The 288358-nt window shown below is 44.6% G+C and overlaps 2 protein-coding genes across 3 annotated transcripts; one reads left to right on the top strand and one right to left on the bottom strand.

Annotated features, from left to right (window-relative positions):
- The first annotated feature begins 5627 nt into the window (after positions 1-5627).
- Dclk3 (doublecortin like kinase 3) lies at positions 5628-29450 on the top strand. The gene is made up of 4 exons (XM_038324409.1): positions 5628-7061; positions 22717-22849; positions 25133-25300; positions 29260-29450. The coding sequence occupies exons 1-4, from the start codon at positions 5643-5645 to the stop codon at positions 29448-29450; spliced, it is 1911 nt and encodes a 636-aa protein (XP_038180337.1). The 5' UTR covers positions 5628-5642.
- A 76867-nt stretch (positions 29451-106317) lies between these two features.
- Stac (SH3 and cysteine rich domain) lies at positions 106318-231729 on the bottom strand. 2 transcript variants are annotated; one of them, XM_038324271.1, is made up of 11 exons: positions 231619-231729; positions 179643-179934; positions 151913-152013; positions 150402-150483; positions 149399-149514; positions 147711-147789; positions 135343-135407; positions 129981-130069; positions 114623-114674; positions 114386-114523; positions 106318-106416 (listed from the first exon to the last, which is right to left on the bottom strand). In XM_038324271.1, exons 1-11 carry the CDS (start codon positions 231727-231729, stop codon positions 106318-106320), a joined length of 1224 nt encoding a protein of 407 aa, XP_038180199.1. The 2 variants fall into 2 exon arrangements, with proteins under 2 accessions (XP_038180199.1, XP_038180200.1); XM_038324272.1 differs by lacking the exons at positions 150402-150483; positions 151913-152013.
- Positions 231730-288358: the final 56629 nt, after the last annotated feature.

Consider the following 288358-nt stretch of genomic DNA (forward strand, 5'->3'; position numbering starts at 1 on the left):
AGATCTGGGGAAATCACCAGAAACTGAGAGGCCAATAACAGGGAACATATATTAAGGGGAATTTCCCTGTTAGGGAGAGCAAGTTAATAATTCTCTATTAGGGGGCTGGAGAGATGGCTCAGTGGTTAAGAGCACAGGCTGCTCTTCCAAAGGTCCTGAGTTCAATTCCCAGCAACCACATGGTGGTTCACAACCATCTGTAATGAGGTCTGGTGCCCCCTTCTAGTGTGCAAGCAGAATACTGTACACATATAATAAATACATCTAAAAAATAATTCTCTATTAGGTGCAGTAACCTTTTATTTTTATTTATTTATTTTGTATTGGCTATTACAGGGTATTTTAAACACCAATTTCTTTTTTTTGTTTTTGTTTATTTTAGAGATAGGATTTCTCTGTGTAACAGCTCTGGCTGTCCTGGAACTCACTCTGTAGACCAGGCTGGCCTTGAACTCACAGAGATCTGTCTGCCTCTGCATCCCCAAATGTGGAAAATCCTGCACCATTGGAAAGCCCATCTGGGCCAAGCAGGACGCCGGTTCCCTCGGTGTGAATGAGACCTTGTGGCTGTTTGGGACTGTCTACTTGTCTTTCTGTTGTTGTGATACAAATCATGACCAAGAGCGACTTGGGAGGGAGAGGGTTTATTTGGTTTACATGGCCTGATCACAGTCCATCATTGAAGGAAATCAGAGCAGGAATGCAGAGGTAGGGACCGCAGGGGAATGCTACTTACTGCCTTGCTCCCAGGCTCACTTTCAGATGTTTTTCTTATACAGCCCAGGCCCATCTGCCCAGGGGTGACACCTTCCACAGTGGCTTTGGGCCCTCCTACATTAGTCAACAGTCCAGAAAATGCCACCCAGATGTGCCTATGGGCCAGTTTGATGAAGGCATTTTCTCAATTAACTTTTCTCTTCCAAAATGACAAAATAGCAGGCAGGCAGAAAAACTGAAACCCAAAGGGATTGTCGCATGTTACTGCATGCTCTCAGCTAATGAGACTCGGGTGGATTTAGTATTTAATGGAGGTCTTCTGATTCTACACTCGAGGATGCAGTCACAAAATGGAAGTTTTCCCCAACTTCGAGCAAATGGACCGCTGTTGCCTAGTTGTCCTTGACACACTTTCCTGGATGGTTTTCCTTGTGGAAGGTGAGTGTTTGATCACAAAGTCTTTCTTTCTCCAGCTCCAACCCATTCAGTAGGTGGTCTGCTCAATGACAATGCTTGCTGCTCCCAATAGTGACACTGTTGCTTGTGACAGAGGTGTGCAGTGGCTGGTCTTGACTGTCAATTTGAACAGGTCTAGAGTCACCTAGGAGGCAAATCTAGGAGTGTGTTCTTGAGGACGTCTCCAAGTCAGGCTAACTGAGGTGGGACAACCCACAGGAACTGTAGTGGCACCAGGCCATGGGCAGGAGTCCTGGGCTGACAAAAAGAGCAGATTATGTAGCACAATTAATAAAAGCCCAGACACAGAAATTGGTTCAATCTGAAGGACAGCCACCGCCACTGGTTCTCACTTCTACCTCAGTCCGAAATGACGATCCTGCCTCCAGGAATCTCAGAATGAGACTGTGTGTGAGAGCTGTCTCCTCCTGTTTTATATTCCTCTCTAGGGCTGGGATTAAAGGTGTGTGTCACCAGTGCCTGGTCTGTAAGGCTGACCAGTGCAGCCATTTTACTCTCTGAACTTCAGGCATTTTAATTAAATACAGATGGAATATCACTAAAAGATTGGACGCCAGCCTTCATCTCTTTCTCCTTTCTGGCTATGGATGGATGGAATGTAACCAGCTTCCTCCCCGTCCTGCTTCCACGACTTTCCCCACATGGCAGACCATATCCCAGAGCCCAAATAAACCTTTTATTCTGTAAGTCACTTCTGTCATGTTTCCTGTCAGAGCTCCAAGAAAAGCAACAAATACAGTCACTAACACAGCTGCATTTTCCCTGGGGCTCCCTAATTCCTTGCTGTAGCCAGAACTCTGTAGGCCCCAGTGTTACTGGGAGAGTGAGGGGCTGAGTTTTCTGTCTTCCTTCAGACTATGTTGTTTCCAGTGAGCTGGTGTCTAGGTAATGGACTGGGCATAATTGATGCCCTGTTGTGGAAACCGAACTGTTCTGTTTTTACATCCCATTTGACGGCATCCTGGGTTGTCTTCTTGGTTCCGAGATGGGGTTCTATCAGCTTGCTCTTCTAACTTCCCGGGATCCATGAAAGCTTTGGGCGGAGTCTTCTGAAGATGTAAAACTATCCTGACAATCCATCGTCTTCCACCCAGGCCTGGGTACCCTGGGGTCAAACTGCCCATCTACACCCATGCTGTGCACTTGCAATGTTTGAGGATGCAGGTCCTATTATGGCTCTATCTTCATTATCCTAAGCTGTTCTCCAGTGTTGGTCCTGTTTCATGAGCACCACTTCACACCGCCCTCTCTCTGGGGTCTTTCTAAGCCTCCTTCCATGATGAATGCCTATCTTTACCAGTGTATTTATGGATTTTTGTCTGCCTGGTTGTCCTCTGAGGACCCTTCTTCTTTTCCTCCCTGGAATAGAGGATGCTTCTCTTGCAAAGCCCATAGATTGTGAAGGCAGGACTGGGAATTTAGCTTCTCAGGGCTGCTTCAGGGCTTCCCATTTTCCCACCTCCCAATCCTGTTCTTCCCCAGTTGAGGCTTGTCTTATGCCTTGGTTAGACACTGCCCTATAGAGACTGATCATTTCTTCAAATAACTGGCATTTCTGCTCCCTCTTGAGTTTTGCATTTGGCAGGGTACTGGGCCCCACTACTGTGGGTCTTCACCCCATTTAGTGCTGAAGGCTCAAGTCAACGCCTGTCCTTCAGGCAGTCTTGAAACTCTTCTATTTGTATTCAATCTGCCTCTGGCTTCCTGGGGGGTGGCCTCTGATCCTAGCCAGTATTTGATCTTTTGAGTTACCCTGTCCTTTCTCTACTCCTACTTGGGAAAACTCTTTATGGGATATTGGCTGAGATAAGCATTCTCTGTTCCTAGACTTTGACTTCTCAACCAAGAGTTTGATAAGTCTGCATCAAGGTCCCACCCCATATGAAGAGCACAAAAAATAAGGACAATGTCCTTATTTTTATCAGCCCTTCACACATACACGTACACTACATGGTCACCTTCCTCCTAGCCTTCTTCAGGTCTGCAACGCAGGGAGTTCAGATCAGTGTTCCACTGCCTACGACCGAGGCAGGGTGACTGCGAGAAGTGTAACACATGTCCATAAATAAATCTCTTAACTGTAGCTGTGATCGTCAAGCTCATAAATCCCTGGCATGTGGGAAGATCAACGCCAGCTAACTACTCTGTCATCTGACCAAGAACGTGCTGGATAGACATCGCCTCAGAACAGATTGTATGTTATGATTAAAAAAACAAAACACACTCTGTGTGGACATGTGGGCCAAGATGTCCATCTCTGCACGAGTGAGAGTTCTGCTGTGGTGGATTCAAATACGCTCGCAGGCAATCACTTTGAAAGTCTGAACTTTATAGTTACTTGAAAAGTATTTTTCTTTTATTTCAAAGTCTTTGTGTGTGGGTGTGAGTTTGTGCAGATGTGAATACTGGCGCCCGAGGGGCCAGAAGAAGGAGCTGGACTCTCGGGTGGGTGACTGACATGGGTGCAGGGGTGCTGGAAACTGAACCCCGGTCCTCTGCAAGCCCAGCTTGTGCTCTTAATCACTGGGTCATTTCTCCTGCCCCACCCCACTTTTAACCTTTTAAAACTAATTTTATTATTATTTTATTTCATGTGTGTGAGTGTTTTCCTGCATGGCTATATGTACACCATGTGCATGACTGGTGGCCAAGGAAATGTGTATGTTGGATCCTGCAATCCAGCACCTAGAATCTTCTGGAAGGGCAGCCAGTACTCTTAACCACTGAGCCATCTCTCTAACCACACTTTTTTTTTGAGGCAGCATTTTACTACGTATCCCTCATCTGGCCTGGAGCTCACTGTGGAGACCAGGCTGGTCTTAAACTTACAGAGATCCACCTGCCTCTGACTCATGAGTGCTATGATTAAAGGCGTGTGCTGTTGTGTCCGACTTGTTTATTTGAAACAAGGTCTCATTGTGTAGCCTGCTAGCCTGGAACTCGGGGTCATGCACAGCAGCTTTCGTGCCTCAACTTCCCCAGTGCTCGGGTCACAAGCTTGTGGTACTGTACCACCTTTCTTTCCTTTTTAGGATAATCCAGGGCTTTGTACACTGTTCCTGTTAATTGCACTTTGTAACACTGAGATCCATCTTGCTTTAAACAAGAGAAGAAAAATCTTCTACAGAATGAGGTTTCTTTGTATGGATTGAAATCAAATCTTTACAGCAACATTTTCTCCAAACTCTCAATTAGAGCTTTAACCCCACCCCCACCCCCACATTGGCCCAGCCCTGTTTATGATACCTGGCAAAGCTGTGCCTACAGACTTGTACCTCAACTGAACGAAATGATAACACAAAGCCAATACTAAGATTATAAAGTAAGTACTGGTAAGTGTCAGTATTTTGTTAATATTTGTTAATACTGGTATCTGTTCATCACTTTCCTATTTACTCTGCAAAACTGGGAGGAAAATGCCACCCTTCCTATTGCATAGATGAAGGAAACGGAAGCACAAATACTTTGCCCGCGTCTATAAACATAGTTGGGGTCACTCCAGGAGAGACATCCTGGGCATGCCCTCTTCTCCTACCACCTTCCTTGTAGGAGTTGAAAATATAGCTGGACAAAGGATGGGGAAGATCGGAGACCCTTAAAGTTCTGGAATGTTTTAGCCTTATCTTGCATCCTAGGTAGACAGTTTGGGGCTTTAACTTGTGTTCAACGGACCAGATTCTGACTCTAGAAGGTCCCAAGTGTGGCCTGGCTCAGGGGAGGTCCCTGCAAAAGAGCCACCTCAGCCTTCTGCTGATTCAGTTCCAGGTCCTATTTTCTCGTGGAGGAGACTGAAACTGGGACACAACGCTTAAAGACTCCGTCATTTCATATGCTTAAACAGTGACAGCAGAACATATATTACGTATAATATAATGGATATGTCTGTCTGTCTACCTATTTATGGCTGGGACCTCTCATGTACTGAGCTACACTTCCGGGTCCTTCATCAGTCAAGTTTGATGAAGTCCAAAGGAGTCTTTAAACCCACTTTGACTAGCCTCCTTTGTCTTTTTCCTGTTGCAGGCCACCGAGGACCATGTGACCAGTCTCTAAAATGTTTAAGCTCGAAGATTTCTGAGCGAAAGCTGCAAGGCTCCTGGCTAGCTGCTGGGCGAGGACCTCTGGAGAAACCCATCCTGGGGCCCCGCGGTGCCATCATGCCGCTGTTCAGTCCTCAGAGTGGCCTTCACTCAGTCCGTGCTGAGCACAGCCCGCTGAAGCCCAGGGTGGTAACGGTGGTGAAGCTGGGTGGGCAGCCACTCCGCAAGGCCACCCTGCTCCTCAATAGGCGGTCCGTGCAGACCTTTGAGCAGCTCCTAGCAGACATCTCGGAAGCCCTGGGCTCTCCAAGATGGAAGAATGACCGTGTGTGGAAACTCTTTACCCTGAAGGGCCGGGAAGTCAAGAGCGTGTCTGACTTCTTCAGGGAAGGGGATGCTTTCATAGCAATGGGCAAGGAGCCTCTCACCCTGAAGAGCATCCAGTTGGCTATGGAGGAGCTATATCCCAAGAACCGGGCCCTTGCCCTGGCCCCACACAGCAGAGCCCCCTCCCCAAGGCTGAGGAGCAGACTTCCCAGCAAGCTTCTGAAAGGAAGCTATCGCTGTGGGGAGGTGGGAAACTGTAATGAGGTCATGGGAAGCAGGGCAGTCACCAGGCATCAGGGAAAGACCCCTACGGAGCTGGCCCTGGAAGACAAGGTGAGGGCCCAGAAGAAGTGGGTAAGAGGGAAACAGGAGCCAGAACCCGGTGCCCTGCCACCACCCACAGAAGCCACTTTGGAGGAGACTCATGCAGGTGGGGAGAAGCACCTGGGGCTGGAGATTGAAAAGACTTCCGGGGAGATTGTCAGGTGTGAGAAGTGTAAGCGAGAAAGAGAGCTGCAGCTGGGCCTGCAGAGGGAGCCCTGCCCTCTGGGGATCAGTGAGCTGGACCTGGGGAGGGGTCAGAAGTGGGATTCCGAGAAGCTGGTGAGGACCAAGAGCTGCAGGAGGGCTTCTGAGGCAAACTCCACGGATGGAGAGGAAGGGTGGAAGGGCGAGAACCATCGGAGCAGCCCCAGGAATCCCCCTCAGGAGCTGAGGAGACTCAGCAACCACTCAGACAAGAAAGAAAACAGATGCTCGGAATCTCAGGAAAGTCACCCTCAAGGAGCAGCTAGGACCCAGAAGGACCTCGCGGAAGGTCCACCAGCCGTACAGGATGGGCTGGTGGATGCGAGGAAAGACTCCAGGCATACATGCAGGAACAAACATGGGGCCTGGCTCCTGAGGGAGCACCAGGCCGAACCCCCACAACTCCCCAGGACCCGAGGGGAGGAGAAGGAAGCGGACCACGGGAAGAAGCCAGGTGGGTCAGGAGGAAGGAGGATGGTGCTAGAAAAGGAGCCGAAGACGAAGCTGGAAGAGAGCAAGCCAGACCGGCCCAGTGGCCGGAAGCTGCGGCCTCTGGGCATCGTCTCAGCTGATGTGGAGAAGCACTATGAAATCGGGAGGGTCATTGGGGACGGGAACTTCGCCATCGTGAAAGAGTGCAAACACCGCGAGACCAAGCAGGCTTTCGCCATGAAGATTATTGACAAGTCCAAGTTGAAGGGTAAGGAGGACATAGTTGACAGTGAGATCTTAATCATTCAGAGTCTCTCTCATCCCAACATAGTGAAACTGCACGAGGTCTATGAAACTGAAGCCGAGATCTTCCTGATCATGGAGTACGTTCAGGGAGGGGACCTTTTCGATGCCATCATTGAAAGTGTCAAGTTTCCAGAGCACGATGCTGCGCTCATGATCACAGACTTGTGCAAGGCCCTCGTTCACATGCACGACAAGAAGATCGTCCACCGGGATCTGAAACCAGAAAACCTTCTGGTAAGTGGGGAGTTTGGCGGTTAGCGGAGAGGGCTATAAAATGTAGGCTAGAAGGAACAGCAGCTGCCCACGCTGTGTTACCTTTATGTTAGAGAATTATGCTACTTTAATGTGCTTATTTCAGTACTTAAAACTTTGGTTATAGCTCCTAAATTGCTGAGTGAATTTGTTTTGATTGTTACAGAAATATAAGCCTTTTGATTTAAATAAGTCAGGTCATGTTTCCTCTTCCCTAGGAGATGATGACCATGTGACTTAATTTCTTGAACATTTGCGCATCCTCTAGCATAGGCAATGAGTGTCTGCCGGTGGTGGCTTCTCCCTCAAGCTTTGCAGCTACCATCTGACCCGCTCCTTGAGTCCTCTTTGAGGACAGTGCTTTGCCAAGGAGTTTCCAGTCTGCAGAGCTGGAGAGACCTGTGTGAGCATTGCCCGAGGCTCCTGGCTTCTATGCTGCGATGGAACACCACCACCAAAAGCAAATTGGGGAGGAAAGCGCTTAATTTGGCTTTTGCTCCTTCACCACAGTTCATCATGGCAGGAGGGCAGGACAGGAACTCAAACAGGGCAGGAACCCGGAGGGAGGCAGAGGCCATGGAGGGATGCTGCTTACTGGTTTGCTCCCTATGGCTTGCTCAACCTGCTTTCTTATAGAACTCAGGACCACCAGCCCCGGGGGTACATCATCCACCAGGGACTGCATGCTCTCCCGTCAATCACTGACTAAGAAAATGCCTTACAAGCTCACCTACAGCCTGATCTTATGGAGACACTTTCTTATTTGAGGTTCCCTCCTCTAGTATGACTTTAGTCTGTGTCAAAATAACATAAAACAGGAAGGCAGATCCCCCAAATTTGCTTCCTGGTTTTCTTGGTTTCTTTCTCTAGATGAAGTTCTTATCCTTTCTGGACCTCAGTGTTGTGTGACTTTTCCTAGGGAGACATGAACAAAAGCCTGTGCAGTCCAGACAGGATACAAGTGACGATCAAAGAAATGATTTCCACAAAGTTTAGCAATGATATTGTTAGTGTTACTTAGACGAGTGTGACTGAGAAGCTACCTAGAGGACTGTGGGAAGTTAAAAGGCAGCTCTATCCCAGCTCATCCCAGCATGGGCGATGGTGAAGACTCAACCCAAGCTACATCCTGGGGCTCTGCTCAGTCTAGGGCGGCTCCTCAGAGACTCTCTTCTCTGCTAGCAGGTGTCTGCCACTTTTCATAAAACCTTGGGGAGGGGTGGGAGGGATGGGAGGGATGGGAGGGAAAACAGACCTCCTGTGTCTGTAACTTTCTAAGCTTCATGAGTCTTAAGAGTCTTCCTCTTTGACCTAAGATCGAAGGTTTTGATTAGAAGGAAATATAGCTGCACAACACATAGTTTCCTGATTTATTTATTTTACTGGTGCTGGAGAGATGGCTCAGTGATTAAGGACACTTACTGCTAGTGGACCAAGCACCAATGCTTGGCACCTCACAACTGCCTGTAACTGCAGCTCCAGGGACCCAACACCGATTTTAAACTGGACACATTATTAAGCAACCAAATACATTTAAAATTATTAATTAATATTAATATCAATGTGTGTGCACATATGTGTGTTTGTCAGAGAGAGAGACAGAGAGAGAGAGAGAGAGAGAGAGAGAGAGAGAGAGAGGGAGAGAGAGGGAGGGAGGGAGGGAGGGAGAGGGAGAGAGGTGGGGATGGGGCATGCATAAAATGGCACCATGTGTAGAGGTCAGAGGTCAGAGAATTATGGAATCAATTCACACTTTTTACCTGTACTTCATTTCCAAGGATGGAACTAAGGTGTCAAGGTTAGTCTGTCAAGGATCCTTACTCAATGGGCCATCTTTTTAGCTCCAGTTTCCTGATTTAATAAGGAACGAACACTCACAGCAGTATCTTGGGAGGCTGAGTGAGAACAGACACGAGAAAAGCAGCAGCCCCTGCCAGGAAGGAGTCAGCACGTGATCCCTTGGCTGTGGCACTCTCCTGTTAAACATAAAAATGCCACAGTACACAAACTTCCCATAGGGCCACTCTGTCTTGGGTAGATCAAGACAAAAACAAATCCCTTTGTCATAATGTCGGAAAGCATTGTTTAAGCTGTGAATCTGGCTACATGTCCCTGTGAGCTCAGACTATCAGAGACTGTTGCTGTTGGGAGCTGTGAACCCCCAGATCCTGAATTTCTTGTAAACAACTTGTTTTCCTCTGCTCTGAGACAGCCTGCAGCTGCTCTGAGCACAAGACCCTCAGGCGTTCCTGATGGCAGGAGAGTGGTTTCTGGTGGGTTTGGCTGGGGCATGGCTATCAGTTAAGGATTCCTATATAAGCTGCCGCTGGATACAATAAAGGGGGCATTCTTGGGGCATTCCTGTTTCAAGGATTCTGACATCAAGGATGACCCGTGTCTCTCTGTCTGTGAGTCTTTGTGTGTTTCAATCTCCAGCCCCTTGCCAGATTCACGAACTGTATGGTAGCACACAGAGCACAGGCAGGCGTGGTGCGCTACATGTTACTTCATCCTTCCACATTCAGAAGGAATCAGGACAGCCAGTCATAGACAGCCAGGTGTGGTGCTACACACCTGTGACCCCAGCACTTGGGAGGAAGAGGCAGGAGGATCAGGACTTGAAGGTCACCGTTGGTTATTTCTAGGACTAGCATGGTCTTTTTAATGGCCTATCTTTTTGTTGTTTGTTTTTTTGAGACAGGGTTTCTCTGTGTAGTCCTGGCTGTCCTCCAACTTGCTCCATAGACCAGCCTGACCATGAACTCAGATAAGCCTGTCTCTGCTTCCTGAGAGCTGAGATTAAAGGTGTGTGCTGCCACCTGCAGGCCAATGCCCTATCTCAACTGCGAGACACCATAGAGACTCATCCTGACCCTGTCCAACCCAAAGTCAAACCCTGTTTTCGTGAACTCTCCCCAATCACCCAACACAGTTCCAACCTTCTGAGTGTTTTGGGTGCTCTCTGAGTCAGACCAGGATCCCAGCCAAGTGCATTCTCTCTTACTGCAGTGAGCTAATGAACCCAACATGTCTTAAAAGTATGTCCCTAGGAGTCTTGGTCAGGACAACAAATCTCACGCTGTCACCATCTGGAATCTTTGTCTCATTTTCTTGGTCTAGCCTTGGCTTGGGTTCAGGTCCTGAGGTGGGGAGGGGCATCAGCACAAGGAAAACTTCTGATCAGCGAGTGAGTTGCACTCATGTGGCTCCTAATAGCTCAGGCCGTCTTTATTTATACTAAGAGTTTTCTTACCAGGGTTACATAAACAGCTTTATTATTGGCTTCTATTTTTGACTTTAAGAAATACATCTAATTTAAGGAATACGTAGTGATCAGTATGAAACCCCCCATTGTTCCCCTTTATGTGTCCCCAGTACACCTTCCCACTCCCTGCATAACTTTATCCTAGACATAGAGCTTAGCATTTTTGCAGGCTTAACTAAATATGGAGCCAGGCACATTTTTTTTTTTCTGGCTGCACTTCCGTCAGCTGACAGATACTTGCAGTTACAAAGTTAAAAAGTAATAGACATGGGAACAATGCTTTAAGGACAACATTTTCAAACCCAGACACTTTTTTCATGTCTGCAAGATATATATATATATATATATATATATATATATATATTTTTTTTTTTTTTTTTTTTGATTTTTCGAGACAGGGTTTCTCTGTGGCTTTGGAGCCTGTCCTGGAACTAGCTCTTGTAGACCAGGCTGGTCTCGAACTCACAGAGATCCGCCTACCTCTGCCTCCCGAGTGCTGGGATTAAAGGTGTGCGCCACCACCGCCCGGCTGCAAGATATATTTTTATACAGTTTGCTTTTCTACAAGAGGGTCCCATGTCTCAGTCTATCTGTAAAAGGCAGACTTTGACTAAGCACTCTTTCCCCAGCCCACCAATATAAGCTCCTGTGTATGGAAAGATGGATCTCTCCACCCCACATTTTGCACTGTAGTTTTTCCTTGGGGAGCATACCAGATTGTACTGACGATTCTATGCTTGCTGTGTAGGGAACGTATTCTCAAGAGTTGGCCCTTTGTGCATTCCCGAGTTTCTCTCTAATTCTGTGTATGCATGCCCTATTCTCCATTCCAGAACTGTGAGGCATGGTTAGTGTTCCAAGTGTTGTTTTCTCAGATGTATCTAACTGTCTCTCTTGAGTCAGAAAAGTTCCCAGGCTTGGGATTTATAGTTAGTATTTAGATAAGGGAATTGAGAAGCATTCACCCCCTGTTGAATCTTAGGGGAAAATATTCAAGAAAGAACAGAATTTCCAGGGAAAAATTACAGCTATTGCACATGTGACTGAAACTAAAAACCACCCAGAGAATCACTAATAAAATGAGAGAGAAAAGAACCTGCAAAGTGCACGAATTTTGAAAATTCCTACACTGTCATGTGGACTACTGGTCCTTGCCAACTGAGAGTCTGTTTCCACAGCTGCTTCGCCCTTTGGACAGGTAGTCATATCCTGATCTGAGACTGGGCTGCACAGCTCCCTGTTCCTGACAGCTGTGATCACACCTGACAGGTTCTGATCACACCTGACAGGTTCTGATCACACCCGACAGGTTCTGATCACACCCGACAGGTTCTGATCACACCCAACAGGTTGTGATAACACCCAACTGTTTCTGATCACACCTGACAGATTCTGATCACACCCGATATTTTCCATATCTCTCATTTTAGGAAAATTATTAGGAGGCTAGAGATATGGCTCAGTGGCTAAGAATACAGTCTTTCTTGTTACTGTTTCTGTGTCCTCCAAGGTAATTGGCCCTGGAGCTTCTGGGAACTTCTCCTGTCTCTGTCCCCACCTTCTTGTAGGAGTGCTGGGATTGCACATACACGCCCCTGAATCTGGCTTTTTACATGGTTTCCAGAGATTGAACTCACATCACGAGGTTTGCACAAGTGTTTAGATCAACAGAGTTGTCTCCACGGCTCTACATCTCCTTGCGTTTCTTCCTTCTCTGCTGGAAAGACAGGCACAATTTTCTTCAGACTCCACCATGAACTTGAGAACAATTTTGCCATCTGGCAGAGACAGTTAACAGACGTTAGTTGGACGCTGTCACTGCATGCTACCTGGGAAACAACAAGCACTCTTTTGACTGCTGATACCGTTGAGGTCAGCATATTGAAAGGCCTGTGGTCCCCAGGCACTAATCATGAAGGCGCGCTCAGAGACAAGGCAATAGTGCATGGAGACAGTTATGCCAATAAGCCACTTGTTTTGTGGACCGGGGAAAAGGCTCAGGAATTTAGCATGTTTCCTTTCATTTGCAGGCCCGCAGAACTGTGTCTGTGAACTGCCCCGTGAGCAGGCGGCAGGCAGAACGAGTCAAGCTCGTTTTCCAGTGAATTGAGGCTTATGTTGACCATTAACCCAGGTCCTCATGTTTTTGCCAACTTTAATAGAATTGCAAGGACAATCTGGCTGGGTGCCTGCGTGGTCCGAATTAGTCTTCACCAGAGAAATTGAATTTTTATATCGGTTGTCCTTGTCTCTTCTCTAATGCTTTAAAAAAATCTTTATTATTATTACTAGTATTTTTTTTTTTTGCTAATGTGTTCACTGGTGTGTGCCAGACTTGCCTTCAGTTTGCTGTGTAGCCTGAGGATGACCTTGATTATCTGATCTTCCTGCCTACATCTCCCAAGTGCGGAGGTTACAGGCCTATACCACACCTGGTTTGTGGCTTCTGGGGATCTAATGCCGGAGTTTGTGTGTGTTAGGCAACCACCTACAAGTCCAGGAGTTTCTGTGTGCTAGGCAAGCCTCTACAAACTGAGTTACAGGCACTGCCACTCACCCATTTTTCTTGTCTCTGTCTTTCGGGTCTGAGCTGAGGCATTTTCTATGCATGATGCCCAGAGCCCTGCTCTTCCTGTTTTCACTGACTCCTTTAAGCAGGAGAGATTCCTATGAGAGCCCTGGGTAGGTCCTGTGGGCTGGGCATTTCCTACACATGCCTACTAGTGCATTCTATCAGTTATACACAGCCATAGTTGACACACGTGAGATCAGGTGTCCCCCAGGACTGTTTTCACTTGGGGACAATGGACTTGTATTTTCTAACAGTGTACTGGAATCGGTCTGGGGCTCAGGTTGTTCTCACAATGTGAAGGGAGGTAGATTTGCCGTCAGTGTCTCCCTGGAGAGTGAGCTCTGCGACCGGTTGGGCATGTGAAGTTGCTCTGGGCAGTAGATATGGTAAAGGTGATATGCTCCGTGTGGATACACATCTATGTAAGTTCAGGCGGGCACCGTTCTTCGTGGAACTAAATAGAGCTGACACGTTTCAGTGCTTCGAGGCAGCAGAGTGTGTGTGTGTGTGTGTGTGTGTGTGTGCGCGCGCGTGCGTGCGCACGTGTGATGACAAACTGCAGTTTAGCTGTAAGTTTTCTTTTTAAAAATGTTCACATTTGCATACATGTGCAGAATATATTATGAGCATGTTAATCTCCCGTAAGTGTCCGTCCTCTCCTGATGCTGCTCACTCATTTTTCCCCAACCAGTCTCCCAGTCTCTCTCCCTGCCATGTTCATGTCTTTGGTGTGTGTGTGTGTGTGTGTGTGCATGTGTACAAGGCTTGTGCAAGTGAATAGCTCTAATTTTTCAGCTCAAAGACACGATTTGTTCATTACTACCAATTGAGTTGACATTCAGGACTTTTTATGATTTTATTTTCTCCAAATAAATCTCTCTCTCTCTCTCTCTCTCTCTCTCTCTCTCTCTCTCTCTCTCTCTCTCTCTCTCTCTCTCTCTCTCTCTCTGTGTGTGTGTGTGTGTGTGTGCACATGTATACATGTATGGATTCAAAAACATCAGAAAGCTATGTGTGAGCCATCTTTTTTTGGAAGAGATAATGCACTGCTCTCCCTGGGTGGTTTGTCAGTATGCCCTCGTTGAGCAGGTATGTCTATCACATTCATGAAACATGTTTGTCCTTTTTGTAGCTAAGTAAAGTTTGACATCATGTCAGGAGTCTAAACATTATCCAATGCCAGGCTTTTTCTTCTTCTTCTTCTTCAGACAAAGATGAAGCTAATGCTGGACTTAACAACTGCTGGTTGTCTGGGTCTCATTTCCAAGCGTGTTGTTAGGATAATTATGTTGCAAATTGGTTTGGTTTTTCCAAGATTCAATATTCATCGTTGTTGCCATGGTGATCACCGTCCATCAGTTGGTGTTCTTTGCTTACCTAAGCATGTTGTCATAGGAATGCTTCCTTCCTTTAAAGGATGGCTGCTGGGTCTCTCTTAGACCTGTCTCTGCTAAGCCTGGGAAAATGACTGTTTTAGCATCAAGTTCTGACTGAGCAGTGGATTGTAACTGCAGCTGCTTTTGCAGACACTTTCTGAGCATACTAAGAGCTCTTAATGAACATAGCTGCTTATCATGATGTTTTAATCAACAGAAATATTTACATCTGCTAATTAGGCCCCGGAGTAGCGTTTCGGGCCTGTATTGCCAGGTTCATCGGATCGGGGGATGGCGCTGATCTCATTTCCTGATATTACACTTCTTCCCCCCTTAGGGTGCTTTAGACTCCTGGGATCTTGCAAGCAAAGTTTTAATTATGAGAATTTCCAGCTTGCAGAAATATCCATGTTAATGGCTTCTTCTGCCGGTATGTGATTCCTGGAGGGGTTGGGATAGTGTTGACTGAGTCCCGGGGAGAGATGGCGGAAGACACAGGAGCCTGACAAAAGAGGGCAGTTAGACCAACTCACCCAGGATGGATATAGTCGGCCAAGACAGCTGGGCAAGCATGGGAGCAATGGAAGAGACGCTAGGCTGGAGCAGAGTTATTCTGGAAGCATCTGTTCCAGTGGGAGGGGGATGGAGAGTCAGTGTTGCTCTGGAATGGGGTTGGGAGGAATGAGATGGTGGTGACCAGGTGTTCCTCCAGTTGGTGTATGAAGTGTTGTTTTTCCTGGATCTCATCACTGTTCCCCAGCCCAGGGACTACAGCTCTGAGCCGGAGAAATAGTGGTAGTGTGGTGGGGACAGGTCACAGCTTGGGTGAAGACAAAGACGGGCCTCTTGTTGATGTCTCCCTGGTCTTGGGATGGAGTAGATTTGTCTAGCTGTCTAATGACTGGGTGTGGCTGGGGTTGTGCACTGACATGTGCCCCTGAGGTGATAGGAACATCTAGAATGATAAGGACCTAATGCATCCCTTGCCTACTCCTCCTCTAAAGCAGAGCTCTTCTGTAATTTTGTTGACCTTAATCCCCTGCATTCTCTTTTCCTCTCACTTCTGCTGTGATAGACAAGGACTCTGTGGTAGTAATTCTCCCTGATCCACAAGGCATTTCTTCTGCCAGCGCTAACTCTTTTCTCCTTGGTGAGAAGCTAGACATATGCCCCTGTTTTCTTATTAATGTCCAAATATTAGCAGTTTTTTTAAAAATTGGTAATAACTATGCAGAATATATCATTAGGCTATAGATTTTATTAAATCAAGAAACATGGATTTCAGCAATAATATGAACTATTATATATTTCTGATATTATAATAATGTTATATATTATTAATAATATGGAAATAGAAGGAAGTGAAATGAAACAGGCCTTTAGTTCAGGTCATTTTCTTAGGGAAAATACTGGCAATATCTTGTTCTCACTTCCTAGGAGAATGTGTTCTGATGAGGCCTTTGAGGTTCTAAGATTGTGTTTCTCAAAATTCTTTTAGTTGGAGAAAGCAGCTCAGCAAATCTCTTCCACGAGTTTCCAAGATCTAGCTCCCCCTAGGCTCCGTCTCTTGTAGGAGGATGGGTTTCATCTTGAAGTCCTGTTTGTTGGGGGTTATGTAAGCCAGGGAGGAGTCTGCGGCCAGGGAAATAGTTTGCTCCTTGTTGGGCTTGGGCAGGGGACACTGAGGTTGGTTTCGGGTGGCTCAGTAGAATAAGGACAGGCGGTCACCTTGAAGGTGGTGCCCTGACCTGTGAGTGGGTTGGGGTGGTGGGTGAGGAGAGAGGACTCTGGGGTTTCCGATCTGCAGCGAGTTAGTGTGAGGGTCTTTTCAAGGAACTCCATGGCAATTACAGGAATGTGAGCATGACTGAGTTCACGGTATTATGGGCGTGAAAAAACTGCATGTGGTATATACAGACATTTATTTCAAGGGGTCTCTGTCTCTGTCTCTGTCCCTATCTCTCTCTGTGTGTGTGAAGGAGATCACAACATTGAACAGAAACAGGAGCTGAAGGGATGTGCAAAAATGGGCTGTGTTTTCTAAGCTGTGAGATTTGACATATGTGATAATGGAGCCATTCTGTGGGCTGGGGAACTAATCTCTGAGAGAAACAGAGTGAGGGAGAAGCCATTGTTCCTTATCTGGGTTTGATTCTCATCCTCTCAGATGACACAGTGGTGACATGAATACGGTGCAGTGAATATCGAAGCTTTCAGATCCAACTCAGGAAATACTCATGTCTAACTGTCCTCCCTCAATAGGCCGCCCCTCTGAACCAGATGCTGGGCATGCTCTGGGCTGCAGTGTTCTGGGCTGCAGTGCTCTGGGCTGCAGTGCTCACTCCGGGTTGCAGTGCTCCGGGTTGCAGTGCTCCAGGCTGCAGTGCTCTGGGCTGTAGTGCTCCGGGCTGCAGAGCTCCGGGCTGCAGTGCTCTGGGCTGCAGTGCTCTGGGCTGCAGTGCTCACTCAGGGTTGCAGTGCTCCGGGTTGCAGTGCTCCAGGCTGCAATGCTCCAGGCTGCAGTGCTCCGGGCTGTAGTGCTCCAGGCTGCAGAGCTCTGGGCAGCAGTGCTCTGGGCTGCAGAGCTCTGGGCAGCAGTGCTCTGGGCTGCAGTTCTTCGGGCTGCAGTGCTCTGGGTTATGCTGTGGGCTGCAGAGTTCTGGGCTGCAGTGCTCCAGGCTGCAGAGCTCTGGGATATAGTGCTCCAGACTGCAGAGCTCTGGGATGCAGTGCTCCAGGCTGCTGTGCTCCCTAGAATATTCAGATTAAAGCTGAGTTCGTTTCCCTGGCTAGAAGATGATAAAAAAAAAATCAAATTGGGGTAGCAAGTGCTGAGTTTTATTAGGGCATTTTCACACAGCCTTTGTTTTTGCTCACCATCCTTCCCCATACCCTGGCCTAGAACCTCTGCCTACCTCTTGCTGATCCCTTCCTCTTGGGTGTTTTATTACTCTTTCTTTATCTCCCCCATCCTTGCTCCCCATCCCGTGAAGCCCCTTCTCCTCCTCTCAAGGGTCTCTTTTCTAGAATGACCCATACTCAGCCTCTCTGTATACACACAAATAAAACATAAAGTTTAGAATCTGTGTTTGAGAAGACATGTGGCCTTTGTTTTTGAGTCCAGGTAGCTTTGCTTAATGCAATAATGTCCAGTTCTAGTCTTTTCTTGTCTGCACCTGCCGGGACACCGTTCTTCTCCATGACTGCATGGAGTTCCATCGTGTACACGTGCCACATCTCCTTACCCATCCTTCTGCTGATGGGCGTCGAGGCTGGTTCCATGTCCTGGCTATTGTCAACAGTGTGGTTGTAAAGATGATGGTTCAAGGATTATGGTACCTTTATGTTCCAGCATAAATTAGTTTGCAGCATTGGCATTTTGATATGATGTGTTTTTTAAGATTGTCCCAGTTCACATTAGTTGAAAATGTAGTCTGGAGGGAAATGATCCAAAGGACCATGAAGATTCAAGCAGGAATTTAGCAGAGATACACAAACCTACTAGAAGCCTAGCCGTGAAGGGCGCCTTGATGTTGGTCTGTACTCTGCTGCCCTCTTCTGTTCAGAGACTAAAAGTGCAGCTTTAAAAGTGCAGCTTTAATTTTATTTATTAAGATTTTTTTTTGTTTGTTTGTTTTTTTTTTTTTTTTTTTTGCTAGAGTATTCTTTGCTGTACAGTGGAAGCTGGCTGGAACACCATATCCTCCTGAGTGCTGGGATTGAGGACATGTGTGTGCCTATGTCAGACTGCATAACCATGTTCAAATAGATGTGCTATGGAGTGCAGAGTGGAGGCGAATTGCTTACAAAAATAAAGATATCTCTCGAAGGAGAGGAATGTAGCTCAGTTGATAGAGCGCTGACCGCATGAGGCCCTGGGTTTGATTCCCAGCCCTGCATTAATTAGTCACGGAGTACACACCTATAATCCTAGCACTTGGGGTCTGGACGTGTGAAAATCAGAAGTTCAAAGTCATCCCGAGCTACAGAGGTTGGTCTACATGATTCCCTGTCTAAATCTTTAAAGTCTCTTGAGGTTTTGGTCGTGAGGCTTTGGGGGCACAAGTATGGTCATCTGACACTTGTATTACTAGTGCAGATACCTGGGTTCAAAGAAGGACACTCTGGTGTGGTTGGGAAGGAGGACATAGAAACAGATAACCTGGTCAGTCATTCATGCTGTGTGCAGCCACCTCTTAGCATCCTATCAGGCAGAGGGCCTGGACCAGCCCAGCAAGAACATGGCCCAGAAGAGTGAGTTTAGAGAAACCTGGAGATGTGGGTTAGGGGTTAGTTGAGACATGGACAAGTGATTCAGGGCAGGCTGGCTTCCACACCCAGGAAAGTCAGGAAGGCCTTGAGGCAGAGGTATTGAAGTGGATATTTAATGGGGTCTTTGGCTGCCTGGTCAAATGAGAACCCTTTGTGTTACCTTCCCTACACCGGAAGCCAAGTCACATAAGGACTTGTGAGGAGTCCTGGGGTTAAGCTTAGAGAATTCAGAAAGCAAGCTAGCGTGGGGGTGTCTTTCTCCTTGCTTCCCATCTTTGGAAGGAATGTGTCCTCATTCATTGTCACCCCAGAGAAGGATGTTGAGAAAGCAGGTTGGGATGGACTTCTGGGTCAGCACAGATGGATCTGAAGTGAACAAGTGTCTGGTAGGAAGATGTATTAGATCGGTTTCCTGTTTGGGTGGAGGTCTGACCAGATGGCGAGAAAGGAAGTGTTCTGAAGCAAAGAATTAAAGTACCTGTTGAAAACCAAAACAAACCAAAAGCACTCACATGCTGCATACCCTTGAGTGGAACAAAGCCATTCATATAGTGAAGTGAATGGCAGCTTTGAAGAGGTCTGAGGAGACAGGTCAGTGGGTAAGAGTGCTTACCATGAAAGCAAGAAGACCTGAGTTCAAATCCCTGGCACCCACATGAAATCTGAGTATGACTGTGTACCTGTAATCGCTGTGAAGGAGAATGGAGACAGGTAGGTACCAGGAACATGCTGGCCAGCCAGCCTAGCTGAAGCTTCAGGTTCAGCCAGAGATCCTGTTTCATTAAATAAGGTGAAGAGAGAGAGAGAGAGGAAGAGAGAGAGAGAGAGAGAGAGAGAGAGAGAGGACAGCCAATGTCCTCATGTGTGCATGTGTACTTGTATCTACACACATATGTGCCCATGTACCACCTCTCACAAATAGATACATAATAAAATAATAATAGACAACTCTGGGATTATTGAGGAAACCCTGACTGTGTAAGCTGGAGTCTTAACCACACTAGTCCTTCTCAGCACTGGTTGGTGTTCCAGGAGGGAAAAGCTCAGCTGTGAAGAGAAAAGAGCAGCGTGCTATGTTTTAGACAGACCCATACAGTCATCTAAAAACTGATGTGATGTTCTGAGAACATGGCCAGGACATTGAACATAATGCAACTTCAAATAAAAGTCTGAGTTCCCAGAACATTTCATCTGGTCTCTACTGGTCCAGTGGGCTATGCTTTGGAATTGGGAATTTCCAGTTAAGTTTTGATATCCATTTTGTTTTGTTGATATCCATTTTATTTTGTTATTTAATTGGACAGATACTTTTAATGCTGATCATTTGACTAGAAATATTTGCAAATATTTTTGAGGGGAACATTTTTCACAACAATTACCTAGGAAATATAATGAATGTACACAGTCCATCTGGCGATTCCAGGCACCAACAATATTTTATTTTGTTTTCCTTCCCAACTAGAATTTTTTTAGCCTACGTTATTTTCTTGTTTCTTTCAGGCTGCATCTGTCTGTGTGTAGAGTGGGCAGAACTGTCCTAGGGTCTGCAGCTATGGTTTCTTCTTGGCCAGGTTAGTTTAGGAGACAATGATGTGTAACATCTTAGGTGGGGGTCTGCAGGACACCCACTGGGATTTCCAGGTTCTCAGAACAAGGATCCGGACCCAGGGCACACGACAGGGGCAGAAACAGCACTGACCAAGGAAGAAAATCTGTAGAGAATGAAAATGAGCCCGAGTTGGATAAGAGTCAGAAGCTCCATGGCTTCGGTGATGGGCAGTTCGGGACCTATGTAGAGCTCTCTTCCTGGGCATGCTTCTTCCCAGATGGCAGCCTTGTTGGGAAGGGTTTCCAGCCTTTGTCTCTGCCCTTGCTCCCTCTTATCTATCAGTCTTGACCCAGACTCAGCAACTAAGACAGGGCACTTGCGACTTGCAGAGATGTCAGTTCACTGGCGGAACCACGTGTGGGAAAATATAGTGACATCATCAGGATGTCATCAGGATCTCTCTTCTCCTTTGGAATCTTCAGAGAAAGAACTGTGAGGCTGTGCACAGAGTACAGTGTGGAGATGGTAGTTTTTATCACAGTACAGTGGAACGTTTTCAGGAGACCAGAGCCCCAAAGGGCCACTTGGTGTCAGACACACTTCCAAGCGGGGAGAGTAGACAATGGCCAAACAGACCACTGTGCAGACCTTTATCGCCTACATCTTAGGCAGGCTTGTCCCTATTTCTAAATTCTCTAGAATAGACAGCTTTCTGTGAAGGGTTTTCCTGCCCAGGTGATTGACAGGCTCATGGATGAATTCTGGGAGGCCACATTAGTATTTTCTTATTCTTTGTCAAAAAGCTTGTGACTAGATATCATGAGTTTACAATTGTCTGGGTGGTCCATATAGTCATGCCACTACCTGTGTGGCCAGAGACTCCACTCGATCCCATTCTTCTGAACCATAGGCACTATTCTGACATTTCAGTTTCACGTTTCACAGGAGGTTTTACAAGGTAGGGCTGCATTCTTTGAGACCTCAAGTATCTGTCTACCTAGCCAGGAGAGATGGGGGGACTGCTCCATCCTACACTGCTAGCTGCCACCAAGACTCAGATATAGGGAGACCCACCATTCCCCCTTGGGCTCCACCTCTAGGTGCTGATAGGAGCACAGGAGATCTGTGTTCAGGTCCCAAAGAAACACAAGGGTGTGAGCTGCAGACAAACTGGGTGTTCTTGTGGCTATGGCAGCAACTGTGAGTCTCTTTCTTGGGTAAAACCACCCTGATTTATCCAGCAAGTGTTTATCCAGTGCTTGAATGACAGCTGTGTTCATCATGTGACCTTGGCCACCGGCTTCTGTGGTGTGAGATGAACAGTTGATTGAACCAGAGTTTTTTCTTTTGGGCCACCAACCAGCTCTCAAATCATGACACAGAGACTTATTAGTTTTGGATGCTTGGCCTTAGCTTAGCTCTTTTCAAAACTGAATCTGTTTCTCTTTATTTGCTTGTTGCCTTGGGACTTAGTACCGTTCTTCCTTCTGTATGTCTTACTTTCACTGCTTCTCTATGTCTGTCTGTCTGGCTCCAGATGTGACCCTCCTTCTCTCTTCCTTCTTCTTTTCTTCCTTGTTCTCTCGAGCCTAGATTTCTCCTCCTATTTATTCTTTCTGCTTAGTAGCTACACCTATCCCTCTCTCTGCCTAGCTATTGACCTTTCAGCTCTTTATTCAACCAATCAGGTGCCTTAGACAAACAAGGGTAAAACAAATGTAACACATCTTTTCATAATTAAACAAATGCAGCATAAACCAAAAGTAACACAGCTTTACACAGTTAAAGTCATATTGTGCAAATGCAAATGTAACACGTCTCTGCCTAGTTAAAATACTATTCCACAACAGTTGATCTTTGGTTTTACATAGTTATGCAAGCACACAGGTATGTGCTTACTGCTAGTGAAGGAGGCCAGAGTTTGAATTTGTGTCTGGTTATTTTATTTTTAGTCCAGATGGAACCAGCTTCTACCATGCATCTTGAAGTTGTAGGGAGATAATCCTGGGTTTGAAACTCATGGTTTGTGTCATGTGGAGTGTAACATACGTTTCTTCATTTGCAGTGGGGTGGGGGTGTGCGCCTCATTATTTGTGTAGGTTAGAGTCAAATTCTCTCACTTTCCACCATGTGGGGCTTGGGATTGAACTCAGGTCCTTAGTTGATGGCAAGCACCTTTACCCACTGAGCCATCTCGATGTCCCTCCAGACCTTTTCTTGTTCTTATATAATTTATGCTCGAAGCATCACTGATCCTTGTTATGCTGCAGTGCTGCCCCACAGAAATAGTACCCATCTACACTGTCCAGCCTGGTGTCCGACTCGCAGGAGGCTGTTGAACATACACATGCGCCCAGTGCAGCTGAGAAACTGGGTTTTGATCCATGAATTTGAGCATCTCATCTGATAACGCGATGGTGCTGTCCTCCATGGCACAGTGAACCCAAATCTGGTTCTTCTGTTGAAAATGTGAGCGGTTGCATTGAGGTTCAGCTAGATGTGGCTGTTCTGGGATACCCCGTAAGCTTCCATGGGTTATTTCTGGTTGCACACGCACACTGTCTCAAAACAGTTGATGGTTTGGACATTTTGATTCCTTGTAGGTTCAGCGGAATGAAGACAAGACTACCACCTTGAAGCTGGCTGATTTTGGCCTGGCAAAACACGTGGTGAGGCCTATATTTACTGTGTGTGGGACGCCCACATATGTAGCTCCTGAAATCCTTTCTGAAAAAGGTAAGTATTTCTCTCTGCTCTTTGATACTCAAGCTCAACAACCAACAAATGCTTTTCTTAGTGTTTTCCAACAAAGAGCAGTTAAAAATTCTCAGTTGAAACTCATGCTTGCTAAAAAATTTATTTGTGTGTGTGTGTGTGTGTGTGTGTGTGTGTGTGTGTGTGTAGGTAGGCAAGACAATGAGATAAAATATAGAGAACAAGGAGAGAATCTGCTCAGAGAAGGCCATTTGTACCCAGGTCAACACTAGGGGAGAAAATGGAAACATTTCTTATGCTAAATGGTAAAAAATTCCTCCGCCAACCTCCATCTAAAAGCAAAAGGGATCTCATATCAAACTCCATGAATATTCATTCCTTGTTTGTGAGGATCAAATGCACTACTTTGGCAACATACTTTGCAGAGCATATAAACAGAAAATACATGGCAGATAGCCTGACAGTTGTTGCTTTGTGAAGTGAGCTTACCTACTGGCCGAGAGAGGCTCTTGGGCGGGGGTGAAAGCTTGGTCACAGGTGGAAGGCATGTTGAATGGGTAGCTCCTCATCAGCACAGGCACCTGGAAGCTGTGATGAGAACACAGAGCTTGTGTGAGGCTCGGGGGTTGGAGACTTGAGAAGACTAGTTTTACTGGATGTAGAGAGTCATGTAGACATCCCAAACAAGAAATGTTTAGAATTTTGAATGAGAGGTGTCATGGCCACCGTAATGTGATAACAGTGATAGAAGAGAACACTGAAAGCAAAGATGAACCAGACGAGAGACAAATCAAATTAGCATACACTTATAGGGAAAGCACACCAACTAAACAGTAGAGACCCATATTAGAATAGAGACACCAGTACAGACTAGATATCAGTATAGACTACATCAGTTTAGAGACATTGGTATATCGAAAGATATCAGTATAGACCCACACTGTTGTCCTGTTGGCAAGGATGAGAAGTCCTGGGTAAATGGACAGATGTGTCGTATTGGGACTCTTCAATCTGATGGCTAAATTGGTGGGCTGGTGGCTCTGCAACGATGCCAGGACAAGGACAGTTAAGCTCGGACCAGCCATGAGTCCTGCCTGCAGGAGGGAAGGCAGTCAGTAGGGGCTGGGCTACATGGAAGATGGAACTGGATTAGAAAAGAACAAGTTGTAGAAGCCAAGGGAAAGTTGTAAGAGAAGGGCAGGGCAGAAGACTCTGTTCCCAAGAGTTAACAGTGCTTGAGCGTTGGACAGTCATCACTGAGCTGGCCCCAAAGGGGCCATCAGGACTTTTATTCTCTTTAGTCTCTTATTGATTTGTATCTTGATAATCTTGCTCTAAACTTAGGAAATGAACTTCTAATGTCCATTTAAAGCTACCAGTTGTGTTCATTTCCTGAAGTCAGAAAGTGCTTGAAAACGTGTCCATGGCCATTTGTGGGCGGATAAGTGAGGTACATAAAGCCTTGATGGGGCATCACCGTTCTAGTTCCGTTCTGCTCCTGGGGCAAACACCATGACCAAAAAAGCCACTTAGGGGAGGAAAAGGCTTCTTTCATCTTGCACTTCCAGGTCACTCTCAATCACCTAGGGACGTCAGGGTGGGTATGCAAGGCAGGAACCTGAAGGCAGACTCCTTGCTATTCCAACCAGGCACCTTGCAACCAGGGAAAGCAATAGAAGCCAAGGCAGAATGATGCCTGATGGCTTGCTCATAGGTTCATGGGTAACTAGCTTTCTTATTCAGCTCAAGCCTAGGGATGGTACTGCCCATAGTAGGCTTGGCCCTTTTATCTGCATCAGTTAATAATCGAGATGATTCTCTATAGATACTGATCACAGGCTATGTTCAACTTCTCAGGGAACTGTAGGCTACATAAAAGTTGACAGTTAGCTGGGCGTTGGTGGCGCACACCTTTAATCCCAGCACTCGGGAGGCAGAGGCAGGCGGATCTCTGTGAGTTCGAGACCAGCCTGGTCTACAAGAGCTAGCTCCAGGACAGGCTCTAAAGCTGCAGAGAAACCCTGTCTCGAAAAACCAAAAACAAACAAACAAAAAAACAAACAAAAAAAGTTGACAGTTAACTCTAACGAGGACAATTACTTTGTACATCATCTCATCTCCAATACGTCATATTACAACCAGCTGTCATATTTGCTACTTCTTTTCGTGGTGACAAAATATCTAGCAAAGGCAGCTTAAGGGAGCAGGAGTTGTTGCTTTTGTTGCTGTTGCTGAACAGGCCAAGAGACAGAGCTTGTCACCCTTGACCCTCCTGTCTGGGGTCTCGTGCCTCTGTTCTTGCAGGCTACGGCCTGGAGGTGGACATGTGGGCTGCCGGTGTGATCCTCTACATCCTCTTGTGTGGCTTCCCGCCTTTCCGAAGTCCTGAGAGGGACCAGGATGAGCTCTTCAGCATCATCCAACTGGGCCAGTTCGAGTTCCTCGCTCCTTACTGGGACAGCATCTCTGATGGTGAGATTTGGGGGCTCCCTGTGATGGGAGGGAGGGCTGTGGGCCTCTTCTTACTCTTTCAGAGAGAGAGGTGTTTGGAGGGTGTGGGTGATCAACTGTTCTCATGCATAGATGAGAGACTGGGAGGGCTCTCAGTTGAGATGGGGCCCTCCAGTCTGTGGATTCTCCTGAGTGTGTTGTATTAGCTTTTCCTGGGAAAGACGTTGTCCCGAGTAGGCTATCTCAGCAGCATAGATAAATGTATATACTTGTGTCTCTCTCCACTAAGACAGAAGTTATTGAGCAACAGTAAATTCATAAAATAATGCTAATAGTAGCGATTTGCCAGATTCATAATTGGACAATGTTAATACAGGTTCTTTTATTCCAGTCTTAATTACTAATATTAGCTCTTATATCACATGTCACAGGATAAACACGTATATATACACACACACACACATGCATGCACACATGCACACACGTGCTAGTGAATAAATACAAAAGGCCGAAAAGGGTTGCAGCAGAATTTCAAGAGGTTTCAGAGGTGGACAGAAAGAAATTAAGTCGACTCTACACTGATAAGATAAGGACCTCAAATTAGAGACAGTTGCAACGTTGCCAGTGCCAGGCCATGCCAGTCACTGCCATTGTCAGTCAGGTTGCCGTCACTCACTGGGTCTGAGAGTAAAGTGGCAGCATTGAGTTTGGCTGAGAGTTTAAAGGACAGGGTTAGGTCTGTTGCCAGAGCCGGCAGGCAGGTAGGTGGCAGGTCTAGACAGGAAATCAGGAGAATGGGTTTGTGAAGCACGATTAATGAAAACTCAGAGAGAGAGAGAGGGAGGGAGGGAGGGAGGGAGAGGGAGGGAGAGAGAGAGAGAGAGAGAGAGAGAGAGAGAGAGAGAGAGAGAGAGAGAGAGAGAGAGAGAGAGAGAAATTGGGGTTCATCCTGAAGGCCTGAAAAGCAAAACATCCAGCCCCTGGCTCTTACCTCTACCTCAGTCTGAAAGGGTGACCCTGCCTCCTGGAATCTCAGAATGAGGCTGTGTGTTGAGAGCTGTTTCCTCCTGTTTTCCAATCCTCTCTAGGACTGGGATTAAAGGTGTGCACCACCATGATTAAAGGCATGCGCCACCCAGTTTCTATGGCAACTAGTGTGGCTACTGGGATTAAAGGTGTGTGTTGCCATAACCTGGTCTGTAAGGCTGACCAGTGGGACTGTTTTACTCTCAGATCTTCAAGCAGTCTTTATTAAAATTGAAATGCCACCACAGGTTTGTAACAGTTGGGTAGGCTGTATCAGCAGTGGGGGCGGAGCTGAACTGAAGCCCCAGGGACACCTGGGAGTACTCTGCCTGTTGGTCCTTGATTCATATACCAGGCATCACAGGTCGATGGGGACTCTTGCCAGTGCAGTTCTGGGTGTCCTCTTTTGGGTTTAAGTCAGGGTATTGCACCCTTTTCTCGGTCTGGTGTGTTTAAGTTCTTGGGCGTGGTACCCATATTCCTCTACGGCCTCAATCCACTCCAGTGCATTTGTAAGTGGTAACTTTTCTACTTTCGGGGAATGCAGTATAGGCTGAGCCTTTTAAGTGCTACTGGGTAAACAGTCTTAGTCATCTCTTCACCCAGGTACCCAGCCCCCTCTATCCTCAGGATGGATGGACTGTCCCAGTCACGTGTCTGCCCCACCCCCACCCCCCCTGCCCTGCCTCACGATGGATAGACTGACCAAGTCACGTGTCCACCCAGGTGCACAGGTGCACAGTCCACCCCCCCCCCATGGAGTAAAAATCTATTTATAGAATGGAGCCTCTGAAGGCAAGGAAAGTCTGGAAAGCCATTGTCTTCAACAATGTGGAGTATAGTGCAGCCTATACAGTAGGCATGAACAAACATTTATTCGAGATACACCCACGGACCAAAGTTGTAATTCCCAAAAGCGCCACTTGGGGAACCAGTAAGTTTGTTGAATTTACTTATGTAGTAGGCGTGAAGAGTGACAGAACAAGTGTGGCCCAAAGATAGCTGCATCACTGAATAGCTGCACCCCATCATGGATGGTGGCCTGTGGATTATGGAGCCACCTCTGCTGTCAGCATCCATTTTTCATATACTCCAGCACCTCCCAAGATCACTCATAGTCGAGGGAAGGAAGAAGGGAATAATGGCTGGACTACCAACTGTGGCTCCTTTCCCTGCTAGGAGGTATCAGTAGCTGCCACCGTTTCAGACCCAGCTCCATGGCTTCCCCTGACTCCGCCTCCTTTCTCCCAGCATTCAGTTTAGTTTTCCCCACCTAGCTCTGTTCTACTCTATCAGGCCAATCCAGTTTCTTTATTAACCAGTGGTATTCACAGCATACAAAAGGGAATCCCACATCACCTACAAGTTAGGTTTGGAGGGGAGAGAGAAGTGGTAGGTTTGAGAGTGAAGCTAAATTGAGTGTCTCTCAAGGGAGCCACAGACGGACAAGGCATGGTGGAGGTCTGAAGCAAGAGTCTTCAAGTTCTACCAGACAAAGGAGATCTCTTTATTTAACGGTTTCTGAGAGGGGTGGAGGGTGGTAGTGCTTCTGGACCCTATGGAAGCAGGCTTAGTTAATATGTAAGCTATGCTACGTGCCTACATTCATTCATGTTGCCCCTTATTCCCAGGCAGGGGAGAAGGGGCTAGGCTCTCTTAGAGAGGACAGAAGGCTGCAGCTGCTGGGAGTCTCTTTATAGCAGCTGGATGTGGACTGTCAATCATCCACAGTAGACTTCAGTGGGGCAGGGCCAGATCTGTGAGGCTTTTCCCTTGTAGCCCCTGGGGGGGTAAGGAGTATAGGGAGTAAAGGGGTGGGGTGGGAGGTGGGTGGGAGGTGGAAGGGTATGGGGGTGGGGGTGGGAGGTGGAAGGTAAGGGGGTGGGGGTGGGGTGGGGCGGGAGGTGGAAGGATAAGGGAGTAGGAGTGGAGTGGGAGGTGAGGTCTGACTTCCAACAGAGTCCCCATCTCTCTAGGCTCAGCATGGACTTGAGTGGAAAGTGAGATTCAGTTGAGTTAGTGCTAACGGCTGCTTAGGCTTCTTTGCATGGTTTTCAGTTTTGTCAGTGAGCAGAAATATTTATCAGCTTAGGAAAAGGGAACATGTTTTATTTAAAACTTGGTTAGTTTGATATAAAAATTTAAAGTGTGTAGATGTGGTGCCCGCTCTGTTTCCTTGGCTTGGGTGTATGGGTGTCAGGAGTGGGCCTGGAAAAAGCAAGCAGCTGTCTGCTACAGCTGTGCTCTCTAGCCCTGCTCATGGCTAACTCTAAATGAATTATTCCAGGGTCAATAAAGTAAGGTTTCATCTATTCTGCACCACTAGCCGATCTCTCTTCCCCTATTCTTTCTTTCCCATTTCCTCTTCCTTTCCCTTTCCTCTTTCTTTCCTCCCCTAATTTTCCTTTTGCCTGCAGCTTTTTATCCTCCTGCCCTCCCTTGTACCCTCTTCCCCTCTCTTCTCCTCCCTTTCTTTCCCCTCCCCTCCCTTTCTCTTCTTTTCCTCTGCTTTCCTCCCCTGGCTCTTATTTCCTTCCCTTTTCTCTTTCTCCTGTTCTTTCCTTCATTTCTTTTCTTTTTCTTTTTTTTACCTTATGTTTTTCTTCTTTTTTCCTTTTCTTTTCTTTTCTTTTTTTTTCAGACAGGACCTCACTCTGCAGCCCAGACTATCTGGGAACTCACCATGTAGCTCACCCGGGCTAGCTCAGACTCAAGTGATCCACCCCTCCTACTTTAGCTTTAACTTCATCTCTAGTGCGTGGGGTTATGAGTGGCTGGAACATGTCTGGGATGTTTCCAACTCCTGTCCTTCTATTCCAAACAAGGAAAGCTTGCTAGCGTTCCCACGGTGCTGATGTGGATGTGTGGCCTTCCACTTCATGGCTTGGAAGGAAAGAATACTGTAAAGCCACCTGTATCCATTACTCTTTCCCCAATTTCTCTGCCTTCCACAGCTGCCAAAGATCTGGTGAGACATTTGCTGGTGGTGGACCCCAAGAAGCGGTACACAGCCCACCAGGTCCTTCAGCATCCCTGGATTGAGATGGCTGGGCACAGCACAGTGAACCCACAGAAGGACGAGTCCCCCAGCAGCGAGGGTCGCTTCCAGAGCCAACACAGGAAGGTTGCAGGGCAGGTGTCGTAGTCCTGTCTGGGGCATCTAGCCAACCATCTCTTCTTGTTGACACAGAAGAGGGTGAGCGTCTACAAGAAGACCATGCAAGCCCCCTCTCCAAGGACTAGAGAAAGAGAAGAGACACCTGGCATATTTTAAAGAGTGTTTTAAAAGCAAGTCCTACTGTTAATTGCTCTATGATATTTTTAGATTTGTATATCTAAAATCTTTAATACTTTTTTAGGTAAGAATTGCCATGAATGAAGAATTTTGATAATAACAATGAGTTCTGTTTCCTCCTTGTAGTCAAGTTCATAGTGGGCTGCATGAGTGTGCTTTCCATCGTGAGGGCTCCCCGTATGATGAACGAGGTGAATCCTGGCTTTTCTATTTCAATAAAGCATACTCTGAGGAATAGAGAAAGAACTGCCCTGTTCAGTAGTGGTGGTGGTGGTGGGGAGAGCTGGGTAATAGAGTTCAACACAGCTGTGTTTTAACCTTTGACAGTTGTGGGAAAATCTTGCTTTCATCTCAGAACAGCAGAGACCAGTCAGTAAGTGTGGTTCTATTAGCTGAAATTCCATGAAAAGAAAAAAAAAAAAAAAAAACAAAAACCCAGCAACTTTTGGGGAAGCATCTGCAGGCTGATTGGTTAGAATTTCATGATTATGGAGAATTGGAATGTACAGACTGAGAGCCAAAAAGTATCTTGGGTTATCTTTAGTCCCCTTAATAGTTATGTGTCACCAAATTGTATATCTGACCTAACAGATAAAGCTGTTAGAACCTATTAACTCAGCCGACCGCTAGCTTCTGCTAACCCCCAAACTAAGATGTAACAGCATCTAGAGCCCACCGAAAAGACATCCCTGCCTTGCCATAAGCCACCTACCTAATTCTATCACCAGTATATTTGGTAAATTCATTGATTTGTGACTTTATTTGGTGATAATAATAATAAAAATCATGTAACAATTTCCAGGATGGCTTATCATTTAGGGCAACATGAATGTGTGTTGCCAGGCCGTGATCACTCACATTTGGCTCAGAATAAATCATTTCTTATTCTTTTTGGAGCAAGGGCTGTATGTTTTTTGTTGACAATTCCCACGCTACTTTATAGATGGAGAAACTGGGGTGAGGAGGGGCCTGGTTTGCTTGTCATTATTTAGTTTACAAAACCAATCTTAGCCTTTGGAGGCAGACCGACCACAGTACAGAGCAGACCCACCCCCTGGTCTTGTCCCTTGCTTCTGCTCTTGTTGCATTCCTTTCACTGAGGAGCTGAAGTATTGATTTCCCTCTAGGGATGGAGAGGAGGAGGAACTGGGCGAGGGGAAACCAGGAATTACTACCCCATTACCAGAGAGGCACAGGCTCGCCCTGAAGGCCTTGTGATAGTTCTAGTACCCATGTTTTCTGTGTCATGGAGATGATCAGGCTGTGGTCTGTGACACAGGTAGTTGCAGGTAGAGGTAATGATCCTCACCTCAGTCACACACAGCGTGTGTTCCTGTGTGTGCAGGTATGTGGGGGCCGAGGGTACCCTTAGGTGCTGTTCCTCAGGTACCATCCATCCTGTCAGTGAGCCCCAGGCAGTGGGATCACAGCACTCCATCGTGCCCAGCTTTCACCCAGGCCTTGAGGTTAGGATCTCAGGCTTGCAAGGTGAGGGCTTTACAGACTGAGTCATCACCTGTGGATTACACTGAACCCTGTGGCGTCAGAGGCGTGGTCAAAAGACTTGAAAAATCACAACAGAAGTGACTTTGGCACACAGCACAGATGTATCATATTGTCTCTGCACCCTTGTGGGGTTCAGCTGTTCCCAGCTGTGGTCCCTGGCTGGTCCTCATTTTTATACTCTTTCAGAAAAGAGGCAAAAACTTTTTTTTGACAGGGTTTCTCTGTAGCTTTGGAGCCTGTCTTGGAATTCCCTCTGTAGACCAGGCTGGCCTTGAACTCAAAAAGATCCACTTGTCTCTGCCTTCCAAGTGCTGGGATTAAAGGCCTGTGCATTACCACCACCCAGCTCTTTTCCCCCAAATTCTTTTTCATGTAGAGGGTTTTATGGGGGGGATGCAGGAAGAAAAGGAGAGAGAAGGGGAGCGCAGAGTGGCCTTGTGGGAAGACACACAAACACACACACACACACACACACACACACACACACACACACACAGAGAGAGAGAGAGAGAGAGAGAGAGAGAGAGAGAGAGAGAGAGAGAGAGAGAGAAGGGAAGGATAGAGAGTCAGGGAGAGAGAGACAGAGGGAGAGAGGGAGGGGAGGAGAGAGAGAGGCATGTCTCCTCAGAGGAGTGCCAGTAAAGAGAGAGCGGGAATGGGCCCAACTTTTTTTTTTCCAAAAAACATTTAAAACAAATCCAAACTATAAGAGCATCCTTCCCCCAAAGAGATCAGTAAATCTGTTTCTATTAGCAAACACCCAAAGTCAAACCTTCAGCTGCAGCCGCAAGATTCTGTCCTACTCACTTTTGCAGCTGTTCAGTTCCAAATAAACACACAAAGGCTTACATTAATCATAAACTGTTTGGTCTATTAGCTCAGGTTTATTATTAATTAGCTCTTACAACTTAAATTCACCCATAATTCTTCTCGATGCTTACCCATGTGGCTTGGTGCCTTTTCTCAGTAATAAGTCATTCTTGTCTTGTTTCCTCCGCATCTGGCCAGCAACTGTGTCTCTTCCTTTCTTCTTCCCAGAATTCTCCTAGTCTGGTTGCCCCAGCTACTGACCAATCAGTGGTTTATTAAAACCAATACAAGTGACAAATCTTTACAGTGTACAAGAGCATTCTCCCACAGCCTTCAGCCTCAAGAGAGTGATTCCTTTCTCTGTGCCCCTGGCTTCAAAGCTCCCCTAAAGGGGAAACTCATCATTAGGAAATAATAGAAGGTTGAGCAAAGCCAGCAGAGTGGATTTGCCTGGGATCAAATGGGCTTGCCCTCTGCACCTGCCAGGTGGACACTCTGAGAGAGGCCCGACTCTCTCAGCCCTATAAGCACTGCTCAAGGGTTGAACACCAGGCTTTCCTCAGTTTGACTGTCCCTTTGACAAGCAAGGGGCTTAGCTACCTCCTGTAAGGTGAACCACACTTTCTGGCTTCGTACTTTTTCCTTTCCCTCTTCCCTTTCCTCCTCTCTCCCTTCACCTCCTTTCCCTTCTTTTCTATATTTTTCTCTCCTACTTCCTTTCTCCTAACATCTCTTCCTCCCTCCCCTTTCTTGTCTCCTTCCTTGTCTTTTGCCTCTTCTCTTTCAGTGTCTCTATCTCTTTTCCTTTCCTTTAGAGACAAGGTCTCTACTCTATCACCCAGGCTGACTTGGAACTCACTGTATAGCCCAGACTGGCCTTGTGATGACCCTGCTATCTCAGTCTCCCCGTGCTGGGATTACAGAGCAGGACCAGCAGCTGTCCTCTTGGACACACATCTCCACGGCTCGCTTCTCAAGTGCTTGTCTGACCACATGCCCCCGTCTTCTCCCTGGGAATCACCACTGTCTAAGCCCAGCCGTCTCTTGCCTCGTTCGGGCACTCCCATCCCTCCCTTCCCTTACACACTGCAGGACAGCCCGCATCCAGGACACCCTCACCTGAGTGTCACTTTGAAATGGCAGCTGGTAGGGTGTGACCCAGAATGAGGAACAGAAGTCAGGGTGACACTTATGGGGTGAAAATAGGAGCATCAGTCTTCCCTGTTCACCACACACCCAATGTCACTCCCCAATGGAAAGTGTCCATGCCCATTGACCTGCTGCCAACACCAGTCAGCCTGTTTCATTCTGAAAACAATATAAGCATCAGGGAGCTTGGAGCTGGTAGCTTAGGGACATCCATGTGACTCAGTCTCAACCAACCAACCAACCAACCAACCAACCAACCAACCAACCAACCAACCAACCAACTAACCCTACCACCCAATTTTAATCTGTGGTAGTCTATGGTTTATCTGCATCTCTACCTGTCTTACCATCCTTGCTCTGGATTCTTCTAGATTCTGGGAGACCACCCCTTCCTGCCACAAGTAGGTAGTCATATGCTCTGATTTACCAATGGGATTCGAGCACCTAAGTCAGTGACCGGCAGCTGTAGGTTTATTTGCCTGTCCAGCTTGGCCCCAGTCCTGTTTCTGCCTGCCACAACAAGAGGATGCCCCGGGAATTCCCAGTTAAAGAAGACAGACCCCTGGAAGGGACCAGAAGCTGGCCCATACACAGGAATGGAGTGGCCCTATCTGACCTTCTGAACGACTGAAGAGAGCAACAGAGGGTTGTAATTATGAGCCGTGGAAACTTGGAATTGTTTGTCATGAGACAGAATAATCAACCCCAGCCAGACTAATGGTGAGTCATGTAAGCACTCCCTTTGGAGAAAGAAAGGTCTAGTAAACCATTTAGTATGATTAATGTTGATTGCCAATTAACAGACTCTAGTTTCATCTGGAGATGGGCCTCTGGGCATTCTTGTGGGTGGTTATCTTGATAATCGGTTGAAGTGAGAAGATCCATCCACTGTGGGCAGCACTACTTCCCTAGTTGGGATCCTGGGATGTGAAATGAGAGAAGGAGACCTGAGCCGTGGGACACATCCCTCTCTGTCCTGACTGTGGGTGTGGGGTGAGCGCCTGCTTTAAGCTGCTGCTGCTTTGACTTTCCCATCGTAATGGCCTGTGCCTTGACCTGGGATCAAAAATAACCCGATTTCCCCTTGCATTGCTCTTGTCAGGGCATTTTTAAAAATCACAGCAACAGGAACCAAGACTTCCTCTATATGGACCTCATCTATTCATCTACCCATCCATCCATCCATCCATCCATCCATTTATCCATCCATCCATCCATCCATCCATCCATCCATCCATCCAAACACCCACCAAATAGCAGTGTGGGTGTGTGTGTGTGTGTGAGAGAGAGAGAGAGAGAGAGAGAGAGAGAGAGAGAGAGAGAGAGAGAGAGAGAGAGAGAGAGAGGGAGAGAGAGAGGGAGGGAGAGGGAGAGGGAGAGACACACAGAGACACACAGAGACACACAGAGACAGAGCGAGGGAGAGAAACAGTGACACGCAGAAATAGAGTGAGAGAGACAGAGACAAAGAGACAGAGAGGGACACAGAGACAGAATGTTGTAGGATTTCTGGCCCTTAGGCAGATTGTTTCAATTCAGAGGAAATGGCTGCACAACAGTGAGAGAGAGAGAGAGAGAGAGAGAGAGAGAGAGAGAGAGAGAGAGAGAGAGAGCCAGAGAGAGCCAGAGAGAGCCAGAGAGACAGGGAAACAAATCAGAAAGAATGAAACCATCTTGTACATTGTAAATGTATGTTAAACATTAAACTGTAATTTTAAACATTGCAGACAATACCAGAGACACATTTCTTTTCTTTCTTGCATTTTGTTGTTGTTGTTGTTTGGTGTTTTGAGACTGGATTTCACAGAGTAACCCTGGCTGTCCTGAAACTCACTTTGTAGACCAGGTTGACCTCAAACTCATAGAGATCCACCTGCCTCTGCTTCCCAAGTGCTGGGATTAAAGGCGTGTGTGCTACCACTGCTCGGCATCAGGTGCACATTTCTTAGCCCTGTCACCCATGGGCCATCACACGGACAAAAGAAAATTACAAATTAGTTTCACACAAAGTCATATCTATGATCCATGCCAGCTCAATGACCGGGTGATGGTTTGTGTTCTTACAACGTCTTTTGCATGGTTAACATGACCCTGACTATTCCGTCCCAGGTCCTTCTGAACTAGATATGTGTGTGACACGGATGGTACACTTTAGTTCCATTCTCACAACCCTTTCTATAACGTGTGCAGCTTGTACCTGAATCCTTGGGCTTCCTTTAAGATGCTAGCTCACCTCTGGCAGAATCTCCCAGCTTCTCCTGAGATGCAAAATAAACCTGATAATGGGACCTAGATCTATCTCATTATCTAGCTGATAACTTGGCATGCATTTGTGTTAACTTATGTTTGGATTATCGTGACAGCAAACACCCTAAACCACTTACAAATTGCAGAGACCCTGATTTTGTTATTCTGAAGAGAAAGGACAAACCAGACTTTCCACATTCCGAGCAGCAGGTGGCGCTCCGAGCATTTGGAATCACACCGGCGGCGCCGCAGAGTCCCATGATGGATCCTAGGATCAGTTTGCTGGTGGTGCATTGCAGTGGGCAGGAGGCAATGCATTTGTTAACTTCACGTTTTGTTTGAGACAAGGTCTTGTTCTATAGCCAGGCCGGTGTCAGATTTGTGATTCTCCAGCCGCAACCACTCCAGTCTTGGGCTAATAGGTGTGCACCACTCTCCCTCCACCTGTTTACGGGGTCACGAGGTCAGCCACACCTGTTCAGGCAGGAGTCTGTGCTGCTGTTAAGCCTTTCAACTATATTCTGTATTTTTTCTTTTTAGAATGTAAAGTAGTTCTAGGTCCAGCACGGTGGTGAATGGTTTAGCGGGGGGGGGAGGGGGGGGGCGAGTCGTCATTCTTAAATGCTCCTGAATACAAGTAGACAGGGCTTTGTGCCATTCTACCCTTGTCGTTTGGAGACTGGTGGGCAGCTCTAGTGCCAGGGTGAGGGTGAGGATTTCAGTGGTCACATGAAGGGCCCTGTGAATGTCACATGTGGTGGCTGTGTGACCTTGACTGCGTTTTGCTTTAGGACTCAGGACAGCAGCATCTTTGAGAGATGCACTTACAGGACAGACTGCTTGCATAGTTTAGGGCGAGCGCCCTGCATGGTTTAGGACTAGCGCCCTGCATGGTTTAGGATGAGCGCCCTGCATGGATTAAGGCAAGCGCCCTGCATGGTTTAAGGCAAGCGCCCTGCATGGTTTAGGGTGAGCACCCTGCATGGTTTAGGGCAAGCGCCCTGCATGGTTTAGAGCAAGTGCCCTGCATGGTTTAGGGCAAGCACCCTGCAAGGTTTAGGGTGAGAACCCTGCGGTTTTTTTGGGGGGAGGGGGGAGATTAAACGGAATTGTAAAATTGGAAGTGAAGGGATCACTATACCCGGTCTAGTTCCAGAAAAGGAAAATGCTCGTATTCCAGGAGGCAGGGGCAAATAGCCCCTCGCCTTCGCTGTGATAAAATACTTGATGACATCAGCTTAAAAGAAGACAGGTTTCTTTTGGCTCCTGGCTTAGCAGCGGCAGGATCATGAGGTAGATGGTCCCATTGCGTTCTTAGTTGGGAAGCAGAGACGAACATGGTGCTCAGATCGCGTACTCCGTTTAAATTCAATCCAGGACCCCAACTACAGGGTAGTCCACATTCTGTTTCTACGTTCTTTTATTAATAAGACTAAGAACCCCCAAAGGTAACCTCAGTTTCCCTGGTAGCATTCAGACACCTGGTCACTCCTGATCCAGATAAAGGACAAAGTGAAGGTTGGATGCCTGCTTTCAATTCCTTACTCCTGAGGCTCTGGCCTCAGTCTCTATTTTATGTTCACCTGTGGGCCTCTCTATCTCGAGGGACAGGTCACTACTGAGACCCACCCACTGTCTATCCCTAGGGCACCTCAGGGTCTGGAGAAGCCAGAAGCCCTGACATTTTGGGGTTATTAGGTCTCTAGTTTTTTTTTTTTTTTTTTTTGCCCAGTTTTCACTTGAGGTCTTGTGACCTCCACATGGCAAAGAAAGTGAGTACATTGCTTTATTTGAAATTGAATTAGATTTTTTTGTTTTAGTTTTTTTCCCTCACATCTAGGCTCCGTGACATCTTGACGAATGAGCAAGGGAGAGCAGGTGTGGGAAGGAATACACGGCTTCAGACTGCTGTGGACTTCAGGCTGGGTGACCGGCAGATCACCAAACAACCACCAGGTGGCGCTGCATACAGCCTTGCGGTCCACCTTTCCCGGGTCAGTAGCTGAGATGTGTCTGGCCTGTGGAAGTAGCTTTGCTTGGATCAGGGAGGGCCTGAGTTTTGCTTGTGCACAACAATACCTAGCTGCTCATGCTCCTGACCTTGTACCCCAGGGATTGTAGCTATATTGGTTTCTGACAAATGCTTTTCTGGCAATCTGGCTTAGCATCTTTCTCATTTTCTGCCTTGCTAGGTTTAATGTCTCAAACTGGATATTTCTGTCTGACAGATCAGGACTCTGTCATCAGAACAAGATGTTCTTGCTTGTGGCAATAAAAAGCCTTTACCTTGGTCAGCCCTGATGTAGTCTGATTCTCTCCTAGGGCAGGGTGAGAGCGAGCCTGGGTGGACCAAGGCCCAGGGTGGGCTGTGCTGGAGTCAGGGACAGAGAGAAGGATTCTAGAGGTGGGGGCTGTCATGAGAAAAGGTTCACAGTTGGAAGGATGCTGACGATCAATCGGCGTGGGGCTTTCACAGAAAAGCACAAGAATATGATTTGCATTTTGATGATGTCTGCTTTGCTATAGACATAGAAAAAGACAGACATGTTCTCAAAGTTAGAAGAATTTGTCAAATTGCTTCTTGAGACTTTTTTTTTGCTTCACTAAGGAAGAAGTTGGGGTTGCATCTTTGGGAGGGATTCTTTGTCAGGGTGGTAGACAGGTGTCATGGAGCCAGCTGTAAGCTGTGGCCACACCGAGGGTTCACTTGTGCTTGCTCCCTGAGAAAGGGAGGAGGCAGAAAGTGAGATAGAAAGATAGATGATAGATAGATAGATAGATAGATAGATGGATGATGGATGGATAGACAGATAGATAGATAGATGGATAGATAGATAGATGATAGATGATAGATGATAGATAGATAGAAAGATAGATAGATGATAGATAGATAGATAGATAGATAGATGGATGGAGGATGGATAGACAGATAGATAGATAGATAGATAGATGGATAGATAGATAGATGATAGATGATAGATAGATGGATGGATGGATGGATGGATGGATAGATAGATAGATAGATAGATAGACTGATAAATAGAGAAGGGTTGGGATTGAACACTAGCCCCGGAGAATCCCTCTCTTTCTCTGCTCTTTACTTTTCTTTCCTCTTCTGCCTCTTTCTCTCTTCCCTGTCCCTCCCCACTGCTCTTTCTCTCCCTCACTCTCAGTCCCAACTCTTTGGTCAGGGAAGTTCAGATTAAGTCAACCTAGAACTGGCTGTTGTGAAGGAGAGATAAGGTCTTGGAACTGAAATGTTTATATTTTACCGCAGTCCCCATCACAGTTGTGGACATGAGACCTGTGCCACTGTCCCCTTCAGGGGGCCCAGGTTCAATTCTTAGCACAGGCATGGTAGCTCACAGCTGTCTATAACTTCCATCCCAGGGATCTGACACCCTCTTCTGGCATCCTTAGGCCTTGCACACACATGAGGCACAGAGAGACATGCAGCACCCGTACATATAAAAATAATAAATAAATAAATAAATAAATAAGAAATAAAAATGTAAAAATCCAAACATTTAGATTTGGCGGTTGTGTTTATGTGTGGTCTAAGGTGTCACAGTTTGGAAACTTAGAATACTTACTTTTTTTTTTTTTTAAAAAATTGATTTTGAAGCAGGATTTCTCTGTGTAACAGTCCTGGCTGTCCTGGAACTCACTCTGCAGACCAGGCTGGCCTTGAACTCACAGAGATCTGCCTGCCTCTGCCTCCCCAGTGCTGGGATTACAAAAATCTTTTTGAAGTTTTTAGTTGTATTTGTTGTGTCTGTGTGATGTGGAAGGGCATGTGACCGTGTGGACAGATGTGGAAGGGTGTGTGACCGTGTGGACAGATGTGTGTGTGTGACCGTGTGGACAGATGTGGAAGGGCGTGTGACCATGTGGACAGATGTGTGCTGCAGCACCTGAAGAAACTAGGCAACAACGTTTGTGAGTCAACTTTGTCCTTCCAGCACGTGACCTGATTAACATCTGACATTGACCTCCGGCCTCCTCATGTATGTGTGCACATGCACATGTGCCCTCCATGTGCACAAACATGTGCATACATGCAGATTTATTGAGCTCAGGCATTGACAGGACATCTAGATGTACGGATTGAATGTGTTGTGGCTGTGCTGTCCAGCCTTGGCCACAGTGACTGGGGAAAATTCTCATCAAGACTGAGGGTCTCTTGGGCAGGGTCTGCATCTTTCATGGACCAACAGCCTGTGCAGGTCCACCTCTGTCATGGCAATGATGGATTACACACATGTAAGCCCCAATGCAAACCCGTATTTCCAGCCTTATCTATAGGCCCAGCTCTCAGTGGGCAAAGCAAGCTTATCGCTTGCCTCAAAGCTACAGAGTAAGGACTAGACTCCACTGTTGCCCACCTGGGGGGGCAGACTTCAAAGACTGGGGGCAGGGTATTGACTGGGGAGGTGTAGGAAATTGGTTCCCCACATGCAGTAGTGTGCACGGAGATCCTATGCATTGATCAGAAAGTCACTCTCTGTGTTACTGTCAGCCTGACACATCTGAAATCAATGTCTTTTACCATCTTCTAGAACCTTCTTTGATGATCTCTTCCAAAAAAGCCTGCCACCCCACCTCCAATACAGACATATCTTATGTGTGCCCACCTTTCTCCGGGTAGCCCTCCCTACATTTGTATGCCTGGGTCTTCCCCTTGCTTCACAGCTGAATGTAGGTTCTGCTTCCCCCAAGATGTCCCAACTTGGGGCAGACTTCTTCTTAACTCACATTATTGATCATCTCTTGTGGTGACTGATTTTCCTCAGAGCTCTGAGAGATCTCTATGAGTCTAGGGCAACTCTGAACTCCAGCCTCTGGCCCAGCAGCAGGCTCACCAGTAAATGTTCAGCCAATGATCTTTGTGCCCAGGACCTAAGAGCAAGAGAAGGAAAGGACCCTGGCTCTTCCAGAGCTGGGAAGCCAGAGCTCCTGCCTCGTTCATCACCAACCCAGCCTGCCCTGTCCTTGTCCTTCTGCTCATGTTTGGACCTCTTTGAGGAACAAGTCACTGGAGGGCACCAAGTCCTGAATCACAGCCCTGATACTCAGGCACCTCATCACTCTGGTTAATACCTGACTCTGAGCCCCATCGATCTGCCCCTTATTGCTTTCCCCAGAGCTGATTAAGAGGCAGGATAATTGGTTAGTATTAACTGGGTAATGAAGTGCATGTCTGAGTCATGAGCCTGCTCGCTCAGAGCGTCTCTTCTGCCCTGGCATTCAACCCTGTTCTGCCGCCTTCTCACCACAAGCCTTTCTCAGAGTCAGGGACAAGAACTTCTCTATCACCCTTTGGTAAGTGACACAGTTGCTGTGGCTCTTTGCTTTAATACAAAGTGCACATGGGAGAATATGCTCAGCGTCTAAGGTGGGCATAGCATGTGTTTGCTGACAACAAACAGCCTTTGGTAATAGAACCCTTCAGCCTTCAGATACACTCCAAATAGAGAGAGCAGCGAACGTCCCTGTGCCCACCTAGAGCTGATAGTGGGCATCATTTTTCATGTCTTGTCTTATTGTTCCTCCTACATTTTGTTTTGTTGGGTGATTTTAATTTTTATTATTGTATTCTCTTTTCTATTTGTGTGTGTGTGTGCGCGCGCGTGCGTGTGCATGTGCATTTGGTGTGCCTATGTGTAAACATATATGTTTTTGCATGCATGTGAGCATATATAAATGCAGACACTTGTGCAAGTGTGCACACCTGCATGTGAGGCTTCGAGTTTGTGTCTGGAATCATCCTCCCTTACTCTTCTACCTTAATCTTCAAGACAAGACCTTTCAATCAGACCCAGATCTCATTGATACGGCTAGTCTTGCTAGCTGTCTTTCTTTCGGTCATACCTGTATCAGCCTTCTGAGGATGGAATTAGATGTATACATAGGTTCTGGGGGGGCTGAACTCTGGTCCCCAGTGCTTGTATGGTAAGCACTTTAATTGCTGAACCATCTCCCCAGCTGCTGAGCAATTTTAACACATCACAGATGTCAGACTGTTTCACTCTTGACGACTCAGACAGTTGATAAATGTTCTTCTGCCTGATACTCCCCAGCATCCATGGACCTCTGGGGCTGCTGACATTCTCTGGTCTCTGCTCAGTATATTGAGCATCTAATCGTGTCTTTTTGGTCATGTTTTTCCTTTGTTTCTCTAGGGAAACTGCAAACAAGAGATACGAGGTTTGTTGAACCTCGTCCCCGTGTTCAGCTAATAGCTACTGTGACGGATGAGGAGGCACACGAAGAAGTGTGCCAACAAATCACCAATAGAGGAGTGTGGTGCCCCCTTGACACATGGTGAGGGCCCAGGTGGTGGGACTCGCACTCGGGGAGTGAACAAGAATAGGCGAGGTTGCATCTCAGCCGCCTTTACCCGCAGCTGCGAGTCAGCAAAGAGAACACCTGCCCCATGCGTGAGAGAAACTGAAACTCCAGAGCCGAAGGGATCACAGGTCAGAGATGAGCCCCTGGGTCCCTGAGAGGTGACAGGGCTCACTCAGTGTGACAACCTGACAGACGTCAGTCTGGGGCAGGCATCTTGGCATCTGATGGCCTTTCTTTAATTAGGGACTTGCTGCTGTGTTCTGTAGCATTGTAGGTGTTCTCAGAAGAGCTTCTGAGAGGACTGAGGCCCCATCTGAGCTCTCAAATGGTGAAGTTCGAGACTTCTGTCTCTCCTCCATGTTTCCTATAAGATTTCCTCTGGGAAAAAAAGGTTCACTACCAACACTAGTTTGCAAAGCCCCTCTCCACGTGTTTCTGCAGCCTTTAAAATGGTCTGCAGCTACAAACCCTTCACAGACCCCTTTCTGCTGCGAGACAAGGAGAGGAGGTAGTGCTAACCACACTCCTAAAACCAGCGAGACAGCCTAGAGGGCAGAGGCGATTGCTGCCAAGCCTGGTGACTTGAGTTCAAACCCCGGGACTCCAGTGATAGACGGAGGGAACCTATTTCTGTAAGTCGTTCTCTGACCTCCGTGCATTTGCCATAGCATGCACCTACCCCCTCCAGCACACCACACGTACATACAGTTACAATAAAATAATATGTAATAAGCCCATATTCCTTCCTGTTTCCAAAACCATGGAAACACATCTAAAAAGAGGAAAAATGTGTTTCTGAAATTAAACTTCCAGTATTTTTTTTTAAACACTGAGAAATCTCAGGGTAACTGAAGGACAACACCCCTGTCCTTTTGACTCTGTTTCTCTACCTTTGAAATGATGATTGTTCTGGTACCCAGATAAGTAAAATTTGTGAAGCACCATGTCTTTGAACCTGTCTTCCGTGATCATGTCCATGATGGACAGTTTCCTGCCTTTCCTCAGAGTGGCACTCAACGTCTCCCTCTCCTCTGCTGTCCCCAGAGCCCTTTGAATCTGCATACGATTATTAGGTCTCATGTAAACAGCCTAAAGGATCAGAAGAACGAATGCCAAAGGCAGCTCTCAGGTGAAGGAGCCACGAGAGTTCACTGTGAGTCCCATAACCTTTTCATCTTCTGCTGGATGGGTGCCAATGTGCACCTGTGTGGTTCTTCCTTGGTGGTCTAGAGACTAGACACAACGACGGAGCATCCCACAGTCTGCTGAGGTCCTGTGTATGCTCAGAAAAAGGGCTTTCTTCTAGGGGTCAAGAGGGTTGAATGCCCAGCATGTGGCAGGAGGCTTGGGACAGATGGTATCTCTCCTTTCGCCTCCTCTGTGGGCCAGCTGAGGCGGTCAGCTGGAGGAGGATGAGGTAGCCTTGGAAATCTAGGTGACTGAAGTTTTTTCTTCTCTTTACCTCCGTTTGTCTGTCTATCTGATCCTGAACTTGCTATATAGCTAAAGAAGGCTTGAATACCAATCATAATTCTAAACTCAATCCCAACCCTTCCCAGTGCCAGGATTCCAGCACCAACACACTTGTCTTCTGCTATGCAGACAATTGAGCCCTGGACTTTGTGCATTCTAGAAAACCACTCTATTGTTTGAGCTACATCGCCAGCACATGGTCTTTAAAAACAGTTACGCTATGGGTGTTTGGGCTTTGTGTATGTCTGTACCATACAAGTGTCTGTTCCTGAGGAGGACATTGGAGCTTCTGGAACTGGAGTTACAGACAATTGTGAGCCACAATGTGAGTGCTGGGAATTGAACCCAGGTCCTTTGCAAGAGCAGCCACTGGTGCTCTTAACTCCAGAGCCATCTCTTTAGGTCCCCTAGTGAATGCTTTTAAATTATTATTATTATTATTATTATTATTATTATTATTATATTTCTACTACTGCTTTTATTTGGGACAGCTCTTTAATCTGCATTCCACAAAGATTGAACAACAGTATCTCTTTGGTCTTGTGTTTGGGAAAGATCTGCTGGGAAATTTAATTTTCTTTGGGAGTTTATGAGCATCTGAGGACAAGACCCATTGATCCCCATGGGAGCCTCTCTTCTGCCAATTGCTCCAACAGCACCTGCCTATTTTTGGGGGTTCAATTTTCACAGAGGCCAACATTAACCTCTCCCATGTGGCTCCAGCCCGCTCTGACAGTACCTGCTCCTGCATTCTGCTTGACTCCCGCTCCTTGTAGACTGCATCCTGGCAGCACTCACAACACAAGCAGTTCTTTTCTTCTGGCTTCCATGATGCAAACTGTAACGAAGTGATGGATGAAAGGGAATGCTCATTTTGCGGTACAGAGCCTGATTTTTGTGGTTAACATAGACCTTACTCCACCCATATACAGCTCAGACTGTTTAAGGTGAGCTTGTCAGGAAATAGCATGCATGCAGATAACAACTAAGGCCACGTTAGAGTTGGCTGGGTAAAGATGTAGACAGATTTTAAAGGGATGTTTCTGTACCACCTGGTTCCTGCAGCCGTTCAGTCTCAAAGAAACACACAGAGGCTTATATTGATTACAAACTGTTTGGCCTATTAGCTCAGGTTTATTACTAACTAGCTCTTACAGATTAAATTAACCCATAGTTCTTGTCTATGTTCAGCCACATGACTTGGTATCTTTTATCAGTGAGGCATTCTCATCTTGCTTCCTCTATGTCTGGCTGGTGACTGACTCTCTGCCTTTCTTCTTCTCAGAATTCTCTTAGCCTGGTTGCCCCAACTATACTATTTGCCTGGTTACTGGCCAATCAGCATTTTATTAAACTCATACGAGTGACAGATCTTTACAGTGTACAAGAGCATTATCCCACAGCAACAGATGAAGAACTCCAACAAGGAATAGTGAGCAGAACATTATAGGGACCAAAATCAGTAGATGCGAAGGCTTCTGCTTGCAAGAACAGGCCAGAGGTGAAAGTGGCTGTGAGAATGGGCCAAGTGCTATAACTGTTAGAGAGAGCTGTCCCCTTTCAAATGTGGCCTTGGGTGGCAGGCAGGGAGCCAGATAATAAACACACGTCTCCAAGAGCTGCAGAACGGCAAGCGAGAGTACCCAGGACAGATGGTTTAGGAGCAGGATAGCGATAGAGTAATGTGCTGGATGATGAGGGTTAATAGACGTGGTGTGCGGATGGGAATCGTAGGCATCAGGCTTGCATAGTAGCCAGGCAGAGTGCAGTTTAACAAGGCAGCTGGTGACACAGCTCCGTGGGGATCTTCTACCCGGGCCAGGTCCCAGGACCCATGTGGTAGAGGGAGAGAACCGATTCCTGCAAGTTGTCCTCTGACCCCCACAAGTGCGTTGTGATGCTTGTGTGTGTGCACACATATTTATACACGTAAAGTAGATACAAAGTTTAAAGCAAAATCTTATGTATGCTGAATAATGTTAGCATAATTCATAAAAATAAATACAAACATATTAGCCTTTCTCTACACTGGGTTTTCTTTAAGAGTTATTTCAGGGAGCTATCAGGTTGTGATGTGTAGACCCCACACTCTGGATTTTTAAGAAAATATAAAAAAAATTTAGAAATATAATAATCATTTCAGTCCTACAGGATTCTGATAAAACCTTTAGTTCAAATAAATAATAGATTTTTCTATTCTACAGGAAGCAAACTAACTGCCATATACACAGGGAAATAGCACATGCATCTAATATTTTTAGGGTTGTACCTTGCCTTCCATCCCAAAGGAATGGGTATCTATTCTATTCTATTCTATTCTATTCTATTCTATTCTATCTATTCTATTCTATTATATATACACGCATACACATGAAGTTCTGGAATCTCATTGTTGTTTTAACTTGTCCTTCCCCGATGACATGGAAGAGTCATTTTCTGGCCATGCAGCTTCTCTGAGACCCAGTCAACTCTTTGTCCTATTATAAACCAAGCTATTTATATTCACGTTGATTTTCTACCTATGCTCAGGAATAGTCCTTTATCAGATATGACTCTTGCAAATGTTTTCTCACAGTGGCTTGTTCTTCACTCTCTTGACAGTTTCTTTCAAACAGGAAACCTGAACCTTAGCAAAGACCAGTATCAGTTCTTTCTTTCATAGATTCTCTTTGGTATATCTAAAAAGTCATCTGCAAACCCAAGGGCATCTAGATTTCTCTCCTGAGTTATGTTCTCAGAGATTTTTAATAACTTTTCTTTTGGGCCAGGCTCTTATAGATCCCAATCTAGCCTCAAATTTGTATTTAGCTAAGATGACCTTGTACTGCCAATTCTCCAGCCTCTACCTCCTGGGATTTCAGGCCTGTGGCACCATGCTGGGTTTATGAAGTACTGGAGATAGAAGCCAGGGCTTCCTGTGGAGGCATGCATCTGCCGAAGGAGCCAAATTCTTAGCCTCCTTCTAGAGTTCTGTAATGTTCATTTCACATTAAAGTATGCAATCAATTTTGACTTTTTTTCCTATGAGGACTATAAGGTCTGTGTCCACATTGTTTTTTATTGTCGTATATGAATATCCAGTGTGTTGTTTTTATCTAAGTTGTTCTATTTACCAATAAAAACTTGGGAGTCAGATGTTGGAGTGAAAACCTGCTAGCTCAGAGAGAGGCTGAGAAGCAACCGGCTGACCTTCCTTTTTGGCCAGAGACCCAGCAAGAGAGCATCTCTCCATGCCATCCCAAACCAAAAAGGGTCCTAAACCCCTAGTCTCTCCCTCCTCTTTCCTGTGTGTCTCTCTACCATCTTACCAGGTCCTCTGTGCTCTCTATGACTAATTCTTGTCAACTAGTCACTGGCACTACCCCTTCATCCAAGGTTAATTTTATTAACACAGTCTCAAAGTTTCATAGTACAATCAAATATTCCCAACACCTATGGTTCCAGTAAAATTTGTTAGGAGACTCATGCATTACCTTTCCCCTTCCTCAAAGACTAGTTGACTGATGTGTGTTTCTAGGCTTTGTGTTCTGATCCATTGATCTGTTCATTTCTCACCAATAGCTCACTGTCTTGATTATCATGACATTATAGAAAGTCTTCAATTTGGGTAATGTCAGCCTTTCTTCAGTATTGTAGTTACTATTCTGAATTTTGACCTCTGAGTGTAAACTTTACAATAAATCTGCCAACATCCACAAAAACTTTTGCTGGGATTTGTGTATCTATAGATTAAGTCAAGAAGGACTGATGTATTAATAATATTGACTCTTCTTATTCATGAACATGCAATACTTCTCCATTTACTTAGTTCTTTGATTTCTTTCATCAGAAGTTTGTAGTTTTTCTCATTTACCTTTTGGACATATTTTGTTAGATTTGTACCTATTTTTTTTTCTGGTAATAGTGTAAATAGTATTTGTTCTATAACAATTTCTTCTATTTACTATATGTATGCTCCAATCTTTATTATTCCTTTTTATCCCTTCTAGCTATGGGTTTAGCTTTTTTCCTCTTTTGGTTATATGAGTCATAAAGCTATTTTATTGACTTTATAAAATTCATTTTTGTGGAGGCGATTGGCACTGTGAACTTCCGTCTCAGGACTGCTTTTGACACCGTCCACAGTTTGGTTTGTTGTGGTTTTAGTTTTCATCCAGACATTTTCTCTTGTGATTTTCTTTGGGATCATGGGATGCTCAAGAGTATTGTTTGGTTTCTATCTCTTTGTAAATTTTCTGGCTTTCCTACAGCTTTGATTTCTAGTGTCTTATTTTTTTTAAAGATTTATTGAAAAGTTATGTGTATGTATGTGAACCTGTATGAGTATATGTGTACCATATGTGTGCAGGAGTCCCTGGAGGCCAGAAGAGGGCATCAGATCACCTGGAACTGGAGTGTCAGGTTGTTGTGAGCCATCATGTGTGGGTGGTGGGAACTGAACCCAGGTCCTCCAGGAGAGCAATAGGTAAGTATGCTTAACCAGAGAGCCATATCCAGCTCTTCCCTTTAGCACAATTAATAAAAACCCAGAGACAGATATTGGGGTTCAACCTGAAGGTCAGAAAAGTGAAACAGCCAGCCACTGGCTCTTACCTCTACCTCAGTCCGAAATGGCGACCCTGCATCCAGGAATCTCAGAATGAGACTGAGCCTGAGAGCTGTCTCTTCCTGTCTTATATTCCTTTCTAGGACTGGGAATAAAGGCATGTACCACTGCCACCCAGTTTCTATGGCAAACTATTGTGGCTACTAGGATTAAAGGTGTGTGTCACCACTGCCTGGTCTGTAAGGCTGACCAGGGCAGTTGTTTTACTCTCTGATCTTTAGGCAAGCTTTGTTTATTAAAATACAAATGAAATATCGCTGTACTTTCCTAATCTCACTTTATCATGGACAGAAAAGATGGCTAAATCTGCAGCCTAACGTGATCTGGAGAGAGTGCCGTGTGTGCTTAGGAGATGTGCTTTCTGCTGCTGTCCGAGGGAGCATTCTGTCTGCTAGCCTCATTTGCTCTATAGTGTTGTTTCAATTTTCTGTTTTCTGGTTATCTCCTGCTTATTTTTTTCTGCTCATTACTGAAAGTGTTGGGGTATTGAAATGTCCTATTATGAAGGTGTTACTGTCTCTGTCTTCAATTCCATCTTTTTTCTTTATGTATTTAGGGGCTGTGATGTTTGGTACATACACATTTATAATCATTGTATTTTTCTGTTGAAAGAGTTTATATTGCTTTTGTAGCCTCTTATCTTTTCCCAACATAACTATGGACTGTGATTGCCCTTGATCTCCCGTGGCTCCCATTGTGTGGAATGACTTTTTCCCAACATGACTGTGATCTCTCATGATCTCCTGTGGCTCCCATTGTGTGGAATGACTAATTCTTTTACTTTTCACCTGTGTGTGTCTTTACACAGAGTGAGTCCCTTAAACTGTGAGTCACGACTCAGTGTGGGTGTGTAAAACTGAACGTGGTTATGGAAAATTTGGCATCAGACAAATTTTCTGAATGTTCAGCCACTAAAAATCCAATCAAATCAAATGTATGATGAATCAGAGCTGTTTCCGGTAACACTCGCCTTGTGACACCACACAGCGTCATGCAGCCTCAGTTCTGAACACTTCGCACTGTGTGTGCCCTCACACAACACATGCCCGAGTCTATGGTCTGAAACACTTTGGCTTAGAGACCACTGTTTGTTATCAATTACTGTGATTTTACTGCCTATACAAAGTTTTCTGCCTTTATAGAAATAACAGTTTAGTTATGTAGAAAACGAAGATTTTTTTTTTTAGGTGTCACTATGAAAATCTCATAATGATTTGTTTTGAACTGTAAAAAACTTACTTCAAGCAAAGCAGTGGTGGCGCACGCCTTTAATCCCCCGCCAGCACTTGAGAGGCAGAGGCAGGTGGATCTCTGTGAGTTCGAGGCCAGCGTGATCTACAAAGTTGCGAAGCAAGTTCCAGGACAGCCAGAGCTGCTACACAGAGAAACCCTGCCTTCAAAAACAAACAAACAAACAAACAAAAAACCCAAACCCCTCTCAAAACAATAACTAAAACCCCCAACCAACCAACCAACCAAACAAAAAATACAACAAAACAAAAAACAAAAAAGAAAAAACCAAAATAAACAGGTTTACTTCAATTACAGACACAACCTATTGTCTCACATTTCTTCCTTTCCATCCATGTTCCTGCTTCCTGAAACGACTTCTTTATATTTTGTGCGCTTGCTATATTAGCTTATTTTCCGTTGGGGTAATTAAGTACCTGAGTCTGAACACTTGAAGAAAGGACACCTCTTTATCTCAAAGTCATGAGTATTCAAGGAAGTAGGAGACATTGGCTTGGCTCTGGTGGAGACTTTGTGGCAGATGCTGTCACATGGCATGATTATAGATTGACAGGAAATTTATCAAAGCTGGTACAGAGACTCCTGTGTGTCCCACATTCAGTTTTCCACCACCACACACCAGCACTGATTGGGTCAAACCCTGAGCTCTGTGCATGCTCGGCAAGCAGGCCACCAAGTAACCTAGCATCAATCTCAGCACTGGGTACCGAAAAGGAGAGCGTCTGAAATTCAGAGGCCTTAGCTGAGTCCTGCCGGGAAACAAGCCATTCACACTCTGTAATAAATTATAGCGGTCTAGGAGGCACTAGGAGGCACTAGGAGGCACTAGGAGGCCGTGTGCATACAGCAGAGTGCACAAAGAGATGTCAGCATGGAGCAAAGTCAAAAGACCGGTTTTTAAGGTCTCAGATCCCTAGAAGTTTCTGCCCTCTTCTCCAGTGGGTACTCCTGAGAATTATAATCTCCCGAATCTTCTAGGACAACCTCTTCCCAAGTTCTCCATCCCAATCTGGAGACAAAGCCTTATCTAACAAATGTTCTGGGTTTGAGATCGCCCCCGTTTCTGTTGAGCCCGGTCGAATAACAGACTGCTTGCCACTTTCCAACTCTCGGAGATTTGAGACAAGCGGGCACCAGCCATCAGGGAGGGGCTGAGGGGCTTTCCTGCTCACCTGTGATGCTTTGAGGGGTAAGTGCACAGCATACTGCAAGGGACCGTTGATGGAGGATTCCCATTGGCTAATAAAGAAACTGCCTGGCCCATTTGATTGGTCAACATTTAGGTGGGCGGAGTAGACAGAACAGGAAAAAGGAAGTGAGGTAGACGGCTCAGAAAATTGCTCCACCTCTCCTCTCTGAGGCAGACTGCCGTGCCTCTCCTCAGGGAGAGAGATGCCATGAAGCCAGCCGCCAGGTCAGACATGCTGAATATTTCCCGGTAAGACACCAATCATGGTGTTACACAGATAATTAGATATGGGTTAGTCAAGATGTGAGTAAGAGGCTGAAATTAATGGGCCAGGCAGTGTTTAAAAGAATACAGTTTCTGTGTAATTATTTCGGGGTATAAGCTAGCCGGTAGCTGGAAGCTGGGCAGCGGGAAGCCGGCCCACAGCTCATCACTACAGACCGTATCGATCACGTCTTAGCATCTGCATTAACCGTCCAGACAGGACACATTTCTCTGACCGTTATCATAAATTTCCTCGGTGTCGTGGTCATTTTCATATTGATTTTGTTTGCCGAGAACGCAGGCACTTTATCGACCGGTTCTGAAGCTGAAGTGTGGGCTGAGGGCAGCAGGCATGTGACTCCACTTTCATCCGGAATGCAGAGAGGAGGTCAGTACCATGATCTTCAAGCTTGGTGTCCCCACTTCCATCTGGGGTGCAGGGAGGAGGGTGGTAGCACGATCTTTGTGGCGCCTGCACCACCTGGAACCGTGTTCGGGCAAGGGTCTGGGGAGTAAAGAACACACAGAGACGTGGGTCACTCTTGAAAAAAGAATGCCGGATTTATTGTGTTCCGGAGAAGCTTTTATAGGGCTCTCCTTGACTAATGGCCATGCCCTAGCTCTCAGGATTTTTCAGCTGCAAGCCCACCAGAAACCACTTCCTTGTTATCAGGAACACATGAGGGTCTTGTGCTCAGAGCAGCTACAAGCATAGGACAAAAAAGTTGTTTACTCCGGCAGGCAAGGGGTCATAGAAAGTTCAGGGTCTGAGGGTCTGCAGCCCCTGACAATCTTCAAGTGTGTCTCTTCCTTCCTCTCTACCACTCTTCCTTGCCACCTCAGAGAAGGTGGCCAAGCTGGCCATCCATCACATTTCTGCTTATGCTGCCCAGTTACATCTCTGCCTTTGCCACTTTGCTGCTCAGGGCAACCCCACTGTTAGGGATATTTCAGGTATTCTGTATAGCTAAAACCAATGGATGTCATGTTATCCCAGCTCACTTATAGGGCAAAGAATGACTACTCTTTTCAGCACTTACCCGGGACATCATGGAGCACCTTAAGACTTAAAGAACTTAGAGCTCACACCCAGACTGTGCCAGTAAGCAATTCTCAAAAGACAGTTGACCCCTGTGCTTGTGGCTAAATATGAATCTCTGATGCTCTTCAGAGACGAGTGATGTCACATTATCATGGTCTGTGTGGATGGGCACCCACTGCAGTCAGGAGTCTTCCTTTTACATTTATGACTGTGCGTATTTGCAATGAATGGTTGCAAGCTAATTGTTTGCTCGCGGCTCTCAGAGCAACACAGCCACCGCCATCTGCATCGGTTCAGCTGTGCCTGTTTGCGAGTGGCCATCAGGAGCAGACACTACCTGTGGAAACTCCCGTAGAGAAGAAATAGGTGGGAAGGACCGCTGTGTTGTCAGAGGCCACTCCTTCGTTCCCGGCCACCAGACTCCCGAAATAATCACACAGAAGTCTGTATTCATTGCAATACTATTTGGTAGATAGCTTAAGTGTATTTCTGGTTCTTATATCTTAAATTAACTCATTTCTATTCATTTGTGTATCACCACGTGTCTGTGGCTTACTGGCAAGGTTCTGGTATGTCTGTCTCCTACATGCGGCTACCTGGCTTCTCCCTGCCTCCACCTACTCTCTCTCTCCATCTTGGATTTCCCACCTGGCTTTACTCTGTTATGCCATTGGCCAAAAGTAGCTTTATTCATTAACCAATAAAAGCAACACATACACAGAAGGACTTCCCATCTGAGATTCCAGTTGCTCTTCCAAGCCATTTGTATGCAATTCTGCCCTGATTACATGTGGTCTTGGGTGCATGTGTCTCAGGAGTTGCTAAAGTACAGAGGCTGAGGGAAGTTAATTGAGGGGGGGAGGGAGCTCCAGCTATGGTGAAGCCATATTATAGCTGGGTGAAGATTTCTAAGTTTTTGGGGGGTCACGGACTCCTGCAAATAACCCCTTATTATCTATGTTTTGTAAGTAAGCCCAGTAAACTCATTGGTTCCCCAGGGTGAACTTTTGTTTGTTGGTGGGTCCTTATGTGGAGGCGTTGAGTGGGTTCAAATCTCCATAAAGAAGGAATTCTTCCAACACTGGTGTGTACAGACATGACTCATGTAGGACAGAGGGACTTTTAGAAAATGGGACTTTCTGGGTTGAAACTAGGAAGTTCTCAGACAAGTCAGGAGAATGAGGGGATGATGCTGGATCACACTGCCCATTGTCTCAGAATTTTGCCCAGGCACTAACCCCGAAAGCTGGGTTTCTGAGTTCATCCTCACTCCCCTTCTGGGGGTGGAGGAAGACTCAAATCTCGTCCTGTTTGCCGTGACCAGACTCCTGGGAAGTGTGGTTATGGAAGGGTTTCAGAGTCACTTTCAACATACGCAGACAGCGAAAGAGAACCAGCCTGGTATTTTCATTTCCTTCAGCCCCGACTCTTGTCACACGTCCATCCGTGCTGTGGGTGATGACGTGTGGCTCCTACAGCTGGACTTCTCATTTGTTGGGCAGGAGGTTTCCTCCCTCATATCCTCCTCTGGGCTGGGAGGGTGTCCATTTGTGTCCTCAGGCCACTGCAGACACGGGATGTCAGGTGTGAGGAGACGTGGCCAGGTGATGCTTAGAAAAGTTGAACTGTACTGTACAATGCACCTGAGTACACCGTGTCCTCAGATAAAGTTCAAGTATAATTATAACAATGTGGCGGTGACACGGATTTCTGTTAGTCTTCTGTGAGTGGGTAGATTTATTGAAGGAAATTGAGACCAAGGGTCATTATTATTAAAGTCATTATTATTTAAGTAGGCAAGAGGTTCTCAACCTGTGGGTCACAACCCCTTTGCGGGGTGAACAACCCTTCCATAGGGGTCAAATATCAGGTATCCTGCTTATCAGATATATCCATTATGATTCACAACTGTAGTGGAATTGCAGTGGCGATGAAATAATTTTATGGCTGGGGTCACCACAATCTGAGGAACTATATTAAAGGGTCGCAGCATGAGGAAGGTTGAGAATCACTGGTCTACGCTCATGTGTGCTGTGCATGTGTGTATATATGCATGTTCATGTGTGTGTGTGTGTGTGTGTGTGTGTGTGTCTGTCTGTGCATGCCTGTGGAGTCAGAGGTTTAGAGGTTTAGGTTGCATTGTTCTCCACTTTTTTTTTTTTAACTAAGGTTGAGTCTTGCTGAACCTGAGAAACACAGAATCAGCTGGTTTAGTTTTCCCCGGGGTCCCTCCCTGTGGAACCCCTGTCTCCACCCCTGAACACGGAGGTTCCATGTGGGCCACCAAGCTTGCTTGGCCTTTATGTGCATGCTGGGTTCTGGGCTCCAGTCTTCATGTTCCTGCAGTAAGAACTTTACCCCCTAAGTACCTACCCAGCCTACAGGCTACTTGACAGGGTTTCTGGGAAGCCAGCTTGGCTTCTCTGGAAGACCACTCTACCCTCTCTCCAACTGAGCCATCTGTCCAGCCTCAGGAGCCCTCAGTCTGGCTGACAGATATCCTTGTCCCCACAGTGGAGGCTACCCAGCTCAGTGGCCTTCCCTGTGAGCTAGCGACCTCCCTGTAGCCATGTGATGGAACCTGGAGGGCACAGGCTCCCTCTTGTGCTGTCATTATAAAGTGATGGACTCAGCTGCTATAGTGGCTGCAGAGGCCTTGTCTCCCAGCACCTGTTAGCTGGTAACACGAGTGGGTTTTAAATTCTCTGTGATGGAAGGAGGGCGTGACTCTGCATCCTTCCCAGGGAATAGCTTCCCAAAGTCATTTCTTGCAGAAGAACATTATAATGGTTAGCTGAATTCATTACGTCCCTGTAGCAACAGTTCAAGGTATTATTTTCAAGATGTCCCTTGTGCCTGCCATTCACTGCCTCGCCTCCAAGGCAGGGGGCTTATGTTTGGCATTCTATTTTCTGGCTTGTACATATTTGACTTTCTCTTTTGGAGGTAAACACATTTCTGAAGAGATGGCGTGTGGGTTCTGCGTGTCAGCTGACAGGATGTTAATGCCCTCTCCTTTCCAAATGCAAATTTTATGCACAGAGAAAAGCTTTTTTTATTTTCATTTATTTATTTTTGGTCTTTCTGACTACAGGAGCACTCACTGGTCTTTTTTCGAAGCTTTTGGTCTCTCTTTAAAAGTCGGTGTTTGTAACTCTGTGATCAGAGAGGGGCGGGTGACAGCTGAGTATGAAGAGTTTGGTGAGCAAGCACGAGGACCCGAGTTCAGTTCAGCCCCCAGGATAAAAGCTAAGCATGGTGGTTTGCAATCCCTAGCACTGGGGAAGTAGAGACAGGAGGACTCTTGGCGTTTGCTGGTCGGCCAGCCTGCCCAGTCAGCGAACCCCAGGTCTGTAGAAGGAAGCGGCGGGGCTGCGTCCCGCCACCCGGCCGCCGGCTAGCTTTACACCCGAAATAATTACACAGAAACTGTATTCTTTTAAACACTGCCTGGCCCATTATCTGTAGCCTCTTATTGGTTAATTTTTACATCTTCCTTTAACCCATATTTAGTAATCCGTGTAGCACCACGAGGTGTAGCTTACCAGGAGAGATCTTAACCTGCGTCCATCTCAGAGAGGAGAATCATGGTGACTGCCTGAAGCGTCTCCCCTCTCTTTCCCAGAATTCTGTTCTGTCTATTCCACCTACCTAATTTTCTGTCTCTTAAAGGGCCAAGGCAGTTTTCTTTATTAATTAACTAATGAAAGAAACATAGACAGATAACTCTCCTCCATCGCAGGTCCTAGTGGGAGACCCTGTTTCAAAGTGTGGATAGCTTCTGGGGAGTGGCACTGAGGTTGGTCCCTGATCTCTGCTTATAACACACACACAGACACACACACACACACACACACACACTTGCATATACATGAACACAGACACACACACAGACACACACACACACACACACTTGCGACCTGTGGGAGACCCTGTTTCAAAGTGTGGATAGCTTCTGGGGAGTGGCACTGAGGTTGGTACCTGATCTCTGCTTATAACACACACACACACACACACACACACACACACACACACACACTTGCATATACATGAACACAGAGACACACACACAGAGACACACACACACTTGCGACCTGTGGGAGACCCTGTTTCAAAGTGTGGGTAGCTTTTGGGGAGTGGCACTGAGGTTGGCACCTGATCTCTGCTTATACTACACACACACACACTTGCATATACATGAACACAGACACACACACAGACACACACACAGACACACACACACACACTTGCATATACATGAACACAGACACACACACAGACACACACACAGACACACACACACACACACACACACTTGCGACCTGTGGGAGACCCTGTTTCAAAGTGTGGATAGCTTCTGGGGAGTGGCACTGAGGTTGGCACCTGATCTCTGCTTATACTACACACACACACACACACAGACACACATACACACATACACGCCAGTCATATGTCTTCATTAAATCAATCAGGACACGTTCCAGGGGTGAAAGCTCAGCATCCAGTCACTCTACCATGAGGAGATCTAAGTTTCTTAGAAGAATTTCCCTTTATTTTCTTATCTCTGTGTGACTGTCCTCACCTGAAATCCAAGACAGGTGTATTGGTTTTCTACTGTTCCATAACAAGTTACCCTAAGCTTAGAAGTGAACTAACATGAGTTACTACTAACTCACACTGCCCATGATCTCAAAGGGGAGTTCTTTTTTTTTTTTTTTTGGTTTCTCTGCAGCTTTAGAGCCTTTCCTGGAGCTAGCTCTTGTAGACCAGGCTGGTCTCGAACTCACAGAGATCCGCCTGCCTCTGCCTCCCGAGTGCTGGGATTAAAGGCGTGTGCCACCACCACTCGGCTAAAGGGGAGTTCTTAATTGGGCGATCTGATGAGGAATCCATTTCTAAGCTTATTTGAGATACCAGTAAAGTTTAATTAATTCCTTGTGGTTGTAGACTGAGTTCTTAAATATACATTATATTATATATTTAATGTGTGTGTGTGTGTGTGTGTGTGTGTGTGTGCAACAATACACATGTGTGGTCAGAAGACAACTCTCAGGGGTTAGTTATCTCTTTCCAGCATGTGGTACCTTAGTTGTCAGGCTTGGCAGCAAGCACCTTTACCCTCTGAGCCATCTTGCTGGCCTTTGAGGTCTTGTTTTCTTGTGGCTGTCACAAGGCTGGTCTTAGTTTTAGAGGCTGCTCTTATGCCCTGTTCTGTATCTGAGTCCTCATGGCACTCCACGAATGTCACTCATTTCTGAATCCCACTCCCAGGAGACGGGATGTGACTGGTCTTCACTGCTTGACTGGGTTTAAAATCACCTAGGAGACACACGGCTATCTGTGAAGATGTTTCAAGAGATAGTTGATTGAGGCAGGAGGCCAGCTTCTGGTGTAGGTGACCTCTTCTAACAAGTAGCTCAGATATGAAGAAGGCCAAAGATAAAGCATTGCTTTTGCTCTTTCCTCCTGAGTGTGACCATGGCTGATACTGTCATCTTCTGATGACGTTGCACTCCAGCATCTTTGGCCTTTCAGGGTGGACTCAGTATCATCTGCTCTCGGGGAACTTGAAGATGTGAAATTGAAACAGTCATTGGATTGGGGATGCTGAGGACTGCTGCACACCCACTGGGGGACACAGCCCTTACCCAGCACCTACCGTGCAGTTTAATCATCTAATGAATGCTCCTTCCCTCCCTCCCTCCTTCCCTCCTCCTTCCTGTTTCTCTCTCTCTCCCTCCCTCTCTCATTCTCTTTCTCTCTCTCCTCTCTCTCTGTGTACATATGCACACACATGTGCATGTATGTTCTGTTCAAAATCCTGCCAACCACACAGGCTTACAGAAGGGCATGTGTCATTGAAGAATCATGACATCCACCAAACACAGTGGTGACAGTGGTTGTGAGTGGCATGTGTTTTGAAAAGAAGATCTGAGCACAGAGGTCATCCACAGACTCTAACATGAGTAGAAGAGTTTAATTTTAGAAGACCGGCTATGTACCCCCAAACCAGGATGAGATGATGGAAAAAAAAGGAGAATGTCAAGGGGGTGGTGCCCCTCAGATGTTAGATTGCTCCATGTTAGTCACAGAATTCTGTTGCTGCCAAGTGGGCTGACCCCTGAAATTCCGGTACTCAGTGAGCTGAGGTAAGGATTGACATGCATTGAAGGCCAGCTGGACTACACAGTTAGAGCGTGTCTCAAAAAACAAGCCAGCCAGTCAGCCAACCAACCAATAAAAATGAATGCACATATGCTTTGTTTCCACATACCAAACCCTCTGAGCAGACAGGTAATTTGAATTCTGGTCTTTCAGTTCTCTTGAGTGTGTGCCACACGAGTGCAGTACCTGAAGAGACCAGAAGAGGGCGACAGGTCCTCCTGAACTGGAGCTATGAGTGCTTAAGAGCTGTCCAACATGGGTGCTGGGAATTGAACACGGGTCCTGTGGAAGAGCAGAGACTGCTTTTGACCACTGAACCATCTCTCCAGCCCCAGGGTGGCTCAGTTTTTAAGCTCTTTGCTTTCTCACCCCCTCGATAGCTGCAGGTCATCTTATTTAACTTGCTTTTTCTGTTAGATGAGAAACTGAGGTCTGAGGAGGGGATGAAGGAAAGTGACTTTCTGGGCTCTCTCTGTCAGATTGCCAGAGCTCATGCTACCCAAAGAGTCAGAAAGTGGGAGATTCCTGCATGCCGTGCTTCTGTGGTGTGTGCCTGTGTTTCTTTTCATTGTGGTCATTAGTCTGCTGCAAATGCCCAGTCCTGCCACGCAGTTGGTTTGAACTTAGTAGTTAATAACATGCAACTTTTGACAGGGAAGATCCCCAGCTTTATTATCCCTGTCTGTGGTTTGAATCCTTCTGTACTTGGAACATCAGTTTTACACAGAAACAAGCTTTGGTTCCCAAAAGTTAAATTACAACTCGCACATCATGTCATTGATGTTCTGCTTAGGTCTTTAAAAACCTGTCTATGAGGAAAGAGATCAATTTTATCTAGACTTTTGCTACATTTCAAATTGAGATGAATTTTTAAAATTAATGTATATTTAAATTGAAAAAATGACATCAGGATCTTCAGACAAAAAGGAACTCACAGGTATTGTCGAATATTTTTTTTAAGATGTATTACATTTGTTTATGTTTGGAATATTTGCTTTAATAATGCAAAGATGTGTTGCATTCTTTTATGTTGCATTTATTTAACTCTGTGAAGCTGTGTGACTGTGTCTGTCTAAAACATCTGATTGGTCTAATAAAGAACCAGGCAGGAGAGAGAGATAGGTAGGGCTGGTGGGCAGAGAGAGTAAATGGAAGGAGAAAAAGAGCAGAGGAAGAAGGAGCAAGAACAAGGAGAGGAAGATGCTAGGCCAGCCACCCAGCCACCCATCCACCCATCCACTCAGCCACCCAGCCACACAGCCACACAGCCACACAGCCACACAGCCACCCATCCACCCATCCACCCATCCACCCATCCACCCAGCCACTCAGCCACACAGCCACCCATCCACCCAGCCACACAGCCACACAGCCACACAGCCACCCATCCATCCAGCCACACAGTCACCCATCCACCCAGCCACACAGCCACACAGCCACCCATCCACCCAGCCACACAGCCACCCAGCCACCCATCCACACAGCCACCCATCCACCCAGCCACACAGCCACCCAGCCACACAGCCACCCAGCCACACAGCCACCCAGCCACCCAGCCACTCAGCCACCCAGCCACCCAGCCACCCAGCCACCCAGCCACACAGCCACCCAGCCACACAGCCACACAGCCACCCAGCCACCCAGCCACCCATCCACCCATCCACCCATTCACAGCCACACAGCCACACAGCCACCCAGCCACACAGCCACCCATCCACACAGCCACCCAGCCACCCAGCCACACAGCCACACAGCCACACAGCCACACAGCCACCCATCCACACAGCCACACAGCCACACAGCCACACAGCCACACAGCCACCCAGCCACTCAGCCACACAGCCACCCATCCACCCAGCCACCCATCCACCCATCCACCCAGCCACTCAGCCACACAGCCACCCATCCACCCAGCCACACAGCCACCCAGCCACACAGCCACCCAGCCACACAGCCACACAGCCACACAGCCAGTCAGAGTGAAAGTGCATGTATAGAAGTGAGAGAAAGGTAAAAGCCCAGAGACAACACATAGATGGGATAATTTAAGAAAAACTGGCTAACAACAGCCAAGCTAAGGCCGGGCATTCATAAGAAAGAATCAGCCTCTATGTGTGATTTATTTGGGAGCTGGGTGATGGGCCCCCAAAAGACCAAGGACCAAAGAGCCAAAAAAGTAGAATAACAACCAAGAACACTCAGTGGCTGATGTGACGTGAGGATGGATTGGCATTGCAGTAATGCAGTCACCTATCTGCCAAGATTCTCTGATGTTCTGGTTTCGATGATAATGCAAACGTACTTTATCTCTCAACATTTTTTACACAAATGCTGTGGGACAATTGTATTCTTTTGATTATATTTTAAATAATGCTGATTGGTCAGTATCCAGGAAGGAAGTATAGGCAGGACAACCAGATAGGAAGTAGAGGTGGGTCAATGAGAACAGGAGTATTCTGGGAAGAAGGAAGCTCTTTCTGCAGTTGTGAGCCCACCACAGAAGAAGCAAGATGTGATTGTGGCTAGCATAGACAAGAATAATGGGCTAATATAAGTTATGAGAGTTAATAAGAAGCCTGAGTTAATGGGCCAATCAGTTTATAGTTAATGTAGACCTCTGTATAATTTCTTTGGGACTTAATGATTACTGGGACCAGGAGGGACAGAAAACTCAGACAACACACAGATGTGTTAAAATCACATCTTCCCATTTCTTTCCTGAGTAAATTGTCTAAACAGTATTCACAAACCGAGACTATCAGGTGTAACTGGGTGCAACTGAGTCTCTCATGTGTACTTCTGAGAAATCAGAAATGACAGTGGAGTGACTTTAGCGGACTCTCTGGAAAAGCACACAATTTCCTAGTCTTTCCTTCTGGTGAAATGGAAAGAAGATGGAATTAAACTGCCATTTTCATTTCATTCCAAGTTTCTAAATGAATACTAAGAATATTGTAGAACAGATGTAAGATGTATAGTACAGAGTTGAAGTCACCTTACCATGTCTGGCTGTGTGGCTCAGTTGGTAGAGGACTTCCCTACAATGGAAGAAGCCTTTGTTCCCATCCCTGCACTGTGTAAGCTGGATGTGATGGTGCACCCCTGTAAGTTCAAGACCAGCCAGGGCTACCTGAGATCTTGTCTCAGGGAGAGAGGTGGAGGACAGGAAGGGAGTCTCACTCTGGGCTTCTAGGATGCTGGCCTTATGGTAGATTCAGCAGCTATACCTACAGCCCCCTGAAGATATGAGCATTTACTATTTCCTCTTACTCCTCAGTGGAAGGTCTCCAGATTCACCAGATATGCCTGGCAACTTGATGAGGGAGGACCCAGATGTCACTGGCATGCATTCTCATTCCACAGATGTGTTCTTACTTAGTCAGCATTCCCTGAAGAGCCTGCAGAGAACATAGCTCTGGAGGGCTTTCCTCCTGCTTGACATTCTAGCAGGACGTTTCTTCACTTGGCTACTAGGAGGTCCATATGTCATCAAGAGCCATGACAGACTGTGGGGGTTCAAATCCAGCCTCATGCCAAATGGGTACTGCTCAGAATGTTTATGAAATTGACTTGTAATTACCGTGTCTAATGAAAAACAATGGTGTTCGGTCATTGGCGTTCCCGAGGCGCTTACCCTGATGTAATTCTGTGGATTACAGAGTCAGCAAGTTTTAATTTAAAAGTAACGTGGGAAAAAAAAGTCAAAGAAAATTCTTCTAGGGGGCAGTTCATGAAGCTTGTTGAGACAAGAGTGATGTCTTTAATCAACCCAAATATTCTTGCAAATTACAGCATGTGTTACTCGGTCCCCTTCACAGTCAGTTCTGGTCCACATTCCTTGGGTTCTTAGCATTTTCTCAAGGATTTGGGAAGCAAATGCTATTTTCCGTGTGGTTGATTGCAAGCTTGTTATTTCAAAGAGTCAACAGATGTGGCATAATTATTATTTTTGTTGCAGTTTAGGGATGACTTTGAGTCCGCAGCTTGTACTGACCTTGGAAAGCTGCTACGCGCTTTTTATCAGATAAATGGCTGTAATTTGTCTATTGCAGACAGAGTATCTGAGTCCACCGCAGACAGGGCTTCCCCAGCAGTTGAAAGGGACCCTCTCTGAACTCTGGTCACAGCCACTTCGGGTGGCTCCCACCACACCCACTCTGCAGGGGGTTGCTAACTAATCACAACAGCGTTGTTATTCCTTTAGGACCGACCAGGAGAGCCCCTCTGTGTTGGCTTTTATGACCACAAATCTGTTTTGTGGGGGTCACCAGGCCAAATAAAGCCACACCAACCATGACCTTTGGTGACTGTTCTGGTGACTTTTATGCCAACTTGACACAAATGAGAATCATATTGGAAGGGGGAGGGGAATCTCAACTGAGAAAATGCCCTCACCAGACTGGCCTGGGGGCAAGCCTCTGGTGCTTTTTCCTGATTGGCGAGGGATGTAGGAAGGCCCAGCTCACTGAGTGGTGTAAGAAAGCAGGCTGGTAACAGCTGGGCTGAGCAGCCCTTAGGCAGCTCTCCTCCCTGGCTTCTGCTTCCATTCCTGCTTCCAGGTTCCTGCCTGTCCCTGCCCTGTTTGAGCTCCTGCCCCGACTTTCCTGAGTGCTGGACGATGATGTAGAACTGTAAGCTGAAATAAACCCTTTCTCCCTGTTAAGTTGGGAGCACAGCCCTCAGCCCCTTGCGCCAGTCTCAGCCTCCCTGACCTGGGAGTTGCTTTGCTCTGGACTCCAAATCCCAGCATGCCAGGTTCTAACCCCTCCAGGGGAGGGTCAGGGCCACTCCCACAGTAATTTAAGTGAGCTCCCAAAGAAGGAACACATGATGTGGGTTCCGGAAAAATCTCTAACACGCCCCAAGTTGTTTCTGCTTACAGTGTTTTATCAGAGCAATAGAAATTCTGAGACAATGTCTATTTGGAAGGCAATGATAATTTATACTAATATTCTCTGTCTCTGTTTCTGTCTCTCTGTCTTTGTCTCTGTCTCTCTCTCTCTCTATGTTTGTGTGTGCGCATGCATGCATGCATATGGAGACCAGACATTGACACTGGGTGTATTCCTTTGTTACTTCTCCACCTTGAGACAGGGTCTCTCACTTAACCCAGAGCTCGCTGTTCGGCAAGCCTGGCTGGTGACTGAGCACCACGGATTCTCTGGGCTGCCTTTGCAGCGATGAGATTCCTGGTGTGTGGTACTGTACTCGAGTTTCTTTTACCTGGGTGCTTAGGGTCACGCTCAGAGCCCCCTGCTTGCATGCTAAGCAGGTTAGGCCTCAGTCATCTCTCCTGCCCCGAGTGTATCAGTCCTTCCAGAGATAATGAGGATTAAAGGATCAGCAAGGGTAAGGCTCAGGGAGGCCTGGTGCTCAGGCGGTGACAGGTTCTCTAAGATAGGAGATGGCATTGGGGTGAAACTCTTTGCTTTGCTCTGTATGCTTTCATGGGTTGAGGGGAATGCTCAGAGCTAATCGCCCTGAGGGTGGGAGGGTGGAGCCTGAACCACAAATGAGCCAGACAAGTGTCAGCTGCTCCTTGTAGTTGCATGGGTTACAAAGTTTTTTTTTTTTTTTAAATCAATGTCTTTGAGTTTTTAAGCCCCTAGTTTTCAGAAGGAAAGGCGGGATTTGTTCTGTGAGGGTTCAGTTACTCAAGGGTGCCGCTGTCTGCAGAACCGTTTTTAGCTCTATGATGTTGCTGGATTTTACCATCACAACTGTTACAGTTTGGATCCTAAGTGTTCCCTTCGAAGCCCATGCCTGGCAGGTTTGGTCCCCAGCTAATGGCATGCAAACATCAGAGCCTGGGGCTTGGCCGGAGGAGGGAGGTCACTGGGAGCTTGCATTGAGGAGTGTATTGTGTGCCCATCCCCCATCTGTCTCCTGGCTTCTGTGAAGTGAGCGGCTTTGCTCCTTCCACACCTGCTCTGCAGGTTGCTGTGCCTCAGTTCAGGTCGGCAGTGATGGGGCCAGTTGCTCACTGAACCACTGGAAGCCGTGAGCCACAGAAGCCTTTCCTACTTGGTGATGCTCACCTTAGGTTTTTTGTCAGAGCACCAGGAAGTGGGTAACTTAAGCGCAAGGTAAGTGTCTTAGAAATACTGTCCATGCATAGCAGTAATTCAGAGGTGGGCTGGCTCTGCAATGGCTACTCTGAGGTCCCGCTCTGCGCTATTATCAGTTAGCAGTATTTGGGATGTTTGAGTGGGTAGTTCTGGCCTGAGCCTAATGTTCAGGGACCTTCAGATGACATGCCAGGAATCTTAGTGTGACCTCAATGTTCTGGATGTTCTCCCTTTCAGCACAAGTGGCTTGTCTAAACTTCACTGATTCTCACAAGAAATGGGGTGTTTGGGTACTTTATATCCTTGAGAACAGAACCGCTTCCCTGTTACCATCACAGAATTACTAATAAGGCAGATCTGGGTACCATGATCAGAATGTTCATGGAAGCTCGGTTTATGACAATAAAATAAATCTGTACTTTTGTATTAGAGATACGAATCTCTTGGTAGTTCATGCAACAGCCCCTTCCCCCCACTTTTTAATGTCAACCTTTGGAGCAACATCAGGCTTGCAAAAGTCTCTCAAGTGCATGTTGAGTGCATCATCTTGAAAATGGTGGTCAGGAGAAGATGGGACAGGGTGGGGGAGAGCAAGACGGGAAGAAGTGCGTATTTGTGAAATGTTAAAGAGATTCCCACTACAACAGGAACCCTATGAACAATGGGATCAGCCACAGTGGTGTGCTTCTTGAGTGTTCCCACTTTCAGGAGGAGAGTGAATGTGTGCCCCTAAGTGACAATGGGGTGGTCGGAGGAAGTGATCTAGACTCATGCTAATAATTTTGGTCTGAATTAAAGCAAATCCTAGGGTTTTATATTTAAAATTTAATGTACATGATATAATGATCTTCCTAATAATTTATCCTTTAGTTTAATATTTATGAAGTTCAAAGTTATTACTATTAAATAAAATTGATGGTTCATAAAGCTACTGGCCTTTGAGGAGCCCATGGGCTTCTGCCAGGGTATCAGGTACTCTAGTTTACAACTTAAACTTGAGCGTAATTTCTCCTTTATTGGACAGTCTTTGCATTCTGATAATCCCTGAGGAAGTGTTAGCCCCTCTAAGAAGTTGAGGTACTAGTTATGTAGCACGCTGAATGAGGAGAGAATGGTAAGGGTTGCTCTCAGGAGCAGCACAGGAGTGGCAGGGTGCACAGGCAGTAGCTGGGTCCTGGTGAGGGCAGATGTGATAATATGAATGCCATTGGTCCCCATAAGTTCATAGGAAATGGCACTATTAGGAGGTGTATGTAGTGGCATTTCATTTGTATTTTAGTAAATAAAGCTTGCCTGAAGATCAGAGAATAAACAGCCCCACTGGTCAGCCTTACAGACCAGGCAGTGGTAATATACACCTTTAATCCCAGTAGACAACTAGTTTGCCATAGAAACTGGATGGTGCATGCCTTTAAACCCAGTAGTGCATGCCTTTTATCCAAGCCCTAGAGAGGATAATAAAACAGGAGAAGACAGGTCTCAGACACAGTCTCATTCTGAGATTCCTTGAGTCAGGATCGCCATTTTTAGACTGAGGTTGAGGTAAGAGCCAGTGGCTGGCTGCTTTGCTTTTCTGACTTTCAGGTTGAACCCCAATTTCTTTCTCTGAGTTTTTATTAATCATGCTTCAGGTGTGGCTTTGTTGGAGTAGGCATGATCTTGGAATAATGTAACTGTGAAGGTAGGCTTTGAGGTCTCATATACGCTCAAGTCATGCTCAGCGGTTCAGTTCACTTCCTGTTGCCTGTTGATCAAGATGTGGGACTCTCGGTTACATTTCCAGCACTGTGTCTGCTTACTGCCATGTGTCACAATGATGATAATGAACTAAACTACTCTGAAAATATAAGCCACTCCAATGAAATGTTTTCCTTTATGAGAGTTGCTCTTGTCATGGTGTCTCTTCCTAGAGAAACCCTAAGACAGAAGACTTGCTCAGCTCAGTCCCAGCAAGAGCACGGCCCATCCCCCTATAATCAGGAATGGGTACAGGATGAAAGTCTGTTCTGGGAGATGAACAGATAAAATGTGAGGGCCACTTGGTCATTCTGGTTGCATCATAGAAAGACGGAGCAGAAGCAAGACCCAATCTGGCTACACAGGGCTGTTTTTAAGGAGGCAGGAAAGCAGAGCTCTTCCTATCATTTGGGTCCAGAGCAGAATCTCTTGTTGCCAGTCACCACATGGGACACTTAGGAGACCTTGGCAGAGGAGACCAGGTGGCTATGCTGACATTTAGTGGAAGGGTAGAGTTCATCCATTCCTTGTTTAAAATTCAGAGGGGTCTGTTTGGTTTGAAAGAAAATGAACCCCAAAGAAAGTGGCACTATTAGGAGATGTGGCCTTGTTGGAGTAGGTGTGGACTTGTTAGATGAATTTTGTCACTGTGGAGGTGGGCTTTGAGGTCTCATATGTGCTCAAGCCATGCCCAGTGAGTGAGACTACTTCCTCTTGCCTGTGCAAGATGTAGAACTCTCAGCTACCTACCAGCTCCATGTCTGCCTGCATGCCACCATGTCTGCCTGCATGCCACCATGTCTGCCTGCATGCCATGATGTCCCACCATGCTGATAATGACCTGAACCTCTGAAATCTAAGCCAGCCCCAATTAGATGTCTTTCTTTATAAGAGTAGCTATGGTCATGGTGCCTCTTCACAGCAATAAAAACCCTAACCTAGACACTATGCTATAGTAAAGTGCCACGGACCGCCTCTCATGGAGACCACCGACCGCGGGAGAACAGGGGTGAAGGCTAGGAGAAATCAGGAATCGGCGAGGAAATGACAGACAGACACACTCAATAAGGTTGAATATGCTGCTGCAAATTTACTGAAGTTCAAGCATCAGTTTTATAGGATTACAGAAGGAAGTTGGCAAACAAAAAGCTTAACATGAGAAGAATGATTACAGGCAATAATCAAAAGCTTTACATGAGAAAAATTGATTACAGACAATTGATTGTTTCCAGTATGTCTTGTGGTTAGGGCCAGGTGGGCAGAGCTCTTCTTTGAAATCCGTCTCACACCACTAACCAACTACTTTCTCATAGCCCTAAATCATATCTGTTCTCATGGTAACCCAAAACACCATTCTTTAGGGTTATACTCCCAAGGCTTGCTCCGATGGTGAATAATTGGTTTCTTAATGTCAAGAATCCTGCCTTTCTCTCTTATCTAAAGTGCACCTGGGGGTTTCTCATTCTGGCTAGCCTCTCCTATCTTGAGCTCCTTTTGTTCTAGGGTATCCATAAGTTTTCCCAGAGAGCGAGCCAGAGTCCAATATGCCTCAGTAGTTTGATTATTATTATTGGTAATGTCCTGGAACTTCTTGATCTGCTGGCAAGATAAAAGAACTACACAGAAACAAAGAAGGAACAGAAAGCTCTATACAGCGCCAGGGCTAGCGAAGTCGAGTTTGCTGATCTGGAATCATGACTGTGGCTGATTGCCAGGGAACGGCCTGGGGCTCAGCTCCGGGGAGCGCAGACCCCAACCCTTCAGCATTGTTCCACCTTAGCGGCATTTTTTTTTGCTACACAGGCGTGACAGCCGTGGGCGTAGCAGTAAAGAGCTGGAGAAGACAGCCTCCCAACTTGATTTGCCCAAAAGCCATTAATTAATAATCTTTGGACTTTTCTAGTTTGAGGATGGTTTTAGGACTGGGCCTGTGCTGAGTGCTGGAGCCACAGAGTCCTGAGGCCGACAGAGAGGAGAAGAGGAGGGAAGGAGAGAATATGGACAGCAAAGACGCAGCCAAAGGCCAAGACCAAGGAAGACTCCAGAAAAGCAATGACAGAAAGAGTCACTCAGAAGTGGCTGTCTTTCAGGCAGGTGTGTGGCACAGCACAGTAAGAAGCTGGCTCAGCCTTCAGTGCTCTTTCAGCATGATGATACAAGGCAAGATCTGGTTAAGAATAAAATTGTTCTGGCACAGATAAGAGCCATATGCTCACAGTCATCTTGAAGAGGCCAAGATGGATGTGTGGTTTCATAGAGTTTTGTTACTCATTACAGTAACTTGGGCTCCCAAGGCATGTGGGTGACTGCCACATGGTAAAGCTCATGATGCAAACTATTATGTGTGTTCTGGACTCTGCTTTGATTGTAATGTATTTATCTATTGTATTTAATGCAAATATCTAAACACTGAATAAAAATATTGTATTCTGCCCCTAAATATTCTTGAAAATTTTACTTAATTAAAAATAGGGGCTGGGATATGACTCAGTTGGTACATACTCGTCTACCACACATGAATCCCTGAGTTTGATCCCCAACACCACATAAAACTGAAGGTAGTGGTTCGAGCCTGTAATCCCATCATGGAGGAAGAGGTCAGAGGCTCAGAAGTTTGTCTATGAAGAAGTGTGACTTGTTGGAGTGGGTGTGGCACTGCTGGAGGAAGTGTGTCACTGTAGAGGCAGGTTTTGAAGTCTCACATGTGCTCCAACCACACACAGTGTGGTAATCTCTCTTTCTGCTGCCCATGGATTAAGATTTAGGACTCTCAGCATCTTCTCCAGCACCATGTCTCCCTGCACATTGCCATGTCCCGCCATGATGATGATGGACTGAACCTCTGAAACTGTAAGCCAGCCCCAATTAAATGTTTATTAGAGTTGCTGTGGTTGTGGAGTCTCTTCACAGCAATAGAACCCTCACTAAGACAGCTGGCCTTCTGGTGCCTCCGAGACTCCTCCTCCCAGTCCCATCTACATGGAGTCACTTCCTCTCCTAGCTGACAACATCCTCTGGTGGATTCCCCCACAGCACTGTGAACCTATGTTGGAGCGCACAACAGTTGGGAGCTTCCTGCTATGGCTCTCATCTCCTGAGAACAGAATTTGGGACCCACTGTGGGAGGGGACAGAGGGAATTTGAACTCCACAGATTGAGAAAGATGGATATCATTGACTATTTAAGGAAATATGACAATCTTCTTTTTTTGTCTGCTTTTTTTTTTAAAAAAATTAATACAAGTCAGTGTTTGTAAACAATTCCTGGGCCCAGTGGAAGCCCCTGTTTCTTGGTTTTGCTGACGTCCTGTGTGGTAGGACTGACTCCATGCATTCATTTAGCAGCTGGGTTGTCAGGCAGTGCTGGGGTTTTCAGTGGGGTTGGCTTTAGTATTGAGTGTTAGGAGCTGAAGTGAATCTTTAGGACTCACTTCTTATTTCTCCTGAAAGACTGGCATTTATTCTGGTGGAGCCATCTTTTGTTTGCTGAAGAAAGTACAATATGTTCACGCTAATTGGATGTCTCTGTTTGGAAGAGTTTTCGGCTATCATAATGAATGCAAAAGCAACAACGATTATTTACAAGAACTTCAAGAAAAATATACTCCTCGTGAATGAATGTAAAGTTAATTTTGTTTGGAAACAGCAGAATTTTAAAAGACACAAATGTCTGTCAGCTCTTTGCCATCTGCACAGTTTTTGAAGCATAAAGTACTCTAATGTGTTGCTCTGAGCATGGAGTTCTTATTAGGGTTTTGAGTGAGTCTCTGGTATTTAAAGGAGTCTGTTTACTTGGAGGTTTTGCAGAAACAAAGGCTTGACAGACCAATCAGGTAGAGGCTGGCGCTGCTCCAGATGTGGTCTGAGGACTCCAGGTGGGCAGCTGTGTGACTCACCCTGGAGATAGAAAAGTGCAGAAATGAACTGGGCATTGCAGAGTGCCACCTCAGCCACATCTGAGACATGGCCTGTAGTTCTGTTCTGGATGGGAGTCTAGATGGTTCTAGATGGTTCTGTAGCCATGCGTGACAAGGGAGTCATGCCCAATAGGGACACACTGAAACTTTAAAGCTGATGTCTTGGGCTTCTCATAAAGAAGCCTGTGTCTTCTAACTCTTCCAACACATTCTCTGTAATTCAACCCAGAGCTCCTTTAGATGTACACGATTCCCTGTGACTAGTGACAATCTAAATAGGTTTCAGATGTGTTTAGTGCATTGAAAGCCTTCTTGTACTTTTTTGACAACGTCTGGAAGGTGATGGCAAAAATGTAAAATGAGGCTTTATAGATTGGGCTACACAAAACTGTCTGCAGATTTCTGTTAATTGTTCTGCATTTTGGTATGTTTTTACCTGATAGAGGCTTACATAAAGACATATTTGTACAACTCTGCAATGTACTTTTAGCATGTTCCCCCAGAGCTGACTAACTACCCTTCCCTTTCTCTTCCTCTTCCTGTTAAGTTAGTCCCCTCTGTTCCTCTATACACATCATCTGCTTCTGTTTCCATGTTATTTAGTAAACATATGATTTTGTGCATCCATCTAAAACCTAGAAAACACAAAAGTGACAAAGCATTTGGTATTTGTCTTTCTGGGAACAGATTTAATTCATTTTATATGATTGTGTCCATTTTCTTTCAATTGATAAACCTTTGTTCTTCTGAATAGCTGAGGACTATCCACTGTGGAGAGATGGTTCAGTAGCTGAGATTGTGAACTGCTCCTACAGAAGACCAGAGTTCGGTTCCCAGCACTCATGTTCAGCAGCCCATAGCCACCTGTAGCTCCAGCTCCAGGGGATCCATAGCCCTCTTCTGGTCTCTGTGGGTACTGCATTTATATGCACACACACATATGCACACATACACGTGTAATAAGAAAATAAATCTTTAAAACCATTCATTTTGTGAGTATGAATATGTATTATATAGTGTATTTTCTTTATTCATTTCTGAATCAATAGGCACAGATTGGTTCTGTAAGTTAGTTTTCTGTAAATAAGGCTGCTATAAACACTGATGGCAAAGGGTCTTTTTTCACACATTTAGCTGGCATCCTTTGGGTATGTATGACAGATCTCATCTTTGTTCTCAATTCACACAAACTTATGGAGACTGAACAGCACACTATCGAGTGACAAATGGATCATCAAGTTGATTAAAGGTCCTACCACTGAATGAAAATGAGAACACAGCATAACCTTTGTTGGGGATGGGAGGGCATAAGATGTTGTCTGGGGTTCTCAGACCTGAGTCTATGCCTCAGGATTTCAGCTCCAAGGTCTTGCTGACCCGTACGTCTGATCTGTGGTTGTGGGGGTAACTGTTCCAGCAGCCCCAGTAGGCTGCCTTCACCCCCAGCTGCTTCACTCAGAACCAACTACAGGGCCATTTTCTAACTCTAGCTGGAACCAGGGTCTTTGAGAGGGACTAACAGTACATTGTTCCTGATTGTATGCTTAAAGTTTTATTTTCATGGGCAATGCCAGGTGCCCACCATGAAGTACTTTTGACAATTTGATTTCCCAGTATGAACTTGGATAGGGAATTTCCTGGTATATTTAGCTCATTTGCCTTGACCATCTCTCTAGTGTGGTGTGGGACAATTCTGTATTCTGTCAATTATATTTTAAATAAATGCTGATTGGCCAGTAGCCAGGCAGGAAGTATAGGTGGGACAACCAGACAGGAAGTAGAGGTGGGGCAAGGAGAACAGGAGAATTCTGGGAAGGAAGAAGCCCATTCCTCTCCAGTCCTGTCTAGACACCAAAGAAGCAGGATGTGACCCACCCCGTTGAAAAAGGTACCAAGCCATGTGACTAACATAGATAAGAATAATGGGTTAATATAAGTTATAAGAGTTAATAAGAAGCCTGAGCTAATGGGCCAATCAGTTTTATAACTTCTGTAGACCTTCTGTGTAATTTTATTTGGGGCCAAATGGCTGTGTGACCTGGTGGGAGGACAGAAACCCCAACAAGCAGGCCCTCATGTTATACTAGTGTCTGGCTGCTCTGCTTCTCTGATCTTCAGCATTACTTCTATGTCTGGCTCTGGGTTTTTATTATTAAGACCAACTAGAATCTGTGCCACATTCCCCCAGTCTGTTAGGATTTTCTTGCTTGGGTATAATCATTCTGTTCTTTGATGGCTTCCTGTATCCCCTTCTCTTGTGACTTCTTGGTTCTCAAATGAACAAGAAGAGAAGCTGAAAAGACAAATTTCAACACAGCTAGCTTCCTATCCTGATTCCAGGGGTATCATACACTCTCACCGTGCAGTGGGTAGTAGCTGGAATAAGCACCCTGCCAGAAAACCCTCACCTAATTTCATAGAGAAGATAGCAATACTGAGTGTGTTATGATGCAAGTGAAAGGCCTGCCACATCCACAGACAGATAGACATTCAATTGTCCTACATAGGTCAGAAGGACCATGTCACCTAGGCAGAGAGCACCAAGGGTCCATAGAGGATCATATTTAAAACTCGTTGGAACTACAGAGCAGGGACAAGTCTTTGTCCTACAAAGCACAGTAGATTCCAAGGTGAGCACTAATCTAGTGATGAAAGCAGCCAGTCAAAAGGCCAAGCCAGAGCAAGGGTGGATCCGCAGTTGAAGACCTGGATGTTCAGGCATACAGCAAATCTGGGAAAGGAAGCAGAGGAAAAGATCCCAGGATATTGGATTCTTCCGTGTTATAGTCCTAATGGTGGCCTTGGGAGGATGTTTGACCCCATTTCAGACTTTGAATGGATACAAACATGCACACTTGCATCATAACACACTCAGTATTTCTGTCTTCTCTATGAAATTAGGTGAGGGTTTTCTGGCAGGGTGCTTATTCCAGCTACTACCCACTGCACAGTGAGAGTGTATGATACCCCTGGAATCAGGATAGGAAGCTAGCTGTGTTGAAATTTGTCTTTGCAATTGGTTAGGACCACCGTAAGACACAGAACCCAGGGACTTATAAAAAAAATTTAAAACAGTTTAGTTAGTGTGAAAATGTCAATTAAGTCAGCAAGCGGCCTTTTCTCTTTGACATTCAGTCACACAGCTTCAAAATCAGTTCCGAAAGATGAGCAGATCTAGCACACGCCTGTTTCATTTCTTTATCTAGAGAAGGGAGGCAGGTTTTAAAGTTAACTTTACAGTATTTATCTGCATCTACCTGCTCTTCCCTCCTGCACCGAATGTTTGCGATTGTGATAGTCTGAGGCTGGTGGCCTGCTATGATTTTATTCTAGCTCCTCTGTTAGATACCTTCTCAGAGCCCACAGAAGTGGATCTGGTCCACCTTGACTAAAGTCAGAGAGGTTGGGCCTGTTCTTGTTCCTTCACGGTTATTGACAAGAGATTTGACTTAAGGTGTGGCTGCTGACAGGACCTGGAGTGTGGTTACTTGGTGATTTGGGTATTAAGGTGGTAATCACTTTGTGGAACCCACAGAAGTGGCTCCAGTTCTCCATGCTGAAGGTCACAGAGTTCAGACCTAGTCTTGCTCCTTCAAGGTTATTGATGGGATGTTTGACTTAAGGTGTGGCTACCAACAGGATGTCTTGACTTACCTAGCGTGTGGCTACTTAGTGTTTTATGTATTAAGATGATAGTATGTATTAAGATGATAGTTACTTTGTTCCTTGTTTGTATCGTGGTAAAGAAGTCTTGCCTTCTTCACCCTTTTTGGGTTTGGGCATTTAAAGATCATGGATTGCCATCCTGACTCTATTCTGTGTCTCTGTCCTTTTTTTAAAAAAATCTGTATCTCTTTTTTTTTTTTATGCCTAACATTCATAATCCACACACCCCCACCTGCAACACACAAACCCATGGAGGCTGGACCCCGGCAATATCTAACTACTGGGTGATGTATTTGCTAATGGTTTGTAAGAGATGGAAACAGAAAACATATTTGCTGCCACAGTCCTAGGAAGCCTGCTTTCTGGACAGTTGACATGGTCTTTGCTCAGATAGATCTGTTTGTGCTGAAATTGCCAAGTTGCAGAAAACCATTTAGCAGTCTCTAGGAAAGTCAGAGATGAACAGGACACACTTACAGAAGCAACTGTCTTATTTATTGGTGCTGAGACCTAATAGGGAGAGAGCAAGGCAGCAACAGAAGCCTTTATCTCCAACACAGGCAGAGCAGGGCAGGGCAGGGCAGTTCAACAAATTAGGAGAGAGCCAGGAACAACAAGGACCACCGACCTCACTGGGTACCCGTTTATTTATTCCTGACAAGGGTGATTTATGAAACCCAGCTCCTTTGTCCTATTAGAGAATGGAGCTATTGGCTTCGTGTCCTGACACCATAATTTTGTTTAAACCATTCTGTCGATTCGTATGCATTTCCTGGTCACAATTTGTGCACTTCTTTGTCAGTTCCATAAATCATTATAGATAAGCAAATCCCTCTTTTAACCTTTTTGGAAAGATAGCACGACCAGTGCTTTCTGAACATATCCCTGTGAGGATTGCTGTAGAGAGATAAATGCAGCCTGTCTTGATGGCGCTCTACCACACCATGGCGTGATTTATGTAGGGAGTGAGGTCTGTTCATTGGGGCACACCAAAGACTCTTCAAAAGTCTGCTTCTGTTTTTGTTTTTGTTTTGAAGACCCATGCTAAAATGTAAGAAGGCATATCAAGAGTTTTAGACAAATGCGCTGTGGTGAGCATTTCTAAGTTGCTTCTGCGTATCTTAGCAGAGAAAATGTGGAAATTTCAGTCAATCTCTTGGATATAACGAGTTGTCCTTTGTGAGGGATGGAAACTTTCGCTTTCAAACTGTATGCATGTATATTTGTGTGTATATTCATTTAAGATATTTATCTAATGTGTGAATGTGTGCACGTGTGTGTGACTATTCACAAGTTTATGAGTGCATGCGTGTAGGTGCATGTGGCAGTCCATCTTGGTGTTAGTCCTCAGGATGCCATTTTTTAAGGTGGGTTCTAGGGCTTAAACTTAAGTTCTTATGCTTGAGCCCTTCTTCTTCTGAGCTATCCTCCAGCACTCGTTTGCTTGTTTGTTTTCCTGTGTGTTTTCATTGGCTCCATCAAACATCTCAGCTAAGAGTTTTTCCATCTCCCAAAGACACACATTTGGAGTCTGCATTTAGAACAAAGTGAATTTGCTTGAGATACAGAAGAGAAATGAATGTGTGTAGCCCATGGGAAGAGCCTCTCCTACATCATAACTACAATATTATAGACAAAATAAAGAATTTTGCAGTTGATCGAGTGTCCCAGATAGGCTTGGCCAATGGTTGAGAGCCAGGCTGTGGAGTCAGGCTTGGTTTTCAGGTTTGCGGTGGTCTTCTCCTTCCTCAGCTTCAACACACGGCTGTCCCTGATCCCATGGAGCTCCTTTTGTTACCTTGCTTTAGTGTATGTTCTGTCTCCTGCCCCCAGTCCTAGCCTGTTGCCAGTGGCACCTGCTCTTTTAAGTCTTTCTGTCAACCTAGTCAGGGTTCATGATCTTAAAGCCTTTAGCACAGGGACCGTGGCTGTCTCTAAATCCTTTGATCATGAGCTGTGCTCATGAGCTGAGAGCTGAGTGAGGTTCTCAGTGCCATGTGATAATTTCATTCAGTCTTCAGGATGTGCTCTCTGACCTCCACAGGTGCACAACAGCAGGGATGTGTCCAGCCCTCCCTGCTAGTAATGATGATAATGCTGATCATGACGACAATGGTGGTGGTAAGTAAGAGCAATAGGATCCCAGGCAGAATAGCACGCCTTGCTAAGCCTAGCACTCCGGAGGCAGGGCTTCTGTGAGTACAGGGCCAGCCTAAGCTACGTAGTGAGGCTCTGCCTAGAAAGCAAACAAAACAAAAAACAAAATCAAAAACAAATTTACTTCACGTGAGCAGAATGAGGCTGGGACTCTCATTTCACATCATCTCAAAACAAACTCACAATTTCTCTCCCTCTGAACACACACATACACACTCACACACACATGCACACACTCACACAGATTTTTTCTGTGTAGTTTTTTTTTCAAACATTAGAGTTTGGATTGGGCTCTGAGTTGGTGGTTGTTTTGAATGTAGGTTTTCTGGGAACATTTTTTCTTTTTTAAAGCAATACCCATAAAGAATTAGCACCGGACAGACAGAAGAACACCACCACCACCACCATCTTCTTCTTCTTCTTCTTCTTCTTCTTCTTCTTCTTCTTCTTCTTCTTCTTCTTCTTCTTCTTCTTCTTCTTCTTCTCCTTCTTCCTTCCTTCCTTCCTTCTTTCCTTCCTTCTCCTCCTCCTCCTTCTTCCTTCCTTTCTTCTTTCTTCTTTCCTTCATTCCTTCATCCTCCTTTCTTTTTCCTTCATCTACCTATCTACCTTCTTCCATCCTTCCTCCTCCTTCTTTTTAGTTTTTCATGACAGTGTTTCTTTGTGCCCTGCCTGTTATGAAACTTTCTATAGACCAGGCTGACCTGGTCACAGAGATCCGTCTGCCTCTGCCTTCTGAGTGCTGAAATAAAAGGCGTGCACCACCACTACTACCTGACCCTTTATTTTTTCACAGTGTTCTGAATTCAGTAAGTGGTCCGTTAATGTCCCAGAACAACCACATATGGCCAGCACTAAGTGGTTTAGTGAGAAATTAATAATAGTAAAAAAAAAAAACTCCAAAGAACACGAAGTTAGAGGAAGATATGTTGGGGAGGCGGGATGTAGGAAGAGTTGAAGGGTGAAGTGTGCCATGAATATGATCATATTTCATTGTATACATGAATGTAATTGTTAAGAATAGTGAAAAATTATAATAATAAAAATAAATTTTACAAAGAAGTAAACATTTAAAAAGATAAAAAATGAGGTGTGGCCTGGGAGATGGTGTAGATGGTAAGGCGTTTTCCATGCAGGCATGAGGACCTGAGTTTGGGCCCCAGAACCCACATAAACAAACCAGGTGGAATGAGGCACATTTGCAGGGAGGCAGAGAAAGGTGTATCTTTGGGGCCTGCTGGCCAGTCTTGATAGCCTTGAACTTCTGGCCAATAAAAGACCCTGTCTCAAAAACCGAGGCGGATGACTTCTGAGGAGGGACACTGAAGGTTGCTTTCTGGTTTCCACAGCACAAACACAACTCAGCCCCCCTGTATATACTATAAAAAACAAAAACACGATGACAGCAGTAGCAAAACAGTTCTCCTTGCTGCTGTATACACAGAATTAAAAGACCTTGAAACTTGATCTGGATATCTTAGTAATTCTGCATTTTACTTTATAATTTACAAAACTAACACAACTTTTTTATTTACGAAAAAATACTTTATTTTGTTTGTTTGTTTTTCCATCCAAGTGCACCTCAGTAATCCAATGAATTTATTGGGGTCGTTTACAGGAGTTGAGAAACTCAGACAGTAGAGGTTACATAACGAAGAGTCCAAACCATTGTCCCAATCATTGACAGTGATACCCACAGACAAAAATGAATATGGGGCAATGGTTTAGCTCTAGATTACAAACTCAGGGATATGTGAGGATCTTGTGAGTGCCATGTGAGTCCCAGGAGTCCCATGAGACTCATGGACCATTAAGTCTCATGAGCATCCTTCGCTCTTCATGAGGAAATGAAAATGGGTCCCATCTATTGACAGTCTCATGAGTGAGATCGCAGCTTCTCCTATTCAGGACCACAGGGGTCACTTCTAACCAGAAGGAAACAAACCACAATCCAAGACTTGATCTAGTGTTCCCTTCTCTCTCTTTCACGCCATCTGATTCCCTCCACTATTCCATCAGTACCCTTAGCAAGTGCTGTGACTGGTGCCTTACTGACGTCTTTAGTAATGTCCCTTTTCCTGATCCTACTCATTCATTTTTTACTTGATGATTTTCTTAAGCTAAAGTGTAGTTAGAACCACCCATGACCCTACATGTGTAGACTGCTAATAGCACTCATTCATATGTTTCTGGAAACTTAAAAGTGCATATGTGTTTATAATGATCAAAATATGCAGTTAAACTTTATTTCAGATTGCTCCTGATCTTTCATGGAATAACAGAACAGATTTTTCATTCCAAGTCTGTGGGCTAATTCTTTGTATGCTCTCAACAATATATTTAAGATGAATTTTGGAGAATTTCTTACACTCTCATTCTTCAGTTTTATCCTCTGAGAATGGGACTTTAGATGTTATTGAGTAGAGTACGTTTCACAGAGAAGAGGTACAGGCCTCATCAGACAAGCTCTGTTTCATCGTCATAGGGAAATACTCTAGGCTGACAGGAAAATAGGGGGTACGTATTGCTCAGTTTTATTGCAGTAGTGACCAACTCAATTCCAAGTAGAGTAGAAACAACTTATATCTTTCGAACATTTTCTTCTTTTCTTAGATTTTATTATTTTTGATTATGTGTTTCTGTAATCAGAGATTGTGCTTTGTTTCCCATTGCCCAGACCCAAATAATCATACAGAAACTATATTAATTACAATACTGTTTGGCCAACTGCTCAGGCATATTCCTAGCTAGCTCTTACATCTTAAATTAAGCAGTTTCTATTAATCTTTGTATCACTACGAGGCTGGGACTTACTGGTAAGGTTCTGGCATATTTATCCTTTGTCAGTTACATGGCATCTACCTGACTATGCCTTCTTTCTTCCTGCATTCAGTTTAGTTTTCCTGCCTACCTATATTCTGCCCTGCCATTGGTCAAAGCGTCTTCTTTATTAACCAATGATAATAAAACATATTCATAGCATACAGAGGGGAATCCCACATCATGTTTCTATGTGGATATGTGTACATGAGTGTAGGTATCTGGAGGTATAGGGGCTGGAGTTATAGACTATTGTGAGCCATCTGTCATAGGTACTAGGAACTGAACTCCTGAGCCCTGGAAAGCAGGGATTACTGGGTAAAGTTCTGGTGTCTGTCTCTGGTGGGGCTACATAGCTTCTTCCTTACTCTGCCTTCTTTCTCCCAGCATTCAGTTTAGTTTTCACCACCTAGCTCTGTTCCCCTATAGCTCTGCTATAGGCCCAAAGCAGTTCCTTTATGAACCAATGATATTCACAGCATACAGAGGGGAATCCCACATCACTAGTCATCAGAGGAAAACGAAGCCCCCAAGAGGTACAGTAATCACAGACACTGATTATGGAAACTTAAAAGGGAGGCTGTGGTGAAACCCTGATTCACAGAGTTGTGAGCATATTTGGTTTAGGACTATAAAGTATTCAAGAGAAGAACATTGAAGCAGCTATATAAAATCGGGATTCTAGAGCTCCCTTAACTCAGCAGCCACACAGGCATTAAGCCCTCCAACCCTACTAACTGAGCACATGGCATGGTGGAAACTCAAAGACTGTAAATGCCTTCTGTGCTTTAAGACCCAAGGAAAAGATTTCTACACCAAGAATAAGATCAGTCTGTACCTGTGTTAGCCCCAGGTTCTGATGTTCTTTATCTAAATGAATAGCAAAATGATAATGAAAGGAACGAGGCTCTGTGCTCAGCATCTATGCCACTTGCCCATCTTCCTTTCTTCATTACAAATGTTAGCACAGGTTACACACAATTTCTAACCCTTCCTTAGTGTGTCTAATCCTCCACTCTGCCTTTCCTCATTCTTTTTATTAATTCATTAATTAATAATTTTCCAGCATAATCACAGTAACCCCCTCTTCTTCAAGTCCCTCCCCGAACCTCCACCCTACCCCCATCCATTCCTTCTCCTTTCTTTCCAGAAAAGAGCAGGCCTCCCATGTTTATCAGCAGCCATGGCATATCAACTTGTAGTGAGACTAGGCCCCTCCTCTCCTGTTAAGGCTGGATGAGACAACCCAGTAGGAGGAAAAGGTCCCACAAGTAGGTAAGAGTAGAGACAGCTCCATGCTCCCACTGTTAGGAGTCCCACAAGAAGACCAACCTATACAACTGTAACATATGGGCAGAGGACCTAGGTCATTTCTATGCAGGCTCCCTGGCTGTTGATTCAGTCTCTGTGAGCCCCTATGAGCCCAGGTTAGTCCATTCTATGGGTTTTCTTGTGGTGTCATTAACCTCTTTGGATCCCATAATCCGTCCTCTCCATCTTCCACAGGATTCCCCACACTCTGCCTAATGTTTGACTGTGGGTCTCTGCATGTTTCCATCAGTTGCTGGGTGAAGACTCTCTGATGACAACTGGGCTAGGCAATGATCTAGAGTATAGCAGAATATCATTAGAAACCATTTCTTTGATGTTTTCCCCCATTTTGCCAGTCATGTTTGGTTCTGTACAAGGTCTCTGGGTCCTGGCCCTCCAGGCAGTGTTGGGGTGGGCTCTTTCTTGTGGTATGGGTGTCAAACTGGACAACATTGGTTGGTTACTCCCATAATTTTACAGTACTTTCTCCTTTGATCTTCCCCCTTAGCTGATCCTTCATTTTCCCATGCCCACCAACTCCTCCCATCCAGACCCATCCCCTATCCCCCAACAACATCATGAAATTTGCCGACAAATGGATGGAACTAGAAAAGATGGGAACCCAGACCCAGAAAGACAAACATGGTACCAATTTCTTCTTTAGGATTTCTATTGCTGTGATAAAACTCCATGGCTGAGAGCAACTTAGGGAGTGAGGGTATCATTTCATCTCACAACTCAGGGCACACACCATCTCTGAGGGTAGGAACTCAAGGCAGGGATTGGAAGGCAGGAACCTGGAGGCAGGAGCCTGGAGGCAGGAACTCGAGGCAGGAATCTGGAGGCAAGAGCTAAAGCAAAGATCACGGCAGAGTGCTGCTTACTCACTTGTCCTCATGGTTAGCTCAGTTTCTCTCTTGTACATCCCAGAACCACCTGCCCAAGGATGGGACAGTCCACAGTGACTGGCCACACCCACATCAATCATCAGTCAAGACAACTACCCAGAGACTTGTGGAGGCAATCTGATGGAGACATTTTCTCTATTAAAGGTCTATAGTCTTAAGTTCTTGTCAACTCAACACAAACCTAGACACAGACCATCCCCATGCTGTCCAGGGGTTGCTTACGTGGTGGCTGGGGAGATTTTCAGGACCAGACAAGCATGATTCTGCACTGATGACGAGGACTAATGTTTGGCTGCTGGAAGTTCTTGGCCCTCACCAGAAAGCTCTGGACAGGAAGACAACGTGACACCATCTATTTTTCCTCTGACCTCTTCGGTGCTGATTGTATAATCTCAGGTCCAGGCTAAGGTTCCCAAATTTTCCATTTCACCATCTCTGTCCCTCCAGCATGCTCTCCCTTCTCCTGTCCCTAGTGCTTGATAGCTTCTAACGTTGTTTCATGTCTCCTTTAGGCAGAAAGCACAGCACTCCTTCTCTAGCTGGTCCACTATGAATGCCTTTGCATCTGAGTGTTTGTGGGTTTTGTTTTGGTCTCATATAGATAAATCCAATGCAACTGTTGGAACTTGGGCAATAAAGGATCAAGGCGTAGGAGATGAAATCTTAGAGAAATATGCCATTGAAATAAAATGTCATTAAGGGAGCTGCACACACCAAGAGACAAATACTATGGTAGGGATTTTCTCAATCTTCACCCCCAGCTGAGCGGCAAGGCTCTGGTCCCTAGTACTCAGAGACAAGTCTGGTCTATGCAGTCCTGTAGTCTAGGATGTCTGGTAGCAACCATCCACACTGCTGTACTGCTGCTGTTTCCTCTTTGATCCCCATGGGGCCTTGTAGTGTTCTGAAGACGCTGGAAGAAGGTTTGTCTAGCACTGGTGTTGGTGGCATTTAGCTATATGGAAGCGAGACCCAGACCCAACAAAGGCAGCGTTTCCAAGGTGACTGTGCAGTGTGCACTGTAAAGCCCCTCTCATATCCCTGGTGTCTGCCCAGTACCCCCACCTTCCTAGTTCCTGTGAATTCCAGCTGCTTGCGTGTCAAAGTCTCTGTCTTTTCTGCAACGATTCTGGGCTGAGGAAAAGTCACCTGACCTACAGAACAGTAGAGACATAAGCTAGCATCCTCAATCTGAAAAAGGCCACCTCTTGAGGGAGTAGTTTTACTTACAGAACAAGGAGGCTCAGTTGCTCTTTCTATATTTGTTTGATGATTACTTTGAGTATTGTTAAGTGATTGGAGAAGAGTCCTTGCTGATAATCCTTGCTGTCCAGGAATTGCTTCTTTCCACGTATTGAAGGACTTTTCTGTCTTCCTGGGGACTTGGCCTTAGGCTGTGGCTCCAGGGTTAGCTCTGCTTCACCCTGACTTTTGTCTGCAAGGATAATGCTGAGGCCTGAGATGGGAAGGGGTGCTTCTCAGGGGCAAATCAAAGCACCACAAGTATGTCTCTGTAGCTCCTACCCTCCTGGAAGAGTAGAAGGTGTGGCTGTCGAGTTCCTTCATGTGCAGTACCCTTTGAACAAATGATTTGGTTTGGTTCAGGTGTTGTGAGGTTTGCAGGTTTGTGGGAGTCTTGCTTCTTGTTCAGGTGTGGTGAGTTTTGCAGATTTGTGGGAGTCTTGCCTCTGAGTTTTAAAGGGCAGTCATCCTTCTCTGTGTCTTTCCAGATGTATAAACTTTCCTTTTAAATTCGTGAGCTCTTGTCACCGTCCTGAACCCGCAGGGTCAGCTGCTACTGACGATATGTGCCTGCTCCTACCACCCCCTTGAATCTTTGCTCCCTCTCATTTCTGCCTCATGTCCAGCACCCGTAAGAAGTCTCACTGTTCTGTTCTTAGATGAATTCACATTATTTTAAATTCCTATGGCATTAGCTTTACAACATAGACAGATAGACAGCTTTGCCTGTCTCTGTTCTGGCTGACCGATCCTGGATACCGTCTCTATTGTGCTGAGAAGATATTAAAAGGAGAATAAAAAATGCAAGAAATGACAGAAAACAGCTGGTTGCCTGCACAGTCACCCAAGGTCTCTCTGCAACATTGGGGCATCCAACTTTGGCTTATAAGCTAGACTATCTGACAGACGATTTTGGAAGATGCTTACTTGCACTTCCTGCTTACTCAGGTAATATTATTTTCCTTCTCAGGTCTTTGATGGGTTGAAGACTAGATAGTTACAGTTACAATCCTCCCATAACCCATATCTTAGCTGTGAACATACCAGGTACAAGCCTAGATTCTTTGGGAAAGGAAAAACGATTGGAGTAATCTTTATAAAATTGCCTATTAACTATAATTTGGACATCTAAGATATATTTCTTACTTGATAATTGTTCCTATTGTATATAGTTTTTATTTTGTTAGGATTAGAACCTTCCTTTTTATTTTAGACTAAAAGGGGAAAATGGGGGGATTTGGTTCAAGAACCAATTCTATTGGGGTGGCTTGGCCCAAGGGGTGTGGTCTTTTCTGGGGATACATAACCGGATAAGAACTGATGGCGGCAAGGGCCACGTGCTCTCTCTTGGACTGTGGAGGGCTCACTGGCAGCGGCAGCTTGGTGACCATCCCCAGACCTCCCCCTCACTGCTGGGAGTGGGAGGACCAGCATCTGCCACAGCAGCAGCCTTGTTCTGCACTGTGAGTGCACTTGATATTCTGCATCCGTTTAATAGACCTGACTTAATCACAAATCCCTCTCTGCTTAGGGAAGCAAGACAGGAGACAGTGTTCCTTCATGAACTCTGCTTCAGTTCCTGCCTCCAGGTCCCCTACCTTGACTCCTAATGATGGACCATAATGTTGAAGTGTAAGCCAAATAAACCCTTTGCTCCCGTAAAACCAAAAACAAACAAACAAAAAACAAAAACAAACAAACAAAAAAAGAGGAGACTATCCAGGTTCACTGGGCAAAGAAAGTGCTATGGACTGAATGTGTCTAGTTGTCCCCACCCCTTTTATATGCTGAAGCTTAATCCTCGTCAATCCACTTGGAGGTGGGACCCTTCTGATGAGATGAACGCTCAGGAAAGAGCTGGTGTCTCTGGGCCATGCGAAGATTCAGTGAAGAAGTAGCTATGTACGAGGCAGTAAATGGCCCTTACCAGACATCAATCTGTTGGTGCCTTAGCCTGGGTTCCACAGACTCCAAAGATGACAACTGAATGTGTACTGTTTAGCTCACATCTAAGGTAATTTTACTACAGAGCCCAAGCTCATCCAAGAAGTAGAACCCATGCAGACTTGTGTCCAGAGCAGTAGGTGACTGATCATGGGGACAGGGAGAGGTTGAGGACATTTTTGGCTCCATCTACAATCTAATGATGCTGACTGTAAGGGTTGCATGGGCTACATGAGGAGGAAGGTCTCCCATGAGTGTCAGTGGTGACAGTGGGCTCATGATTGGATAAAGAGTTCTGCAACTAGGGATGGCAATCTCACAATTTCAATCTCTCACCTTTCGTTTCAGTTGTTCTGGAGGTACTGTTGAGCTCTCTGGACTGCATGCTCACTAAGCAAGCTGTGTCACATGTCTAAGCTGTAGAACTTTTCCTGGCACATAGAGAGCATTCATCATAATGAGCCATTAATGACTCGCCTAGACAAATAAGACCTATTGGCTCTAAAGGCCTCATTGCTCTGTGGGAGCTCTTCTGAAGCACTTAACCTCCAACGGGGCAGAAAGACATGATTAGAAGAATCGCAGGTTCAGCTGTGGCTTCATGGCTAGCGCGGGAGGAAGCAGGTGAAGCTTCAGCTGACCCAGAAGTTGAAGGCAGATCCATTTGCCAGGGGGATTTGCGTTTCTTAAAATTTTCCATTACAAGCAGTGACTTGCAAGAGAAAACCACTAATTAGAGAGGTCCTCAAGCTGCATCTGGATCTCTTCATGGAAAAACCAATTAAGACTTATGTTTTTATTAGATACATGCCTGCAAGCATGCAGCACTCACTGAGTTCAGAAACATTTTTTCCCCTCATTAAATGTAAATTATTTGGGAGTAAAGACCAAGGAAATACATTCTACACCTAAACTCATTAAGCATCTTAGGACAAGGGTCAACCACATGAACACCCGAGTACAAATGGCTGACATTGGGGTGAGCGCAGAACAGCCCAGCCAAGACGGAAAAGAGGGGAGGTAATTTTTATTTTCTGCAGGATAATTCTTGAGACAGTGCTCTCCCAGAGTGAAGAAAGGGTGTGAGTTTTATTCTGAAAGGCTACATGTAGAAATCTAAAACGGCATGTGGATCAGGATGGGGAACGTTGTGTTTTGAATAAGAATGGCCCCCATAGGCTCATATATTTAAATGCTTAGCCATAAGGGTGTGGCACTATTTTACATGGATTAGGAAATGTGGCTGTGCTAGTGGAAGTGCATCATTGGAGGTGGCCTTTGAGCTTCTCAAAGCCCAGCCTAGACTCAGTGTTTCCCTCTCTGCTGCCCAGGGATCTGGATGCAGAACTCTCAGTAACTTCTCTAGCACCATGTCTGCCTACATGCCACCACGCTCCCTGCCATGAGGACCCTGGACTAAAGCTCTGAAACTGTTAGCAGACCCAGTAAAATGCTTTCTTTTCTAAGAGTTGCCTTGGCCATGGTGTCTCCTCACAGCAACGGAACACTCACTAAGACAGGGAGGGTGGGATGGACAACTTAAATGTACACTACTGGGCACAGTTCTTGAATTATGGCTCAAGGAAAGACAGTTCCTGCAAGTCCTCTGCATCCATAGACTGGACCATCAGGACGAAGACAGGAAGACCCCTGTGTGAACTGTGCTGCATCATGCATGTGTTTATAGAAGATGCTGGGCATACTGCAGCTGCATTGGAGATAGTCTACAGAAGATTCCTGGGTACACTCAGACTTACACCCAAGGAATGTTCTCAGACAACTCATCTTCTACCAAGATTGCTTAGCTACAACCAAAGAAAAGGGCACATTGAAAATGATTTAGTAGAGGAATCTGTCCCCTCCCCCAGGTTTCTCACCTCTCCTAATGGCTGTGTTACCATCTAGGGGTCTTGATCAAGTTCATTTTCTCTGCCAGTTAATGAGTTTAATGGCAGGGAAAGTTCCAGACGCAGTAGGCAGTAGTTTGTAGAGTGCTTGTGTGGCTTTCACAGGATCTGTGTTTGATGCCAGGTATCCCCCAGGTAAAAATAAAAATTACACAAAAGGGCACTACATTGCCACACATTATAGAAGGGTTAAGAATAGTTACTTTTAATCACAAAATCTCAACCTCCCCCCAGAAATATGGAAAAATGACAGAGACTATATGTAACACATTCCAGGAACTAGGGGTGACAAAAGCACACAGGCACCATGGTGGGGACATGTTCTGTGCCCTTGCCATCCAGCGTCCAACACTCAACCTCTTCCTCAGCTGGCATCTGGCATGGCCAGCAGACGGATCTAAAGAGAAGCAGAGAACTAGATAGAGCACTCCACACTAGTCTCAGGTCGCTTGTTCGGCTTCCCTCCTTCCTCTGGCCACTGGCCACTCTTTTGTAAAAGAATATCTTATGAGAGAGAGAGAGAAAGAGAGAGAGAGAAAGATAGAGGGGGGGGGGGAGACTGTCCGTCTGTCTGCACATGAGTGCATGGAAGCCAGAAGAGGGTGTTTGGTAGGAGCCTGCGCTGCCTGACATAGGTGCTGGGAAGCAATCCTGAGTCTCCTGATAGTGCAGTGTTTATTCTTTTTTTTTTTTAATTAAAAATTTCCATCTCCTCCCCTCCTCCTCCCCCTTCCCTTCCCTCCCTTCCACCCATACCCCCACTCCCTCCCTCTCCAGGCCAGAGAGCCATCGGGGTTCCCTTCACTATGTAAAGTCCAAGGTCCTCCCAACTCCCCCCAGGTCCAGGAAGGTGAGCAACCAAACTGACAAGGCTCACACAGAGCCCGTCCATGCCCTAGAGTCCAAGCCCATCGCCATTGTCCTTGGCTTCTCAGTCATTCTCCACCGTCAGCCACATTCAGAGAGTCCGGTTTGGTCGCATGATCCATCAGTCCCATTCCAACTGGACTTGGTGATCTCCTGTTAGTTCTGTCCCACCGTCTCAACCACTCCTCCCTGTGGCTCATCACTTTTCACCAAGGCTGGGGGCCCGGATGTCATGCCACGAGAGAGAGGCAAGCTTGTTTTTTCCCCCTTATCAGCTTCCATTTTGGAGTTTTCTTCAGACGGGCTTTTATGCACCTTTTCTTCTGGCCTCCTTCATAAGGGAATCCTTGTATTGTTCCTTGTTAGCAAGAGTAGATGGGATGGTCGGTGGTGTATGGGGGAGGTTCGCACTGATACTGGGGTGATGAAGAATGGCCGGCTGAGGCAGGATGGAGGAGGGGTCACTGAAGGTGCGTGAGCAATATGTAAACCAGACATTGAGTAGGTTGTCCGTGTGAACATGGAAGTAGCAAGGATAATGGCAAGAACTGAGAGGAAGAGGAAGTTAGAGAGAGATGGCTGAGAACCCAGAAGGGCCACAGGAAGCAGAACATCGGGTGGCAAGCTTTGCGGGGAGCTTTTAAAATGAAGGGAGATAAGATATCCTATAATAGCTGTCACAGGGATGGAGGATGGGAAGATACCTCCCACCTTACTCTTCTGTGTGCGGGAGCTGAGGTATGGGGGAACCTGTTAGTTCCTGAGAGGGACTTTTCTCCCCCTGTTTTGCCAGACATGTTTGATTCTATCCTATGTCTCACTGGGCTGTTTCACTTCTGGGTCCTGGCCCTCCAGGCAGTGTCAGGATGGGCTCCCTCTTGTGGTGTTTGTGTCAAGCTGGACCAGTCATTGATTGGCCACTCCCATAATTTCTGCGCCCCCGCCCCCCTTACTCCAGCACATCTCATAGGCAGGACAAATTGTAGGTCAGAGGTTTGTGGCTGGGTCGGGTTTCAAACCTAGCACTGGAAGTCTTACCTGGCTACAGGAGATGTCTGGCTCTGGTTCTGTAGCCCCCATTGCTAGGAGTCTTAGCTGGGGTCACCCCCATATATTCTAGGGAGTTTCCATTGCACTGGGTTTCCAGCCCTTCCCAGAGATACCCTGACTCCAGTTGTCTCTCCCAGTATAAAGTTCCTATGACTTCTAAACCACATTTCTGTCTTGGTGGTTGACACAAAGGTTGAAGTGGGAGTTGAATGCAGTTTAATGTAAGCGGGTACAACCTCTAGCCACCAGGAAGTGCTGATGGAGTTCTAAGGTCTGAGGTCCAGCCTCACTTGAACTTCCTTTCCAGGTCAATAAGCCTAAATCGCAGGCATTTATTTTTTTTAGTGGATATTCCAAAAAGAATTGTTCCTTTATCCCATTGAATATTCTTATTTATGTGCTGAATGATTTAGAGATTTTATTTCTATCGAACTATAACGGGCTGGAGAGATGGCTCAGTGGTTAAGAGAACTTGCTAGTCTTTTGGATGCCCTGAGTTCAGTTCCCAGTGCCCATGTCTGTCAGTTCATAACTTCCTGAAGTTCATAATTACTTCCTGTATCTCCAGCTCCAGGGGATTTTACAGCCCCTTTCTGACTCTGTCATCACCCACATACACACACACGTGTGTGTGTGTGCACACACTCATACTTGTGCACACACACACATACATGTGTGCGCACACACACACACAAAGACACACATACATTTTAAAAAGAGAGTGTAATTTCATATCAAAAAATTTGATTTTATTTTCTGAAAAAAATCAGAGGAATTTTTAACTTTAGTTTTTTTGAGGATGGAAAATGATTTTTTTTTTTAAGATTAAATTTGGGAGCTGAAGGTGGAGCTGAGCTGTGAAATACTTGTCTGACTTTGATTCTCATCACCGGGGGGGGGGGGCAAATAAATAAATAAATAAGTCTAAAAGGTAAGTTTTGTTATGGTTTTCAAAAGTATTTACTTCCCTACTTACTTATGAGCATATTTATTTGCACAGTACCTCTGTTGCTAGTTTGAATTTTTTTCTAGACTTTTCCTGTGCATCCACACATGGCCTCGTAGGTGCAGAGCCCCACAGAGACTCCCCAGTGAGCACATGCATCATGGAACTCTCCCTTTGCTTGCTAGGATTTCCTTCTTCCGTTCTGTCTCCGCTCTCTTCTTCTCCCAGTGCTCCGTGTTCCTATGCCCTCTCAATCCACACACAATACCGTTTATTAGAAAAGAAAGGCAACTGTATTCTGTAGTGGAGATGGGCTACAGTGTCTGTATCTATCAGTCCAGACTCACCCCCTCTGCCCCACATCTAGACGGTTTCTAATTTTATGCCACTCAAAGCAGCAATATGCCATTGTAAACAACATGGGGCAAAAGCTGTTTTCCACTTACGAGATTTAAAAATAGAGTTCTTGGATCCCCAAACCACTGAGTTTTAGAGGAGCGAGTTTATTTATTTGCTCATTTTACTCTTGCTTCTCCTTTTTGGACATTTTGGAAGTTTTCAGCAGAGTCTCCCAAATCTATTGAATTGAAATTTGAAATTTTTTTCTTTGTTTTTTTAATTTCTGGGTCTGTTGCGAATGTTACTGTTTCAGAGCACCTGCTTCTGTTCCTGGTAGTGAGTATGTAAGCAGGGTGCAGGACCCCATCTTATTCTTGGAACATTGCAGTCTTTCATTCCCCAGAGACCTAATCAAAGGCAGAGCCCTGGGTCAGTGCCATCAGCTTCTTAGCAAGTGAGTTCACCAGGCTTTGGAAGGATATCCATACAGACAGGGCTTGCTGTTGTCTTTTCATGCATGTAATTTTTAAAAATTTTAGTGTGTGTGTGTTTTACGTGTGTATATGTGTGTGTGCGCATGTGAGTGTTTTTTCTCCTTTATACCATTTGTGCTCTGGGGATTGGATTCAGGATTGTGTGTGTGTGTGTGTGTATGTGTGTGTGTGTATGCATATGTGTCTGAGTGTGTTTCTCTTTATACTATGTGTGCTCTGGGAACTGGACTCAGGACTGCATGGTAAGCATCTTTACCCACCGAATCATCTCATTGGTTCATTTTTGTTTCTGGAAAAAAGAGTCTCATGTAGTCCAATCTGACATTGATCTCTCTGTTAGTCAAGGCCAACTTTGAATCTCATCCTCTTGCTGCCACTTCCTGAGTGCTGGGGTTACAGATGTGGCCACCAACCTGATTTTATTCTGGGTTGGTTATTAGAGCCAGGGCTTTGTGCATGTTGGGCAAGCACTCTAGCTTATGAGCCACAGTCTCAGCTCTCCTTTTCCTTTCTCCTTTCCTTTCCCTTGTTTCAGTTTTAGAGACAGCATCCTCAAACTTACCATGTAGCCATGGTGACAAGGAAGCCCTGATCCTACTGCCTCTGCTCTCGTGAGGGCTGGGATTACAGGTGTTCATACCATGCCCAGATAGCCATGCTTGGTGAGGGCTGGCATTACAGGTGTGCCCTGCCATGCTGACGGTCCATGCTCTGCTCCTTAGAAAGCGATAACAATCTTGGCACTCCCTTCTGGATTACCACTCCACTGGGTTTGTGGATACTGATAGTGGGTTCACCGTCCCCTGTGCTGATTCCCTGGCTCTGGGGTCCTGGTCAACTGTCTGTTAGATCCACAATGGAGCCATTCTTTCTGACCAGCTGACTCTACCAGCAATCTAGTTGTGACCTTTGTGGTTTCTCATCTCTAGGGAATCCATATTTTTTTTCTCCTTCATCTTTTCTGTTTATGACTTGAGCACTTTTCTCTTTTTAAAAGCTGTAAAATCACCCTGGTTATTGTTTTAGGGGAACTTTTTTCCATCATAAAAAGATGTCGCTTGGCTCTGGCCCCATTCCTCTGATACATTTGCTTTGGTATTTTTACCCCCAGCTTTCTGACTCCCATACCTGCCCTGTCTCTGCTCTGCAGGTTTTACATGATGACTTCTGGTTCACTATGAGAGAGCAGCTGAGGCAGAGTTCTGGATGCTTCCAGTAGAAGGTGGCAGGGACAGAGGTCTGGGCTTGCAGAAGAAGCTGACAGCATGGTCTGAAGAGATGGGCTTGCCAGGCCGGGGAACTGGCTCCACGGAGAAAGCAGTTGCTGTGCAAGTGTGAGGACCCGGATGAGATCCTCAGAATCCTCTGTAGCATGCAGCTGCCATCATTGCACTCCAGAGAAGAGATGGGAGGCAGAGGCAGGAGAATCCATAGCAACTCTCAGGTCAGGGAGCTTAGCACGAACAGGGGTGAGCAACAACACACGCTGGCACCCGAGCTTGTCCTAAGGCTTCCACATGTATACCTTGACATACATATTCCCGTTTTTCTTCCCCTACCCTCTCTGCCATGTTACACACACACACACACACACACACACAGAGAGAGAGAGAGATGAATAGATGAAAATGCAATAACTTTTCTTTTTAAAAAAGTGATTACATACCGCAATAATGGGGCAGGATGGCTGAGTGGCGTGTGAGGACAATGGGAGGTCCTGAGGGTCAGTGGTGTCCTGTGTGTCCTACCTGCAAGCGCAGCTCAGGGGATCCCATGCAGAACTGAGTGATCGTACATGTGTGGGTGGAGGAGCTGAGGCAGAGAACACCAGCAGGAGCTGAGGGACTTGCAGTGACAGCTTCTCCGTGCCATGTACTCTCACTAGCCTTCAGGGCAGAGAGAGACTGGCACTGCGTCTTTTCTGTATTTTGAGTCTCCTGTGAGCTTTCTCTGTGGGCCAAGCAGGACCCAGAGTCACCCAAGATAGAAAAGTCGTTCCATGTTAGGATTGCTCTCATGGGACAGAGTCTGCAAAACCACAGCATGTTAGACACTGACTGTCTAGCGACTGATACTGTCAACTACTGACATTTTCAGATTAGGAGGAGAAAGAGGTGGAAGATTTTCATCCAAGAAAACCAGCAACAGAAGGATGGCAGACTCCAGGGTCCCCAGGGGCGGGTGAGAGCTTGGGGGTGGAGTGGCTTGTGGTGAACCATATCACCCAAAGTATTTATTTTAGTTGTGTGTGTGTGTGTGTGTGAGCGAACACACGTTTATGTGTAGGTGCCTGAGGAGACCAGCAGGGGTCATCAGTTCCCTAGGTGCCAGAGTCACAGGGTTGTGAGGTTGTTATACAGTTGGTATGGGTGTTGGGAACTGCCTTCGAGAAGGCAGCTGACCATTTTCCGAGCCCTTGCGCCTCTCCTCCCAGTCATTCATGCCATGCGAAGCTGGCAGGCTGGATGGGCTCTTCTTCAGATGCTGGCGAATGTTCTCTGCCTTCTCCTGGGTACAGAGCCATCTCTCAACCTCTCTTTGCCCCCAGATCCTCTTGCCTCTTAAACAGGGGCTTATTGTGACCATGGGGACTTGATCGCAGGCAAGAAGCTTATAGACTCATATTGGATGCCATATCGCACACCTTTGATGCTCTGGCTTGTCTGCATGAACTGATCTCATTGACACAGATGTTTCATCCAATTAAGGCAATCCTTGCTTCAGGACCCTCCCTCTCACATCCATGCACGCCCATGTTAGGTGAATAATGGACCTAGTAGGTGCAGTCCCCAAGAAACCCAGCTGTGCCCCTGGGAATCCCTGCACGTACTACCTGTGTTCCTGTGAATCCCCGGTCTTCACAAGAAACTGTGCACATAAGGAGAGGAACCTCGGCAGCAATCCTGATTTATCCCTCCATGCCTCAGTTTATTTGTGTGCAAGATAAGGCTGTCAGCCACCTTCCTCAAAAGGATATTCTGAGCGTCCACATAGAAGACTTGACATTTATTAACCAGGGTCATATGAAAGTCCCGATTTAATCTCTGAAAAAAAATGCTTTGAGAGTTGCAGACATGGGGACCATATAAGCATGAAGAATTCTGCCCATAGCTCTGGAGGAAGGTGGCAGTCAGTCATAGAGGCACGGGCTAAGTCTTGGTTCCTCTACTTTACCCTCAGGTTCCAGACAATTAAAGGGAACACTGTCTGGTTTGTGAGACATTAACCATTCACATTCTAAATGAGCAAAGATATTCTGAGAGTGTTTACCACATGAGAAGAGAGAGGCCTCACGGTGTAAAGCTTATGGAGACAAGTAGCTTCCTAATAGGACAATAATATTCTTGGGAACAGCAGAAAAAGCTTGAGGAGACAAGTGTCACATGTTCATTGTTCCGAGTACCAAGTGTCAGAAAGACGTTTTCATACAGGCATATGATGTACTCTGAACAGACTGCCCCATGCCTCCCTAGCCTTCCCTTTCCTCTGTCTGTTAGCCTACTTCACGACATATGTCATGTGTGCATGAATGAGTTCATATATCTATACAGATCTACGATCCACAAACGAGGAAAAAAATACACGGTTTGTCTTTCTAATTTACCAGACAAACTATAGTTTCATTTCCAGCCCCTGGAAGTAGAGCTGCGGTAAACACTGATGAGGGACATGGGCGGAGTCTTCTGGGTGACACCCAGGCATAGCTGGGTCATATGAAGGCCTATTTTTAGTTTCTTGAGTAATCTCCTTGCTGTTTTATAAGCACACACCACTTGAGCCTTCTCTGAGGAAGTCGCTCCCCTGCACACTTTCATGTAAACACCTTCCCTAGTGTTCTCAACGGTCTTTCCAGGTAGGCATTATTTTCTCAGAGGCTCAGGAAAGTTAAGGAATTTAAGTCCACAGCTAGAAAGAAATGAAATGAGAATTTGAATTTATGTTGCCTGTATAACAATAACCATAACCGATTCCATGCTATTCTCACAGTATCATTAAATAAAACTTGTGTTTGGGTCAAAAGCTATGGTATGTAGCGTTTGGCACTTACGTTTATTTTTCTGACAATTTGGCAATATAACTCAAACGATAAACTAGGCATTTAGGGCTGTATAGCTTACAGGTGCTGTATTTCAGAGTCCATGTCTGTGCTTGCAGCGGGTCTAGACTTACACAAGCGCACATACTGTTGTCACGGCTCTTGCATTGGTCAAGCTGACTTGGTCCTTGGAAGAATGGACTGAAGGAAATCAGCCAGAGCTGAATTCCTGTGAAGGGAAGAAGGCCATTTGCCTTCAGTGGTGGGAGCTGCGAGGAGCTGAAGCCAAAGAATGTTGAAGAGAAACTGGAAGCCTTGCAGGCCCACTCACCTGGGCAGCAAAACTAAGGCACCACACCATTCTCTACCCACTGCTGGTCAGGACTATAATCTTCGTTTAAAAAGATTTACTTTATCTTGAATTGTTTATATGTGTGGGTATGTGCACATGAGTGCAGGTGCCTGTGGAGCCAGAGGCGATGGATCACTCTGGAGCTGGAGTTACAGGAGGTTATGAGCGCCCCAATGTGGGTGCTGGGAATTGAACTCAGGTCCTCTGCAAGAGCTGTACCATCTTGCTGAACCATCACAACAGGTCCCAATGTCCACAATCCAAAAGTAATCTATTTTCTATAGCTATCAGTTTTCAAATCAGACAACCAGATTTGTGCGCGTCCAAGCGTTCATGTGTATACGTATGCACATGAGAGCCATGCATGTCCAAACGTTCATGTGTATGCACATGAAAGCCATGCATGCCCAAATATTCATGTGTATACGTATGCACATGAAAGCCAGAGACAAACCTAGAAACCTTTCTATGTCCAGCACAAAAGGGAGACTTTAGGAAACCAACAGATATGGCTTCACTCACATCAACTGTTCACTGAGGAAGAAACTGGTGAGACTTTCAGGAGCGGATTTAGGGGCTGACAAGATTTCACCACAGGGACGTCCTGGCTGGCTTGCATGTGGCACACACTGGGAGCATAGGGACCATGACACACTACACGTCAACAGACAGGAGTCTATTTACCAGGGCAGCTGCCAGGACCAGGGTCCACAGGGACACACCCTTAGGGCTCCCGCTGCTATCTGCCATCATTGTGAGTGGAGGCTGGGTTGTAATTAAGGATGATATTTACATAATTTATAGTTTTAAAACCCATCGTCTGAGTTTTTTCAGAGGGGAAGTCTCTCACAAAGCCAGGCCAGACTCTGGGCTTATAGAGAGCTTTGATTTGTGGAGGTGCCAAAGGAGCAAGTTCCTGGAAGAAGGAGAGGGATTCAGAGCTAGTAGGGGCGGGGCTGGGGAGGGAGTGGAGCTGAGCAGGTGAAGGGATTTAGCAGGCCTGAGCATGGCAAACATGGTGACCACAGGTTTTGCCTTTTACTCTCTCCTCCTTGATAAACCATAGATTACAGTCCTAAAGCTAGCCACCAAGCTATTGGCCACTCCTCTCTCCTGAGACTGACCACCAAGGTCCAGATATCAAAGTATTGAAGTCCAGCAAGCAAAAACCCCTTGTGACCGCCCTAATTAACATACCCAGTCAAACAGGTTTTCCCTTTTCCCTTTAGAAACCGTCCTTTGCCTGCAGACTTCGTCTATCTCCTCTCTATTCAGAGGCAGTCCTTTGTCCCTCTGGGGCAAATAAATCTCCTTTGTGCTGAGAACTTGGTCTCGGGTGTCCTGTGCAGACTGGCCCTTTCAGAAGTGGCAGGGATATATATGGTAGAGAGCAGAGCTGGGATGTCTCCCTGGACTTCTTCGCTGACCTCATAGGTCAGTTCTTCTGAGCTCAGCACCTGATTTATGGGCTGGATTTCTTGTAAACAATGGTGAGGTGACAGAGCCTTACCTCCAGCCGGAGCCGGAGCAGCTCAGAAAGAGCCTTCAAGGTCATAGGCTCTGGAAGGCAAAGGAGAAGGCGATCTTTGGAACTTCCTAGAAATGTGACAGAAGTTTTTATACTTGTGTAGGTGATGGGTTTGAAACCCCCAAATAACACTATCTAGATTTTAAAAGGATGAAGAGACCCAATCTGGCTAGCCCCTCTGCTTTGGATACATATTCAATTTAATGCAAAATGTCACTGTTTATTGAACACCTACTCTCTATAGAAAGAATATGGATAGAGACTCAACAATCTTCTGCACAAATGTGTATTTTTGAAATTATGACAAAGCTCAGATCTTTCTCTTATATTGTTCATAATCTAGTAACAGAGGAACTAGCAATGTCCAAGTTTACAAGGCAGGACATCCTGGAAGGGCAGAGAGAGTCAAGGAATAGTGATTCATCATGGGTGGAGGGGCACAGGAGGTTTCAATGCCGTGCCTGGTGTATAATGGCAGCCCTCTTACACTGAGTAATTACTGCAAGCTGGGAGTCTGTACTGAGATCACCATAGCTAATGCTTTGAACCACGACCCTAGGTTAGACATTGCTGCTTTATGGCTGAGGAAATGACTTGCAATCCACACAGTGCTGAGTGCCACCTTACTACCATCTAGAGCATCTGGGTGAAAACTTTGCTGTATCTCTTGGGGTACCAGCCCGAGAAGTCTCATGGGTAATCTCAGGCACAGAGTTACTCCCCATATTTTACTTGAACGTCACTCACAACTTGAGATTTAAGGATTCTGACATGCAAACAATTTCTCTTTATCCTGATTCCCTTCAGACTCCATCTGTACCTGGAGGTGGTGGAGACTCGGGGGTGGGGGTGGCAAAGACACAAAGGGTCTTGTGTGGTGGCCTGCCAATCGATGTTCTTAGGCCCTACCTCAGTGGGTCTTTAGCATCTTCTGCTGACCTGTGGCTGATGGTCCAGGCTGCAGTCTCTACCAAGGATAGGCACACTCACACCTCTGGTTCAGTTCTTGAACTTGATCTTTATTTCGAGGACTACTTTGCTGACTCTTTGGACCTGTTAGAATTCACTGTTGCCTACTATCACAGCCTGGTTTATACTAAGAGTTGGGAGGTAGCTGGTGGCAGCAGTTGGGGTGTTTATGATGACGTTAAAACGTTGCACTCTGAACCTATTTTTACTCAGAGGCAATCAAGCCTTGCTGCCCTCCAGGAACTGGAGTCAGTCAGGCACGGCTGGCCGAGGAGTGCTGAAGATCTTTCGCCACCTGTAAAGTAAGGACCTAAGAACACTGGCTAAGAGGCTGGTCCACAAGACTCTTGTGCATCTTCCCCTCCAGACTCTACTATTTTCAGAGATGATTGGTGTGGGTAAGAGTTCAGGGGCAATAGTGTGAAAGTTATCACCAGTCAAGGGTGAGGCGATAGATGCTTGCAGATTCATGCCGTCAGTCTCAGGGCTAGGACTTGGTCAGAGCCCCTAAAGAGCTCCCCGGTGCAGGGATAGGCTGTCTCCTATAGACCGGGGTATTTCAGGAGGGTTTTGAGGAGGCAACTATGTTCCTCTTCCTGTGATAAAGTACCCAGACAGAAGCAGCTTAGGGGAGGAAGGGTTATTTTGGTTCATAGTTCAGCGGCTACAGTCCATGGCAATGGGGAGTCCTAGCAGGAGCAGGAGGCAGCTGGTCACACTGCACACACAGTGACGAATCAGAGGAATGGATGCTATTGCCCAGCTTGCTTTCTCCATTTCTTTTCATCCCAGGACCCCAGCCCAGGGAATGGTGCCGCCCAGTTACAGTGGATCTTCAGACCTCAATTCATCTCATTGTTTCTTCGGTGACTTGAGATCCTGTCAAACTGACAATTGTGAAAAGCAGGGATGGGACCAAAATGAGATGATGGAAGCAGGACTCATGTTGTAGCCAAGGAGCAACCAGAACCAAAAAAAGCCTTGTCGTGGTGGGGCCTCTGTGAGCACACGGTGCCCACAGGCTTGGCTAAGCCGGCTGACCTTGCTGCACCACCACGAGCCTCTTGCTGTTGCCCTACATGGCTATATGACCAGTCAGTCTCTGGCTCCCTGGCTTCCTGGGAGCATCTCCTCTTCTGCTTCAGCTGTCCTAATACCAACTTCATTTTCTTCCCAATTCCAGTTAGAATCTGTGTGGGATAACTGATTTCATCCACATTTCATGATGAGCCGTAAACCTTTTCCTACCTTAATTACTTCAAAGTCTCCTTATTTCCCACAATCCTCTCTTGATGAGTTGCCCATTTCCTCCTGAGCTTTGTTGGTTGCTTGTCGGTGCATAATGATCGCTCTTTCTTGAGCTATAAGTGAGAAGCATATTTGAGAAAGACATCAGCCCAGGTCTGGATGCTCCTAAGCATTACATCCTTCTCTAGGGAGTTCCGGGACTGATCCAGAACTCATCTTTGATGCCACCTTTACTATGCCTTGTCACACAGAGTTCCACTCATCTGACAGAGAGAGAGAGAGAGAGAGAGAGAGAGAGAGAGAGAGAGAGAGAGAGAGAGAGAGAGAGAGAGAGAGAGAGAGAGAGAGAGAGAGAGAGAGCAGGAGGAAGAACAAGAAAAAGAGTCATAGTTATCTGAAAGAGTCTGGGCCATTTCTAGGGGAATGGAAAAGGAAGACAGAGGAAGAGGAAAGGGTTAAAGAGAGACAAGAAGACAGAGTCCAGGATATTTCCTAGAGACCAGGATGATGTTCCTATACTTCTTACCCGTAACTGTCATGCCCTTGGGCTCTTCCTGTTCTCTTCTAGTGGCCCCTCTGAGTCTTGGAAATCCTTTGTCTATGCTGGATCTGATTTTGGGTTCGTATCTTCTTGTTCACAGTCAGGCACCACTGTGGTGTGTGTTTTCTCACCTTCACAGTGCTATCTATGCTGTGTGTCCTAGGAGAGCCAGCAGGTCACTCAACCTTTTCTACTATGGAGCTAAGCACATTCCTATCATCATTTGTGTGAATATTTATTAATCATGTCACAAACATAATATCTTAGTGCTTTTTTTTTTCTGTAACAGAATGTCACAGACTGGGTCACTGTGACAAGTGGAAATTTACTGGCATTTACTTTTGGAGACTCAGTCTCAAGGTGTGAGCTTCTGGTGAGGGCCTTTGTGCTGGGTTGTTTCATGGTGAAACACAATAGCCCTGAGCTCAGGAGAGAGGATAGATAACCCTGTAATAAACGCAATCCTGAAGGTGGAGCCCTCATGACCCAAACACTCCCTATGAGATTCCAGTTTAAGATGGCTGCATAGCTCAGCGGTGGAGCCTAGCATGCACCTTGAGTTCAGTATTCAGCACTTCAAACTTAAACCAAACTAGTTGCCAACAAAGCCTCATCTCCAACATTGCTTCATTAGGGACCATGCTTCCAATATCCAGAGCATGAACTCTGAGGACACATCTCTGATGTGGGAGTCCCCTCTGTGTGTTGCTTGTATTGGTTAATGAATAAAGAAACCGCCTTGGCCTGATAGGGCAGAACTTAGGTAGGCAGAGAAGACAGAACTAAATTCTGGGAGGAAGAAAGCAGAGTTAGCCAGTAAGCCACTGCCACGTGGCGATACACAGATTAATAGAAATGGGTTGAACTAAGATGTAAAAGTTAGCCAATAAGAAGTTAGAACCAATGGGTCAAGCAGTGTTTTAATTAGTATAGTTTTTGTGTGATTATTTTGGTTCTGGGTGGTTGGAATGAACAAGTAGCCTCCATGCAACACATACCTGCATTTAGTATTGAAGTTTCCCAGGAAGAGTTTTGCAACCTTCTCACTCACTCACTCACTCACTCACTCACTCACTCACTCACTCACTCAAAACACACACACACACACACACACACACACACACACACACACACACACAAAAAAAAAAAAAAAAACCCTTCGCTATAGTGTGCTCCAGGAAGCTGAAGAGACCATTTGCTTAGGACACGGCCAAAGCAATTGGTTCTAAATGCGGAAGAGAGGCGGATGCCATTTCCTCCATGCAGGCTGGACTGTGGTAGTGACTGGAGTCCTCGTGGGAGTCTTCCATTAACAACCACTGTTGCTTATTCTTGATTCTTTGTCTTTGACTGACATATAAACAAAAAAGAATACAGACAATCTGAATTTCTTAAGCATTTATTTAATAGACATGTAGTGAAATCGACACATTGCAGACTAGACCCATATTCCCAACATCCACTGAACATTTGTATACACTGGTCAGGTATAAGAACACAAAAACAAAATAATCAATAAAAACAGAGCCATCCAGGGCCTGTTTTCCAGCAACTATATAAAATGGCTTATCTGTTCACACACACTTTATTTTTTTAAATCAGAGAAAAGTCAAAACTGAAATCATGGTGTTCAGAAATGAGTACGAATGGAGGCAGCAATTCAGCATGCTCAGAGCTGAAATCAGGAAATCATTGAGAACCTTAGATGACACCTTTACTTGGATTAAAATAAGTGATTAAAACATGTTAATTTCCATAAATTAGTAGAAGATGAAGATGTGCTCATGAATTGAAAAAGATGAAACCAGAGGAGAAAGTGGGAAATACTCTACAACAAATGGGCACAGGGAACCGTTTCCTATGCATAACCCCAGCTGCACAGACTTTAAGGGCAACATTGAATAAATGGGACCTCCTGAAGTTGAGCAGCTTCTGTAAAGCAAAGGACATTGTCACTAAGACACAAAGGCAGCCTACTGACTGGGAAAAGATCTTCACCAACCCTGCAACTGACAAAGGTCTGATCTCTAAAATATATAAGGAACTCAAGAGACTAGACAGTAAAATGCCAATTGACCCAATTAAAAAATGGGGCGCTGAACTGAACAGAGAATTCTCAACAGAAGAAGTTCGAATGGCCAAAAGACACTTAAGGTCATGCTCAACCTCCCTAGCTATCAGGGAAATGCAAATCAAAACAACTTTGAGATATCATCTTACACCTGTCAGATTGGCTAAAATCCAAAACACCAATAATAACCTTTGCTGGAGAGGTTGTGGGGTAAGGGGTACACTCATCCATTGCTGGTGGGAATGCAAACTTGTGCAACCACTTTGGAAAGCAGTGTGGCGGTTTCTCAGGAAATTCGGGATCAACCTACCCAGGACCCAGCAATTCCACTATTGGGAATCTACCCAAGAGATGCCCAATCATACAACAAAAGCATATGCTAATCTATGTTCATAGCAGCATTATTTGTAATAGCCAGATCCTGGAAACAACCTAGATGCCCTTCAGTGGAAGAATGGATGAAGAAACTGTGGAATATATACATGCTAGAATACTACTCAGCGGTAAAAAAACAATGACATCTTGAATTTTGCAGGCAAATGGATGGAAATAGAAAACACTATTCTGAGTGAGGTAACCCAGACCCAAAAAGATGAACATGGGATGTACTCACTCATAATCGGTTTCTAGCCATAATTAAAGAACATCGAGCCTATAAATTTGGGATCCTTGAGAAGATAATAAGAAGGTGAACTCCCAAAAAAAGATATAGTAATCCTCCTGGATATTGGAAGTAGACACGATCGCCAGGCAAAATTGGGAACTTGAGGGTTGGGCAAGACTGGGCCAAGGGAAGATGGAGAGAGAAAAGTGTGAAGGGGAGAACGGGGGGAGCTCGGAGGAATGGGGTGCTTGGGATATAGGAAGGGTGGATATGGGAGCAGGGAAGCATATATCTTAATTTAAGGAGCTACCTGAGGGTTGTCAAGAGACTTGACCCTAGAGGGGTTCCCAGGTTTCCAGGGAGACGCCCCCAGTTAGTTCCTTGGGCAGCTGAGGAGAGGGAGCCTGAAAAGGCCAGTTCCTATAGCCATACTGATGAATTTCTTGCATATCACCATAGAACCTCCACCTGACGATAGATGAAGAAAATGACAGAGCCCCACATTGGAGCACCGGAATGAGCTCCCAAGGTCCTGATGAGGAGCAGAAGGAGAGAGAACATGAGAAAGAAAGTCAGGACCGTGAGGGAACCTCCATCAGGCGACAGATGGGGAAGGTGACTGAGCCCCACATTGGAGCACTGGACTGAGCTCCTAAGGTCCTGATGAGGAGCAGAAGGAGCGAGAACATGAGGGAGAAAGTCAGGAAAGAGAGGGGTGCGTTCTCTCATGGAGACGGTGGGACAGAACTAATGGGAGATCACCAACTCCAGTTGGAATGGGACTGATGGATCATGCGACCAAACCCGTCTCTCTGAATGTGGCCAACAGCGGGGGCTGACTGAGAAGCAAAGGACAATGGCTCTGGGCTCTGATTGTTCTTCATGGACGGGCTCTGTGGGAGCCTTCTCAGCTTGGTCGATCACCTTCCTGGACCTGGGGGGAGCTGGGAGGACCTTGGTCTTAGCATAGAGTGGGGAACCCTGATGGCTCCTTGGCCTGGAGAGGGAGGGAGGGGAGGTATAGGTGGAGGGGAGGGGAGGGAAGGGGGAGAAGGAGGGGAGGGAAGGGGGAGGAGGAGGGGAGGGAGGGGGGAGGAGGAGGGAAGGAGATGTAAATTTTTAAATATAAAAAAAAAACCATGAGGAAAAAAAAAAAAAAGAAAAAGATGAAACCAGGGGAGATAACTCTAGAACTTGAGCCAGTGATGCCCATAGGAGAATTCTCCCTCCCTCCCTCCCTCCCTCCCTCCCTCCCTCCCTCCCTCCCTCCCTCCCTCACCTCTCCCTCCCTTCTCTCTAGTGTCTCACTGTAGTTCAGGCTGGCCTGGAACTCGTTGATGTAATCTAGGTTCATCATGGACTCTTGTGGATCCTTTCAAGCCTGCCACCCTCATTTAGGGATTGCAGGCATATGCTGTCCTGTCAGGTGGATTGCAGGCATGTGCTGTCCTGTCAGGGGGATTTCAGGCATGTGTCATCACGTCAGGGGGATTGCAAGCATGTGCCATCCTGTCAGGTAGATTGCAGGCATGTGACATTATGTCAGGTGTCATGGGAGGAATTTGAAAGTTAGCTCACCCTTGTTCTTGGACGTAGCTCTGGTTACTTTTCCAGGGGGTATTTTCAGGATTCAGGGTGTCCTGACTTCCACAAAGACATGGGACATACTCATTAGCTATTCAAATTTGATAACATTCTATTAAAATATGTACCATTTTTTCATTTTAAAGAGGTCTATTAAAATAAGTGGCTACGGTGTTACGGACATTTTAAGATGCAGTTAAGTTTTCATTACCTACAGAAGACTGACAGCAATTTAAAACTTCTTGTTGGAAGCAAAGAGAAAACCATACTCTCAGGATCAAAACCACCAGGTGTACAAAACACACAACAGAATGGTGTCTAAGAAAAGTCTCAGAGACAGGTATGGGATGTCATTTATTAGTTGGAATTTTCTGCCCAAGATATTTTTAGGGGGTTCTGTTTGTGGCGAATCTTGAAGTCCACCTGCTCACTTCGCTTCCTGGGGCTTCCATTTTGAGCATGGCTGAATTTTCTCTTACATTCTCACATTGGTGCCAACCTCCTCCTAGCTGTACGTTCATTCACGCAGTCGGAGCTTTTGACCCTGGAGTGCGCAGGTCTCCGTGTCCTCCTGCCCCGTCCCTGCAGACTCAGCCCAGAGGAGGCAATCATCCCTTTTAGTCCATCCTCGTGTGCCTACCTCAGTGGCCTGCAGGAAGAGTCTGGTGTGAGAGACCGTGAGGTTGCTAGGTGGTTCTGTATCATTTGAGGATTGTCGCACTCTACAGGAGGCTAGCAGCATGCCCTAGTTCTAACCCTCCTTTTGGGTATTCACAACGCGAGTTAGCAAACAGATCAAAAGCCGGAAGGGGTGGCGATGCTAATTGAAAGTGAGTGCGTGTACTAGAACACACAGCCAGGGCAGCTGCCTCTGCCTGCTGGGTCAGGCCCTAGTAGGTGCCATGAGTCTATTTCCTCTCCTCTCTTCTTCTTGGAGGAGTGCATCATCCAAACACAGATTTTTGCTTTTTGCTATGTGTATGACTTTTCCATTGATTTTAAGTGTTCCCCTCAACAGCAAAGATTAGTTCTATTAAGTTCCTACCATGTTTTACTCAACTGGTTGCTTTAAATATGCAACCCAGATGTTGGATTCTTCTTCATTATCAGAGTAGGGGGATTCCTCACCCCCCTCATTGTCTATGTGTATATGTATGTCTGTATATTAGTTGGAATGGAAAATGATATACGAATCAGCCCTGCCAGCTACCATGCGGACGAGACATCTATACCTGGTCTCTCTTTCCAGCCACCATGCAGACGAGACATCTATACCCGGTATCTCTTTGCAACACCATTAAAGGTGGAAACAATTTCTGGTAGCAATGGTGGGGAAAGAGAAATTCAGTTCTCCGCTTTCTGGAGCCCTAAGAAAGGTCCAGTCAGTTCTTCCTCACACATTCGCCAACACAGAGCTGTGTTCCACAGTGAGGGGCAGGGCACAGCTGTCCTGGTGTTGAGGTGGCCTCGTGCCTCCCTCTGCTGGAGGCAGCACAGATGGTGAGGAGGCACACTGTCCCCCTGCCACCTGGAAGAGTGTCCCCCGGACTCATAGTACCTCTTCATATTGACACTTTCTTCCCATTTCCTGTCCCTGCCCCGGCAGTTGTCTCTGAAGGTCCTCACCTCACCTCCAGTTCAGCTACTTCTCACATCTTGGAAACCATCGGGAAATTGGTGGGCCACCACTTCCCTTGTCCTTTTCATCCCTGCAGGCAAGCAGAAGAGGACAGGAAAGGTCCTGACCCTAGCCACTTCCCCTTTCTCTTATCCCCAACTCCCCACCATGTATGTGAGAGAGCCATCCACAACGGTCTGTGCAGAGCATACGGAGGACATCTCGCTTCTCCTCTTCTGTTTGGATGACTCTAGACCTTTGGAGAACGCTGCACATCTGGCATTGGAGGCTTAGCTGCCTGCCAGTACCCAGCGTCAGCACAGCTTTTGTGTCCCACTGTACAAAGTGAATACGTGTCTTCTTGGGTTGCGATGGCAAAGCCTCCTGTCCCACTTACCTGTTTCTGAAGAGCAACTAAGTTTAAAACTTACACTTAAAAATACTTTATATGCTTAGATTGATCATATATTTGTGACTCAAGTAGCGGTCAGCAGCGAGAATTCCCCATTGCCCTGTCGTTGCCCCACCAATCACTGAGGTTGGGGGCCTCAGCTACTGAAGTGTATGGTCTTCGCATGGAGACCCCATATAGTGACCCATATAGGTACATGCCCTCCTCATGTGGTGTCTCAAGATCCCAACAGTGCATTCTGATACATCAAGGCAAAAGCTGTGAGTTTTGTGAGCCAGCTTCATGTGTCAGCTACTGTCACGTCTGCTATATTCCACTGGCTACATAAGACTAACCCTGATTCGGTGTAGGGGGAGGCTACCCAAAGGCAAGAATACCAGGAGGCAAAGGCCACTAGGGAGATTACCTGGGAGGCTGGATGGCACAGCTTCTATCTTTTCAACCTCACAAGCTTATGTTAAAACACAAATCTGATACCCAGGTACCAGAAGCCTGTGGTGGACATGGATCCATGAGAAGAGGACAAGTCACATGTGGTTCACATTCCTTCCGGTCCCTAGGTTGTCTGGATTAAATGGAGAATTGGTTGGAGGGAGAAAGTGTCTGTCCCGGGTGTTCAGAAGGCAGCCATGTGATCCACCTGTGCTCCCCAAGGATTGCGCCTGTGAACCTGCTTTTACCAGTGGTGTTGGATGAGGATGAAAATGGATGCTGGCTGCAGAATGGGAGTAAGGCATCCGGGCTCCTGTGAGACCAGCTGCAGCCGTAGCTCAGCTCCTGACTTCACTCTGAGCAGTAACGAAAACATTACAGACAAATGATTCTTTGGTCTAAGGAACGAGGGCATATAGCCATTAAAACATATAGTTTTTAAAACAGAAAAAAAAACAAAGCAAAATTTTAGCTTCTGGGGGTCTGGGATATAGTTCAGTTGGTAGAATGACTTCCTAACATACATTCAGTTCCCAACACTATATACACGGGATGTGGTGGTGCATTCCTGTAATCCGAACACTATGGAAGTGGGGGCAGAAGAACCAAGGTTCAAGGTCCATCCTCAGCTATGCAGTGAGTTTGAGACTAGCCTCAGCTAGAGAGCCTTTCTCAAGTAAGCAAAACCAATCATGAAACAGAACAAAGCAGAACCAAGCCAATGGTTCTAATGATTTTATTGCTCAGTGGCAAAATAAATCAAAGCAACGTTAATTTGGAAGTCACTGTGAATCACATTTAAACATGTCAGTGACTGCTCAGAAGCAGGTCTGAATGCTGGGACTGGGCTTGGGAGGAAGGCATCGCAGTGTGGTATGTTCTTGTAAACATCGGTACAGGTCGAGAGCAATTTCCCTTGGTGATGTGAGCTAAGCTCCAGCTCCCTCCGTCTGCACAGAGACACGTGTCACAGGTTCATTTCTGCCTCACACCTGCCAGAGCTAGAAATGCTGCCCTAGAGAAGAATGGAGTCTAAACTGGCTACATTTATTCTAAGATGTTTTTCTCAGAGGTGCTGCCCTGTCCCTGGTTCCTTGCATGGTGGACTCATCCTCCACAGTGGAGTCCTACAGGCTGCACAAGGGAAGAAATGGTGCTCCTGATACAGAGGGTATGAACTGAAAATGGAGACGCTCTGCTCCTTCCCATTCCCAGGCCCCATCTGAAAGGGCTTCACAATCCCATCTGTAAGGACTCTTTCCCTGTCCTCACTCCCACTTCTTGCTGCTGCTTGGTTCTGTGCCTCTGACTTTGCTCTGTCACCTGAGCGAGTCACTGAAGTAGCAAGGACTCCCTGGCAAGCACTCTGTAGTAAAGTCAGATCTTCGCACTTGGTACCACGTCCATTCAGCCCTCCAAGGACTGAAGGGAAAGAAAGAAGATTCCAGCCAGCAGATCCACAAACTGAGCAGGGGCTGGAGTGAGGCCTGGGGTGTTGGGAACAGGAAGGTTGGCCTTCTTGGTTGTCTGCAGGAGCCGTGATGTTGATTGGCCAGCACTGGGGACAATAGTCTGGAACAAGAGTGACCGTTGGCTACTCAGATCCAAACTTGTCAGTAGGATCATACCATGACCCGGAGCATATTCCAGCCTTGCGCAGGAGGGTAGGGAGGGAGCTGAGTCCTGGGGCAGCCTTGGCTATGGTCCACTTACTGCACCCAGCTGCCCTCAGCTCTGGGACACTGCTCTCTGGCAGCCTGGATGTGCCATGCAGTGGGTCTGTTTCCAGACTGCTACCACAGTCTCAGGTCTTGAGTTCTTGTTTCCTGGGCACTCCCTGGGTGGACACAGTGAGATCAGCAGAGCTGGCCTCCTGCACTTGGAGGGACCACCATGGTCACACGTTTACCAGGACGTCCAGTGGAACCAGGCCTCTCTTCTTCCCGCTGAGGACTCTGATGAAGCCGTCCTGTTCTTCCTCAGAAGTCACACAGATCTGAATGTCAGGGAGAGAGGGGAAAGGTTTCAGTTCAGCGAGAACAAGTGGGGACCTGCAGCAGAAGCTGCTGATGACTGAGCATACAGGAACACCCAGCTGAGAAAGGAGAGGTGGCTTGGTTGGTAGAGGGGAAGTCGGGGGTGGCAATGTGAGGAAATGCTCAATAAAACATTGCATGCAAACCTGGGTTTGGAAACAGGCCCAGATGCAGAATATTTTCTGGGCTCCGGCTTTATGAGTAAGGAGTAACAAAACGGCATTAAATACGGTGACTCCCCGAAGAGGCACCATAAGGAGAGGATGACAAAAAATGTATCACAGAACTGGCACAAAGATCGCAAGTTTTCAGTATATTATGCCGAAGACCCAAAATAATAGCTGTCACTCACTGGTTCCCGTCCAGTGCTCAGAATTTTACATGTGAACTGTTTAGCACCAGGAAGCCAAGATACAATTTCATTACTAGTTCCAGGAAGATAAACGTGAGCATCTCTCATACATCAGAGCAGGCACCTCTGCGAGACTCCAAAGGAAGCAGTGGAAATCCATTCGAGTGTCCTTGCTATTCACTGTTCACAGGCTGGTGCAGGGCAAAGAAGGGGGAGGCAGCCAGATGTGTGAGGTGGCCCCTGGGGAGGACAGTTCTCCCCGCTCCCGTGAACCACTGCCACAGTGAAAGGTAAGCCTTGGAGACAGCCCGAGACGTGACCCAAGAGCTCCGTGGAAAGGGACAGAGTTTGAAAGACACTGCAGTGGTACGGGAAGGGAAGAGGCCAGGCAAGTGTGTGGCTCAGCTGGAGAGAAGTCACAGGGCTCTGCACATGGACTGCTCCACTTTGAGATAAGGGGTCTACCCTGACCTGGGTCAAGATAAGCGCAGAAGTTCAGCTGAGGTAGCATTGTTTTTCCAAGGCGGCTCGCTGGGAAGGAGCCGGGTCATGTTTACAACCCAGAGGCAGCAGCACCTACTGGTGAATGGAACCTGGATGAGGCTCCGGCAGAACCTAAAGCTGGATGTATGTGTGTGTGTGTGTGAGAGAGAGAGAGAGAGAGAGAGAGAGAGAGAGAGACCTATGGGGTCTGGAACATGCACTGGGCTGGTATGTGAGCTGTGTTTCAGAAACCTGACTGCAAAGAGGCTTAAATCACACCCTGGGAGGAGCTGATGTCAGAGAGTGGAGGGTGTGCCAAGGGGGACACAAAGTCCAGATGTCTGTCATCTGTGAGACAGAAGTAACTGGAGATTCTGCTGGATCTCGCTGGAGCCTAACATAGGTAAGCTGAGCCCCAACCCGGTTTTCTGAGGCTGAGGTTTGTTTTTGTCTATTCCAGAAACAACCGCACACATACACTTTATCCCAGGACTTGGGAGTCAGGGGCAGAACAAGGGGTTTGAGGCAAGCCTTGGCTACATATAAGTTAGAGACCAGCCTGGGCTACACAATAGCTTGCTCACAAAACTACAAACCAAACCAAACACAAATAAAAAGGTACATAACACGTTTAGTGTAAATGCTGGGGGGGGGGGGGGGAGGGCAGCCTGAGGACAGCTGTGCATTTTGGGAGCAGCTCTGAAGTCAGACATTGAGTGAGCAGTTCTAAGCGGGGTGAGCAGGAAGACAGCAGCGACTACTGTCTGTCTTAGGGGCAGCACTCACCAACTGAAAATGGAAGATGTATTTGGGGCAATCAGTGAATTCAGAAAAGGATACTAGTGGGACACACACACACAGACAGACACACAGAAAGACACACACAGACAGATACACACACAGACACACACAAACACACACAGAAACACACACAGACACACAGAGACATACATACATACACACACACAGACACACACAGACAGATACATACACAGACACACACAGACAGATACACACACACACAAACACACACAGAGACACACAGAGATATACACAGACAAACACACACACAGACACACACAGACACACACACACACACAGACACAGACACACATACCACACCCCTTGACCTAGCCTTTCGGGTGAGCAGAACCTTAAAAAAGACATTTAAGCAGAGAAGAATGAACATGAAATAAAAATGCACCTGACAAAGTGCAGGGCAAGGGGTCAGCTGTGGCAGCGGGTACCTATAATTCTAGCAAAGGCAGGCAGATCTGTGAGTTCAAGGCCAGCCTGGTCTACGGAGTGAGTTTCAGGACAGCCAGGGCTCAGACAGATGGACAGACAGATGAGTTCAGTGCGGCCTGGACAGAGGTGGATGTGTGAAGAATGGAAGGGGAGGTGGCGAGCACTGTCAAAGCCTGGAGCATACTGGAAATATAGGCCATGCTATGCCCCGCTGGCCCCTCAGCTCACTTTCTGACTTGTCTCAGTGGCCAGAACTGGGTCAGAGCCAACCCCTAAATAATCATTGACAGTAGAATAGGACAAATTTGGTCAACTTAGAACTGCCTGGGTCACAGAGGATGTTGGTGGATCACAAGAGTCAGGCTTGACACTGCACCATGGCTGAAGGGCAAAGGTGACAGCTGGCAGATGCTGGAGAGTTTTAAGATGACAGCCGAAATGGTCAGATTTATTGAAAATGGTGTTTTCTCAATTCTGTTCTATCTTTTCCCACATCCCTTTTCTTCCCCTACCTTCTCCTATTTCTACCCCTCTTTCTCTTTCTATCCATGTATATACATAAAAATAAAAGTAAAAACCTAAACCTTATCATATAAATAAAAACCATAAGTTACTAGATTTGGCCAATATTCCAAAGTTTGCCACTATGATGTATGTACAGCTGTTAAAAATTATATTTTTATAAAACTAAGTAGAATTAGACAGTCTAAATAAAATACATTAAACTATGCATTCAAATGAAAACTTGGCATGAAATACGTCAAAGATTTTAATGCTAATAATAACTTGATGATTGAATTGCTGCAGTTGCTATGTTCTTCTATCTTTAAAAATATTATTTCCTAAATTTCCATATAGTTAATTTCAGTTTTAAAATCAAAAAATAACTTCTGGCTTTTTTTTTGCCACAATACAAGGAATCTGTGAAAACATTTCTATAGCTATGACAGACCCAAGGATGACATTATAAAAATGATTTAAAGGAATTTGAAATCCTTTAAGTAGGACTCTTTTTTAAGCTTAAAAAATGAAGAAAATTCATCCTGTCAAGGCAGGCTGCTACGTGTTCATAATGGATAACTTAATTCTGTCTGGAAACAAGAGCTCTGTGGATAAACAATGTAATAATTATGAAAGATTAACCTCAGAAACAGAAATGTGATTTAATAAAGAAGCATTGCAGTTATTTTCAGAATCAATTTGCTCCCATTCCTCTGTTAATGGTTACTTGTCTCTTTATGTTTTTAGAGTTATAAATATCACACTGGCTACTTTCTGGGGTCCACAGGGTGCCTTACAGTGGTGTTTACCACCGCAGATGAAGTCCCCATTGAGACCTGCTCTGGGTTAGAATGGTGGAGTATGACTTTTGTTAAACACCCATGGTGCCCAGGCACTGTGCTGTCTTTATACAGGTGCGCACAGTGAACTCTCAGGTCTACATCAGGAAGATCTACTATATTGATTTTTTAGGTGACATTTAGAGGTGACTATCAATCCACACAGGCTACAGATCCAATTCTATATGACTTTGGCATCAACGACCTTCCTCCTATATCACATTTCTTTAAACATAAACTAATCATGTAAGAAGTTCAAGTGCATGTCAAGTTTGAATTATTTATTTATTATTGTTATTATAACATTGATTTTTGGAGTCAGGGTCTTACTATGTATATAGCCTCGAGTGGTCTCGGACTCACTATGTAGACCAGGCTGGTCTTGGACTCACAGAGATTAGCCTGCATTTGCTTTCTGAATGCTGGGATTAAAGGTGTGCTTCACCATGCCCAGATATAACAATAATATTCTTAAATTAAGGTTCTTGTTTGATCTCATGTAGCCCAGGCTGGCTTAGAACTCCTGATCCCCTGCCTTTACCTCCCAAGCCCGGAGATGGCAGAGCACCACCTTAGCTCAGCTTAGAAGCTTTCTTATACCTGCAAATAAAACAAACAAAACAGCATTTCCACCTTTCCCTTATCCAAGTCCATGTCTTCAGTGAGCCCAGTCAAGGTGGGAGAAGTCTGTATTTGTTGTGCGGGTGTATGTGGCATTCAGAGAAGTGGCTATAGCATGGTGCAAGTATGCATGGCATTCAGAGATGTGACTACAGCGTGGTGTGGGGTGTGCGTGGCATTCAGAGATGTGGCTACAGCATGGTGTGGGGTGTGCCTGGCATTTGTGTGAGCAAGGGTGGGGGTGGTGGACCTGCGAGGACTAGGAAGTGAGTGTGATCAGGGTGTGCATTGTATAAAATTCCCAAACAACTAATAAAAACATGCCTGGGGATTGGAATGTGCTCAGCAGAGGTGCTAACATGGGCAAAGAGGCTCATGTTTGTTTGTATTCTTGCCTGGCACTCACATGTGCCCCTGAGTAAGGCACATAAGCTCTGTTGGAATCTGCTCCCTATTTTGTAAAATGGAAATCCTCCAAGGTTAATCCACACAATTCACAGGGCATGTGAAAAGAAAACATTATAAATACCTGAGGTTAAGCATCTTCCCTGCTTTATTCATGGAGGTGGGGCCTCTTTGTGAACCTGCAATGTGGTGATTTGTCTAGTCTTGCTAGCTCCTTTTCCCTGGGGGTTCCTTCTTCACTTGGCCTCTGGGAGGATGCTAAGAATTCGACCTCCTGTCCTCACAGGACTTACACAGTAAGTTCTTTACCCTCGAGCCAGCCTCTCCCAGTTCTTTCTATTACATTTTACACCCACTGAAAAAGACCCTGCCTGTCTTTCCTGGGTCTCTCTTGCCTCCTCAAGCGTGCAAGGTTTGACACACCAGGTGATTCAGGGGCTCACCGCTGTCCAGGCTTCCTCCAGTCCTCTTCCCTCAGTAGGTAATGAGACCATCTTGTCTCCTAGGTCAGTTTTGCTGTGTTTCCTCTTGGGCCTTTGTTTTGCCATAGGTCATCCTGTGCCACTATCCCCTGAACTTCAGGGTAGCCCGTAGTGGTGGGGGATGGTAGCAGTGGTGAGGGCAAGGTGAAGTGGGCTGGAATTTTTTGATCTTTTGGGTACCTTGGTCATACCTGATCTCCATCACTGTGATATTAAGGCTGAATATGGCCAAAGACCCCCTGTATCTGTATCTCTGCTCTTTCATCTTTCAGAGAATTTTCTTTGAGAAAATGCTCATCTCGGCACAGCAGCGACTGGTTTCTGGTTCTGATCTCCGTATTCTGTCTATAGCATTATCCCCACACCCTCCAAACCCTTCCCCTAAGGGAAGTCTTATTGTTGACCACCCACTGCCACTGTGTGATTGTCCCTAATTCTCACCATTATGAGATTACTTTGAGGGCTGCCATTCCTTGCCCAGCCTCCCCACCCTCCCACCATGCATAGATTATTTTCAGGAGCTCATTGCAGAAAATGGAATTATAGCATGCATAGGACTGACTAATTTTCATGGTTCTTAATACATGGTCTGAAGTAACTGTTCAAAATGAGCAGACTGATGCACACTTGTAACTACAGAAAGTTGATTTCACAGACTCCACCTGCAACTGTTGTTAGGATATATTGGAAAACAGCGATCTGATTTATTGGTATATTATTTTTAATAATTTTTATTTCTTTACTTTAAAGGGAATAGACAATTTTTCCAAAAGTTATTTTTCCGTTGTAATTTTATTTTTAGATTTTTCCTTTAGGCATTCTATTGACTAGTCACAATGAAAGGTGAATCATTGTTTTTGTATGGGACTTCTTTTCTTTTAACATTAGAAAGCAAGCCCAGGGGCTTGTGTTCTATTACTGAGCTATATCCTAAGACTTTGCTATTTTGAGACAGATTCTTGGTTGCTGTGTAGTTCAGTCTGGCTTTGAACTCACTATTTATGCTGACCTCGAACTTGAGATTTTCTTGCTGTGTTTCCTGAATGCTGGAGCTGCCTGGTGTAAACTATACGTCCAGCGTGGGGGAGCATTTGTCAATTTGATGATGCTATTTGGAGCCACATATGGAAAAGAAAATGGTTGATCAAATTGAATAAAACAGTATTTTAGAAAAATAAATCAGTTATAACTAAAAAGTAATGACAGATCGTGTGTATGTGTGTGTGTGTGTGTGTGTGTGTGAGAGAGAGAGAGAGAGAGAGAGAGAGAGAGAGAGAGAGAGAGAGAGAGAGACTTAGTAACTATCTTTGAAGGTAATTCCACAAAATAGGCAAGGAAACGGCTCAGTGATTAAGAACACTGGCTACTCTTCCAGAGGACTCAGGTTCGATCTCCAGCACCTCCATGTTGACTCAAGACTGTCTACAACTGCAGATCACAGGCGAGCCAATGCCTCATTTGACCTTCACAGCACCTCACATGCATGTACTGCATAGACATCTATGCAGGTGCAGTCTCCACATGCATGAAATAGAGCAATAAAATTAAATAAATGACATCCAGCATATGTTTGGGACAGCTGTACTAAACAGACAAGTCTTAAATAATAAAAGCATGTTTCATTCTTTAAATTCTTGTAGACTGAGCCTTGTAATTGCCACATTTTTAGGTAGAGACCCACTGCCTGGAGGATTGCTGCAATCACTACACACCAAGAAAGCAGAAAGAGGCCAATTTCTGACCCCCAAACTCAAATTTGCAATCAACTGTAAGGCTTCATTGAGAAGGACAGGAAGTTTTGAACTCTGGTCCCGCACATCCTCCTCTGACTAATCCAGAATGGTTCTGGAGACTGGCACAGGTCATTTTCCTCTGCAGTGAAGATGAGGTATGTGACAGGAGAAAACATAAGCACGGCTGAAGGTCAGCCCCTCTGTGCTGGAAGGGGACACACAGAGGAAGAGGACAGCGCTGAACTCTGACTGTCCTGTTTGTTTCTATCTGTATCCCAGAGCTGAGATAAGGAATCCAGAAGGACATAGTTTCAGGACACTATAGATGTAGAGGTCTCAGGAAAACCAACCACCTCACAGAGAATGTGCCGGTCAACATAGCACGGAGCAAAAAGGTACCAGGAACCTATAGATGAGTACAGGGAGATGGCCGGAGTCTCTGTCCAAGGTGGTTTTCTGTCCATGTTTTGTCCCTGTCTATCATGTGAAAGTGGATGGCCTTCAGGGGAAACACAGAGGCTTAGAGTCTTGATTAGGAGATCTGAGAGGGCTCTGTGTGATTGGAGCCAGCACACCAAGCCCTGTAGTTCAGCAGCACACGAGGACAAAGCTTTCTCATTAGGTGATAACACATAGATGGGCACAAGCCCAGAGTGGAAACGGGAGTGGCTGCAAACATCAGTGACTTGTGGTCTTCAGACAGGAGCCGGGATGAGATGCTCTCTTATGACACTCAGACATTACATACGCTTCTTCTCTGATAGACACTACTAAGGCTCTGTGGTTTGAATGAGAAATGTCCCCTACAGGCTCCTGTATTTGAACACTTGGGTCTCCAGTTCCTGGCACTGTTTGGGGGAACTAATGGGACCTTTAGGAGGTGGGGCCTTGATGGAGGAAGTCTGTCACTAGGGGCGGGCTTTGGAGCTTCATTATTTATTCCCACTTCCTGTTCTCTCTGTCTTTCCTTCTCCCTCCTGTCCCCTCTGCTTCCTGGGTTTGAATGAAATGCCATCAGCCAGCTTCCTGGCCCTGCTGTGTGCCTTCATCTCCTTCCCAGCCATTATGGACTCCAATGTTCTGAAGATTAAGCTAAAACAACTCCTCTTATCCCTAAATTACTATTAGGTATGGCATTCTATCACAATGATAAAAACTAATTAATGCTGGATTCTCGCTACCCCACACCATTGGCACAAGGTCATCTTTTCTCAAGTGGCACACTTGTTCCCCGGCTTCTTCCAGCTTGTGTCTGCTTTGCTTACCTGGTTTTCTTTCAGTGTTATCTGTCCCTGGTCTTTGCAGCCAATGAAGGTTCTAACACACCTATAAATCTTCTCGTGCTGTTCTACTCTCTGAACAAAGTTGGCCGGAAAGAAACCAACCCTGTCCCGAATTTTTCCCTGAAATGGAAGAGGAGGCATTCAGCGGCCAATGTAACATTTACGATTGCTGTCATCACCAAAGGATTCTTACTTCTTTTTAAAGCCCGAGATACCTACTTTCCACCAGTCTTCATTGGAGTCCTCTAGCAGAGTAATCATGTCTCCTGGCCTAAAAATGAAGAATGGATGAGTTGGGTGGGGAACTGAAACAAGGAAGGGAAAATTGACTTTAATGTGAGACGTTTTTTCATCCACTCACGCAATCCTAAAATAAACAGAAATAAAACAAACACGATTTCACTGGCTCTTCCTTCCCAAGAAAATGGAAAGCACATATAATTTCTGTGCCTTATTTTTAAAAAATGGTGATTACCTTTACTTTTAGTACATGAAGATCATATTTACAATTCAGAAAGACCCGGATTTTCAGTGCTTAGGAACACTGGCTGTTCTTCTGGGTTCAATTCCCAGTACCCACATGGCAGCTCACAACTGTCTATGACTTTAGGTCAGGGGATTTGAGACCCTTGCAAAGACATAAATGCAGGCAAAACATAACACACATGAAATAAAAATAAATATTTTTTAAAAGGAACACACAGGGGATCGGTGTGGCAAGGTGTCATGTATGCTGACCAGCCTGGTCTCATATGTGATACACAGCTAAGGATGATGAAAGCCTACATTTTCATGTTTGCCTCTTTAGTAACAAAATCCCTAAAGCCACTCCTGATTGCAAGAGATGGGAGAGTGGGCCCCACACCTGTGAGAGGTACTGCACCAGCTCAAGCTAAGGAGAGGAGAGGAGCTCTAAGTCGGACTTAGAGCTGTCAGTGTGACTGTACACTGCAGAGCCAGCATCAGCCAACATCACAGGTTTTGCCCAGTTCAAGACCTGGTGCTACATTGTTGCCCAGGCTGACCTGGCCTGGGATTTACTATGTCACCCAGGCTTGTCTTGAACTCACTGCAGTCTCCTGGGTTTAGCCTCCTGATGCTGGGATACTGAGGCTGGGTCACAATGGTCAGCTTTTCACTCTGCCTGGGTTTGCTGCTCCCAGCCAGGAATTTTTCAAGGCTCGTCCTCATCCTCTCCCGGCAGTCTTTCTTTTTATTTGTATGGTACCAGAAGCACTCTTTAAGAAACTCATTGTTGACTTTCTTAGGTGCTGGGATAGAGCAGAGCAGATTTCTGTGCCCGTTTTGCTATTCTGATTCAGCTTCTTCTGCTGTCAGTGCCACGTCTCAGTTACTATCTGTTTCAACCTGGTGTTCCCACAGAGACTTGCAGGGTTACTAATATCTAAGCATCACTCCCTGTTGCTCCAGGATAAACTCTGGAGACAGAGATGAGGGAAGCTATCAGATTTAGTCGAGGGCAGCTCTGAGAGAAATGAAGAAGACTCCTGTCACGGATCTCCATTTTTGGAAGGTGCAGGCACGTGAAGGGTGTTTACGGAAATCCAAGGGGTCATAGTAAAACAATGGGTGTCTTTTTCTCCAGAGCTCTTCTTCCTTTCTCTGCTCCACTTCCTCTTCCTCCTCTTTCTCTTCCCCATTCTCCCCTTCCTCCTATTCCTTATCCTCTTCCTTTTCTGTGTGTCCAATGTGTGCAAGTATGATGTATGTGGGTGCCATGATGATTGCATAGGAATCAGAGGGCAGCCTTGGCTATTGGTCCCCACCTTATTGAATCAGGGTCTTTTGTTGTTTACTAATGCACTGCATATCCAAAGCTAGCTTCCTTCAGGAGGCCCCATGGATATTCTCCCATTTCCACCTCCCATCTTATCCTACGAGTACTCGGGTTACAGACACACTCTACCATGCCTGGGTTTTACATAGGCCCTAGGGGATTTGAACTCAGGGCCTTATTTTTCACCTTAGGTGACTTAGAAACTGAACCATCTCCCCAGCCCCTTTCTTCTTCTGAAGCCCACTGACCTTTGACCTCTGCCTCTGTTGGAACAGCTATGCTTTCTTTCACAGTCCCTGTGAGTGCTTCAGGATTTAGAATCTCCCATGAAGGGGATGGATTATTAAAAGATGAAGAATGCAGGCAGAAGTCACGGTTTCTGCCTTCTCTGTTACAGCAGCCCCGCAGCAGTAAACACAACTGACTTTCTGCCATTTCAACAGTCGCAGCTGCCTGCTGATGCCACCAGAGAGAGATGCTGAAGAAAATCGCTCTTTCCCAGGTGAGGGATTTAATTAAGTACCACGGATGAAAGTCATTGTAGCCAAATCTGCTAAGCTCCAGCAGATTTTACTTAACCCCGTAACCTAAGAAACGGCACATTGGTATCAAATGCAAAGGCTTTGCTGATGGTTTGATAGAGGCTGTAAGCAGGGGATTGGAGTGGGAGACGAGAGAGGTGCCTTTCCTAAGGATAAAAGATGAGGTTGCTTGCTTTAAATTTCGGTATCGGAGACCAGCTAGAGACCCACCCTTTAAAGTGCTTTGAGGTGGACAGAGCACCTGCCCTGTACCACTTAAACTACCCAGTGAAGAAGGCACACACTGGAATATCAGGTATTATTTCATCTGAGATAATATGTATACCCCTGACAGTGCGGGGAGGATTCTGTCATTCCCAACAAAAGATCCTGACCAGGACCAAAAAAGTGAAGAGTGCTACATCGATCCATGTATTCCGTGCTTTAGAGAAAATTCAAATTCACTTCCTCATTCAACAAATATCCACAGAAGGCTGGTTCCGAAAGAGACATTTCACTACACCTGGTACACACTGCAGAACAAAGCCCTTGGCCCAGAAATACGATTTGCTTGGTCTGAGTTAACCTTTAATCTAGATGCAATCTAAATGAGCACTTGGAAGGAAGTGAGACCCAGCTGCCTCCGTGCATGCAGAAACTCCCACACTTGGAGAGGTGATGCTAAGGAGAAAAACACCCAAGTCACAGTCTCATAGACAAGGCTGCTGAGCACCTGGCTGGAAGGGCAAGACTGAACTCTGGGGTGATGATGGCCTCTGTGTCCACCCCCTGGGTCTGATCCACTTTCTTTACAGGTTACCTGTTCTCTGGGTAAAGCATGATTTAAAGATCCTATCTCTGTCCCTGCTGATTGGATGATTCTCAGTGACAGGTGGTAGCCGCTGCCTTGGCATTCCAGTCATAGTAAGGTCACGCTGTGGGATAGTCTGTTTTATGTAAAAAAAATGTGTTGGCCCAGTTTTAAGGGCTAGAGTTTGCTCAGTTCTCTTTATTAAGCACCCGATTAACTCCTCTCCCCAGCTACTTCTCTTCCTTGGGCTCTGTTCCTCCAGATTACTATGTTACAACTCTGATTCCTCACCCCAGATCAGGTACCAGACAATGATAAGCAGTCTCTAAGCTCTGGAGCTTGGCAAATTACAGGGAGTCCCAAGAAACCCCATGACTTGAAGTGATAGGGAAGAGGCCCAGAGATTTAAAAAAAGAGGAAAACTTGAATGGGATAATAGATAATAGATAATTTAGTGTGAACTTATTCACACTAATAATAATAATAATAATGATAGTGGGTAATATAGTGAATACTTGTGAGCTATTTTTATGAATAATTTACATTGGTATAGTTTTTGTATATTGATACAAGTTCAAATTATATTTGTTATTTCTGTTTATAATATTTGTACATCTATGCAAAGTTATATGTGTCAGATTGTACACATGCATATTTCTACTTCTGTTTAAGGCATTTTGTATATTGATACAACTTTTAGGGTATATTTTCATATTGTATTATATATTATTTCTACATCTGATCAAGATACTTATACATTGTTTACATTTTGAGGTCATTGTCCTCATTTGCTGCATATTTGTTTACAGATTACTTAATATTCTGATATGAAGTCTTAGTCCTTAAGTTATACAGGTATTAAGTATTATAGGTCAATAGTTATTCATGTTTGTTATTCATATAGTCAGATTAATTAGGTTCTTTAGATACATAGAGATTGTATTCTGCCTAGATAGGTAATCTTCAACCACTTTTAGGATCTGTAGAACATGGCATTTAAATAACTTAGGGTTCTGTTGACGTGAGACACAATTGCTCCTGACAGCACCAATCTATTCCCAAGAGAATGTTTAGCACTAAAGACACTCCACTGGGAGTTTGTTTTCTTCTTGGCACAATTGGCCTTTGGGCAAGGAACTGCGCATGCATCAACCACTGACAAAGAACATGGTATCTGGACTGGATAAGCAGGACACAAGGAACAAGACTGTCAAACCTTGCCAAGACAGGGTAATACGGTTCTGAAAATTTTCCTGCCTCTGAAAATGGTCTGTCAGTTATGCTAGGCCTTAGCCAAAGTTGGTTGCTTCAATATTTCAACTGAGACTTTGGGTGATGCTCAGGTAGCTAATTGTCTCCGTCATATACTGCTTGCTTTGGAAGCTGCTTGGTTGCACTTCCTGCCTACTCAAGTAATATTATCTCCCTTCGCAGGCCTTCGATGGGGTTGAAGATTAGATAGTAGTAGTTACTTTCCTCTTATGATTTAGCCAAGCCAATTTCCAATGCAAGACTTAGACTCTTTAAAATAGAATGTTTATTAAAACATCTATCATGTGTTCCTTGCTTAATATTGTTCATGTTGATTGTAATTTTATACTTGATATCTTTTCCTATTGTATACAGTTTTGCATTGGGTTTGGATCACTCTTATTTAGACAAAATGGGGAGGTGATGGGGAATCTTTGCCAACAAATTATCTTTAAGAGGTAGGACCAAGTTAGGGCATGGCTTTCTGGGAACCAGGAGGAAAACTGGGCAGCCCAGGGTTCATTCTCTCTCTGTGGTTCCCGCTCTACACAGCTGAGCTTGGACTTCTTGTTCCTGTTTCATGAGTTTGCCCCTTATAATAAAGAAACTATAACTGATCTATCTCTTAGCTAGCCTGGTTTTTCCTCGATTTGAGATAATTCAACATTGGGGCATGTGAGCTTGCTCTTGTCTTGACTACTGAGTTCAAACCCTTTATGTGTCTCCCTTGTACTCCTTTGTTCACAACTGTCCATTTTCTTTCCAACTTCGCTTTCTTCCTCCATGGTGCTCACTGTGCTGCATTCCACCATCAAAGAACTAAAACACTGTGCCAAACAACTCTACAGAGAGAGAGAGAGAGAGAGAGAGAGAGAGAGAGAGAGAGAGAGAGAGAGAGAGAGAGAGAGAGAGAGAGAGAACCTTACCTATCAACCTGGGGACAATAGAAGTCTAAGGCCTGGAGTTTCCATGAGGATGACCCTTGTCGGCCAAAGTATATTATGCACAGAGCTATGGATGATACTACCTGATCATGGCTATGTGGAATCTCCTGGAAGATATTATTGAAGATGGTTTGTTGCTTCATGGATGAGTGTTCCTAGAGGCAGGTAGGTTGACCTAAGACCCTACTGCCAATCTCTCCCCATGGCTTGTGTGGAGCAAAGGTTCTTAGGAGTGAAGACACTCTCCACTGTTGGGACAGCAGGAGGATCAGGACCATTTTTGCCTTCTATTTGGGAGTCAGAAAATGATCTTCACTCTATCTCTACAAGAATAACCAAAGGCGATTCCAGGGTGTCAAGCTCCTGTCTCTTGAGTGCTCATGGCTGTCAGCTCTTGGCTGTGCACCAGAGGCACAGGTGAGGCAGCAAGATTTCTCTAAGCCTCAGTTTCCCGACTTTGAGGGTGAGTGGAATCCAGCAAGTTCCAACGGGGCCTCTGTTTTCAGACAAACACATCATTTTTTCAACAAGTGAGATAAGGAGAGGAAGGGGCTTAGACTATCTTTCTAAATTAGGGGTGGGCCAGTGAAAGAGTAGGGATAGAAACACTGGCTTTTATTTTAAACACTAAATTGCATCAATGCTTACATAGAATATTTAGGCAAGTCCACAAGAAGTGTTGGTTATCATTACTCTTAAGCCACAATTACAGCTTTCAGGATGTTGGTAAATTCAAAAGCAGAAATCTATAAACTGTGAGTTGACATTGAGCATCTTCCATGAATGAGAAGCAAGTGCCAGGGGTGGGGTGAGGGGGGCTAGGGACAGAGCCAGTGTGAACCTGGACCTAGGCAAAAATCCCAGGCACATAGGCCTTTAATCCTGAGCTATCACAATGATATATTTTAAGTTCATATGCTACACATAATAAACACATGATGAGACATAGTTACTTTGCAAATTGCTCTGTGGACTGAGAGAGAAAACTATGCGGAAGTCTTTGGCACTATAAAATCGCTAATTCCCTTGCAAGCCTGTCATTTTCCACTTAGAGTCAAGACGGTCTAGTGAGTGTGGCCCCCCTCTCTCTCTGATGTGCTCTGTCTGTTTCCCAGGCTGGCCTTGAACTTGTGATCAATCTCTTGCCTTCACCTCCAGCGCAGCTGGGGTTGCAGAGGCATGAGACCATGTACTGCTATACTGCTTTTGGTCAGGGACAATTGGTAATGAGATGTCTGCTTCCTTCAGTAGCTGCAGACCCTGGTCTTTGAAATGATCCAGAACTTAGGAAGGCTTCTGCCTCTCTTCATGAAGACCCATTCTCCTTGCCCCCCCCCCCGCCCAAATCCATCCTGACCACAAAGTAATATTAAAGCTGGGATTAGTAATTAACTATCTAGGTGCCTTATACAATGGTATTTCTGTAGGGCTGAAAACAGCAGATCTCCTGGAGGGGGAACAATGCCCACTGCATGAAGTAGGCATGGCCTGGCATGTTTGTGCACAAATCAACAGGGGCAGAGAGATTTAACTACTTACCTCAGGGTTCGGCTCCACGACTAACTACCAGATATCAAGCTGCCTACCCATGGCTTATCAAAACAATGCATAAGAGTTACCCATGTCACCCTGGCATTTTGGACAGTTTTAATATTCCATATCCTAGCCTGTTCATTAGAGGAAGAGAAGTCCACACTGAGCTCCATCAGCACCACCACTCAACCAAAACAGATGTCCTCGAAAGACCCAGCCAATGGGCAAAGCAAAGGAAGTCAGCCAAATTACTCTGTTCATCTGAGATTTACTGATGAATTGTTTTACCAGGCTCATTTCTCAATCTTCATTAATCTGGTCCAGAATTGTTTACAGTCTGGGCACATAAGTGTAACATCAGGAACTCCTGGACTCTGTAGCTTGATTTCTGTCTTAAACCTGAGCTCCTTAAGGCTGCTTGCATTTTCTTCCACGTCCATATTCTGGCATGAACACTCAGCTAACGGGCCATTTGGAAGATTTTGGGGAGCTGTTCCTGAACTGTTACAGATCACGCTCTCTAGAACCTAATTGGGAGAGGCGTTTGAGTGAGAGGGAGGCTGCTAAGCACATTAGTGACATTTGGGAAGGTCTGGGTTTCTTGACATAGTACAGCCTCACAACATAATACGCATCAGAGACTTTCCTCAAATAGCCTTGATTGGATTTTGATGTCCTGGCGACTGTGAAGATTATTTTTAAATCAAATTGGTGCATTAGAATTACATTTAGTTTTAATTAAGTTGATGCATTTGCTAAGCAGTAATGTACTTAGAGAATGGAAATGAGACACCAGGGGAGTCTTCTCCTGTCTCATTTGTCTCACGTGGTCCTCCCTTCTTAGTTTACATAGGGTGCACACAGCTGGCAAGGTGAAGGACATCAGAGTGGGCCTAACGGTAAACACAAGTCTCTTGGAGGCCATCAATACAGAACTAGGGAGCTAGAGTTGTGTGTTGTGTGTTGTGTGTGTGTCTAGGTCAGAAGACAACCTTGGGTGTTGTTCCTCAGGAACTGTCTACCTTCATTTCTGGAAACAGGGTCTCTCACTGGCGTGGAGGTCACTAAGTCAACTGTCTGTTCTTCCTCAGTGCTGGGATTACAAACACATACTACATGTTCTGTTTTCATTTTCATATGGGGTTTGGGTCATTGAACTCACGTCCTCACACTTATGAGACAAACACTAGGGCGTGCTCTGTCTCCCCAGTCCTTCATTCTGGCTGAGTGTGCCCTGGCTAATGGCAACCATGACTGCTTTCAAATCTAGAATACAATCTGAACCCAGGCGATTATTTAACCACACAGATTTCCAGGCAGGACTTGACTTAGGGTGGAGGTTTATGATGTCCCCAGAAACCTCCACTTTAATTACATTCTCCATGGATTCTTATGGTTCACAACCATGGCTTTGACTGTTCCAAAAAGCTTTCTCCTCTAAAATACTGTTGACCTGGACAAACTCACAGCTCTACTCAAGGAATGCTGGGAAAAGTCATGGAAGACTTAGAAATGGACAAAAGCATAATCAGGTTATTGACTTCCTTTTCAATGGCTTTGTATTTTCATTTCATAAAAGAATGATGCAATTATCACTGCCCACAAAAATATGAGAGGGTTGTGCCTGGCAGAATCTAGCTGGGATACCCCACGACTGTTCTCACATTGGCTTGAAAATCCCCACCAGCAGCCCTCCTTGTCTCTGGACATGTGATACACTGGGCTCCCTCTGAGCTAGCTGTGACATCTTACCAGTCCTCTCATGCATTAGTGAATCAAAGAGTAACTTGCGGATTTGTATGAGAATCACAGTTTGATCTTCACTGTAAACGTTCTGGATCTGGAGCAATGTAACACGAGCACAGCCTGCAGATCACAGGCTCCTGGGCTCAGGGGTCAAACCTCGTCCCCATAGACTTACTGGAGAGTGATGTGCATGATGACTCAGGGCATGCTGCTACACTGTCTGAGCTCACCCTCCAACGGTGAGTTCAGGAGGATGGGTGCGGGCACAGGTGTGCAGGGATAGGAAGGCGACCTTCCAATGTTCTGCAGCCCAGTGGGGTAACTGTGGTTGGCAACAGTTAACTTTATGACACTTTCTATGTTTAAAAATCACCACCAGAGATGATTTCCAACATCCCTAACACAGAAGTGATAAATCTTTAGGGTGCTAGGTGTGACGATTAGCTTGAATCAATCAATACACACCATATACATTTACTAAACTACCATTATAGTATCTTACAAATAAATGCAATTATGTGTCAATGAAAAGTAAAGTTGAGGCTGGGGAGAGGGCTTAGCTGGTCGGGGACTGAGCTCAGTCCCCAGAGATCACGTCAAGAAAACAAAGAGGAGCATGACGGTGCACGCCTGCGATCTCCGTGCTCGAGTACCTGCAGAAACAAGGAGAGTCTCGGGGCTTGTTGGCTAGCCAGACCAGGCTACTGCGTGAGTTCAGGTCAGAGGACACCTTGTTGCAAGAAATCAAACTAAGCACAAAGGCAGGCAATTCCTGAGAAAGGAAACTCAGAGCTATTGTCTGCCCTCCACATGCACGTGAACATGTACACACGTGTGTCCACACACACTCACACCCCTGCATCCACGTGATGTGCACACACACATATCCATACGCACATTAAAAAATAAAAATTACTTAGATCCTCAGCTTTCACAGAGAGGACGCTGACCAACATCCACGTAGGGTGTAAAGAACAGGTAGGAGCAACGTCAGAGCAGTCAGCCGCCCTCTGCTCCAGTTCCAGGTTCGACTTTCTACCCACATTCTTAATGCTGGTCCTCCTAGCGGGTCCCCCAGAACAGAGAACCACAAGCCGTGTCCCTGGCACAGCACTGACAGTGGCAGCGTGGCCTCTGCTGTGAACTTTCAGGACCTTCTCTGTAATGAGCGTTGGCATTTGGTCCCTCCTCGGTGCTTTGTAGTAAATTCCTCTAGTTTTGGAGCTTAAGTTTTTCCTCCTTATACTTTGCCCCAAAACCTCACAAGCAGACTTTTGCAAGTTGAGAGCCAATGTTGCCTTCCTTGAAGTCCCAAGACCCTTTGGGTGTCCCTCTAAGATGCACTGTAACTCTCCACAGTGTCCCTTGGCCAGCATGTCACTCTGGATTGTAACTACAGTCTGTTCTCCCCATGCATTCCAGCATGGTGACCCCTTAAGCTCAAACAGGGGACGGCTCCTGGAGAATACATCCTAAAAAGTAATATATAGGTTAAAGTCACTTTCAACTCAATGTCAAATTCAGAAGAGATAATTCTGAAGAGATGGATTCAGGACATCCATCTCCAGAGGTCCTTGCGAATAACAGCTAACCAAACTCAAGCCTGCTTGCCGTCATTCAGACACTAGCTAACCAGACTCAAGCTTGCTTGCCGTCATTCAGACACTAGCTAACCAGTCTCAAGCTTGCTTGCCGTCATTCAGACTCACCTACGGAGTGTCGGAGACTTGATGTTTTCAGGAGCCTGGGGATTCACAATTCTAAATCCTTATTTGGTGTTAAAGAGATGTGTTTTTTTTCTCTGAAACTCTCTCTTCGTTTAGGCATTCTGTCATGCACAGTCATTAATTTATATCTACCTTAGAATTTAATAATATTGAAAAAGCAATTCCTTCTTTGCCTGTGTTGGCTCTTAAGCCTTTCTCCACCACAAACCTGCCATTTCTTTTCTCCGCCTGAAGAAAAATGGCCATTATCATATAAATCAGTTTGAAGAGAACTAATAAAAATGAAAATGACTTAGATGTGGAAAGTCAAAGTGGATTCTTTCAAATAGACACCGCGTGGTCACTGATATGTATTCGAGCCTTTTGTTCTTTCATTTGCTCCCCTTCCTTCACTTCTGAGTTTCCAAATACTCCGTATACTCAGTCATTTACATCTCTTGATGGTTTACATGCAAGAGCAACCTGGAAAAGTCATACTATTCCTACTGATTACAAACAAAAGGTGCCCTTCTATGACTAAGAAGAAATGACTTTAAGCCTTTGTTTTGAAAACTCATCTCATAGCAGGAGAGATACTGGGGCTAGTTACTGTATGAGCGCTGACGGTAGAGTTCCCAAGGGAGTTTACAGGGGAGGCAGAGAAAACGAAATATTCCAGAACTGTATGAATGCAAGTTGAGGCAAACTCTCTGAAAGAAATAATCCAGACAGCGTCACCAGGAGAGGATGTCCCACAACCAAGGGATGCTGAGGTAGGACTGAGAGGATGAAGAAAGTCAAGAGGTAGACAGGTGAGTGTGCATGTGTGTGTGTATGATGTGTATCTGTGTGTGCATGTGTGTATGATGTGTGTGTGTATGCGTTGTCTGTGTGTGCATGTGTGTATGATGTGTGTGTATGTATGTTGTCTGTGTGTATGTATATGTGTTTGTGTGTATGTCTGTGTGTATGAAGTGTGTGTATATGTGTGTGTCTGTGTATCTGTGTGTATGATGTGTGTGTGTGTGTGTGTGTGTGATGGAGGGTAAACAGTATGACACAGATTACAGAAAGGAAAAATTCCCCTGCCAAATGGGGCTATGATCCTTTTGTGCATGGGGAAAAGGACTGAAAATAAAACAGCAGCCACTAGGGATGAGGCTGCATGAGTTTTGAGTCTCCACAAGTAATGTTTTAAATCCAAAGATAATGGAGGACACCAGGGCTTGAAGCCAACCTGGGTACCACGAGGCACCTTCTACATGTTCAGGGGTCTAGACTCAGAAGCTCGTGCAGCTTCTCCAGACACGTGGGATCACATAACTGCATGAGTTACTTGTCTAGGGCTTAAACCCGGGCCAAGTGGTGCCACACTTTCCATTCTTGAGCATTCAGTGAATTCATGCTGTCTAGACGTCTCTGTCTGCCTTCCTCCCTCTCTCCCTCTTTCCTCCTCTCCCTCCATTCCTCCATTCTGAAAATAAAGACTCTATTTTTGGAGCTCTTTGGAGCTGGATACAGTAGCATATGCCTATAGTTCCAGCACCCATGGGCCAGGCAGCAAGATCCTGAGCTTGAGGCCAGCCAGGGCTACAGAGTGAGGCATAGTCTCAAAACAGCAACAACAAGCTAGAATAACACAAACAAAATACAACAATACAAAACTGGAGTACCCTGGAATTAAAATGGTAGCATTTCTACAGTGTATTGGATATTGTTATATTTTGTAACAACCCCATCCTAGAAGCCCAGACTTGATGGCCCTTGTTTATAATTCGAGAGAGTTGAAGCTCATAGTTAGACTTTGTGCTTTGTTGTTGGATGAAAAGCAGGGCAGGGAACCCTTCTACCTGACTCATCAGTGTTGCTGGTTGATTTCTTACTTTACTATTTCGGCTCTTTTGGGGAGCCACCACCCAGTTCCCAATTAAGTCACACGCGGAGGCTTATTATTATTTATAAATGCCTGGCCTTAGCTTGGCTTGTTTCTAGCCAGCTTTCCTTAACTCAAGTTATTCCCTCCACCTTTTGCCTCTGGGCCTTTTCCTTTTCTTCTGTATCTGTTACTTTCACTCTTCCTCTGCGGCTTGCTGCGGGGCTGTGTGGCTGCCCCCAGTGTAATCCTCTCCTTGTTCTTGCTCCTCCTTGATCTCCTTTCTCTCCTTTTTCTCCCTCTATTTATTCTCTCTGATTTCCAGCTCCACTCTTCTTTATTCTGCCTACCTAGTGGCCGCTCAGTTCTTTATTAGACAAATCAGGAGTTTTAGACAGGCAAAGAATCACAGCTTCACAGAATTAAGCAAATGCAATATAAAAGAATGCAACACAGCTTTGCATCATTAAAACAAATGTTGCCCAGTATAAACAGATGTAACAGATCTTAAAGTAATATTCCACAACACATCACTTTAGATGCATCTATGAAAATGGCACTGTGGCCTTGATCCATCATCCATGCCTCATCCATGCTGAACAGCAGTGGTCACAAGGTTGGAACACAGAGACCAGGCGGCACCCTGGCAATAACCTGGCACACATGCGAGGGGATGGGCACACCAGGTTTAGACCAGTGTGTAGAGAATGAATATTGAATACATTCTGGACATGAGGTTCAGGGAAGCCTCTCAGGCTGGCCGGAGGTCAGGGAACACAGACTTCATTCTCCATGGGGATAGTGTTGTGGGAAGGCTGTGACAGGGTGATGCCTGATCCTTGATTGCTGGTGCCAGGAGGAAGGTAAGTTAAGATGGAGGACCATGGAAAGGCCTGCACCACTGATCTCTAGTAGATAAAGCTTTCACTGTTACTAGGCAGCTCTCTAAGGTATCTTCTGATGCCATGACTTATCTGCTCTGACTTTTGATGGCTGGCTTTGACATCTGGGCCTTTTTTTTTTTTTTTTTGCCCAGATTCACATTTGACCATTCCTTCTGTGTCACTCCTTTGCTTCCTTTCCCAAGGAAGGGACCCAGAATGCTGCCCAGGGTAGGTATGCAGGCTGATAAGAATAGTCGCTTATCAAAACGATTTTTCCTCTTATGGTTTGAGGAGGAAAAGATAATTCACAAAGTCCCAGCTCATTCAAGGAATTATACCCAATCCTCTGAGTATTGTCTTGACTATGCTAAGCAAGCTCCTGGCTTTTAAATGGGAGCACACAATGCCTTGGTTAAAAAGAAGTTGAGTAAATAAATAAATAAAAGTAAGTATGATTTATCACTTTGATCTTGCAGCCTACGAAATAGAGGCATTTCACTCTCGGGGATGAATAGCTCTGCTTGCCTGCAAGCAGATTGTAAATGTTGGAGTCGTGACCAGACATCTTGGCTTTTAATGGCCTGCAACTAACAAAAAATAAACACACAGAGTTACGACAGCCAGCACAAAGCCAGACATTCTTCAATGTCGCTGGTAACATTCAGTATTGCTCTGCAACTGCCATTAAAAACCTGGAGAATTCAGAGTAACAGTCTAAAAGCTCTGGGGCCAGCACAATAGAGAGTTCTTTCATCTTAAATTGAGCTTAGGTGTGTGTGTTCATGTGCCTGTAGGGACACATGTGTATGCATGGGTATGTTGTGGAGGCCAGAGGACAATTTTATGTATCCTTCCTGAAGAACTATCCACCTTGATTTTTGGGGTAGGATCTCTCACTGGCCTGGAACTTTCTGAGTAGACAAATTTGGCTGGCCATGGAGTCCCAAGCTTTGGTCTTAGAAGCTTGTGCCACCATATCTCTTCTTCCTCTTCTTCTTCCTCTGAGGAGGTTCTGGGGGAATAGAACCCAGGTCCTTGTGCTTGCAACGCAAGCACTTTACCAACTAAGCCATCTTCAGTACCTCATGGGGAAGTCTACACACCCAAACAGCAATGTCAAAAAACTCAGTTTATTGCACAATTGCCAGTCTCATCTCTATCAGTAGACAGTCAACTGCAGGCCATCTCCTGAAGGTCCCATAGCAGTCATGAGGCCAGAGAGGCAATGGCTCAGAGATTTGGACTGTCTCTAATGAAATAGAGAACACCTGAAAACGCCATATCCTCCCCCAGCATTCTAGGACTAATTGGACAAAGCTTACACCCCAGACGAGTTCTTCCCAGCAAGTTTACCAAGTGATGGAGAAAACTCAGAACCATCGTGGTAGCAGTGTAGGGTGGAGAATAAAGTTAAAATCAGCACAAAGAAACTAAACTGGAACATCTTTGTGCCAAGGCTGATATGAGCATACACAGAGAAATAGAAAAAGAGAAGCATGATATACATAAAGGTCCTGAAAAAGGTGCCAATCTGTCAGGCACAGGTTCCATGGAACCCTCTACCATGGCTCTGATTCACTATATCCTGGGAAGTAGTTTTTTTGTTGTTATGTTTTTTTTGTTTTTGTTTTTTCTTCTGCAATATATTCTCTCTGTCACTATGTGTCCCTGTCCAATTTATTGTTTAGTGACACAGGCACCTGGGAATCCCAGAGGATGCCCTTTCAGGCTCCTGTCTTCACCCATAACAGGATCCTCATGTCTTCATTTAAATTAAAAAGAGAAACCAGTTTGCAGACCCTGAGGGCGCTGTTCTAAGAAGGTCCAAGCATCATTTGAAGGCAGACTCAAGCAAAGCTGAGCTGAGGCAGGAGGCAGGAGATTGACCCTGACTGTCATAGCTCAACTCTTCCATCAGTGCTAACTTGGGGATTAAATAAATCTTTTGATTATCTATTAGACTCCACTGAACGTCAAGTACATTCAATGCTTAACCTTCACAGAAACTCTCACATCCCACAGGCCATGAACCAGAGAAGCACTTTGCAAAGTGTGGTCCCCAGACCAGCGTCAGCACCACCTTCAGACTAGTTAGAGATGCGCACTCCCCAGCTTCCCCACAGACTGGATGAATAAGACAGTTGGGACAGAGCCCAGAAAGCAGCTCACATGTTAGCCCCACAGGTGGGCAGACACATGTGCACATGTGTGTGGGTATGTGCATATGGGAGTATGTATGCATATGTGTGTGCGTGTGTTTGTGTGTGTGTTCATACATGTGTGTGTGTGTGCGAACCACGGTATGCATGTGGAGGTCAGAAAACTACCCTTGGGAGTTAGTTTTCTCCTTATACCACAGATTCTGGGCTTGAACTCAGGTCCGAAGGCTTGCTTCTCCTTGCTGAGTCACCTCACTTTTCCTGTTTTTTTTTCTTTTTTACATAGAAAAGTAACTACTTTAAAATTGTCTTTCATTCATTTAATTTTAACTTTATAATTTATTTTTTTACCTCATTTCCAAGTCTTCATTCTCTTGGGGTACAAATCTGTACAAGGCAACATAGGTGTTCATCTGTAATGGGTCTTTGGAAGGAGGTCCCTGCCAGAGAAGAGAAAAAAGATAGAACGAAATTGAGATAGGAAGGAAAGAAAATGGACGTGAAGACATGACTGCCACAAATTGTTCATGTGCCGCTCTCTTCAGCCAAAACCGACGGCTGTTGCTAAGGCTTCTCTCACAACCTTAGTGTGCTATTGATTACTGATTGATTGAGACAGGGCATCTCTACGTAGCTCTGGCTTCCTTGGAATTCACTCCCTAGACCAGGCTGGCCTTGAACTCAGAGATCCACCTGCCTCCGCCTCTCTGGTGCTGGGATTAAAGGTGTGCACCACCACATCCAGCTTCTTAGCTTACTTTGAATTTTGGAGCTACACACCACTACAAGCTATTTGAAATGTTTGAAATGTGTCAGAATTAGTCATTTTCTTCAGGTGATGTTTTTTTTCCTTTGACATAGTTCCTTATGAAAACTGTCAGAAATGGGAATATTTTCTTCCTGTCTTTTCTATTTCGTGTGTATGTGTGTGTATGTGTGTGTGTATGTGTGTGTATGTGTGTGTGTGTATGTGTGTGTGTATGTGTGTGTGTGTATGTGTGTGTATGTGTGTATGTGTGTGTGTATGTGTGTATGTGTGTGTATGTGTGTGTATGTGTGTGTATGTGTGTATGTGTGTGTATGTGTGTGTATGTGTGTATGTGTGTATGTGTGTGTATGTGTGTGTATGTGTGTGTATGTGTGTATGTGTGTGTATGTGTGTGTGTATGTGTGTATATGTGTGTGTATGTGTGTATGTGTGTGTATGTGTGTGTATGTGTGTGTGTGTGTATGTGTGTGTGTATGTGTGTGTATGTGTGTGTATGTGTGTGTGTATGTGTGTGTATGTGTATGTGTGTGTATGTGTGTGTATGTGTGTGTATGTGTGTGTATGTGTGTATGTGTGTGTATGTGTGTGTGTATGTGTGTGTATATGTGTGTGTATGTGTGTGTGTGTATGTGTGTGTGTGTGTGATGAGTATGTGGGGCTCATGTGTGTGGGTGCAGGGTATGTCAGCACTCATTCTAATTACGTTTTACTCTATTCACTGAGTCAGGGCCTCTCAATCAAACCCAGGTCTTGCAGATATAGTGAGTTTCTCTCATAAGCTTGCTCTGCAGATTCCCTGTTTCTATCTTCTGAGCTGGAAAGACAAGTGAGCCTTCATGCCTGCCTGGCTATTAGGTGGGTGATAGGGATCTGAATCTTGGTCCTCAGGACTGGGTGGTAAGAACTTTAACTACCAGAGCCATCTCCTCTGCCCCAAGTGAAAACATTTTCTTTGGAAAAAAAAGAGAGACATGTAAGCAGGTATAAAATAGATTTTTCTTCCCAAATAGACATTTATAAAGAGATTTATTCATTTGTTTATTTAATCACATGTGTATGTGCCTAAGTGTATGTATGTATACCATCACATATGCAGTGCCCGTGGAGGCCAGAAGAGGGCATGAAATCCTTTGGAGGTGGACTTAGATGCTTGTGAGGCACATCAGGTGGATGCTGGAAACTGAACTTGGGTCTTCTGGAAGTGGGGTTGTGGGCAATTTTTATGTCAACTTGACACAAGCTAGAGAAAGGAGCCTTAATTGAGAAAATGCCTCTTTAAGATCTGGCTGTAGTGTGTTTTCCCTCCCTCCCTCCCTCCCTCCCTCCCTCCCTCCCTCCCTCCCTCCCTCCCTCCTTCCCTCCATCTTTTTCTTCCTTTTTTCCTTCCTTCCTTCCTTGACAGGGTTTCTTTGTAGCTTTGGAGCCTGTCCTGGAACTAGCTTTTGTAGACCAGGCTGGCCTCGAACTCACAGAGATCCGCCTGCCTCTTCCTCCCGAGTGCTGGGATTAAAGGCATGCGCCACCACTCCCAGCAGCGCATTTTCTTACTGAGTGATTGATATTGCAGGGCCTGGCCCACTGTGGGTGATGCTGCCTCTGGGCAAGTGGTTCTGGGTTCTATAAGAAAGAAGTCTGAGCAAGACACGAGGAGCAAGCTTGTAAGCAGCACCCTCCACGGCCTCTGCATCAGCTCCTGCCTCCAGGTTCCGGCCCCTCTGAGTTCCTATCCTGACTTCTTTCCATGAGGAACAGTGCTGTGGAAGGAAGGTAAGCCAAGCCAACCCTTTCCTCTCCAAGTTGCTTTGGTCATGGTGTTTTATCACAGCAACAGGAACCCTAACTGGGACAGAAATTGGTACCAGGATATGGAGGTGCTGTGACAGACCTGACCATGTGCTTTTGGGAGGATAGTGGGAGGAATTTCAAACTTTGGTCCGGAAAAACCACTGGGTGTTCAAAGCTTGGTGAGCTGATCTGTGGGAGCATGGAAGATAAGAATGTTGAAGCAGTGCAGACAATGGAAGCCTGGCTCATGAACGTTTAGAGAGAAGTTTGAGGGCGTGCTTCAAAGACTCTATCAGGCCGTTTGTTGTGGGATTCCCCTCGGTATGCTGTGAATACCATTGGTTAATAAAGAAACTGCTTTGGACCTATAGCAGGGTAGAACTTAGATAGGTGGGGAAAACTAAACTGAATGCTGGGAGAAAGAAGGGCAGATTCAGAGAGAAGCCATGGAGCCCCCCCTGGAGATAGACACAGGAACCTTAGTAGGTAAGTCACAGCCATGTGGTGATACAAAGATTAATATAAATGGGTTAAATTAAGATGTAAGAGTTAGCCAATATGAACCTAGAGCTAATGGGCCAAATAGTGATTTAAATAATACAGTTTCTGTGTGGTTATTTGGGGAGCCTGAGCTGCTGGGTGGCTGGGAAACCAAGTGGCAGGGAACAAACAAGTGGCTCCTTGCAACAGCCATTTGCTATTTTGAGCTAAGAATCTGTGGTTCTTGTTAGTCTGGGCTGCAGAATCAGCTGGGATTAACAAGATACCAAGACCCCGACATAAAACTTTGTTTTACTGGAACAATGGATGCTGGTCAACTAGAGCTGAGAAACTGGTGGTGGTTAAGAAAAAACCAGCATGACTGAGGTGAAACCTTCTGGGAAGTGTTTCCTCAGGGTTAGCACATACGAGCTTTTTTCCCAGGGCTGCCAAGGTTGTACCCCCTGCTGGCAGCTGAACTTGGTAGTGTAAGAATCATTCAGGTAGTGCTGGTTTTGAAGGTGTGAAGGGGTCATGGAGAGCAGTGGAGACTTGGCACTATGGCAGGGTTGGAGTCCCCAAAGAATGCCCAGGAGAGGCTCTTGGTGAAAGTACAGCCAAGTTGCACAAGAGACCCCAGAATTTTGGAGATGCCATTACCATGGGATGGCCAATAGAAGCAGGCGTGCAGGGGAGCTGGCTTGAGTCTAGGACACAAGGAATGCATGCTGCAGAGGGAGGAGCCAGAGAAGTGACTCAAGCCCATTGGAGGGGCATGAAAGATCAACTGTGAATCCCAGATGTTGGATATTGAGTTATTTACACTGTTGGGGTTTGGCTTTGCTTTATTCAGATTGTGAGTGTGCCCTGGTTCTTCCCTCTTGAAGTAAAAAAGTATTTAGCTTAATTTTGATTTTCACGGGAGCCCACAGAAGAGATTTTGAACTTTTAAAAGAGATTTTTAGATTTTTAAAGAGACTGAAATTTTTTAACTTTTTATTGATTCTTTGTGAATTGCAGAGACTGAATATTTTGAAGGGAATGAACTTCTAATGTATTTGAATTTGTAAAGACAATGGGACTTTTAAAGTTATTTATATTTTTTATGTGAGATCTTAGAGTTGAATAAAAACGGAAAGGTTGTGGCTTGATGGTGATGTGTTTGTTTTACGTTGGCAGGGAGTTAGTTATGCTGGCTGGTTTTATGCCAACCTGACACAAGCTAGAGTCATTGGAGAAGAGGAAGCCTCAATTCAGAAAACACCTCCATAAAGCCAGGTTGTAGGCAAGCCTGTAGGATCATTTCTTATTTAGTGATTGACAGGGGAGAGCCAGGCCCATTGAGGATGGGGCTACCCCCAGGTAAGTGGTTCTGGGTTCTGTAAGAAAGCAGACTGAGAAAACCGTGGCGTTTTACCACAGAAATAGCCATCCTAACTAGGTCAGGCAAGAGGTTCTCTCAACACCGGGCCATCTCTGTGGGACCCGAATGCTGACTTTCTTTCAGAAAGTTGAAAGTTGGGATATAGCTCATCAAAGAGTGCATGTACATTCATATGGCAATCAGTCCATTGGCGGTGAGGAGAAAGCAGAGATTTTTGGCGCAGGACTGGTAGCTGTTTCACAGAACCCCAATTTACTGACTGTGAAATCTTACAAATATCATATCAAATCTGCCAATGTTTATTATTTGTATTAACATAACTGGACTTCACCACAACCCTGTTAGATACATTTTATTATAGTCCTCAATTTATTGGACTATAAAGGAGTTTTGTAGTGTCATATAAATATTAGATGCTATCACTGATCTGATCAAAATATTGTAATATTATAGATACATTTATATCTTATAATACACAAGCTAAAGTGACATATTACATATATACAAGTACATAATATTCTTGATTACATTATATAATGTATTATAATCAATATATTCTATCTATGAACATAAAACAGAAGACTTATATGAACTGTTGCAGCATTTTGAACCCTGCTATTAATTTTTTGCATTTATTTATTTATACTTTGCTATTAATTTTTCTGCTTATTTATTTGTATGTGTAGCATGTACTCCAAAGCATACATGTGGAGGTCAGAGGACAGCTTGACCTCCCACTGTAAGGATTTCAGGGAATGAACTCAGGTCAGCAGGATTGGCAGCAAGTGCCTTTATCCACTGAGCCAGCTCAGGCCTTTTATTTCACTATAGTTTAAAGCTCAGGTGCCTTGGACAATATTGCTTGATTCTATTGAAATTATATGTGTATATATGAATGGACATATCTAATATAACAATACATGCTTGCACAGCATACAGTGTAATCATAATATGATTTGCTGACCAACACATTGTAAAGTATGTCTTAACTTACAGCAACATATGACAGAAAATTGTGCATGTCATTAACACAATGTTCATTTTCACCTTTTATATGCTGTTTCTTCTATTCTATTATTATATGACATCACATCTTGTATGACATCACATCTTATTAAATGATATCACATTACGATTTACTTATTGTCAGACATGTTACATTTTTCTCCAAACAGTTAAAACAATTTGACATGAAACTATGCCCCCCCTTATGGATTTTGTGACCCACTTAGGTGATGATTGGCAGTTTGATCCAGGAACTCTTACCTGACCCGTGATCTGTGATTTCTACATACCTGGTGGTTTATGGTCTTTGCTTGGTCTCCGAAGTCATCGGTGCCGTTTTCTGGATATGTGAACACTGAGGGAGGAAAGAGAGCACAGACATTTTGTGTGGCTGGTAGCCATGTTTGGGGACATGCACAACAAGAGGAATTTTGATTTTTCCCTGAACTGGAGCTTATCATTGGCTGCTTCTTACCCATCCCCTTCTTTCCCTCCCTCCCTTCATTCTTCTTTCAGTGACGTTTTCCCTGTCTCCTCATGCAGCATCCTCTAAGCCCAGTTGACACCCACAGTCTGTGTGTGCTCAGTGATACAGTCCTGCCATCACTGGCCAAGTGTGTGTTTGAAACTCAGGCTCCTTTGGGGGTGTCCTGTCAGAGGCAGAGGCTGTTCTCTGTGTGGAATCACTTGAGAAGACATTCTGTCCATTTGAATAACCTTTCTGAAACACCAGAATTTTAGATTCAATATTGTAATGCTCTTAATGCTGTCTATATTCTGTTTTGAAGATTAAATCATTAGTTTTTTTGTTTTTGTTTTTTTCCTCATTTTTTATTAAAGATTTCCATCTCCTTCCCTCCTCCTCCCCCTTCCCTCCCCTCCCTTCCACCCATACCCCCACTCCACCCCTCTCCAAGACAAAGAGCCATCAGGGTTCCCTTCACTATGTTAAGTCCAAGGTCCTCCCAGCTCCCCCTAAGTCCAGGAAGGTGAGCAACCAAACTGTCAAGGCTCACAGTGAGCCCATCCATGCTGTAGAGTTCATGCTCATCGCCTTTGTCCTTGGTTTCTCAGTCCTCCTCCACCGTCAGCCACATTCAGAGAGTCTGGTTTGGTCCCCTGTTCCATCAGTCCCATTCCAACTGGACTTGGTGGTCTCCCATTAGATCTGTCCCACCGTCTCAATGGGTAAACACACTCCTCATGGTCCTGACTTCCTTGTTCATGATCTCCCTCCTTTTGCTCCTCATCGGGACCTTGGGAGCTCAGTCTGGTGCTCCCATAGAACCTTCACCTGGCATTGGATGGAGTAAATCATTAGTTTTAAACTTCAGAACATTCCCCTGATTGCTTATTCCAACGTACTGAGGCTGCTGGCCCAATCTTCTTTGAGCTCAGTTTTGAACTCTAATCCTCTTCCATGTGTGCTGGGGCACCAGTCTGAAGGTATTACCTTTGATAATACAGCCTCTCACGATGGACAACTGTTCTCGCTGTTCCAAAGGCACACTAGCCGAGTTCTCACTCTCCAGATGAACACTTGCCCAGAGTTCTCACTGTCCAGATGCACGCTTGCCTAGAAAGTTCACTGTCCAGGTGCACATGTGTCAGAGAGTTCACTGTCCAGATGCACTCTTGCCCAGAGTTCTCGCTGTCCAGATGCACACTTGTCTAGAGTTCCAAGTGTCCAGATGCACACTTGTCTAGAATTCTCAGTGTCCAGATGCACACTTGCCCAGCATTCTTTACAGAAACCTAGTGAGCTTTACTTGCCAGCTTGTCATTCTTACTGGATGGATGTCCCCTAGAGTAAATTGAGGCAGAAGGTTCTATGTTTATGAAGTAAGTTTGGTCTGTAAATTATTGTACCATTAGGATGGCTTGTTGTTTTAGAATAACATGTTTACTCTTCATTCTTTTACTTCACAATAGCAAGGAGATATCAGCACAACATGATGCATACCACAGGAATCCATATAATTTGACTCATTGGTGCCCAGATTCTCTCTACTGTTCATTCATTTATTGGTTTTGTAAAAATTACACTTTGTGTATGTGTGTGTTCATGTGTGTGTGTGTGTGTTGCACATTACAGTGTGCCTTTGGAGATCAGAGGACAACTAGTGAGAGTCAGTTCTCTCTTTATATCCTGTGTGGTCTGGGGACTGAACCCAGGTTGTCAGACTTGGAGAAAGGTTCCTTTACCCACTGGGCATCACCAGCATCTCCACTGTTACTAACACGGACTGAGGAGGTCTATGTTAAAAATCTACATGGGGCCGGGCGGTGGTGGCGCACGCCTTTAATCCCAGCACTCGGGAGGCAGAGGCAGGCGGATCTCTGTGAGTTCGAGACCAGCCTGGTCTACAAGGGCTAGTTCCAGGACAGGCTCCAAAGCCACAGAGAAACCCTGTCTCGAAAAACCAAAAAAAAAAAAAAATCTACATGGGAAGTAGAAAAAGACAAGATCTCCTGAGTAAATTGAGAGCATGGGGACCGTGGGAGAGGGCTGAAGGGGAGGGGAGAGAAAAGGAGAGGAGCAGAGAAAAATGTATAGATCAATAAAATCAACAAAAAAGAAAAAAAACCACATTCAAAGCAAAAGCTCCTGCAGAAGTACTAAGGAGTCTTAAATATCCAGGGTATTCGGTTTATAATCCTAGAGTTTACAGATACAGTTTTGTTAGCCCAATATTGTCCATGTGCTACCAAGGGTACATTTCTGAGTTGTAGTAAGGGGTCCCAGAGTTTGCCTGAAGCATTTGGTCACTTAACCTGGTGTTTACCTGTTGAAACAGAGCAGAGACAAGCAATACCCTTTTCTGGTATTACATCAGCTCTATAATCCTGGTGTAAACATTGGTTCTGTAAGTGTAAAACTATATTCTTTCCAAAAGACCAGTAAATAATCGAATGGAAACAAGCAAACAGGGTCTAAAGAAGGGATCAGGTGAGTGTACAATGTCTAGTTTGGAATGGTTATGCAGTTTTAAATTTCATATTATTTTAGTCTTTTATTGAATATCCATCAGCTCTTCTAGTTCAAAGTGTGTATTATTTCTGTAAACTGTTGTGAAAATTATTAGTGACTTTAAGCTTTTTAGATATACAGTCAAAAGCAGAATATAAGCAGGAGTGATGGAAGTTTTAAGGTCTATTTCCCCAAGCCATTTCTTCTTCTTCCTAAGATTTTTAGTTACTTGTGTGTGTGCACACACAAGAGTGCCACAAAGTGTCAGATCCTCTGGATCTGGAGTTACAGGTGGTTATAAAACACTCCACATGTGTGTTGGTGACCCAAGTTGGGTGGGTGCTGGAAACTGAACTCAGGTCCTCTGCAAGGGCAGCATGCGTCCCTCCCCAAACTGTTTCTGAAACCTATTTGCAGAAAGGAGGAGAAAAGTAAGGTAGTTATCTCTGTATCTTACAACTGTGTACACTGCACAACCGTGTATACTGCACAACCGTGTATACTGCACAACCGTGTACACTGCACAACCGTGTACACTGCACAACCGTGTACACTGTACAACCGTGTATACTGCACAACCATGTACACTGTACAACCGTGTATACTGCACAACCGTGTATACTGCACAACCGTGTACACTGCACAACCGTGTACACTGCACAACCGTGTATACTGCACAACCGTGTACACCACACAACCGTGTATACTGCACAACCATGTATACCGCACAACCCTGTACACTGTACAGCCGTGTATACTGCACAACCATGTACACTGTACAACCATGTATACTGCACAACCGTGTACACTGTACAACCGTGTATACTGCACAACCGTGTATACTGCACAACCGTGTATACTGCACAACCGTGTACACTGCACAACCGTGTACACCGCACAACCGTGTATACCGCACAACCGTGTATACTGCACAACCGTGTACACTGCACAACCCTGTACACTGTACAGCCGTGTATACTGCACAACCGTGTACACCGTACAACCGTGTACACTGCACAACCGTGTACACCGCACAACCGTGTACACTGCACAACCGTGTACACCGCACAACCGTGTACACTGCACAACCGTGTACACTGTACAACCGTGTATACTGCACAACCGTGTACACTGTACAACCGTGTATACTGCACAACCGTGTACACTGTACAACCATGTATACTGCACAACCGTGTATACTGCACAACCGTGTATACTGCACAACCATGTACACTGCACAACCGTGTACACTGCACAACTGTGTATACTGCACAACCGTGTACACTGCACAACCGTGTATACTGCACAACCATGTACACCGCACAACCGTGTATACTGCACAACTGTGTATACTGCACAACTGTGTATACTGCACAAAACTGTGTATACTGCACAACCGTGTACATTATACAACTGTGTATACAGCATAACTCTGTACATTACACAACTGTGTACATAGCACAATTGTGTATACTGCAGATCTGTGTACACTGCAGAACCGTGCACGCTGCACAACTGTGTATACTGTAGAACCATGTATACTACACAACCATGTACACTGTACAACTGTGTACATTGCAGAACCATGTATACTGCAGAGCCATGTACACTGCAGAACCGTGTATACTGCAGAACTGTGTACACTGCAGAACCATATATACTGCACAACTGTGTAGACTGCAGAACCATGTATACTGCACAACTGTGCATACTCCAGAATCGTGTACACTGCAGAACTATGTATACTGAACAACTGTGTACACTGCAGAACAGTGTATACTGCAGAACTGTGCACACTGCAGAACCATGTATACTGCAGAACTGTGTACACTGCAGAACTGTGTACACTGCAGAACCATGTATACTGCAGAACTATGTATACTGCAGAACCATGTATACTGCACCACCGTGTACACTGCACAACTGTTACTTTTGCTGATTTGAAGGGATTTTCCTTCTTTGTGTGTGGAAAAAAGGACTTCCTTTTTCATTTTCTGCTTTCTATTTCACCTTGCAGATGTGTGACGCCCATGTTTGTTTTCTTTTGAATGGCACTTGCCAGGTGACATTGCTGAATTATCTGCTATGGATCCAAATTTTAGTCCTTGATCTAATTCTGACGTAGTTGCTATGCAGTCTCCATTGGAAGTACATCACTGGGTTCAGCTCATGAGAATCTTACTTCATCCATATTCAAGACAGAGCGGCCAGCAATTTTCCCTTCTCCGGCCTTGTTTGGTTTTGAAGTCAGTATTGTAATAGCCTCGTAAACCAAGTTAGAGAACGTGTCTGCCCTCCTTGCTGTACTTTTGCTTCTCGGAGAGAGTTTATGTAATGTGGAAATTTTCTACTCCTTAATTGTTTGGTAGAATTTACCTATGAAGTTGTCCAGGCTTGGTAGTTTTATCATGAAAAAAATTAAATATTGATTCGGTTTCTATAAGGATTAGAAACAACTCACAATTTCTAATTCCATCCCGCTGCAATTGGGCCACGGTCACTCCAGTGATTTTGGTATCGGCTCATTTAGAAAAGGGTTTTGAGCTTTCCAGAGAGTTTGGTCGTGACGGTCTTTTCAGCATGTCATAGTACCTTTTTGGTTATGGCATCTCGATTCCTATTCTCTTCCATCTTCAAACTTGTTAGAGCTTATAAATTTTATTCTCTTTAATATCCAGTCAAGATTTATTGCCCTGTCTGGCAAGCTAATGATGTCTGCTCTTATCTTTATTATTGCTATCTTCATACTCTTTTTGGATGGGGTATCATATTTTGTTTTCTGACTTTTTATTGATATGTGTGTATACATGTTCATGTGTGTGTGTGTGCATGTGTGTTTTGTGACTGTGCATGCATGTGTGTGCACAGGTGTGTGTGTATGCATGTTTAAGGAATATGGAGGACAACCTCAGGTACAGTTCCTAGTGTGTTATCTCTGATTGGTTAGCTCCTCCTTCCCACTCAACTTGTTAAATTCTTGTTACTTTTTGTAGCTTGGAAAATTTGCTCTATTTTACTATCCCTTGTGTTACTGTCTTGGATCTTTAATGAAGCACATTTTAATAAGCTTCCTTCAAACAATATAAGGATCACTGAATGCCCATGGTCTGTTTAGAGATCGGCACTTCAGATGTTTTGTTGACAACTTTTAAAAGCACCATTTTTTAAGGAAGTCAGCGTATGTTTGCTGAGATTTAACTATATGCCTGTCACTCATTTATTTACTATCACACGTGCACATGCTGTGTGATGGCGGCAAGCGCGTGTAGGCCAGAGAACAGCTTTTAGAGGTCAGTCTCCTCTAGCCACAGTGAGATCTGGGGATTGACCTGAGGTGGCCAGGCTTCAGTGGCAAGTGATTCTACTCACGGGGCCACCTCCCTGGCTCCATCGCTCTCTTTGCTTTTCATTTCTTCTTGTCAGAGTGTTGGCTGTGTGTGGTAGTTTGAAATAAAATGGCCCCCAAAGGGAGTGGCACTATTAGGAGGTGTGGCCTTGTTGGAGCAGGTGTGATCTTGTTGGAGGAAGTGCGTCACTGTGGGGCGGGCTTTGAGGTCTCTCTTTTCAAGCATCATTCAGTGTGACAGTCAGCTGACTTCCTGTTGCCTCTGAATCAAAATATAAGTACTCTCAGCTCCTGCACCATGTTAAGAGTCCTCCCTCTTTCCCTCCCTCTTCCCTCTTCCCTCCCTCCCTCCTTCCCTCTCTCCATCTTTTTCTTTATTCTTTCTTTCATACTAAAGATGCCATTTTGCTGTTAGCTTCAGCTGTAATCTGAAAGAAGCCTCTGTGTAATTTTCATTCCTCCGTGTATCATCTGCCCCTCAGCCTCATCAGCACTTTGCCGTCTTTGCAGTCCTGTTCTGTCACAGAGATGCCCAAGGATGGCTCTCAGGAGTGCTGTCCTCCATCAGTTCTGTAAGTTCTCAGCCAGAATGATCTTGAATGTTCTCTTACTCCCATCTCCGTATGCACGTCTAGAGAGTCACTTGGATGGGCACTGAAGCTGTCTACTCTCTTTCCATAACACACTTTCTCTCCGATTGCAGGTCCTTGCTGCCCTGGGTATTCACTGTTTACAGTGGCTCTGTGTTTCTGGATGCTACTTCTCTCTTCAGATGTGTCTAACACCCTATTCAACCCGCCAATCACATTTCTACTTTACAATATTTTAGAAGCTCTCTCTCCGGAGTTGTCTTCAAATTTTCTTATTTGTTAGTTTCTTGCTCTCTCATTGGATCTTCTAGTTTATGTTTAACATTTTAAACATAAATGACTACATAATTCTGTTCGATAATTTTTGACCTATGTGCCTCCAAGGACTCTGACCCTAAATTAACTGACCCTGCTACCTCTCCCTGGCAGCGGCACGTTGTCAGGTGGGCTCTGTGGTGCACTGGCTAGCACAGAGGATGTCTAGTGTGTGAGCAGCACATTTTCCTGATGGGTGAATTGCGATTGTTAGATTATGTTTGTTGAAAGCTTATTGTTGGGAGTGTTTTGAGTATTGATTTAAATTCCATAGACAGGAGTTATCTTTACCTCTGTGCACAAATTATGACCTGCTCTCCCACTTGACAGTTTTAAACAGAAATTTCTATGTGCTTTGCTCACACGGGGAACATGGATTCAGATTGTAAATTCAAGAAGGAAAGTTCTACCTCTTTCTCTCTTCCTCTCTTTCCTACTCCCCCATTTCACTCTCCTGTTCCTCCTCCATCTCCTCTTCTCTACTCCCCAACTGGTGACAATTTAGTATTCGATATCCAGAAACAACAGAAGCTGAAGACAAAAGTAAATCTTCAATACCAAAGTTGGTTTATTTTTGCTTTCTGGGTAAAAGTTCTTCACTCAAGTGCAAACTGAGGCAACATTGGGCTTTGTGACATCCTTGAGTGGATGTGACCAGCTCAGTCTTTTTGAAGAAAATGTGTAAGAATGTGTATTGCCTGAACCCTGTCCCTATTGCAGGGGATCATGATCAATACGGCTGGAGTGAACTGCAGCTGCCGGAGGCTGCTGGGAAGGCTGCTATCTGGCATTCTGAGCAGAAACAGGCAGTTACCTGTGGCTTCTCAGTTTTCATATTGTTTTGCCATGAGGGAAGCATTTAGCAGGGGAGCCTGGGGTGAAGGCCAACACCTTTCCCATCTATAATGATAGACCCAGGAGAACTGGAAAAAGGAATGAGGACTTGGGCCTGCCCAGGACAACCCAGAAGAGAGAAGGAAGACTTCAGTCTTAGCAGTAATGACGTCAACTAAGATCTCTTTTAAGGAGATTGGAGAGAGATGTTCCTCAGGAAGTCTGGCATGCCATTTGACTGGAAGATATAACACGTATGTGAATTATGTGTGTTTTTTGGACACGATGAAACGCCATTCAGAACTGGTTGTAACCACTTCCGCAGAGCTTCTGAAAGGCCACACCGTCTGGTCATGATCAAGGGGCCCCTAAGGAAGCTAAAGCACATCAGTGTGCTTTCTTCCCATTATCTCAGAGACTTCATGGATGAGGGCCCGAGATCAATCAAAACAGTGTGGAGCAAACTGCTGCATAGTTAATCCCCCTCTGGCTGCTAAGGCATTGTGAAGAGAGCTATTGCTGATCAAAGGGGTTGGTTCTACATAAACCCCTAAAGCTTGTTGGAGTTTATAGCTAGCTATAAATGGATCTTTCTCTTCCTATGACTTTCTTTTATTTCTTTTCTTTTTCTTATTTCTTACTTAAAAAAATCTGAGATGGGCTGCTTCTGTAGTTTGGGCTGGCCTTGAACTTGTGGTTTTCCTGTCTCTGAGCATTCGGATTTCAGGTGTGAGCTACCATGCCCCGTCCCACATATCTCTTTCAAACACCACAGATCACATATACATGTGGACTCAGCAGGTCTAGGTGGCCTGAAATTCTGCATTTCTAAAAGGTCCCAAATGATGTGGGGCTTGCTTGTCTGTGGGTGGGTAGAGCGGAGTCTCTGGGCTGTGTCTCTGCCTCGAGAGGCTTATGCAGAATTTAATTATCACAGTGATAATTTCCAAGTCCAGCTCCTTGCAATGTACAGCTCTGTTAAGAGCAGTTGGTGAGAGAAGACCTCGCTACCATTAAGGGAAATCTTAGCTATCAAATGGATGAGTCTAACAGGCGAGCGCTGATGGAGGAGCCAGACCTGGATGGCTGAGACAGAGTCACGTGATAGGCATGTGATGGCTGTTCTGATGAGCTATGGGAAGATTTGCTGATGGGCTGGATACGGAGGTGTGTGAAGAAAGGGGGAGATAGACCAAATGCAATAGACTTTGGCCTAATCAACTTGTTGAGTGACTTTCCTATTTCCTGAGAAAGACAGGTATGGAAGAGTCCATGTGGGTGGGTGGCTGAACAGACAGAGAAAAGTCACGTGTGTTTGTTAGTTTTATGTCACCTGTTCTGCAGCTGGAGCCTAGGGCAGAACATGAGGTCCAGAAGGCTTTGCCTAAAGCAATACAAAATCTGCATACTAAAAAAAATATAAATAGTTCACACAGAAGAAGGCAAAAAAAAAACCTTGGGCAAGGTTGGTTAAAAACTGGCCACTGGGGCAGACACACTGTCTCAAAACCATTTGGCCCTGCACAAAATCTCTAGGTCATTGGGTGGGTGGAGAGTCAAGATGCTAATGAAGGATGGAATGGTAGGTAGCACCATGTAATGGAGCTTGAGCGATATGGTCCATGCTGTGCAAAGGAGCCCTCAAAGCACAGTCCATTGTGTGCTAAGCACGGCGGAGCTCCTAAGCTAGCTCTCTGCTCTGGCCAGGTTGCCCATCCTTTCTCTTAACAAACTGTTGTCCCAGAGTCCACTGCGACTATGTGTTTCTGCTTAGTTCTTTGTTTGGAGACTCAAGAATCTAGAACCCACCTTGAAGTGCCCAGGAACCCTGATATCAGCCAATATTAGTTTCATATTCTAAAGACTTGGCCTCAAAGACTATAGCTATCTGGAGAAGCCTGATGCTGGAGATGAAGCCTGGCTTATTGTGTGTGGGTGGCATTACATTATCTTATTCAAAGATCACAGCAGCCTTATGGATTCGCAGTTACTGAAATTACTCTTAAAAGCTGCTAACAAGTGCTGATTCCCCTCTTGGGTCCACAAGGTAACTAAAGGTAAGGTGTGAGAGCCTGGATGCCTCCCTGCCTTGAGTTTTGTATCTGTAGATGGCTTAAGGCTTAGAGGTGAACAGTGGCCCTTAGCCTTCCCTGCTGAGTCACCTTGAACTTCAGGAAGAGCAAAACCTCTCAGATGATGCATGAAGATGAGGCTGTACCCTTACAAAAATCAAATAACAATGAAACAGCAAACTGGACCCTGTGCAGAATGAAGCTGAGATAATGGTTGGCAGTGATGGGCAGGACTACAGCTTGACCAAGACTCCTTAACGTGGCAACACGCTTGCCCTTCATTTGTGCATGTGTGATGGAGGAGTGTCTATGTGTTAATTTCATTATTAATAAAGATACTGCCATGGCCCTTTAAGAGAACAGAAAATTAGGTAGGCGGAGTAGACAGAACAGAATTCTGGGAAAGAGTTGGGGAGACGCTTCAGGCAGTCGCCATAGTGAGTCTCCATGCTTCTCCTCTCCGAGATGGACGCAGGTTAAGATCTCTCCTGGTAAGCCACTTCGTGGTGCTACACAGATTACTAAATATGGGTTAAAGGAAGATGTGAGGATTAGCCAATAAGAGGCTGAAACTATGGGGCAGGCAGTGTTTTAAGAGAATACAGTTTCCGTGTAATTATTTTGGGTAAAGCTAGCCGGGTGGCGGGACACAGCCCCGCCGTTTCCTTCAACACATGTGTGTATGAATATGTGTACTTACATGTGCACAAGAGACTTTGGAGCAGAGAAGAGGATGTTGGATCGCCTGGGGCTGGAGTTACAGGCAGTTGTGAGATGCCTGATGTGGGTGCTGCTAACTGACCTCTGGTTCTCTTCAAGAACAGCAAATGTTCTTAACCACTGAGCCATCTTTCTAGCCCACCTTGCTGTCTTTTAACTGCTTGTTTGTACCCTGGGTCCCTGTGTCTGTTTCTTTTCCCACTGTGTCCACTTTCTTCACTCTGCTTTATGACATTACGAATCTATCTAGTTGGCCTCCCTAAGCCTAGCCTGTTGGAACTTCTAGTGATGTCAATATTTTCGATTTAGAGATGGAGTAAAATGCAGCTATTCAGTGTCTCTAGGTCACCTGCTCTCAAGGTGAAGCCCAGAGCAAGGGTTACTGAGGCCTACATGTCCAGTGTAGAGGAGATCAGGTCCACTGAAGCAGACAGCCAGGAGAGATGTGACGATGGAGATTAGACTCAACATGAGCAGCCGGCTAGACTCGCCACATGAATACACAAGTTGAGTTATGCATCTAGTGGCTTAACCCGTGAGATGTTGAACTCTGGGGCTGCTGTCTAAATCCAGCTGGTAGGCACACGGTCCTAGACAGACCTGGCCCAGGATGGCTCTGCACGATTCTGCCTGCTAACTGTGTGTCTGCTACACATCGTTAAGGACTCAGCTAGAGGTTCTACCATTTTCCTGTGTGATGGTGAAGAACACATGAATTGAAGTTTCCAGAAAAAATAGCCACCCCTGTGTGAAAGGTTCAAAAAAGGCTGATCAACTGATTAATCTCTGTGATTGTGGAGTCACTTCTTACAGATCTGGAGCCAAATCACCTTGGGCTACTTTTAGCCCCTTTAATGGGTATTTATCACTCTCTGTGTTTGACCACTTATCCGTGGGGCTGTCAAGCAAAATCCTGTCTGGAATGTTCAAACAGACCCCCATCTTCCACCCACCCAAAGGCTAGGGACGTCTTCAGAGAGTTGAAGCCACAGCGGAGACTTCCAGGCTTTGCTGTAACCACCTAGCTGATGTTCCTACTAGTTTAGTGTGTGTGTGTGTGTGTGTGTTGTGTGCTTGCACATTCATATGCATGTTTTTACGTGTGCAGGCATAGATGATGTAAGGCTTGAGTGTACATGTATGTGTGCCAGTATTTGTGGAAGCTGGTGTGGTCAACCTTTGCTATGACTCCTCAGGCACCATCCGCCTTCCCCCTTTTTAATGTGGATTCTAGACAGCCATCTCTTGTCCTTATGCTTGCAAGGTAAGCACTTACTGAGGTATTTCCTATCTCACACGGTGGTTTTCGAGTCTTCATCTCCTTTAAGGACTTAATGTGTCCCGCTCTCTCTGCCTGGCGCCACTGCCCACCTGATTCAGGCGTCTCAGATGTGGCCCATATAAGAGGTCAGGTTTTCAGACCTAATCTGTGTCACTGGAGGAAAAACTCATTCACAGAGGGGTTGCAAACAGCTCCTGAGCCTTTTAATGGCCAGGCCTGTAGGTCTGAGAACATAGGGGACAGTGTGGAGGGAAATGGACTCAGAGCACTGGAACTGCCTGGAATGGACACCCACCTTTCTTCAAGAACACAGACTCGTGCCTATGTCACAGTCCAGAGCTATCAGAGAATGAGAGGGGCATGAAAGGAACCGACTCAGCCCTGTAGCCCGAGAGTGTGCTCCGGTCCCTGCAGGCTGGTTCTCCACTCACCAGAGCTATCAGAGAATGAGAGGGGCGTGAAAGGAACTGACTCAGCCCTGTAGTCCGAGAGTGTGCTCCGGTTCCTGCAGGCTGGTCTTACACTCACCACTGTTGCTGCGTGTCCTGAGGTCAGATCCGTCTCCTGGTCCATCAGCCTCTTCAGGAACCTCCACGAGCTCTGACGTCTTGGAGAAAAGAGGAGACAGCACAGAGTAAGCCAGTGAGCCATGATGTATCATGGGCCAACTGAGTATAGAACTTTAATGTCCGTTCTGGATCTAGAGAGGGATTTGTATCGCATTTGTGAATTTTCAGTTGTCATATACGGTCCGCCATTGATTGACATGCTAAGGGGCATGCAATTGTCCACATATACTCACACACTTTGGCATATGTTTATTTAAATCACATTTAGCTCCATTTATATGGTTCTTCCAGTAGCTGAGAGTTAACATCACTGTTTGAACTTCCAATGAGAATGATACCCTCTTCACAAAGTCATCGGGTCATGTGTCAAATTCCAGGAGCCTGGGGAGGGCTCAGTTTTTAAAGTGGTTGCTGTGTGAGCATGAGAACCTTAGTCTGGATCCCCCACACTTATGTAAAAACCAAGCATAGGGGACATGTGCTTATAACCCCAGTGTTTGGGGGGGGACACTGGGACAAGCAGATCCCTGAGCTTACTGGCTGGCCAGGTGAGCTGACCTGGTGAGTTTCAGCATTACTGAGAAACTTCATGTCAGAAAAAACATGGTTAAAATGGTTGCAAGTGAGAGAAGGAGAGAGGGAAATGCCTTGCCTTGACCTTTGACCTCCACATTCATGCACACACATTTGCATACCCTCATGGGAACATTAGATTTACTAAAACACATGTACAATGGCACAAGTAATATTCTACGTGCCGTGAGACAGTGTCCACGAGAGCCAAACACTTCCATTTTACTAGCAGATCCTTCAGGGCTCACGTGGAATGGCTGTTGTAATAACCCTGACACAGCTGTTACACTCTCTTTCTTAATAAAATAGAACGAGACACGTAAGTGTGCCTTCCAGAAATTCTAAACAGTGCTTTCTTCTGTGCGGATTTAGTCTTTAGAACCAACTGAACCAAAGGATGGGGAGGTCTGTCCCCTTCCTCTTTAGCATCACCTACAGGCCAGCAAACTACCACGGCTATTCACATTTCTGAGAAGGCAGACCTAGCTGGTATCTGTGTTCTGCATAAGCTAGGAAAACACATGGAAGCTGCTCTTCCTTCTTCTTTTAATTGCCACTTTTCCTCTCGAGAGTTTCACTCATGTAGACAATGAAACATGATTTTATATATATATATATATACACATACATACACACATATATATGTATGTATATATATATTTCTGAAGTCAGTGGAAGAACTGAGTTTAAAGGTGGTTTCTTAGCAATCGTGTGGCTTCAGAAGGCTTTCTAGTCTCACATGCCTGACTTGTGTTCTTATTCTCTACTACTGGGCAAGGAGTGCACACCTGTTTGCCACTAAGCTTCGAGCTCAACAACTTGTTGAGGTTGGAGGAACCTGTTCTCTCTCTCTCTCTCTCTCTCTCTCTCTCTCTCTCTCTCTCTCTCTCTCTCTCTCTCTCTCTCTTTCTCTCCTAGTGCTGGGGTTACAGTCAGTCACTGCCACGGCTTTTACGTGGCTTCTTGGACTCAAACCTGGATCTTCATGCTTGCCCGCTAGTACTTAGATAGCTGAGCCATCTCCTCCCCTTCCCACCCAGACAACTTTACGGAACAGAAGACGAGGTCAATTACCGAGGTTCTGGGGGGTGAGTCAGACCCACTGCCTGAGCTTCCCTTCTTCGTTCTCTGGGCCAGGGAAGTGCCAAATCTGAGGGCCTCGTACACGGGGTCCACCTTATTGCCACAAGCTGCAAAAGAAGAAGAGACTCATTTCAGAGAGCCCAGCTGACCCAAGAAGCCAGATCTCTGTCAAAGAGTCTTGGGGACCTGACCAGGGGGCAGGTCCCTTTCCCATGGATGAGGGCTCATATCAAATGCCCTTGCTCCCATGTAGAACTCCACACATCCATCCAGAACTGATGAGAACATGAAAGAAGATATCCACACCACATCCTTAGATGACACTTTATTAAATAGTATGTGTCATTTGCTGAGTTTCTACTTAGCATTGATAAATATGTTATATTACATTACATATACTATATTAATATATTATTACATATTATATATATGCTATATATAGTTGTAAATATACTATATACATATATAAACAATTGTGAGAAGTAGTGACCACTGGCCCCATCTTCCAGCATGTGGCTGAAGGTTCAATGACACTTGATAAATGGGACACTGACTCTGCGCATGGGCTGCAGGGTGCCATGTCTTATGCTGATGGTTGCGTGGGTGTGTCCTTTGAGGCTGATAGCTGGACAAGTTGTCTTGTTGCTGAAGGTCTGAAAAGTATGGCGTCTACTTTTGAAACTCTGCTTTTGTTTGTTTGTTTGAGTTTTTCCAAGACAGGGTTTCTCTGTACCAGTCCCACCTGTCCTGATGTAGACTGGGATGGCCTCAAATTCACTGGGATCCTCCTGCCTCTGCCTCCCAGTGCTGGGATTAAAGACATACGTCACCACCACCTGGCTGACTCTGCTACTTTTAAACTCCATTAGGGAGAGCATATGTTTCCTCTCCAGAAATTATTAGAGCTAAGAAGCTCTGCTATTCTACTAGCTTTGCAGCCCCTAGCGGGTTACCGTCATCACTGGCACCTCCGTGCATCCTCGTCCCAACTCACCAATGGGCATAACTTCTTTAATGCATCCAAACTGTTCATGAATGAGCAGAGGGGAGCTGTAGTAACGCCGAAATCCCTTTGGCTGGAGAGAGAATGAAAAAGAGAAAGACTTAATGTCAGAGAGGAGATAGAGAAAACCAAGCAGCAGTTCTAAAGATAAAGCCAGTTGTTGCCTCCCTTGAATGTACTCACATAGCCTGCTATTGTTATAATTTACCACTGACTGGAGGAAGGGGGGAGAGGAAAAATGGAGATGAGCAAGCTAATGTTCCATCTAGAAGGCAAGCTCCCAGCCTTCTGCCCTTGCCTCTTCTACTCTGCTCTGTAAGCTCACTACGTGCTGAACCCTCATCCCCACCCCAGAATACATCTCACAGCTTTCCGCCACAGCTTACTGTGGGTGCTTCAGATGATAGAAAGCCCACACAGGGGAAGGGAGAGGTCAGGACATGCCCAAGGCCCTTGGATGTTTTCAGAGCATCACCCAGAACCATCAGCCTTGCCTTCTGGGTTCAGCTGTGTTTCTGACCTGTGGTCTTTCCCTTGGCTTGTGGGAACGACCCTTGGAAATACAGAGGGTGGCAGATGTGACAGGAATCTAAAAGGAGAGGCCATTGCAAACCAGAGTCACTGGCTGCACTTTCTAAGGACCTGGATTTGATACCCCCCAGGGTTGGCAGGTGACTTGAAACCCATAAGCATCTATGAATCCTCACACATCTCTTACAAATGGTGCCCATATTTGAGCACTGCTAGAGATTGGGGTCAGAGGCAGCTCCCTGCCCTGAAGCAGGTCTTTGATGGCATTGCATTTGGTGTTAAGCCATTGTCCCTACTTATCATGAACTTTTCCTTAGAGTCAGAAAAGACATCAGAATTCCTTCCTGGGCTGGAGACTGTTGCTACTTCCCTAAGGCAGACATTCTTGGTGCAACACTTTGGACACTCTGGGTTCAGTGGTCTTTAAAATGTGTTCGGCGGTACACTGGGACTGAAGGCCACACTCCTGAGATGACCTGAGCAGAATGTGCACAGACCGGGAGATCTCCTTTAGTCTGACCTACGTGACTGTCACAGGGACACTCAGGTGTGTGTGTGTGTGTGTGTGTGTGTGTGTGTGTTGTGGGTGGGTTAGCTTCAGTCTTCTCTCCGCCCCTACTCAACAGCTAATGGCAACCACACTGTAACAAAGCACCCTAGTTTGCACTGGCTGATGGGGGCGCCTGTAATGTTTAATGTTCACTCTGAAAGCCTGAATTGTCCCAGGAAGACGAATGAAGCGCTACAGCTGAGAAGTCCCCACCTGAGAGGTGGGGCACTCGGACTCCTGTCGGTGTAGCGCATTCATTACAGATATTGGCACGTCTCAGCTCCTTCACTGTGCCAATTACAGTGCTTTTGGGGACGCTTCAGAACTCCTGAGAAGGGGTTTCTCGGGTGTGGCTTCCCCGGGACAGACTCCTAAGGACTCTGAGTGTTCCAGGGCTCCATCTGGCCTCACCAGCCCTTACCAGCTTGCCCATGCAGCGCTGGGGTGCCAGGCCGTCTGCACACTTGTGATGGATGCTCATCTTACAGGCCCCGCAGCGCAGTCCGTGCTTAGCGTGTGTTCCTGTCAGGCACACAGCACACTTTGGTTAGGTACAGCCTGCCCTTTCCTGTGGTCTGGTCAGAAATCACTGAAAGAAAGGGAAACTTCTAGCCAGTTAATTCTTCTCTGAGATTGTTTTTCAGGAAACTTGATAAATGAAAATTTTAATATAATGTATCCTTTCCCCCACCTCACATTTCCTGCTTAAGAAATCCACTGGTTTCTCCCTTTTTATGTTCGTGACGTTAGCAAGTCCGAACACCCATGCTTTCTTTGTCTTAATTCAGGCTAGCAAAATCCATGTTCTTTACTGTTCATGCTGGTCGTCCATCGTTCATCTCTTCTCTTTTGAGCCCTACTGAGTTGTGCTGGTAAAAACATCTCACCCATTCTCACCTGCTCACTGTGACGGGGAGGTGTGGCATTAGTGGAGGGAAGCTTGCAATCCCTCATGCTTATGAACTGTCAGTCATGTGACTTTCTTTCAGTTCTCTGGATGCCTTAGCTCTTTAGTCCCTCAGCGTCCCTGCATGAGCTGCTTACTATATCTGTGATGCTGCTCGGTCTCTCTTCACTTGTCTAGTGACCCCTTCATACTTTGACTCTGTCATTCATACCAAGCATTTCCCTTTCTTCCTTGTATCTCCCTATTACCCCCTCTTCCTCCTTCTGTCCTCCCTTCCCTTCTTCCACCGTCCTCTCCTCTCCTCCTCTCCCCCATCTTCTCTTCCCTCTTCTCCCTCTTATTTCCATCCTGTTACTCTGTGACTCTCACCTCTCTGTCTCGTCTCTCCCCCTTCTCCTCCCCCTCCAATTCTCCAGCCTCTACCTTTCTCTCCCCCTCCTCCTGCTTCACACTGCAGAAGAACACTGGGGTCTCGCACATACTGTGTCTTCCAGCCACAGCCCAGCTCTCCCAAGGTTCTTTCTTGCAGCGCCCTGGGACTATCTTTTAGAACATTCTTCATAACTAACAACAAGCATTTACTTGAAAGCTTGCTTTTGTCTTCCTTTGCCTCTGGAGGGTGAACTCAATGAGACCAAGGCTGGTGTGCCTTGGTGTGCCTTGGTGTGCTGCTGCAAACCTTGCCCTGTGCCCAACACATTAAATAAACTAATGAACAAATCCCTTCACAATCCCAGTACACAGTGAAGCAACAGTGACAGATCTGAGGTACCTCGTGGGAGCAGACTCTGACACTGGAGGAGTATTCAATAGCTGAGAGGGGTGTGAAGTTCTGTCTGCATTGTTTAATCTTAAAAATGAGAAGTCAGGGGATGTAATTTGTCCCAAGGCAATCGAGGTCCCACCTTGTCCCTTTCTTTCACAGCTTGCCTCAAATACTTCCTCAAATAAATCCTTTTGGGCAGGATTGTTTAATGTATGTGGCGATGAAGTTGGGCTTAATTAGATGGTATAACAAAGAAACGCAAGGATGCACAGTTCGTGTGGAAAAGCAACATGTAAGCCCATTCACTGGGAGGTGCCACCTGGAAAGTCCCCTCAGGAGGCACCATTTAACAGAGGACCTGTCTCTGCTCTGGTTGAAGCTGCCCCCCTCAGCACACATGCTTAAGTGTGCGTGCACACTACACGTCTGCATACATGTACACATGTACATACACACCATGAAAGCATATTACTTGCTTATACACTGTGGCAGAAAAGTCCCCCCCTTTTCTGAGAATAATCCCTCAGGTAAAGAAAGTTGTATTTCCAAAGACTAGCCTTGAAAAACAATGACTTCCATTTCAGTTCTGAGCTCACTATCTGTGCCTGCGTGGGAAGAAGGTAAGCAAGATCTTCAAAAGGAAGTGGCTTCCCTGTGAGCTGGCCTCTGAAATGACGTCATTATAAATGATGGTCTATTTTCCCTCATCTATACATTTCCTTTCCCTGACTCCGGTTTTCCGGCCTGCTTTCATACTCCGCTGCTTGGCATGAATCAGACCGCCAGGAATGACTCGGTGCTAGGTGTGCCCACTTCCACTGCGCAATGACAAGCTTGACTGAAGGGGGAAAGCTTCTACTCTCAACAGGGAGAGAGTGATTTGGATCACTGCAGTGGTCCTGGTTTATTCTAGAAAGATTTGGAGAAGGCCTGGTCTGACTTCTTTCTGTGACTCCTGCCTTCTACCCCCTAAGCTTTGTTGTGTGTTCCCTTATGTCTGACTAGAGAGAAGTATATAGTATTGAATTTTAATATGTCCACACCGGCTCTTCAAACTTAAAAATGCAACCGCATACTTCGGATCCCTTAACTACCTTTATCACCACATGAGAACCCTCTCTCCACAGGGATGCTAACAGGACAGTGTCATAATGAGGTGTCCTTTGGCCTATGGAAAGGTTCTGTCCTAGCAGACAGTCATAAAGTGAAAATACTGGAGGAAGAAGCGCACCAAAGGGGCTAGATGTAGGGCTAAGTTGGTCAAGGGCTTGCCTTGTGAGCATGAGGGACTGAGTTCAACCCCAGAACTCACATAAAGCAGAAAAGCCAGGTGTGATGGTGTGTGTGTTTGTAACGCTAATGTAGGGTGCCCTGGTCACCTAGCCTAACCTAACCGGTACATTTCAGGCCAGTGAGCAATCCTGTCTAAACAACGAGGTGATTGTGCCTGAGGACGTCCTCTGGCCTCCACAGGCATATGTACACGTGTATACACTTGTGTATCTGCACACACACAAGTATGCACACGTGCACAGATAAATACATATACAAACTGCACTTAATGCTCTCCCTCCACACTGTATTAATTAAAAATCATTAGATGCAGCGTAGAAGAGACATGGGGGCAGAAGTGGGGTCTCCCACATAACTGCAGTAGCCCAGGTAGTGCTGCAAGAGGATGTAAGAGGGTGGGCTGAGGAATAAAACAAAGGAAAAAAGACGTTTGATGACTTTGGATTTTATAGTAGATACAGCATTTGAGGGGTCTGAGGGAGTATTTATAAATTACAGAGGTATGATAGTTAAGGGAGTAGAAAGGGCAATTTTTACTTTGAGGGAAAATAAAATGTGTTTTTTTTTGTTTTTGTTTTTGTTTTTGTTTTTCGAGACAGGGTTTCTCTGTGGCTTTAGAGCCTGTCCTGGAACTAGCTCTTGTAGACCAGGCTGGTCTCGAACTCACAGAGATCCGCCTGCCTCTGCCTCCCGAGTGCTGGGATTAAAGGCGTGCGCCACCATCGCCCGGCTAAAATGTGTTTAAGAAAGAAATGCAATCATAGTAAAACATCTGAATTAGAGACTATTAGTGATTAGTCATAGGGCCTAAACTGACCTTTGACCTTTACACAAAACCGCGATGGAACTGCTGCTTGGAAAGGGCAGGGTAAGGAAGCCAGAGGCGAGTGTCTGGTGGCCTGAGAGAGGAAGCCTGATCTCCAGCAGAAAGTCATCAGATGTATCAATCACTACAAACAGCAGAAGCAAGTCCCTGGGAACTACGGATGGTATGTGGGGGTCATGAGCAGCAATGAGGGCATGAGGGGAGGACACCTTTCGGGGCCTGGGATGAGGTGGTGTCCACTGTAGCACTTTGCGGGACATCTGTCTTGAACTATCCCCATGCACTACTGTGATTGAAAGAAAAGGGAGGAAGGGCGAGATGAGCCAGAGAGGGAAGGGCTGCTCAGCCTGATGGAGAGTCATGATCGAAGACCAACATGGTAGAAGGAGAGAACCAATTTCTGTAAGTGGTTCTCTGATTTCCACGTGAACATGAACACACACACACACACACACACACACACACACTGTTAAAAAAGCAAAAAAATAGTGAGGCAGTCTCTGAAAACAAGACCCAAGTAGCCCCGTGGCCTGAGGGGCTCATGACATATGGACCCGAAGGCAACTAATGTGGTGACCTTATTACTTAACTCATCAATTATTCCTTGGAGTTCTGAAGTTCTGGCATAAACTAAGACAGTTTTCAGAGTTAAAAATGGTAATTATTTAGAATGTCAGACATAACTTCAAATAGAGCAGGTTAACGCCAGTACAATACTGATAGGGTCTACATAACGGTCTATTTCATGATCTTATATTACTTAACACAGGATGGGGGTTACTGAGCCATCCATTCAGAACTAAATGCTCAAGGCTAGAGTGTAAGGAAGTCTACACATAGACATTGGGGAAAAACACCTAAAAGCTTTCCCCTCAGGGCTGGGGAAATGTCTCGGGGTTAAAGTGCTTCCTGTGTGAGATCCTGAGCATGGATCATTAGAACACACTGAAGTCTCATGTGCCTCCCTTCCATAGCACATGCCTGAAACCCCAGCATTCTGATGGGGAGATAGGAGAGATATGGGATCCCTGCAAGTTGGTGGGTCACCTGGTCCAGAGGACACAGTGGCCAACAACAAGAGACCATGTCGCAAACAAGGTGAAAGATGTGGACCAACATCTGGTCCTTTGACTGCCACATGTGTTCCAACTCAAAAAACAGCCCCCCCCCAGAGGGAGGGAGGGAGGAAAAGAGGGGAGAGAGAGAGAGAGAGAGAGAGAGAGAGAGAGAGAGAGAGAGAGAGAGAGAGAGAGAGAGAGAGAGAGAGAGAGAGAATAAGAACTATATACAAAGATTGATTTTTCCTCCTCCATGCTGGTAGCTACATCTACTGGATTAGAATGCCATGCTATTAATGAAAATTATTAGGTATATATTTTAAACAGTTGGCCATACTGTTTAATTTCTTTTTCTTTTTGTGGCACTGGAGATTAAGCTTATGGCTTTGCACATGATTGACAGGGGCTTTACTAGTAAGTAAGCTATATCCCCAGCTCCCGTTTTTTTCCTTTTGCTTTTTCACTTTTGAGACCAAGTCTGGCTATACAGCACAGCCTGGCCTTGAATTAACTAGGTATGATCCTTTTGACTTTCCTCCTGAGTTTTGAGGGCACAGGCGTGTGCCACCACACTTAGACTGGCTAGATCAATTTTATAAGGATGTCGGCACTGAGAAATTGCTTAACTCTTGGGAAAGTTCCATATAATGTCAGAAGTTAAAGTAAGACTTAACAACTGAGAGCCCTTAATTAGAGAAATAGTATGGGGGTGGGGAGAACCACCTGTGAAAGGAAAGACATCTAGCCATACTGCAGTATTTGAATTAGCAACAAACAAGGGCTAAAAGTTAATCATATAAATGTTTAGATTGCTTCAAGTTTGTCCCATTGTAGAATTACGACTACAGATCATTTGAGGAAAATTAATGTAAATCACATCAGAAAAACTATGATTTTGAGAAAACAGTTTTTTTCTTCTGAGACAAGACTCAAGAATGCTATGTAAGCCAGGCTTTCACAACCCTTCTACATCAGCCTCCTGAGTGCCTGAGTTACAGACATGTGCCACAATATCCAGCCAGCTTGGGAAAAATACTTCAAGAATGTATAACCCTATATATAAACATGAACATCTATAAATATAGCAGTTCACCCGTATCTGTCAGGGTTATGATTTCCACTTTGTGCCTGAAACCACGGGTAGTACTGAATTCTAAATATACTGCTTTTCTTCCTATTCTTTCCTATGATAAGGTTAATTTATACCACAGCTAACAATAAAAAGAAAAATTATAACATTATGCCATAATGAAATTTATGTGACTACAAAACCTTCCTGTCTCTTCCCTTTTTGAAAACACCTCATGAATTGTACTTACCGTCTTTTTGTGATGGGAGGTGGTAGAAGCCTTTAGGAGGAGGTCAAGAGGAATGAGTCACATGAGCACCAAATAGCTGCTGTGTGATGCCCAGGCAGGTAACTTATACAGCTTGAGTACACTAGAGGAGGGGCTGCTGTGTTCCTGAGCAGGGCAGTGTGGCATTCTACCACACCGGTCAGAAGAGTGTACAGTTAAGGCCTATGACTTAATTACTTATAGAATTTTCCACTTAAAATTTCAGACTATAGGTGATTATGGGTAACTGAAATTGCTACCTGTGGGGAGATATGTATATGTATGTGTATATATGTATACACACATATTTTTACATATTGTAATTACTAACCAACACATACAGGATATGGCATGCATTTCCACTACACTGACATGCCAGTTCTCTTTGATATAAGGATATGGAGACTATTTCTAAGATCCTAAGGTCACACAAGGCTGGCAAAGCCAAATGAAGCCATGGAGCATGACTCTGTCTCTTGGTATCGGGACAAAGGGCAATTTAAAGAAACTGTCTGAGTTTGTTAGTGAACACACAAACACACACGGACACACCTGAGCAGAAGAGTACTATACTAGAGGTCAGGAACTTGAATTCTTATCTTAATACTGTAAGAAAGAATTAAAAATAATTGAGCTATGAGGAGGAATAATTCCTTTCAGGTTTCTTCATTTGATTAATAAGTGACCCTTGTGGCTTGTATGTAAACTGTTATTTTAGCCAAGGAGGCGGGGACAGACATAGACGGCAGCTTCACTGGGAAGAATGAACAAAGGCTGAGTTTGTGACGCACTGCCTGGGGAGCTTTCTAGTCCTTCTGTGGTCTCCCATCCAAGCACTATCCAGGCCCAACCCTGCTTAGCTTCCAAGACCAGAGGAGATCTGGTGCACTCTTCCTATTATCTCAGTAATCCTCTGAGGTAGAGCTAGCCACCTCCCCTTTCTATAGAACTAAGGCCTGGGAGCAGGAACCTGGTTGGGAAAGGAAAGAGGACGAGGGTTCAGTCTACCCTGCTGTGAAACTTAGCTCTCTTCCTTTCTTGGTAGCCTTCTGCTAGTCTTCTGTGAATCAACAGATCTCAGCCCTCATCTGTCCACATTTCCTTCACTGAAATTGAAAGACCAATACTAGGAAGATAGCCATGACCCACCCCACTGCTCCCAAAGTCTGATTGTTTCTTAGGATGAGAAAATAGAAAGAAAAGTATAATCAATAAGAACGGGGTTGGTGAGAAATAGCAAGAATATCCAGGGTTTTAAAGTTTCCTGAGATGATTCTGGGGCTGCAAATGAACTATTACAACATTTTCCTCAGAGGAGACATTCTGGTCCCATTCCTGGTTGAGGACATAAGAATAAGCCCCTAGGAGCTGGAGACAACCCAAGTTCAGTTCCCAGCACCCTGCTCTGATGGCTCTTAAGAGATTGTAATTACAGCCCCAGGGGTTTTGACACTCTCTTTTGGCCTCATTGGGCACTGACACACATGTGTCATACATACACATAGACACAAATACACACATGCATCTACATAAAAATAAAAAGTCTTAAAAAGCTCTCTTGGCTGACAAATATCAGGGCTGTACTGGCCTGCAGCACAGTGCTTAGAAAACATGCAGCGCGGAGGTAAAATACACAGAGAATTCTTCCCACTATGCATGCTAAACCCTCTAAGTAGGTGATTGCTTGATGTGGGAGTCCCCTCTGTATACTATGAATACCATTGGTGAATAAAGAAACTGCCTTGGCCTGTTGATAGGGCAGGACTTAGGTAGGCAGGAAAAACTAAGCTAAATGCCGGGAGAAAAAAGGAGGAGTTAGGAAGAAGCCATGTAGCCCCACCAGAAATAGATGCCAGAACTTTGCTCGGTAAGCCACTGCCACGTGGCAATACACAGATTACTAGAAATGGGTTAAATTAAGATGCAAGAGTTAGCCAATAAGAGACTAGAGCTAATGGGCCAAGCAGTGATTTAATTAATACAGTTTCTGTGTGATTATTTCGGGGCTGAGCAGTCAGGGACAAACAAGCGGCCTTATCATGACAGTTGCGGACAGTCAGGAACATGCCAGTCAAGGTTGCAAGAGTGTTAGCCATTATGTCTGCACTGGTGTTCCCAGGTATGCTATGCATCTATTCATGGACTTGCTACTTTATCTTTCAAAATAATAAAGGATATTTCTCTTTTAGTCAAAACCATATTCTAATCTTGGTTATTTACACTTTTTTGGTATATATGTGTTTGTGTGTGGTCTGATGTGTGTGTGTGTGTGTGTGTGTGTGTGTGCGTGTGTGTGCCCTCTGCACACACATGGGAAACAGAGCAGAATGGCAAATGTCTTCCTTTATTTCCTTCTGCTTTATTTTCTTGAGACAGGGCTCTCACTGAGCCTGTGGCTTGCTGTATCTGTTAGCCTAGCTGACCAACAAGCTTGGAGGATTTTCTTGTCTCTGCCACCTAGAACCGGGGTTGTTGGCATTTGCGGCATTACCTGGTTGTTCTGTGGTACTGGGGATTTAAATTCAGGACCTCATTCTTCCCCAGTGAGCCAGCTCCAAAGATTCTGGTTGATTCTTTTAAAACTGGGGTTGTAAGACAATGAGATACAAAATTAAGATGATTGTTTAACAAATTACTATGCCTTCTACACATAAGCTATATTTGGTTGTTCATATCTGGGTATGTGTGTATGTATATACACATGTAATTTATGAAGACAGCGTGGCAGAGTGGAAAAAGCTGGGCACAGACTCTTAAAAGGTTCTCATAGCCGTCCCGTGCTCTGAGACCTTAGACTAAGCACTCAGTTCTGAGTTGCTGATTTGTGGTGCTGAGAGACACAGATCTTCAGCTCCTGAGCAGCGACTTACGCTGGGGTCACTACTTCAGATTCCTTAAGTCTGAGCTAGCGACAGCAAACTAAGGAACTGGCCACGCTGTAGTGTAGTGTCTGCATGTGTCAGTCCTCCTGAGTGCATCGTCTCCAGACCTCTCCTTTAGAATGACAAACAAACAAGGTGGTCCTCGCGATGTAGAAGTTAGTCTCGAGGGATTGCAGGGATGGCTCAGCCATTTAGAGTACTTATTGCTCTTGCAGAGAACCCAGATCAGTCCACAGCACCCAAGTGGTGCCTTCTAGCCTCTGTGGGCACCAGGCATGCAGGTGGTTTACACACACACACACACACACACACACACACACACAGGCAAAGTACTCATATGCATAAAACAGAATTTTTAAAAAAGAAGGCCCTTCTTTAAAAACAGAGAGTCTTAAGTACATTTTTCACATGAATATGTTATAAAACACTAATGAAATACATTGTTTATAGAGGAATTCATTCCACAGGGAAGTGAATCGCACTTATCAAGCATATTAATATTTTTATTTGGGTAATATTTAAGTTTCTACATGAACATTTATTAAATACTCAGGGAAGAAGTCCATTGTTGAAAACCCTCTATCTACTTGCTGCAAATCATCTTGCTAAAAGTTTTCAAGAGTCCTGGCCAAGTTACACATGAGGATTATGTAGATGTCACAAGTTGGGCCTTCTAAAGATCCAAGGAACTGCATCAGAGGGCTACACCCAAGATGGTCAAAGAGGGAAAAGCCACTAAGGAGAAAAAACCCAAACAAATAAAAAAACAATTCAATTAAACACATATGTATTCATTCACAGGACAGAAAATGGGCCAGTCAGGTGTGGAGCTTCGATCATACTGAGATCAGGCCAGAACTGGAGAAGCCATGGGAATGCGGCAGGAATGTCCTGAGTACACTGAATGACAGCTTCCATGGTGTTCACTATGGAGATGGGAATGAGAGAAGCTGCAATGGAGAGAACACTGGGTCTTGGTCTTGTCTAGAGCCCTGAGAAGGGATAGCGACAGAACCGTTCTCCTCCCCTTACCCTGGAGGGCTCTCTCGCACATGGAGCGTCCAGTGATAATTATGCTATTCCTAGTAGCATGAGAAAACCTTTGTGGTATTTAATGTGACATCGACAAACCACGGTTTGGGGCAGTCTTGTATTTGCCAAGAAGAAAGCAGGTCCCTCCAGAAATACCTGCTGTGGGAACCTGGGCATCTTGGCTTCTACTAGGGAATAGTTGCATAGTCAAACCTTTCAATGGGAATAATGGGAAAATGGATAGGACTGGAGGTCATTATGAAAAGAAGCCAGACTAGGACCTCAAATAGACAATACTGTAGGTTTTCTCCCATGTACAGAATCTGTCATCTATCTATCTATCTGTCTGTCTGTCTGTCGTTATTTGTCTTTGTATCTAAGCACTTACCCATCTATCTATCATCCACCTACCTATGATTGAAAGCAGACTAGAAGAGGGAGGAAGGGATCTAGAGAGTGGAAAGGGGACAGCAGGAAGGAATGATGAAATATGTGCGACACAAAGTAGAGAGAGAAGTGGACAAGGTGACGAGAAGAAGAGGTGAAAACCGTGTATAATGATAGAGACATAAACAAATGTCACCACAAAACCCATTACTTTGTATATTGAATGAAAACTGATTAAAACAAGGCAAATCTTGAAGTGTGTGCCCAAGAACTGAAAAATAATAAAAAAATAATCTATTATAACAAAAGCACAGTAGTGAGTAAGCCAGGAAATGGCTGATACCGGGACAAATGAATGACACAACCAATAATATGAATGGAGAGAGCCAAATAATGTCTCGAAGAACTCAGTGCTTGAGAGAAGGAGGGGGAAGAAAGGAGAAGAAATAACTCAGGGCTTGTTGAAGGCGACTTCTCCCAGCAGCAGTGAGAGGAGAATTAGACACAAATGCTGGCGCCACATCTGCTTCCTTTCTGGTGGAAGCAACAGGTGCTTATTTAGAAGGAGTTTGGTAATAAAGTTTGTATGGGGCAAGAAACTAAGAGTTGAAACTAATAAATAATCTGAAGAAAATTTAAGTATTATTACTTATTTATTGAGCTTATTTATTTAAATTTAGATTATTTATCCTTAATAATAAGTGTGACTCTAAGCACAGTTTCATGATAAGCAATATAACAAAATATTGATTAAAATTGATCATATAAAGTATAGTCACCATGGTTGGGGGCTTGTTCAGTTGGTAGAGTATGTCTAGTGTTCATGACGGTCTGGTGGTAGCTCATGCCTATAGTACCATAATTGAAACGTGGACGTAAGAGGATCAGAGGTTCAAGGTCATCCTTGGCTACACTGAAAGGCTGGCCTTTGTTACATGAGATTTGGTCTCAAAACAATAACAAATTCACATACACAATGCAGAAAGAGGTTGAAATCAATGTTATTACATAAGATTTACGAACTGTTCCTACAAGTTGAAGGAATAAAGGTGAAGAGTCAGAGGCTACAGTATTATCCAAAGATATGAACCTACAACTGACGAGATAAATGGATTTGAAAATTAAACATTTAATAGATGACAGACTTATTGGGCAATGATGACGCACGCCTTTAATCCCAGCATTCGGGAGGCAGAGGCAGGTGGATCTCTGTGAGTTCGAGGCCACCAAAACTACAGAAAAACCCTGTCTCAAAAAGCCAACCCCCCAAAAAAAATAGATGGTAGACTTAGTAAGCAAAGAGTTAGGGGAAAGGATATAAAGTTCTCTATTGTTTCCCTCTTCCAAATAAGTAGAAATTGAAAAGAAAAACTGAAACGAACCAGTCACTGGTCACAAATGGCAGGGCAGTCACATTCACACATGGCAGCTGGGCGAGGGAGATGACATCATTTGTTGTTAGGTAAACCTGGGACAAGTGTTTCCTTGGTATCAGGTTTTGTTCTAAACATCAGAAACTTACAGAATTTTCAATCACAGGGTTGGGTGTTAGGAAAATAACTATATGTGCAAAGAATTAGTAACAAAAGCTCTCTTCAGCTTTTCTAGTAACAGTAAGATATGTTTTAAAAAAAACCCAGCAAAATACCACAAACTCAGATCATAGTTATTGGGTACATCTATGAACAAACTAGAGTTTTGGCCAGTGGGAGAATTTTAATGGCTGACATGATGTTCACATATATAATGGAAAAAGTGTCCCCTCAGAGCAAAAAAGCCCCCAATCTTTAGAAGACGCATTTAAAACAGGCATGTGCATTAAAAGGCTGACGTGGGCACCAGGCAGACTGTCACTGCATGTGGGTGTGGACTTAGAAACCTTTTCAGTCTTTGTTCTTGCTTATTTGTATCCCCTCATTTTCCACAGTGAGCACATTTTCCCTTGTTAAAAAAAAACAAAGCTGGATATGTATTTGAAGGGAAGTGTTATTTTTGAGGAATTAGAAAAGTAAGATCATGTCGAAACAAGAGGAGCTGCTGTGCAGTTTGGGTTTGGGTGTTCCCATTGCTGGGCAAGGCTGGGAAGGGGGCAGCCTAGGAAAGAATGACGGGGTCTGGGGAGATGGGTGGTTGCGAAAGTGCTGGCTGTGCACACGGGAAGATTTGGATTCTCAGCGCCCTAGTGAACGCCTCCTGGTCCGGCACACCATGCTGATGTGAAGCAGACCGGGCTCAGCTCAGTGACCTGCTGTTTCTCACCCTTCCCGAAAGGAGCCCGAGACTTCTCACTGTGCTCCCTGTCTTATGTACTAGAAGGATCTTGAGCTGAGCAGTGAGAGCAGCGTCATGTTTTAGATAGCTCGAAACCCTATGGGTCCATCAACAGGTTTCTGTTAAGAGGAAAGAAAAAGGAACGGGTTTGCTATCTCAGCCGAATCTAGTCAAGGGGCTCAGTTAAAACTGATTAAAAGTAACCTTCCCCTCTCCTCTGCTACCTTCAGCTCGACTTACAAGTCAGGGCCAAGTTTTCCAGGAAAGAGAAGTGTAGAGTCCCAAGGCTGATGGTAGGAGTCTTCAGTTTCTCTGCACCTAATTTGTTGAGGTGTGTTCTCTCGATTGAACCCAGAGTTCACCAATAGGGCTGGCCTAAACTAGCCAGTTTGCTCTGAGCATCCCTTGTCTCTGCCTTCCAAGTGATGGTTTTTCAGGTGGGATGCCTGCCACATCTACTGTCTTTATGTAGGTGCTGTAGCTTGATCCCAACTCCATCCTTGCTTACTGCTTATACAGCCAACATTTTAAGCATGGAGCCATCCCCCAGATTCCCCAGCGAATCTGAAATGCCATTAATCAAGCAGAAAACTTCTAGTAAGGCTGAAAAGACCCCTTGGCCATCTCTCCCTGCCTACGTCCCCCACTCTTCCCTATAGAACGTCATCTCCAACCCTGTCCTGGCTTAAAAAATTAATGGCATTCATTGTTTATAAATGCTGCTGTTGATCTTTCCTATTTCAGTTCCTGACGACTAGTGGAAAAACTCTCCTTTCCCCCGCCCCTCACCCACACTTGGCTTTAAAAATAGCGATGAGAGCTGGGCTGGCGCAGGGCCTCCTGGGTTTGGAGTTCACGGCCTTTGGCCCTGGGGCCATCAGTTCATAATATGAAACATGGCCGGTCAGCTTTTCTTCAGGGATGTGTGCTTGGCTTAAGCTTCTAGAGGAGGTGTCTTCGGAATGACCACTTTCTCCTGCTCATCTGGGGGACATTTGGACCTGTTGGCTTGACCCTGGTATTGACACTCTCTGCTGCTGATTCCTGTCCCCCTTTTCCAAAAGCCTGATCCTACCGCCATTTGCTTCCTTCAGTCTTGTTCTTGGAGCTTGAGGCTGGAGGTATCCTATTTATTTAGGCTTCCAAAGAACAAGAAGGCCAGTCTTTACGTGTATGACTGATATCAACCTTCTTTCTGAACATGAAGCTATGTTTATTTTTAGTTTTCATTTCACAGTGCTGGAGGTGGAACCCAGAGCCTCACACCTGCCAGGCACATGTCCTGTCATTAAGTTACATCTCATCCCCTTTAACGATTTTGCTATGAGACATCAAATTACTACATTTCCTAGGCTTATTTCTTATTTGAGATCTTCCTGCCTCAGCTCTTCGGTGTAGCTGTGAGGACAGATGTGTGCCACCATACTTGGTGTAGAGATTTAATAATGGATCATAGCTCACAAGGCAAAAATGACATTATTCACCATTTTTAACACTGACTGTGGGCATCAGTCGTGAGTGAGGGTCTGCCTTTCATCAGTCTGATGGGGCAGAGCCCCTATTCCACCTTTGTTAGTTACTGGAGGTTTTGGAACAATCAAGTCAAACTCAAGAACATGAGGTCACTTCTTTAGCTGCCAATGTTGGGTTAGCATCCCAGAGAAGAGTGGTAATGTGATGTTTGCTTGCTTCTGAGAGCTAATTAAGCTGTGGAGCAGGGGACACAGACAGAGATGTGACATAGAAAGCTATGAAACACTTCATGGGACTAAAAAAAATAACCTGAGTTGGTAAAGTGTGAACAAGAGGACCTGAACTCAACCCCAGCACCCACACAGAAAGCCAGGCAAGGGAGGCTGGCACTTGTAATACCAGCACTGAGGGGGAAGAGATAAGGGGATCCCTGGGACTTGCTGGCCAGTCAGCCTAGCCCAATTAGGGAGCCCCAGGTCCCAGTGAGAGATCCGGATTCAAAGGCACAAGGTGGCTGGGCCAGAGAGAGGGCTCATCAGGTAAAGCTAGTTCCACTTGAATGCTGTACCCAGATCCCACATGGCAGAGGAGAAAGCCAATTCCTGAAATGTCTTCTGACATCCACACATGTGCTCTGGCCTGCGTGTGTGTGTGTGTGTGTGTGTGTGTGTGTGTAGGGCAAACATCCACACAAATAATAAATGTAACAAAAAAATCCATACAGTAAACATCACCCGAGCAATGCCATCTGCAATTTACCTCTGCCCTACACATGCATGTACATGTGCGTGCGCACACACACACACACACAAAACGCATTTCCCTGACTGAAAGTGGAAGTGTGTGTGTGTGTGTATGCATCCATGTGGTGTATATGAACATGCACATGTGACTCTAGGTGCCATCCTGCACGTCTGCACTGTCATGCTGCCGAGGCAGAGCATGGGAGAGAACCATAGGCATCTGTATTTCTTTCCTGTTTCTCTGTTTCTATGGCTGGGTGGCTGGATAGTGTTTAGTAAATGATAGTGAATATGCTTCAACAGGATTAGTCGCGGGTCTCTTCTCCCCACCCCTGACCTCAGGAGGCTTGAAGCCCCAATATGTGGACTTGCCTGCTCTATTTTATACTACTGACCCAGTTCTGTCATTTATGATGTCATGTCTATTGTTGTCGCCTAACCGTGGGGACCATCCTAAAGTAGGTCAGTGGAGCAGCACCTGCTATGACAACTGAATGGCTGTGCAGGACATTTTCTCCAACAGGGTTCCTCAGTATGGCAAGCTGGAGGTGATGTCCTGTTCCTGGATCAGCCTCAATCTGGAATGATTCATAAGTCAGAAGCAAGCAGCCTCTTGACACGCATCGTTGCTTCATCTGAACTTCTGGCAGGAAGCAGAGGCCAGGTGTGAAGGCTCTGCCATGCTGGTAGACAAACCCTTCCAGTATCACTGTGGCTGTGCCTGCCGTCTCTCCCCACCCCTTCTTCTCCAGCTCCACTTTGACTGACTCGGTCTCTTTTCCTTCTGCCCTAGACATTCTGGATAGAATAAAAATAAATCAGAATGAAAGACTGTAGGAGAGAAGGTATATTCCGGGTACACACGCTGCAGTTTGGGGATGTTGTGTCTGGGGGTGGGGTAAACTATGGTAAACTATTTCATATGTAACCAAAGCTTGTCCTGAATGGCTGTACGGCCTCCTCATTCTGGTTGATTATTTATGCACTCAAGTCTTCTTCCCAGGCATTTCTTATGTCTGCTAAGGTGTGACCTCTAAATCCAAATCTTCTCTGGGGCCGAACAGCATTACTCTCTTGAAGATCACCTCTGTACTGAGGCTCCAGCAGTCCCCAAGGCACCCGGGGCATCACGATCTACAGTGTGTGAGGAGACAGTTTCATTCCTGCACATCACACCACATTTGCTTTCGGCTTTCCTCCCAAACTTGGCCACATTAAACTCCAGCCAATTAATTGCTTGTAAAGAAAACAGTTTGCAGGAAGGGAGGGCCACATTTTTCTTACATGGATAAGATAACAGCAGTGTCTGGCAAGTTGGAGGTTTGTACTTTCCCAAGAAGAGTTGTGCATGCCTGTGAAGGCCCCTGTCTTATAACCTGACCTTTTATATCCCATATTCCCTTTCTCCCTTCCTCCCTCTCTCTCTCTTTCTCTCTCTCCCTCCCTCTCTCTCCCTCCTCTCCCTCCTTTCTTTCTCTCCCCTCTTCCTTCCCTTCACTCTCCCCCTCTCTCCCTCCCTCCTTCCCTCTCTTCCTCTTTCCCTCCCCCCCTCTCCCTCTCCCTCCCTCTCTCTTCCTCCTCTCTCTTTCCTTCTCCCTCCCTCTCTCTTCCTCCTCTTTCTCCCTTTCTCTCTCTTCCTCCCCTCTCTCCCTCCCTCCCCCTCTCTTTTCCTCTCCCTCCCTCTCTCTTCTTCCTCTCTCTCTTTCCTTCTCCCTCCCTCTCTCTTCCTCCTCTTTCTCCCTTTCTCTCTCTTCCTCCCCCTCTCTCCCTCCCTCTCTCCCTTCTCTCTCTTTCCCTCCCTCCTTCTATTTCTCCCTCCTCTCTCTTCCTCCCTCTCTCACCCTCCTCTCTCTCCCTCCCTTCTTTCTCTCCCCTCTCTTCCTTCCCTTCTCTCTCCTCCTTTCTCCCTCCCTCCTTCTCCCCTCTCTCCCTCCCTCCCCCTCTATCTTTCCCTCTCCCTCCCTCTCTCTTCCTCCTCTCTCTCTTTCCTTCTCCCTCCCTCTCTCTCTCCCTCCCTCCTTCCCTCCCTCCTCCATCCCTCCCCCTCTCTCTCCCTCCCTCTCTCTTTGTGTATGCGGGCTAGAGGGCAGCCTCACATTTCATTCTTCACCGCACTGTCTGCCTTGTTTCTGAGACAGACGGTCTAGAGTGTGCCAGTTTGGATAGCCTAGCTGGCCACTGAGCCCCAAGCTTCCCTGACACTGGGATTGTGAGCACACACCACCACAGCTGGCTGTATTACTTGGGTTATGGGGATTGAGCTCAGGTCCTCATCCTTGCAAAGGAAGCCTTTATCAACTATGCCATCTCCTGAGGCCACCTTCCTCCTTAATTGTCATGAGATGTTAGAGGACAGGACCGAAGGCCATTCCCAAGATGTGGAATATCAGCTTGCACGCAGGCAGGGGAAGCAAACTTAGAAACACATAGAAGTGTGACCAGTGTCATGGTGGGAACAAGACTCTGACAGCTCTTCTGGATTTCTGACTTCCCCTATATGATACCAAAAATGGGGCTCAGCTATCTTCCTCCAGTGATGTGGCTTCAGAGGACCCACATCTGGTCAACTGCATAGGTTTGATTGTTCATCTTGGGAGGCCACTGAAGTCCTGCTGACATCTCCCTGTCTGTTTCCTGGAGTCTATTATGGAGGAAGGCTCTCAGGTTTGTGTCTTCACATGGTGAAGCATCTTCTCCCTCCTGGTTACTACCTAATTGCTATGTTTTCCCTCTCACTTTCCTTGCTTGAATTTATAAAGTCATTGCATAGTTTGTCCCCAGACCTGAAGGCAGGGCTGCTCAGACAATGGCTACTGCAATTACCCCAGTTCTGCTTCATGATTATGAGCACTGCTCTGTGTATCATGGAAATAATGACAAGCTTAATTCTGATAGTAATGTCCTTCATTTGTTGTTTATTTGCCCATTCTTCTAATCACACAACCAGTTCACACTGGACAACTGACAAGTATAACTGTAGTTGGGAACACCACAGAGAGCTGGACACACCAACTTCCACTCTCTGGGGTGGCATGTTGTCACACGAGCCACTTGCTTATTCTCAGTGACCAAGTTACAAAGATGATCTCCTTCGCGTCTTTCTACTATGCCATAGTCAAAGGCCATCAAACAGGTCAAAACCAACAACAAACAGTGTCTGGGTCTGCTTGTGGCTGACAACACAGGAGATCCAGACATCACAGTAAAAGAGCCAGAGGCAAAATTTATCAGCAACCTGGAGCAGAATTTGGGGAAACAAAACAAAACAAAACAAAACAAAAAACCCAAACAAGTAAATAAATAAAACTTCATAATCAAAATCTTTATCAGAAGCAAAGAAGGTCATGACTGAATGAATTATATAAAGCAACAATCTCCAAGTTTTCAGATTTTTTTATCTAGACTAACATGGGGAGAGAGCATGTTAGTAGATTTGGGAAGAGCAGCAGACAGAGAAACAGTAGGAAGAACACATGGGGACAGACATTAAGTGAACCCTGCATGGATATGTTCCATCCATCAAGCATTTATTTCTGAGCTAGGCATGTGGGGCTCTTCATATTGACTCCCACATGGATTTGGTTTCTATCTTCCTTTGAGAAACATTACTCCAAACGTCGCCTGAACAATTGTGAAACAAAATTTTAAGGATAATAGAACAGGTGGTGAATTAAGAAACCATTTAAACTAGAAATGCCTGAGAGCTTGACTGTATAAAATGTGACGTCAGGAAGTGTATACACACCACAAGCTCATTCTCAGCCAGGGAAGGAATTGTAGAACATTGCAGTTAACAAAAACATGGGTTTGCAGCTGTAACTCAGTGGTGGAACTCTTGAACATACAGAAGGTATGTTCACACCCCAACCCCACAGAAAACAACACCAAGCCGGGCGGTGGTGGTGCACACCTTTAATCCCAGCACTCGGGAGGCAGAGGCAGGCAGATCTCTGTGAGTTCGAGGCCAGCCTGGTCTACAGAGTAAGTTCTAAGATAGGCTCCAAAGCTAAAGAGAAACCCTGTCTTGAAAAAACAAACAAACACCACTGGAAAACACTGTTGGTAGGTGTAAAATTAGTATTAAGAGTTTGGTAAATACACCTGGGATAATACCACATTTACTTTTAATCAAAATGCTAAGTATATTTATACTTGAGAAATGTACAATAAGGAATGGGTATAGTTATTAGTAGAAGAACATTCATATATTTTGAAACACAGGAGGTCATTAAAAGAAAGGAGCTCTTAAGCTACATATGGGACTTGCATACATGTGTGAACACACACACACACACACAGGGGGTGGAGGAATAAGAGGCACATAAGGTAGGAGAGCCAGAGATTTCATTACTTTCAATTAATTAATTATTTAATTTCAGATCCACCTATCTATTGTGTGCATGTGTGTGTGGCATGTGTGTGTGTGTGTGTGCGCGTGTGTGCGTGTGTGTGTATGTGTAGATGTTAGAAGAAAGCTTTCTGGAATTGGTTCTCTCCTAATACCATATGAGTCTTGGAGTTCAAACTCAGAGTACCAGGCTTTGTGGCAAGTGATTCATGTTCTGTGAGCTATCCAACTGACCAGGAAAGCCAAATACTTCACAAGAAATAGAAATCCAATTTAAAAATAAAAAAGTTCAGTCAAAAAATCCATACAAAATTCCATCATATCTGCTTTCAAAAGAGCACACAGCGGAGCCTGGAATGGTCCACCAAACTCTATTGGATACTTCCATGCCCTGGCAGCTCTGGTTAAACTCAGTGGGTCACAAAGCAAAACAGAAGGACACGACCATGACAAAAGGTCTGGAGCTGGTAGGGGTGTTGGTGACAGAGGTGGCAGGGACATCAGATAAGGCAGAGAGTGAGAAAATAGTAAGAACGATTATATACACATATGCAATTTTCAAAGAACCATAACAGCATGACAAAAAGTTGAAAGTTAAGCCCAGTGAGCACACATTAAAAAAATGGACAAGACAGAACAGAGAATAAACCCATCACGCACTGTTAGACAGGACAATACGGCATCTTTCTTAGGTGTGGTTTCGACTCACAGCAAGGGTTTCCCTGTGAGGACCTGTGTGCACTGTGGAAATTTGTATTAAAAGAGAAGAGATGGAAGACAAGGCAGCCAGGTCCTGGTACCAGTTTTCTTTTAGGGCTGGTTAGGGTCTCATAGCCCATGGATATTCCTATATTTTTGTGCTAAAACCCAGTTTTCTTTTGTATGTTTGGAAACCATTTTTTCCCTATTCACTTATACCTTTCTTTTAAGGTAGAGTTTAAGGTAGTCCTGGCTGGTCTTGAACTCCATGTACAGCTGAGAATGACCTGGAATTTCCTGCTTCCACCTCCCAAGTGCTAGAATTACAGGCGTGTGCTACCTTGTTATATCTTATATAACATGTTGGGATCCAGCCCAACATGTTATGCATAGCCAGTGAGCATTCTGCCAACCGAGCTACATCTCCAGCCCCACTCACTACTATGGTTTTAACGTTGTGTGTCAGGTGATTGCCTTGCAGTTGCTGTAATGAGAGGCACACATCTTAGACCCTGAAAATATTTTCAAGGAGTTTATCAAAGTCTAGCTATCTGAGAAATGCCATGGAAATTCAGAGAAAATAAGTGATTTCCAAGAACCGGCAGATAGGTTTTAGTTAGCCCTCAACAGATTTGGGATTGGCCAGACTATAGTATCTAGAACTTTCCGTGGGAAATGTGTTATCTGTGGCAGAGCAGGAGACACTGTAATAGCTAGTCCCTCCTGACTTCCTCTTATACTGGCTTTTCTTTACGCAGTGGGCCAAGAATTTTGCCTCTTCAAAATGATGACATGCAAGCCTACATGATCCCACAAACACTGTTTGGTCATAGCCAATATTTCCATGTCTGAGACATGGAAAGACAACTTCTTTGCTGTCTAATCCATATCTACTCCTGCTGGAACAAGTGGTGTAAGTGGTGTGTGTGTGTGTGTGTGTGTGTGTATGTGTGTGCGTGTATGTGTGTGTGTGTGCATGTGTGTGCACGTGCATGTATGAGTGTGTATGCATGCGTGTACGTGTGTATGAGTGTGTATGTATGTGTGTGTGTGTGTGTGTGTGTGTGATAGGTTGATTTTAGTGTCATCCTCTATTTCTCTGCACTTGACTTTTTGAGGTACTGTCCCTCACTGAACCTGGAACTCACCAATTCTAAAAGGCTAGCTGGCCAGTAAGCCCTGGGAGCATCCTGTCTGTCCCGCCCCAGCACTGGGGTTACAGGTATGTGCAGCTGTGCCAAGCCTTTTACATAAGTGCTGGGAATTGGAACACAGGTCCTCATACTTGCATGACATACACTTTATCAACCAAGCCATGTTCTCAGCCTCTGACATAATCAGAGAGGCATTTTAAATCCATACTTGTTGGCAGCAGATAAAATATCAGAAAAATAATAGGAGACACAGCTTTCAAAGTATTTCATGCTTTTTTCTTTTAGTTGACAGGTATTAAGCAGTACTGTTCCAGTAGGAGTAGATATGGATTAGACAGCAAAGAAGATTCTAGAACACTCTGAGAGCAACAGTAAGAGCATTGGGCCTGAGATCTAAGTCTTAGTAACTTTTCAATGAATTTTCCTTTACAGGCATTGAAAGGTCCTCCAAGTGGTTGTGTGCCAGACAGAGAGGCACACTGAAATGTATTCACTAGTGACAAAGAAGCATCAGGCAACAGGGAAGCAAGGCTGTGAGAAGGGGGAGTCCTCAGTGACAGTTGCAATCCCCTACTGTGACTGCCATGGAGTCTCCACCCCTCTGTTCACCACCCCCACCTTGTATGTTTGTAGAGGTCAGAGGTCAGCTTTGGATTTATTTTTTAAATTTAATTAATTAATAATTGAGTTAGAACCTCTCACTGGTCTGGAACCTAGTGTCCAAGTACTCTGGGTGATCCGACCAAGAGATCCCAAGGATCTTCCTGTCTCCACCTCTCTAACACTGAGACTAAAAGCATGTACCCACATGTGGCTTTTGTACATGGGTCCTTGGGACTGAACTCAGGCCCCAACGCTTGGAATGGAAGTAATTAATGGTGGAACTATCTTTACAGCCCTTGTTCTACTATCTTTCACTTAACATTCTAAGTCCAGCAGCAACAGGATTCTCTTAGAAGGAACTAGATGGGAAAACAATGGGAGAAAATCTGCCTCTGATGGACAGAGCCTCACACTGCCTTTATATCCTCTAAAGTTAGTGAAGCAGTGAAGTTGTGGACAGCAGAGACAAACAGTCCCCTCGGATAGGACACCCGGAACTGGGTACTGCATGTTATCAGAACCGATCGTGTCTTCTAGGAACTTACCAGACTCTAGGCTGTGAGAAGTGACATGGAATTCCAGGGGTAACAAGTGTTTGCCACAGAACTGGCAGATCTTAATAGATTTTGGATTGGCTAGATGGAGGGACAGAGCAGGAAGGAAGGATAGTGCAGATGTCAAATGCTGGAATGCTGAAAAAGATGAGAAAACAGTATCCAAAACTTTCTGTGGAGAACAGGCTGTCTGGCACAGAGCAGGGACAAATGGCTGGAGGTCAACACTGCTACCACCTTTTGTCCTGTGTTCTCATTATGTAGTGGGTTAAGGATTTTACCCCTTTAAAGGGATGACATTCCGGGAACATAGTGGTGCTCGAGGAGGCTTCTATTTGATATATTTCCAGGAAGACGTTAGAAATGTTTATGTTTTCTTGTGTACAAGTTGTATAGCCCTAAAAGAATTGTTCACTTAAATGACCACAAGTGCCCCTGAGGTTCTGTCCACTCTGAGAACACACAGACTTTATATTTGATTTTAGATAGTCCCTTCAATCTCTGTTTGGCCATTCTCACCCCCGCTCCCCCCCCCTCCACAAACCACAACTTATTCAGTGCACATGCACTGAGTTTTGATTTTACATTTTATGTTTATATGTATATGTGTTTTCTATTGAAGATTGGGTTAATATCTACAACAGTGAGGTGCATTCAGAACAGGTAATGGAACAGTTAAGCTAATGTTCAGAAAGAGCTCAGCAGAAAGGTCTAGCTTGGGTGTGTAGTAGTGTTTCCTAGTATCAAATGATTTAGTCTAAGTACGATGGGTCTATCACCATCAGGGTCTTCCTGCATCATAAGTGAACACTAAGCACAGGATGCTGCCCTGCTGGCGAGTGCTGAGGAGCAGGTGGGTCCTCTTGGTGGCCTCCTTGTTCTCTTTTTAGCTGGTGCCATGATCACTGACTTCTCTCATTTTCTCTTTTTCTGTAAAATAATTAGTTCTAACCAAATTGGATCCTTATTTTCTTGATGCCACACCTCTCTTTGCTCCCAGGGCAGCCATGGCCAGTGACTGGGTGACAGGCTGTGTACAGGGAAGTCCCTTGTCTCTGGTGGGGCTCTTTAGTTGGCTGAGTCTGATATAGACTGGGTCAGAGACCACATCTCCCATCATCTCTCTTGTCTTTTCTGTTTCTTTGGGACTCCTCTCAAGGGTGCCTCTACAACTAACTCTCATAATAATCCTTACTTAAGACAACACTATTAATATTTTCTCTTGTGGAAAAGTTGGGCAGTTATTAGAGCTACTGATTCTTTCTACAGTGACTGTATAAGGAGCTTTGAAATTTTAAGCAAGAAAAACCAACAGTTTTTCTAACAATCTGTTCATAAAATGAGTCCATTTAATATGCCATGTCTTCTAAGCAGACTATAGCTAAACCATTAAAACTCATTTAAAATAGCCTTAGTAATAGGGTATCCAGCAATAAACAAAAAACTTGGGACTTGTAGAATAAAATCTCCTTAATTGACAGAATAGACTCATGCTTAGAATTAGTCACGTTAAGTACATGTGTTCCCCATCCACAAAAAAGCTGGGCACAGTGGTACAAGCTCAGCACTGGGGACACAGAAACAGGAGGATGCTGGAGCATGCTGGCCACCAAGTCAAGGCAAATTGTCAAGTGCCAGGTTTAATGCCAGACTATCTAAAAGTAAGGTGGAGAGTAAAGATGATCAACACTGACCTAGCCCCACAAGGACACTCACACATGTGGGCACACACACATGCACACACACGAGCATACACACACTCACATGCATACTACATAAAAGCACACGTTGACCTATTGCACTGTTACACTGGTTCAATGCTCCCTTGAGTGAGTCACACCTAATGCCCAATTCAATACCAAGACAGAATGCCGTAAGTGGAATCCATTTAGGTGCTACACACAAAAACAGTCCGCTGACCCTCACTCTCTTTGGCAAGCCTTAAGAAGTTCAGGAGAGGATCTACTCGGAGGAAAGGGGGCAGTTTTATGATCAAGAACCCCAGCCAGTTCCTAATTCTCTCCATCTAAGACTTAGTCTTGAATTCTGCTGTCCCAGAGGCAGGACATTTATCTTCGGAGTTCACAGGCACACATGGCTGCTTGCTTCTCTCCCATTTCTGTGAAGGGTTGGCTTGTCTATCGTTTGCTTGAATAGGTGACCAATTATTGCCTAAAGAGGTGAGAACATATCACACTCTTTACCACCCCCATCTCAGGAAACATTGAGGAAGAGAAGGTGGAGAGATTGGAAGAGCTAGAGAATGGAGAGACTGGGGAGAAATAGTGTTTCCCAGATGATTACACTCACGAGCAGCCTTAGGAATCCTGCACAGGACCCCACCAAACACGGATGGATGGGGGTGGGGCACATGAGCTTCCTACCAAAAATGGATGGATGGGTGGGACACATGAGGTTCCACTCCTAGCCGAGAAGTGGCAGACAGTTGATGGTTGCTAGGAGAGAGAGAATTCATTTTCTTTAGTGGTACGGTACCTAGTAGGTTGCCCATGATCCAGTGGATAGCCACATGTGTATATATGGCCAGCTCTAATTAGACACAGCAAGGTTTTTGATACAAGTATGTAAAATTGGGAGGGAGAGTGGGAGGATCTGGAAGGAGCTGGAGGGAGAGAAGGGGTTAATATGATTGAAATATATTGTATGGATGTATGAAATTCTCAAAGAATAAATTAAAATATTATACTAAAATATTTTTTAGAAAAATCATTCAGAGCACCCCTACCTCACAGGCGAGAATAAAGAGTAGCTGGTTCTAGAGGCATGAGTAGAACTGACCAGGGGACATGGCCCGGAACTGCTTAACTGATGAGGTATGGGCTAGCTCAGCAGGGAGTGCCTCCAGCATCAAGTCTGAGGCAAAGGAACTTGAAACAGAGGGTCGGCTATGATTGCCTTTACTGGTCAGTGTTCCCCTGGTGGCTTTAAGGACAACCAGGCACACATACGAGGTCTCACAAAACCAGTCATGAGTGCACTTCTGTCTCAGAAGCCTCGAGGGGAAGGACAGTATCATGCTCCTCTTCCTTTCAAGGAAGCCCTCTTGTGTCACTTCCGTCCGGCCTCATATCTTCCAGGAATCTCCCTGCTCTCCTCAGTGAAGGCGCGAGAGTGCTTTGTGAAATCCTTGAAAATCTCAGGTCAGCTCGCTGACTATATTTCTCTTTTTCTTATTGTTTTTAAAGATAAGAAAGCAGTAGGGCCGGGGAGGATGACTCAGGGCAGTTGTTTCTCAACCTTCCTAATGCTGCAACCCTTTAATATGGTTCCTCATATTGTGGGGACCCCCAATCATCAAATTATTTTCATTGCTATTTCATAACTACAAATTTTGCTACTGTTATGAATCATAATGTAAATATCTGTGCTTCCTGATGGTCTCGATGAACCTGTGAAAAGGTCATCGGATGTCAAAGGGGTTGCAACCCACAGGTTGAGAACCACGGTTAAGGAGGTAAAGTACTTGTTTAGTAAGCAGGAAGACCTGAGTCTGGATCCCATATAAAATCCAGGAGGAGTGGTGACATATATGTACATATATATACACACATATATACATACATACATGTATGTATATATGTGTGTATAGTATATACACACACACAGCCCCAGCGCTGGAGAGGGTTAGAATAAGACAAGTGGACTCTTGGAGCTCTGTGGTCACCCAGCCTAGCAGAAAGGGTGGGCTCCAGGTTCAGGGAGAGGCACCTAGGGTTCTTCCTCAGCATTCAAGAAAACCTGGGCATGGTGGCACACAAAGGTAATCCCAGTTCTTGAGGGGATGGAAGGCAGGACGATTAGAAGTTCAAGCCTGTCCTACTTAGACATACTTAGGCCAGCTTGGGATCCATGAGACTCTGTCTTCTAAATTAAAAAACAATAATTTAAGAGGCAGATACGTGGGACGGCAGAGATGGTTCAGCAGTTAGAAACACTTGCTGATCTTTTAGAGGACCTAAGATCCATTCCCAGGACCTGCATCAGGAGGCTCACAACACTTGGAATCCCAGCTCTGGCCTCTGTGAGCACAAGCAGGCAAGTGCACAGGCAGGCCCCCCCTCCCAACAACATGCACACAGAGTTTTGTTTTGTTTCTTAAAAAGGCAGCTACAATATACACTTAATTCAGATAAAAGCACAGTGTAACTTCTTTAGTATGGGGCCTTATAATAAAGTTATTGCTGCACTTGAGGTGTCCTGAGAAGCCCCTTAGGGTGATGGCTGTGACATTCCTCAGAGGTGAATGCATTTCCATTACTCATTCTTAAAACACATGCTCCCTGTCTTTTCCCATGCATCACAATGAGGTCTAAAATAGGCCTTCATCACCTCCTCTTTCAGGGTTATGAATAGCAGAACCCTGAAAAGGCCTGGTGGCAGCTGAAAGAGAGGCATGGATGAGAGGAGGTATTCAAGAAACCAGGCAGGAGGCAGGCTGCCTAAGTACTTCCTGCAAGGAACACGAAGGGACCCCCCTCAGTCTCCCGCGCTGGCAGCAGGCGCCACACTTCATGGTCAAATGGAGACGTGAGTGGGTGGGAGATCCAAGGAGGAGCTCCATCGACCAGCAAAGAGGTTGAGAAACCCAAAGGCGACCTAAGCATCGGATCAGGTGGCTGACCCTGTTCTCCATGTCTTCATCTTTCCCCATTTCCAGCTGGCTGGAAACAGCAAAAGGTATTTTTCTACCCTCCCGACTGTGGGACTTCTCATTCAGTTTACCCAACCGAAGGAATTCACCAGAAGTTGCCATGGGCCACCTCCAGCTCAAGAACTCAAGATGCCTTGTCTTCCACCTCTTTACCTAGGCAGGAGGATGACACTACGGGCTGGGCCTGTAGCTTCGGGAAAGAGTGAGGGACAAGAACAAGAAAAGATGCAACTCAGTGCCTAGTGGTGTCTTGGTCAGTGGGCTTTGTCTGATCTGAAGGCACTCAAATGAGAACTGATTTGGGGTTATCTTTCCTTCCATGGTCGCTGATTAGCCCACCTCCATCTTAGACCCAACAGCCTTGTGAGACTTGAAGGGAAATAACTTCTGGAATATACGATGACCTTAACCTTCCACTAACCCAAAGGCTGAGCACGTCATGGATCACATCTGAGGTTGACGGCTGAGACCTCTTTGCTTTTCTGTAACATGGCTACCTGACGATCCCATCCGTGTGTGTGTGTGTGTGTGTGTGTGTGTGTGTGTTTTTAAAGAAATCCCTTGATTTATAACTTTCATTGTTCATTTATGATAAGACTTCATGACCCATCGTAGCATGGTATTTGGGGTAGTCTGAATTTGTGTTTCCAGGACTAGGGCTGCTAATTTTTGGCTCTAGAATGAATTCTCCCTTATTCTTTTCCACCGACACACACCGTAATGGGACCTTGACAAAGGCCAGGGCCCCACAGGGCATTCTACCTTCCTGGACACACTGACCATCACTTAGGTGTCCCGTCTCAGGGATGCCAGACACAAACATTTCAGGTCTTCTCTGCCCACCTGGCGTATTCAAACTCAGGCAGGTATACACAGGCTACATGCAGAAAAGATGTGAGAGGCACCAGGCTCCTGGTGGAGGATGCCAGCTGTTGTCTTGGTTACAACTGCATCCCAAACACCTTTCCCCTCCTCCTGGCCCTGCTTCCCTATGCTTTTCAGAAGTCTTCTTTCTCACGCCACTCCCAACATGGACCCTCTTGCGTCTAACTCTCTGAAGCTCAGAGTTGGTGTGTGGGCCTCTGAACCTTGGGGCCCAGCTCTCCTCCAGCTTCCCAGGGGTATTGCACCTGTAGGGGCTCTTACCCACGATCATGTGGTTGCAGACATCACAGAAGGTGGGCTTCTTAAAGACATGCTCCTGAAAGGCGTGGACCTTGTTGTTGCTGCCGGGGTGCAGGCCAGCCCTGGCGGGCATAGATGCAGGGCTTCCGGGGATGAGCATTGGGCTGGGGCCTGGGCTGGGGCCCACGCTGGCCTTGGCTAGCAAATCTGCTTGCAGTTTCACATCGCTGCTGGTTCTCGGGAAGAAGTTGTCTGCACTTTTGCTCCGCAAGCTCTTGGTCTTGAAAGAGAGTGACCGTTTTAGTCGCTGGAGCTGAAATGCAACGATAGGACAGCCGCTCTTACGATCAGTCCCGCGACTCCCGTGGCGGGCACAGCTAACGCTGCCCTGCACTGACCCCTGGGTATCTTAGCCCGGGAGGTTCTGCCAGCCCCCAGTGTGGGTGGTCCAAGGCCAGCAGCTAGCAGAAACGGGACTCAGTGTTTCACCCTGTGCCCCATATGCCAATGAACAGAAAGAGGCTCCGTCTGCTCCGATCTGCCATCTTCTCGCCCTTGCGTCCCACCACGTGCTGTCTGAAGTCCCAGGATACTGGGCTTTTGACTTCTGTCTTTTGAGTTTGCATAGTTGGAAGTGAGGTAGGCACTCCTGGGTGCCAAGGCTGTGTGTAATACTGTTCTCTCTCTCTCATGACCAGGTCTTATGTCTTATGATCATAGCTATTTGTCTCTATGGACAACAGAGTATCCGAGTGATGTCTCCCGCTGACTTGACATTAATCTGGCTTACTGGTCTCCAGGACCCAAGCCAGAAGCTCTCTAATCTGCATGTACCTGCTGTATCTGAAATATGTAGATATTGTGTGTGTGTGTATGTAAGGCGTTCCTGTATGCTCATGTGGTGTATGTGTGGTGTATGCTTCTTCATGTGTGAAGTGTATGTATGTGTATATGTACATGCATATATACCATTGCATATATGTGCATGTGTGTTATTGTGAGGTATGTATGTATATGTGTGTGGCGCATATGTATGTGTCTGTGTATATGGGGTGTATGGAGTATGTTTATGTATGAAGTGTGTGTGTATGACTCAGGAGTTCTGTGTAGCTGTTTAGCTCATGTGCCCTTGCCCTGGTGTTTAGCCTCAGTAAACCGGATCATTCCCCTATGCCTTTGGGAGTTATGGCAAGACACCAAGTGGATTCAGATGAGTTCTGGATTTGAGTTCATTCTGCATTCCTAATCCAGTCTGCTAATCTGCTCTGTCCTTCCCTCAACCCAGATACAAGGAATGAACATCGCACTAGTTATGTGACTTTCAGGGGTCACTGCACCTTTGAGGTGGCCTCCTTTGCTAAGTATTCACCTGCGGCCATTCTCCCTATTACCCAGAACCACACCTGTGCAGCCGCTGAAGCCATGCATGAAGGTAAGTCCTGTGCCTACAGTGGTACCAGGTTCCCTGAGGACATGTAAGATGAGCTCACGGGGCAATGTCAAGCCTGCCCCCTCCATCCCCACCTCTATCTTGACCTCAGAAGACTAGGAAGCCAAATTTTACTTTAAAAGCATACCGTATTTTCTACTCTGTGAACTGTCTTAGTTTAAGGATTCTGCCAGCTTTAGGGACAGAGATGAGACAAGATCTCACATCACAGCCTAGGTTGTCTTAGAACTTACTATGCAGCCTGGACGACTGACCTCAAACTTGCAGGTTATACTCTTTCCTCAGCCTCTTGCTGAGAGTTCATATGTGATCCATCCAGGCTTCTGAGCTTTTATTTATTTTAGCCCCGCCGCTCCTTCTACAAATATCAGGCTAATGAGATGGATTACCACACAAAATGCACTAGTCATCAAGCCTGAGGATCTGAGTTCTATTCTTGGACCCTTACGATGGAAAGAGAACTGACTCTCACAAGTTGTACTGTGACTTCCACATATATACTGTGGTGCACACGTGTGCGTGCACACGTGCAAACACACACACTTTTCAAAAGCTGACTATATGTATTTACTGAACACTGTACTGTCATACAAGGACATTTCATAAAAGTATGTGTTGTAGGTTGAGGGTTGATGACATTCACAGCAGTTAATATCATTATTTGTCTGTTTATCCTAGATATCTGGCTCCAGAGGAACGGATGATAACTGTGTGGTATACACAATGGGATTCTTCTTAGCCATAAAGAAAGTAATGTTGTTTGCAGGAAGTGATGTAACTTGAGATAATCACATTAAGTAAATTAATACAGTCTCAGAAAGATAAATAACATGTTTTCTATCATTTGGTGTTCTTAGATTTTATATAGGTGCATAAAATCATGTATGTATGTATGTATGTATGTATGTATGTATGTATGTATGTATGACCTGAGAGTAGAAGCAAGACTGTTGGGGAACAAAGAGAATTAACGAGAGAGAAGAAAGCTGTGTGTGTGTGGGGGGGCAGGAAATTATGGGGGAAGAGCTCTAAGCCAGTTTTAATGTAGGACTTCCTTTGGAAGTCTGCTGAATGCTTTCAGGATCAAATCTGTGATAACCTGAAGGATTTGAGAAACAAGACTCCTTCCACCCAGAGGAGCTCGTAGACTTGAGTCCCAGCACTTCCTGCAAGACAAAGGGGTCTCTAGCTGAGACCACAACTCCCCAGCCAAGTCCTGTCCAGACTGTCAACCCCTACACAGTCATCAACAGAAAGATGAGAATAGTTGAGACTGCTGAGCTGCATGCCTGCTTTGCTTACAGGGCAGAACCAACACAGGAGCGTAGGCTGAGAAGGTGTTATTGGAGCCTTGGAGAAATGAAGGCTGAAGGAGGTTAAGGAACCAGCTATAGGTCAACTAGCTCTTGAAGACCAGGTTCAATGTTAAGCCAGCTTCCTGCTGAACTTATGCCCTTTGCTTCCTTGGTCAGTGTGTCTCCAGGTGTTGGATGAGGTGAAATGCAGTTACACTAGGTCTCAGGAACATGGAATGGGGAAGCAGGTCTGTGATCTCCAGAAGTTTACACGTGATGACAGGGAACCCTCAACACTTTCCTTCCTTGCCCTCATGTGTGTGGCTTGACACTGTCTGGTGAGGAAGTCTGCTGGCTTCCAGAGATTTTGTTGGAAGCCAATGGGACACATCTTACTGAGGCAGACTTCTTGGAAGACATGCCCACCAATTATATAGGATCTCAGCTGCAAGCTCAAACAGGTGTTTCCCTCACACATCCTCTAATGGAACAGAGACCAGAGAGGAAGAATTAAAATGAGGAAATTCAAGTAGAATTTGATAAGCACGCAGGTCACAAAATGGTCAACTCCTATGCATAACCACCAAGGTATAGTTCTATTTAAAAAGTATTCCTTTCCAAAGAAGAACTCTATAAAATTATTTTATGTGTCGGTGGGAGCATACTACACCTAGATGCAGGTGCTTCCAGAGGCCAAAGAAGGTACAGGACCCCCTGAAGATGGAATCACAGGCAACTATGAACAGCCTGGCATGGGGACTGAGAACCGAACTCAGATCCTCTGGAAGAGCAGCAAGTGCTCCTCACCATTGAACCACAAAATTTGCTTCCACAGATAACCTTAATCACAGTCTCATGTGCTGGAAATGAGTCAGACCTCAGTTCCTAACATTTCTGTAAACTTTATTCATGTAATTCATTTAGTAATTGGGGTCAAATGCTGGACCTTGTACAAAACAGCCAACCACTGAGTTACATCTCCAGTCTCACTTATTAGAAAAACCCTCCAAGTAGGGGATCGTTCATTTCCTTAGCCATTAAATGACTCAGTAATGCACATCCATTTGGATGCTACCAGGAGCCAGGCATAGTACTCAATTTTGCTGATAAAATGGTGAAAATATTCAACAACAATGAAACTGATCTCCTTACAGTTTAATGTCTAGTAGGTAGAGGAAAAACAGGAATAAATGACAGCATACTTGGGCGAGCACTTAAGTTCCAAGGGAAATAAAAAGGATGCAGGCTTTAGAAGGTCACAAGAAGGCTTATTTGACAGGTGACATTTGAGCAGAGATGTGAAGAAGGAGCTGGGTAAGGGAGTGATGTAGGAAAGGCATTGTTGGTAGTCAGACAACGAGCAGAAGAGCATCATGGGTGATGAGAAAGCCAGCAGCAATGATCCCAGCAAGAAAGCAATATCCCCGAGACAACCGATGAGGATACAGCAAGCACAGTGATACAAAATCAGCTTCAGCTGAGCTTCCTTGCTGGTCATGGCAGAGGCTGTTGTTCAGAGCAAGAAAGTGGCAAGGGCTGACTTCTAGTTAAAGGGATGCTCTGGGGGAGTTCTTGAGAAACAGATGGTTAAGGGGTAAGATTGAAGCAAGGAGACCTGCTTATAAGCCTGCAATAAGTATCTGGCCAGGAGCAGATTCTGACAGGTGTGGTAAGGTACTCTTGCATTCCAGGTACATTTTGAAGGTGGACCCAGGAGTTTGTTGAGGGGTTGGAGATGAATGAGTAACTCCAAGATTTCTGATTGGTGCAGCCGAGTGAATGGAGGTATGCCCTTTTACTAGAAGGAAGGACATCAGAGAAGATACAGTCGCCATGGAGACTGGAGGTCTGCGGTGCTTATTCAGAATTCAAAGGGAGCCAAAGTATTGATAAGGAGATACATGATTTTGGCATTGGGGAGAAAGGTCCAAGCTGGGTAGTGAGTGGGGAGCCATGAGCATATGGATGGCAAGCAGGGTCATGAGACCAGCTGAAATCATTACAAATGCTGTGAGCAGACCCTAGAGAGACACTGTCTGCAGACAGAGCTCAGGAGACTGCAAATTTATGTGAAAAGACGATTCATGAGGTCAGGCAATGGTGTCTGGGAAGAAGCCGCCAAGGAAGGAAACCTAGATAAAGAGGTGTTATGGGAGCTAAGGGAAGGAAATGATTCAGAGAAGGCAGGGAAGCCACTGGGGTCAAATTAATCCCAGCAACAATTTAAATCAACGAGGTTTATGGCCCTGCAAAGGAAGGCCTTTGAGAAATTTGAGCAGCATAGAGGATTCAGTGAGGCTCTGAGGGAATGAGGACAAGGTTTCAAGAAAGAATGGCCAGAGGGGAATAGAGCAACCATGGTGGCAGGTAGGCAAGGACAGTTTCTTTGAGCTTGCCACGAGGCAGATTAGTAAAAGGACAGCGACCAGAGGGCCTGTAGCATCTCAGTGTTGTCTGGGGAAAGTTTGTTTAAATACTAGCTGATTTCAAGCTACTTTTAATCCAAGGATGCATAACAGGAGGTCACTGTTGGAGCTGTCCTTGAACAGAGCATCAGGGGTGGGTATAATGTGAGAGAGGAGAGGCAGCTAGCAGAGAGACGCAGGCAAGCTGGCAGAGTTGGTGCTGGCTATCTGCAGCTCTTTGTGTGTGTGGCGGAATGGTTCACACGTATGCAGGTGCATGTGAAGGCCAGAGAACAACCCTGTATGTCATTCTCCAGGTGCCACATCATTTTCTCAGACAGAAAGTAGCCACAGCTGGCTGGACCGTATCCTTGGGGATCTACCTGTCTCTGCTTCCATAGTGCCGTGATTGCCGGCACATAGCAGCATATCCAGCATTGATTTCTAATGCGGTTTCTGGGGCTACAAATCAGGTACTCACAAGCATTTTCCTCACTGAGCCTCCTCTAGGCCGGGACATGGATCTTTTGATTGTTCAGAACATGAGGAAAACCAGGAGGGAGAGGTCAAAGATGTCAAGAGCTGGAAGAGGAAGACCAGCTTACAGATAGAAGAAGAGTGTGCACTCTGGACCTATGGACAGTGTGAGGCACAGAGCATCCATGACAGGTCATTATCTGTTTTACAGAGGAGAGACCCGACCTGACAGTTTAACTGCCCCCAAAGCCAAATGAATTTAGTTGAGAAAGTAGCATACCTTCACCCTCCTCTTAGGAAAATCTCTCAGCTTGGTATGATTTGTCACCCTGGTGCCACCTGGGATTTTAGCAATGATCTACTCAGCTGCCATTTGAATAGCACTTAGGTGACAGTTAATTAGAGAAAGCCGAAACCAGGCATCCTGAGAACACATGGAGACTTTAGTCTGAAGGCGACCATAATGCAGACATGTTAATTGACCAGTTGATGAAGCTGCAGTTGCAACGAAGCTAATTAACCAGCGTGTGCTTGATGTTCCGAGCAGGACCTCAAGTCTGAACTACGTGGGAGCGTGTACTGCAAACCAGTCCGCCGGCACAGGCGGCTACCTGGAGGCACACACTCCCTAAGGGCACTGGGAGCTTATGTTCGTCTTGTTGAGCTAAAACCATCAGCTGCCTTTACAGGCATCTTCCCTGCTATCTAAAACTACATCAGCAGCACACGGGCTTTTATATCTGCATTCAGATGAGGTCACCAGAAAACTGTTGACAAGCAAGTCTCTCATCCTGGATTTCCCTGTTATCTACATCTTTGATTTTGAAAATCAACATGTTTTTCCTTTTGACATTTTATGTCCTCTAAAATAGTTACAGCTCCCCTTGAAATAGTCACAGGCTTCTTTTTTTTTTTGCCTGTAAAGATGATTAAATCGATTGGTGATCTAAGCACAAAGGGAATGAGTTTCTTGGCAAGCAGAGGCAGGTGATAACCCTCATGCATGTGAATAGCCTCAAAGACCCACTCTCCTTCACCCTTCATCAACTGCAAGAACCAATAACGACATCTGTTTCAACTCTGGCTGATGCTGTGGGTTGTGTGTGTCCCAAACATGCCTAAGGCTAGTGGGCAGATAGGGCCTTGTAAAGTACAGGGTCTATGGTGAGCTTTCCAATTTTATGCTGAGTTTTTATTCTTGAATAGTTGGGTTCCTTTCATTTGTACATGCGTATGTGTGTGTGCATGCATGCGCACATGCATTTACATGCATGTGCAGGTCAGACTTTCACGGTTTTCCATCTAGGTTGGATTCACTGCAGTGTAGACAGCGATGAAAAGTCAGAAAATTTCTCCCGGTGTCTGCCTGGCTCTGTCACAGTCATGTTAATGAATAGACAAGTGAAGCAACCTTTATTGAATAGGACTGACTGCATTCTCTGCCCCCTACAGCTGCATGGTTGAAGCAAGTCCATGAAACTTCATTGTTTGAGTCCCAACAGAGAAGGGGGAAATTAACATAGTGCTTCCAAATTCCCTCAGGGCTCTGACCCTGCAGGCATTGTAATACAGAAGACCAGAGTCTATTCTTCAGAAGTGTAGACCTGTGCTTCTAGAGACAAGCAGCAGCACCGAGAACAATCCAGGGTGACGCTAGTCCATGTACTGATGTCATACAGTAGTAAGTAGACCTTGGTTGCTGCCTAGTCTATGTCGTAGGAGGAAGGAGACATCAGCAGGGGCTAGAATAGTCAGACAGAGACATTGCTTTACAACCCCAGAGGATGGATTATCTTCTAACTTTTTGAGACAGAGTCTCATGTTATAAGCCCAGGTTGGCCTTCAGCTTACTATGAAGCTATGGATGGCCTTGAACTTCTGTCTTTGCTGTGGGGTACAAGAGCCTTCTTGATGGATCCACTCATCTAACTTTATATCTAGTTACCATCTTCATCTCAGAAACATGGACGCAGTCAGAGCACCCCCACCCCAAATTTCCAAAGATGTGTTCACTATTCATATGCCTTTGTTTTTATAAAATGATTCCTGGGTATAATGCCAGCATAGTCATAAATTGTCCTGAGTATGATGTCAGCATAGTCATACATAATACTTTCAGCTATTCCTCCTTGCAAAGTGAATCTGTGTTGAGAAGAAATGAGGCGAGGGGCCATCGGTGGTGAGGGAGGATGTAAGTACAGGTACTAATCTCAGTATAAGGAAAGAGTCTGAGGTACCACTGGGTCCTGAGAGGACAGGGATTTACAGTTCAATACCCAGCTTCTCAGTGGATTGGTGAATAGCCATGACAGATCTGGGCTGGAAAGGGTGGGAGGGGCAAATTTAGGGGTGATTGAAACAAAGAATGTTGGGCCAAAATACTTCCAAATTGAGTATTGTAAACTTGCCTTTATTTTTTAACTCGGAAAATTACCAGCAAGGTTTACACTGATCTCTGAGGTATATGCATGTGGGCTCATTATTATTCCGAAGGAAGGCTTGTGGAGTCAGTCACCTGACATAGCATGAATGGATTTTGTGGAGTGTTTCCATGATCTTCCCTATCCTTGGAGTCGAGTCTTACCAGGGGAAGCCTTGTATAGGAGGCACAGAGGTTAGACTGAAATTATGGGTGTCGATCCCCATGGCCCATCAAGGGCAGTCAAGCCAAGCTGTAGGACACAGCAGTCACCAAGCCCACTACATGTGACCGGACTTGGTCTCTTCTGCTTCACATGTTGCTGCTGTTGCTGAGGGAAACTGAGGGGGTGTCAACCCAGGGACCAATGTTATTTCTTCTCAAGAGCAAAGAGAAGAGCTTGACTCTTACAAATGCTGGCTCTGTGCATCATGGAAAAACCATCTCCAAAGCACACAAGGGGTTTAGATTATGGGCCATTGTAGAATTTGATTCACAGGACCCACTGGTTAAATAACCAGAGGGCTAGGGAATAAACATGTATACTAAGTACAACAGCAAGCTTTGTTTATTAAGCATGACCTTGTAGATAGTGGGCGCCGATTACAGTCTGAATTGTGTTCTCCCTGACTCTTACACTGAAGGCTCAACACTCCACCCTGCACCTCAGAATGTGACTATGTTTGGAGATCTGGCTTTTACAGAGGTAATTAAAGTCAAAACAAGGCCATTACAATGTGCTCTAATCCAATCTGACTGGGGCCCTTACCAGAAGAGGAAATTTGGGGGATGGGGAGGTGGTGCAGGGAGGAAAATTTTACTGTACAAGTATTGGTATCCAAGTTCCCATCCCTGTGTAAGAGCTGGGTGTAGAATCATGGACTTGTAATCCCAGCACTTTAGGGACAGAGGTGGATCACTGGAGCTCAATGGCTAGCCTCCAGCTGAATCGGTGAGCCCTAGGTTTAATGAGAAACCCTGTCTCCAAGAATAAGGGGGCAAGGAAAAGAGGAAGGTATCCAATATTGACTTCTGGCCTCTATGCACATGAATGGGCATTTATACCACATCCCATACAACACACATGTGTGCACACACACAGACACACAGACACACAGACACACACACACACACAGAGAGAGAGACAGAGAGAGAGAGAGAGAGAGAGAGAGAGAGAGAGAGAGAGAGAGAGAGAGAGAGAGAGAGAGAGATTTGGACACATGAAGAAATGACCAGGTAAGACACAATAAAGCAGCCCTTTGCAAAGCCAGGAGACTGAAGCCTCAGAAGAATGCAATATGTGGATATTAGATCCCAGGCTACAGAATTGAGAAAACCCTATTATTTCTGCCACCCAGTTGTACCAGACTCACCATTCTCAAGAAAAGCTTGCTGAGGGCCAGCACTCCCTCCCTAGTGAGATGGCTGTAATCTGTGAGCTGTAGCAAGGAGGCTCCTCTTCTGTTCTTGGTGCTGTCTACCGCAGCATAACTCACTAGATAACACGAATGGAAAACCAGGCAGGTTGTCTTAGCCACGCCTTGGACATTTTCGCATACATGTTCATGGAGAGTTTTAGCTCTGCATCTAAATCTCAGCTCAGAACTTTTGCCCATATCCTGCTAGAACTTTCTATAACTTTACCACAAGCTTTGGTATCCCATGCTTCCAGGTGCCTTGTCACCAGGCACCCACATCATCACCTACTACATCACCAGGGCTTTATTCTGGATTTTGCTTCATGTCTGTCTATTCATACCTACAGTGTTGATTTTGCCATGGGATGGGCACTTTGTTTTAAGAGAGTGAGTGAGTGGCCTTCTGTATCATAAGCTGGGATTTCCCACATTTATTGCTGGAAAATCTGAGTCATCTAAACAGTGCTCTTGTTTACAAGACCCTGAGTCTTCCCTTCTGCCATCTTCAACTCCATTCTACGACACAAACCATAGCCAAACTCCTTTCTCCTATCGAAACCATTCAACTGGGCACCTATGTTATTGCCTGCCCTCCCTGTCTCTATACCGCATCTTTGCAAGCAATTTATAGCATTGTGTGGAGCAGAAGGAAAAAGATGAAATGAATCCTCTTGACCCTGAGGCTTAAAACCGAAAAATTTCAAGATCCTGTCATGGGTGAGAGAAAAATACTAAGGCCGAGGAGTCTCAGCAGTGGCCAGGCAAGATCAGTGGATAGAGTCAATCCAGAAGAGGAGGTTATAGCTTCGAGGTGGCCCAAGGATATGGAAGGGACATTTCCCAGGGTACATATGTCGGCCATGACGAACACTGAGAGAACAGTGTTCTGAGTAGGTTCCCAAGTGGTGTCCCCATACTCAGGCCTCTACCTGCTGCCACATAAGTCAGCCTAAAGGGATCTCAGCAGTCACAAGGAACATGGGTCTCACTCAGGGGTGGTCCTGGGATCTGAGCAAGGCTTGTAGTGGGACCTTTGTAGGTCATACGGCATTGTTAGATTCTAATAGAGAAAGATGCCCGAATTGCTGGCCCTTGTGGCCTTGAAAGCGACGTCCCCCCAACATTCTCATCACCCAGACTCTGAGTAGTAACCAGCCTAGCATTTCATTCAGTTTATCAGACCTCAGGTGTTTCGGGAATTCAACACAATAGCAATTGTATTGGCAGCTTGGCCTAATAGGCATGGTCTTTGCTGGGAATATATGACCCGATAAGAACCCGGGCTAGAGGTTCATGGGCCCTTGGACAGTGAATGAGTTGGCAGCAGCCAGGCTTGGAGGGTCCCCACTGCCATTTGTGAACAAGGTGGCAGAGCCACAGGTGGGGAGCCAGCTCCCCAGTGGAAATGGCAGAGCAGCTGGTGAGACGCCCAGATACCTCCTTCTGTTTTGTAATCATTGTGTATGGATTTTGATACAAATAAAAGGTAACGCAATTCCGACTTCCCTCTTTCCTCAGGTCCTGAAGATGTCTGTGATTACCTATATCTGCTCTGTGCCTCAGATCCAACACATCCATCCCTGTCTCTTTCCAAACCCACGCAGAATCCATTTTTTCACAGGCTTCCGATGCCATCCTGTGGGTCCGGTTTGACACCCCATCTCCCTGAGCCACTCCCCTTCTTGCTCCCTGCCCACGTCCAGGGATTACATTCTGTTTTCATGCTCTACTTCCTGCTAAGGAGACAACAGTGATTTTCTAAGACAGAGCCCTGATAAAACTTCCTCACCCCAGTCACCGTATGGTCAGACGGCCTTTCAGTGCCCTCCATGGCCCTGCTGGAACGGAGGACCACCCATTCCCATCGTTCTCATCCTCCATTCTTCTGGTCCCTTTGGCCTCTGGTCAGTCAAAGCAAGAACGCTGCTGCTGGGCCCTGCTGTTCCCCGCCCCTTCCAACAAGGCTTGTCCCTCCTCATGGATCTCATCTCTTGCTCTCTTCAGATCTGTGCCCTGGCTCTGTTCCACTTGGCTTTTCAGGGTGCTTTATATATATGTTATTTTAGCTTTTTAATTTAAAAGGATTTTATGCCCATGGAACACGTGCAAGAACAGTCCCAGGAGCAGAGATCTCCCCTTTAGCAAGACTGAACAGTTGTTAATAATTTGACAATATTTGCTTTTCTTATCCTTCTGGCCCAATGATAATGATTATGACTATTATTGCCATCGCTATCATTGTTAGGCGACACATTGCACAAATCAGTCCTTAACATTCCTGAGTTCTTCTGTGCATAGTTCTTCAGAAGAAAGGTATTACATTATGAAAACACGCTACACACCAATGCAATTCCATTATTTATAGCTGGATTTTGAAAAGCTGGACAGTGATGTCTCAAGAGCATTAAAACAATCTTTCTTAGCATCTCATCTTGGATTACATAGTTCTTTTAGTTTTCATGTTCTTAGTCTCATTTGACCAGAAAGAACATGTTGGGTTTTCTTTGACTGTGTTAACATTTTCATCTTTAAAGAGCACAGAACTTGTCCTGTAGAATGTGCTGTAAGCCGAGCTTGTCTGGTGTTTCTTCACAACCCACTGAACTTTATACAGTCTGGAAGAGATTTCACAGGCCTGACACTGTGCCCCCAGTGTACGGTATCAGAGGCACATAAAGCCCGGGTCTTGGTTATGTATTTATTGCTTTGTTTGTTCATTCTTTGGCTCCCATGCTGGAAGGAGGTCTCTGAAATGGCATGACACCTCCAGTGTTCTCTGGACTTTCATGTTTCAGAGCCTAACACATTATCGATGCTCACTAAATCTTGCCTAAAGGAATGAATCCATGTGTGACTGAGTCTATGACCCAGCATACTTGACTCTCAGGCAAAGGGCTTGCTAAGTACTCTTGGTGGAAAAGAAGTCCCCAGTGGAGGACTTGGGGATGGGGCAAGTGGCAGGGAGGAAGAGAGGAACAGCCAGGCAGGGGTCGCCTATAGGGACAAGGGGCAGTTCATTCTCCCCTGTCAGTTCGCAGTCTGGGGACATCTTAGCGAGGTGTCCCTGGATAATGGAGGAGAAGGTTGGGGGCAGAAGAAGGGGGGATGGCAGGGTGTCAGTCTTCCATTTTGTTTTAGACGGAGTAGACTTCATAGTAGAAAAGGAGTCCCTTGTGATCAATGAAGGGGCAAGAGCCGCCCCAAAGTTTTAAAAGTTGCTGAGAGGAACAACTGAGTCCATCCCGTCATGCTAGAAAAGGGAGACGAGAAGAACAAGGCCCATGGCTGAGTTCCCGGCCTCGAGTCCAGGCTATCATAAACGGTTGGCCCTGTCTGTATTTGAGCGATTCTCTTTACAGACATTGCTGACTGGATCTAAAATTATCAGCAGGGTGAGAACTAGAACCCACGCTTCTGAGTCCACATCTGGGGGTCTTGTCACAGCCTGAATCTGCTGTCTTCTTCAATTTTAGGAACTCAAGGGAAAGCTTGGGTCTTGAGAAAAAGTGGTTGAGGAAGTCAGGTTATACGCTGACTACTTTGTGGACTTCAGGTAATACATGTGAGCCTTGGTGCTTCATTTGCAATCCACGATGGAGCGTCTCCATGGCTGCAGCTGAGCTCAGAACTTAGGAAATGGCTTCCTATTAAATGGCTCACAGCTTTAATGGCTGCCCGGAGAATCTGAGCGGCAAGTCCACCTCCAGAAATGTGCCGAGCCTTAGCTGGTGCTCCCCCCAATGAGCAGCCAATCCAGCGAGAAAGATGATTGCTGAAGTTTCCTTTGCCGAAAGAACAGCAGAGATTTTTGGCTTTGGTTTTGAGATGGGGGTCTCCCTATGTAGACAAGGCCATTCTAAAAACTCACAGAGATCCTCCTGTCTTTGTCTCCTGAGTGCTGAAATTAAAGGCACGTGTCTCATGAGTGGTAACGTGTCAAGGATTTTGATGAAGATGCCAGAAGGTAAATATGATCAAAGAGTATGATATGCTTTGATAGAAATGTCTTTATGAAACCCAACACACAAACAATGAATATAAGCCAATACAAATTTTCAAAGAAGAAATATCCTAGAGTTAGATTATATCAAATGAAAGAGAGATATCTACTCATTATCTCTTATTTTTATATTTTAAAATTACATTATTATTTACTATTTATTTATTGTATGTGTACATGTATGTATGTTAGTGCATTCATACCATGTGTGCATGTAGCTAATAGGGCAATTTTCAGGAGCCAATTCTTTCCTTGGCTTATGTGGTTCTTGGCGATCAAACTCAGGGTGTCTGGTTTGGCAGCAAGACACTGACTTTCAGAGCCATTGTATCAGCCCAAACCCCTAATTGGAGACATTGAAACACACTTGCTGTGCTGGAGACTTATTCCGTACCTTTCAGTTTAGTAGGTTCCATGGCTCCATTGTCTACGAAAGCACAGCTCAGTGACAAATTGCATGACATTTCTCTTTCTTAAGATTGAATTTTAAAATAATTGTAGTCATATGGGCAAGTGGCAAAACAGAGTCATCCTCATAAGCCTTTCCTTTGGCCTTCCCAGTTTATGTTTTGTGGGAGCCCACGTGTGACTCCATTTCCATCTGGAGTCAGTCATTTCTGACTTAAAGAAGACATTTGAGTTAAGCTTGCCTGCTCTGCTTTTTTCAATAACCTTGAGGGCTATGAGCGACTTCTGATTTAGCCCATGAGAAAAGAACACTATACTGCTGACGACAAACCTCAGCAACATCAAGATAGAAAGTGAGGCTGCTTCCGAGCAGCAAGCCCATGTTGGAGAGGAGGCTGCTCCCTCAAGGACAGGAATGGTCTTGTGGTTAGATACTGACTGACCATCTGTGCTGTGCTTTGCTCTGCTTTTGTATATAAGCAAGTTCTGAAATAAACTATGGGCTGTTGGGCTGTTTTGGCATGACCAGACAGACCTCCATTTTCTTTTTTTTTTAATTGATTATATTGAGCTATACATTTTTCTCTGCTCTCTCCCTTCCTCTTCCCTCCCCTCCAACCCTCTCCCACAGATCTCCCTATTCTATCTGGTCTTCTGTTCCTTTCATCTGACTTTCCTTTGGCCTGGAGGATCCCCTATTCAGGAACCCTAGTTGACTTTGTAGGAGTAGGTTCTTACAATGTTTGACACAACCCACTGTACACACGTCACAGCCAACACAAGAACACTTCCATAAAATGACCATGCCATTACAGACTTACTGGAACACTGCCTTATGGGAAATAGCTGTCCTGCATCCTTTCTTTCTCTGGTAGAACCCAGGACTGTGTTCCATAAGATGCTTACTCTCCCCATCCTCTGTGTCCTCCAGCCAATGGCAGGCCCTGAGTGGCGCTGGGTCCCTGAGAACCTTGACTCTTTCCAAGGCTTTTGACTAACTCTTGTGTGAAATGTTCATCGGTTTGGTTTCATTAATTAGACATCATTAATCTGGTAGCCTCTAAACATGTAAGGTGGTACCTGATGTTAATGTATCCCCTAGCTGGTGTTGACTTTGCTCACTGGGCTGAGGTAATAGTTGCTAGGTCATTCCATGATGTAAACAGGCCTTTCCCCTTTGTAGTAATGAGTGTCATGTGATCACTGTACTGTCACCTCTAATTATAACCTCTATTGAAGGGATCATAAGTCATGTCTGATATTTTCCAGTGGTGGTGTTCTAGTTCCTTAAGTCCTGCTGATACACTGAATAAAATTATCAGATTAAAGAGTCCCCTTTTGCCAGGCATTTTTATTGTTTCTAGTACTTTCTTGAGGCAGAGATCTGTGGTAGCTCACAACAATCCATTTTTAAAATTTCTATTGCAGGTATGTGGTTAGAATGCATTTTGCAAAACATCTTGCAGTTACACTCAGAAATGGCCCTGAGTTCCAGCTATGGATATACTGAAGTGCCGTGCGTCCTTCTGAAAGCAGACGTTCGGGCCCTGTGTGTGCCTGTATCACATCCTCCTCACCTTCCATACTGGCTCCAATATGGATGAGGTAAAGATTCTGTTCAACCATGGAATGTATGGCAATGTACAAGGAGGGATGTCTTAGGGGAAAATAGGCACACAAAATATCACAAGGACCAGAGTTCTGCCAACTACACCCTTCCTGGAAGTATGAGAGAGGAACATACATCTAGTTTTAAATCTATATCTATTGGGGTTCTTTGTTACAGCAACTTATCCTTACCCTCTAGCATACTTCCTGTTACAAACAGCAATGTTAAGAAATTGCACCTGCATAGTTCCATATAGTCCTAAACATATCTAAGTGTTATAACGCTGGAAAGGGATGCTTGGTCAAGTCAACGTGACAAGATTAGCTGTGTAGAGAGGTGACTCTGGGATCGGGCTGTTTGAGAAGCAGTGGAGAGAGCACAATAAAGACATAAGAAGCTGAAAATCATTAAAGACTGCCTTATTGGAGGAAATATAAACAATGATTGGGCCCCAAAGGAGAATGGTTGGAGTAGAAGAACCATTCAGTGGTAAGAATGGTGGAAGGCTTCCTGGGCTAAGGCAATAGGGGCGGAGTGTAGCAGCACGAATCCCCATGCGTCAGGTCCTGTGGTGAAGAGGTGTCTTCTGTCCTGACACGGTGTGAGTGGCCACTCAGAACATTCTAGTAACAACGTGAATGCCACGCATGCTCACAGGTAACAACGCCGTCCACGCAGCCCGAGAAACCCTTAGCCTCATCGCATGCTCTTCTGCAGCCGGAAGCCAAACGGGCTTGGGGTCCAACCCGAGCATTCTGAATGCAGGCAAAGGGCCACTGAGAAGCAGAAAGAGCCGAAGCAGTAGGAAAGCAGGGCGACCGCGGTACAAAGATGCCTGTTACTGGGACGACGTCACTAAAGTAGAAGGAACTGATGTGAATAGCGGTCATCACAAAGATTCTCCTGGGGCAAATTCTGTCTTTTAAGATTTAGTTTATTTTGTATGTGTGTGTGTGTGCGTGTGTGTGCATGTGTGTGTGTGTGAGCTCATGCATGCAGTGACTGTCCTTTATGGGGTGCCAGCATGAGAATTCACACTGCACTTTCTGAAAGAGGGTAGTGCCAGGGAGACGAAAGGCTCTTGTCAGCAAGACCTGACAGCCTGAGTTTGATTCCTGGAACCCACCTGGTGAAAGGAGAGAATTGGCTCCTGCAAGGTGTCCTCTGACCATGTGTGCCACTCACCGTGATAACTGTACAAGAGCGTGCACACACACACACACACACACACACACACACACACGTGCATGCACACACACATACACACACTTATGATTGAATGCAAGAAGAAGAGGTTTTGTTTTTTAAATAAAATATATTTAGATCTTTGCTACAGGAAGTTTTAAGGGTAAGATCGGTCTTGTGGAGCAAGCTTCTAACCCCATCTGTGAACCCAGGACTCAGGATACCAGAGACAATTCTGAGGGTTGCTGTGAGTTTTGGGGCAGTCTGGACTACAGAGTAAAACCCTGAATCAAAATAACACAGCAAAAAAATGAGGACGTTAAAAAAGTATCCGTTAGCACATTTTCTACAATTAATTATCATGAGCCCAGCATGTCGGCTCCTGACTGGAGTTCCAGGACGTAGGATCTGAACCTTGGGGTCAGGAGTTTGGGGCCAGTCTGGGCTACACAGTGAGTTCCAGGTCATCTTGAGCTGCATGTCAGGATCCGATCTCAAAATACCAAACAAACAAATAAGCAATGTTTAAAAATTGCCAGCAGAAGTCCACATAGTAAACAAAAAAATGAATTGAAATGAGTGGTAAGGAGCACGTAAAATTCTAGAAACAAGCAATAAAATGGCCGAGAAGGAAATAAAATACAGGACAGTGGATGACAATGAGTTAGGCCCCACAGGACAAATCTGTAACAGACTGAAAAGCCTGACTGTTATACAAGAGCAGCAAGGAAGAAAACTCTAAATAGTAACGAGAGAAAATATTTTGATAATCATATTAGTACAAAGAGAGGATGAATGAAGCCAAGGGTGAAGTTAGTTATCGGCAGGGGCTACATTATAGAATAAAACTTAAGAACAAAACCTTCATCTCAGGATTCAGAAAGCTGAGGCAGGAGGATTGCAAGCTAAAGGCCAAGTCTGGGTTATTATAGAAGAATGGCTCAAAAGATGAAGGAAAATGAGACTCAAGGAAGATAAGAATGTATACCACTTTTATAAATGGTGGACCCTGCATTTTTATGTAGTGGAATCTTTGTAAATGACTGTAAAACTTAAATAGAATCCCAATATCCTATAGATTCACATATGAAGAGAAAAAAAACGAAAGACTAAATAGAGAAGACACAAGAGGATATATTTTCAGCTAAATTTAAAGACATCTAAAGAAATCCATAGCTACCAAATGATGTTTGTTCCATTGACCCACTAAGAAAAGTCATTCAAAAATGTTTTGGGGGAGGAGTTTGTAACCTGAATATTTTCCATTTTTCTTCTTTAAAAACTATATCCAATTGTTTTATTATAGTATTAATTAGTAGGTAAACTGTATCACCACACATAAAGTATAGTTTACTTTTTAAAAATATAGGAACAAAAAACTTGATGTGTGTATGCGTAGTAGCATAAAATGAAAACTAGAACCACAAAGTGTGAATCTATGTTGAGTTGTTCAGGCATAAGAAGTATTCAGCAATGACAAATGGCATTCTCTCCTGACCAATTCCCAAGTGAATTGCAAGTTTAAGTGTATGGAAAGAAAAATAGTAAATTAAAAGGGTTGAAATGATACCTAGGGCAGAAAAAAGAATCACAGATAGACTCAGTAATCACAAATAATAGGGAGAACATCTGTGGTGCTCATGAGAGAAGACAAATCTTGCAAATGCTTGACACGAATCTGCAGCATGAGAGATAACTGTGGTGAGAACCCATTGGGATCTGTGAGTTGCTGGTCTCAGCAGCTAAACAATCTGATCTACACAGCGAGAAAATCAAAATGGGGGTGAGCAGCATGGCTCGAGTCTGAGGTTTATTGACTAGCATCTGGTGGGAAAAGTGGGGGATTCTGTTTGTACAAGAGATTTGCTGATGTCTGACAGTGAAATACTGGATTGGTGTGCAGGGTTTTAATAAAAAGGGAGTAGAAACGCGAAGGACTAAGGAGCATGTCACATCCTATTGCGTTTGGGTCATCACACCGAAAGCCAGCTGGCATTTCCTCACCCTGTAATTAAAAGCCCCACAGAGGCCAGTTGAGTTACTTTCACTAGAATACAAGGCCCTTGAGAGTGGAGTCCTGTTTGTTTTGCTCAACACCTGGGGATGCCTGGCACTAGAGCATGGCTGGCCTGAGCTGATGTGGACTGTAGAGCCCCAGATGTGGGAGGCTCAGTGCAAAATATCTTGAAGTGTTTTTTTTTTAGTTTTTTAAATTGATTGTCAGGTTTTCTTTCATTTGATAAGACTGCGTCCTATGCATGGCAAGTTGTCCTCAAACTGGCTATATAGCTAAGGGTGACCCTCAACTTCTGATTTTCCTACCTCTGCTTCCTGAGTGTTGAGACTCCAGATGTGTGCCACTATGTCCAGATCATGCAGTGTCTGGGGTTGAACCAAGGCTTTTTACATGCTATGCAAGCTCTCTCTGCTCTGTTAACTTAAAATTAATACAATGACCATACAGTGGCCAGAAGATATTAGGTTACCAGCTTAGCCTGTGTTATGTTTTTATTGGCTACCAAATGCTTCCCTGGGGCAGTGACTGACACATTGTAGACCCTAAAAGATGCTGGCTGAAGGAATGAATGCATGGCTTAATTCAATGCAGCTTTTAATTAATAAATGCTTTTTACTTTACATTGATTCTCAGTCTTGTATTTTCACATATGACTCAAAGTATCCAAAGTGTCCTATCGACTGTGGCGTAGTGGGAGTTCTAATTTAAGTTTACAAAGCAAGACAAAGCATGAACAGAACACTGAACCCAGATGTTACCACTGAGAGCTAGCGCTTTACACATGCTCGCTCTTTTCGTTGCACCGCCTACCCTTCTAGGAGCAGACAGAATACCTACTTACAGCTGGAGATGGGGCCACTGCAGGTCAGAATAGCCAGGTCCTCCATGAGGAGCTGGTGAAGCCAGGGGTCAGTTCTGCTAAAGCCACCCTTATCCTGTGTTTCAGCCATAATCAGCCAGCAGGATCCCCAGCCTGCCTCCCAGCCTCTGTGCTCCGTCTGTGGATACTATTGTTCTTTCAGAACGCTGCCTGTGCACCTAAGATCTGTAACCAGCTGGAGCTTGTTTGTATCTTATCTAAACCCTTGAGTGTGGACTTGCTGAGAGCTGGGGCTTTCCCTGTATTCGTTCTAGAGTCCTAGTGATCAATGCTGACATGTCTGGGACATGGGCAGTGCTTAGCAGGCAATCGCTACCTGGATCAATGGGGATGGCATGATGTCACCATCATTCCAGCTAGAGGCAGGCACTTCTTGCCACACAATGTTCTTATACCTGGTAAACATCTCAGTCTGGTTTCTGTTCCATTGTCATCAGCTTTGTGCTCTCTCTCTCTCTCTCTCTCTCTCTCTCTCTCTCTCTGTGTGTGTGTGTGTGTGTGTGTGTGTGTGAAGGATTTTCTAGGTTAAGTTAATTGAACATTGAGGTAGGAAGACCCCAACCCCCACAACTGTGGGCGGCACCACGCCTGCCGTATGCAGAGGTCTTAGACTGTGGATAAAGGATGTGAACTGAGCAACAGCACCAGCCTCCACCTCTCTTTGCTTCCCAACTGGATGTGTGTCCTGTCACCATATGTCCAGTGGCCTCAAGCTCCCTCTGCCATGCTTCCCCGTTATGATAGACCATGTCCTGAAATTGTAAGATGAAATAAACTCTTCACCAACTTATCTCTCTCTCCCTCCCTTCTTCCCTCTCTTTCAGCGTTTAGTCACAGAAGACAGAAAACTAATAGAATTCTACATTGTAATCACCGTGTAAGACTGGGCTCGGTTTTGGTTAGCTTTGTGTCCTCTTAAAGCCATTTTCAATCTTTTTTCCTGTAAGGCTTTTGGTTTTCCTCTAAGTGCAAGACGGCTCTGCAGGCTGTTTAGCTGGTGTAAGAGGTTCTTCTACTCATGTATTCCTTTCATTGGTTAATGAATAAAGAAGCTGCTTTGGGTCTGATAGGGCAGAACTTAGGTAGGCAGAGAAGACAGAACTGAATGCTGGGAGGAAGAGAGCAGAGTCAGAGAAAAGCCATGGATCTTCTGCCTGTGACGGACACCAGTTAGAATCTTGCCAGTAAGCCACAGTCACGTGGCAATACACAGATTAATAGAACTGGGTTAAATTAAGATGTAAGAATTAGCCAATAAGAAACTAGAGCTAATGGTCCAAGTAGTATTTAAATTAATACAGTTTCTGCGTGGTTATTTTGGGCCTAAGCTAGCCTGGGTGGCTGGAACAAACGAGCTGCCTCTCCTTTGCAACATTTCGCCACTTTCCAATTCCTGTTTCCTTTACAAAATCCTCATCTTACTTGGAACAGCAATGCACCCAGCTTTTCTCAGAGCAATGAATGGCCAATGACAGGTACACTCAGTGCAGCTTTTTGCATGGGCTTTGCAATCCTGATCCAAGAGAGAAGGCTTCACTGCTGGAGAGAGGGCTCAGCAGATAAGAGCACATGTTCTTAAAAAGGATCTGAGTTCAGTTCCCAGTACCCTTATCAGGCAGCTCACATCACCTGTAACTCCAGCTCCAGGGGATTGGATAGCCTCTTCTGGCCTCTCAGCACACACACACACACACACACACACACACACACACACACAAAAATATTAAAGTGATAAAGGGATCATTGCACATCTTTGATATACTGTAGGATTGGGAGATTTAAGTGATCACCAGGGTAGAGCCAGAAATTAAATTTAGATCTTCCAACTCCGAAATCCATGTCATGATATTCCTAGGTTACTTCACGACAGAGTTTGTTCTGTCTTCTGAGCCCACATCCCATGCCCACATCCCATCATGGTTGTTCAGGGACCTCTCATCACCATAACCCAAAGACCTGTCTCTGGAACAGCATAGCCTCCTGGACTAAGGTCTTATTGTCTATAGTGGAAGTATACCTTGCTGAAGTACATCAGTGCTGACATGTCTGGGACAAGAGTTGTGTTTAGCAGGCAATTGCTGCTGACAGGAGCTGACCTTGCTGACAAGACTCCATCCACCTATTGTGGGTATGTCCCTTAAGAGTTCAGTGGCAACATTTACCAGCAGTATTCTTAGATCCTGAGCATTCTCCCAACCTGGGATAGGAATACACTCTGTGCATTGAGGGGCATCAAGGAGGAGAGGGGGCTCAAAAGGGAGGAAACATCAGAGGAAGAAGAGATGGCTGCAGGGCCTGGATGCCATGGAACTTTAGAGGAGACAGCAAAGGTCATGGATTTATTCTCCATGTGATGAAAAATCACTGTTTGACTCTGAGTAAGCAGGATATTTAAAAAGACTGCTAAGTTATACATGGAACGAGCCAAGTATTTCTATAGACAAATGACAGCCGGGTACCAATCCTATCCAACTTTTTGACATGATGGCATGATGTCATCCCCAGAGTTCACACTTGAGAGCCATGCAATAGAGTTACAAAAGCAATGCAAAAATAAGATCTCACAAAGCTTTAAGGAAGCCGATGGCTTGGGCCATAAGTTTAGGACACATGTGGCCATGGATCATGCATTGGACATGACTGAAAGCTATGACAGTGAAAATCCTATGAAGTGATGTGGTCTTGACACATTTTGGAATAATAACCTACTGTGGTCTTAGTGCATAGAGATGGGCGTGATGAAGGGAGAACAGGCAAGGATGAATCCAGGCTTTTGATCTGTGTTATTGTCATTGGAGAGGTGGCTGTCAGCATGAAGAGGAAAGTCCAGCATGAGGGTGAGGGACAGCAGGAAGGTAGGTTTCATAGAGTATCTTTTGGTATTGAGGTCACGAGTCCCTAGAATGAGAGAAGAGGGTAATGTAATAACCATGGTAGGAGGGTTTTACTAGCAACAGACAGCACGTTTCCATTTCTGTGACCTTCTGTCCCCAGCAGTGAGCTTACTTGGCCATTTCTCCTCACGTGTGGTAAGTCCCACTGTACTGTCATACCACAAGGAATAGAGGAGGTCTGGACATCCACTCTTAACCCCTGACTGTCAATCAACAATCGGTTATCTCCTTGCTTGTGGACAGAGGCCTAATTCCTGCTGTTGAGGGGGACACAAAGACACCTTAAGACCAACAGAAAATGGCAAGAAGAGTCATCAGGAAAGACATCTAAATCCAAATAAGCCCCCAACTCTCTCTTAGAATCGGGGGGAGGTCTCTCCAGCTTAGGGGATGGGGGCTTCTTTATCAGGGAAGACTATCACACCTGCTGTTAAACTTGTACTTTGTGTGGCGCTGTCCTGTCTTTTAATTAGTCAACTCATGGTGACAAAGAACCCACCTGCTAGCTGGTATCATGATTACTATTAGATACCTTGCAGAGCAGAAAGAGGCTCCAGATGCCCTAAACATATGGTTCTGATCACTAAACTCTTCTGAGATGGCAAGCTAGCAGAGTTAGCATGTTAGCATATCAGAGGTAGGAGTGTTAGCCTGCATTTGAAGGGAAGGGCAAAGATCAATAGTGAATTCCATAAACATACACTAATAAGACTCGAGTTTTCCATCTCCATTTGCTGCCGAGCAAATCAATGGATTAGCAAGAACATGAATTTGCTTGATTAATTGCATTGACATACACAATGCATCAGTTCATTCAGAAAGGAAGGAGCACGATCACCTTTATTTTTCCCCCCAAACCAAAAATACACAAATATATACATAAACGAAAGCATCATGGAATTTAGGAACATAATACGAGGCAAAAGCCTCTAGGGCTCTGGCCTTCTCTAACAGTCCAGTCGCCCGAGTCTCAATCCTGGTTTTGATTCTGAATAGCTCTGTTAACTCCATTTGGAATGAAAAATGTAGGCTGCTGAGCTAATTCAAAGAGATAATCCCATAAAGCTCTTAGCACAGAACCTGGGACAGAGTAGCAACGCAATAAACACCGCTTAGTGCATTTCCTTACATGCCCAGAAACATACATGACTCACCGAGTCTGTCTTCACATCCACACTCTGAGGAGCATATGCCCAAATGGACACCATCATCCCTGCATGGCTCAGTGAACATTCATGCAGGCACACGCAGAGAAAATGCCTTCAAATTCCTCATTTCCCCACTGCCTGCCTTGCCTGTCTCTGTGCTTGATAACACTCCATCTTAATGCTCTTCAAGAATAGAAAGATTATTTTCTCTGTCTTCTAAGAGCTGGCTGTTCCCACTATGCCTTCCATGCCTCAGAGTCTGCTGCCCTCTTGAATGAGTGACGAATATCCTCAGCAAGTCATTTCCCCTAAAAATAGACCACCCCAGCTGATCTTAGCTGTACGTCTCATCTCCATAAGCCTTCAAAGAAAAGAACGGAGTTTATTCTTGAAGGGATTTCATGCTAATCTATCAGAAGCAACATGATTCGGCGGCATGAATAAAGCTCCGAGTGTCTGCACTATGTCCCACTTCCAGCTCCCCTGTTATTGGATTCATATAAAATAGAAGTGTAGAGCAGGCGGAATTCTCCAGACACTGCCAATTGAGTGCTCATTCTGCCTGGCTTTATGGGCCCATTTAGCTAACGTTCTTCACCTTGGCAATTTAATGCATGACTTGCTTTGGTGATTTCTTCCTGAAGATGTGTGTGGGTGGATTTAGGGAAGGTAATAGTCAAGACACAGTCACCTTGTAGAAGCTGATGACTTTTTCTTACCCCCACAATTCTATTAGGTTTTTGATGGGCATGGTCACTTGGCTTTCCGGAGCTGAGGATCATTCAGTTCACATCACCCACGCTGCTGACAGGCATACTTTTCCAAAACCCAAACAACACAGAATGCATTTCAAAATCTGGAAACTCAACTGTTAGTCCAGTGAAAATGGGGATGAAACATGAATTCTATATTTGTCCTCATGGCCTTGAAAAGCATAAATCAACTTAATTCTTATTTGGATTGATCTTCTCTATAGATCTGGGGCTGAGGCATCAAGTCAAGGTATAATATAAAACCATGAATATATCTTAGTCATGTGCATTATTATTGTAAACTTTCAAAATGGAAGACACAGAGTCTGAACATCCATATAGATGCAAGAAACCTATGTTTTCATAGCTTTATAAGCTGTTGATTCAAATCAGGAGCGATAAGTTTAATATGCTGGTGACCCTGGTGTTATTTGAGGGACAGAGCAGCTCCTCTCAACACTGTTGCTTTTGTTACTGTCATCATCATCATCTGGTGCAGCAGCATGAACCTGAGTCTCGGAACCTCTAACCACAGTTTGTGAAATAGGGGAACTGCAGTATTTTGTGTCATTCCAGTGGGCACCATGGTAGGTACAATTAGAGATTCATAGTCACATACACAAAGCACCTAGTACCTATAGTTGCAAATACTGGACACTCAAATTCTGCTTGGCTCAATAATAGCTGCTGTCTCTTGTAAACAAAGCTGTAATGTAGGGGATTCTAAGGGTGGGTCTTTAAGCACTCAAATGATCTCACTGAGGACTTGGGTTCCTCCTATCATCGTCTTTGATTTCTTCACCCCAATCTTGCTCAAAAAAGATATAACTGTCTATTGGCCAATATCCACTAATAACAGCCTCTTCACTGTGTCTGTTCTTATTAACCTGGAAACTGCAATTCTCTCAGCAATCATTGGTCAGAATTGTAAACCAATCACTTACAATGAAAATGAAGTCACCAGGCTTTGCTTAGTTTGATCAATCATAATTTGTCTCTTTGATGCTCACACTGAGAGTATGTCATACAGATGAAGGTTTATATAAAAAGGGTAGAAGCATTTCAGTAGAAATGGAAAAGGAATAAACAGCTAAAGGGTAGACAAACCCCTATACTCTCTAAGCTCACAGAGACTCCTGAAGATGGAAAAGGACTGGACTAACAGTGAGGGGAGGGGAAGACACAGAAGACAATGAGGTCTTGTTGGGGCAGGAATATTTAATTCCTCATCTATAGTGTGGAAAGACCCATGGATACGATGGGATAGTAACTCTGTTGATTAGGTTACATTGTCTAGGAGAAGCGAGGAGATAGTCCCTCTGAGTAGGACTCCATTAAATTATAGACGATGAGAGCAGGCCCATCCTGTTGGCCTTGACAAAATAAGCTTGCACGACGTGGGAAGAAGGGATGCATGTGACAGGGATACAGGTGCCCTCTAGACACTAAGAACATCCCTGGGCTAGCTAGTATGGCACTGGGGGCTTCAGCCATATGACTGCAAGGAGATAAACCCTTTCCATAGGCAGTGAGCTTAGAAGAGAACCCCAAACCTCAGGGAGGCTGACATCTTAGTTGGCATGCCAACATCATCTCAATAAGGAGCTAAGCACAGGGCCATCTCAGCCTCACTTCTCACCCATTACAAGTGTGTCATAATAAATCCAAGGAAACTCTTATCTTAAAAAGGCGCTGAATCAGGGCTTGCTTACAGATTCAGAGATTTAGTTTATTAACATCATGGTGAGATGTATAGCAGAATATTCGGTGTTCATGCAGTAGGTGAGAGCTACATCCTAATACATAGGCAGGGGGAGACAGAGACAGAGACAGACACTTGGCTAGACATGGGCTTTTCCAAACCTCAAAGCCCACCCCCAGTGACATACTTCCTCTAACACAGCCATACCTCCTAACCTATCTAATCCTATCAAGAATTCACTTTCTGGTGCCTAAATTTTCAAATAGATGAGACTTTGGGGCCATTCTTATTAAAACCACCACAGGGTCTCACTATGCAGTTTGGAACTCACTATGTAGACCACGCTGGCTTCATACTTGCAAAGATCCATCTGCCTCTGCCTCCCAAGTGCTGGGATTAAGGGTGTGCCACCATAGCTGGCTTGCTTAGAGATTCGTAACTGTCTTTCCATATGCTTTCTTGTCTAGTCACAGTGGATCTGCAGATTTATTGCTGAAGGTATTCTTGGGTGTGTCATCACTGGTGTGGGGACAACTGGTTAAATCTGGGTTTTAAATTTTGAGCACATGTTGTATAGAATCATTCTATTAGTTGTCAGAAGGCCAATGAGCATTTTAAGCAGATTTTAAGATGTGCTACTAATTATGGCAGCCTTCTCCCCTCCTCTACTAGAGACGCTGGCATGTCTTTCTCAAACTAAGGCTTCCAGAAAAATACTGAGTGACACAAGGAGAGCATCCTTTGTGTCTCATTTCCCACTTTACAGGGTTGTAGGACTAACTCCTGCAGAAGGTGGTTGCAACAGCATTCTGATGGCTACCCAGCAACACGTGAATGACTCCTAGTTTACTAGGGATCTTTTTGATAATAAGAAATTCCAATTAATTCAGCATTAGTGGATGCTGAACACATAACAGTAACACCCTCCTGCTTAAGTAGGAGTTGAATACTCTTTCATTTTGCATGTCTTAAGCCATCTTTATTTAATTTTTAAAGGTTTGTTCTCCTGGAATCGGAGACAAAGGAGACATTTTACAATCAGGCTGGTGACTTTGAATGCTTGTTTCAGGCTTTCTTTTTGGTGTCCTTTGGTGTCCTTTGGTGGCTGTCTTTTTCAGAATCACCCGACGACCTGACATTGAACTCCAGCTTGAGCATAGCCTTGTTCAGGTTCAGAAGCCACGCTGCCCTTGACTTTGACTCTGTCTACTGCCTCACTATTTCTCGTTATGAGAAGGTCATTTGCTTTCACATCTGTGGAGACGCTTCAGGATTTTTCTCAACTTTGTAGTTTGCAAATGTCACCTTGGCTTCTCGATTCTCATGCCGCGTTTCCTTTCATGATTATGGTTCATTTTCACTGATGGGCATTTGCTGGGCTCCTTTAAGATAAGTACATATATCTAATTTTCTTTTCCCTGTTCTTAATTTTTTTTTCTTAAGATTTCTTCTTCTTCTTTAACTGTCTGTTCTTCCCACTTTGATCTTTCTCAGTGGAGGAAGCAGACAACCAGTGTCTACATTTAGTCTCTGTAGATTTTATTATATGACAACTTCACAGCTTATCTTCTATTTTATCGACTCAGTCTTTAGATTTGTCTGTTCTGCTTTTGAGCTCTTTTATGGATTTTTTGAGAAAGTGATTATTTAAATCAAACACAAAAGATTGAAATTTTACCTTTCTGTAAATTCATTTGTAGGCACCGATTGTCCTTTGTCTTAAAAACATATAAACATCCATTCTTTGGGGGTACCCATAATCCATGAATCTTCTGCACACACTCCCTGTGTCATCTCTCACGTTCCTGAAGGGCTGTCTGGCTTGTGTGCCTTAGCTATCTGTAGTCATACATTGGTTGTCCACTCATACTTAAAGGTGGAGGTCTGCCTTGATTGTGTGAGCAGCCTGTTGAGTTTCCTGTGCAGATAGCTCTGACTAGAATTACCTGAGCTAGGGAGGTCAACGACAGACTCTGCTCTAGAAAATGTGGGTGGGTCACACATGGGGACATGTGGAGGGCTCACTGTGGCATTTGGATGAGTTGTCTTTGATGTATTAGTATTTTCTTACAATAGATGAATATACTTGGACTTGTTTCCTCTTCCTGGCCCCCAAGTTTTGTCTGGGTGGCTCCCAGGCTAATGTGAAATCCCGAGCCTGCAGGTTAGTGAACTGCTATAGGCTTGCTTGCATCTGTAAGGTGAGCATGAAGCAGGTCCTGTTTGGAGGAAGTGCCGTAAGCATGAGCCGAAACCAGGCATGGACAGCGGTGTGTATGTGTTGGGGGGGGACCATCCAGGAGAAGCTACCTTCCCCTCCTCGCTCTGCCTACCCCTTTCCAATTCTTACTCAACCTTCTCTTCTCTCTCCCTCTTTCCCATCTTCTTCTTCCCTCAACCTGCATTTATCTTTTTACCATTACCATTTTAAATAATCATTATCACACCAGTACCTGGACCATCTGTTAATTATTTTATTCATTAATGCAGTTTCATTGAATATATCTTCTTGCTTTGGCCCTTGGAGGGAATTAAATCTGAGTACAGAGGTCAATGCATTCCTTATAAGCTTTATTGCTATGGGATTGTGGACAAAGAAAGATGAAGCAAAGAAACAAACAAATGGGGGACCAGTGCCAGAAATAAATTTTAGTGTAGACTCCAATCAGTCATGTGATGTGGATAAACTGCTTCAGTCTTCTCAGCCTCTAAACTTCCCTTATCAGAAAAAGGGCATCAAATAAACTAATGTATACAGGTCAGTGTGTACACTCCAATGTAACTCCTCACCAATGTCTCTTAGTCTGTCTGACTCTACAGTAGGGGACTGGTCTAGGCTGTCGCCAATGCAGGATTTTACACTTACAAGAAACCCCAGGTTTCCTGTGATGCACATTGTTTTTTGCCATCTTGGGGTTCATAAAGAAACTTGAGCGAGGAGCTCCTATTTCCTTGCACACCAAGCCCCCAAACTCACATACATAACTGTGCACGCTGTGACAGTTGCCAGAACACATCTCAGTCTTCCAGGGCACAGAGAGGAAACATCTTTCAAGATGCCTGAGAGCTGCAATGGGGGACCCGAGACTGCTCGGGCTGCAGCTCTCCCAGCAGCTTCCTTGTCCATGCTCCTAAAGCCCTCTTCCCAGACACTCCATAGCACGTTAGCTATAACTCCAACCTGACAGAATTGCTGCTTATATCTGCTCTTTATGGTAGATTTCTGCAGGGTTTTAGAAGTAAAGCAACTTAAACCCATTTTTGTTAATGATTCATTAAAGCAGGGACATTTTTTTCTGAGCATAGAGGACATTAGGAATATGCCTGGGAAGGCACTTTATGCCGTGGTTGGACCACAAGGTATCGTTGAATCTGATACCCTTGACAAGTGGATTCAAAGCTGGGAGTTCCATTTGCCTCCTATGACCTTTCAATGAACTATCCGATCCTTTATTTCCAATGGTGGAAGGAGGGACACTGCTTCTACAAGCCAAGATGACTCCATTTCATTTCAGAGAGGCTGAACTCCCCAGTGGTTTCCCAATGGACACACTTACGACATGCAGGCCACTCTCTGCTAGAGGAAGCCAGCTTTCTTTAGTCAAGTCTACAGCTGCTGAAAGGAGCGTAGGCAAAGAAAGGCCGGGCCGATCCAGCATGGTCACTGCAGTTACCCCCATGCCAGCTGAACAACTGCTGGCCATCTGTGGGGTGACAGAGGCTGAAGCCAGAGCCTTTGTGTACTGAGGGGATGATGTTGGATCAGCTTGGGTCTGGGGAACATGTGCCTGTGTACCTCTGGCATACAGAGTCAGTGTTCACTCCAGGGGAGCGGTGCAGATGGTGACATTGAACCAACAGTGTCTCTGTCACTGATTCTGCTATGCAGCTTGGTGGCACACTGGGGAGTAACCAGGCAGTTCTATGGTTGAAAGCCCTCAACTCCAGCTGCCCTGTTTTCTGAAGCAAGTATTTATAATAGTATTTCCAACTGTAGGTCATGGGGGAGGGAAGAGCCTGCCCTGGATGAAGCAGAACGGGTAGGGGTCCGACGGCGGGGAGGAGCTGTGGTGGATCACCCAGAGCCTCAGCTAGAGCCTTATTCCCAGGCTTCAGCAGCTCTGCCTCACTGACCTCTGTCTCCTCAAAGTCACCTTTAACTTGTAGGACCTTTTCCTCTATGAGATCACACACACACACACACACACACACACACACACACACACACACACACACACAAACCGTGGTTCCAGTCCGACTCTGTGACCAGGGTCTGCCTGATGATGAAAGCCATACATATCGCTCTAAGGCGTGGATCAGGGATAGCAACGGGGTGGGCGTTTTGCTCTAGAGCCTGAAGGTGAGTCAGGCAAAGGGGAGACTCAGACTCGATGAATGTGAAGCCACGGTTGTTTTCTACCTGCCTTTCTTCCTTCCCTGCAATAATCTCCAGACACCCCTGAGAAATCACATGTTGCTTCTATGTAGCTCAGTCTCTGTCTTTAGAGACCCTTAAGACAAGGCCTGGAGCACTAAGAAATTTCAGCTTCACACCCAACATAGCTTTAGCAACTAATGTGCTGGAGGAAGGCACCTTCCAGGTAAGACCTGTAGGGTTTGACCAGTATGGCTGCTTGCCTCTCTTCATCCCTTTCTTTTCTTCATTAATAAACACTTTACCTATGTGCATACGTGTGTGCACCTGCTTCTCTGCATGTGCACTCTGTGTGTACAGTTTCTCTGGAGGCAAAACAAGGGTATTGGATTCCCTGGGACTGGAGTTAGAAGGGGTTGTAAGATGCCTAATGCAAGTTCTGGGAATCAAACCCAGGTCCTCTACAAGAGCAACAAATGTTCTTAAGCCTTGAGCCATCTCTCTAACACCTTTCTATTTCATTTTAACTTTGTTCATATGTCACTAGGACATTCTTACTATGAAACTCATAAATTAGCAGGTGACATTTTAGCATGATCACTGTCAGACAAAGTCAATGCTGCTGCTTTTCTTAAGAGCTCCCTCTGTTTCCCAGCTGCCACCAAAAGTCTAGGCAGCAGATGCAAGGCTCAGGGAGCTGTACAAGGCTTCTCACAGCTGTCCTGCCAGGCTGTGCTCACTTACTTACAAGGGAAGGGTGCAACTAAGAGCCAGGAAGGATCCTGATAGGAAGCTAGATGGCTTGGCATTCTGCTTTTGGCTCCTGAAAGACAGGTTTAATGCAACCGCCACCAAAATTTGAAATTATCAATTGTGTACAGAAGTTACCAATCAGACAGGCTATGGAAGAAGCCACAGTAAGCCTAGTCATGCAAAGAGACTAACAAATAACATTAGAAACACCATGTAATTTCTCATATAAGCTCATGTGGTCTGTGCACTCACGTGATCTAGATGGAAAAGACTTCACATAGTGACTGACACGTGATCACCTGAGGGACTGGGGAAATGTTTCAGTAAGAGGGCTTGCTATGCAAGCCGGAGGACGTAAATTCAGACCTCTGACACCCATGTAAAAAGCTAGGCATGGCTCTGAACACCTGTAAGCCTAGGGTGTGTGTGTGTGCGTGCGCATGTTGAAGAATATTATTTTAAGGTGTGTGACTTTTGTTTATGGTGCATTTGTTTAACTCTGTGAAGCTGTGATTCTTTGCCTGTCTAAAACACCAGATGGTCTACTAAAGAGCTGAACGGCCAATAGTGAGGCAGGAGAAAGGAGAGGTGGGGTTGGCAGGCAGAGAGAATAAACAGGAGGAAAAATCTGGAAGAGGAGAAGCAAGAGAATAAGGAGGAAGACACTAGGGACCTCTCGCCCACCCACCACTGAACCACTCAACCCACCAGCCATGGAGTAAGAGTCAAAGTAAGACTGCAGAAAAAAGAAAAGGAAAAAGCCCAGAGACAAAAGATAGATGGGATAATTTCAGAAAAGTTGGCTAGAAACAAGCCAAGTTAAGGCTGGGCATTCATTCAGTAATAATAAGCCTCCGTGTGTGATTTATTTGGGCTGGGTGGTGGGCTCCTAAAAGAGAAAAGATCCAAAAGATCAAAAACCAATCTACAACGTGTGTGTGTGTGTGTGTGTACAGAAGGATCACTGGCTGCTATCTTAGATCCAGGTTCGGTGAGAGACCCTGTCTCAGTGGAATAGGCAGAGAGATTGATAGAACAGGATGCCTCACAGCCCCCTCTGGCCTTCTAGGCATATACAGGCATGTGCACCCACATTCACATATGTGCACATACCAAATATATCCCCCCCACACACACTCATGTGGGATGATGCAGTGGGAAGAGCCTTGGTTTGACACTAGGTCTTCTGATTGTACTCTGTGTTTTTTTTCTCATGTTTATGGTCGGACATTATGAAGCATGCTTCAGTTTTCCAAGTTGGATATTTTTGTTTCATTTTGCTCTGTTTTCACTCCCACAACTTTTTCAGAGACTGATATTTTGATTATTTTCTTTATAAGAAAATAGAAGAGATAGAGGCTGGAATAACGCTCTCCATCTGCTCAGTAAGACAACAGTAAAACTTCATATCAGGCTATCGATCATTTCACAGTTAATTAAAGGCCCACTGAGGAAAGTTAGCAGTATTGAACTGATCAATATATTAATTACCCAGCAAAGATGCACTAATTAAACACACAGAACCTGAAAATTCAGCCTAGCTAACCTGAGTTTTAAAGGAGATTTAAGAAAAATTAAACCTGTCAGGTACACAGGATCTGATAAATCACTTTTATGGGAAACTCAGCAATGAAAAGGAAATATAAGCAAAATTCCACTGAAGGCCTGGTCACCAACAGCTGAGCAGACACACTCAGAGATGGCGCTGGGGGAGATGGATAAAGTCCATGGAATCCTTTGAATCCTCAGAATCCATGTAAAGCCAGACATGATAGAACATATGATCCCAGCTCTCCAACAATGAAGCGGGAGTTGATACCGCAGAATCCCCACAACCTTCCCACCAGGTCATCTCCCCTCCCTCTGACCCTCAGCTTTTGCATGATTGGTCCTTTCCTCATTCCATATTGGTTTCTGCTTTGAAAACGACCTCACTGTAGATACTTTCCCAGTCTTGGCTTGAGACAGTTCATGTGGCCTATAGAAAGAATCCAGTAGCCAGCAGCTTTAATAGCAGACAGCAATCTCTCAGCATGCTGGACACTGAAACTCCTAGAAGATCAGAGTGTGTGTGAGTGTGTGTGTGTGTGTGTGTGTGTGTGTGTGTGTATGTGTGTGCGCGCGCGTGCATGCGCATCTCATCTGCCCAGCGCCCAAGGAGGGCTCAACTCCTGATTCACAGATGGCTGCTTTGCTACTTCCTCACATAGGAGGGAGCTGAGGAAGGAAGCAAGCTATCTCTCATTGTGAGGGTATCGCCCTCACAGAATAAAAGGTTTATAATATGGATCTGGAGGGTGACACCTGTTCAGTTTAGGGCGCCACAGGTCCTATGTACAGAGCTCCCCTGGCCTTGTACCTGTATGGCATCATCCCGGTCTGAAATGACCTGTTGATCGTCTGTCACCTGCACTCTCTCCTTAAGTGTGGGGACAGTGTAAGCAGGAAACTGGTGTTCCCACATGATTTTCAACACGGGAACACAGAATCTGGCAGTCTGAGAATATCTGCAAAAGACTCGTTGTCATGGCTGAAAGTGGAGCCCAAAGAGCCAGCAGCATAAAGGTTGGGTGGCGAGGGTACACAGAGTTTAATTAGTTCAGTGCTCGGGTAGGGTGAAGTAGCCTCAGAACAAAAGCACCAAAGGGAAAGAAACACCAGTGTTCAGGGATGTGGAGGCTGCCGCAGGAGATGGTAGAAAACAAGATTGTAGAACAGGAGACATTAAAGGATTCAAAGGTGGGCTATTTCTCAAGGTTATGACAAGAGTTTTAGTGTGAGCTCAGACTTCTTAAAGTCTCTATCTATCTATCTATCTATCTATCTATCTATCTATCTATCTATCTATCTATCCTCCCCCCCCCCTCTCTCCCCCCCCCCCCCCCAAGAAAGCCTGCTTTGGGTTTGCAGGAGACTGTGATGATGACATCCAGTGGAAAAGCTTGGTAGATTTTACAGGGGGGACAATAATACGGAAGGAGACATGAGTGTGTCCCTAAGACCAGGTCTCACAGGGGAAGACTAGACATCTGAGTAGAGAGTGAAAGCCACACTTGGGAGGAAGCTGAGGGGAAGGTACTGATGCTGGAGGGAAGGTGCTCATCTTCGGAAGTCACGGAACAACAGGCCAACTACCCAGCATACACCTTGAGTGGAGAGAGAACCGTGAGAGGAAGGGACCCCTAGAGTTACATGATGCTCCCGACGATTAAATCCCTGGGTAAAAGTTACAACAGGATGGGTTTCCAAGATACCAAAGTCATCTTGTTTGATTGAAACCCAGAGTGTGGTAGGGGAGAAGGGATGTGGGGTATTGTCAAGGACACGCACACCCCAGTGGCTTTTTTGACTTCCTTGAAGGCACTTTGGAAGACAAGAGAACAGTGTAGTTCCCTGACCCTCTGAATACCACAAGGTCCTTCAACTTGTATCTTACTTCAGGTTCTTCATCTGTGGTCACAGCTGCTCCTAATCTGAGAGACCTTGACTGAAAACTCGCTGCAAGGGAGCAGGTCACATGCACATACGCCTTATTTTAAGTCGTAGGAAAGCACTTATTGAGAATTTAGAGACCTCTTGTCTTCTGTCACTTATTGTCAAATAACCTGTCCTTGCTTCGGTTGCTTCAGGACAATCTAGACTGATGACCTCTGGCTTTCTGGCCTGATGATATGCATGAGGAAAATCTATAGTTGATTCCACAAAATCTGAGGTAACATTTGAGTGGGGAATAAAGATTTCAGTAGAATATGATTTGATTTACACTATAAGCCTCGAGAGATTGTCTGGTCGAGAGTTCCAAAGAAAGTTGGGCAGATTGGATATGCAGAGTTAGGAATGTTCAACTGGTTAAAAATGCAGAGCAGATATGAGCTCTCCCTGTAAATCTAAAATGACTTGGAGGATGAGGGGCGTGGGCTGAACACAGTGCTGAGGTCGGGGACAGAATATGAAGGGTGGGTAGAATTGGAAGAGGCAAGCATCGAGATCAGAAGTGTCTGTGTGAGTGACAGGAAGGAACCCAAAGAGTGGGAGGTCTGGGGAGAGAAGAGTCTTATCTTTCCTTAAGGTAGTGATCTGGACAACGCTGGTCACTGCTTCCAGCTTTAGATCCAGACCCAAGGGATTAATTCATACAAAAACAGAGAGCTGAACAAAGGGTACTCCCAGGGTGGATGCCAACAGTGTTCCTTCTTGAGCTAAGGGGAGATGGGCTTGGAGGAAGGTCCTGCAGCTGTCTATAAGACCACCCAGAGGTGTGACAAAGATCCAAATGAAACACAATCTTGCAAAACAAAAATTAAGTTTGACTGAAGTCAATTTGGATTTTAAAAGATTAATAATAATAATAATTCCAGAAGAGCGTTTTCAACTTTGATTTTGAGATGAGTGCTAGGTTTAGACATCACTGGCAGCTGTTCTCCTCCTAACATTCATTTAGAGAGGAGGAGAACGCTAGGCTCTATCAACATTCTATGGAGAAAACGCAAAGCTTCCATGGCCTTCTTCCAAAGTCTTTTTTTTTATGTTTGGCATATCCTTAAAAATGAAACGTGACCAAGAGCACCAGGCAACAGATAGGAAATAATCTCTCATATGTATGTAGATTCAAAAATAATAGCATATTGGCAATAACACTACAGAAATTTATTAAAAGAAAACCCTGTGGCCAAGTAGAACTTGTGCCAAGAACGTAAAAAGAATTTAATATGTCAGGATATCTATTAATATAATCCACCAGATAAAAAGGCCAGAGGGCCAAAAACAATCCCTTGATGACTTAAAACCTGAAAAAGTTTCACACCTGGTCCTGATGGGAATTCTCAGCAGGCCAGGCATATGATCTGTCTCTAACACAAAGACCCACGTGGCTTACATTAACATGATGGGGAGTGTGCAGTCCTCATGAGAGGGAGCCTACGGGATGGCTTAGCCGGAAGCCAAGTGGCCTGGAGAACTGAACTTGCTTAGTAACCAATACTTTTTTCTCAAATGGAATTCCCGATCTGCAGACGTTTCCAGAGTGGCTAGGGATATAGTAGAGCTAAGGCTATTGCCTCAGTACCAGCTACAGGGCACTGAAAATTTCAGTGATTCTGTAAGGAGGTCAGGTATGAGCCTGATGTCTCTGGTAATAGTCACCGTACTGGGGGAATAGTAATTTCTCCAACAACTGCACTTACCTGGCTCTTTAAAAAAAGGGCTGTAGCTCCAGGTCAAATTATGATCCTGGCCATGATAACTACCCCATACAAATATCCACTCCTAAGTAGATCCCAGGCACTCAGCATCCACTAATTGCCATGACTCTAAGGGCAGTACTGTGGGAGGTGTTACAGGTTCACTTACAGAAAACATGGTACAGCTCTGGTAAAGGAGGGACTGCTAGCTGTCTTCAGAGCCCAGCGCTCTGGACCGCCGCATTCTATTGTGTGTTTATTTTCTCTCTCTCTCTCTCTCTGTCTCTCTCTCTCTCTCTCTCGCTCTCTCTCTCTCTCTCTCTTGTTTGCTATGCATGTTTGCATGTGTGTGGCACACCTGTGTGTGCAGGTCCACATGCATGCTTGTATGTGGAGGTCCAAGATTCCTGTCCTGTCTTCTGATTGCTCTTTAGCTAATTTACTGAGACAGGATCTCCCAGTTGTACCTGACAGAGCTCACAGATAGCTCACAGTGAACTAGCTTGCCCTGGAGATCCCTTGTCTGTGCACTAGAAAACTACAGTTGGGTTGCTATGCCCACCAGGCTTTAATGTGGGACCAGGGGCTCTAAACTGCCATCCTCACACTTCCTCCTCAAGAGTTTTAACCAAGACATCTACACAAGCCTTATTTACTTTCTTAAGTAAATTCCCTTGCGGATGTGTGAGTTTGCAACACAGTGCCATATGATACGGCAGTCAAGTGTCTCCTCTAGTGAAGCCAACTTCACACTTGCTTCTTCCGTGTGACAAGGGGAATCTTACTTCAAGAGAAGTTCCTAACACAACACCCCTTCCTTCAATGTACTTCTCGTGTCTGCTACATAACACCTGTTGGGAACAATATGTTAAGCTGTGTTACTTTTGTTTACATTGCATTTGTTTAACTCTGTGAAGCTGTGATACTTTGCCTGTCTAGAACACCCGATGGTCTAAGAAAGATCTGAACAGCCATCAGTGAGGCAGGAGAAAGGATAGGCATGACTGGCAGGCAGAAGAGAATATACAGAAGGAGAAAACAGGGAGAAGGGTTTTGGTGTAGAACCAGAGAAGGAGGCAGACATCAGGGGCCAGCCATCCAGCTACAAAACAATCCACAGAGTAAGAGTGAGATTTATAGAAATAAGAGAATGGGAAAGCCCAGAGGCAAAAGGCAGAGGGGATAACATAAATTAAGAAAAGTGGGCAAGAAACAAGCCAAGTGAAGGCTGGACGTTTATAATTAAGAATAAGACTCCTTGTGTGATTCATCTGGGAGCTGGGTGGCAGATCCCCCAAAAGAGTCCAAAGAGCTTAACGGCATAAGACTCCAAATCCCTCTGCCCTGCACCTCCCCATTCCTTCTCCGAACCAATCCACTCACTGCCCCTTCCCATCCTCTTCCCTTCCCTCCCTCCCCTCTCTCCCTTCTTCTCCCTCCCTCCTCTTCATCGAAATAACATGGGATCATGCACTACTGTTTTCCTATTGGGACACCATGCCCTCCAGATCCATTCATGTCATGGCAACAGATCTCCTTCTTAATTTATACATACATATACAAGTGTGTGTGCATGCGTGTGTGTGCTTGCGTGCATATACATCTCACAATCTCGATACTTTGTAAGGTGGTGACTTTGCTGCCTTTGGGTATGTACCCAGAAGAGGGCTTGTTGGATGCAGTGGCACTGGGATTGTGACAGTATTTCTCACAGTGGCTGCGCCAGTCTCATTCCTGACAGTGCACACGAAGATTTCCTTTTCTTTCTTCCTTGTCAGTGTTTATTTCTTCCAGTTTCTATGCCAATAGCCATCCTTAAGGTTTTGACATTCTGTCATGGTTTTATTTTCATGTACTTCATGCTTGGAGACGGGAGCACCATTTCATGCACAGGTTGGCCATTTTTATGTCTGATCATTGTGTTTACTACTGAACAAGAAATGGAATCTTAGCTAGAGAGGTAGCTCAGCAGTCAAGAGCTCTGACTGCTTTTGCAGAGGACCCAGATTCAGTTCTCCGCATCCACGTGGTGGCCAGTAAGCACCTGTAACTCCAGTTCCACAGTATTTAATGCCTCAGTAGGTACCTGCACTCATACGTGCATAAACACACATTCAGTCTCACACAAATACACATACAATTAAAAAGAAATAAATCAATACATGGACTCTAAAAGATCTTAGATTACAGAGGTGTACAAAAATGAATTCCCTGTGTGCCAGCTGTAAAAATTACAATAGATGGTTCCTATTGCTAATTCTGAGTATGAAATACTCAAGGTTTGGCTGTTAATGCCTGTGTCCTCTCCTGATTCACTTGTGAAAGCCTAGGTATCAATGGGATGGGAGGAAGAGACCAGACTTTGGGAGATGAGAAGAGACCTAGAAGTGAACTCAGAAAAGGACCAGTATTCTCATAAAAGAGGTCCCCAGAACTGCCCCCCCCCCATCCTCCAGCAGGGAGGCACTTAGCAGGCATCACATGGGAACCAGGAAACAGCCTCACCAGATCTGCCTCTGCTCTTACCCTGGACATCCCCACTTCATAGCAATGAGAAGTACCTTCCTGACATTTGTAAAATCACCACTCATTTCTGGTATTGTGTTCTGGAACCAAACACATAGCAAGAAAATGGCTGAGAATTATTAGAATATATCTATGCATATACAAATACATATATATTTTCCATTATATGTTTAATTTACAATATATAGTTCAAATATATATTTAATTTACAATAATTTCTGAAAGGCATAAAACCATTTCAAAACTAAATAAATACATTACATTTCTGGATCAAAATCTCCTTACTGTGACAATTTCACTAAGACACATTACACAATCACTTTAGAAATATTAAGATTCTTTAATTTTTTTTAAATTAAAATAAAGCTTAACTGACATCTGAGAAAATCTAAGTTGTATGCATTCATGAGTTACTATGTGATACATGACTTCAACATATACATATATGTATCACATAAAATTTAAATGAGTACTCTTATCTATCCCCCTTATCTCTTTATCAGTTCTTTAATGTACTAAGATGTAGTTGGGCAGGATAAGGAGCCCTGGTGAACTGTGACACACCAGGGTGCCTATAAATAGTGACTGCATGTGGTTTATTTCAAAAATACAGGAAAGGATTTTAAATATTTTCCCATAATATATCTTAGCCAAAGTGTTATTTTTGGAATGAGACTATAGCTCAGTGGTAGAATATTTGCCTAGTATGTGTAGGTCCCAAAACTGCAAAGAAAAAAAAATCAGATGTTATTTATATAACTTGGTAAGTATTTACTAAAAGTCCCACTCTCTTATCTCTTATCAACTATCAAGGCCTATTTTGGCATCCTGATTTTTATTGCTGTGGATGTGTCTGTGTGAGTATATGCCTGTGAGTCTCGATGCCTTTGGAGATGAGAAGAGAATTCAGATGCCATGGAGCTGGAGCTACAGATGGCTGTGTGCCTCCAAGCATGGGTACTGGGACCTGATCTAGGTCCTCCAGAAGAACAGTGAGTGCTCTTAGCCGCCAAGCCATCTCCCCAGCACCCACCAAAGCCCATTTTAAAGTGTACCACAGTGCTGAATGGAAGGATACATTCTAAAGCCCTCAGAACAGAACAGATGATTCCCAAGGAGAATCCAGTACATATTACCATTTATTACATAATAAGTGTACCATCCCAAATCACTGAGAAAAGAATAAATTATTCAGCAAATGGTTTTAAGATACTGACTAATCATCTGGGAGATTTAGAATTATTTTACACCTTACAGTGATTGATACAGACCCAAGACAGTTAATAAACTGTTAAAAAATAAGCTTTATATGGTAATGATTCAGAGAAATAGAGAAATATAGATTAATATTTTTCTGTTCTCAGGACGAAACAGGCTTTCCTAAATATAAATGAAAAGAACACATAGCTAAACTTGAGATATTTTATATCATGAAACTAAATCTACATGGAAATATAATGAGCAAAACTGAAAAATAAACAGCAGTGTGAGATTATGTCTGCAGTGCATATGAAAGATCACTGCTTCAGTACAGACAGGGAATTTTAAAAATAAATAGGAAATGTATGTGCAGGGTAAAAGATGGGCAAGGGCATGAACTGACCATGCACAAAGGAAAAAAACCACAGAATGGGATGAAAATAATCTTCCCTAGAGAATATATGCAATTAAAACAGGGATAAAAGTGAATGCTATTTGTCCTTTCGCTTGTCCTTCCTTCCTTCCTTCCTTCCTTCCTTCCTTCCTTCCTTCCTTCCTTCCTTCCTTCCTTCCTTCCCTCCTTATCTCAGACAGGTATTGAATGTAGTCCACTTCCTACCTCGGCTTCCTGAGTGCTGGATTTCAGGCATTCACCACCATGCTTAATTAAATTTGTTCGTCTCAAAGGATGCGACACCACAACTCCAGCACGGAAATCACCTGTCTAACAAAAAAAAAAAAAAAAAAAAACGGACAAAGGTGCTTACTAGATCTTTGCCCTAAGAATATATGCAAATGACTTAGGACAGGGAGGGATGCTGAAGTTAGCCAAACATTAAGAAAACAAAAATTGGTATCACAACAGAATGCTGCTTTAAATTGGTGAAGACCATCAACAACAACTAGATGTAAAAATACTGGGCGCTGGCAAAGAGCTGGAGAAACTGGCTCTGTTGGGGACTACCGAGAAGGGAGAAAAATGACGTAGAAAGCGGTATGACGATCTCTCAGCACGCGGAGCGTGACGTTCCTATTAGTTGTAACAGTTCCACTTTTGGCTGTACGGAGAAAAAGACTAGAAGAACTGGCGCAGACTTTGTCTGTGCCATCTCATAACAGCATTATGCACCATAGTCAAAAGGCTAATGTAACACAAGCCTTATTAATACAAGAATAAATGTATGTGTGTGCTAAAATTAGAATATTATTCATCCTTCAATAGAAGGGATGAATAGAAGGAAGACACAGCACAGAGGAACCTTTCTGGCATCATGTAAGAGAAATATGCTGTTCACAAAAGGGTCAGTGTTACATGAGATGCTCAGAATAGCCACAACAGCTGAAGGTATAAGGAAAGTGGGTAGAATTGTTGTATTTGCCAGGAACTTAGGGGGAGGCAGGTGTTAGGTAACCACTGTTGACCAGTATAGAGTTTCACTGAGGAAGTTTTAGAGATTGATGGTTGGTGATGGTTACACAACCATGCAAATACATATGATGGCACCAACTGTACACTTAAAATGGCAAATTTCATGTTCTGTGTTTTATCATACATTCTAGCTTTGGCTTATACCTGTACATCACAGTCCATTACGAAAGGAAGCTAAGGCAGGACCTCAAGGAAGAAACATGGAGGCTGTAACTGGAAGAGAGGCCATGGAGGAATACTGCTTACTGGCTTGCTTCCAGCAGCTTCTTCGGCTAGCTTTATTATATAATCAAGGACTACTTGCCCAGGGGTGGCACCATCCACAGTGGACTGGGCTCTCCCACATCAATCATGAATCAAGAAAATGCCACACAGACTTTCCCCAAGGCCAATCTGATGAGGGCAATTCATCAACTGTGGGTCCCTCTTCCTCCGTGACTCTAATTTGTGTCAAGACTTGAGTCAGTGCAACACAGTAAAAGCAAATTTGGAGTGATGGGTTTTGACGACTGTTCTTTGGAGGGTAACCCAGAGAAGAAAGAGAAGATGAACTCAAGGATGATGGGGAGGAAAGCGTAGCTTAAACTTGAGGTAGGCACAATTGATGGTGAGAAAATAATTCTCACAGATGTCATTATCATGGGTTTTCCTTCACATAGACTCAAGGCTCAACTTTATGTTAAAACAAGTTGGTTCTAGGAATCTCCAAATTGGAAAACGAACAAATTCACTTCTCAGAGGACTTGGAACTCGGGAGTGGGAGATATTCCTGGAAAACTGCATATTATAAACTCCATTCTCTCAAAATAGGCATAAACAGGTTTTCTGCAATCCCCATCAAAAATCCTAGCAGGTAGTTTTGTGATTCTGGAACTCATTCTAGAATGTGAAGAGCCAGAAGTGTGCTTCCACAAGTCAGTTTGATAAAGCAGAGTCAAGATCAAAGCTGCAGGGCTCAGTCTGCCAAAACCAGAGATCTCCATGATGACGAAGCCCTGACGCTTGAGGCAGGGCCAGACTTGGGTAAAGACGTGACCTTTACGTATGCACAGGTGACCTGCTCAGGGCATAGGTGGCAGTACAGTCATCACCAAGTCTTAAACTGTACTTTATACCATACCAACAAAGAAACCACCAGTAGACTTTAATCTGGCTCTGAAAGCCATGCGGATAGCACTTCTTGGATCAGCCATGGGGGAAGATCTTCATGATTCTGAGCACCCACACCCAGAAACAAGAGGATTAACAAACTGGACCATATTAGACTAAGACTTTCTGTTGAGAGGAGCTGGGAAGATGACTCAGTCAGCAAAGCTTAGGGACCTCTGTCCCATGCCCAGTATTCATTCAAAACAAACAAGCAAACAAACACATAAACACAGTGTAGTAGTGTGATACTTGTAATCCCAGCCCTGGGGAAGCAGAGACAGGCAGATCCCTGAGGCCCACTGGCAGCCAGCCTAGCCTACACGGTGAGCGTCAAGCTAGTGAGGGATCCTACCTTCTAAAAAATAAAAGTGGCCTCTTCCCTGGGCAGAGACTATTTCTTCTGCTCTCAGCATTCCTTAGCTGTGAGGAGGTCTTTGTGTGGCACTGAGGTCTCTTGAGCATTCTCTGTCCCCGTTAGCACATTTATTGGTGATGTTCTTGTTCAGCTCATACTTAGGCCGTCAAGTTGGTAAGACTTTATCTGTGCAGTTTCTCACATTCCTAGGGGATACAACCTCACCACAAAAGTCCCCGATGCTCTGACTGTCACAATCTTCCTCTTCCCTCTTCTGCAATGATTTCTGAGCCTTAGGCACAGGAGTTATGTTATAGATGTCTTAGGGCCTGACTCTACAACTTAGATATACACATATATGCATGTAATAACAATTTATGTAAAAAAAACCATGAGTTAGAATGTTAGCAAGGAGGGTTTGGAGGGCAGAAAAGGAAGGGGGGAATAAGGCAATTATATTATAATCTCAAAAAATATTTTAAAAAGATGGATAGTAATCGAGGAATGACTCCAGAGGTCCTCTGGCCTCTATACACAAACATCTACATAGACAGACAGATAGACACACACACACACACACACACACACACACACACTCAGAGAAAGAGAGACAGAGAGACAGAGAGAGACAGAGAAAGACAGAGATAGAGACATAGAGACAGAGACACAGAGAGACAGAGACAGAAGAATTTCTGCTAAGCCACAAAGAGGCCTTTTTTCAGAGTATAAGAAGCATTGCAGCTGGGCGGTGGTGGCGCACGCCTTTAATCCCAGCACTCGGGAGGCAGAGGCAGGCGGATCTCTGAGTTCGAGGCCAGCCTGGTCTACAAGAGCTAGTTCCAGGACAGGCTCTAAAAAAGCTGCAGAGAAACAGAGAAACCCTGTCTTGAAAACCCCCCCCCCCCAAAAAAGAAGCGTTGCATTACCTCTATCTTTCTCATACCCAGAATATATAAAGGGCTCCAATAAGAAGGAAGTCAATATAACAGAAAAATAAATAAGACACGTGAACAACTATTTCACAAACACATATATGCCAATGACCATGTGAAAATCCAGTGGTTTCACTGGCCTTTGAGGATATCACAAATTAAAATATTCTGGGGTGCTAATAATCACCCATGGCACAGTTAAAACATCAGACAGACCTACGATACTGAGTGCTGGGAGTGCCGAGCGACTCACCTGTCAAATGTTGCTGGCTGGGACGTGTACTGGTGCGGCCACACTGCAGTGCAACATGCACATATGCTCGTACACACACTATGATCAACAAGGCCACTTGTAGGGATAAGCTGAATCAATTAGTTCCGGTACATCCCAGAGGGTATGCACAAGAATGATCATCCCAGTGTAGCTTCGAGCACCCAACAAAAGAGACCACCCAAACAGCTCTCATCAGTGAAGTGGGCAGACAAGCAGGCTCTCCTCTCACAGCGGATGACACACAACACTCAAAGTGAAAACATGCTTGCGGAGAGGCCAACATAACGCCGAGTGGAAGAACCAAGCGGTTAAGTGGGCCACACTGATGGATGCAGTGGTCAAACTTTCCAAAACAAACAAACATAATTTACTTAGGAGTGAGGAAATTGCTCATCTTTGGGGGCGGGGTGACTAGAAGAATGCATTCAGGATATGGGACATTCTGGGATATGAGTCACATTCTATTTTCTGATTTTCATAATGGTTAGCCTCAATCAAGAGGGTTTTTTTAAAATTCATTGAGATATCCTTTTTGTACCTTTTATTGGGATGTAATATTTAAATGGAAAGTTTATTACAATGAAGGCCGGCAGAGGAGTTCTCAAGGTCCCCTTGCCAATGAGAATAGAACAGCAGGCCCAGGGATTTATCATGAACTGGATCGAATCACAAATAGGTGCACAGCTTATGCATCAGGGTGCAGGTTTTAATATTTTTCAAATGCGTGAAAGATGGGAAAGAACCTAGATGTGAAAAGCAAATGGAGCCGATAAAATCAAAGTGGATGAGCAAGGAAATGGATAAATGGAATATTATACCGATGATTTCAGAGGGTGGGCAAGTGTGTCCGGAAACAGAAGGTGGAGGAACAGGCCTAATGCACGTGTGAGAAAAGTCTTTCCCAATTTTATTTTCAGTGTGTATCAACCCAAGAAGGGAAATGTACTTCAAGGAAACAGAACAAAGACATTGAACAATCCTTATCTCTGGGTGGATGTGTGATGTGCTTACTTTTTTCTTTAAATTATTTCTCTTTTCCAGCTGTCTGCATAGAATAGCCTTTATTTTTCTATGCATGGATGTGACGTAAACAGGGATAGAGTCAGTTCATCAAACTAGCTGTTTCCAAGTAATGCTTTAAATTATTTAGCAACATGGAGAAGTACAAGAAGGCCACCTCTGCAAAGACATTTCTTTGGTCCGGTAAGAAATCTGTAGAAGACAATAGATACAAATGCTTCTCTCTTGATTGGAGTGGGAGGAAAGGCAGCATTGGATGTGGAAATTGCGCTTTTGGATGTTCTATACTCCTTAGGGTCTAGAACAGTCCAATGATTGCAGAAGCATTGAAAATTGTGGTGATACCTGTGATTCAGCTGAGGAGGTAATGCCTGCCCTGGTTTCCCTAATGACTCAAATGCATTTTGCTTTATCCTCTTCCTTTGCATAGAAACTGAATTTCTTGTCTATCATCAAGGGAAGCCATGGCAGGAACTGAATCAGAGACCATAGAGGAACTTCGCTTTCTGGATTGCTTCCTCTGGCTTGCTCGGTTAGCTTTCTATATAGCCCAGGCCCACCTGCCTAGGGATGGCATCATGCCCAGTGACTGGGACAATTAGTCATTAAGAAAATGCCTCACATACATGACCACAGGCTGCTCAGATTTGAGCAATTATTCAACTGAAGTTTTTTTCTTCCCAGTTGACTTTAGGTTTACGTTGACATTTGAAGCTAACTGTGACACCCTGGCTTGGCGTTAGTGAGCTACTGGGCCTATAGTCAGAGAGGTGGCAACTGGGAGGAAGCTGGGAATTTTGTCTCTCTGACCTCAAAGCCTAAGATGTTTTGTATCATCTGGATGGGGCCTTTGGTCACATCCCTGATGGCCGAAAAAAATCTCACATTCAACCCTTGTAAAGAAACTTCTGTGCTGTTACCAAGTCAAATGGGAAAAAATTAAGCTATTGGGGCAAGGTTTTTTTTCCTTTGGTTTATTGATCTCTGTCCAGCACCCTGTAATTAAACTAGGCTATGGTCTTTCTGGAACAGTTAGTGGAAAGATAGAGGAGGGGACACACATTAGTGGCTTTCAGAGTTTTCAGTTCAACTAATGGAAAGAAAAAAAAGGCTAAAATTACATTAAACTTCATGACTACATGTGTTTACAGGAATTGGCTCTGAGGCTCTCATGAGGAAATCATGCCGGGATCCAGTGTCAAAGACGGGGTTCTCAGCTAGGAGCACAGCCAAGAGCCAATAACGACTTAACTAGCTGTGGTATATCACCTCAGCAACTTACTGTCCTTCTTTAGAGCCTCATGTGAGAGGATAGAGACAGAGAGACAGATTGACAGACAGACTTGGGGGTGGAGACAATAAAGAACACCAGAGCCTTGAAGACTATGTGCTCTCAGGAAACTTAGATAAGGTACAAATGCTTTTCCAAGGGAACACATGTTCCTGTGAGGTCTTAAATGTTGGCTCTCTTTACTCATAGATTTCCCATAATGCCTCTGAAATACTCCATTGCCTCTCAAAATCTTAGTATATGCTAATGGGATCCTTGGTTTACCCATAGTCCTTATCTTTTAGATATGAAACTTGAAAGATTTTCTGGTAAAAGTATCTGATGACCCAGAACTTGCTTTAAGATGGCCCTGTGTATGTGTTGGGGGGGGGGTCTTGGTGATAGGGCCATATGTCAAACATTATTGACTACGAACCAATAACCAAGGAGGGTGATTGGCTGGATGTCAGGGCACATAGAGAAGTGATCCTGCTCCACCTTGTCTGAAGGTCAGAGAGTCTGAGGTTATTTTTGCTCTTTCAAAGTTGTTGACAACAGGTGTGGCTACAAAACAAGATATCTTGACCTAGGGTGTGGTTACTTGGTCGTTTGGGACATTAAGATGTGGAGATGTGGATTTATTCCACCATGACCAAAGAACAGAGAATTTGAGCCTACTTCTGCTCCTTCATTTAAAATAGGACACAGGGAGTGGCTACCTACAGAGTACTTGGTCTAGGGGTGTATCCTGCCTGAGACACCAAATGCTTTACTCAGAAAAAGTAATGACCTGATGTCTCAAGTACTGAAGCAAGCACCTGTTCTGGTTGTCCTTTGTGTCATGTTAAAGCTGTCTTTTGCTTTCTTCCCCCCTTTTGTATTGTGGTATAAAAGTAAAAATAAATGTGGGCAAACTCAGAACTCAGAACTCATCATTCAGTATTCGCCGAGTTGCCTTCCAGTTACTATCTTGTTTCTCTGTGTTTCTTTCTTATCTCTGTTCCTCCCACCAAACATTTCTATTCCTCATGCCCCTACCCTAGAACTTTTAAGAACCCACCCTGGCTGGATAGCTGCAGAAGTCACCGCAAAAGGTGACTTACGACAGTTAGATCTAGGACGGATCTTGACACTGTCTTCCTTGTGCATTTTGAGATTTCCCATAAAAACAGCGTTACACAACACAAGGATACAAATGTTAAAACACCTGGAATAAATGTTCTCTAGTGTTTCTAATTTCAATGCTCTGTAATTTAGCTTTCCAGGGAAGCTGAAAAGAAAATGAACTTTTAGAGACATCGTGTGCCCTTGTTTATGTTCAGTGGGGTGTTGTCTACTTTATACACTCCGACACCATGTGCATGTACTTGCTTCTCATGATGCCATAGAGACCTCTGGAATAGGTCTGGTGTGTCCCATTTTCCAGGTTAGATAATGCAGCCAATTACTGCTATATATGGACTCTGGGGCAAGAAGTAGCAAATACTAGGATGAAGAAGCCAAATAAGAGCTGCCATCAACCATTTCTCACAACAACGTGACTTGGCTTAGTTACGTGCTTTTGAAGAGCTGTGGACTGAATTTAGGGCCTTGAGTAAGCTAGATAAGTGTGAGCTACATCTCCAGTTCTTGATTTCTTCCTTTTCTGTGGATGTTTGTGCATGCACAGGTACACACATGTATGTGAATGCATACATATGTGTGCTTGCATACGGAAGCCAGAGAAAACGTTTAGGTGTCATTCCCAGGAGCCATCCACCTTGCTTTTTGTTGTTCTAAAAAGTGCAGAGTTAGGTTAGGCTCGCCGGTCATTGAGATCTACAGATCTGTGAGTTTTGCCTCTCTAGCACTTCGGATTACAAGCAGGAACTTAGCTTTTTAAAGGCAGGTTTTGGGAGTCGAACTTGGGACTCCGTGTTTGTGTGGCAATCACTTTACTAGTTCTGCTGCCTCCCCAGCCCCATTTCTTAAGAATACATGACTAGGTTGGCAAGGGATGAAAACACTCGCTTCTAAGCTCGGCCATCTGAGCCCAATCCCCAGATCCCCATATGGAAGGACAGACCTGATTCCAAAACACTGTCCTCTGATCTTCACATAGATGCTACAAGGGTTTGTATGTATACAGAAACAGATAAATAAACACTAGCTAACTAACTAACTAACTAAATGTAATCAAAAGACTACAAGCAGAGCTGGGCGGTGGTGGCGCACGCCTTTAATCCCAGCACTCGGGAGGCAGAGGCAGGCGGATCTCTGAGTTCGAGACCAGCCTGGTCTACAAGAGCTAGATCCAGGACAGGCTCTAGAAACTACAGGGAAACCCTGTCTCGAAAAACCAAAAAAAAAAAAAAAAAAAAAAAAAAGACTACAAGCAGATGTGGTGACGTGTTTGTAATGATGAAGAAAAAGAGGAAGAAGAGGAGGAAGAGGATAGGCAAGACATAATGTGTTGCCAATGACTTCTCAGTAAGGTTCTGATCTATAGACCATCAGGAAAAAGGGCTGATGTAAGCAACGCACAAGCAAATCAAAAATCCCGATTCCAAGGTCGAGTTGCTCTGGTTCTACTTTTGCCACTCATGAGGCTGCATGACCCTAGGTAGGTCACCTATCTTTCCTGAGCTTCCCACTATTCTAGCAGTGAAATGAACGTCACAGTAGAATCTTCCAATGTTGAAGAGTAGGGTTGTATCTGACTGGAGGGAGCATTTAGTGGACACTCGCTGTTGTCCTTGCCACTAAGTAAGCGTAGACATTGATGACAATAGGGGAGGCAGAGAACAAAGTGCTGTCTGGGCTTGTTTCTGAACTGTCAATCAATGGTTATGTTATTTTTTCTTTATCTTTCTCCCCTGGACTTTTTAAATAGCTAGGAGCTGTTATACCTATATTTAAAAATTCTCCCCCGTCTCTTTCTTTCTTGAGACACATCTCATGTTGTTGCCCTCTTCTGCTTCTCAGTTGCTATGGTCCATGACCAGCTAAAACATAGCTCTTAAAAGTAATTTTAATCTCGGATGATTATCTGATGATTATTAATATGATTATCTGATGATTATTAATATCTGATGAAATGGCTCAGTGGGTAAAAGCACTTGCTGTAAACCCCATGACCTGAGTTTGATCCCTGGGTTCCACATGGTGGAAGGAGAGAACCAATTCCTACAAGTTGCCTTCTGACCTTTAAACACTGTAGCAAGCTCATGCCCACATATACATTAAATTAATAAATATGTGTTATGAAAAATTAAAAATATATTAACAACAAAAAGTCTCTTCAGAGAAATTTCAATGTCCAGTAGGACCTCCACTATACATATTCTAGACGATATTTAGAAATTGTGTTTAACTGCCATACCATAATTTTGTTGTATTATGGGGTATACATGATATTTTTTATATATGGATCTGGGATTTAACTATCAGCTGATAAACATGTCCATTGTTTAGTTTACTTGGCATTTTTGGGATCTACTTGAAATCTATCTTTTTGCTTATATTGAAATGTGCAGATACTGACCAATACAACCACTTCCTGGAAGAGTCCAGTAGAGAGCCATCCCTGTTCTGTCTGCGTCTTCCCAGCAGGCTTTCTCCTCTTCAGGGTGCAGCCTCTTAAAGGCCACTGTATACACGATCATCTCCTCCTCACCTCTGCTCCTCCACATCAGCAGGCCAACCTCTTTTGAGGAATGTGAACCCCCTTGATCGAGTTATGAATGGCACTTTGAGAAGAAAAAAATCACACCCATGCATGCTGTTTGGTATCTAGTTTCTTAGGGTTCGCTCCTAAGCTCATCTCCACTGGCTAGTCAGATGCCCTAAACATCAGTGGCAAACTGAGGGATGCATAGGCACACAACAGGCACACAAATGACTTTGAGAAAAATGGACCTCTACAGACCTGAAATTGTAAGCCGGATAAATTGGTGGGCAATTACGGGCATTGCATAGAAGGTTTTTGCTTTGCCAAATGATTTACATGAGGACATCTATAAATAGCATGCCCATGCTGTGTGTTTGAATCACGCCGCTGTTTCACCTAAAGGCGAAGACCTTTCTAGAACACACCTATTGCAGGATGGCAGGCCCAATGCACTTTCTTTCTTGCGCTGAGTTACACCATCTACAGAATTCCAGATCACCTCTGAAATGGCAGCTGGCCCTCGGCTCTCTAGGACTGCTGGCCAATAATTGGCAAGAATGAGTTCCTTTGGGTACCAGGTAGAAGAGAGTCGCTGTGCACAGGGAACCCGTTTTGAAAGGGATCATCTAGTGTGGTGGGTCCCACTTCCTTAGCTCACACAGGGACTGGAAGAGTCTGTCAAGCCACCGAGACAGAGTTAGGCAATCTTACCTCTTCCTCAAATGGTTGTGTCTGCCTTTCCAATTGGATTTTAGAGAAGTTGCCCCTTGTGCCCAGATGAGATAGCTAGGAATTACACGGGGGCAAAGATTTTGGTCTTAGACCACCATCTCTCTGTTGGCTAACTATCGACACTAAAGTGTATACTGCCAACATGACATCACATGACATGTCACAAGCACCTCTTGAGTTGTGATGCCATCCAAGGTGGCACAGCATGTCCACGGGGTCCCACTTTTCCTCGCTCTGGTCTGCCGTTTAAACAGGCATCCCTCTGCAGCATAGGGAGCACTCACTCCTGCGCCCCCCCCCCCCCATGCCACAGGTAATCACAAAGCCCCCTGCACTGCCAGGAGTCTCCCACTTAAAGGAATCTATGAAATTAACTGCAACTCGATCTTACGAGGTTTACTTTCCCGGCGGGGTTGCCATTTGGCTCTGCACAGTTAAGCAGCCACACTTTACTTGGTTCTCTTCCAGTTTTTCCAAACATGTGCCTGGCACCCCACGCAAGTTTCAGAGGAAATATAAATGTGACAGAAGACGTGCTGCGGGCTTGGTTTTGTGTATATGTGTTAGTGTGGCTCTTAAAAAGACAAGTGTTAAGTTCTACAGAGTAGCAACTTCTACAAGGGGAAAACTAACTTTCTTACAAACCCAGACACTTCTCTTCGCCTAATATATTTTCTTTAAACTCTTGGAATCTGAAGTTAGAGATAGGGAGGCACCCTAGTAAGGGTCCCACGTTGTGGGCTCAATGCCCAAGTTTTCTAAAGGAATATTCCTAGGCTGACACTGTCTTTTTGGCCCCAGAAGCTACCAGAACCCACCCACACTGGGGACACAAGCAGGTTTAGGGCACACATCATCCTAACTCCCTCTCCCGCCCAAGGAAGTCATTTGGGCATTGGGGTTAGGGTGAAGTGCCTAGGCTCCTAGGGCAGAGGCATGGCAAAGGTTTGTGTCTGGGCAGCGGGCTTAGCATAGCTGTAGCATGAGAAGCAATGGGTCCTGCTGGTCCCAGCTCCCTTGACATGGGACCCCAGAGGAAAGGTGACAGAGGAAGACGGGACTCTGTTTCCCCAGGGCAGGCGCACGCACCGTACCTTGGATTCCAGGCTGCTCGTGGACGCAGGAGAGGGCGGCTGCTCTGTGCCCGTTGCCTCACCGGTCAGCCCGTCCCCGCTATCCTCGCGGGCTCCACTGGGAGGGATCATCGCGGCCTCGGGAATGGTGTTGGGCTCCTGCAGGGAACCTCACGCTCGCTCGCCTTTGCGCTCGCTCAGTGCCCTGTTCCTGGGATGTCCATCTGGCCAGGCGGCGGCGTGCGTCCTGGGGCCTTGCCCGGCCAGGTCCTGCCCACCTCCCGGGCCTCCGCCCCGCCCCGCGCAGCGCCCGCGGCCACCTCGCCCGAGATCGCGCGCGTCGAGTCGTGACTGCCGCCCACCGCAGCGGGCGGGTGGGCCCAGGCTGGCCCCCTGGAGGACGGGAGGCGGCGGCTCGGGGCGGGGCTGCGCGGTCTCCTGTGGGGAACCCAGGGCGGGCGGGGGCCGCGCCCACCCCGACAGTGCCGGAGATCCGGAGTTCCGCACGGGGTCTGGTGATGTTATTCTAAGGTAAATGCTCAGCAAACCCTCAAGAACAGAAAGCTAGTACAAACAAGTGCTATGGGCCACTTTCAGCAACCCTCTCATCCCTGGCCCTGAGAGTGAAGAGAGACGTGGTGGCACTTAGCTTAATTTATAGTTCGGTGACAGCAGGGACCAGTGTGGGCGTCCTCTGACCCGTGGGCACTGCAATTTCCAATGTTCTGCCTTGATCTAAATCAGGCAGATAATACGCTTGGTGTATGGACACCTGGTCCCCAATTTCTTCTGCTGAGCCTCACAGGCTCGCCATGGGTTTGGCACTGTCACTTCCATTTATAGACGAGGAAACCGAGGTTTGAGCCGGGTTGCTTAAAGTCAGCCACTCAGCTATAAATGGCAGAGCTGGTACTTGGGAGTGATTTGGGATTTTCAAGTCCACGCCATTTGAACTGTGGAGCCTGGAAGCTAAGCCAGGCTTAGAATTGAAGAAGAAACCCTGGGCTGTGGGGATGTGCTTGTGCTTAAGGCCCGCGTATGGGCGAATTGGACTGCTCTACTCAATCTCTTGGCAACAGACGCTGAACATCGCCGGACCAAGGCACAGAGATCCTGTTTGTTTTACGCACACGACGTAGTATATAGCCCAAGGGAATACTCCAAAATTTTTAAAAGCCTATCCAAAATCAGTACAAAACTTCCTCCTTATTTTTATCTCATTAAAGAAATTAAATTTGTCACTTGTAGTTAGAATATAGAATAACAGGAGTCTTAGTGATATTTGCATATGCACATATAAGGCCTCATTCCTCTTTTCTGTCCTTTGTGGCCTTCCTTCAGCTCATCTCCAAAATCACCAACGTCACCCAGGTGTGAAAAGACCAGCCTGGGATAAGTGATGCTTTCTAGACTAGCCTGGGCTACAGAGTAACCACTTGTCTCAAAATGGAAAAGAAAACAAAATGAAACCGAAACAAAACCAACCCTAAAGCCAAACCAACCCTACAAACCGGGCTGTGTCTCAGCCCAGCCCTGGTGGTTAGCCTCGAGGGCTTCAGGTGTTCCTCTACCAATACTATTCCCATCTGCTGGATGGAGATGAAATTCTCACAAGAGGGATGCAAAGCTGTATAGACAGATCTTGGACCGTGCCTGATTTGTGAGAGACTGTTTACTAGGAACTGCCACAGCATGAAGAAAACATCAATGATGTCTGCTTTTCTGGGTATGGAGAGAGAGAGAGAGAGAGAGAGAGAGAGAGAGAGAGAGAGAGAGAGAGAGAGAGAGAGAGAGAGAGAGAGAGAGAGAGACAGAGAGACAGAGAGAGACAGAGATACACACACAGAGGCATACACTGAAGTGCAACAGACACACACACATAACACACATAGGGAAAGACAGAGTAGTACACACACACAAACACACAGAGACTGAGACAGACACAGAGAGGGAGAGAGAGACAGAAAGGAATATCACACTCATACACACCATATATACACATACACACAGATGGAGGGAGGAAGGGAGGGAAATCTTTTCTATGTCTTACAAGTAATAGTTGCCTGCCTTTGGTTTCTCAAACAAAACCAAACCTTTGTTCTTGTGTTTTTCTCTAATGAAATTCTCATCTCATTTTTTTGTTCTATCTATTATTCTTCAACATATCTACAAGGGTTCACTACTTGCCTTCTCCCTCCTTAGTTCATTTATCTCACCCAGGCTTCCAAATCAGTGCCATATAGTCATGGTGCCCTTCCCCAAGTAATCACTGGCAAAGTGGGCAGTCCTCTGAGAGGGTGTCTTAGTTAGGGTTTCTGTTGCTGTGAAGAGACGCTGTGACCACGGCAGCTCTTATAAAGGAAAACATTTAATTGAGGTGGGTCATTTACAGTTTCAGAGGCTTAGTCCATTATCATCATGGAGGGGAGCATGGCAGCTGGGAATATGGCAGCATGATGGCAGACATGGTGCTGGAGAATTCTACATCTTGATCCAAAGTCAACAGGAAGTAGTATGTCTCACTGTGTGTGACTTGAGCAATATGAGATCTCAAAGCTTGCCTCTGTAGTAATACATTTCCTCCAACAAAGCCACATCTCCTAACAATACCACCCTCTATGGGGGGGGGGGGCATTTTCCCTCAAATAAGCACACTGGGTGAGAATTTATGCCAGGGAAGGAATAGTGTCCTGTTCACTTGTTTCTCTAGCTACTAAATACTCTGTTGATTACAAGGATGCTGGCAATAGTCATGAGCTCTAAAATAGTCCAGGGTTGGTAACCTCAAGTCCCTTGTTTGAACAAAGGTCCTAGAATACATGTGGGAAACAGTGAGATTTAAAATCAAATAAGCTCAACCTGAAGGATTTTGCCTTTCTTGGTTTAGACAAGTCACTGATGTCCATGACTGTGGGACTCTGTTCTAGGTTGTGTGTATGTGTTGCTATGATAAAACACTGACCAAAAGCAGCTTGGGTCAGGAAAGCATTTGTTTAGCTTGTAGGGTTTAGTCCATTATCTTAAATTGAGATTCCTTTTCCCCAAGTAACTTCATGTGTGTATCAAGTTAACAGCTGAAGCTAATTTGATTAGCTCACTGATGTCCATGGGGGTAAGGGATATTCCAAAGAGGAGTTACATTCATAGCCCCTCTCTGGGGGCAGCCATGAAATGATCAGAGTGAGCCTGGGCTGTGCTTGTCATTGTAGGACTTCCGGCATGCATGAAAGGAGCTATTTCTGAGACAGGCCTAAAAGGTGTTGCCACCGATGCTTGGATGGCTCGATCTGCTTTCAAGTCCTTCAGTGACCATAGCATCACATTTAACACAGAGGATTCCTGGATCCAGTACTGTGGGGCATGGATATATGGATGGCAATGCCTACAGGACAGTGATGACATATGGGATTAAGGTTAACCCATAGTAGTTCTCCATGGCCCCAGCTGAGCATGATGTCCCTGTCCTGTGTGGCTTTGTGCAAGACCTTCTCCTATTCTGTGCTGGGTTATTTCCATCAACTTGATTCTAGTGGAAGTCATCCAGGAAGAGGGAATTTCAGCTGAGGAACTTCCTCCCACAGATTGACCTGTGAGCATGTGTATGGGGTCATTTTCCTGGTCAATGATTGATGTTGAACTTCCCAGTCCACTGCGGGTAATGCCACCCTAGGCAGGAGAGCCTGAGTTATGTAAGAGAGCAAGCTGGACAAACCACGAGGAGCAAGCCATTGAGCATCCCTCCTCCATGGTCTCTGCTTCAGTTCCTGCCTCTAGGAACTAGTTCTTGTCTTCAGTTTCTGACCTGGCTCCCCTCAGGGCTGGACTGTGATTGGGACATGTAAGCCAAATGAACTCTCTCTTTCCCACCTGATAGAAACCTCTCTAGGAACACACTCCCTTCTGCTATTATCAACATGAGTGTGGGACTTCACAGAAGCCTATAAGACATGCATTAGGAGCTATGATGGCATTTTAGTTGTGGTTGCTGAGTTATCTTGCTTCTGTACTTCTACTTCAAGCTCACTGGTTCAGGAAAGAAAGGCTGTACATGGTTATTCCAAGTCTCAACTTTTCAACAGGACCCTCTGATTTCTGAATTTTCTATATGGTCTGTGTCATTCTGGTTGCTGAATGAAGATATCGCCAACAGATGCATAGAGTGATCAGAACTTTGCATTCACAGACTTGGCCTGGGAGTCCTCCCTCCTGCTCCATATGCTTGTCTGTTAAGTTGTAGCAAGGGCAGAGCCCTCTTCCTAACCACACAGATTGCTTTTATACAGGGAGAACTACTGAGCAGCCTGTCTCCACCCATCACTTTGTTCTGAGTTTGGGTTCAGACTCTGTTTTTGTTCCATGGTTTCTGACTTCTAGATCCCATTGGTCAAAAAGACAGAATGACTGCTTGCAAAACAGTCATATGTATTAACACTATAGATGTGTACAGCAAGGAAAAGGAATATGGAAGATAGATGGGAATCTTAGAGAATAAGTGCTGACTAGGGAAAAGAAGATATGCTCAAGGAGGGGCTGTTATCTCTGCCCCATGGACTAGGCACTGAGCCTCAACTTTTTTATCTGAAATAAGGCTCATTATGGAGTTTTGTAAGTGATTAATATTTAGTCAAAACATGGCCTGATAATGTTATTATTGTCATTGTCATCACCATCACATCATCACCACATCACCATTACATCATCACCACCATCACCATTACATCATCACCACATCACCATTACATCATCACCACATCACCATTACATCATCACCACCATCACCATTACATCACCGCTGTCATCATTGCATCACTGTCACCAACCTCATAACCATCAATCATAATCATCAACTTCAACAGCATCATCATTTTCACTAGCTCTGTGACTTTGTAATTAGTTTGAGTTTGCTGACTGTTCATTGTAGCACCATACATAAATAATAACTCAAGGATAACTGTGGTACCACCCTAAAATTAATAAATTAATAGTTCCTATATGGACAGCAAAGAAATCATGTCTATTTAAAATTTCCTGCATGTAAAGTGAACTCACCTTTTGAATTTTGATCCATTAGCATGTAATTAGCATTTAGCTAGATAGAGTCTGTCTTCTTACAAGTTTGAGTTTAAGAGACATAGGATCCAGTCCATGCTGGTCTTTGTGCTCATCAGAAAATGTGTGATATATTCTGTTTCCAAACATCAGTGCCTGCAATTCCCACATCACAGAGGCCACGCTGTTTCCACAGCCAGAACTTTGGGTTTGGGGTCCATGGATCTACCTTCCATCTGAAAATTCTCTTTTCTTACCTTCAAAAACATTTACTTTTTCTGTGTGCATGCACCCAGAAATGTGCATGGGAACATGAGTGCCATGGTACATGTGTGGAGGTCAGAGGACAACTTGCAAGAGCCATTTCTCTCTTTTCACTAAGTGGGTCCCAGAGATGGAACTCAGGGGACAAGGTTGATGGTAAGAGCCTTTCGTCACTGAACCATCTAGTTTATTCCTGTTTCTTTTCTTGTTTGATATCTTCTAGAATATAAGGCCTCCCATCTCTTCATGTGTCCTTGATGCTTAAATGTTCAAGTGACAGGAAGTGTTTATTTCATGAATGAGCAGATAAATGAGAAAGCACCAATATTGGAGAGACGCTTACAAAGCTAATGAAAAAACGAACGATCTGTAGAGGGAGAAAAATCAAGCCCAGAATTTCACTAAACAGATTTGTATTAAACTGACTTCTAATGTCTTATCATTATCCCTATAGATGATTACAGCTCTCAACACTTATCAGAGATGCTTCTATTTACAGTAGGTAGTGATTAACCCAGAGATCCACAACTAGTCAAGGTGAATGAGAGAACAAGAGACCATAGAATCCTCAGCCCTAACCAGGACATGTATACCACACCCCCTCCTTCCGAGGCTCAGGGGTCACTGTGGGTGAGAGGACAGAAGGACTGTAAGCTCCATAGGCAGTGGGTGACTGTTAGGAAACAGTGTTTTCCAGACACAACAGGGCATTTGCACTTATGCACTCATAGCGGTTGTGACAGCATGCACAAGACCTGTGCAAACTCAAGCCAAACAAAAATACCAGCCTGGAGAGGGGAGGAGGGTACAAAGGCCTGCCCCTAGCTGAGGCGCTGCTGGCAATGGTTGGTTGCTGGGAGAGGGAGAGTCTGCTTTCTTTAAAAGTGTCTCCCTGCCCAGTTGGTCAACAACATTCCTGTGGAAGGCCACATATCCAAGTGTATATAAACAACATAGATTTTTTTTTAAAAAAAAAAATGAGGACACAAAGTTGGGAAAAGGAGTGGACTTAGAAGGCGTTGGGGAGGGTATTGAGTGTGATCAAAACACATTGTGGAAAATTGTCCAGCAACTAATAAAAATGAGGAAAGGGGATCAAAATCCAGCTCAGTTAAATGTATTCCTTTGTGGTAGGAGGCTGCTTGTTTGGTCCCAGCTGCTCAGCCCCGAAATAACCACACAGAAACTGATTAATTAAATCACTGCTTGACCCATTAGATCCAGCTTCTTATTGGCTAACCTTTACATCTTAATTTAACCCATTTCTATTAATCTGTGCATCACCACATGGCTATGGCTTACCACCAAGGTTCCGTCTGATATGTCTGTTCCCCGCGACAGCTACATGGCGTCTCCTCTGACTCTGCCTTTATTCTCCCAGCATTCAGTTTAGTTTCCCCACCTAGCTCCACTATACCCTATCACAGGCCAAGACAGAGTCTTTATTCATTAACCAATAAAAGCAACACATATGCAGAAGACATTCCACACCATTCCTTTTCTAAGCTTCTCTCTATGAAGCAATGAGCCACTGTCTGTTTTCTTGCTTGTCTTTCCCAATGGCTGACACTCTATCCACCTCCAGAGTGAGAAAAAAATGATCAACTACATGGGCCTTTTCTCCCAGCTTCAAATTATGTTTTGTAAAACATTCCCAAATATTTTTCCTAAATAATAGTTTTATCATTGTTAAATCATGATTCAAGGGGAATGCTGAAGAATATCAAAATGTTCTAAAATTCCACACCCATTTGTTAATAACTATTGTTATTTTGATAAATGTCCTTTTAGAAAGCATGTGTACATATGGATATATTTAAATGTATTTGCTTATGTTTATGTAAAAATGATCTCATGGCATTATTATTTTGTGACCTCCCTTTCCTTCAATATTATATCTTAGATGTAGCTTTGTGTCAATACATATCCATGAATACATCATCTTTTAAAGCTTGTTTATGTTCTGCTGTATAGACACACTATAAGTTATTTATGAAATGCCATTTATGCTCTTTGCTAGGAACTTTCAGAAAGCAATTGCAAATTCATGATCTCTTTTGTCTCTAAGTAGCATGGTAAGTACTGTTGGGCTGTCTTAGAAAGCCAGTTTCACTGTGTATGAGATTGCTGGAAACAGGTAGGCTTTTCGACTTCAGTAGGTTTGGTTAGGTGCAGGGCAAAGACTCTTGCCTCAGCCAACAGTGGGAGGCAAAGGCATTGAGACTGTGCAAGTTTCTTCACGGCATGACTTGACTGTGTTTGAGGATGAGACAGCTACACCAAGAAGACGGACTTGGGGAAGGTTCTGGTGGAATTTGAAAGAGGGATTTGATTTTGGTGGAAGAATAAAGGGAAGCAGAGAATTTTATGCAGAACACATAGCATTGACGTCCATGTGGAGATACCCGGATGTGGCTTGTTCAGGTTTACCTTTGTCAATGTTCTGTTGATTTGAAGAGACACCATGACTTTGGCAATCCTTATAAAGGAAAGCATTTAACTGGGGCCAGCTACAGTTTAGAGGTTTAGTTCATTGTCATCACGGCAGGAAGCATGGTGCCATGCAGGCAGACATGGTGCTGGAGAGGTAGCTGAGAGTTCTACATTTGGGTCTGCAGGCAACAGGAAGAGAGAGACACTGGGCCTGACTTGAACATTTGAAATCATAAAGCCCTACTCCAATGACACACTTCCTCCAACAAGACCATTCTTCCTAATGGTGCCATTCCTTATGCATTTATGGGTGCCATTTTCAAGGTTCTTCCCTCTCTCTCTCTCCCTCCAGCCCTCCTGCCCTCCTTTCTTGTGTGGCCATTGAGTCTCTGTGTGTACCTGTGCATGTGTGTGGAGGTTACGGATCAACCTTGAGTTTTCTCCTTAGGAGTTCACCTTGTTTTTGTTGAGACAGATCTTTCATTTTCCTGGGACTCTTCAAGTAATCTCAGTTGGCTGCATGCTGGCTGGCAGTTCTCACAGACCTGCCTCTGCAACATGGAAAATACAGGCTTGTACTATACACCCAGAATTTTACATGGTCTCTGGGAATCAAACTCAGGTCCTCATGCTTGCACAGAAGGTGCCTTACCTACTGGGCTGTCTCCTCAGCCCCTTTCCTTGCGATCAAAATCAACAAATCAAGTCACACTGGGTCCATGAAAGACAAAGAGGCAGAGAGAGACAGAGAGAATGCAACACAGAGAAAGGCTATTTAGAACTGAAGGATTGTTTACAGAATAGTTTTAAGTGATGGCACAATCTTCAGGGGAAAACAGACTCGGTCGGTCTGGAAACTGTCTTTATTATAATTACTACAATACTGAAAGCAAGCAAGCATGTCAGACGGATTGCTGGAGGGTCATGTGGGTCACAGAATAAGAGAGAGCGAGAAGTCAGAGTTCTGAGGGACATAAAATCTCCAGTTTGCTGGAAGACAAGGTGCTGTGATCTTCATCAAGGAAGGAAGCTATTCCATGCATGGGGCTAGGAACTCACCCACACACATAACTGGGCTCATTTACAACATCTAAGAGATTATGAATATTTGATGCATTCTGAAGGATGTCCTCAGAAGTGAGCAGAAAGTCTGAGCTTGAAAACATAAAAGACATTCCAGCAAAATTGATCAAAGTTGCTGCTCTTTACCCATAAACCCTTGAACTCACTTTGAAATGTTCTCTGAACACCTGTAGAACCATGCTTAGAGAAAATTGCCATCAAAAATTCTGCTATTATATTTCCTGGATAGGTCTTCTTGACTGCTTCATCTTTCTGCCTCCTGACCCTCTACATTCCTCCAATTGCCCACTTGGCAGCCATGAGCCATCCGTCAAGCACTTGACAATTGGCCTGGAAAAGATGACTCAGGGCTCAAGCTTTAAATGCCAACTCTCTCCTCCACAGCAGAAGCAAACTTACCCATAAGGATTGTATTTAAAAACATACCTATATTTCATCTGCCTTTTGTCTTACAGAGTTGGCTAAAACAATGGGAAAATTTTATCCTCCTCAAATATTAATAATAATGGTGTGACATTTAATAACCATAGCTTATCAGAAACAGGTGGAGTAGGAGACTGAATCCCTAGAGCCAACAGTCAGAATGATCTCTATATGTGGTTGAGATTACCCTGTTTCTTCTCCGACACAAATACTGCCTAAATGACAGAGTCTACCAAGAAAATGGCCAGTGCTTTAAAGTCAATCAAGTTATTAATATCTGAATTATAAAAACTACTCAGATTTTAAATCTGTTTTATCCATTCAGCATTTCTCCAACATTTGAAGAGTAATTCACCAGATCCTGTTGTTTTTTTTTTTTTTAACTCCTTGTATGGTCCTAGAGCAAAGAATAAGTATTCAGCTTAAGATACTAATAGTGCAACATAAGGAAGAGATATAAAAATATACAAAACCTATAAGTCACTAATTGATTGGTCAAAAGTTGCTGACATCTGCTGTCCACCAGGCATGTTCATTCTCTAGTTCTAAGAACACTGAGAAGTGTAGGCACAAGTGATGCCCTTGGGTATGAAGGCAATGCTATGGTAACCTTGTGCAGAGATGCCCAGGGGGAGTTCATCAAAGAGAACAATAAAGGGTGTACATGAAAATTTCCCAGGGGACAGGGTGAGCCATTTCACGCCTTATGGTTGGTGCTCACCCATGCTGTTCTTTCTTGTAGTGTGTTAGGGTAGATATTTGTAATTATTACTTTGAGAGGTAGCAAAGTGATCTAGTGGTACTGGCATATCAGTCTTTGTAAATCCCTTCTCGTTTTAACTTATGTACTTAGCTGTCCCAGATTTACCCGAATCCTCACTTGAAATTTCTTCTCTTTCCTGATATTTACCACAATTTAAAAAAGTCTTAGATATGAATGCATATTTGAGAAATATGTAGAGTTAATTAGTGCATATATGTGTTTTAAATTGCATAAAACATGTTGTGCTTTGGCACAGTTTCCTCTGTAACTTATTTCAGGAAACTGAGTTTGATTTTGACTACAGCATTAGAAGTAAAGTGTGTGAAGATTATTTAGAATCCGTGAATATCCACATTGCTGACGACAATTTTTTACTATTGCAGAGTTCCCTTTTCTGCTCCTGTAACCATGCTTTTGTAAGTAATCCAGTAGACTCATTTGTTCACTAAGATGGACTTTGATGATCTCTTACTCTAGTCTATTGTTCATTTCCTGTCTGAGGTGAATTGATATTTGTTCTTATTTCTCTGGGAATAGTGTCACATAGCAACTGTGTAAGAAAGTATAAGTATGTCCATGAGCAGACAGCAAGTAGCATCCTCCAAGGTTCCTGCTGTATGTCTATGACCCACAAATTCCTGCTTTGACTTCCTTCAATGATCTGAAATTGTACAATGAAATAAACCCTTTCTTCCCCCAAAATTCCTTTTAGAGACAGTATCTTATCTTAACCCCAGAAAGGAAACCAGAACAACATGTAAGCGTGAATTAAATTTTCCACTCCTTTTCTTCAGATACAGTCGTCATTATTAATTTCATCATAGCCTTCATTTGCATTTTTGATGACTAATAAAACAAATTACCTTGTTATGTGATTATTGGTTGCCTAAAACCTGCTACAGAATGAAAGAAACTGGCATAATCTAAGTATGATGTCACATACTTGTAACCCAGCACTCTGGATGTTGAGGCAGGAGGGTCATGAGCTATTAAAAACAAATGGAATCAGGACTTTAATTGAGGACCATTCCCATGGTGATAGTGGATAATTCTTGGAATAGTGGATGTCTATCTTCATCATGCATTAATGAAGACCTACTCATGATCTTGTGGTGATGAAGACCCTCTCATGATCCTGCAGTGATGAAGACCTTCTCATGATCCTGCAGTGATAAAGACCCTCTCATGATTGTGTGGTGATGAAGACCCTCTCATGATCCTTCAGTGATGAAGACCCTCTCATGATCCTGCAGTGATGAACACCCTCTCATGATCCTGCAGTGATGAAGACCCTCTCATGATCCTGCAGTGATGAAGACTTTCTCATGATCCTGCAGTGATGAAGACCCTCTCATGATTGTGGTGATGAAGACCCTCTCATGAGCAATCTATATTTCACCTTCCACTTGGCAATACTGTTGTGTTACCTACCTCCTGTTTCCTTTACAATGATGTCAGAGAAAGCTAGCTCTAGAAGGAATTAAGTAAAATTCAGTGTCATGGGAAAGCAGAAAAAAATCTTAATAATCCCTTTTATATCAAGAAACTGAAAGATGACAGATAGGACACAATGTGGAATTGACAGGGGTGTTAGAACTATCTAGTAGATTTGAAAGAGGCTGATGGAGATGCTTCAGTCTTCCATCAGAAGTACAACTAAAACACACAATACAGGAAACTTAGACCTTTGAAGTCTCGACTCACAAAAGAGCAGACACAAGGAGAACAAAATGGAAATTTGAAACAGAGACAGAAAATCTGAAAGAAGAAGTCCCATCGACCTTTCAATGCCAGAAAGAATGACAGAAGGAGGAAACAGTGACCAGGAAATTGCAACAGTTGAAATTACACAATCTGAAGAGACAGAAAAATAGGTGGAAAATTGGACAGCGCCTGAGGGACCTGTGGGATCATAAGAAAGGTTAATGCTCACATGAATGGAATCCAGGAAGGAGAGAAAAAATACATTTAAGGAGACATGGCTGAAAACTTCACACATTGAGCTAGATACATAAAGTCATAGGCTTAAGAAGATGAAACATCAAAATCCAGTAATAGGACCCAAGTTAAAATATAGTTTATGAAAAGTGGAGACAAAAACCTCAAAGGAATTGAGGGGGGAGGGAGGAAGAAATAAAAAAAAAAGAAAGAAAGATGTTCTACTTACAACAGGAAAAACAAAAATTAGATTATTTCTTGGCAGAAACAACAGAATTTGAAAGTAATATGGGGTCCCAAGAGCTGGGAGGACAAAGTTAGCATCTCAGAATCTCATGATAGAGAAATATCAGAAAGAAAGTGGAGTCGAGACATTGCCAGATAAGTGGGATGGGTAATTCTCATTGTTAACTTGACTCGCCTTAGCATATGGAAACATACCTCTGCGTCTATGAGAAATTTTTCCGCACAAGTTTAGCTGCGCATGAAAGAACTGCTTTGAGTATGAGCAGCGCCATCCCATGGGCCGCAGTCCCAGATCAATGTAAAAGGATTCAGGTGGGTTGGGCACAAGCATTCGTCTCTCGCTGCTTCCTGACAGCACATGCGTTACCAGCTGCCTCTGTCACCTGCTGTCACATCTTCTCCACTGGGATGGACTGAATTTTTTTAAACTTCAAGCCAAAGAGAAACTTTTTTATCCCCGAGTTTTGTCAGAGATTTGGTCACAGGAGGGTAAAGGTAAGTGACGCAGAAACCAAGAGAATGTGTCACCATTACAGGATCATAATAATGGCTGGGCAGGGGTGGGGGCAGCAGAGAGAACTGGGACAGAAGGAACACGATACAGAAGGGGGAAAAGATACAGTAGAATTATGGACAAGTATGCTAGACTATTATTGTCCCCTGAAAGTTTTGGGGGATATTTTATTGTTTGTTTGAGGCAGGGAGCAGGTATACCAGGCTTCCGTAGGACTTGGTTTGTAGTTTAGGGTTACCTTGAACTACTTCTGATCCTTTAACCCCTGTGTGTAAATGGTAGGTTTATAGCCATGAGCCAGCATATCCATCTTCCTTCTGAAGTTTTCTAAATCACGTTTGCTGTGGAAGTGAACAACCTAACACTGGGTGCTGTGGTTTTAAATGCATATAAATGAGATATTGAAGACAAACTTGTTACATGTGGGAATGAGTAAAAGACGAAAAGTTTTCTCCATTTATCTTCAAAGTGAAGATAATATACTATACATAGGAGACATGTATTGAGAATACCTGATCTACCAAAAATGCTAGGAGAAGAGAGAAATGTAAAATTGCTACAACAAAAAAGTCACAGTGGGAGTGTCTAAAACACCAAAAACATGATCCAGGGTCTGGAGAGATGGCTCAGTGGTTAAAAGTCCTGGTTCCTCTTCCAGAGGAGCTGGGTTCGATTCCCAGCACCCACAGGGTGGTTTACAACCAACTGAAACTCCAGTTCCAGGGCATTTGACACATTCTGCCTCTGTAGGCACAGACTGTACATGGCACAATCCATGTATGCAAACAAAATACCCATTCATGTAAAATAAAACAGAAAACAAACACATCTGCTAACCTGGTCAGCTTAATTTCATCAGAGTCAGAACTTTTATTTTGTGAACGATGCTCTTGAGCCATCACAAAGAAGATGATCACAGGCAACACATCTGACAGATGAGATTCTGGGATCTATGTTTAAAAAAAATCTCAAAATTCATCAGTGCAAACAACAAATCCAATTAGAATTGGGGCAAATGACACAAAGCGTTCACTGACATTGGGGCATACAGAGCAGCCACGCCCAGGAACAGATTTTAATACTATTGGCTGTTAGAGCAATGAGAATTAAACCCAAGAGAGATGCCAGGGCATACCTTGCAGTCTTACAAAAATAGCGACAATACCCAGTATTGGTGAGGAAGAGGAGAAGCTAGGCCAGTCCCATTTCCCTTGTGAGAATGCAAAATGGTAGTTACTTTGGATGATAGCAAATTCCTTTTAAAACTCAGGTTGCTACTATAACATGACCCAACAATTTCCTTCTCCTACTAATTCCAGAAGCATAGAGACTTATATTTTCACCTAACCTTACACGAATGCTGTAATGGCTAATCTTGACTGTCAACTTGATACAGTTGCAAAGAGAAAACATCATCTAAAGAATTGCCCTGATCATATTGGCCCATGGGAATGTCTATGGGGCATTTTCTTGACTGCTACTTCATGGGAGGGTATATGCCACCATAGGCAGCACCAGTCCCTAGATAGTTATTCCTGGCTATATAAAAAGATAACTGAACCCAAGTCTAGGAGAAAGCCAGGGACCACAGTTCCTTCATGGTTTCTGCTTCAGCTCCTGCTTCAGCTCCTGTCCTAACTTCTCCCAATATGGATTTTGACTGGAGAATTACAAGCCAAATGTGTTTGCTCCTCTGAGTTGCTGTTCATGGTATTGATCACACCAACAGAAAGCAAACCAGAACAAATGCTAGTAACTGCCCTGGTGTAGGAGGTCCTTCTGTTTATGTGTTGCTTTCATTGGTTAATGAATAAAGAAACTGCCTTGGCCTTTTGATAGGGCAGAACTTAGGTAGGCAGAAAAAACAGAACTGAATGCTGGGAAGAAGGGCAGAGTGAGAGATGCCATGGATCTTCTGCCTGAGATGGATGCCGGTTAGAATTTTGCCAGTAAACCACAGTCATGTGGCGATACACAGATTAATAGAAATGGGTTAAATTAAGATATAAGAATTAGCCAATAAGAAACTAGAGCTAATGGGCCAAGCAGTATTTTAATGAATACAGTTTCTGTGTGGTTATTTCAGGCATAAGCTAGCCAGGTGGCCAGGACAAACAAGGGCCCTCTCCCTTGAAACAAATTTGAAACAGCCTGGCTTTCCTTCCATAGTCATATGCACAGATGACAAGAATATAGTATGAACTATAAAACAAACAAAATGAGTTATTGATGAATTTATTGATCAATATAGATCAATTCCAAAACAGTTGTATTCTACATAATTCCACTTATATGTTTGTGAAATTAAAGTTATAGAAATAAAGAACTGATAAACTGGTTGCCAGGGATAAGGAAAGAATGGGGAGACAGACTGAGGGGGTGTAGGTACACATGGACAGTATGGGAGACAGAGAGGTTTGGGTACACATGGACAGTATAGGGAGACAACAGAGGGGATGTGGGTACACATGGACAGGATGCGGAAACTTTTTGCATCTTGACTATACCAAGGCCTGTGTTCTTATTATGATACTATACTATAGTTTAATAAGATTTTACCAACAGAAGACATTCACAGGATCCCTGTGTTTATATATTATAAACTGTGTATGAATCTGTAAATATTTAAAAAAAAACAATGTAAGTAAAACAAAGATCAATAAACCACAAAAGATTAGTCAATAGATCAGAGGATCTAGAAAATATCAAAATTTGCCCCTGTGTACTTTTGCATCACTAAAAAAAAATCAAAGTAAATAATGTGGCCACTTTCATCCATGGGCTCTGCTAAGAGAAGAAAAAACATCTTTTATCTCTAGGGAGAGTGAGGAAATCTACACTGTCTCACTAATTGCCCAGTTTCTAGAAAATTACATGTTGCAATAGCTATTTAGATGAATAATTCAATTGTAAAATACTACTTCACTTTGGGGGATTAATCACACCCTACTCAGGAAATGAGTCTGGAGTCGGTAAGAGAGAAAATATTGATTCCTTTCTTCCTATTCCTTTTACCTACACTATGTTTACATATACTCTTTGGGCAATTACATCACCTATGATGGCCTCGTCCTGAAGCTGATGTGTGAAAATAAATATGGAAGAGGTTACAAAAGTGAGCACTCTGACGTCAGCTTGGGTATGTTAAAAAGCTACATGTTTTTGTCCTGGGAAGAAACAAACAAACAAAAATGCTAAGCAAGAGCAAAGACAACAGACTTCCCTTAGACTTACTGAACATTTCAATGGAGGGTGTTGAGCACTGGGGAGATTTGCAGAGGGATATGTACCCAAAGACTCAGATGGGCTCGTTTAGACAGGCTTCCTGGAAGAAACATCGACTAAGAAGGATTTTCTATGAATTGCTGGAGGTTGAGGAGAACAGGCTTGGGAGTGAGAAACTCCCAGGGGCCTGGCTTTAGGGTAGATGCCAGGCACTTTCCTGGGTTTGGTTTCTGAGAACACTCCCAGATACTTACAGCCTCAATCAAGTGCAGAAAGCTTCCTCTTTGGTTGAGATAGAGTGCATGTGTGTGTGTGGGGGGGGACCATTTCCTGTAGTTACAGCCTCAATTAAGCGTAGAAAGCTTCCTGTTTTGTGGAGATAGGGTGTGTGTGTGTCGGGGGGAGGGAATGACCATTTCCTGTAGTCACAGCCTCAATCAAGTGTAGAAAGCGTCCTCTTTGACTGGGATGGGAGAGGAGGGGGATGACCATTCCTGGTCAGCTCAAAGTCAGTTCTGCAGCAGAAGCAGATGCTGTAGAAGCGACCTTTCAGAGTCTTATTTGATCTAGATAGGAGGACCATTGCTAATCCCCAAACTCTTGTAGCCTTCCTGTCTCTTCAGAGGTGATAGGGTGAGAAATGTTTACCAAGGCCATGTCCTAGGAGCGTGAGCCCACTACCGAATAACTGACATAACCATAGGGTACTTCCTTTCCTCACATACTTTACGCCAGCCAGGGGCATTCCTAGAAGAGCACTGGGGTAGAGCAGGAGAACTGGCAAGCTCTGACTCAAGCAATTTGTAGAGACACCTAAAGCCGGCAGGGAATCTAGAAATCAGAAATGAAAACATCAGAATACTTTGAAACCAAGTACACCTACATCACATATTAAACACAGCACAACTACTAATCGGATTCATGCTTAAAATCCACGATAAAGGCCTATTTGTTTCAGCTCCTGTTATAGAGTATTATGTCAGATTTTCAACAAAAATATCACAAGGCATACCCAAAATTAAGAAGAAATTTGAATCTAGTAAGAAGAGACGATGCAAGCATTAGGAACTAGACTCAGATATAACACTGATGTAGGGATAACTAAAGAAGAAATTGAAAAATGACTGTTTAATGCATCAAGGGCTGTAGTAGACACACACACAGTATATGAGCACAGTTGGGTGACATCATCAAGAGAAAGAAACACCAAGAAATGAGAAAAAATAAATAGAAACAAAAAGTAAATTTCAATTTAAATAAATAAAGCCCTTGATGGTCTGGCAAGTAGACTGGAAAGCACCGAAGAAAGGATGTTTGGGTCTAAAGATCTATCAGTGTGAACTTTCAAAGACCCCTTTATCAAAACAGCTCTGGAGAGACTATGTACAGAGAAACCTATTTCAATAAAGGCAACATACAAGCTTATAGCGAATATCATTCTAAGTGGAGGAAAAAAGCATTTCCACTAAAATCAAGAAGACATTCATCTGTTTCTACCTATTACCTATCATCTATCAGTTACCTGTTGACTATCATCTATCTATCTATCTATCTATCTATCTATCTATCTATCTATCTATCTATCTACCTATCTATCTATCTATCTCCTATCATCTATATATCTATCTTCTGGTCATCTATCTTATGTTATTTATCTTTAACTTTTATATCTATCTTCCTACCCTTCAGCCATGTAGCCATATATGTATCTAGGAATCTTTCTTTATTTTTTTTTTTCGAGACACGGTTTCTCTGTGTAGCTTTGGTGAAACTAGCTCTTATAGACAAGGCTGGCCTCACACTCACAGAGATCTGCCTGCCTCTGCCTCCGGAGTGCTGGGATTAAAGGCGTGCACCACCACTGCCTGGCCCTATCTAGTATTCTTTCAATTGACTCATTTGGTTTAATCTGTCTTCCTGCTGCAGATCATTTTCTTCTTCTAAAAAGAGAAATCCCGGCTGGGCGGTGGTGGCTCATGCCTTTAATCCCAGCACTTGGGAGTGAGAGGCAGGCAGATCTCTGTGAGTTCAAGCCATTTTACCACCCATTTCCAACTGGAGTGGGAAGAACTTTGGGAAGCTCACCCAATGCGTTTTCCTATTTTCATCATTGAGAAACTGAGCAGACACCTAAGTGACCCAAGGCCATCCTCGCCAACCCTCTTAGGCTTGCCTTTGCTGTAGATGACTTCTCTTGACTTTATAGCACATTCCTTCTCAGCCTTTATGCTCCAGTCCCCCAGCCTTCAAAGCCCTTGGTGTAATAAATAAAAGGAAGATGCCCCCCCAAAGCAGTACCCATAAAGAAGATGGGTACTCTGCCTTATCTATCTGCTGGAGGAGGCCACTTGTTTGTCCTGGCCTCTCAGAACTGAAATAATCACACAGAAACCATATTAATTAAAACAGTGCTTGGCCCATTATCTCTAACTTCTTATTGGCTAACTCTTACATATTAATTTAACCCATCTCCATTAATCTGTGCATCACCTTGAGGTCATGACCTACCAGCAAAGTTTCAGCATGTTTATCTCTGCCGGCGGATGCATGGCATCTCTCTCTGACTCTGCCTTCTTCCTCCCAGCATTCTGTTTTCCCCACCTAGTTCTGTTCCCCTACAGCTCTGCAATAGGCCTAAAGCTGTTCCTTTATTAACCAATGAAAGCAACACATGGACAGAAGGACCTCCTACACCATCTGTCTTTAGAGAAAGACTTTGCAGCTTACTTTTCTTTAACCCAAGTCTTGCTTCATAAGGTCACTGGAGGCAGTGTCACCTTCTCTGTGTGCTGAGTACATGCAGCCGCATCACGGAGGTGCTCGGATCTCCATGTGGCCACCCACCCAGCTGTCATATTTCAGTTGCCACATCTAGGCTAAACTATTCTCATTCTCCAGGCAACTGTAGTCAGACACAACTGTATTTTGTGGGAGGTAGAACTAACTGACTAGACATACGCTCCTTAATTCTTGTGATATTGGAAGCATGAATATCAGAATTTTTATTATTTTAGATTTTTATTCATTTTTAAGTTTTCATTGCAAGCATATTGTGTGTATATTGAGCATATCCCTCACTTTAGATTTTTTTCAGAGTGTTTTCTCTTTATGGGGCTTTCTATTAAAAAATGGTACAACTACGTATTTATTTTCTTGCTTAGTGGGGAGGTCCATAGGTGCATGAAGCAAGGTGCCATGTGGAGATCAGGAGACATCTTGCAGGAGTTAGTTCTCTCCTACTAGGTGGGCTCCAGAAATCAAACTCAGGTCATCAGTTTGGTGGCAAATGCCTTCATTGGCTGAGCCACTCAAGAGATCTGAAACAGAATCAAAAGATACACCAGTGAGCCTCAAGTCTAAAAGAATCCATGTGCGTGTATGCACACACACTATAAGTATAAATATTAATGTATATTATATATAATATATTATAAAATATGTAAAGGAAGTTTACTTGGTTTTATTTTATTTTTGTGGTGTGTATATGTATTGTGTGGATGTGTGTGCAATGTGTGTGTTTGTGTAAGTGAGGACATGTGTGTGTTCAAGTGCATGTGTGGAGGTCAGAAGACAACTTGGATGTTGGTCCCTACCTTCCACTTTGAGTCATACTCTGCTGGACTAGCTGGTCCTCAAAGTCAGGGATTCTCCTGCCTCTGCCTCCCACTTCCTTGAAGGAACTGTTGTTATAGGCATATCTGGCTTTCCCTGAGTCCTAGGTACCCCAACTCGGCTCCTGAGGCTTTTAGTGTGTAACTCACTGAGCAGTATCTCCGGTCACATGACTTCAAAACTAAAGTTATTTTCACGGAAAGCTGTTTCAGTGTGGCTCTGTTTCCCAAACTGGAGAAGTGGCACTAACACCAGACCCTTGAGTCACAATGCTCCATGGCAACTGTGGAAAGTCTGGGTTACTTTCATTTTGGTATCTCAGAGCCAAAAACACAAGCCTCTGGCCACTCACCAGTGGAGCAAGGGCCTATAGGGTATCTCTACCCTTCAAGATACTTGACCATAGCTCCACATGCCTTTAACTTGAAGTAAAGGCAGCAGCTCAGACTAGAGAAGTTCATAGGCTCCACTTGTTACAACTTACAATGTGGTAGTCCTGTGAGTCACTGTGCCTTAAAGACATGACTCCATTGTTTAAAAATCCCTATGGCTATTAATAACCCTAGCCCGTGGTCATGGAGTTTTCCCAGAATGCCCCAAGACAATTCCTTCCTGTCTTTCTCGTTGGACAATAAATCATCTTTCTGATCAGTCATCTCTGGTCAGCGTTCCTGTCCCCACAGACAGACTGAGCCATCATGCAGGAACAATAGTGACGGATGGCCTTTCTCCTCAGCTGCCTGGATTGTTACCTGCACGGCATACTGGATATATTCTCACCAATCCCGTGCTTTCACGGCCTTAACAATATCACTTCTTCCTGGCAGATGATGATCCCATGGCTCAGAGATGGGCGAAATCCGCCCAAAAGCTCTCAGCTCTTCTGAGCAGTGCTCTTGTATGGTTTGACCTCCCGGCAGTGCCCCGCTAGGCTGGGGAATCCGAATGGGAAATTCACACTGGTTCTGGAGACCTAAGCTCTTTATCTCTCATTTGCAGGCACACTCAATGACGACCGTGGCATAAAGTAGTTCCAATGGCTCAGAGGGACTGATGTTGCAAACATAAACAAGGTTCTCCATTGGAAATCTCTCGCATGCGCTGTCCTTGTGGCTGGCAGATTGGCTCTGGCACGTATTCCTGTGCTCATATTTTAGCTTCCCGCGGGACTCAGAATGAAGTCCCTATAACACGGCAGTGCCTCGAGAAATAGTCACTGGACAAGCCCTCGGAAGCTGATTTTGTTCTTGGACTGTGAGGAGCAGCATGCTGCCTTGAGCCAAGCTTGGCAGTGAGCAAGGTTTCACCTTGGGGAGATTAATGAGAGCCGGGAGGAGCCTGCTCACATTAGCACACAACTCATTAGAAAAGAAGGCACTATAGGGCTGGGGCTGGGGCTCAGGAGGGAGCACTGGGGGTGCTTGTCTTGCATGTTAGTTTTAAGTTTGTGTCAATTTGTGACTTCAGCCGCTCGCAGCTGCACTCACATAAACACTCACAGCTACTAGAAAACAGCTTGGAGTTACTTAATACAAATTAAACTGAAATTATTGAAAAGGAAGGTTCATGTAGTTCCTTAATTGTGTTCCATTAGCGCTGAATTTTAGTTTTCAGAAAATTAATTTTATTGGATTTGATCTTCAAGATAAAGAAGTAGGAAAAAAAATCTGAACCACCTACCATGTGTATTTTCCTCCCAGAGGCCATTACTAAATGCACATACCCTTCCTGTTATCTAGTTACCTATTATTTTCCTTGTTTCTTCCAAGAGTGATGCACGAGGAAGATGATGTCATAGAGAACAGAAAAGTCAGGTGTAAAGACTGCTGAGCAGTGGGAAAGACAGAGGGGAAAGAAGGTGCTAGAACAGGGACTGCTTCCTGTAAGATAGTGGTCACCCTTCAAGAAGCCAGATCCCACAGTCTAAAGAGAAAAGCCCATGCCTCCCCTCTGTTCACTCTTTCTGGGACAGAGTGACAAACATCCCATTCTGTGACATCATCCTGGGCTGTGTCATCATCCTTGCTGTGACATCCCTTGCTGTGCCATTGTCCTGTGCTGTGACATCGTCCTGTGCTTTGACATCATCCTTGCTGTTATAGCCCTGGCTGTGACATTGCCCTGTGACATTATCCTGTGCTGTGACATCATCTTATGCTGTGATATCATCCTGTGCTGTGACATCATCCTTGCCATATCATCATCCTGTGCTGTGACATTGTCCTGTAACATTGTCCTGTACTGTGACATCATCCAGTGCTCTCACATTCCTTGCTGTGATATCATCCTGTGCTGTGACGTCATCCTTGCTGTCACATCCCTGGCTGTAACACTGCTCTGTGACATCGTCCTGTACTGTGATATCATCCTGTGCTGTGACATCCCATGATGTGCCATCATCCCTTGCTATGATCCAACAGTTCTCAATCTATGACATCTGACTTCTCCATCCTCTTTGTCATTTACTGTACGTTGTACTAAATCAGGTGATGGGAACTTCCCACTAGCTGAACTTATAAAATCTTGACACTCTCGTCTTTTGGGGGCTTTGTTCAAGGGAATTTGCTCTGGAGATTCACTCTGAAGAGGTCCCTCTGGCCTCCCCGATCCTACAGTTTTTTTCTCTCTTTCCCTTTCCCCCCACCCCTCTATGACTCTCTCTCTAATGAAGCTTCTCTCCGGGTTGTAAAGGGATGACTCTCCTCCAATTTAAGGCTCCATCATGTTTAGGTCTCAATACATTGTACTATTTCTAATGTTCATGGCCTTGCGACTCTTTTCCCAATACAATGCATCTTCTGAAGGGAATTTGGTCAGCTTCCTTCCTGGACCAACTGTTACTGTTTTTAATTGTTACTTCTTTAATTATATTCAACATAAGAGAAGGAGAGAGGGAAGGAAGGAGAAATGGAAGGAGTGAAGGGAGGGGCAACATGAGAAATGCACAAGGAGAGAGAATGGGGAAGAGAGAGAGAATGGGAGGGAGGAAGAAAGAGGTGGAAAAAGAAAAGCTGAATTTTAGTAGGAAAATTTCAAAACCACAGAGTATCACCAAATACCATTTACAAACTGGCATATGAGACACCTATGTAAAGACAAAACAGGCTAGAGATGTATTTAGCTCAGTTGGCTTTAGGGAACAACCTCAGCAAATATGAGGCCAGCCTGGGCTATGTGAGACTGTTCTCAGACACAAATAACAAAAAGTTGAACAAACAACAAAACCCCCACTGTTTACTTTGGAAACAACTGTGTGACTATAGTATGTATGGCACACACAGTATCCTGCATGTTTAGCTCTGACCTCTGGGTTATTGAATTCTGGGCAAAGACCATAACTAGATTCTGAGGAAACCTAGTAGGTTCCCAGTGTCTTGGACGCTATATTTAAAAACTTAATAATCATTATTTATTCAATATGTTCTTTTTATGACCTTGCTCAACATACATTTATTTTTTCAGGAGTATGAGCTTGTTGTATCATGTATAGATGGTTTGAGCACATAAATTATTTACCTGTTCAGCATAGGAAATGAGGCAACAAGCCCTTGGATACAAACCAGAAACTTGGAATATGCTATTTGGAAATATCAAATTATGAAGTGACTTTCCTCTGCCTATATTTAAGGGTGTTGCAACAATCTACAGATCTCATTAAGGATTTTGGAAGATTTATTTTAAGCCATAATTAATGTTTAATTAATTAGTCTCTTCCAGTATTTTACTCAAATTTGGAGTCCACTTTATTATTTTGGAGGTTTCATATCATTTATTGTAAAGTACAAAACAGGCATTTTAAAAGTGAAACTATACACTGAATCACACAGCATTGACCACATAAGAGTTGCAAATACATTTGCTGGAAGTGTACATCTACACTAAAGACTAAAAACAAACCAATTTTCATTTCTGCACAGAAATATTAACCTATCAGTAGTGATAGACATTTTGTACATTTTCAATCCTTTAAATGGAGCTAATTCAGCAGTGAATCCTTTAAGAAAGAAAAACTGGTTAATATAAATGACGGTGGCTTCTTGCACGATTTGCAAATCCCTGAGGTGCTGGAGGATGCTGCGGCATTCCTTGGGGACTTGTCTGCTGCTTGTTGTCTATAGTATTCAGCCCAGGCTGCACTATAATCTGGCTGCCCACTTCATGGGGCCCCAGTAGGAGCAGGAACTGCTTGACCCATTTTCTTGGAGTACTCTTCCCAAGCCTTTGTATAATCAACCTGTCCAGCTGGAGCTGGATTCTGCTGATGTCCGTAGTTACCTTTACTGTTAGTTTGGGTTATAGTTGGTGCACCTGCAGGAGCTGCAGGCGGGGGCTGTGCCTGCTGTTGGTAATAGTGGGCATAGTAAGCAGCACAAGCTGCTGAATTTGGATCTGTTCCTGCCTTAGCTGGGTCAGGAGGAGCCTGTTGCTGCCAATGTAGATATGTATTTCCCCATCCCTGGGGAGCATGTGGGACTGGAGAACCATGAGGAGCTGGACCCCGTGGTCCTGGATTGTAAGGTGCAGGGTTGTATGGCCCCATTGGAGTTCCAGGCCCTAGAAGCCCAGGAGGCCCATGAGGACCTGGAACCTGATAACCAAAAATAATCTTTTCTAAAATTTATTTTAGGTTTTGAAACATGTACTCGACTAACTGGGGTGAACCCAGTTCATCAGAAATGGCTTCAGAGACTCAGGACAGAACACAAATGACCATGGGACTCAATTATACCACTCTCAGTTTAGTGTCATCATGATGGAAAATGGAAATCCTGCCACAAATGGTGAGTCCCTGTAAACACAAGCACCAGTGGCTCAGTCTTAAGCTATGTCTACTCTGGACGAAGAGTGCACCTCATGCATGGAAATGATGTAGGCTTGATAGCGAGATAGAAATAAACTGTAAAGCTCCACCGTGGGCAACACTGTCAACAACTTACCTCTCAGGTCCGAGGGGAGAACTGGACTCATTATTTGATGATGTTTTGGAGGTTTGATGGGATGCCGATCTGTAGGGACCAGTGGAAGGTGCGTTTTGTGCTGGGGAGAACAAGACTGTTCAACCAACACCGTTGAATCCAATGTTTTCACACAGCTAAGAAATATGAAGGAAAATAATCTCGAAAGACAGGCTTTAGGTGATCACATGATTATTGCTTAGGACCTGGCTGGGCTGCCACATTCAAGTCCATGTAAACAAATGCTTTCTCTGCTAGGGATTTAGCAGTGGCTGATGGGGGAATTCTTTCCTGAGAATGCCCAGGAAAAACCAATGGGGGCATCTCTGCTTACTTATAAGGAACTGCTGGGAAGGGGCTGAGGGGGAAACCATAAGCCTTCATGTTCATTTTTGTTTTCTTTGCTCCGATTAAAGCCTGGTTAAGGAGAGAAGGGTGTATATTGGCTCATGGTTTGAGAGGCTGCTGTCCACCATGCTTGAAAGGCATCGGTGGTGGGAGCTGAGTTGTCTGGTTCCCTTGCTTTAGTATCTGGGATCTGAGTCAGAGGAGGAGATGTCGGTAGGATACAGTTGGCTTAATTTATTTCTCCTTCTTATTAGTACAAGAAACCCAGAACAGGGTACCACCTACATTTAAGGCATATCATCCCTCCTCAGCTAAATCTCTCTAGGAACACCATCCCAAGTGATGCTAAATCTATTCCAGCTGACAAGATCAACCATAGCAGGCATGCCAACCTAACAAGGCAGCCTGAGTCTTAGGCTCTCCTCTCGCATCTAAAAGGATTCCATGCCAGAGATGGGAGGCAGGTTCAAAGAGGTGAAACAAATTATCCAAAATCACTGAAGGTATTGTTATTTTTCTATAACATAGCACCTCAAAATGTTGAGATTAGGACCTCAAGCATTTGTTCTGCTCTGTGGTCTGTTGTTATGGCATGGGCTGTGTGTGCTCAGAGGTGGGAGGTCATCCACCAGGTATCATAGCCTTCCTCCAGCAGTAAGCCTGGGCTTACTCACAAGGTGACCTCAGAATGAATGCTTAAATGCATGTCAAGCCTCTGCTTGTCACTGTACAGATGGCTTAGCGAAGAGTAGATTCCAGAGGCAGGAAAATAGACTTTCCCTGTTGACTGGACATATGCAAGAGTGCTATATAAAGATGAGTTCAAGGATCTGGGCTAATTTTATTTTATTTTTAACCTCGGAATTAAAGGAAAGTTTTTTTATTTCTATGTTATTTTTATGTCTTCTACAATGTTCACATTATTAGTTTTTTTAAAGAAAAATTAAATTATATGTGCAGAGTAAAAAGTATCTCTTGTGTTGACTTGATATTTTTAGCAGTGTAGGACTGAGCATGCCTGGCTGAACTGTACTAGAACATGCATGGGAGGCGGTACTATTGGCAAGTCTCACTTGTTCCCTACAACATTAATTGCTTTACACTTTAAAGGGCTTTAATTTATGCATTTTGCCTAGCACAGTCATCTTGGAAGACTATAATCATAAGATATTAATTATGATTAATATTATTATTAATGATTTAATTTATTTTCATTTTATGTTATTGGTGTTTTGCCTGTATGTATGTATGTAAGCATGTATGTATGTATGCACGCGTGCCACACATGTGCCAGGTACTGGTGGAGACAAGAAGAGGGCATCAGATTCCCTGGAATTGGTTACAAACAGTTGTGAATCTCCATGTGGGTGCAGGGAATTGAATCCAGGTCCCCTAAAGGAGCAGCCAGAGCTCTTAACCACTGAGACATTTCTCTGGCTCCATCAATAACAGTGTTGAATATATATGGTCATCTTTATTCTTATTCTATCCTTTCCTCTTTGCTTCATTTTCCCACTTATGTCTATTTGCTCCTGGATCCAGTTTGAACCCCTCTTCCCCAGTTTCTTCTTCCCTAGAAGTACAGCACTGGCCTTAGTATCAGCTCAGCAGATACTTGCTATCAAGCAAGCACTACGAACTGAGTTCAGATCCCAGCACCCACATAGATGCTGGGCATAGTAGCTCATGTCTGTGAGTCCAGAAGTTCCTTTATTCCTTTTGTTTACGTAAATACGAACATTGCCCCATCTTTCCATGCTACTGTGCTCACTGCCCACCAGATCACGGCCACTGCTGGTGGATTCTGGTCCCTCTGTGATCGTCCCTGAGTTGGAGTAGTCAAACATCTGTGGCTCCGCTGTGCAGCCTCCATTTGGTTTTCTTTCACCTGGAGATTGTAAAATCTCATGTTGGCATCATGTTTTGGATATAGCCTATTCTTTTGCAAGGACCAATTGATGTAACCTGCTACAAATTTTGTAATCTCTGATCCATCTGCCTTTTCTCTCTCTCTCTCTCTCTCTCTCTCTCTCTCTCTCTCTCTCTCTCTCTCTCTCTCTCTCTCTCTCTGTGTGTGTGTGTGTATGAGTGTCCTTTTTAGACACCTTTCATGTTCTTTTTAGTGGAAGCTCTCATCGAATCTCACTGAATCTTTCCTCAGCTAAGGTGACTGATCAGTGAGCTTAGTGAGCTTCAGGCATTTGCCTGTGTCCACATCCATATATACCCCCTGCCTCAACACAGGTGTTATAGGCACATGCCGCCATACCCTACTTTTATGTGGGTTCTGGGGATCCTGACTCATTGAAGTCCTTTTCCCTAGCTTTTATGTCTGACTAAATCAAGCACTGGAGGCCAATAGAATAAAAGAAGAGTCCTTTATTTTTAATATAAAGACAGAGCAGTCCTCTATCATATAAAGACAAATGCTCTGCATTTGGAGGCTTTTACATGGGACAGTGTTCATTATCCTGCTAACACAAAGTCTATTGTCACTAGATCAGACACCCTTCCTTCACACATAGTCATTTTCTCTGGCTTTTGGGGAAAGACAGAGCATTTGACATCCATTCTAGACATAGATTTAGAGCAGTTAGAGTGACTCCCACAAACCCAAAGGGAATTTGCTAATGGCAAACCTGGCCTGACCTATCCCTGATTGCCCCAGGCCTCTGGATCTTTAAGTCAAGTCGGTTCCTACCATGGGGTGTTCTTTAGCTCTCTCCTTACACCCTCCCTGCATTGTGAGCCTGTTCTGGTTTCCTGCCGTGTTCTCCAGCCCACAGCCACCTACTTTGCTAATTGTCTAGCTGGAGGCTTAAAAAAAAATTCCATAAGTATCATCATAAAAAAAATTTCCTTGTAAGCATCCTGTGTGCCCGTTCCTTATTAATATAATGACATTAAAGTGTTAGTTACATCCTTTGGACTTTCTGCGGGGGAGATCGAATAATGTTGCTCATTCACCGAACAAATAAAGTAAATATTAACCTAGCTAAAATTATAGACATCATGACTAATGCTACAGGAATGTATGTAAAATACTGTGAATTCAAAGATTAGATGTAGCTTCTAAAGTTGAAGCAAAATGCTGACAGTCTGCAGCCTTTTAATTTCTACTTTATCGCCCTGGAGACTGGGAAACTTAGAATATATCCTTTGTTTGAAAAAACCATGGACTCAAGAGGGACTTCATTATTAAATTCATCAGGTTTCTAAGCTTACTAATTAGGAAAGAATCATGTTGAACAATTGCTTTACAGTAACAGAACATAATGTATCGAAATGTCGCATTGTTCTGGTAATAACTCTCTTGATGTTAAGAAGAAACGATTTTTTGCTTAGATGTATATTAGTTTCTTTGTATTCCTCACCTCTAGACTTACCCCAAGCCATACAGTTTGCGTAGTGTAAATCCCGTATTAAAATTTAGGAAAATAGCCTGTCACCCTGAGGCAAGTGGATTCCCAGGCAGAAGAGAGAGACCCTGCCTCAAAGGGAGATAAAGAGAAAAGGAAAGAAAAAAAACGGAAGAAATTCAGGGAGAAAGGAAGGAAGAAAGGAAGAGACAGGGAGAAAGAGAAAGCTTGAGAAATTGACAGTGAGAAACTAAACACTGTATTCTGAATTAACACCAAAGTTAGGTCGTTTTTCATTATTAACTAATATTTTAAGAAACCCTCTATGTAATTAAATGCCCATATTTTATAATTTTTCTCTTAGTTATATTCTCTCCTCTCTCCTTATTCCTGTTTGTATAAATACAACAAGCCATATAACATTGTCAACAGAAAAGTGGGGGTCAGAGGAGGAGACAGGCTTTTTCTAAGCAGAGTTGGGTCGTGGTCCTGTGTGTGTAGTGTGCAAAGGCCACAGCCAGATCCCTGATGGGTGGAGGAACAGGTGATGACATGGGTCTCCTGGAAGGGAGGGCTCTAAGAGTGTAAGATGTGATGGCAGTCTTTGGCATTCTGGGTAGGCTCAGGGGAAAGGAGAGCCAGATGGCTTTTGGTATTGGAAAGGAAGAGCTGGAGAAAGGAGCAGGAGCATGGATGAGACCTCTTGCTGCTTTGCAAATGGGTGATTGGGAAGCCAGGGGCACAGGGCTTCTAGCAGGATTGAGTCCTTGAGTGTGGAGCCGGAAGAGAAGGACACGGTGTGTACAAGAGCACTGGGGGAAAAGAGTGGAGCTGGAGTTTGAGGAGAAGTTCTGGGAGAGGGGCAGAAGGGAGTTTGTCGGTGGGACTGAAGAAATGGGGGGAGGGGATCAGGAGGAAGGTCCTGAGAGGGTGGAGGAAAAAGCCACTTGAGAGGAAACCAGAGCAGGAGGGACATGGTGTTGGTGGGGGGAGTAGCCAGCAGGGTCAGAGTCAGCAGAAGGTTCCCTTAATAGAGTATGGCTTTGTAAAGGGGAGTTTGGAGTGTGGGATGTGGCACAAGGTTGATGGGGTGGGAAGGGGCTTCTGGCCACTTGCCACTTCATCGTGTGCACAAATGATATGTAAGGAGTGGAATAAAATAAAGCACATGCTGTCACATGACTAATACATATAGTAGGCGCTTAGTTCAGTTGATAAATAGAAGGATATGTGATATGTGGTGATAGCTGGGACGATGCTCTACAAGTATAGCAGTGTCCTATGATTTTCAAAAACCATTTGTATTTACACATATGATTGCCTGCATGTTTGTGTATGTGTGGTGCCCAGAGAAGCCAGAAGGGAGCATTTGATCTCATGGAACTGGAGTTACAGAGGATTGTGTGCTGCCATGTTTATGCTAGGAACCAAACTTGGGTCCTCTACAGGAGTAACAGGTGCTCCTGACCTCTGAGCCATCTCTCCAGCCTGTACTTTAAAGTTTTGTTTTTATGCTACTCTTTGAGCAAGTCTGAAGCTGACAAGCCAATTCACTCTCTGTTTTCATTTTTTCGTCCACATGTCATCTGGGGAGGCTGTCAAAATAACCAAGTAATAAAACTGTCTCTGAAAGTGTTTTGCACTGTGATAGATTTTTTTTTACACGCAATTTTGTGCTAGAATTTGTATCTTAAAGGGTCATGTCTCAAGAAAGGACAAAAGGCCAATTGTGATAATTCATTAGTCACTACCCAGGGCTCAGACACAGCACACATGTGGTCCCAGTTTCCACAGCAACAGGCAGGCAGAGGTGACACCTGGTCCAGGCCAGGCTCCCTGGTCCTGTCTAGAATGGCTTTGACAGGACACAATGGCTCAGTTTGAAGATTGCCTTAAGGATCTCAGTGTCTCCGCAGTGATGAGTGTGACCTCAACAGTGATGAGTGTGACCTCAACAGTGGTACTCAGCAGTTGACTCAGTCCCAAGCACTTTATAAAGAAAATATAATCACACAAAAATCACTGTATTTATCGGAAATCTCAGAGGAGTGGTTTTTTTTCCCATAGGCAAATACTTTAAACCTCCACATCAGAGAAAAGAGGGCAGAGGAGTTTATAATGCTGTACACCCAGTCTGAACTATGCTAGCGCCACCCCACCCCATCCCCTGTCCTAATTCCTGGCTTCAGATCTCTAATTCTCATAGTGAGCAACTAGGAACAAAATGGGGCACATCAGATGCGGGAGTGCACTGAATTCATCTTGAGGTTCAGTGCTGATGATGTAAATTGCCTCCATAGGACCACCTAAGGGGAGCTTTCTTTGGAAAGTCTATTTTTAGCTCAGAGCCTGGAAGAAACAAAGAGGCAGCAGAAAGTGTGCTCTTGCTTGACAAATGACAGAATGCAAACACCCTGGAGTGGGCTTTTACCCCTTGCCTTCAATCCCACACTTGAGGGGATTAAGGTAGAGGCTGGATATTAAGGCAGATTCCTGGAGAAGGCTGTGTAGTATCAGTTTCTGACATGCTCGAGAGCCCAGTGCTTCTTAATTCCAGTTCAGATTGCTCTATTGTAAGGGGTTGGGAGAGAGCAGGGAATTTAGACAAAGCAAGCTCCTCTAAGCACAGTACATCAATCCCGTGACATTTATCTGCACGGCGGCTACCCACTTCCGTACCTTAGCTCTGTCCCTCATCAGTAGGCAAAGGGCAATTAAACCCCTTAACCTTTCCCATTAAGGCCTCTTTCTGCCATCTCTTGCCCTTGAAGAAATGACAAACAAAGCTATAAAGTAAAAAGAGCAAAATGAAAACAGGATACCATCTCTTGTCTGGACTATGAAAATCTACTCCCAACATCCTTTTTCATCCTTCTTGCCCTATCTATTCTTCTGAAAATTGCCAAAGGTGTATTTCCAAAGCAAACTGATCCTGGTTCCCTTGCAAGTATCGAAGATCCTCAAAGAGAGAACCCTCCCCCTTTTTTCGCTCTTAGTTTTGGGTCCATGCCTGACACATATTTGACTAATTGGGATAGAACTAAGGATTGTCATTCATTAATATCCCTGACAATGCTCCTCCCTGGGTCTAGATGGAAATTTGTATGTGAATCTCCCACCAAGATCTCCCCCCTGTGAATGTCCACAGCCCATGTGACCTCATAGTTCATAAATCATTCTACTCTTCACGTAGATCCCCTTTGGGTAAGGATTTAATACTCAACAAGTTTAAGGTGAGTAGAAATAGCTAAGCTTTGCCCATAGTTCCCCTTTACCTCTATGACGCTCTACTAGCTAACCTACTTGTCAAAGACATCCTTACAGATTGCTCTTTGAAATCCCCGATATCAGACATCTGTGACCAACAAGATGGCCATTTCACGTGACTGTTCACTTTGAGCCTACTTTTCAGGGGGATGTTGTGGGAGTTGTCATGGAAACATCTGCTTCTAGAAACTTTGAAAGACATGTGTATGATACATTTGGCTCCATGGGATAGAAATGTCAGCTGATATCAAATAAAAAAAAGTTGTGAGACAGATTGGAAACTCAGATACAGCATTTCTCATCTCTCTTGCTGTCAGTCGTGGTTTTATGATTGCCTCTTGCCTAGTTACTTTGCTACTGCTGTGGAGAGACACTATGACCAAGGCAGCATAGAAAGGAAAGCATTTAATTGGGGCTTGCTTATAGTTTCAGAGGGATGGGATCATGACCATCACAGTGGGGAGCATGGCAGCAGGCAGGTAGGCAGGCATGGTGCTGGAACACGTGTCAGGAGCTTACATCTAAATCTGCGAGTTGGAGAGGGTTAACTGGGAATGGCATGGGCTTTTGAAATCTCAAAGCCTACCCACAGTGAAACACCTCCTCCAACAAGGCCATACCTCCCAGTCCTTCCTAAATAGTTCCACCTACTGCAGACCAAGAATTCAAATATATGAACCTATGGGGGGCATTCCTATCAAAACTATCACAACATCTAGTCTATGGGATTTTGCCATGCACCCCCCCATCTGTGCTCTATGTGCTAGAATCCAGTTTGCGAGCTTCGGGCAAGGGGCTGGAGGTTGAGGAAGCACACACAGAGACAGACCGATACACAGACTCCAATGCTGATATAAAAGCCCTTCTTTAATAGCACCATGGAGGTTTAAATACCCTGCAGTCAATGGCCAATAGGTGAAAATCCCATCCTCTGATCCTCTAGGCTAGGCACAGCTTCTAGTAACTTCAATTAGAAGGCTCTACAGGGAAGAGCAGCTGAAGGCCAGGACTCAATTAGTCTCAACAGGATTTGTGAGGATATGGTAGATATTAATATCAGATTTAGTCCCATAAGTGTGTCTTCATGGTCTTAACTTGATCTAACTGACTGGGGTGAAATAATTTGTGATTATTTCAGATTCATATGTTGAAGTCCAAGACAACATTAGCCTGAATATCAGAATTACCCTGCCTTGTGCTCCCATAGATTGAGACATGAACTTTTACCATGTTTAAGCCATTTTTTGTGTTGAAATTTCTTTTCACTGTAGCTAGCTATAATCTAACACAGAGGGCTACTTAATTGGGAGTAGGGGTGGTAGAAAGAAACCTGGTAGAGAGGAGATCTGAGTTAAGACCTAAAACAAGAGTTAAGGGTCCTATGATCTTCCCAGCAATGTCTAAAGGGCACATGTGCAGGGTGGAGGATCACTTGTACTGAGGCCAAGGATCCATTTCAGAAATGAAAAGAAGCCAAGAGGTAAGGAAATGGCCACATGACACACACATGGAGGACTGAAGCTGGTCCCGTAGAATCTTTCAATCATACTGAGGATCTGAGTCTTCTTTCCTGAGGGCCATGGGTGAATCATTGATGGAATTCTAACAGAAAGAAGTAACTGTATAGAATGCCTAGAGCAGCTTTCTCTCCATGGACACAGTCCAGTCTCTGGACACGTTCTCTTAAGCTCAAGAATGAAGGTGTTTATGAAAATTAAGCACTGCCGAGTTCACTTTTCTTCCTGTACCAACACCTTGAAGTTGGGGAATTTGTGATATTTCAGAGCCAAGTCATAGGCAGATGAGGCTGCTCAGTTGGAGTCACTTCCCTGGTGCAGAGGAAGAACTAGATGAAGGCAGAGGAAGGAAGAAAGCCCGTGCTGTCTGAGAGCCTATGCCCTGCTCACCCCTTTCCTCCCTAGAGCTCCCTTATTCACTTCCATGAAGAGTATGAAAAATCAGTATTTGTTCTTCATCCAGCTACTCCTCGTACACTTATGGAACAAAGTCTGGTGAGATCCTGTCTTGTACAATGACGTGCTTTGGGGTCTAGGAACAATATGATGGTGAATGTGGCAGGCACTGGCCCTGTTCAAAGAGGATTGTGCTGAGGATAAACCTAGAACTCGTGCATGAGAGGCAATCCTTCTTTCTCCAGCCACATCCATAGGCAGAAGATTTTATTTTTATTAAACTACATAAAATTGTAGTATTGATTATTAATAAGTCTGTAAAGAATGACACACTGACCTCTAAGACCTGAGTAAACTGTGAGAATAAATGTTGATCCACTAGAGGATCAGAGAGGAATGCAGAGAGGAATGCAGAAGAAACACTGAGTGACAGAGTTTACAGCATTTACAATAAGCAAATAACAGTGATAATGTGGAAAGCCTGCTACCTAGGGCTGTGATAACATATATTTTTAAACATCCAATTTCCTGGAAAAAGAAGAAATGACAAGCACAAAGAGATAGGGATATGTGATCTACATAAAGGAAATTAGGGGTCAGAACAGTCAGTCTATAAGGACATCAGATTTCAGATACAGTGTATTTCCTTCAGAGTATCAATTATGTTTAAAGAAGTAAGTAAGCGATAATCAAAGAATTAAAGGAAAATATAATATCAATTACCTCACTAAAGAGAATATATCAATAAAAAGGTAGAAGTTATCCTAAAGGTAAAATATAAGTAATTGAGATAAAAAGTAGAATAAGCGAAATACAGGTTACTAAAATAAATTAATAGTAAATATAAACTTATGGAGGAAATTATTAGTAAGTGTGGAAACAGATCGGTATGGGTTACAGAACCCAAAGAATGAATGAAAAAAATAAACAGAGTCTAAAAGAAACGTGAGACACCACTGGGTGTCAATGTCCACGTGATGGGAGTGCCAGACAGAAGAAAGAGAAAGGAGCAATACTCAATTGAGGAAATAAGGAATGAGCATTCCTCATGTCTAGTGAATAACAAATCCAGAAAGCTCAAGGAATTCCAAGCAGGTTAAATTTGTAGAGATTCTCATGAACGGTTACATTGTAATAAACGTGCTGGAAGTGAAGGATGAGAAAAGAAAAACCAGCAAGAGAACAGTGACGCATTGACAAGGAAGCCTATGCCTTTTATAGAAGCTAAGCTATGCTATGGCTTTCCATAGAGAAGATGGAAGTCAGAGGACAATGGACTGATATATTTAAAGTGCTGACCGGGGGGAAATACTGTCTATTAAGAATACTGTTCATTCTCTCATCAGTTGTTAATGGAAATGCAAACATATATACCTGCTCTGGAATTCAGTATACTGAATCTTCAAAAATTCAAAAATAAATCTATATTATGAAAAAAGAATGCTGTTTATTCAACAATGATGTCTTATTAAGATAAGGTGAAATAGAATGAATATCTACAAAATGAATTGGTTTCTAGCAAATCTAGGTAAAAAAAAAAAAAAAAGCAAAACCAAAGAACAAAACCAACAACAGTTTTCTGGCTGAAAGTGACACCTGATAGGCATCCAAATCCTCATGAAAAAAGCAAATGATACTGTAGTGGTATAATGTTTTTATTTTGATAAATAAGTCTTGCCTGAAGACCAGAGGCAAAGCTAAAGCCACTAGAGGTCAGGCAATGACGACACACACCTTTAATCCCAGGATTTGGGAGATAGAGGCAGATGGATCTCTGTGAGTTCAAAGCCACCCTGGGCTACACAAGATCAATGCAGAAACAAATCCAGGTGGTGGTGACTCACACCTTTAATCCCATTCCTAGGGAGTCACAGGCCTTTAATTCCAGCTCTAGAGGGGATATAAATTGGGAGGAGAGAGAGGCTTAGATTGTTTAGTTTGCAGTCGCCCGGCCTTGGTGGCAGGAAGACTTCTCTAGTGGCTTGGCTGCTTTGCTTTTCTGGTTTTTGGGTTGAACCCCAATTTCTGTCTTCAGGTTTTTATTATTCATGTTACATGACCAGTGACTAAGAGGCTTCCTGTTCTTCCAACGGACTTGAGTTAATTTCCCAGCACCCTGTTTGGGCTGCTCATAACTGCTGATTAACTAGGATATCTGGTACCTTTTCTGTTTTCTACAGACACTCACACACACTTGGACATACACTCCCCCACACAAATAAATAAATAAATAGTAAAATAGATCTTACACAATTAAATAAAGTGGTAATTTTAACAAAATGCGATTGGGATGACAACATTTTTAAAATGTAACTATATAATAGTTCAACACAAAGGAGAAAGAAAATAGAATTTCAGAAGTTATTGTTTCTGTGTATAATTGCAATTTATGAGTCAGAAACTAATTTCGGTAAGTTGAACTGTTTATTGTGTGTCTCCAAATAAGTAATAAGCTGACTTATAAAACACCTTACATTACTGAACAAATTAAGATGTTATATTGAAAAATATCCATTTGATGCAAAGGAAAAATATAAGAACAATAACTACAAAACCCTGAAACCATAAGATGCAGATAACAAGAAGCAAAATGTCAAATATAAACCCAATTATATCAGTAATAACACTGAGTAAGAATGAACACCCCAACGAACAGAGATTCTGAGACTGATAACACATCTAAATACAACTATTTGTGTTCCACAAATATACACTTTTAACTGAAAGATACAAATTGAAAAAGGAGGAAAAGATAGTCACATAAAGAGCAATTACAAGAAAGTTAAATACTCTAATATCAGATAAAACATATTTTAAGTGAATTATGCTACTTGAAGCAAAGAACGTTTTGCAATGGTGAGAGGATCAATTTATAAGAAATCTATAGCAATTATAAACACACAGTTATTAATAACAGGGTACAAAAATACACAAGGCAAAACTGACTTAAATGTCTGGACAGATAGGCAACTCAACCACCGATATTTCAAACTCCATGTTCAAAGACAGAACAAACAAAGAAGGTATAGAGCTGTATCCCATTAGGGGTCAACCAAAGCTATTTCAATATTCCACTTTCAATGACAACTAGAACGAAGACAAAGAAGGTTTGGAGCTGTATCCCAATAGGGCTATTTAAAAGAAGATAGGATCTTTCTCTTCTACATGAAGTTATATTTAACCTTGATGACTGAAGCTACTAGAATTACCTTATGAAATTGGCAACCGAGCCTATGGGAGATGTTCATTTTCTGGGCAGTGGCAAGACCAGTCACTCAACACTAGGCAATGACTCCCACTCCTGTGGACCCTGCTTTGAGGAAACAAAATGTGTTCTTACTGTTTTAGCCATTGTCCATGTAACTTGAGATAGCATCTCACTGGATATCCCAGGCAAGCCTGGAACTCATGATATAGTTCAGGTTGACCCTTAAGCATGTGTTCCTCAGCTTCTGGGAGTGCTGGGATTATAGGCACCACCACACAGGCCCTTTGCTCTCTTTTAAGAAACTTCAAGCCGGGCGGCGGTGGCGCACGCCTTTAATCCCAGCACTTGGGAGGCAGAGGCAGGTGGATCTCTGTGAGTTCGAGACCAGCCTGGTCTACAAGAGCTAGTTCCAGGACAGGCTCCAAAGCTACAGAGAAACCCTGTCTCGAAAAACCAAAAAAAAAAAAAAAAAAAAAAACCCAAAAAAAGAAATTTCAAGTGTAGCTTTCTTTCCTATCATTTAGAAACTTTCCTAACCAGTGCACTGTATATACTACTGAACAAATAGTCAGTAAAATTATATATACATATATATGTATATATATATATAGTGTTTATTAATAGAGGAGAACAATGAAAAACTCAAAAAAGAAACAATCAAAAAGCTCAAGGTAAAATGAGAATAGAGTCAAAAGAACTTGAATCAAGCCCACTCTCTTTACAGTATTAGGTATGTAATCTTGCGTAACGTACTCAAAATTATGTATGTGATCGAGTAAGGTACTCAGTTTCCTTAAATCTTAGTTTCCCTTATCTAAAACTGGAATGATCCCCCAAAATTTCCAAAGACTAAATATAATAATGTAAATTAAATGGAAATGTGAGAAATTATGATGAATGCGTTCATTAGTCAATGAATTATTCAGTTTATTTGTGAGTCTAGGACTGTCTCACCCCTCATTTTTTTATTGTATGCAATTTGGTGTACCGACCTTAATTGATTATTCCAAATTGAAGAATGGAAAAAGAAATGAATAACAGATAGCGTTATTGAGAGAAACAGTTCCACAGTTCTGTTTCAATCTTGAAGAGCCGTGGAGAAAGCTTTCCTTGGCTGCCAATACTGCATTTCATCGGATAGTTTCTCGTTCTTGTTAGACAGCACTTTCTGGATTCACATGTAGCATGTGGCTGAGAGCCCTTTCCCCCTACTGCTAAGGAATTCCATCCCATCCGTCTCCAGTTGGAGCCTCAGATCTCAGGGCACCAGCGGTCAGACCAGACTCTATTATCCATTGCTTTGATTCTTTGATCTATCTGATCCCATTGTTTATATTCCCATCAGTTTTTCTCAGAGGAGTAGGAGTGGGGTAAGAACAGATTGCATCACACTTCAGTGCAGTTCCTGATTCATTCTGTCTTTTCTGGGTTAGACCAACTTTAGTATGGAATAAGTGGAAAAGGAACAAACCCAAGTGTGGATGGCTCCCATTACTCTGACCAGGTCTCACTTACGCTTGTCATCAGGAGCGCAGTGACACATCTCTCTCACAAAGGTCCTTCTGTGTTCATCAGGCTGATGGAATTCCAGGAAGAGCAGTGTGGACATGAAGCCACCTCATCTTCCTGATTTAGACCAAGGTCTCTGGGTCCAATTGCAACAGATTTGATGCCCTGAAGGGGAGGCATGGGAAAACATCTGGAAACAAGCTTGCTGTACCTGCATTGGGTGGAAGGGAGCAGTAAGAAAGGACTAAAAAAACCAGTGAATTTGGATTGAACAGACTTGAAGGAGACAATGGAGTAAGTCTTGTGGATGTTTGGGCAAGCATTCCTGGACCAATTAAATAATATAACAGAAAAGAAATTGAAGGCTCAAGAGAATGTCTGTTTAGCCTCAATCCCTTTGTAGCATTACCAATTGCATTATGGGACAGAAGTCTTGTAACTTGACCGCTGCTATCGTTCCTACTCTCACTGCAGTGGAAACCTACCCGACGGGAAGGGAGGATTTATTTTAGCTCACAGCCTTGGGATGATCCATTATCTCCACCTTGGCTGGAAGAAAGGGTGACGGAAGTGTCTCTCAACATGGTGACAGGACTGTGCAGCTGGCTGCTTGCATCTGGGTGGCTCAGGAGGAGACTGTGCTGTAAAACTCAAGGCCCTCTTCCCAGCTGTCCACTTTCTTTGCCTAGGCCCTGTATTCTTAAGGTTCCCCATTGTTACCTCCAAAAGTACACCACCTGGGGACAAGTTTTTAAAAACACGAGCCTGTGGAGGACGTTTTACACCCAAACCATAACCACCAAGCCCAGAGACGCACCTCCTCTCATCCGTTTGCCTTGGAGACAAAGATTCTAATGTGAATCTTGGCAAGAGCAACATCTTGTCTAGATGAACTGACGATGCTTATCTGACATAAGGCAGCTCCCCCTCAGCTTGCCTTTGCTATCACGGCTGCTGCCAGCTATGGTCCTGCCACCAATTCCTGTCAACAAACCACGAGGGAGCAATAGGCACACGTTTCTCTATCCTTTTTCCCAGGATTGAAGCCACCTCCTGTCTCTTGCCCTCTGATAATTGGAATGTAGATGTGACAGACATCACACTCTGGCCTAGGAAAGAGTAGAGTGGGAAACTAAAAGCTACAAAGGTTCTGAGGTGACCTGAGAAGGCAGACACACCTATTGCCTTAGGACTACATGCTGGATTAAAATATAGGCTAACTGGTTAGCTCAGTGGGGAAAGGCTCTTGCTGCTGAGACTGGTGACCTGGATTTGATTCATGGGACCCTCATGGAGCGAATCAACTCTTGTAAATTGTCCTTTGCTCTCTATACACACCATTGCACCTGCACACACATGCACACACACATGCACACACACATAACACACAAATAAATAAGTACAATTAAATAAAAATTTACGCATGGCTGAAGTACAAAGAATAATTGATGAGACATGGAACGCATAATTTAAAAATACAACACAAATAATGACAGTTAGTTATTTTATTGTGTGTATTACAGTTCCCTACACATGATGACTGTAAGGCATCCTGGAAAGAAGAAAAACTGGAGTTTTCATAGATTTAATACCTTCACTGCATATGTTCTCTCTCTCTCTCTCTCTCTCTCTCTCTCACACACACACACACACACACACACTATTTTCAAAGAAGGTTTAGAAAAAAAGTTCCTTGTCACTAAAACAAAAAAAAACAAAACACAAAAAAGAAAAAGAAGTATTTATTACCTAAGTAAACTTCGGTATCTTTTAATTTGTAGTCTCAAGGCCTGAATCTGCTGCCTGTAAAGAGAAAGACTTAATGTATAATGTAAGTGATTAGTTGATTGAAGTCTTAAGTAAAATTACCTTTCACATGATCAATTTATATTGGTTGTAAGTTTTTAAGGAATGGTGGTGTATAGTTTAGCAAGCATTTCAAATACTGCAGTAGATCCTTTTGACAATTGTAACCAATATCTATGAAAGAGACAGAGTGTTTTACCTCATAGGAAGGTCTCTCCTACTCTGTAAGGCCTTGCATGGATTCCTTAAAATTACTAGGGACAATGGGTGATACACAGGACATCCAGCGACAGGCTGTTTCAGTTTCCCAGTCATCCCTGTCATCTGCACCTCCATCAGGGATTCCTTGAGCATGGTTCTGCCCCCTTCTCCCACCCTGTGCCCACTGGTGAACATCCCATGTGCCTTGTAGGGATGACTCCACCGGCTTTCCTGACACTTGGCAGGATGGCTGATGGCTTGCATGTTGCCTCTCTCTTCCCACCATCATGGCCTCCCTGCTGTTCTCTCTCTTCCATACTATGATGTCCCTGGTGGACATCGCACAGCCCTTACTAATCACTGTGGCCCCTTTCCCCTTTCCAGTTGGAAAGCAGACATGGTGGCTAAGTCTCTGTGACTACTCACCTCTGGCCAGGACTGATTCTTGTTTCCTATTGTCTTGACTCTCATTGTGACCTAACCCTGCAAAGGGGCCAAGTTTCTCTTTTATCAACTTCGGAGCCATTGTCATTGCCAGTGGAAACTAATTCCAAGAATGTAACTCCAGAGAGTCATTTGATTTTCGTATTTCCAGGCTCTGTGTTTCCCCAGGCCCATGTGCAGACATGCCCTGTAACCAACTCAAGTGTCACTGTACTGAAGCATCTTTCTGAGGGACTTCATCTGGTGGGATGGTCTCAGAGCTAGGCAGGGGTTCGGACCAGTCACATGCCCTGCATTGTTATGGACCATTCAATCCATTCTGCTGGTTTCTCTCAGTAGGCCCATTTGAGTGGAATGGGCTCCCCGCTCCCAGTCTCTGGTATAGGTAGTGAAGCTGTTTCTTCTATTAGGATGATGGATATCCATATTTAACTGCATTGGGAGGAGGGGTGTGGCCCTTCAGACCCCACCCCTCTCAGACCTGATGCAGTCTTCCTATGTTAGGCTCTCTTACATCACTGACTTTGAAGCAAAGAACAAGGACACGATTTAAGAATAAAGCACTCATTGACAACAACAACAACAACAACAACAACAACAACACCCAAACGAGGAAGAGATGGACAGAGACTAGGGTGAGAGCCTGGAAGATAAAGCTGCTGAGCAGGAAAGGTGATAACAGGGAAGGCCAGCCTTGGCCTGCTGGCTTGGGGGCTGGAGGAGGAGCCATGTGGCCTCCAGCTGTGTGCAGCTGTTAGTCACTGGGTCTTTGAGCTATAGAGGAAAGCCTGGGAGGAACCTAGGGTTACAGTCTTGCCACAGGCTGCTCTATTGACCAGTGTGGGTGGGGGCGGGTATTTCTTGGAGAAGCTAGGGAACAGAGGGTGAGGTGAGTGAGACTCAGCACCATTCTCCCCCGAAGGAATGTGACCTGTACATGAATCCATGTGTGAGTCGCAGGACTGATGATGGCATAGGAGCAACTGAGCTGGGGGACCAGGCAAGGCCAAGTGTTCATGTGTCCGTCACTCCTGCGGCAGAGGTACAGCGCTCAGTTCATCATTAGACTTTCTGTAGCATTTAGAAAACCATCTCCAGCTGTGCTCAGCTCTCCTTCGTTTCCCCACTGTGAGGATACTGAGACAGAGTTCTCCACAGTTCTACAGAGCTGAGAAACAACTAGAATTATAGCATTGAAATCTCTCATCCTGCCTTCCTGCCTCCCTCCTTCCTTCCCTCCATCCTTTTTTTTTGACTGTGACTATACAGTCTTTGCTATACAGACTAGGCTGACTCCTGAACCTGCAGCAATCCTCCTGTCTCTGCCTCTCAGTGCTGGGATAAACATTCTCTGGCCTCTGGTACCTGTGTAGCATCTAGAGATCTGTGTGGGAGGAGAAATGAAACAGAATGATCTGTGAATCATGCAATGTTCCTCTCAGCTGGACCCAGGAAACCCTGGAAGTCAGCTGCAGGAAGCAGGCTGGGGTTGCTTGAGATTTTGTTTTATTTTTCCTTATCTTGTTTCATTTAATTTCCTTTCACTCTTGAGACCAGGTTTCATGCATCCCATGCTCACCTCAGACTTGCTCTCTATCCTAGGATAACCTTGACTTTCTGATCCTCCTGTTTCAACATCCCAGGTTCTGGACTCTTGCATGGTCTACTCGTCTGATCTTTATCCTCCTTTGTTTTGCAGTCAAGGCTGCAAGATGACCTTGCACCTGTTTGCAATGCATCCTTCAGTTCACAGTGCTTGCTGAGCTCCAGAAAGCTCTTTTCACAAGACAGCTTTGTTATGGGTACAGGGCAAATCCACACAGGTCTGAGCTAATGGATAAGGGCACTGGGAATGAGAAGGTCCGTGTGGGTTTATCCAAGACACACATTTCATAAAGGTGGCATTGGTGCGTCTCCAGGCCCAAAGCCCCCAGAGTTCTGTTAAACCATATGCCCGCTATTGATAAAACTAAAACAGAAAGGGTAAGTCAGTCTGCTCCAGGATCAGTCCCAGGGGTCTTCTCTGTTGAATAATTATGTTTTTATCAGTTAAAGCACATTGTCTTAAAGTATGAGTATATGGAGGCAGGGCTCAGCAAAGAAGCTTCTGAAGAGTCAGATAGTAAAAATTTCAGTCTTTGTGGGCTGCCAGTCGACATCTCGATCATTCTGTGTTGCTCTCCTCTCGAGAAAACACTCAGCAAAATTGTGTCAATAATTAGGTGTGGTCAGAGACACTATCAATCAACAGATGTGGCTATCCTGCAAGAAAGCTAGGAGATGGGAATTTCGTGTAACTGTCATGGAAATATTCCTCCCCTTTCCCAGAGCCATTTATAATGTAAAAGCTAGGATAATCATTAAGCCTGCATGAATATTAGAAAATGAAAGAATTTGTGCTTGGGAGAGAGAGAGAGAGAGAGAGAGAGAGAGAGAGAGAGAGAGAATAAACCCATGTTGTTACGTTCTTTTGAATATTAAATTTCTTGACTCTATAGCTTTACCCATGGTTTTTGCTTCAAGTTCCTGCTTGAGTTCCTGCCCATGCTGAACTATGATCTGGAAGTGTAAGCTGAATAAAACCTTTCCTGCTCTGGGTTCCTCCTAGTTACAGAAACAGAAAGGAAGTAAGAGCAGTAGACTTCAGTCTGTTACTTTGCTGCTGTGTTTCACGTCGCACACGTATTGTTTAACAGGTTTTTCTCCTGTGACTTTCTGTTAATTCCACTTAGCTGTGGCGCATGCCGCTGAGTTTTTCAGGCAAAGCAAAGAACACATTCTCTTGTGTCCGCTCTAAACACCAGATTCTGGCTTCCTAGAACACAAATGATCAATTAAATCTTTGTAGCGAAGGGTGGTGTCATGATCCGCCACAGGCGATAGATCAGGAGGAAGCAACACATCATACATCTGCTCCATCTGGAAATGCCTGTGGTACCAGGGCTCCACAGATAAATAGAGTTAGTGGCAGTAGGGGGATAGTTAGAAGTTCTAGAGTCCCAAATGTCTGAGAAGCAAAGCTTCTGCTGCCAGGGCAGGGAAAAGATGGATATCTTATCCCCAGAAGAGAAAAGGAACATTCATTTACCTTTCTGTACCTCCCAGGCCTCAGTTGACCAGATGACCCTTGCCCATATTGGTGAGGGCCATTTCCTACACCCATTACCACACCAATGATTCAATTCTCTTTTGGAAACAGCCTTGAGGATACACTCAGAAGTGATGCTTTACCCAGCTATCAGGGCTTCCTAGCCTAGTCAGTTGACATAGAATATCAGCTGTCACATCAGCCTTCTGCTAATGATGCTAATCTACCTTTCTGTTGATATTAATTGTGACTATTGTTATGTGACCATAAAGGACTTAATTCTTTCCTAACGGGAAGAAGGCTCCAAACCCTGTAATTTATCGAACACATTCACTGTCTTGATTGTCTAGCTGGATGGAGACACGTTGGCAGGAAGAACAGGGGAGACTAGTGTTTTAGTTGCTCACATGTCCATCAATGACACAACAACTATTCATTATTGACAAAGTTGAACTACACCTGCCTGGACATGATTGCTACTGGAAACTAGAACAGGACAGTGTGAGTGACCAGTCCAAGAGCATAGTCATTAAGATCTTGGTACACTTGCCATGGTGGGGTCAGGACACCATCGGGTAAACTCTGGGTTCTTGTGACATGCAGGTGTGTGGAGACAGAAAGGGCAGACACATGGGACAGGTGGCATACATTGATATCTTGTCTCTCATGTAGCCCCAGGTATGAGATAAGACTGGGTTAAAAAAGTTCTTAACACCTGGTAAGACCTCATGTCTACAAATAAGAGCAACACTGGCAGCTTTGTGGCTGGGTGTTGGGAGGGTTAAATGAATTTCTGCATTTGAACCAATATCTACTTCACACAATTGATGAGTTCCATAGAATTGTTCTGAGCCTTCATGCATGTGAACCCCCAATCTCTTTTTAAATTTTAAGAAATACTTCAGAACTGTGAAATGATTTTCCTCAAGGTCATACAGCCACAAGAGGTAGAGGAGGGAGGAAGAGAGAGAAGGGGGAGTGAGTGGTTGGGAGAGTGAGAAAGAAAGATGAGAGACAAAGCGAGAAAGTTCAAACTTGAATCATCTAGCAAATTTTTATTATGAAAATACTTGCAAAACAATAACACCACCAACAAAACCACACTAAAATTAACCAGACCCCAAATCTATTCATCTCAGTAAACTTCTCTACAATTGGAATAGCTGTTCTACAGCTATGGATAAGTGCATGAAATAAATAGTCAATAGTGAAAATGTAAAACAAAATGTGAAGCTCTACAAAATATTTTAAGTTTTATTATGTATTTTATATATATGTGCATGTTTGCACACATGTATGTATATGTGCAACTTGTGTGCAGTGCTGGCTGACGTCAGAAGAGGGAGTCAGATCATTTGGAGCTGGAGCCACCATGTGGGTATTGGGAATCCAGCCCTGATGCTCTTCAGGAGAAGCCGGTGCTCTGAGCAGCTGAGACATCTCTCCAGCCACACAAACATGGGTCTTCTAAGTGCAATGAGGTAGGGTCATTTATCTGAACAAGAACAGTGACATTCAACATCCAAGTCAGTTTTAAAGTCGCAATGACAACTAGACGATCTGGAACCTTGCCTGGGTTTCTGGAGTTCAAATCCTGTGACTGTCAGTGCAGGCTGGTGGTTCCTGTTCTTATCCACCTTCTTCCTTGAGGACGCAGCTTCTTTAGGCAGACTGATTGATTTGTGACTCCCAGCATCTCTAAACCACTCATCTCAATGTAGCCATGTGATTCAGGAGAGCTGGAGCTAAGCCATTTTGCTAGAAAATGATTAAGACAAACTCCAGGAATATTGTGAGCTTATCAGAAAAATCAATTCCTCTAACAAGGAAGTGAGTCACTATTGATTTTTTCCCCTCTAATTAGACTCGGAGCGCTGATAGCTTTTTGTGAGTGATGGCAGTCAGTGTGCTTTCACCAAATGTATTTTTTCCCTTTGCAGTGGAATATAACATGCTTTCAGAAGCCCGTGCCTCTCTTGTTTCTTTCAGTTCGCGAAGGTTAGCATGGGAGCTTTTAGACACTTGCCGTGGTGGTGTCAGGACCCCATGGGGCAGTCTCTGGGTCCTTGTGACATGCAGGTGCATGGAGGCAGAGAAAGGGCAGACACATGGGACAGGTGGTACACACTGATGGCTGCGAATAGCTGAAACGTGACTATGGAGGTCGTTAAAGTAGCAAGCAAGCGACTTCCAATCCCAGAAGTCTGCATGCATGAGCTACATGCTGTGTAACTGTGAAAGAAGCCAGGATGCTTCCTAGCAGATGTGATGTGGCTTGGAAATGAAATACCTCTCATAGGATCATGCGTGTAAACACCTGGAGCCCGGCTGGTGGTGGTGTTGGTGTCATGCCTTTCCCACCCTCGTGGATTGCATCCCCTCTGGAGTTGGAAGCCAACAAAACCCTTTCTTTACATTGCTTTTCATTCCACCCTGCAGAGAATAAATAGTTGGCTCAATGGGACTGACAGGGCCAGCTCGTACCCATTTGCAAGGAAGGCCTATTGTTAGGATTGGAACCTTCTGGAAGAAGAGTTCTGAACATTGGTATGGCTACCTGGCCAAAGCAGTGCTGTGCTTCAGAGGGATGGGACACAGCATTGGGACACGTGCCACCAACTGTGACTCCTGCTGAGTGCCTATTCTTGTGGTTGGTGCCTGGCACATGCTGAGTCTGACATTCAGGTGTCTGTTGAACCCCAATGAAATTGCAAATCAAGGCTCAAACTTCATTTTGAATTATCCCCATAGCAAATGTTTGTTCCCACGGTGACAGGTGGCAACTGGGATGATCGTACGTGTCAGGACTATGAAGATGGACTTGCAGCCAGCTGGGTTACGGAAACTCATTCTTCCTCTTTCTGATGTGTCCACATTGAATAAATCTCTTTTTTCTCCTTGTCTCTGTTACTTTCTGTCTTTAATTGGTTGAATAAAGATGGTGGCTGAGCTTGGCTTGTTAGCTGCCAGTATCCAGGCTCTGACCCTAACAACTCTGGTGGCAATTTGAATGAAGTGTGGCTGGTAGTTAGCAATGATCCTCTAACGCTGATTCTCAGGACAAGTGTGCAATGCTAGTGTCAGATGATGTGGACGTACGAGGATCCTGTACCTCTTGACAATTTTTCTGTAAATCAAAAACTGTACTAAAGCAAAGCTCACCTGAAAATTAAACAGAGGCTGTTTAGGTCCAAAACCGTCTTCAAAGACTCCTGGCAAGCTTGGTGGAATGCCGCAATGAGAAGGCAAGAGTAGAGCTATCCACTGGGGCATGCCGGTGACTGAGCAACTCTTGATGACCTTGCGGGTGTCAACAGCCAGCTTTTCATCTCCCCCATTTCCTTCACTGAGAATTCATACTTATTACTATTTCATTGAAAGTTCTTGGTCCTTATTCCTCAGTTCACTGGATTATCTTTAATATTCATATTTAACTTAAGTTATTGACATGTTTTGTTAACTGCCAAATATCCAATCATGTTTTCATTAAAGTGCTGTTTGATTATAGCTGTTAGCATTTTCATGAAGAGTTCTGTACCAGTATTCACAAAGTTGCTTATGTTAGTATATATCACTTTTTACAGGTGTGGTTTACATTTTGGAAATATTTCTTCTTTCTTTCGTTGTCTTCCTCAAATGCTAAATGATCTCTAGTTGGCAAATGTTAGTAGCTTTTAATTTACAATTTCTGTTGTAGTAAAATCTCTAGGACTGGGCATGGTGGGACACACCTTTAGTCTTAGCCCTCGGGAAGCAGAAGCAGGGGAATCTCTGTGAGTTCAAAACCATCCTGGTCTATACATAGAGTTCCAGGCCAACCAGAGCTACATGTAAGATCCTATCTCAAGAAATATAGATTATACAATTAAAATGAGCATCTGTGTACTCAGAACTCAATTAAAAGAGTGGACATCATTAGAGTTTAGAAATCATGTGCCTCCCTGATTTTATCCCATTCCTGCCTCTCTTGTCTACAAGTCCTTAAAATTTAATATAATTCTCCCTTTCTATTATGATTTCCCATGAATATTCCTATATTTAAAATAAATATTGGTCAGTTTTTGCCTGCCTTTGTTTTATATGCCCGAATTACACTGAATATATTGTTTGGAAATTACCTTATTATAATTTTAATTTCATTTTCACTACTGTGTGCAGATGAAGTTCACTATTTTTCATATGTCATGACTTGCTAAGCTTTCTTGCTCTTGAGGGATATCTAGGTGATTTCCAGTCTTTTTCTTTCTTTTTAAAATATTTATTTACTTATTTATTTGTTTGTTTGTTTATTTATTTATTTATTTACTATGTATGCAATATTCTGTCTTTGTGTATGCCTGAAGGCCAGAAGAGGGCACCAAATTTCATTACAGATGGTTGTGAGTCACCATGTGATTGCTGGGAATTGAACTCAGGAACTCTGGAAGAGCAGGCAATGCTCTTAACCACTGAGCCATCTCTTTTGCTCCCCAGTCTTTCTTTCTTGTGTATATTCATATGTGTGTCCACATCTCTGTGTGGGTGTGCATGCATTTACATACATGTGCATGTGCACATGGAGACTAGAAGTCAATGCCATGTATTCCTTAGTTACTCTCCATCTTAGTTTTTTGAAGCAGGATCTCTCACCGAATCCAGTGCTCTCTAATTCAGGAAGATTGGTTGGCCCACAAGCCCCAAGGAGTCACTTGTCTCTGCCTCCCCAGCATGGGGATTATAAGCATGGGCCATTATGCCCAGATTTTTTACACTAGTTCTGGGGGATTGGAGTCAAGTTCTCATGCTTGTGTGGCAAGCATTAAACTAATTGAGCCGATTTTCCACCCCCAAATGCCCATTGTCTTCCTCAAACTTCTTAAAAGCTGCATTTATGTATATGATATATATACACACATATATATATGTGTGTGTGTATGTATGCATGTATACATATTAACTTCTTTTAATATTCCATCATCTAATAAGTTACAGTCAGAAAGATTGACAGTTAGGGCTTCAGTATAAAATTTGGAAATCTGAATATAGGTCCTCATGCTGGAGCAGCAAGGGCTCTGAGCCATTTTTCCAGCCTTTCAACTTACCCTGCCCCTGCCGTGCATCTCCTTGTCCTCCCATCTTACCCCCTGAGCACCTCCCCATCCTCCCATCTTACCCCCTGAGCACCTCCCCATCTTCCTCATCTTACCATCCTGAGTACTTTCCCATCTAACCTCCTGAGCATTTTCTGATCTTACTCCCTAGGTACCTCCTATCCTTCCATCTTACCTCCTGAGCACCTCCCTGTCCTCCCATCTTACCTCCTAGCACCTCCCCATTCTCCCCATCTTACCCCTGAGCATCGCCTTAGCTCCCATTTTTTGTGTCCTTAGTTAACCATAGGAAAAATGTAATTTTACATTTATAGATTAAAGTGTCTTGCTCGCACTTTGGGTGACACGCTGGACGCCAGCCGTGCAGCTTTGATCTGTGCTGGCAGAGCAGATGTGGCATGCTCTCTCTGATTTCCCACAGCTGTGTGGCAGCATGCTCTGGCAGAGCCAGAACAAGAAACTGAATCGCCCATAGGACTTAAAGAAATGATTTTCAGTGTGGTCTGCCCAATGAGAGTACATCTAAGTACAGAGAAGATGGGGAGACTTTTGCTGCTTCAGGAGAAGTTCCCACTCTGTGAAGAATGCCATGAAGGTCAGTCTGTGGGTTTATAGAACATAGGAAGCAATAGTCATGATTTAACAGAAGAAAACTGCCCCTGTGAAAGGGACCTGCAGCTCTGTCATTCAAAAACGTACTTATGGGCTAACCAGATGGCTCAGCAGTAAAGGTACTTGCTGGCAAGCCAGATGATCTGAGTTTGATCCCTGGAACCCAGATGTTGGAAGGAGAGAACAGATCCTATAAATTAGTGTCTGATCTCCATAGACACTTTGTGACATGCACACACCCACACATGTACACATACGTATAAATGTTCATAAATGCAAAATATTAAAAATATATTGACTGGATATATATGCTTAAGGAAAGTGTGTGCATAGTATAGGTTGTCAAATTTTCAAAAGATGCCCATGCCCGTGCAAGGAGCACCCAGATGAAAAGCACAGCACGTGCCTCCTGCCCCTCCTCGGGCTCTGAGCCAGACACTCCCCCATGTTCTCCACACTCCACCGCACTCCTGACTTTTAACAGTGCACATGAGTACTGGCTCTTGGCCCTTTCTATAAACTGTACATGCCTTTTGTATCTGGTTTCTCTCATATTTCTTCGCGGGTGCTGTTCATATTGTTTCATGCAGTTAACGACTCTGCTAACACTATTAGCAAACACGAGCCGTTTAGAAGGCACTGTGTATTGAGATATGTTTCACATTTGGATATAGATAGAATCCAAGAAAAATTACAAGTTTTTGTATTATTCTAGTTGTATGACTGTTTGAGTTTTATTTCTGTGGTTGTGAGAAAATATCCCAACAAGAAGTAACTTATGGAGCAAAGGTTTAATTCAGCTTATATTTCCAGGTTATGGTCTATTGCTGCATGCAGCCGAGCCTCAGTGGCAGGAGCATGGAGCAGTAATTGCATCACACAGAAGAAATGCCTGCATGCATGTGTGCTGGCATGCTAGCTTGTGCTCAACTCTAGTTCCCCACTTTTCTACAGTTCAAGACTCCCTGCCCAGGGAATGGTGCTACACAGTAGGTGGATCTTCCCACATCAGTTAACTTGATTAAGCCACACAGATGGGCCCATAGGCCAGCCCAGTGTAGACAATCCCACATTCCAGCCCAGTGTAGACAACCCCTCACTGACGCTCCCTTTCCAGGTAATTCTAGATGATGTCAGACATCAAGATGATATCTGAACAGATAGACTGAACTGACAGACAAGATCCCTGAAACTCTCTCAGTTCTGGAGGCAGAGCCTGACAATCCCCCGTCTGTGCAACACACACTGGGGCATGGCCAGCAGCAGGGCATCTCTGGCTCCAAAGGGATTACATAGGAGTCAGTTAATGAAGCAGTTATAAAAAGAATCTCATGATGTGAGCAGGTCACAGGTGCCGATGCTGGTTGATTTGGGAATAAATTAAAGCTAAAAATTAGCACTTACAGGACAAAACCCTGATTCACGCGAACTGTGCGAGCCGGTTAAGTAGCTTTGGCAATAAACCATTTGCTTTTAGCTGCTCTGGGAGAATTTAACCCCTTGAAATGAGGCCGGCAAATAAAAAGACTCCAAACAGAGTCTTTCACAACACTCTGAAATAAAGGAATCAGAACAAGAGCCATAGATGATTGAAAAATAGGAAACATTACAGAGAAAAGAGATTTGTAGCCAGAAATACCTCAGTCTGGAAACTGTTTTTTTGTGAAAGTGTAAAGACTTGAGTTAGATCATTAGAGCAGCCAGACAGGGAGTAGGACAGTGACCTCCTTCCATGAGAAGGTTCAGGCAGGCCAGCACAGGTGAGCTGTTAATCACTGTGGGGATCCGGGGAAGGCACTTGGGTATGCTTGGTGTGTATTCTGGTAGCAAAGGCGGAGTGGGGGGAGATGCCTTTTGAGTTGTGTACTGATACGTCATCACCCAAGCCTTTATTCTAACCTAACTAAATCTGAATCCAAGTCTAAGGCCGGGGATGCAAGTGTGTCCACATGTTTAATTGCTTACTGTTACAATTCAGGCTTGGAGATGCCCTGGGGATTACAGAATTATACTAAATTATTTTTTATAGGAGAAGATTGCTCTTTTTTTTAAAAAAAAAAACAATTGTGAGTAACTATAGCCACCAAATATGTATGTTTTCCCACCTAAGAGGAACCCTATGTCTACTTATCTCTTGAACCTGACATTTTCTTTATAGAAAGTAGAGACTATGGCACTGTGTCATGCCAAACCTAGTTCCCCAGGGACACTGCAATGTCCACAAGTTGGTTAACATTGGATAGTTATCATGAAGGAGTTGGCACTATAGAGAGAGCATTGAGTCCTCGTCAATCTCTCAAAGCCACGGTCAGAGGGATAAGCCAAAGACCATGTCTGGCCCACTACAGGCAGTTCCTGCATTTCCTGCTATTCTGTTTGGGAATAGTGAGCATGTTTTAAAATGATTAGATATTCTTCAATGATATTCTAGTCACATTTAAGGCAGGAGGCTGGTGACCTGTGAGAAGTTCTCAATGGGACTAATATACATGAAAGCTACTCAGGTGAGTCAGGACCTGGTTCCCACACTGATGGATGGGAAGACCTGTGGCAATGTCTTTGGATTCCTAGCCTTCACTCACTGAGCATGACATGACGGGATACAGTGTCTCCAAGGTCCCCTTGAATATGGTGGGGTCTACTCCACTGCCCCTGTCTCATTTCTCTGCTTACTGTCAGAAAGCTGTAGTGATGAGGTGAGCAGAGCCTGCTTTTTGTCCCACCCTGCTTCCACACGGCTAGCTTTACACCAGAAATAACAACACACAAATTGTATTCTTTTAAACACTGCTTGGCCCATTAGTTTCAGCCTCTTACTGGCTAACTCTCATATCTTGCTTTAACCCATATTTAGTAATCTGTGTAGCACCAGGAGGTGGTGGCTTACCGGAAAGGATCTTAGCCTGTGTCCATCTCGGAGAGGAGAGCCATGGTGACTGTCTCACTTCCCTTCTTCCCAGCATTCTGTTCTGTCTACTCCACCCACCTATGTTCTGACCTATCAGGCCAAGCAGTTTCTTTATTAATTAACCAATGAAACAACAAATAGATAGAAACACTCCTTCATCAGAAAGCTTCTCTCTCACAATGAGAAGTGACTTCTGCCTTCATCTTTACATGGTTTCATTCAGTTTTCATTTTAATAGTTGCTCATATGCCTGCAATTTACCTTTAGTGTACAAAGGAGAGTTCAGATTTTAAAAATCACTTATATTCCAGTATTGGAAATACAAATATTATAATAGTGTTATCAGCCCTTATGTGTATGTGTGTGTGTGTGTGTGTGTGTGTGTGTGAGAGAGAGAGAGAGAGAGAGAGAGAGAGAGAGAATCTCATATATCTCACTAGTATTCACTATGTAGATAAGGATAACTTTGAACTTCTGATCCTCCTGCCTCCAACTCTTGAGTACAGGCGTGAGGAATCACCATGTCAGATGTTCTGTGGTGCTGGGGATAAAGCCCAGCTGTTTATGTATACTAGACAATCATCCTGCCAACAGAACCACATCCTCAGCCCTCATCCATATATGTATATCTTCAAAACTAGGACTGCAACGTGTCTGTTGCTCTACTCGTGGTTCTTTCTATGAAAGTGTATCTAGGTCTACAACATAAATTGGTGCTGCATAGAATCTTATGCATGCCCATCATTTATTGATTTTTGTAGATGCATGCCATCTACCGTGACACATGTGGGCTATTGTTAACTTTTATTCATTAATAATGCAACATCCAGAATAAAATTTCTTCAATTTTGGAAATGCATTTTTGAAATTACTAATATTACTAAGTGGATATCTAACAAGGAATATTGCCCAATAAACAACAAATTCAGACTATGCATTTAGGTGTTTCATTTTGGAGTCATTTGTTAGTCACCATTTCCTAAATTCATGGGACATTGGAAAATTCTAAAGACACGGGCAGCCTCTAGATCCCCTACTGCAACTAATTAAAGTGAGGGTCTCCAGGGCAATCTCCAGTGCTTTGCTTGGTAGAAGCTTGCAAAGCTAGTTCTAACAGTGTGTATGTTTATTGACCCAATTAGAAGAGTTCCAGAAATAGAGCAATTTCCAAAGCCTGTTCCCATTAGCTATAGACGACGAGAGTTCACAGCCCTAAAAGCACATTCCGACATCAGTAAAAATGGATGTCTAGAGACACCCTCTCCTGTTTTGTTTTTAGACAGGCAGCAGAATTTTATTTTAGCCTCAAGAGAAAATTCAAAAGCCTATAATAAACAAAAGCAGGGTTTGGAGAGACGGCCCAGCAGTTGAGAGCGCTCACTACCCTCGCAGAGGAGCTGGGTTTAGTCCCCAGCGTCTACGCTGTAGTTTACAACCAGCTGTAATTCCAGTTCCAAAGGGATTCAGTGTCCTCTTCTGGCCTCCTTGGGCACTGCATGCATGTGATGTGATGTGTGTGTGTGTGTGTGTGTGCAACAAAACATTCATATACATAAAAGGAAGGGAGGTAGGGAGGGAGTGAAAGAAGCCAGCCAGCCAGCCAGCAAGCAGAGCTATGGTGGAGGAGAAACTCCAGAATCTGAGCACTCACCGGCCAGGCACATGAACACATAGCACACACATTCCTCCAACTGTTGCAAGTGCTCGCTTCTCTCCTTCAAACACATTTTTTTTTCTAACTCCAAAGAGATGTGTCTATCTCACATGTAGGTCAGTTAAGCTTGTAAGGCTTCGTGTCAGTTCTGACTTAAAATATACACACTCATCTCTCTTCTTGCCTGTCTTCACCATTGGCTTGTGAGGAATTTGTAGTCAAGATCTGTGTTGCATAGCTTTGACTATACTGGGCACATAAGAAGAATTGTGATTGTTGACTGCATTGGGTGTTGAACTAAATGTATGTGGTTCAGTAGTCAGACTCTTTCTTCTCGTTGCTTCTCCTTTCTTGGTTATCAACAGGGAAATAGAAGTCATATTTCCCTGTTCAGGTTGCTTGCATTGCACGAAAGACATGTTAAGTCACCATTTCCTCTTCCGGGTTATCATATGGAGATCAAGTATCTGCACTTTAGATGCTGAAGCCAGAAAAGGGTGGCGCCACGGTCACGCGTCAGTTTCCCAGCCTGTGGTTAGTTACAGGTCTGGGTTTCTGGGATGTAGGATGCTTAGTTTTGATATCAAGAAGTTGTCAGCCCTACATGAGTCAGATGACAGTGGCCCTGGATGACAGTTGGGGAGAGTTGAGTTTACAAGTCAAGGGGGGAATGGAAAGGTCTGAGCACATCTGGAGGGCAGGTCACTCTAAACTTGCCAAAGGTGCTCTTGTCCTAAGTGCATGCAGAAATGGCAGAGAATTGTACCTGAAGATGATGCTCTCTCTATGACTGTGGTCGTCTCAGTAGAAATCTGAGCTTCATATTAGAGAATGCCTGGTGTCTGGGAGCTCACCATCTGTTCCAGACCTTGTGTGATAAACTGGATGGAGGGATGGCTAACTAGCCACTGATGTTGAAAGGCTGAGAAAGACATAATTTAGACCCCAGCAGAAGTTGAAGTTCCAGGGTAGAGAAGCACTGAGGGACTAAGGGCACACTTCACAGGAGAAAAAAGGCACTGGGCACCACATTGTGTGGGTGGTAGCATTGGGTAGATGAGTAGTCACTACATCTACAGGGAGAAATACAGTGAGAAAGGACATGGTCAAGATTTCTTCAAGAAGCTTCCATTGTAACAGGAATTGCATAAATCCACTCAAATCAAATGATTGTGTCTACACAGGGGAGTTTTAGATCCCAGGGTCAATTCATGGGTCAAGGACATTGGTAAGCAAAATAATCCTAGAGTCTTCCAGAGCAAAAGAAAATGGCAGACAACTTTCACATGTGGTATCAGCCTTCCCTCCCATACCTGGACAGGAAGGATCACATTGGATGCTTTGGTTCTTTCCTGTCAGCAGAATAATGTTATATCACTATGATGAGGGATCTTCAAATTTTTGTCCTCAAATTTGGGCAGCATCTTTATCCTCACTCATTGAGCCTGTGTCCTATAAATTTTATCCTTATGAGGGTGACTCCAGGTTCAACCTTTTTCTTTCGGTAGGAACCACCATTCTCCTGTCTTGTTTTCTAGACTTTAATCAGCTTTGGGGAGATTCCAATGAGATGTTTGAAATCTATTAAAAGAAGCTGGTAAGCAACCACAGGGGTATATAAAGTTTATACAGTCCTTGAAGGCAGATGACTCCTCCAGTCACTATTGTTCTCGAGCCCAGAACCCATTCAAGGATGTGCCCAATAGCCTCCAGGGTGCATTGGGCAGCCAGGGCACATGGCACTCTGTGAGATGTCAGCCGCATGGAAGTCTGGCTTCTTTCAGCCACTTTGGAAAGACTGGCGATGCCTCTCTAAATGCTTAATAAAGTGCATCAGCTTTACTCTGTCAGGCGGAGAGCACAAGCCATGAATGAGGCTGTCACTTAAATGCATTCTTTCCTCAGGAGTTACCAGCAGGGATGGCCTTCCTGCAGGGCACTCTCTGGATCTGACAGGGTCGTGTCAGGAGCACTCTCCCTGCAGGAATAAACTACTTTAATTATGTTATATTTGTTCAAGGAAAAATTTTCAAGACTCACTGACCTGAATATTAGACCTTCCCACGGGTCTCGGAACTGTAGCCTTGTCTTCTCTCTCCCCAAATTCTCCATCAAGCCTAACAAATAATGCTCTGCATTAGTTATATTGTAAAGTAATTAAATAAATACAGATATCAGCGAGGCTCCCACCTATGATGTTCTTACAGGTCTGTCCTGGCAGAGTGAACTGGTCTCATGTTTGAGACCACGTCCTGTTGTGTCTATTCCACAGTGATACCCTCCTCACCATGTGGAGGCTGTTAGGCTATCTGGTGCTCCCACATTACACTATGGGCTTCTCTAAGGCAAGACCAAGGGGGAAATATTTAGTCTGTTGGCTTTTGCCAACCTATGCAGATCTGTGTCTTCTAGACCTGGGATCTGAGGACCTGAAAGAATGGAACGGACTATAGTTCCATGCTGTAGACAAACTCACTTCAGTTTCTGTGTACTTTTATGCTAGCATGGAAGAAAAGTAAGCAATGATCCAAGGACGTTTGTTTGAGTTCAGGAAAACATGTAAATAAATGTCAGTAAGCACACACTAAATGTTAACAGAGCAGCCCTTTTCCAGAACTTTCCCAGGACAGAGCAATTTAAACACAATTGTGTGGTGATATTTTGTTTGTGATCTAAGAAATAAAGCTTGCCTGAAGATCAGAGTGCAAAGCTAAGCCACTAGTTAACCATAGAGGCTAGGCAGTGGTGGGACACACCTTTAATCTGACCCCTCAGAAAGCAGAGGCAGAGGGATCACTGTGAGTTCAAGGTCACCCTGGGCTACACTGGATTGATCTGGTCTCAGGTCT

Source organism: Arvicola amphibius, chromosome 3, assembly GCF_903992535.2.
Source record: "Arvicola amphibius chromosome 3, mArvAmp1.2, whole genome shotgun sequence".
In the NCBI taxonomy this organism is placed as follows: Eukaryota; Metazoa; Chordata; class Mammalia; order Rodentia; family Cricetidae; genus Arvicola; species Arvicola amphibius.

What these genes read in the sequence shown, in the direction of transcription:
- Dclk3 (XM_038324409.1), top strand. Translation starts at nt 5,643, where the DNA reads ATGGGCAAGGAGCCTCTCACCCTGAAGAGCATCCAGTTGGCTATGGAG. An exon ending in TGAAATCCTTTCTGAAAAAG is followed by an intron (nt 22,850 to 25,132) that starts GTAAGTATTTCT and finishes CTGTTCTTGCAG; the next exon opens with GCTACGGCCTGGAGGTGGAC. An exon ending in CTGGGACAGCATCTCTGATG is followed by an intron (nt 25,301 to 29,259) that starts GTGAGATTTGGG and finishes TGCCTTCCACAG; the next exon opens with CTGCCAAAGATCTGGTGAGA.
- Stac (XM_038324271.1), bottom strand. Translation starts at nt 231,729, where the DNA reads ATGATCCCTCCCAGTGGAGCCCGCGAGGATAGCGGGGACGGGCTGACC. An exon ending in CAGGACACGCAGCAACAGTG is followed by an intron (nt 135,408 to 147,710) that starts GTGAGTGTAAGA and finishes TTCCTCCCTCAG; the next exon opens with TGTTCACATATCCAGAAAAC. An exon ending in CCAATGAAGACTGGTGGAAA is followed by an intron (nt 114,524 to 114,622) that starts GTAGGTATCTCG and finishes CTTCCATTTCAG; the next exon opens with GGAAAAATTCGGGACAGGGT.